The 243,254-nt window shown below is 34.3% G+C and overlaps 28 protein-coding genes, 1 long non-coding RNA gene and 1 pseudogene across 52 annotated transcripts; 13 read left to right on the top strand and 17 right to left on the bottom strand.

Annotated features, from left to right (window-relative positions):
* Nucleotides 1–11,984: 11,984 nt before the first annotated feature.
* Nucleotides 11,985–13,009, top strand: LOC110602894 (stress-response A/B barrel domain-containing protein UP3). Its single transcript, XM_021740477.2, has one exon. It carries the CDS (start codon nucleotides 12,085–12,087, stop codon nucleotides 12,895–12,897), a length of 813 nt encoding a protein of 270 aa, XP_021596169.1. The 5' UTR covers nucleotides 11,985–12,084; the 3' UTR covers nucleotides 12,898–13,009.
* Nucleotides 13,010–34,169: 21,160 nt separating this feature from the next.
* Nucleotides 34,170–35,376, top strand: LOC110603771 (transcription factor MYB1). The gene is made up of 3 exons (XM_021741671.2): nucleotides 34,170–34,338; nucleotides 34,437–34,566; nucleotides 34,663–35,376. The coding sequence occupies exons 1-3, from the start codon at nucleotides 34,206–34,208 to the stop codon at nucleotides 35,114–35,116; spliced, it is 717 nt and encodes a 238-aa protein (XP_021597363.1). The 5' UTR covers nucleotides 34,170–34,205; the 3' UTR covers nucleotides 35,117–35,376.
* A 4,953-nt stretch (nucleotides 35,377–40,329) lies between these two features.
* LOC110603770 (transcription factor MYB1) lies at nucleotides 40,330–41,736 on the top strand. Its single transcript, XM_021741670.2, has 3 exons — nucleotides 40,330–40,631; nucleotides 40,751–40,880; nucleotides 40,999–41,736. The coding sequence occupies exons 1-3, from the start codon at nucleotides 40,499–40,501 to the stop codon at nucleotides 41,648–41,650; spliced, it is 915 nt and encodes a 304-aa protein (XP_021597362.1). The 5' UTR covers nucleotides 40,330–40,498; the 3' UTR covers nucleotides 41,651–41,736.
* Nucleotides 41,737–45,070: 3,334 nt separating this feature from the next.
* On the top strand, nucleotides 45,071–47,320 carry LOC110603769 (cytochrome P450 72A397). 2 transcript variants are annotated; one of them, XM_021741669.2, is made up of 5 exons: nucleotides 45,074–45,533; nucleotides 45,614–45,834; nucleotides 45,925–46,169; nucleotides 46,259–46,649; nucleotides 46,733–47,320. In XM_021741669.2, exons 1-5 carry the CDS (start codon nucleotides 45,257–45,259, stop codon nucleotides 47,156–47,158), a joined length of 1,560 nt encoding a protein of 519 aa, XP_021597361.1. In that variant the 5' UTR covers nucleotides 45,074–45,256; the 3' UTR covers nucleotides 47,159–47,320. The 2 variants fall into 2 exon arrangements, with proteins under 2 accessions (XP_021597360.1, XP_021597361.1); XM_021741668.2 differs by having other exon boundaries at nucleotides 45,071–45,533; nucleotides 45,614–46,169.
* A 10,113-nt stretch (nucleotides 47,321–57,433) lies between these two features.
* LOC110603371 (protein CTR9 homolog) lies at nucleotides 57,434–71,367 on the top strand. Of its 3 annotated transcripts, none has more exons than XM_043951631.1 (24): nucleotides 57,434–57,781; nucleotides 58,042–58,108; nucleotides 58,243–58,437; nucleotides 58,986–59,086; nucleotides 61,645–61,698; nucleotides 61,862–61,978; nucleotides 62,086–62,149; nucleotides 62,231–62,445; nucleotides 62,844–62,928; nucleotides 63,229–63,329; nucleotides 63,459–63,551; nucleotides 64,373–64,441; nucleotides 64,549–64,641; nucleotides 64,858–65,124; nucleotides 66,267–66,347; nucleotides 66,431–66,589; nucleotides 66,738–66,833; nucleotides 67,257–67,358; nucleotides 67,469–67,576; nucleotides 67,708–67,932; nucleotides 69,229–69,495; nucleotides 69,618–69,689; nucleotides 70,085–70,414; nucleotides 70,885–71,367. In XM_043951631.1, the coding sequence occupies exons 1-24, from the start codon at nucleotides 57,641–57,643 to the stop codon at nucleotides 71,068–71,070; spliced, it is 3,288 nt and encodes a 1,095-aa protein (XP_043807566.1). In that variant the 5' UTR covers nucleotides 57,434–57,640; the 3' UTR covers nucleotides 71,071–71,367. The 3 variants fall into 3 exon arrangements, with proteins under 3 accessions (XP_043807566.1, XP_043807565.1, XP_043807567.1); XM_043951630.1 differs by having other exon boundaries at nucleotides 70,882–71,367; XM_043951632.1 differs by lacking the exon at nucleotides 64,549–64,641 and having other exon boundaries at nucleotides 70,882–71,367.
* Nucleotides 71,368–72,447: 1,080 nt separating this feature from the next.
* Nucleotides 72,448–76,391, bottom strand: LOC110603479 (growth-regulating factor 1). The gene is made up of 5 exons (XM_043951633.1): nucleotides 74,323–76,391; nucleotides 73,878–74,095; nucleotides 73,334–73,799; nucleotides 72,739–73,232; nucleotides 72,448–72,623 (listed from the first exon to the last, which is right to left on the bottom strand). Exons 1-5 carry the CDS (start codon nucleotides 74,397–74,399, stop codon nucleotides 72,616–72,618), a joined length of 1,263 nt encoding a protein of 420 aa, XP_043807568.1. The 5' UTR covers nucleotides 74,400–76,391; the 3' UTR covers nucleotides 72,448–72,615.
* A 1,546-nt stretch (nucleotides 76,392–77,937) lies between these two features.
* On the bottom strand, nucleotides 77,938–94,830 carry LOC110603584. 2 transcript variants are annotated; one of them, XM_021741351.2, is made up of 19 exons: nucleotides 94,641–94,830; nucleotides 93,298–93,624; nucleotides 92,800–92,988; nucleotides 92,627–92,710; nucleotides 92,449–92,508; nucleotides 91,242–91,286; nucleotides 90,418–90,617; nucleotides 89,695–90,165; nucleotides 83,632–83,758; nucleotides 83,356–83,553; nucleotides 83,120–83,209; nucleotides 82,066–82,128; nucleotides 81,599–81,673; nucleotides 81,463–81,513; nucleotides 80,357–80,434; nucleotides 79,754–79,888; nucleotides 79,403–79,510; nucleotides 78,577–78,642; nucleotides 77,938–78,270 (listed from the first exon to the last, which is right to left on the bottom strand). In XM_021741351.2, exons 2-19 carry the CDS (start codon nucleotides 93,607–93,609, stop codon nucleotides 78,202–78,204), a joined length of 2,421 nt encoding a protein of 806 aa, XP_021597043.1. In that variant the 5' UTR covers nucleotides 93,610–93,624; nucleotides 94,641–94,830; the 3' UTR covers nucleotides 77,938–78,201. The 2 variants fall into 2 exon arrangements, with proteins under 2 accessions (XP_021597043.1, XP_021597042.1); XM_021741350.2 differs by having other exon boundaries at nucleotides 93,298–93,627; nucleotides 94,641–94,829.
* Nucleotides 94,831–102,445: 7,615 nt separating this feature from the next.
* LOC110603195 (auxin-binding protein ABP19a) lies at nucleotides 102,446–103,477 on the top strand. The gene has a single exon (XM_021740897.2). It carries the CDS (start codon nucleotides 102,461–102,463, stop codon nucleotides 103,148–103,150), a length of 690 nt encoding a protein of 229 aa, XP_021596589.1. The 5' UTR covers nucleotides 102,446–102,460; the 3' UTR covers nucleotides 103,151–103,477.
* A 1,343-nt stretch (nucleotides 103,478–104,820) lies between these two features.
* On the top strand, nucleotides 104,821–107,163 carry LOC110603483 (MOB kinase activator-like 1A). Of its 3 annotated transcripts, XM_021741223.2 has the most exons (7): nucleotides 104,969–105,137; nucleotides 105,640–105,688; nucleotides 105,858–105,966; nucleotides 106,045–106,138; nucleotides 106,224–106,357; nucleotides 106,491–106,654; nucleotides 106,949–107,163. In XM_021741223.2, the coding sequence occupies exons 1-7, from the start codon at nucleotides 105,112–105,114 to the stop codon at nucleotides 107,018–107,020; spliced, it is 648 nt and encodes a 215-aa protein (XP_021596915.1). In that variant the 5' UTR covers nucleotides 104,969–105,111; the 3' UTR covers nucleotides 107,021–107,163. The 3 variants fall into 3 exon arrangements, with proteins under 3 accessions (XP_043807831.1, XP_021596913.1, XP_021596915.1); XM_043951896.1 differs by lacking the exons at nucleotides 105,640–105,688; nucleotides 106,949–107,163 and adding an exon at nucleotides 104,821–104,960 and having other exon boundaries at nucleotides 105,062–105,137; nucleotides 106,491–106,941; XM_021741221.2 differs by lacking the exon at nucleotides 106,949–107,163 and having other exon boundaries at nucleotides 104,968–105,137; nucleotides 106,491–106,939.
* Nucleotides 107,164–107,220: 57 nt separating this feature from the next.
* LOC110604201 lies at nucleotides 107,221–113,627 on the bottom strand (annotated as a pseudogene).
* Nucleotides 113,628–115,180: 1,553 nt separating this feature from the next.
* Nucleotides 115,181–122,657, top strand: LOC110603851. Of its 2 annotated transcripts, XR_006348938.1 has the most exons (7): nucleotides 115,185–117,054; nucleotides 117,786–118,219; nucleotides 118,311–118,472; nucleotides 119,214–119,289; nucleotides 119,637–119,792; nucleotides 119,932–120,152; nucleotides 120,212–122,657. XR_006348938.1 is itself a non-coding variant. In XM_021741800.2 (6 exons), exons 1-6 carry the CDS (start codon nucleotides 115,453–115,455, stop codon nucleotides 120,070–120,072), a joined length of 2,571 nt encoding a protein of 856 aa, XP_021597492.1. In that variant the 5' UTR covers nucleotides 115,181–115,452; the 3' UTR covers nucleotides 120,073–120,206. The 2 variants fall into 2 exon arrangements, 1 of the variants encoding a protein (XP_021597492.1); XM_021741800.2 differs by lacking the exon at nucleotides 120,212–122,657 and having other exon boundaries at nucleotides 115,181–117,054; nucleotides 119,932–120,206.
* Nucleotides 120,133–121,862, bottom strand: LOC110603852 (protein ACCELERATED CELL DEATH 6). The gene is made up of 5 exons (XM_021741801.2): nucleotides 121,835–121,862; nucleotides 121,644–121,751; nucleotides 121,475–121,522; nucleotides 120,955–121,388; nucleotides 120,133–120,880 (listed from the first exon to the last, which is right to left on the bottom strand). Exons 2-5 carry the CDS (start codon nucleotides 121,741–121,743, stop codon nucleotides 120,266–120,268), a joined length of 1,197 nt encoding a protein of 398 aa, XP_021597493.1. The 5' UTR covers nucleotides 121,744–121,751; nucleotides 121,835–121,862; the 3' UTR covers nucleotides 120,133–120,265.
* LOC110603297 lies at nucleotides 121,896–122,679 on the bottom strand. The gene is made up of 3 exons (XM_021740992.1): nucleotides 122,658–122,679; nucleotides 122,068–122,559; nucleotides 121,896–121,984 (listed from the first exon to the last, which is right to left on the bottom strand). Exons 1-3 carry the CDS (start codon nucleotides 122,677–122,679, stop codon nucleotides 121,896–121,898), a joined length of 603 nt encoding a protein of 200 aa, XP_021596684.1.
* A 377-nt stretch (nucleotides 122,680–123,056) lies between these two features.
* LOC110603853 lies at nucleotides 123,057–124,022 on the bottom strand. Its single transcript, XM_021741803.2, has one exon. The coding sequence runs from the start codon at nucleotides 123,843–123,845 to the stop codon at nucleotides 123,219–123,221; it is 627 nt and encodes a 208-aa protein (XP_021597495.1). The 5' UTR covers nucleotides 123,846–124,022; the 3' UTR covers nucleotides 123,057–123,218.
* Nucleotides 124,023–124,911: 889 nt separating this feature from the next.
* On the bottom strand, nucleotides 124,912–127,495 carry LOC110603051. The gene is made up of 2 exons (XR_002486076.2): nucleotides 127,267–127,495; nucleotides 124,912–125,935 (listed from the first exon to the last, which is right to left on the bottom strand). It is a non-coding gene; the product is annotated as an uncharacterized LOC110603051 (long non-coding RNA).
* Nucleotides 127,496–130,624: 3,129 nt separating this feature from the next.
* On the bottom strand, nucleotides 130,625–131,470 carry LOC110603296. Its single transcript, XM_021740991.1, has one exon. The coding sequence runs from the start codon at nucleotides 131,468–131,470 to the stop codon at nucleotides 130,625–130,627; it is 846 nt and encodes a 281-aa protein (XP_021596683.1).
* A 3,432-nt stretch (nucleotides 131,471–134,902) lies between these two features.
* LOC110604170 lies at nucleotides 134,903–137,007 on the bottom strand. The gene is made up of 2 exons (XM_021742292.2): nucleotides 136,556–137,007; nucleotides 134,903–135,713 (listed from the first exon to the last, which is right to left on the bottom strand). The coding sequence occupies exons 1-2, from the start codon at nucleotides 136,837–136,839 to the stop codon at nucleotides 135,257–135,259; spliced, it is 741 nt and encodes a 246-aa protein (XP_021597984.1). The 5' UTR covers nucleotides 136,840–137,007; the 3' UTR covers nucleotides 134,903–135,256.
* Nucleotides 137,008–138,193: 1,186 nt separating this feature from the next.
* On the bottom strand, nucleotides 138,194–143,507 carry LOC110604067 (protein FIP1). Its single transcript, XM_021742133.2, has 14 exons — nucleotides 143,224–143,507; nucleotides 143,048–143,135; nucleotides 142,820–142,922; nucleotides 142,127–142,176; nucleotides 141,709–141,775; nucleotides 141,268–141,340; nucleotides 140,997–141,052; nucleotides 140,369–140,465; nucleotides 140,060–140,144; nucleotides 139,766–139,828; nucleotides 139,461–139,520; nucleotides 139,047–139,139; nucleotides 138,557–138,619; nucleotides 138,194–138,423 (listed from the first exon to the last, which is right to left on the bottom strand). The coding sequence occupies exons 1-14, from the start codon at nucleotides 143,277–143,279 to the stop codon at nucleotides 138,331–138,333; spliced, it is 1,047 nt and encodes a 348-aa protein (XP_021597825.1). The 5' UTR covers nucleotides 143,280–143,507; the 3' UTR covers nucleotides 138,194–138,330.
* Nucleotides 143,508–144,654: 1,147 nt separating this feature from the next.
* Nucleotides 144,655–148,514, bottom strand: LOC110603794 (thiol protease aleurain-like). Its single transcript, XM_021741712.2, has 8 exons — nucleotides 148,239–148,514; nucleotides 148,022–148,143; nucleotides 147,742–147,857; nucleotides 146,352–146,425; nucleotides 146,013–146,277; nucleotides 145,615–145,746; nucleotides 145,137–145,272; nucleotides 144,655–144,904 (listed from the first exon to the last, which is right to left on the bottom strand). The coding sequence occupies exons 1-8, from the start codon at nucleotides 148,424–148,426 to the stop codon at nucleotides 144,867–144,869; spliced, it is 1,071 nt and encodes a 356-aa protein (XP_021597404.1). The 5' UTR covers nucleotides 148,427–148,514; the 3' UTR covers nucleotides 144,655–144,866.
* Nucleotides 148,515–155,145: 6,631 nt separating this feature from the next.
* LOC110603117 (serine/threonine-protein kinase RIPK) lies at nucleotides 155,146–157,323 on the top strand. Its single transcript, XM_021740798.2, has 5 exons — nucleotides 155,146–155,669; nucleotides 155,792–155,927; nucleotides 156,031–156,167; nucleotides 156,269–156,392; nucleotides 156,479–157,323. Exons 1-5 carry the CDS (start codon nucleotides 155,280–155,282, stop codon nucleotides 157,033–157,035), a joined length of 1,344 nt encoding a protein of 447 aa, XP_021596490.1. The 5' UTR covers nucleotides 155,146–155,279; the 3' UTR covers nucleotides 157,036–157,323.
* A 9,475-nt stretch (nucleotides 157,324–166,798) lies between these two features.
* On the top strand, nucleotides 166,799–169,599 carry LOC110603708 (subtilisin-like protease SBT1.8). The gene is made up of 2 exons (XM_021741559.2): nucleotides 166,799–168,524; nucleotides 168,632–169,599. Exons 1-2 carry the CDS (start codon nucleotides 166,907–166,909, stop codon nucleotides 169,300–169,302), a joined length of 2,289 nt encoding a protein of 762 aa, XP_021597251.1. The 5' UTR covers nucleotides 166,799–166,906; the 3' UTR covers nucleotides 169,303–169,599.
* Nucleotides 169,600–169,683: 84 nt separating this feature from the next.
* LOC122722111 lies at nucleotides 169,684–170,483 on the top strand. The gene is made up of 3 exons (XM_043951832.1): nucleotides 169,684–169,816; nucleotides 169,910–169,945; nucleotides 170,122–170,483. The coding sequence occupies exons 1-3, from the start codon at nucleotides 169,713–169,715 to the stop codon at nucleotides 170,333–170,335; spliced, it is 354 nt and encodes a 117-aa protein (XP_043807767.1). The 5' UTR covers nucleotides 169,684–169,712; the 3' UTR covers nucleotides 170,336–170,483.
* Nucleotides 170,484–173,318: 2,835 nt separating this feature from the next.
* On the bottom strand, nucleotides 173,319–176,546 carry LOC110603484 (guanine nucleotide-binding protein subunit gamma 3). Its single transcript, XM_021741226.2, has 5 exons — nucleotides 175,386–176,546; nucleotides 174,579–174,631; nucleotides 174,346–174,390; nucleotides 174,208–174,252; nucleotides 173,319–174,089 (listed from the first exon to the last, which is right to left on the bottom strand). The coding sequence occupies exons 1-5, from the start codon at nucleotides 175,554–175,556 to the stop codon at nucleotides 173,507–173,509; spliced, it is 897 nt and encodes a 298-aa protein (XP_021596918.1). The 5' UTR covers nucleotides 175,557–176,546; the 3' UTR covers nucleotides 173,319–173,506.
* Nucleotides 176,547–176,838: 292 nt separating this feature from the next.
* On the bottom strand, nucleotides 176,839–178,114 carry LOC110602963 (wound-induced protein 1). The gene has a single exon (XM_021740584.2). It carries the CDS (start codon nucleotides 178,087–178,089, stop codon nucleotides 177,592–177,594), a length of 498 nt encoding a protein of 165 aa, XP_021596276.1. The 5' UTR covers nucleotides 178,090–178,114; the 3' UTR covers nucleotides 176,839–177,591.
* A 2,172-nt stretch (nucleotides 178,115–180,286) lies between these two features.
* On the top strand, nucleotides 180,287–181,573 carry LOC110604301 (protein LURP-one-related 6). Its single transcript, XM_021742470.2, has 3 exons — nucleotides 180,287–180,812; nucleotides 180,884–181,132; nucleotides 181,237–181,573. The coding sequence occupies exons 1-3, from the start codon at nucleotides 180,567–180,569 to the stop codon at nucleotides 181,378–181,380; spliced, it is 639 nt and encodes a 212-aa protein (XP_021598162.1). The 5' UTR covers nucleotides 180,287–180,566; the 3' UTR covers nucleotides 181,381–181,573.
* A 1,114-nt stretch (nucleotides 181,574–182,687) lies between these two features.
* Nucleotides 182,688–185,228, bottom strand: LOC110604300 (cation/calcium exchanger 4). The gene has a single exon (XM_021742469.2). It carries the CDS (start codon nucleotides 184,844–184,846, stop codon nucleotides 182,921–182,923), a length of 1,926 nt encoding a protein of 641 aa, XP_021598161.1. The 5' UTR covers nucleotides 184,847–185,228; the 3' UTR covers nucleotides 182,688–182,920.
* Nucleotides 185,229–189,327: 4,099 nt separating this feature from the next.
* LOC110604117 lies at nucleotides 189,328–191,265 on the bottom strand. The gene is made up of 2 exons (XM_021742216.2): nucleotides 190,147–191,265; nucleotides 189,328–189,755 (listed from the first exon to the last, which is right to left on the bottom strand). The coding sequence occupies exons 1-2, from the start codon at nucleotides 190,549–190,551 to the stop codon at nucleotides 189,726–189,728; spliced, it is 435 nt and encodes a 144-aa protein (XP_021597908.2). The 5' UTR covers nucleotides 190,552–191,265; the 3' UTR covers nucleotides 189,328–189,725.
* An 11,130-nt stretch (nucleotides 191,266–202,395) lies between these two features.
* LOC110603490 (transcription factor MYC2) lies at nucleotides 202,396–204,123 on the top strand. The gene has a single exon (XM_021741233.2). It carries the CDS (start codon nucleotides 202,401–202,403, stop codon nucleotides 203,808–203,810), a length of 1,410 nt encoding a protein of 469 aa, XP_021596925.1. The 5' UTR covers nucleotides 202,396–202,400; the 3' UTR covers nucleotides 203,811–204,123.
* Nucleotides 204,124–218,769: 14,646 nt separating this feature from the next.
* Nucleotides 218,770–223,299, bottom strand: LOC110603474 (proteasome subunit alpha type-6-like). 17 transcript variants are annotated; one of them, XR_006349029.1, is made up of 6 exons: nucleotides 223,239–223,299; nucleotides 222,022–222,119; nucleotides 220,441–221,191; nucleotides 219,644–219,709; nucleotides 219,215–219,380; nucleotides 218,770–218,995 (listed from the first exon to the last, which is right to left on the bottom strand). XR_006349029.1 is itself a non-coding variant. In XM_043952042.1 (4 exons), the coding sequence occupies exons 1-4, from the start codon at nucleotides 222,022–222,024 to the stop codon at nucleotides 219,315–219,317; spliced, it is 237 nt and encodes a 78-aa protein (XP_043807977.1). In that variant the 5' UTR covers nucleotides 222,025–222,331; the 3' UTR covers nucleotides 218,770–219,314. The 17 variants fall into 17 exon arrangements, 1 of the variants encoding a protein (XP_043807977.1); XR_006349030.1 differs by having other exon boundaries at nucleotides 219,215–219,709; nucleotides 220,441–220,529; nucleotides 221,115–221,191; XR_006349031.1 differs by lacking the exon at nucleotides 219,644–219,709 and having other exon boundaries at nucleotides 220,441–220,529; nucleotides 221,115–221,191.
* Nucleotides 223,300–233,378: 10,079 nt separating this feature from the next.
* LOC110604270 (methylthioribose-1-phosphate isomerase) lies at nucleotides 233,379–237,293 on the bottom strand. The gene is made up of 9 exons (XM_021742435.2): nucleotides 237,092–237,293; nucleotides 236,955–237,010; nucleotides 236,708–236,866; nucleotides 236,218–236,317; nucleotides 235,869–236,011; nucleotides 235,634–235,739; nucleotides 234,173–234,311; nucleotides 233,822–234,090; nucleotides 233,379–233,716 (listed from the first exon to the last, which is right to left on the bottom strand). Exons 1-9 carry the CDS (start codon nucleotides 237,185–237,187, stop codon nucleotides 233,636–233,638), a joined length of 1,149 nt encoding a protein of 382 aa, XP_021598127.1. The 5' UTR covers nucleotides 237,188–237,293; the 3' UTR covers nucleotides 233,379–233,635.
* Between the last annotated feature and the right edge of the window lie 5,961 nt (nucleotides 237,294–243,254).

Here is a 243,254-nt window from a genome sequence, read left to right as displayed (position 1 = left end):
ATTTTGCACAAATATTGATATAAATATTTAATATAACTATTACAAAACTTATTATCATATGGGCTTAATTTTATATTAGATATATCATAATTAAAAAAAAATGTAATTCTAAATTAACCGCATTGAAAATCGTCACATAACACAAGCGTTTTTATGGTGTTTATGGATTGTGTTTCAATAATAGCTTGTATCTAAATTGAGAAATTTTTTTTTTTCACTTAAAATTCAAATGAGAAACATAATATTACTAAGAGAAAATTACTATTGTGAAATTAATTAGTTAAATTGTATTTTTTAAAAAATACATTAAATCATTGCTATAATTTGTAAAAATTCAACTAAAAGGTTATTTCCATTAATTTTTAATATTATCATCATTAGTTTTTATAATGTTATTGTTCGGTTCTCTCACTTGAAATACACTATTTATATAGACTATTTAATGTATTTTTTAAAAAATACATCATATAATATAAAATAAATAGTAATTTTTTCAATTTACTAATTAAATTTAAACTTTCTTATATTATATTGTTTGATCATACAAACTATTTTAACTATAAGATTTCTAAAAAATAAAATGAGATTTACTATTTAGTCTATGAATGATATACTACAATAATCTCGCAATGTAGGTTATGTACCGATACTCAAAGACAGGGTTATATGATAATAATCTAATAAGAGAATACTCAATCCCACTGGGGGAAAAGAAGACTCGAACACTTTAGATCTCAACTCTTTATCAAGACTCGCCATTTCAACTATAGAGTGAGGCTACACGAGAAGTTATTATTACATAATGCAATCCAGCAGGTTCCCATTACACCTATAATTGTGGGATCCTCTATCCACTAGCCAGCATCAATCGGATTTTCAGGAGATGCGATAACTAACTTCATATTCTGACAGTATAAAGCTAATGATCAAAGAGATTAAGGTACATTCTTTTGACACAACTACCTTTGAGTTCAAAACATCTCATTACACTCGCCCTTTTCGTAGTTTACAGACTTGAGCATTGATATAGTTGCTATAAGCTCCAACCACCTTACATTCTCTTTCTTATAGATTAACCAATCGTAGCACAACTCTATTTCAGCCACATCATTTGGTTCCATTACCGAAAAATCCATTAGATTATCTCTATTCAATTGGATTAGAAACTGGGCTTTTATTTTCTCTTAAAAAGTAACATTTTCCTCTTTTATACTCTAAAATGGCTGACAATTTATGAGTTGCTGCTAAGATTGCTGTCAATAAAGGCGTAATCATTTCCTCCATTCCTGATAGTGGGCAAAATACCCCATCAATGATCAATAAAGCTGATTTGATCAATCTAAATAATGAGTAGATATCGCGGTATATAAAATGGCTACAAGCCACTCTTTAGTAGTATAAAGTTCAGGAGGAGACCTCCTTTATGGTTCCTAGAATAAGGGAGGAAGTTTTCATCGATATCCCAAAGACTCAGACAGAGACAATCCAAACACAGTCCAAGGGGAAGGCTAAGTTGGAGGAAGAGGAGTCATTGGACGAGACTCCAAAGGATGTTGACCAAAAGCTGATACGAGACGTGCAAAGGTACTAGAAGGAGTAGGAGGAAAACTATGGGGTGAATGATGCCTCACCCATGTCAGAAAAGATCTTGGCATATACATTTTTTGTCAAGTTCAAACTCTCGTATTTGGACAAATATGACGAAACAACAGATCCTAGAAGTCACATGGCGATATGCAGTTTCAGGATATCAATGATTTCATGTTGTGTCGAGTGTTTCCATCAACACTCACAGGTTTGGCTCATAAATGGTACCAACATCTGAGCTCAAGTTTAATTCAAAACTTTACACAAGTTGCTATGTTCTTTAAATCAAAGCTTATACTTGTATACCTCATAAAAAGCTCTCCTCTGACTTGTAGAAGATCCACCAAGGAGAAGGCGAGTCTTTAAGGAGTTTTATCTCACGATTCAATGCAGAAGCAATACAGATGGAGGAATTAAATCATGAAATAGCATGTGAAGCGTTGAAGAAAGGAACACGCAACATCAAATTCATGGATTCCCTAATCAAGGACCCAGCCGCTATGTACCAACAGCTAATAGATAAAGCTTAGAAGTACATCAGGCAGGATAATGAAGTCCAAGCATTGAGAGAAGACAAAAGGATGAGTCAAAAGCAAAACCAAAAGCCACAAGGCGGGTATCTATTATACCACATAATTTGGATGTTAGTCCCACTAAACAAGACATCTTAAGTTAGGGCACAAGGCAAGTATCCGCCAGGCCCATAACTCGGGTGTTAGTATCATTAAACAAGGTATTTTATACCAGGCTACAAGATTGATATCTGTCAAGCCACATAATCTGGGTGTTAGACTCGCTAAACAAGGCATCTTATGCCAGACCACAAGGTAGGTATCTGCCAAACCCATAATTCGAGTGGTAGTCCTACTAAATAAGGCATTTTATATCAGGCCACGAGGCGAGTATTCGCCAGGCCATGCGATCAGATGTTAGTCCAATTTCGCAAAAGGTTTCCAAGACATCTTATGCCAGGCCACAAGATGGGTATCCGCTAGGCCACATAATCTGAATGTTAGTCCCGCTAAACTATACATCTTATGCCAGACTACAAGACAGGTATGTACTAAGCCACAAGGCGGGTATCTGCCAGGTCACATAATCTAGGTGCTAGTCCCGCTAAATGAGGCATCCTATGCCATTCCATAAGGTGGATATCCACTAGACTCATAATTCGAGTATTAGTCCTGCTAAATAATACATCTTATTTCAGGCCACAAGGCAAGTATCCACCAGACCCAAAATCTGAGTGTTAGTCCTGCTAAAAAAATATCTTATGCCAGGCCACGCAATCGGGTCTTAGTCTTGTTTCACAAAAAAATTTACAATGCATTTTATGCGCAGGCCACAAGGCATGTTGCCAGCCCATACGACCGGGTATTAGTCATGTTTCGCAAAAAGTTTCTAAGGTATTTTATGTCAAAGCCATAAGGTGGGTGACCATCAGGCGAGTCTTTGAGTGTTAGCTCCAAAAGATAAAGTTTCTGCTAAAAAGCGCCACAAGGCAGGTATCATCAGACGAGTCTTCGGGTGTTAGCCCTAAAAGACAGAAGCGAGATTATGTCAAAAAATTGCCACAAGGCGGGTAACGGCCAGGTGAGTCTTCGGGTGTTAGGCTCAAAAGACAGAGGCAAGTTTCTACCAAAAAGCGCCACAAGGCGGGTAACTGCCAAGCAAGTCTTCAGGTGTTAGGCCCAAAAGACAGAAGAATTTCTGCCAAAAAGCACCACAAGGCGGGTATCTGTCAGGCAAATATTTGGGTGTCAGTCCTTATTAATAAAATTCTTAGGTCATTATCGTGACCGGGTGTTAAGTTCAATTTATTATTTTCAAGTTATTTACTGCATAGCCATAAGACAATCGTCATTTATGGGCAGGAGCAGACAAAGCGATACGAGTATGGAAGGCCAATCTAAACAGACCATGTGTCTCAAATCGTAAAGACAACTATCATATTCGAATCTAAAAAATCGAATATCAGTTCTGATATATCACAATAATCGCCTAATGTAGGTCATGTGCTAGCACTCGAATATAGGGTCACGTATAAACCATCCCACATCGAGAATTTACTAAGATTTAGAATTGTATATAATAGCGGGTCAAAAACTACTAAATAACTTTAGATAACCATTTTGGACAAGTGAAAAATGGGTCTAAAGGTTATTTGGATCAGTTTGGACCGGGCTGTTGCAATTGGTATCAGAGCCACACTGGGTCATAAAAATTGTGCGGAGCTAGTGGACTTGCAAGGAAATGGCTACCCATGCGAGATGAGGTGGAGCCGCCCGAGGTACTAACGAACCAGAGTACCCGAAGGTCTAGTCCTGGCGTAGTAATTGTACTCGATTCAGCATAAGAGGATTGCGATGGGGACATCACAAAATTGAGTCGAGAAGAGTAAAACAACCCACATCAAGAATTTACTAAGTTTTAGAATTGCATATAATAGCGGGTCAAAAACTACTAAATAACTTGAGTTAACCATTTTGGATCAAGTGAAAAATGGGTCTAAAAGTTATTTGGATCAGTTTGAACCGGACTGTTTCAACGTGTCAAAGGTCTAATAAGAGGATTCTTAGTCTCATCGAAGGAAAGTTACTATTAGAAAATGTAATCCAACATCTTTCCATTACACCTATAATTGTGTGATCCCCTATTCATTAGCCGGTACTAGTCGGATTTTCAGGAAATGCGATAACTAACTCTATATTCTAACAATATAAAAGCTAATGATCATAGAGATTAAGGTACGCTCTTCTGACACAACTACTCTTGAACAAAAAAATCTCATTATACTCGTCATTTTCTCAGTTTACTGACTTGAGCGTTTGAATGGCTGCCGTAAGCGCCAATCACCTCACATTCTCTTTCTTGCAGATTGACCAATCGTATGGCAGCTTTGTTTCAGTCACATCACTAAGTATTATCATTGTTAACAAGTCAGTCTCTACATTTTCAGAAACCTATTAAAATATCATTATTTTTTCTCTCTGTCGATAAAATAGTCATTCCATCATTTTTTTTCCGTTAAAAATAGATGAAAAATGAGAGATAAAATTTTTAAAACCTAAATTTACCCTCAATAATCCAATTTTTTCTTCTTCGTCTTCTTTCTCAATAACTCAATTTTTAAAATCCAATTTTTTCTTCTTCTTTCTTCTCAATAATCCAATTTTTAAATTCTAATTTTTTTAAGAAGAAGAAAAACCGAAAAAGAAGAAGAAAAAAAAATGAGGTAATTTGATATTTTGATATATTTTTAACAACAAAAATAGATGGAATTGAACAGAAAGACTATTCGTTAACGAAGAGAAAAGATAAGAATGTTTTAATAGATTTCTGAAAATATAGAAACTGACTTGTTAATAATAGTAATACTTATAGATTAAATAATAAATTTAAAAAAACTGTAATTATTATGATAAAGTACCGATGATTTTTTAAAATATATCTTTCATATATAGTAAATCTTTTTGTTTTCTCATTCCTATGAATAAAATTAATTTTGATATTTTGCAATTTATAGCAAAGTTTGATCATTCTATTTTCTCCCATTAATCTTTAATTCACTTTATCCTAAATATATTTAATTGGAATTTTTCAAAATCTGTCCAATACTACACTTTGGAAATTCACAATTCTCAAATTCATTGAAAAAAATGGCAACGAGATGTGACACCAGCCATTAAATTAAAGCCTTTCACTTTTAGATATGATTAATAAATTATACACAACATGTTTTAAAATAAACTCAAAGTCATCATTAACTTCATTAGAAAATGTAATCCATCCAAGGAAGGCAACAGAGATTTTAAACTTATATGAGATTAATTACTTACGTATATATAAAATATTTAATATAATAATTATCAATTTCGTATTTATATAAAATTAACTTTATATTAGATATATTAATTCGTTAAATTACTCGCATTATCTATTTATTTTCTTATATTTTTTTAAATTCTAATGCTTGATTATAGTGAATCAAATAGAAGAAAACTTTATGCACTCACAGATTTAATCGTGGTAAGTGCATCTGAGAGATTTTATATTCTACTCCTCTAATCCTCAATCCAGATTTTTAAAAAAAAAAATTTATGTAATTAACAAAAAATTTAATAATTTATTGATCCAAATCCAAATCTTATAGTATGTCTCTCACATTTAATCTAAAAAAATCAATATTTTAATTTTTTTTATCATTAACTTTTTAACACATGATCTTTTACACTTTTAAATTTTATAAAATATATCTATTTAATCTGTAAAATTAAAAATAATTATTTAAAAAAATTAAAAACTTAGAATTGAAATTGTATATAATTCACCCCAACATGCATATATTTAATAGATATACTTTATAAAGTTTTGAAATTAAATATTTCCACTTATGTAGAATTTAAATGTCAAAAATTAATAATAAAAAGGTGAGAATATTAATTTATTTTTTATGTAATGTTTACACGTCAAATCACATACTGAATATTGATTGAAATAAACAAAAAGGGCGAAGAGTGTGAAGGAAGTTGAAAAAGAGTAATTAATTTCTCGATTTTGCTTGTTTTTATTCATCAGTCTCTTTTGATTTTCTTTTTATTTTTATTTAAGTTTTATTTGTATTTTTCCTGCTTTTGAATAGGAAACAGTATCATCCTCTATAGTTATCCCACACCATAGTTAAATAGTGATCGAATGTTTTATTTATTATTGTTTTTCTTTATTTTTGTATTGTAGATCCTTGTTTATGTGTGTGAGATTGTTGTTTCTAGACTTTATGAGGGTCCGCGATCCTGCTTTATTAATAGGGTGGGCTTCCTTAGTTATTGATGTTGTATTGTATGATGGCTTACACTTCTTTTGACAATGATCAGCTGTATTCTGTGATATTTTCTTTTTATGATGTTTTGATCTCTAATGCATTGCTATTATTTAGTATATTAGAAAATTTTTTAATTTTAATTGGTATATGCATGTTTGATCTTGTGTATTCTACGATAATTAAAGGTTATTATGCATTGTATTATTTATTATTGATTGTAATGGCGCGATTAGATTTGTCGGTGGTAAATTGCATTATGGGTTTCGGATTGAACCTTTTGATTTGAAATATGGGTTATGAATGGGATTGTGTGAGTTCGGCCTCATGGATTTTTCTTGAGATACATATGTTATAGTCTTCTTGTACTTAGCTTTTTTAGCCTTTTAAATGCAATTCCATTTGATTGTTTAAAAGGAGTGGAAAAATACAAAAAGCAAAAGAAAGGAAAGGGAAAAGGTGACGTGAAGTATGGGTAAAATAGTAATATGACGTTAGGGATAATGGTTTCGGCCAGCCCCAAGTCCAGCGGGCGGATCTTGGTTTTGGCGGAGAATGGGAAGTTCCCACATTTTTTTTCCCCTTTTAAATCCGAATCCTCCCAACGATAAAATCTCACGAACAACTGTTCCAAACCAATAAAATAACGACGCGTGTGAGATCAGGTTCGGGAAATCTACAGGTTCGGTTCCTAGCCTATGAGGGTTCCCGAGCCTAGGGAGTTGATCTAGCTTAGCTCAGCGGCTATTTTTCTCGTACGGAGAAGTGGGGCCCACCACTAGCCATCACACCCGTTAATTAAATAATAAATAAGTATAAAATAGCTTAAGATATTGCCATGTGTACTGAAACATGACACGATCTCCAACGCTGATGTCTTTGCTCCTGATGGTACGTACTACTCCCTGTCACCTTATCCTTGTCACCATTTTGTACTCCTATTATAACTCATTTAATTTTCCTAGGAGCATTATTTTATTACAACGTTTCGAAAGCACCTATCCCTTTTTTTAAAAAAAAAAAAAAAAAAACCATTTGTGCATTTAATATTGTTATAATATAAAATTTATGTTTTGGATAGAAGTGTATAATTTATTAACAAGTTGTTAAGTACTTTTGTTTTTAATAAAATAAAATTTAAAGTTTTATTACTAATAAATAAAATTAAACTGTTTTTTATTTGATCAGTAAATTAATAATCAATATATTCCATTGTATCAATCATTTCATTTTAAAAAACATAAAAATGTTAAAAATAAAAAATAATTAAAATTTAATTTACAAGTCTAAAATTTTAACTCTTTTGGAATTATGCATTACAAAATATGTATCAATAACATTATTATCATTTGGTCACACACGTATATACCTACATGCAACAATGCAAGAATTGCATAGTAAAAAAAACACAAGACAAGTATACATATAATTGAATTTTTCAAGAACAATATAATGATTTTTTACGGTTTATATAAAATCTGTTAAACACATTATTTAGATACGAAAGGAAAAATTCATTCTCTAAATAAAATAAATCGGAAATTCTATTTGAATGGAGGGTAAATAATACAGTAGAGAATATGAAAATTTTACTTTAAAAAAAATAGCTAGATTTATACATAAATTATATATTATTATTACTAATTTTATTATTTTAATAAAATTTAATTGATATTATATAATAATAATTTAAAAAAGATCATGTGCTGGTATTTAAAGAAATGGTCACGTCATAAGAGTATGATCAGATGATATTTGATCTTACCAAGAAAAAAAAAAGGCCTAAATACTTTAAGTTGACCTCAGATCAGCTCAATTTGTTATGACTCGTCTTCTTAATTATGGGACGAGACTTAATAGAAAATTACCATTAACGATTATAATCCAGCAAATCTTTTTTACGCTTGTAATTATGAGATTTCTGTTAGTCGACAAGATCTTTTATCAACGAATCGACCACATCATTATCAAATTTTCAGAAAATACTATAATTAATCCATTTTTTTACAATATAAAAAGTAAAAGATCACATAAACAAAAGCACACAATTTTATATAACTAATTACTTCATATTCTATTATTTATAAATTTAAGCAATTACAGTTCTATTTTCAGCACTATTATTAATATTTTTATTTTAAATTAAAAAATGGATATCATGAAAATACAAAAACTAGACCTAGTACAACACGCAAGAGTCACTATACTGATTCTTGTGTGTATTTTTAAGGGCACCAATGATATGGGTGATTATTATTATGAGTAATCTTGAATTCATGGTTGGTTTTGTAAGTGGGAGACAATTTGACGGCAATTTCCTTCACTTTCAACTCCTAATCATATTCCCAAAATAATATTTTATGCATTTCTCTAGGGTGACTATGTAATGCATGTGCTTGTGAGTTTTCATGTTTATTTATTATTTTTTAACATAAATTATTACATTATCAATAAAAATTAAGAAATTTTATTTTACATAATATGTATATTACAATATAATATTTTTGTATAAAATAATTTATTTATAAACAAAAATGCATTAAATATGTTTTAAAAAATAATAATAATAATAAAAGAAAAGCCCATGTGAGGAGCCCAATTATTCTATTATGAAGTTTCATCTTTCTTTATATGGGCGAAACCCATCTACATGTTCAAGCAGCATTCTCTGGGTAATGGCTAAAATAGCAGTAGTACCCTTTAAGCTACCAAATCAAATTAGGGAAAGATAAACTCCTACGATATTGCACTCCGAGACTTAGTCTGGTGAAAAATGCATTCTAATAGACCTGAGAGGTCTGAGATTCGACTTTCCCAACCCTCTATTTCAAAAAAAAAAAACTCCTACGATATTTTTTGAGTTGTTGCTAGCGAGGTTTCCCAAAGATCTATTAAAATAATTTTGACTATAACTAAAATATTTTACATATCATAACTATATTACAAAATTTCTCCTCTACTAAATAATATATTCTATTATTTTGAGAATTTATTTCTTTTTAGGGAGTTTTTTTTTTCATTAATGGTTTTGTTGAGCTCTTAATAATTTAAATAATATATGAATGGTTAATTATTTATTATGGAGTGTGAATATAATTTAATTTTATTTATTTTTTTAATAATAAAAATCATTTTGCTTATCGTTAAAGAAATAAAAAATAGGTGGATTATTAGCGTTAAAATTGCATCTGCTCTAAAACTATATAAATTGTAAGACAAAATATATATTTATATATCTATTTTTAATATTTTTATCTGTCAGATTTTTCAATTTTAATCACGATCTTATAAACAATTTAAATTTAAAAAAAAACTTTTAAACACCTAAAATAAAAAAAAATTATTTCAAACACCTAATTTTTTTTAAAAAAAATATACTTTTAAATATAATTTTAAAATTATGAATTTAAAAAAAATACTTTTAAATATAATTTTAAAATTATGAATTTAAAAAATTACTTTTAAAAATAATTTTAAAACTATGGATTTAATAAGATTATATTTAAAATAATAATTTTTTTAAATTTAAATATTTATTAAATCATGATTAAAATTAAAATATTTAATAATTAAAAATATTAAAATATAAGTGTGCAATATATAAATTATATATATAGTCTAAGCTATAACATTATAAATCGAATTATCCTATTTGGTGGTTGTGGACAATAGTCCTCTTTACATGTGGTGGCAGTGTTTGCCGTACCAGAATGCTTATGTGTTTTTGTGCTTCACGTCTATCTAGAGGGACATTTGATTGGTTTAATTTTAAATTAAAATGAAATTATAAAATTAAAATTAAAATTTATTACAATTAAATTAAATTAAAAATATTAAAATAATCAAACTGAATTAAACGAAAAAATATTAATTTGATTTGATTTAATTTATAATTAATTAAAATTTAAGTAAATTAAAAAATTAAATAAAAAGCAATATAAAAATAAATAAAAGATGAACAAAAAATGAAAATCATCATCGATCATATTGAAAAACATCTAACAACAAATTTGTCCATATGAATATGCATTTGAATGATTAAGAACAGAGCATGTCCCTCACAAAAGCTTCATAAAACTTCAATACCAATAGTAAAATATTAATCGAGCACAAAGAAAAAAATAAAACAAAAAATATAACTTCCATAGATGAAATTAATAATTATTATCGCAAAAATTCTTATTCCAATTGCGAGCACTTTGCTAATAGATGCTTCAAATTCATTCGAATTCATCTGAGAGCAAAATCCACTCTTGCCATTAGTCCTCCAGTTAAGAATGCGACGAAGTACTTTCACAAAGTCAACTCTGTGGCATTTAAATAAAAATTACTTACATTTCATATTTAAAGGTTTTGAGTGATGACCTGCGACATGCGAAATTGAGGCTTGAAAGACTGAAAGAAGAGATTTGAAATGGTGCGATCTGCGACAAAAGTGCTCACAAGTCACGTCAATCAGAGATGCTCGACGAAATGGAGAAAATGCTTTTAAGGCTTCGACCTTACAGGCTTGACGAGATGGAGGAAGATGACTTTAATTACGAAGGCTGGACGACAGACATTCGATATGGACCAGATGGAGAAGTCTTTGAAGCCTCGACAAGAACTCACATCGCAAGGCATAGGGTTGGGTGCGGCAGAAAGTGTGGAGATTGGGAACTAAAAATTTTTTATTATCGAAGGAAGACGGAGGTTTAGTCGTTCAGGAATTTTTAGCTTTTACATTTGGGTTGGAGATTGGAGCTGGATTAAGTTGGGTTTGATGCTAAATTTTTTATTTTGAGTGAATGAATTATGGTAGGCTCTTAGGGAAATTTAAATATATATATATATATATATATATATATATATATATATATATATATATATAATTTTCGATTAATTTAATTTTTTAACATAAATAAATTAAACTAACCCATAACTATTTTTTTTTAAAATGATAACCGAATAAATAAATTAAACTAATTCATAACTGAATTTTTTATAAAATGATTATCCAATTAAAATTGAAAAAGTTAAAATATTAAACCAATTAAATTAGTTTAATTTGATTTTTAAATTTTTACTGTTTACTCGTAATTGGTCTGAATTGATTTGGATTCTGTTGGTTTTTAATTTTCCTTTGTGTTTTGCTCTGTTTGCTTCTTGACTTGAGAACATTGCTTAGGTTCGACTTTAGTGTTGATTATGGCTTCCTCTCCGAAAGCGTTTATATCAGTGGAGATGTGGTTGGGGATCGACTCCAACGATGGTGTGGGCTTCTGTCGGCTGTGTTTTTTGTTTGATTGAACCCTCTACTGTTTTGATTCTATTTAGATTGTAAGTTGAGATTTAGTCCGTTTTAGGCTCTATTAAAATGGAATTCTAAATGCATTGGTTAAAAAAACCTTTATAATATCAACTATTCTACAGCAAGTTTCCTTTTTTTTAAAAAAAAAAAAATAGATCAAATAATTACTATTCAAAAAATTAATTTTTTAGTCTATGTACTTATTTTCTGATATTTATAAATAAATTACCGTATATTTCATTCAAAAAAAAATTGAAATACTCTCACGTGATGAAAGCGTGAGGATCCTCACTTCACTTGCTCCCGGCTGCTATCACAATCAGCATTCAGGCTAGTCACCAGCCTGAGCCTGAGCCTCAGCTGCAGCCACGTTCTTGGCGCTTATTAGATGAGGATGCTGTGTTCGGGAGCCGCTCGCTCACTCTTTTCTTCCTCAGTTTCCCTCACTTTCTCATCGCCCAAACGCCACCTCAAGCTTTCCTCCTTCTCCTTCTTCAAGCCTTACTCTCACTCCTCGCCTCACAAATCTCCAATCAAGATGTCAAGGACAACAATCGAACACATCGTTCTCTTCAAAGTCAAAGACAACACCGACCCTACCAAAGTCAACACCATGCTTAACTCCCTCAACAGCCTCGTCTCTCTTGACGCCGTTCTCCACATCGCCGCCGGTCCACTCTACCGCGTCAAATCCTCTCCCATCTCCTTCACTCACATGCTCCACAGCCGCTACTCCTCCAAAGACAACCTCAATGCCTACTCAGCTCACCCTAGCCACGTCACCGCTGTTAAGGAGTCTGTTCTTCCCATCTGTGAGGATATCATGGCCGTCGATTGGATCGCCGATGATCTCCAGGGGCCCGTCGTCCCAGCTCCGGGTTCAGCAATAAGGCTGACCTTTCTGAAATTGAAGGAAAATTTGCGCGAGGATGTGAAAAATGAGATATTGGCCGTTATTAAAGGGATTAAAGGGAATTTTGGAGAGATCAATCAAATCACTTGTGGAGAGAATTTCTCTCCGGCGAGAGCCAAAGGTTATTCAATCGCGTCGCTTGCTGTGTTTCCGACAGTGAGTGAAATGGAGGCCGTGGATTCGAAGGAAGAGCTGGTGAATTTGCAGAAAGAGAAGGTTAGGGATTATCTAGAGAGTGTTATTGTTGTTGACTATGTGGTGCCATCTCCACAATCTGCAAGTCTTTAATTTTCATATACATTTCGTGTCTGCTATTTCTGTGCTTCAACTGGATTAAAAATTCGCTCCGTAAGTGATTTTCCATTACAAATAAGGGATTCCATATTTATTTTTGTTTACATATTTCGCTGTGCTTCGCATTTTGTTTTGGATTGCTCTGCTTCATTGTAGAGCATTTTTAGTACTAATCTTATTGACGAGCTTGGCTTGGCCGAGGATAAATAACGTGCGCATAGATTTTTTTTAAATCCATCTGGGTTGTCCAAAATCATTGGCAGTCTACAGTGTACTTGTGTTCAGTCTCTTATGTTGAATTTTGAAGTTTATATATATACATATATATATTTATATCAGAAAGTTCAGGTTTTGTTGTTTGATACTCGTTTATTGTGCTCAGAATTAAGAAGGAACTGTATACGAGATTGTAGACTTTGTGGACTCTGGAAAGATTTTTCACCTGATGAAATAGGTTTGAAATGAAAATTTAGATATTCAATCGTTGGGAATCTTTGTCCAGAATATAAGCAGACGAGTTATAACATTTACATTAGCTGGTTATTTTGATGGGTAAAGCAATTTAATCACTTATAAAAGTCAATATTAATAATGTATTAATGTCTAATATGCTCAATACTCCCTTCAAATTTAACTTGGCATTAGACCCTGTTTGAGTTCCGCCTATAAGACTACAATTATTGCCCCAATCATGTGGTTGCATCTTGTCTCACATTGGGAAAATATAAAATGGTAGAGAAAACTATAAGTAGTTGGATAATCATTTTGATATGTAAATCATCTTAGTTAGTTATTTAAGCTTGGATTAAAAATAAATGAATGTATAATATGCTCAATACTCTCTCTGAATTTATCAGTTTTGCTTGTAGTATTTTCTCGGTTCTTGAGACTACGGTAATGTTTACGATGATTGCGTTGCTGTGAAGACTCCACAGTACTTGAGCAGCCACTGCTTACAGGAAATTGTGAGTAGACATGGTTATATCAGTAATCATAGAACTGATGGTTTTATTAATTCTAGGCGACGAGATTTTGGATGTTAGACCCGTGAATGCATAAAGTTAGAGAACGGAGGTAATGAGAATATTAGACATTAGACAAACTTCAGAGTCTGATAATAGGGGGAGAATTCTGCTGAGCATGAGATAATAGTTGCTCTCCACTTGAGAATTCATGCATGCAATGTCCTGCTATAAGTGTAGATGATACTTAGAGGTTCAGTAGCCAAGTAAAACTTTTCCTTCAATTTGAGTTTATGAATTTGCTTGTTGGTTATGATCGTACCTGAACTTTTCAAAGTTACTGAAGATTGTATATTTCTTGAGGTTTTCTGCATCTGATACTCTGATGTTTCATCTTTGATGTTGAGATTGTGGGGGAAAAAACGTCTCATGAATAGACCAAATGCTTTGATGAGTAAAAAATAACAATTTTATATAAATGTCATTTATTTTTTTCCCATTTTAATACACATTAGTTTTCTAAAAGTGAAACAAGTTTCATATAAGATGGATCTAGATATTCAATAACTTCTATGCATAGTCAGAGCAGGGGTTAGTGAAGCTGCTTAAAGATCTGGGAAGCTAGGAAGAATCAAATTGCAATCTCTCCTTGTTTTCATATATTCTGAACAAGAGAATGCCCAAAGCTTAGCTGTAAGAACGTTGAGATGCTCATGAGAAGCCTATATCATGGATGGTGTTCTGGGTCAGAAAGCAGATACGGTGTCCTAATTCATCCGTGCTTTTGAAAGCTCTATACTTCTCAGATTAGACTGGGGTCAACCAAAACCCACAAAATTGTTCTATAACTGAATCTTTCCCTGATTTTTATGGATGGAGAAAGAGGGAAATGTTATAGGAGGAGGGAGGATAAGTATTTTGTTTGAGATTGATAGGGCAGCTAAAGCAAGCAGCAGTGATCAAAATTATATTCCCTATATCAACAAGATCAGCAATAATGCTGTGGATTTATTCGAATTGACAGTGAATTCCCCGGGAACAAGCTAGGTTGGATTCGAAATGTCGCCAAAGTCCTGTCGTGTAGCTTATTCCCCCTATAGGCGTGGATAAGCTAAAATGATTGCATTCTACCAGGGGATTTTTCGCTTTGTTTTTTTGAAAAAAAAAAAAGAAAAAAAGAGAGAGTAGATTTTGATTAATAATAGAAGATCACAGAGCTGTATCCAGCCTGTTGTAAAAGGCTTTTTAAGGCCCAGTAGTAACAGCTCAACGCGAAAAGGCTGAGGCCCAGAAGCCAAAGAAAAGGGCAAAAAAAAAAAAAAAAAACCTAGAGCACTTCACTTGCAGGTTGCAGCCTTCAAGAGGAGATTCACAATATCGAACTGGAACTCCCAACTATTTGCAACTGCAACAAAAGTCCGTCCTTCCTTAACAGTGTCACACCTCAGAAACCCACCAGAATATAAAAACGTATGTTGATGTCCTTTTGTTTGAAAAACCATTTCAATATTTAATTTTATATAATTAAATTTTATTCCATTTCAAAAAAAATATAATTAAATTTTATTATGATCTTAAAACAATTTACTAGGAATAAAACTATTACTAATATATATTAGATTTGTACTAAAACTTTTAGCATAAAAAAATCAGTCGCTAAATAATATTTATCTATAAACATTTATTTAACAAACTAAATAGGTGTAAAATTTATTTTTTAGTATTATGATAAATAAATATAATTATAAATATATTTTTACTTAATAGTATTTTTACATTTAAAATAATATAATTAGTGAAGTTAAACGTATTCAAATTATTAATAATTTTAAATTTTTATGGCTTGATCAATACATCAATTTAAACTTTTTAATGTAAATTTTACTAAATGTTTATATAAATAGAAGTTTTATAATTATACTTCAATTTAGTGTTTTATTTTTTTAAATTATATATATATTGTAATATAATATAATACGTATTAAATATATAAATATCAATAAATTTATATATTTTAAAATTTTATAATATTAATAATAAAATAAAAATTAAATTAAAAAATGCAAGATATATTTAATTAATTTAAGTATTTAAAATGATTATTTTTAAATAATTTTAATATGTTATATTAAAATTAAAGTGAAACGAAATTCGCTGCTTAGGTTCTATTTTGATGACTATTCAGTCTTGGATATCTAGGTCATAAATGAGTCCATGCTAGAAGGGCAGGTCATAATCCCATCAAAACTTAATACACAGGTCTGTCTTCCAGTATGCAACTTAGGTCTCACTCGAACAGGCCGAACAAGACAGCACTCAGGCTCAAATAAAGAAAGTCCAGCCTAATTAACTTGATGGATCTGTGGAGCAGCAAACCCCTATACATCTGGGATCATGTCCACATGGCGCTGAAAGAAATTAAATAGATGTCTAACGATAGAAAATGACGTAGGTACGGCCCCGCGTGATAATGACAGGATGTACAAGTAAGATGATAGTTATACGTCACTAGAAGGAAGCTATGAGCCAACCAAACCAAACTTATCAAAATACACCTTGAGCCTACCCTTTATTGGATCTCAGGATATCAATTGGCACTGTTTATGGGAATAAAGGAGATCTTTTCGTCATTGGAGTTCTCATCCTCATCACACCTACTAAGATCCACATGGCCAATCACGGCAAAAATTATACCACAAACACCTCAAAAGATCTGAACTCTGCTCAGGAGGGACTACAATTCTCATTCTCTAGTCCTACCGCCCCATTCAATCAACCACCCCGTATTATTTAACCTTTCACCAAGCTCGACAAGGACTATGTCCCGAACAACCCTATCTGACCAGGAGTTGTAGAACATGGCTCTCTAGCTATAAAATACTGCTCACTGGCTAGGCCAGATATTGCAGCAGAGAGGACTTAGCATCCCGTTGAACGTACCATCCATAACCGAAGGGTTCAACATCAATGAACCGCAACCTACCTTAAATCGTCAAACTCCTCAATAGAGCAGGAGGAGGATGGGTGATGGAGATGGAGAAGCCAATAGAAGGAAGGAGCCCATGGCTAAAGCAAGAGGTCAGATAATAAGGGAGCTTATCGAGAATGACAGAGCTTAAAGCTATTCCTCCAAACCAGCAGAGAGGTCGGAGAGCGAGGAGCTAGAAAGAGACTCCGCCTGGGGAAGAGGCCCATGAGAGAGAAGGCAGATGTGGATCAAAAGCTAGAAAGGCTAAAAGAGCAATTGCTGGCGGAGTTAGGGGCACGAGACAACAGCAGAGACCCTACCAACCCCGGATCCCCGCAGAGATCACTCTTCTGAATGTCTCCTGAGCCAAGGTGCTCGTGGCGGTCAAAGACAAGGATTTCATATAGTGGCCCAAGCCGATGAAGGCAAAAGCAAACAGGAGAGACCCGGATAAGTATTGCTAGTACCATCGAACTCATTGTTATAATAGGAATGATTGTTACCAGTTAATAAATGAGATAGAGAGGCTCATTAAGAGGGGACACCTCAGGAACTTTGTAAAAAAGCCTGAAGGCTAGAGACCACAACAGAATATAATAGGGGAAAGGCCTAGGAGACAGATCGGGGCTATGATTAACGATGGCTCTAGTGGGACAATCAAATTATTTGTTAGAGGGATTGGAGACCATATGAGTTGGAGGGGGAAGAAGAGAAGCATAAATGGGGAGGGGAGCAGCGCTGAAGTAATGCAGATCATGGAATATTCCCCAGTGACCATCTCTTTTTCTTCAGAGGATGCCCAGGGAGTGCAGATGCCTCATGACGATGCTTTGGTCATGGAGGCTATCATCCATAACTTCCGAGTCCAAAAGGTTCTAGTAGACGACGACATCAAGGTGAACCTACTGCCCTATCGGATCTTCCAGCAGATGAACATACTTGAGGAAAAGATGGTCAGGGACCAGGCTCCAGTCAAGAAAAAAGGAGAACCCTAATGGTAGTGGAAGGGAAAGTAAAAGTGGCTCTCACCTTAGGGGAGCCACCCCTATCTCGAACTCACTATGCGGTGTTCGTCGTGGTGAAGCTACCCTTGAACTACAATGCAATTTTAGAAAGGCTGATGCTATATGACTTTGAAGCGGTGACTAGCATCCGATATCTGATCATAAAATTTACAACGTAGGGGTAGGTGTAGTCCAGGGAAGACAGGAGGAGGTCAGAGTTGTGCACCTGGCCATAGTGGAGCAACAAAGTGTCCAGCCGGAAGAGATAAACCCCGAAGTTATGGAGGTCCAAGATGAAAAGAAAGAGGCTAGGACTGAACCTGTAGACAAACTGGAAACCTTTCCATTATCCAAAGAAGAAAGCGACAAGGTCTTCAGCATCAACTCAAGCTTAGAAAAGAGCCAAAAGGAAGCTGTAATGGCTTTAGTCAGGGAGCATGCCTCAAGCTTTGTTTGGAAACACTTAGATATGCTGGGGATTGATCTTGAGGCAATGACCCACAAGCTGAATATCCTCCCCGGAGCCAAGCCAATGAAGCAGAAGGAGAGGGTCTTTAGGAGGGAAAAACAACAGGCCACGAGAGAAGAAGTGAAGAAGTTAGAGGAGGCCGGATTTATTAGGGAAGTAATATACCCACAGAGGTTTGTTAGTGAAAAAAGTCAATGGAAATATAGAATGTGTATAGATTTCACTGATTTAAATCAAGTCTGCCCAAAAGATTGTTATTGTAATACCCGGCTCGAGTCCGGCATCGGAATTCCTGTAGTCCGGTGGAATCTCGGGTGTCGGAACCCTCGAGAAGGGTAATGCATATGTTTTCTAAAGTCTTTTCATTTGTTTTCATGGTTTGAAGGGTTAAAAGACTTGAGTTTTGAAAGAAAAGCAACAAGGGAGAAATGCAAAGGTTCGGCCGCCGAAGGTAACTTTCGGCCGCCGAACATTGCATGGTTGCGGCTTCACGTTCGGCTGCCGAAGGTGGTCTGGCCAGCCACCTATAAAAGGGCCAAGGGTCGGTGGAAGGAGGTTATTTCTCCTCCACTTGCAGCCAGAGGTGAGTTCCAGCCTCTCCTACGTTGACTTTCATGTTTTCCATGATTTTCATCAAATCTGTCAAGAGTTTTAAGAGTTTTGGTGATTTATGAAGGTTTTGAGCAAAAGAACCAAGTTTTGAAGCTTGGAGCTTTGGAAGAGCTTTTCTTCATATCTCCACGTTGGGATCCTTCATCCTCAAGTTTTTTAAGAGGTAAGTGAAGATCCTGAGCTTCTTTGATGATTTTGAAAGGTTTTATGAAGTTTGTATGGGTAGTATGCATGTTTAGGTTTAGGTGAGGTTTTTGGTGCTTTGTGGTGTTCCAGCATGATTAAGTGTTGTGTGTTATGTTTGTTTGGGGTTTTAGGATAGTTTTAGACCCCTTTGTGCATATATATGTATATATGCTAGTTGGGAGTAGTTGATGTGCATGTTGGTAGGTTTTTGGGCAAAGTTTGCATGAAACAGAGCAGGGTTCTGCCCTTCGGGCAAAACCAGGTTCGGCCGCCGAAGGAAGGTTCGGCCGCCGAACCCTTTGTGGAGGCAGTTCGGCTGCCAAAGGTTGCCCCCGAAAGCTAGGCTTTCGGTTTAGAAAGGGACTTTCGGCCGCCGAAAGAGGGAGTTCGGCCGCCGAAAGTGTGTGAGTTTCGTCTCTGGACGAGACCTTCGGCCGCCGAAGGTGCCGCCGAACATGCATGAGTTTCGTCTCTGGAGTGGGGTTTCGGCCGCCGAACCTGCCGCCGAAAGTGCCCTGTCCAGCTTCCTTTTGCATGTTTTATGTGATGGTTTGAGGATTGTTTAGAGGGGTTTTGGGGAGTTTCTTAGAGATGTTCTTGAGTGAGTTTAGTCCCTCATTTGAGTCCACCTGTGTAGGTACGGACCAGAGGAATCAGGGACATCAGCAGTGAGTTCAGTGTCAGAACCTGCAGAGTCAGTTCAGAGAGAACTACAGGTGAGTGGAATTTAACTTAATGTTTTAATATGAAAACTGATATTTTATCATGCTTCATGCATCATGAATATGCTTTAGGGTGAGTGCATTAGTGTACACAAAGATGATGCATTGCATTGATCCTTGTACTTGGCATTGCTCCTTGTACATTGCTTATGTGAGACGGCACGGACTTCGTGAGGATTCATTAGCCCTCAGAGGAAAGACCTGGAACAGCCTTACGAGGACCAGGCATAAAGACCTGGAACAGCCCTACGGGGACCAGGCAAATGGTACTTAGGTACCCCAGATGAGATAGAGGGAGTTTTGATCCGTCCGGCCGAGGTTATGTGATTATGTGTTGCATTCCATGAGAGCATGTTTTATCACCTGTATTTGCCTATTCTACTCACTGGGCTATTGTAGCTCATCCCTCTCTCCTAACTTCAGTTGTGCAGGTTCAGAGATCAGAGAGAACTCAGCAGGGTACAGGAAGAGTACAGAGTTTTGTAATAGCTAGTGTGGACATGTATTTGGACAGAGATAATGTATATGTACAGTGTATAGAATGGTGCTTGATTTATAAGACTTGTAATCCCTTGGAGTCACATGATCAGTTTATGTATGTTTCTTTATTGTTGTATGTTTATGAGTAAAACCAGGCTTAACATTATGAGCTTGATCCGCCTAGGGCCATGAGGAGCTCTAGTAGGGATTAGTAGAGCAGGCTAAAGAAAATGTATGATCATGTATGGGAGTTCACAGGTCTACAGACAGGATAGCAGGCTTCCTACGGGTCCCGGCGACCTTAAGTCGATCTGGATCCTAGTGCCGGTGGCAGTTCGGTTTCCGGGCTGTTACAGATTGGTATCAGAGCCCTAGGTTCACATGGTCGGACCTATAGAGAGAGTTGGGCTCATAGAGAGGTTTAGTAGGTCAAGCACCATAGGAAAACATGTCCACTAGGATAGGATGTCAGTCCTGTCTATATGCTGATGTGCAATGCCCTGAGTTATGCATGTGCATGTTTTTGATGTGTTGCTGATGTGTTATGTGATGTTGTGTTCCAGAGAGTGAAGATGCGAGGAACTCGTCGATCCGCGAGATTGACAGGAGTCCCACCCGTAAGTGAGGGTACAGCTGCTCGTCCACCTGCCTTGCCAAGGGCAAGATCTCACAGGTCAAGCAGGGAAGGAACGTCACGAGACCCTAGAAGGTCTTCTGACGAGAGCAGGAGAGGAGTAAGTAGAGGGGGAAGGTCAGTAGAAGAAAGAGGTGTGAGGGAAGAGGATCAGAGTAGAGATGCAAGCATGGGTATAGGAAGGTCAGAAGAAGGTATGGGGGAGTCCCAGGGAGGCATGCAGGCCTCGGGATTTGGCTATCCACCCTTTCCACAGGGCCCAGAGTATCCGATGGGAGGCACGTCGGATTACTCCAGTTTTGCCCCATATCCACCCTACATGCCATATATGCCCTATCCTTCCTTTTATCCACCCTATCACATGTATCCACCCCCACCTGTTCATCCAAGTCCAGTACAGCCTGAAGTGAGGGAATCAGTTCCTCCACCACCACCTCCTGAACCAGTAGCCCCTGTTGTGGAAGCACAGCAACCCAGTTCGTCAGGGGGAAGTAAGGTGAAGATGACCGAGTACTTAAAGTTGGATGCTCCGAAATTCAATACAGGAGATGATCCCTTTGAGTATCTCAGTGCAGTCAGAATGATAACAAGTGAGTTGGGAGCAGATGATGGTAGAGCCATTGAGATGGCAGGGTTCACGTTAAAGTGCAAGAAAGCTAGAGAATGGTTCAAGAACTATGTGGACCCGAGACTTGAGAGGATGACATGGGAAGAGTTCGCCAATGAATTTGCTGGATGGGCTTTTCCTGACAGTTCTAGGGAACTAAAGGTTGTGGAGTTTGAACAGTTGAGACAGACGGAGGTGATGAGCGTTGATGAATATACAGATAAGTTCCTGGAATTGTTGCCATATGTCGGTCAAGCATATGATACAGATCAGAAGAAGGCAAAGAGATATGCCACAAGGCTTCATCCCAGGTATTTCTCTTTGATTCTTCATGCGGAGAAGGAAAGTTTCCACTCTATTGTGGATGCTGCTAGAAAGATGGAGGCCAGTGCCATAAGTCAAGGTGTAGTCAAGGCACAGTCTTCTGGTGGTAAACCAGGTTCCTCCTCACAGGGTACAGTAAGTGCAAGTAAGAGAAGATGGGAGAAATTCAGAGGAAAGAGAGGCAAGTTCTGGAACAGGCTTAAGTCGGGTCTAGGAATGAGTAGTGGCTCCAGTTCTGGCGCAGATTTTCCAGTGTGCAAGAGGTGTGGTAAACAGCATAGAGGAGCTTGTCAGTTGGGATCCACAGCCTGCTATAGATGTGGGCAGGAGGGACATTATGCACGGGAATGTCCTCAGGCGACTTTGGTTGCACCATCCCAGCAGATGAGTACGGGCAGTGTAGTTCAGCCCGTAGCTTCAGCCGTACCACCAAGCAGTGGCAGAGGAAGAGGAAGAGGGGCAGCCTCTTCATCAGGGATGGGTTCCCGAGGTGCAGGTCCGTCAGCCCCAGCACGGATTTTCACCCTGACTCAGCAGGAGGCAGACACGTCGAACACAGTGGTGTCAGGTAATCTCATCATTGGGTGTTCAGAGGTGTATGCTTTAATGGACCCCGGTGCTTCTCACTCTTTCATTTCTTCTAGAGCTGCAGAGAGGTTGGGTCTGATAGTGTCTGAGTTAGAGTGTCCTCTATGGGTCAGTGGACCCAAATGTGATCCATCTTTGGCAGAGTCAGTCTGTCGGTTCAGTCCAGTGTGCATAGAGAGTAGATACCTTCCAGCTGACCTGGTGGTTCTAGAGTTGACAGATTTTGATGTCATTCTAGGGATGGATTGGTTATCTACGATGCTACCCTGAACTGTAGAGACAAGGTAGTCAGTGTCAGAGACCAGGATGGATCAGAGTGTGTCTTCAGAGGAGACAGGAGAGGGACACCTAGGGGTTTGATATCAGCCCTCCAGGCTCGTAGAATGTTAAGGAAGGGGTGTCAGGGGTTCCTAGCTTATGTGAGAGAGCTAGACAGTCAGGTTAGGGAACCATCCTCAGTACCAGTTGTTCGAGACTTTCCAGATTTGTTTCCTGAAGAGCTTCCAGGATTGCCACCAGATAGGGAAATAGAGTTCGAGATTGAGTTGATGCCCAATGCTAGACCGATCTCTATTCCTCCCTACAGGATGGCACCAGCAGAGTTGCGAGAGTTGAAAGAGCAGTTACAGGATTTGGTAGCTAAGGGTTTCATCCGCCCGAGTACCTCACCCTGGGGTGCTCCAGTATTATTTGTCAGAAAGAAGGATGGACCTCTGAGACTTTGTGTCGACTACAGACAGTTGAACAAAGTCACTATCAAAAACAAGTATCCTTTACCCAGGATCGATGATCTATTCGACCAGCTGGCAGGAGCAGGTTGTTTTTCTAAAATAGATCTGAGATCCGGATACCACCAGTTGAAGATCAGGGAAGGAGATGTATCCAAGACTGCTTTCCGAACCAGATATGGGCATTATGAGTTCCTTGTGATGCCGTTCGGGTTGACTAACGCCCCTGCAGCATTCATGGATCTCATGAACAGGGTTTTCAGGGAGTACTTGGATCGTTTTGTGATCGTCTTTATTGATGATATCTTGGTGTACTCCAGGAATGCAGAGGACCATGCCCAGCATCTGAGGATAGTGCTGCAAACCTTGAGAGAGCATGGCTTGTATGCCAAGTTCTCCAAGTGTGAGTTCTGGTTAAGGAGCATTTCCTTTTTGGGACATGTTGTATCAGAGGACGGTATATCCGTAGATCCCAAAAAGGTAGAGGCAGTAGCCAACTGGCCTACACCCACTACGGTGACCGAGATCAAGAGTTTTCTGGGTTTGGCAGGCTACTATCGGAGGTTCGTTCAGGACTTTTCGAAGATAGCTGCTCCTATGACCAGACTGACCAGAAAGAATCAGAAGTTTGTGTGGTCAGAGGAATGTGAGGAAAGTTTTGCAGAGGTGAAGAGACGGTTAACTTCAGCACCGGTGTTAGCGCTGCCGATCAGTGATGAAGATTTCACAGTGTTCTGTGATGCATCCCGAGTGGGATTAGGTTGTGTGTTGATGCAGAAGGATAGAGTGATAGCTTATGCTTCTAGACAGCTGAAGAAGCACGAGCTGAATTACCCGACACACGATCTGGAGATGGCAGCTGTTATCTTTGCACTTAAGATGTGGAGGCATTACCTCTATGGGGTAAAGTGTGAGATCTATACGGATCATAAGAGCCTGCAGCACATCTTAAGTCAGAGAGAGTTAAACTTGAGGCAGAGACGGTGGGTAGAATTGCTCAGTGATTATGATTGTAAGATCCAGTATCATCCGGGTAAGGCTAATGTTGTCGCTGATGCCTTAAGCCGAAAGTCACTTGGCAGTTTATCCCACATTGCAGTAGAGAGAAGACCGGTGGTGAAGGCTTTCTACAAGCTCGTAGAAGAAGGGTTACAATTGCAGTTATCTGGTACGGGTGCTTTGATCGCACAGATGAGAGTGACACCAGTGTTTCTAGAGCAAGTGGCTCTGAAACAGCACGAAGACCCCGAGTTAGTGAAGATTGCCAGGACTGTTCAGTCGGGCAACAGTACAGAGTTCAGATTTGATAGTGAGGGGATTCTTCGGCACGGTAAGAGGTTATGTGTACCAGATGATAGCAGTTTGAAGGCAGACATTATGAGGGAAGCTCATAATGCGCGGTATAGCATTCACCCGGGAGCCACCAAGATGTATCAAGATCTGAGAAAGGTGTATTGGTGGCCAGCAATGAAGAGAGAAGTGGCACAGTTCGTGTCAGCCTGCGAGACATGTCAAAGGGTGAAGCTAGAGCACCAGAAGCCGGCTGGAATGCTTAACCCACTGCCGATCCCAGAATGGAAATGGGAGAACATAGCTATGGATTTTGTAGTGGGGTTACCGGCGACGTCTAACAGACTAGACTCCATATGGGTGATTGTGGATAGACTCACTAAATCTGCTCACTTCATTCCAGTCAGGAGTAACTACTCTGTGGACAAGTTGGCGCAGGTGTATGTAGACGAGATAGTAAGGTTGCATGGAGTTCCAGTGTCGATAGTATCAGATCGAGGACCTCAGTTCACCTCCAAGTTTTGGCGGAGTCTGCAAAATGAAATGGGCACAAGGTTGGATTTCAGCACTGCTTTCCATCCACAGACAGACGGTCAGTCTGAGAGGACCATCCAGACCATTGAAGATATGTTGAGAATGTGTGTGTTAGACTTTGGCGGTTCTTGGAGGCAGCATCTACCTTTGGTGGAGTTTGCCTACAACAACAGCCATCATGCTAGCATAGGGATGGCCCCTTATGAAGCTTTGTATGGGAGGAAGTGCCGAACACCTGTTTGCTGGGAAGAAGTAGGAGAGAAAACTCTTGCAGGGCCAGAGTTAGTTGAGATAACCAGCAAGTTAGTGCCTATCATCAGAGAGCGGATCAGAACAGCTGTAAGCAGACAGAAAAGTTATGCAGACATCCGTAGGAAGCAGATAGAGTTCCAGGAGGGGGATATGGTATTGCTTAAGGTGTCTCCGATGAAGGGAGTGGTTCGGTTTGGAAAGAAGGGTAAACTAGCCCCACGGTACATTGGTCCCTTTGAGATCTTGCAGAAGATCGGGCCTGTATCGTATAAGCTAGATTTACCGGCTTCTATGGAACGAATTCACCCGGTATTCCATGTTTCTATGTTGAGAAAGTTTGTGTCAGATCCAGAGAAGGTTCTTAGTGAACCTGAGGTGGAAATCTTAAGTGATCTCACCTATGTAGAGCAGCCAGTGCGGATCTTTGACACCCAGATCAGAAAGTTGAGAAACAAGGAGATACCAATGGTGAAAGTTTTGTGGAACCACCACAACCTAGAAGAGTGCACTTGGGAGACTCGGGAGTCCATGCTCCAGCAATACCCATATCTGTTTTGAGGTTAGTTTTCCCTTTTTCTATGTGTTTATGTTGTGTTAGGGACATTCGGGGACGAATGTTCTTAAGGGGGGGAGAATGTAATACCCGGCTCGAGTCCGGCATCGGAATTCCTGTAGTCCGGTGGAATCTCGGGTGTCGGAACCCTCGAGAAGGGTAATGCATATGTTTTCTAAAGTCTTTTCATTTGTTTTCATGGTTTGAAGGGTTAAAAGACTTGAGTTTTGAAAGAAAAGCAACAAGGGAGAAATGCAAAGGTTCGGCCGCCGAAGGTAACTTTCGGCCGCCGAACATTGCATGGTTGCGGCTTCACGTTCGGCTGCCGAAGGTGGTCTGGCCAGCCACCTATAAAAGGGCCAAGGGTCGGTGGAAGGAGGTTATTTCTCCTCCACTTGCAGCCAGAGGTGAGTTCCAGCCTCTCCTACGTTGACTTTCATGTTTTCCATGATTTTCATCAAATCTGTCAAGAGTTTTAAGAGTTTTGGTGATTTATGAAGGTTTTGAGCAAAAGAACCAAGTTTTGAAGCTTGGAGCTTTGGAAGAGCTTTTCTTCATATCTCCACGTTGGGATCCTTCATCCTCAAGTTTTTTAAGAGGTAAGTGAAGATCCTGAGCTTCTTTGATGATTTTGAAAGGTTTTATGAAGTTTGTATGGGTAGTATGCATGTTTAGGTTTAGGTGAGGTTTTTGGTGCTTTGTGGTGTTCCAGCATGATTAAGTGTTGTGTGTTATGTTTGTTTGGGGTTTTAGGATAGTTTTAGACCCCTTTGTGCATATATATGTATATATGCTAGTTGGGAGTAGTTGATGTGCATGTTGGTAGGTTTTTGGGCAAAGTTTGCATGAAACAGAGCAGGGTTCTGCCCTTCGGGCAAAACCAGGTTCGGCCGCCGAAGGAAGGTTCGGCCGCCGAACCCTTTGTGGAGGCAGTTCGGCTGCCAAAGGTTGCCCCCGAAAGCTAGGCTTTCGGTTTAGAAAGGGACTTTCGGCCGCCGAAAGAGGGAGTTCGGCCGCCGAAAGTGTGTGAGTTTCGTCTCTGGACGAGACCTTCGGCCGCCGAAGGTGCCGCCGAACATGCATGAGTTTCGTCTCTGGAGTGGGGTTTCGGCCGCCGAACCTGCCGCCGAAAGTGCCCTGTCCAGCTTCCTTTTGCATGTTTTATGTGATGGTTTGAGGATTGTTTAGAGGGGTTTTGGGGAGTTTCTTAGAGATGTTCTTGAGTGAGTTTAGTCCCTCATTTGAGTCCACCTGTGTAGGTACGGACCAGAGGAATCAGGGACATCAGCAGTGAGTTCAGTGTCAGAACCTGCAGAGTCAGTTCAGAGAGAACTACAGGTGAGTGGAATTTAACTTAATGTTTTAATATGAAAACTGATATTTTATCATGCTTCATGCATCATGAATATGCTTTAGGGTGAGTGCATTAGTGTACACAAAGATGATGCATTGCATTGATCCTTGTACTTGGCATTGCTCCTTGTACATTGCTTATGTGAGACGGCACGGACTTCGTGAGGATTCATTAGCCCTCAGAGGAAAGACCTGGAACAGCCTTACGAGGACCAGGCATAAAGACCTGGAACAGCCCTACGGGGACCAGGCAAATGGTACTTAGGTACCCCAGATGAGATAGAGGGAGTTTTGATCCGTCCGGCCGAGGTTATGTGATTATGTGTTGCATTCCATGAGAGCATGTTTTATCACCTGTATTTGCCTATTCTACTCACTGGGCTATTGTAGCTCATCCCTCTCTCCTAACTTCAGTTGTGCAGGTTCAGAGATCAGAGAGAACTCAGCAGGGTACAGGAAGAGTACAGAGTTTTGTAATAGCTAGTGTGGACATGTATTTGGACAGAGATAATGTATATGTACAGTGTATAGAATGGTGCTTGATTTATAAGACTTGTAATCCCTTGGAGTCACATGATCAGTTTATGTATGTTTCTTTATTGTTGTATGTTTATGAGTAAAACCAGGCTTAACATTATGAGCTTGATCCGCCTAGGGCCATGAGGAGCTCTAGTAGGGATTAGTAGAGCACAGAGAGAGTGCATGCACAGGTTAAGCCTTGGACTAAAGAAAAGTTTTATGGTTTTACAGAAAATGTATGATCATGTATGGGAGTTCACAGGTCTACAGACAGGATAGCAGGCTTACTACGGGTCCCGGCGACCTTAAGTCGATCTGGATCCTAGTGCCGGTGGCAGTTCGGTTTCCGGGCTGTTACAGTTATCTCCTCCCAGATATTAATAAAACGGTCGACTCTACGGCTAGTTTTAACTACTTATCGTCTCTAGATGCTATGTCAGGGTATCATCAGATTCCTATGGAGAGATCTAATGAAGAGAAGACCTCTTTCATAACTGAAGATGGGATATATTGCTACAAGGCTATGCCTTTCGGGTTGAAAAATGTCGGGACAACATATCAACGGTTGATGAATAAAATCTTCAAGTCAAATAGGGAGAAACGTGGAGGTCTACGTCGATGACATGGTAGTTAAAAGCCAAATCTTCCAGCAAAATTTGACCGACTTGGAAGAGGTCTTCAGGACACTGCAATGATACAGAATGAGATTAAACCCAACAAAGTGCGCTTTCTTCATTAGAGGATGGAAATTTCTGGGCTATATGGTTAGTGGGAAGTGCATAGAGCCAAACTCGGAGAAGGTAGAGGTCATACTGGCTATGCTTGAGCCAACTTGTGTAAGGGATATACAGAGGCTTACAGGAATAGTAGTAACACTCAATAGGTTCATGTCCAAGTTAGCAGAGAGATGCCTACCTTTCTTTAAGAAGCTAAGGAAGGTCCTGAACTTTGAATGGTCAGAAGATTGCTAGGAAGCCTTCAAAAACCTTAAGGAATATCTCAGTTCCCCACATGTGCTCAGCAGTCCCCTAGCAGGAGAGGAACTGCTGATTTACTTGGCTACATCCGAGCAAGCAATGAGTGCCGTACTGGTAAGGGAAGAAGTAGGGGTCCAAAAGCCTATATGCTACGTTAACAAGGTGCTCAGAGATGCCGAGGTCATATACATGAATATTGAAAAGTTGGCGTTCGCTTTGTTGTTGGCAGTGAGGAAGTTTAGTATGTATCTCGAAGGTCACTAGGGAGTAGTAATGACTAACCAAACCTTGAAAAAGATCTTACATAGGCATGAGATTTCAGGACAAATGCTAGCTTGGTATATAGAAATCAATCTATACTGCCTTATTTATCGACCTCGGATGGCCATCAAAACCCTGACCTTATTTGACTTTATAGTTGAGTGCTCCTTCAGCTCGAATAACAAAGAGCAGGACGACACATTGCCGAGTTCAGTAGAAGAAAAAGAAAGGGGACCAACAACCGCATGAATTCATATGGAACCTATTCGTAGATAGTGCAATAACAATAGCCTCCACAGTCTGGAGAGGTGGGACATCCAAAGGGGCAACTTTAGTGCCCTCCTCCGAGCTGCTCTCGGCGGACTCACCGAGTGTGATAGGCTCCTTTAGAGTCTATTTAGGAGTAGACAGAGTCTTGGCTAGAGTCGACACCTGAGCAGGAATAGACGTCCTCGAGGCTGTGGAGCTATTAGCCCATGTCGCAGGCACTAAAGCTTGAGAAGGCGTAGGGCTAGGGATAGCATGACGAGTCGCAGTTGCAGGGTCCACAGCATGGAAGACCTCCCGAGTTACGTCAGCCACCGTCTTGTTGGTCTTGAAGGTTGCCAGAGTTGCCTTCATGCTTTCTCGAGATAGGGTGAAATTCTTTGGAAGCTTGATGGTGTCCATGGGTACGACAGAAGCTGAAAAGAAAATGCCAATCCGGTTAAAACGCAAAGTAATAAGAGGAAAATACAACAAGAAAGAAAAATAAAAAAATAACAATACCAGCTTCCCTGCAGTCCTGAAGGCTGGATACAAATATGCACTTCTCGATGTCATACTTCTTCTTTACAGAAGTCAGTTGAAGAAGGCAGATTTCGTCCATCAGGGTTAACCTGGAAAAGTCATTGCAGCCCTGAGGGACTTCCCTCTAAGAGAGTTTGACATTCCAATTGATCCCCTAGCTCTCCTTTAGCTCAACTACCATAAAGGTCTCAGCCCAATCTTTTATTAAATCCTGATACCCGGTAAAGATGGACAACCCTACTTGGAGATCAAAATAGTAGAACCCATGAGTGGACCTGACAAGACAGAAGAAGATACAGAACAACGCAACAGAGGGGGTAAAATCTCAGCACAAACAAACGACTGAAAGCAACACATGAATAGGATGGAATTGGGAGACAACATACGGGGAGTCACCCTAAAGTGACAGAAGACTTCCATGGAGAAAGAGGTAAAAGGAAAAGTCATGCCAAAATCGCGCTGTTTGATAAAAAAGACTAGGTTGCACCCCTACTGGGCGTCTAAGGCCCACCAGAGGAGGATTGGGAAGGACAATCTTTTCATTAGGAAGGAGAGCCCTAATTCTATAAATGATGGTGTTAGTGTAGTTACTAGAGAAATGATTAGAAAAGGAAGAAGGGGGGATAGAAGACATCAGACCCACAATATCGAGTATTTTAACGGAAGCCATGGAAAGAGTAGGACGTACCTCGAATTGAAAAAACATGAATTACAAGAAAAAAAGGAGAGCAAGATAGCAGAAGCAGCTTAAAAGGCAAAGTAGCGAGTGAAAAATTTGAATATGGGCAAAGGCAAAGAGAAGATATTTTGATAAAAACACTCCTAGAGCCGTGCAATAATAATTAGAGGTTCGAGATTTACCCATCATTAATCATGAAATAATTAATGAGCTGATAAAGGGGTATTTGATGACTATTGGACCTTGGACACCTAGGCCATGATTGAGCCCATACTGAAAAGTCAGGCCGTAATTCCATCAAAACACAATACACAGGTCTGTCCTCCAGTATACAGCTCAGGTCTCCTCGAACAGGCCGGACGGAGCAGCGCTCAGGTCCAAGTGAAGGAGGTCTAGCCCAATCGATTTGATGGATCCGCGGAGCAGCAGACCCCTAGACATCCAAGATCATGTCCACATGGCGCCGGAAGGAATTAAATAGCAGTCTGATGATGAGAAAGGATACAGTAATAGCAATCTGATGATGAGAAAGGATACAATATGCCCCGCGTGACAATGACAGATATACAGGTACAGGACGACAGTAATACGTCACTAGAGAATAAAAGAAAGAAAGCATGAGTCAACTAGACTAAACTTACCAAAATACACATTGAGCCTACCCTTATCTTTAGAAATCATACTTTATCCAATTTTTACAAAATTTTGATTACTTTTCTTGTTTCTCTTGATTTTGATTGGATCAATGGAAATTTTTCAAAACTAAAAAAAAATAATTAATTAATTTAATTAGAACTTTGAAAGATTAAATTCATTGCATCTATATTATAGAAACCATAAAAATAATAATAAGAAGAAGAGGCGGAGAAAGAAGAAGATATTCGATTCCTTAACTTTTATTTTAATATCTGAAATACGTTTCTTCTGGTACTGTCAACATTGAATTTAATTCCTGATTTCAGCTTCATCCATTTAACTTCCAACATTGTCTTTCCATATATATCATCATTCATAGGAATCAGTTGCCATATTCCATGGATATCTTCAGCTTGTTTCGAAGCTCGTTGTGCTACATTTGACACTCTTCTGCTTCCTCCGGAAACATGACATAATTACTCTGTCTATAAGAACTAAATAATAGAAGTATTTGAAATTTATATAAAATCACATTATTTTTATTTTAAATCGATATAAAATTTAACATAATTTTTATGATTAAAACTTTAAATATTTAAACCTAATTTACTCCAAAAACTAACTCACGAGATAAGTGTTTAAAATCCTTATAAGGCGTATATTACTACTATTTTAAATTAATGTGAGATTCAATAAATTCTGTTATAACCTTTTAATTTATTTAACAGATTCTTTAAAAACTAGTCCCTGATATTGTTTTCATTCGAAAAGGATGAGCATTTTTGAGCTTATTAGTACAAGGTAGCTCCACGTTGCTTTAGTTGTTGGACAATTTAGTAAGAAATGAATTGTTGATTTTGAGTCATTAGAGCAGACTTTCGCAGGTGGTGATATTGGTTAAGTGCCTCCTTGCTCTTTTTTCATTTATTAGGAGTATCTTCTACACAGCCAACCCGAGAAAAACTCGTCTTCTTTGAGGTCCTGGCCATTTCCAAGTGAGGGCTCCATTCCTAGTTCCTTAGATAGTTCACTAACTCTGCCAAGAAAATATAAGTAGATTGAGTAGTAAACAAATTAGAGCTTAAATATTTCTATGTAGGTTTACATGTTCCTCTATTCATGTTAGGCCCGCCTTAATTTATCAAAATTTATTTTTCTTTCACTTTCTCAGTAAAATAAATATTAAAATCACACTTACCATTAAAAAAACTATAAACTCACTTGATTTACATGAAGATTTATGATTGTCTCTGTATAAATTTTACTATATTCCCTTCGATCTCTTTAGTTTTTTTTTTTTAAATTAACCTCTTCCATCCGATATTATTTTTTCTACTGTCACTCTTTTTATTTAGTTTTTATTTTTTTTTATAGTTAGATTTGGGAAAGAAGCGATCGATCTATTTGACTTTTTTCTCTCTATTGATGTCTCTATTGATTTTTTAGATGTTTTGATGGTAGATTTTGTATTATTTAAAAATGACGGTTTAACTTTTAAAATTAAAAAATATTAAAATATAAATATAAAATTATAAAAATATTTAAATTATTTGATTTAATAGATTAAAAATAAGTAATTAATATATAAAACAAGTATAAATAACGTACAAAACACGTTAAAATAAGTGATGTAGTTAAGTGTAAGATAAATTTGGAATTGAAATAAGGAGGGTTTCCCATACTAGATAACAAAACTTACAAGCATCCGTACGTCTCTTAGTGATTTATTTCCTTGGTTAGCAATGGTTGATATCAATTGAGTACGCAAGTAATTTCATCTATTTAACACAAAACAAGTTATCAGAATGGAGATGTTTTTTTTACATTTATGTTCAAGTGCATGAACGCCAGCCTTTTAAAGTTCGCCACGTACGTCCATTAATCCTCAATTTTTGTAAAACTTTCCCACTACTATAAATTCGATTGATGTGATATTGGATTTAAATCCAAATGATAATTACCCTTTTAAAGAGAGATTTATAATTTAATATTTAAGTATTATTATTATTAATACGTCAGTACTTACATTTTTAAAATTTTATTAAAACATCTTTATTATTTTTATCCGTAAATAAAATAGTCATTCCGTCTATTTTTTGCCGTTAAAAATATAGCAAAAGATCAAATTATCCCCCTTCTTTTCCTCCTCCTCCTCTTTTTTCTTTTTCATTGATCCTTCATCTGCTTCTTTGATTCTTTTTTTATTCTTCTTCGATTTTTTTTTATTTTTCTTCTTTAAAGATGAGGGGATTTTTTTTCTTTTTCTTTTTCTTCTTCTTCATCATCTTCTTCTTTTTTTTTCTTCTTCTCCTCCTTCATCATCATCATCTTCTTCTTCTTTTTTAAGGACGAGGGACGAGAGACTATTTCGTTGATGAAAATAAATGATTCTTCTTTTTTAAGGAGAATGGACTATTTCGTTGATAAAAATAAACGATAAGGACATTTTAATAGATATGAGAAAATATAAGGACATTTTAATAAATTTTTAAAAATATAGGGACTGACTTTTTTAATAATAATAATATCTAAGAACTAAATAAGGGGTTTTATTTGAGGGCAAAATTGAAATTTAAAAATTTTATCTCTTATCCTTTATCTATTTTTAACGGAAAAGAGGATAGAATGACTATTTTGTTGACGGAGAGAAAAGTTAAGGACATTTTAATAGATTTCTAAAAATATAGAGACTGACTTGTAAATAATGACAATACCCAAAAATTAAAATATAAATTTTCTTATTTTAAATCCTCCTCCACCATGGATTCCCACGAAACAAAATTTTGAATAACTCTTTCAAAAATTAAGAAAATTATTTCTATTTGATTAATATTTTTTATTGACTTTGTGAAACTTACTTACCACAATTTAGTTAAATTATTTTATGAAAAGCGAATAATCTCAATATTAAAGGTTGATTAACTCAAGTAATTAATGAACTAAATCATCAAATGCTATATACACTAGTTATTCGATTGCTTGCATGTATATATTAATTGGATTTTCTTTCTATTTTTGTAATACAGTCAAGATTATAATAAGACAATTCATATATAAAAATTTCTTCCTTATTAAATATAGGAGTCTCACATATTCACGCTGCGACTATAAATATCGATTTATAGGGTGGTTAACTATGGGTACGCTAATTTAAAAGCAACAGTTAAGACAAGTCATGGGAAGAAGGCCTTGTTGTTCGAAGGAAGGTCTTAATAGAGGGCCTTGGTCTGCTCCAGAAGATAAAATCCTCGTTAATTACATTAAACTCCATGGAGAAGGGAAGTGGAGAGACCTCCCTAGAAGAGCTGGTATGCAAATATCTAATTTCTTTGCTTCAGTTTTTAATTCTTTAGCTTGCTCTGCTGCATGCAGAAACTATGAAACTGATCGTGTATTTATGTATTAGGGTTGAAAAGATGTGGAAAAAGTTGCAGACTCCGATGGCTTAACTATCTGAGGCCGGGTATTAAGAGAGGCAACATTTCTGTTGATGAAGAAGATCTCATTATCAGACTCCATAAGCTTCTCGGTAATCGGTAGGATTTTTAAATCCTCACAGATCTCTTTTCTCTTAAAAAAAAAACAAAAAGAAACGTTGTCAGGAATAAAAAATGGAAGCTTTTCTGTTGCAGGTGGTCACTGATTGCTGGGAGGCTTCCAGGGAGAACAGATAATGAAATCAAGAACTACTGGAACTCCCATCTGAGAAAGAGAGCTAAAGGTGAAAAGGGTAGTCGAGAATATTCCGGCAAACAGCTATTGAGCAAAGAGAAGAAAATTACTTCACCACCACCATCACCACCAGCAGGAGTCGTGCAAACCAAACCAGTTCGATGCAACAAGGTTGTAATAATTCCTCAAGCTCTAGATAAGGAGCATGTGACTCAGAAGAAAGCTGCAGAGAGCCAGAGGAACCTATCTTGTTCAGCGTTACAGCAGCAGGAAGACAATTCATTGGATCTTCTGCTGGATAATTTTGACATAGATAACTTCCTTTTACTTGAGGCCCCAAATTCAGAGCTGGACCAAGCTCAACTCAATATTAATGAGTTCCATGAAAACGCTTTGGGCGCTGGATACTACTAAAGCCTCAATAACTTCTCATCAACCTCAGAATTTTCAGTCTTCAGCATATGAAGCAGACAACATGTTCGATATATTTCTTACGTTTGATGGATGGAGTTGTGTTAGTTTAGAAGAATAATTAGAGAGTCATTTTGAGAATAAGAAAATTAATTAACATTAGTTTTAGTTCGATTCATCTTAGACACAAAGATGATGGTTTGTCATGAAGTTCTCTACTTTCACTTAACACTATTTATATCAAAATTATTTAATTAGCCCTTGATAACTCTTTTTTCTTTTTTATTTATTTATTTTAATTTTAAATTTATTTTTTATTATTTTAATTAATAACTGCTTTTTAAAAAAATTAATTTAATTTAATATTAACTATTAATATTTAATGCTTTTATAACTAACATTGAAAATTTTATTATATTATTTTATTAATTTAAAGATTTTTAATTTTTAATTTTAATGGAAAAATATATAAAATATTATATTTTAAAATGAATATAATTAAAAAATTAATAAAACATTATATTTTTAATATATATTAAAAAATAAAATAGATGAGAATTATGAGACGTGAGTATATTAATTTCTCTTTTCACTCGTCTAAAGCCGCCTAATGAACATAAACGTCCATCCAATAATTAAGTAGGGAAATTATGAACAAACGTCAACTTCGCAATATAAGGACTACAAAATATTTACATGCAAAGTCTTAATTCGGTGACAATTACATTTAAATAAATTTAAAATTTTTAAATTTTATATTATTTTTAATTTTTAATTTCATTTAAAAAAATTATAAAATATTTAATAAGTCCAATAAAATTGAAAAAAATTATAACTATTGAAAAATTATTCATATTTTTTAAATTATAAATAATTAAATATAATTTATTATTGAAAATCAATAATTTGAAGTAAAATATAAATACAAAAATTATTAATTTGAATCCTTATTTAAATCTCAATATATTAAATTAAAATTAAAATTTAAAATTATAAGTCTCATACCATAAAAAAAAGTACAAATAAAATTTAAAAAATAGATCAAATTTAAAGATAAACATAACGTATATTATACAATAATTAAAAATTTTAATTTAGATTAAATAATTTTGGAATTTTTATTACATTATGACAAATCCACTTTTTATTTTTTTATCAAAAAAGCTCACAACTTTAAATTTTAGACTAAATGTGTCCCAACATATTAATTTTTAAGCAATTTTTAATTTTCTTTTTTATTTAAATTAAAAATAATATGCAAGTTTAATATTTAAAAATTAATATTTTAATATGTTAGTACATATTTGATTTTAAATTTATATCTATGAACTTATTTAATTAAAAAATTAAAATAAATTTATTTTCCACCAAGTAAATAATATAGTGTCAGATTTTGACTTATTTCCGTCACTGATTTTCATCCGTCATGTCACGACAATTGATATTTAATGAATGATATTTGACTCTGAGGCATAATATCACACATTAATTACACGTGTCACATCACAATTGAATTTTATATAATTATTAAATTAAATTAAATTTTTAAATATTATATTCATCAATATATTAAACGGCATTTTTTTATAAATTTATTAAATTTATATAATTTTTGTTTAATATAGAGTGATTTTAATATTAATTATGACAGTTTGATTTAAAATAATTCAAATAAATTTTAAATTTATTTTTTAAATATTTTAAAATTATTAATTTAAATTATTTAATAATTTTTAATTAAATTATTATATATTAATATTAATTTTACTCACCTACCGATGTAAGATTTATAAATCCCACGTCTCAAAGCTGTATGGAGCTCCATCACAACAAATATTTGAAGGCATATAAAGATTTCTGCCCATCACAACAAATAATAAATAAAAAAATATTTACATGGTGCATTATGAAATTAAAATACAAATAAACGTATTTTACCGTCCAGACAGGGAGGAGCTGTATAAGCGGAAGTTGCCGGAAAAAACAAAGGCAGCTGGCGGCTAACGGTACACGGTCGTTTTAATGTTATTTAAAATGGGTAGCTAGCGGTTGTCTTGGAATCTGGAACGCGACTTATTACTTTGTTCGTAGTAGTCGGTGGGTCCCCTTCCCTTAGAATCATTTTAATGGACAGCTGTCCTAACGTCACTGTAAAAAATGCTTCAGAAAAAAGAAATTATAAAACTCACCTACTAAATTTAATTTTAGTAATGCATTTTGAAATTTATTACTAAATTCAATTATATATTTTAAAATTCGCCTTTAAATTTATGCACAATTTTAATACTTCACAATTTAGTAACGAATTATATAATTTATTATAAAAATCAGTAATACAATAATTCGTTATTAAATTTAATAATGAATTAATTTGATCAATTATTTGCGATCAAACATTTTATAACAACTATGATTCATTTCATTTCTTCTATATTAAATTTTTGTTTCAATATAAAAATTCATTTATTTTTTAATTTGTAAATTTTTTATTTTTTAAAATAAAATCATATATGATTTCGTTATAATTTATTATTTTTTATTATTAAATGAATCATATTAAATAGAGGGTATATATTATAGGAAAAGTTTATATTAATATAGTTTAAATAAAATATAATTGATGAAAAAAACTGTAAAATTAAAGCAAATTAAAAAAATAACTAAAAAATATTTATCAATTATTAACTATTTTTTTCTAAAAATTACTAAATACAAAAATTAATGGTTTAGAAACTGATAAACAATTAACTGAATAAAAATGATAAATCAAACAACTGTTAAAAAAGAAATTGCTTTCATAAAATTTCCAAGTTAATTTCATTTTACTTTTTGGTGGAGACGGGTTGAATTTGCGACTCAAATAAAATTAAAGTGTTTAAAACTATGGAAAATTTATGATTTAATTTTTGAATATTATTATTATTAATAAGTTAATTTTTATATTTTTATAAATATATTAAAATTTTTTTATCTTTTTTTGTCATTAATAATATAGTTATTTTTATTATTAAAAATATAGTAAACTTTATTTTTTTCCTCCTCTCTTTTGTTTTTTCTTTGATTTTTTTCTAAAATTTTTTTTATTCATTTTAAAGAGGAGAAGGAAATTTATCATCATCACTATTTTTTTCTTCTTTCAGAAAGGAAAAAAATAACTATTTCGATAATAAAAATAAATTATAAGAACATAATAAATATAAAAAAAATAAGAATATTTTAATAAATATAAAAAAATAAAAATATTTTAATAAATTTTTAAAAATATAGAGTCTATTTTATTAATAATAATAATATTTAAAAATTAAATAAAAAATTTTATTTGAGAGTAAATTAAATTTTAAAATTTTATTTATTATTTATTTATTTTTAATAAAAAAATAAAAAATTATTCGTTCAAAAATTTTTTATTAAATTTTTAAAAATAAAAAATTATTTTATTAATAATGATAATATAAGAATTAAATTGTTATATTTAAATTTTTATTTAAAAATAAATTAAAAAGAAAAGGAGAGGAATGATTTGAAGCTTGTCGTAAATGGCATTTTTGTCCAGTTGCCATGAATGTAAAACGTCGCCCCTTTGTCTTCATGTATAAATGGAAGGCTTTTTTTTTTTCCTTTTTTTGTTTTTTGAGTACAAGGCCTTTAATATAGGACAAGTTATGCAGTGGCGTGACTGATAGGGGTGTCCGTCACAGGGACCACCAAAACTGACTAAATTGTTCAGTGTTCATGAGTGTTTGAAACAGAGGGAAAATAATTGGAAGTTATATATATATTTTTACTATATTAATATTATTTGTAAAATCATAAAATGTAAATTTAATTATATAATTTCATTTTAAAATTGGGAAAATGGTGTCATGCATAAATAAAATAAAACCTTATAAATTTTTTGTTTATATTATTTAAATAAAAAAATTAATTAATTGTTGTAAAATTCATTAAAAATCATAAAACTTTTGTTCTTCTTTGGGCCTGCGTATGCGATGCCGAAAGAATTTCCACTTAAATAATGTTAGAACGGCAAAGTAATTGGCAACGTGCATGATTGAGTGGTGCAGCTTGCTTGATCTGATAACTCTTTGAAAAATCCAATTATTAAAAAAAATAAATAAGAAAACGACAAATATGGTCCCATGTGAAGGAAAATGAAACTGCCATTTTTCTTTTCTTTGTTTTTTTGTGTGCAAGCCGTCAATTCAGTTTCTAATTTTAAAAAGCCAGAAAGTCGAAATCAACTTAATCGAACCCAATTGAATCGAAGATTCTGGATTTGATTTATTCACTTCAGTTGTTATAAAAATAATTTATTTAAATAAATTATGAAAAAAAAAGAAAATTCACAAAGAAAAATTATAAATATTATAAAATTTTTTAATTTAAATCTAAAGTGTTTCAAGAGAATTTAAAATTTATATTTTTTAATATTTTTAATCTGAATTTCTTTTTAAAAATTACAAATTTTTTGGGTTCAGTGTATCTTGAAAGTACATCCACCGTGCGGCAAATACAATGAGAAAATTAACTCCTAAAAAAGTTTTTTTTTAGGCATCTCAAATTATACACCCACACCACAATTCGTTTCAGCACTCAAATGGCTTGCAGAAGTTTCTTCAACGAAACGCAGGTACACGAATAAACCATCCATGAACCGAAGATGAAGAAGGTCCGAGCATGGAGACTGGAGATATCCATCTACTGAAGATACTCAAGGGACATCGAGGTTTGTCTTCATCTCGTTTCAACGCCCATCGGCTAGAGATAATACCCATAGCCACGTACAAATTCCTACCACAAATCGAATAACCCATTCATGCAAACAGCCATCGACGTTCATAACCACAGATAACGCGAAACAATCAGTCTACAATGTAATTTTCATAGCATGCAGAAGTCGATCGTTCAACATTTTGATCCTGGCATCAACCACCAAGCAGCGCAGGAGAATGGGGTGGTCTGTATTTCTTTTTTGTTGCCGGAAGTAAAAAGAAGAAAATGATCGATGAGCATTGAGAGGGAAGATAAGGAGCAATAGAAGGACTAAATTACCGAAATTACCGAACCGAAGCAATCAAATTGGTTCGATTCAATTTTCAATTTTTAGATTTAAACCGAAAACGTAAACCAAGAGTTCTATAATCATGTGAAAATTCATTTTTGCACGTTGACTGGACCACTCTTTACAGGACAGGCTCTACAACAAGAGTTTTATAATCATGTGATAATAAATTCATGGTTGCACGTTGACTGGACCACTCGGACAGGTTCTACAATTATCATATACATCATCTCTCCTCCAAGATTAGAGGAAACATAAGAAAAGTCATTGAGTTCTGAAATCCTCCACAGTAACTCAAGAGATATTAAGTGAAGGAAGTATAGATGGGGAGGAGCCCTTGTTGTGCTAAGGAAGGCTTGAACAGAGGTGCATGGACTGCTCAAGAAGACAAGCTTCTTACTGATTACATTAAACTTCATGGTGAAGGCAAATGGGGAAACCTTCCAAAAAGAGCAGGTGATGAGCTTTCCTTATATATAATACTTGGGTTTCTCTCTTACTATGCATCTTTGAAAGGAAGTTGACATGTAACCAAAATTATGTACTTAATTCTGAGTTTGTATGTGTATATATAGGTTTAAAAAGATGTGGCAAAAGCTGCAGGCTTCGCTGGTTGAATTATCTGAGACCAGATATCAAAAGAGGAAACATCTCCCCAGACGAGGAAGATCTCATCATCAGGCTTCATAGACTCTTGGGAAACAGGTTTTAATTACTTGGAAAATTTTATTTCTTTGTAATGGTTGATCATGACTTCAGCAAACCCATGTGTAGTTTCATATATTTGCTGTTTTTTCTTTTTGTGTTATTTTTTCTTCAACAGATGGTCCCTGATAGCTGGGAGGCTTCCAGGACGAACAGATAACGAAATAAAGAACTACTGGAACACCAATTTGGGAAAAAAATTACTGAAAGAACACAATAAAACCTTGATTCAGAATAAATTGGCCTTCCCCTCACCTTCGTCACCTCCGAAAATGGCCTCACACTTGTTTCTCACTAAGGCATTTGATTGCTCCAAGGTTGTTGCCTACCCACACTTACAGCTGCATGAAATCGAGAGAGACACTTACAAGAGTAGTGTAAAGACAAGACCACCACCAGCATCATCTGTAATTGTTGGAGAAGCACATGTGCCTTGTAATCCCGACAAGGAAGCACCTTCAGTTGCTGGCGGAGAAAATAATAATAATAATAATGATAATGGTGATTCAAAGGATTTCTTTATGGAATTTGCAATGGGAAATGGAGCAGATGCTGATGGTTTCACCAATTTTGAATCATGTGAGTTCAATTATTGTAACAAAAGCAACGGTGGTGAATTTTCAACACCATCGCCGCCTGGGCTGTTGATCTCAGAGGAAATGCTGCAGGATTTAACTATGAGGACCACCGATTTTTTTCAGCCTCGGGAGCTTTCTTGTCTTAGTCCCTTCACTTCATTTTTGGATTCTGGAGGGGTATGGCCGGATTAGGTCGTAATCTTAGTATGTAAAAGCAAGTAATTCTTAAGCACATGCATGCTACTGAATGTGTAAATAAATAATATTTTTAACTAAAATGATGGTGGACTTTATATTAAATTTTAAATTAATAAATATGACTCCATTTAATACTCTCATTTATTTCATAAAAAATATTTTTTTAAAAAAAATAATATTTTTATATTTTTTAAAATATAAAAATATTAATTATTAAAAAATATTACTAATTATTAAACATATGAAAATATTAATTGTTAAATATTTTTAAATAGTAAATCTTCTATTTTAACTCGTAAAATATTAATTATTATTAATTTTAAAGAATTATTATGATTTTATTTGTTTATTCTGCTCATTTTAGCTGTTGTTCAGTTGTACTATCAGTATCCTTTAATATATTTTAATATGTAGAATCTTTTTAACAATATTAATTGATAAATATTTAACAAGGCATGCAAATAAAAGAAAAATAAAATAATTAAGACATTGAATTAATTATTTATTTTATTTTAAATATCAATTCTAAATAAATATTTTAACTCTATAAATCATTTAAATTATTTTAAAAAATGGTAGTTTATAGTAATTATAATATTAAAATAATAACAATACTATTTAACAAAATAAAATTGAAATTAAAATTAATAAATATTTATTGTAATACTTAAAAATTTATGAATTATTACAATGTAGTTAATATTTGAATATTTATTTATTATTTAATTTTATAAAGAAATAAATAAAGAGGAATTATATATATATATATATATATATGATATTATCAGTGTAAATATATTATTGTTAGTAAAATAATTAAAATCTATTAAATTTTAATTAGAAAAGATGAAATTATAAAAAAATAAAAAAAATAATATTTTAATTGAATTAACCTAAAATCTATAATAAAATATGAGAGAGAGTTAATAATATTTTAATTAAAATTGAAAGAATTTTAAAAAAGGAAATTAAATTTAGTAATCAAATTAAAAATATGTTAAAATTGAAAGACTGCAAAAAGTAACTTTAAATTTATGTTTGAAAATTAATATATATATATATTTAAAAAAAGTAATGTACTTGTTTCCGTTGTCTATAACTTAAATTAAATTGATTAATAATTTTTTGATAAATTATTAAATAATTTATTTTATAAAATATAAAAATATTTTACTAAGTGATTTTAATATAAAAATAAATTAATAAATTTTTTAAAAATTTAGGAAGTTAATAATTTTTTTCTCATATATAAAATCAATGTTTTTCGATCAGTCTGATTATTAAACCGGTGAAAGCAAAAAGTTAAGAGTTTAAAATTAATTTGTGTATTATTAAATATATATTATAATATTAATAATAATATTTTTATTATATTTTATTCTTTATATAGCTTATAAATAATTTTTAAATATAAGAATTCAAATATTTTTTAAATAATAATTTAAATTTTAAATAATAAATTATTAATATTCAATTTCATGTAATTGAGATTTACTTAAAATTAAAATTTCTTTACTAACTAATATAAAATAAATATTATCAAACTGAAATCATATAATAAGATAAAAACAACAATTATGTATTTTTTAATATTTATTTTATATTAGTTAGTAAAGAAATTTTAATTTTAAGAAAGTGACCAAACTGAATTGCGATAAAAAATAATAATAAAAAAAAACTCCTAGAAGAAGTTGGGAGAAATTTTATCTCTATTAATCAATTGGGAGATTATGGAGATTAGACTTCATAATGATTTGCGTTTCGCCCCAAGTCAAATTTCATAAAAAAAAAAAACTTTTGTTTAGCATACATTTATTGTAAAAAAAAAATTAAATTCTATCAATAAAATTCAATTTAGTTCTATTAAAAAAAATTCATTTATTTAAAATCAATTTAAATATAATAGAAATTAATTATTTTTTTATATTAGATAAATTAATAATAAATTTAAATTAATCTAATTTATTTATCGTTATTATTATTTTTTAAACTAAATATAAATATTTATTCTTATAAATAATAATTATTTTTATCACATTTATTCAAAAATCATTATTAATGTTTTTATAATATTTAAAATCTGAATTTTACATAATTTTTTATCATTAAAATTATAAAGATTATTTTTTTAAATTAATAAAATAATATAATAGTTTTTTAATATTAATTATAAATGCATTAAATATTATTAATTAATATTATATTAATATATTTTTTATAAATAGCAAATATTAGTTAAAAAATAAGAAATAAATTTAAAATTAAAATAAAAAAAAGAGTTTTTAAAGGCTAATTAGATAATTTTAATATAAATAGCCTCGTATAAAATTATTTTCTGCAAAATTCTAACAATTTTGTCAAGATTTCCTTTTTAATTTAAAATCAATTCTCACAATAATCTAAGAATTAACTTAGTATAAAAGAATATTAAAAAGATGTGTTAGATTTAATTCTAAAAATTAACTAAATATAAAAGAATATTCAAAACTTTATAAATGACGTTATTCATATTAAAAATAGGTGCAGAAATTTAATACACTCTCACATACAAAATTAAATATTTAGAAAAGTTATAATATTTTTTTAAACATAAAATTTAAATATAATCTATAAAGTGAGATAGTTGGTATTTATGAACAGTCATTCTGACGCTCAAATTAATAATTTATCACAAAGAGCGAGTACAAAAAAATAGTTTGAACTTAAAATAAGTATATAAAATGCATATCTTGAACTTTGTATATACTTTATTTTTAAACGATAAGAAAATGAAATTAATTAACGAATTTTCTAGAAATTTGACTGATATCTATTAGTAAATAAAAAATCTCGTATTTTAGGTGAATATTATATTGTATTCATTTATATTACAGTTTTGTTAATGGTAAAATTCTTTATTAATCATATTAAATACAATTTAAATGTTTAATATCTTACATTTCTAATAGTAAGTAATATAATTATATGTTTGTCAAATTTCATACATTTCAATAATTTAGCCATTGTAATTTTATAAATATTAAATTAGTCTTTAAATAAATAATACCATAATAGTAGTCTATATATAGAGAGATCATGTTAAAGATAATTTTTTAATTTTTTAATAATAAAGATTAAATATTTTTTTTTCAAAAAATATAGAAATTGATATGCATGTGCTTAACCTTAATAATGTGAAGGCAATCTTATCCCTCACAACTTATCTGTCATAATTACAGTCCGCTATGTTATATACATGGCAAATTAGTAAAAAGAAAAAGCTTCAACAAAAAAAAAAAAACCTCATAAAAAAAGAAAGAATTTTCAATACTTGACACTTGGCAAGTTAAAATCAGTGAAAGGAATGTTTGACTCCAAAGAAGGAACTAAGAGATTTCCTTGCTTTTTTAAACTGACACGGCTCTCTTCTTCTTCCAAGTCTCTCACATCATGTTTTGGAAGCAGGTAAAAGAATCCAATAATGCAAGTTTCCTTTCCAAAGTTATCAAGTTTAACTAGCCTCTCGTAGAGCTCTATATAGGAACAAGATTTTGAGAATAACCATCAAATATCCAAGAAACCTCAGATACAGAATTTGCAAGACAATCTCTGTTTTTGTCCATGGATGACCTTGTTTTGTATTTCCTAGGGCTTTGTTTGCCACTTCTTGCACTCTATGGGGTTGTGAGATGTTCCTACTCAATTTGGTGGAAACCCAGATGGATAGAGAGGAAGCTGAGGCAACAGGGGATAAGAGGCTCACCCTACAAGCTGTTGGTTGGGGACATGAAGGAGCAGACAAGGCTGATAACTGAGGCATGGTCCAAATCCATTAATCTCAACCATCAAATTCTCCAGCGTGTCGATCCTATGACTACGGTTACTGTTCGGAAATATGGTAAGCATCAGTTTTTAATGAAATCCATTTAGGATACCATTTTGATTGTTTTTATTATTTGGTGGTTCTGTCTTTGACAGGGAAGATGTCGATATTTTGGTTTGGGACAACTCCAAGGTTGATCATTTGTGATCCGGAATTAATCAAAGAAGTGCTTGCTAATAGGCTAGGTCACTTTGAAAAGCCGCTAGTAAACCCACTTCTTCGCTTGCTTGCAAGAGGAGTAACAGACTTGCAGGGTGAGAAGTGGGCTGAACGCAGAAAAGTGATCAATCCTGCTTTCCAACTAGAGAAACTCAAGGTTATTTTCTCCCTTGCTTTGATTTTGTGTAATCTGAACTGGAATTTGTATGTTAACTTCTCTTTCTGGTTTCTTGAATTTATTTTGAAGGGGATGATACCAGTATTTGCATTCAGTTGTAACAGGATGATAGAACAATGGAAGGAGATGGTCCATGATCAAGAAACTTGTGAAGTGGATGTATGGCCAGAGCTTCAAAAGGTAACTAAGGATATTATTTCACGGGTTGCATTTGGAAGTAGTTATGAAGAAGGGAAAAAGATATTTGAACTTCAACAAGAGTCGATAATGCTCGCTGTTGAAGCAACGAAGAGCTTGTATGTTCCTGGTTTCAGGTACTGGCTATTACAATTTACAAGTTATACATAACTCAGCCTTTGAATCATAACTTAAAAAAAAAAACAACTAAGTTGCTAATTTATAGATTTGTACCAACGAAGAAGAATCGGAGGAGATACGAGTTGGCCAGAGAGATCACATCAATGCTGAGAGATTTAGTTGAGAGGAAACAAAATGCAATGAGAACTGGAAAATCAAAGCTTGATGACTTGCTAAGCTTGCTCTTGCATTCTAATGAACAGAACAGTTCTAGCAATGCAAGTGGCAGAAAAGTTAATGGGTTGACAATTGAAGAGGTAATAGAGGAATGCAAGGTTTTCTATCTGGCTGGCCAAGAAACAACCTCAAGCTTGTTAACATGGACACTGATAGTTTTAGCTATGCACCCAGACTGGCAAGAAAAGGCAAGGGAAGAAGTTTTACAAGTTTGTGGGAAGAGTGAACCTAATTTCGAAGCTTTAAATCATCTAAAAATTGTGAGTATCTATTTCTAAATAGAATTCTTCTGTAAAGTATTCCAAGGAGTTTTCATTAAATGTCCATGTAAATTTTCTTACAGGTAACCATGATCCTGAATGAAGTCTTAAGGCTATACCCACCAGTAATTACTCAGTTTCGACATGCCTACAAGGAATCCAAGATTGGAGACATGACCATTCCAGCAGGGATTGACCTTGTGCTACACACAATGCTCCTTCACCGTGATCCGGAGTTGTGGGGTGATGATGCTGAAGAATTCAGACCAGAGAGATTCTCTGAAGGAGTACTGAAGGCATCTAAAAATCATTTATCATTCATCCCTTTTGGTGTGGGTCAAAGGACCTGTATTGGCCAAAACTTTGCCATGTTAGAAGCTAAGACAGTTTTGGCTAGAATTCTACAGCATTTCTCTTTTGAGCTTTCACCTACCTATTCTCATGCTCCTTCTAATTTTCTGATGCTTCAGCCACAGCATGGAGCTCAAATTATACTACACCAAATATGAGTTAGGTTCCTCACAAGCGTAACAAATTTCCATATTGTGAACAATGTCTCTTCCAAAATTGCAGAAGATTATTCTTCCATTGTGTGCCAGATTGCTGCAATAGAGTTGTAATCACTTACAAATGTTGAATTCCAGAAATAAATCCCAAAGATTGTGCTGCCAGCTAAATGGTTCTGTTAGTTCCTAGTTTTTTTTTTCTTGGTACAATTTCTCCGACTCCATGCCTTCTCAATTCTGAATCGAGGCCCCCTAAACTCTGAAGACGATTCTATTATTAATGCCCGAAAGCCCATTAAACCTAAGGTCAGCTGCAGGATTCACATAATTTTCATTATAGGTGACAATTTCTCAAGCTTCCCAATTCTCTGCATCAAGGATTTCTATAAGTAATACAAGAGAGTAAATGCAGCCATGAAAATCAGATTACAAGCCACATAACAAATATGCAGATATGAAATTTTTGAAAGAAGCAGCAGAGGTTCAATCTGATAGCCAGAACGGTTTGATCCAATTAGGAAAATACAAGCCTTGATCATTAAATTGGTTAAGGATGATAGGCCGTGAGCTATGCGATCCTCTCAAGTAATAAAGAGTCTCAAAAGCAATAAAGAGAGGGAGTAGAGGATGGTATCGTATCTATAGAACAAAAATTAAATACTAAAATATTTATAAATATGTATTATTTAATGTAGCGATTGTGAATGATAATCTAAATTTAAAATAAAATAAAAAAATAAAATTAAATGCCAACAAAGTTGAATTTACCAAACAATTAATATTAAGTATTAGGATAATTTGATTTCACTTTGTATCTAATTCAATTAATTCATTTTGGTTGACAATCTAATTTTAATTATCAAATTTATAATCAATAATGCTAAGGTAATTGATTCTCCTTCTGAGTAAAATTAAATTAATTAACTAAAAATTATCATCTATCTTCAATAATTTGATAATTCTCTAATTAATTTTTCAAATTATGTGGTCATTTTATCCAATAGACATGTCAAATTTTCATTTTCAATTTAATTAATATTCCTATAATATTCAATTTTCAATTTAGTTCTAAAATATTCTTTTTTAATATTAATCAGAATAAAATCATTCAAGCATCCGTAGTCACTCTATGTGATTATTTTGTCCAAGACTCCAAAGGTTAAATCTTCATTTCCAATTCAATTAATATTTATGTAATATTCAATTCTCAATTTAGTTTTAAAATGTTCTTTTTTAGAATTAATCAGAATAAAATCATTCAAGCATATGTAGTTGATCAAGCATAATTTAGCTACATTTTTATTATATTTATTATTGCTTATTTACACATTTTTCAGCTTAATTTATGGCTTTTATCTTGTTTTTACAGAAAAGAAAGAAATTCGAAAAGTGGAGAAAAAGTGCAAAAAATGACAGAAAAGTAATTGGGTCAGTAATTTGGCCAAATCACTGCCCAGATCAAACTAAAGCAGAAACCTGAACTATCTCACAGGAGACTGATTAGGTCAATGAATTGGCCAAGTCACCCGCAAGAACAGAAACCCGGAGGCAACACGCAGAAATGATTTGGGCATGACGATTTGCCCAAATTACAGTCCAAATCACTCGCAGAGACAGAAAGCCAAAAACTGGACTGACTCACAGAAAGCGATTAGGGCAGCGATCTGCCCAAATCACCGCCCCAATCACGTTGACAGCAGAAAATACAGCAGAAGCGGGAAAGTGCAGAAATTCAAGATTTAAAATAAAGAAGTCCTAACCCCTCTCAAACACTTCAAGATCAATCCTAGGGCATCTCAAAGAGTCACTCTCAAGATAGACCTCCTCAAGAAGAAGATTTATTCACAATTAAAGTAGAGATCAAAGACAAGGACCAATCCAATTTAGGATTCCAAAACCTAATTGGATTGGGATTCCTCACCTATAAAAGGAGGCAGCCCAAACCAGCAAAGATATCCTCTCAGCAGCTTCGGGATCACTGCAGATTCTTGGCAGAAATTCTCCATCTTTCTTTTTTTCTTTCCTTTTGTGATTTTGTCCACCATGAGTGGCTAAATCCATCATTTTCTAGTTGAAATTGGAAAAATTCAGATTTGTGATGAATTGGGAGATTTAAAACTCCATTATTAAACTCTTATTTGCTTTCAATATTTATGCAACTTGATCTTTCTATAATTATTGCTTTGCTTTTAGAATCAATTAAGGCCTATTGCTTTTAATTGCGTGAGTAATATATTGTTTGAATAATTTAGGTCCGTAATTGCTTAGATTGTTTAAATACAAGTATAACCAGTTGCATAATCTAAACTTGACCACTCGGTTGGCAAGATTAGAGTTGGATTTCTCTAAGTCCTAATGCAGTTAACAGTTGTTCGATGCTAAAAGCCCCAAGGATGTTCCTTGGCAACTTGTTAACTAGAGTTTGATTAACGAACGTTTTCTAATCAAACTAAAACTAAGGAGGAATATGGATTGTAAGAAGCGTCTTCCACGTCCTAAACTAACTTATTGAAATAAATAAAAGTATCAAAAAGATCAATGATCAATTCTAAACAAACTGAAATAGATCCATGCTTCAACTAGAATTCTTCTCCTATTGAAATTCTCATCTATTGAAATTATTGCTTTCTCTTGCTATTTAGTTTTTAATCATCAAAACAAAACCCCCCTCTTTTAATTATTTGTTATTTACTTGTCCAAGTCATTATTAGAAAAATTTATAGTGTCAAATTCCTGTGGTTCGACCCTATTTCCACTATCTACAAGTTAATTATTGATTGTTTAATAGGTTTATTTTTGACGACTTCGACAACCGCTTATCAAAAATTGGCGCCGTTGCCGGGGATTTGATCTAACTAACGTATTTTCCTTTTATGACTAGGGCTGATCGTAAAGAAGCTCTTCTTTACGATCCAGAAATTGAACGCACTACCAAGACCTTACAAGCATGGCTACGGTAAGTATGTCTTTTCTCTCTGCTCAAATTTCTGAACTAACCTCTATTGTGAGAAATTATGGTATAGGTCAAGCTCAACAAGTTCAACAACTTCAGCGAATCAGACCATGTGGGATTTGCACATATGTAGGACACCCAACTGATCGATGTCCTACACTTTATGAGGATTACCAGCAAGTACATTCCTTTGGAGGATTCAATAGCCAGCCAAGACATGATCCCTATGCATATACTTATAATCTAGGTTGGAGGGACCATCCAAATTTCAGTTATGCAAGGGGACATCAATATCCAAGCTACCAGCAAAGGAATCAAGCTCAAGCTGCACCTCAGAACTCCAATGCACCTCTTGAAGAGATTGTGAAGTCCTTAGCAAATACTGTGCAAAATCTTGAGCAACAAGTGAGCCAAATGGCCACTTCAATGAGCAAATGGGAGTCACAAGGGAAGCTACTATCCCAAACTGAGATAAATCCAAGACAAAATGTTAGTGCCATCACATTGAGGAGTAGAAAAGAGCTGCAAGACAGCAAAGCTGAGAAATTGAAGAAACAGGCCGTGGAGGAGAATCTGCCAAAAAGTGATCAGGGCAGTCGATCTGCCCAAATCACTAACCCAATCGCCAGGCAGACTGAGCTGCCCAGCAGTGATCTGCCCAAATCGCCAGACAAGGCAGAATTCGATCTGCCCAAATCAATAATCCAGGCAGAGTCCAGCTCCAAGCAGACCAAGGCAGACCAGCAACCAATGGAAAAATTTAAGGTACCTCCTCCCTTCCCAAAGAGATTTGCAAGGTCCCAAAAGGAGAAAGAGGAGAAAGAAGTACTTGAGACACTCCGCAAGGTAGAAATCAACATTCCCCTATTAGATGCTGTGAAGCAAATTCCAAGGTATGCCAAGTTTCTCAAAGAGCTATGCACCAACCGAAGGAAACTTGTTGAACGTGAAAAGGTAAGTGTGGGGGAGTGTGTCTCAGCTGTCATTCAAAGAAAACTTCCAACCAAATGCAAGGATAGAGGAATGTTTGCTATTTCATGCAAAATAGGCAACGTTGGGATAAAGAAGGCCATGTGTGACCTTGGGGCTTCAATCAATGTCATGCCCCTTTCCATCTTTAACTTGTTGAATGCAGGCACACTCAAGGGCACCAGCATTGTGATCCAATTGGCTGACCGATCCGTCGTCTATCCCAAGGGAGTACTAGAAGATATGTTGGTACAAGTTGACCAACTAGTCTTTCCAGCATATTTTTATGTGATTAACATAGAGGAGAAAGGGCAACATCACCTCTGACATCTTACTTGGGAGACCATGCTTGAGTACAGCCAGAACAAAAATTGATGTGCATGATGGCACATTGACCATGGAGTTTGAAGGGGAAGTTATCAAGTTTAATGTTTATGATGCCATGAAATTCCCCAATGATGTTTCTCCTGTTTATGGCCTTGATGTAATTGATGATTTAAGTCAAGAAATTTTTGACTTTGATCTAGAGGACACACTCAATGCTGACTTGTGCAGATTTGAAGAGACAGACAGCAGCAGCACTAAGACAGACCAAATGGAGTACTGTTCACAGCTGGTTGCAGGTGATTTGCCCAAATCACTGGAGCAGACAAACAGGACAGACAGTGATCTGCCCAAATCACCTGAAACAACACCAGATGATCTGCCCAAATCAACCAAAAGACAGCAGACAGCAAACCAGCAGACAGCAAATGCACCAGATCTAAAGCCCTTACCAGAACACCTCAAATATGCCTTCTTGGGAGCTGAAAATACACTTCCAGTTATAATTTCCAACCAGCTCGGCCCACAAGAAGAAGAAAAACTTCTAGAAGTGTTGAGGAAGTACAAAGAAGCAATTGGGTGGACCTTGGAGGACATAAAAGGCACCTCAAGACCATTCGGTGGAGGCTCATCTCACCAGAATCGAAGACAGGATGCAGCACATGGAAAGCATGCTGCAGCTGTTGGTAGACCATTTTCTGTCCCAACACCACGACAGACAGTGATTGGGCCAGTGATTTGCCCAAATCACTGGCCGAATTACCCACAGGCCAGGAAGCCCCTTTCCCTTTTTTTTTTCCTTAATTTCTCTATATATATATATATATTCAAACATTGAGGACAATATTTGGGATAGGTGTGGGGGTACTGGAGAATATTTATTCACTGATTACACCATCTTTTGATTTCTATTTGTTTCTTTTTGTTTCTTTTTGCATTTTTTTTTTTGCCCCATGACACACACCACACATTTTTTTTCTTTCTTGGCACACATTTTTTACTTCCTGCACACACACACAGAATTTTGTCTTAGCTTTTGCTCTACTCAACATAGATAATAAGGTTAAAAGAGTTTCCTTATCTCATGACCCCATTGATTTGCCACCCCTTTAAGCCTAAATTGAACATTTACAGTATGTTACCTTCACTTAGGGAGTTTTTTTTTTCTTCTTAAATTGAATCTTCAATCTACTAAGGTCAAGGGAAATAAAAATACAAATACATGCAAATAAAAAGTTAGTGTAAACTTCCTATGAGCTGATTTGCCCAAAAACATCATGAAAAGAAAAGAAAAAGAAAAACCCAGCACAAAGCACCAATCATAAACCTGTTCCAATGATCTAAGACTATGAACTAAGCTAATAGTCACTTGGACAAGTGACCAACTGAGTAACCGGGGGTGTATCACCCATATGCACCATCGCGTAAAAAGGTTGGTGACTTTTTCAAGCAAAAATAAGTTTCGATGGTCTAAGATTATGAACAGAGCTAGTAGCCACTTGGATAAGTGACCAACTGAGTAACCGGGGGTGTATCACCCATATGCACCATCGCGTAAAAAAGTTGGTGACTTTTTCAGGCAAGGATAAAAAGTGTTGTTAAAAAAAAATACTTAAAAAGGGGCCAGTTACTCTTAAGGGGTTGCACTAAGCCTAATATAAAAGAATAAGCATGATTGAATAAAAAACCTTTCTCTTGACCATGATAGGTGAAAGGAAACAAGGAAAGGAGAGGGCAACCTTGGTGCATGTACTCTATACTGTGATACTTCAGCTTAGGAGTCTAGGGGGGGCTAATTAAGTGGTACTTAGGCTCAAAAGAAAAAGGAGCTTGATTGACTAAGTTATTTATTGCTTGAGGACAAGCAAAAAGCTAAGTGTGGAGGTATTTGATCAAGCATAATTTAGCCACATTTTTATTATATTTATTATTGCTTATTTACACATTTTTCAGCTTAATTTATGGTTTTTATCTTGTTTTTACAGAAAAAGAATAAATTGGAAAAGTGGAGAAAAAGTACAGAAAATGACAGAAAAGTGATTGGGTCAGTAACTTGGCCAAATCACTGCCCAGATCAAGCTAAAGCAGAAACCTGAACTATCTCACAGGAGACTGATTGGGTCAATGAGTTGGCCAAGTCACCCGCAGGAACAGAAACCCGGAGGCAACACGCAGAAATGATTTGGGCATGACGATTTGCCCAAATCACCGCCCAAATCACTCGCAAAGACAGAAAGCCAAAAACTGGACTGACTCACAAAAAGCGATTAGGGCAGCGATCTGCCCAAATTACCGCCCTAATCACGTTGACAGCAGAAAATACAGCAGAAGCGGGAAAGTGCAAAAATTCAAGATTTAAAATAAAGAAGTCCTAACCCCTCTCAAACACTTCAAGATCAATCCTAGGGCATCTCAAAGAGTCACTCTCAAGATAGACCTCCTCAAGAAGAAGATTTATTCACAATTAAAGTAGAGATCAAAGACAAGGACCAATCCAATTTAGGATTCCAAAACCTAATTGGATTGGGATTCCTCACCTATAAAAGGAGGCAGCCCAAACCAGCAAAGATATCCTCTCTGCAGCTTCGGGATCACTGCAGATTCTTGGCAGAAATTCTCCATCTTTCTTTTCTTCTTTCCTTTTGTGATTTTGTCCACCATAAGTGGCTAAATCCATCCTTTTCTAGTTGAAATTGGGGAAATTCAGATTTGTGATGAATTGGGAGATTTAAAACTCCATTATTAAACTCTTATTTGCTTTCAATATTTATGCAACTTGATCTTTCTATAATTATTGCTTTGCTTTTAGAATCAATTAAGGTTTGTTGCTTTTAATTGCGTGAGTAATATATTGTTTGAATAATTTAGGTCCGTAATTGCTTAGATTGTTTAAACACAAATATAATCAGTTGCATAATCTAAACTTGACCACGCGGTTGGCAGTATTAGAGTTTGGTTTTTCTAAGTCCTAATGCAGTTAACAGTTGTTCGATGCTAAAAACCCCAAAGATGTTCCTTGGCAACTTGTTAACTTGAGTTTGATTAGCGAACGTTTCCTAATCAAACTAAAACTAAGTAGGAATTTGGATTGTGAGAAGCGTCTTTCACGTTCTAAACTAACTTATTGAAATAAATAAGAGTATCAAAAAGATCAATGATCAATTCTAAACAAACTGAAATAGATCCATGCTTCAACTAGAATTCTTCTCCTATTGAAATTCTCATCTATTTAAATTATTGTTTTCTCTTGCTATTTAGTTTTTAATCATCAAAACAAAACCCCCCTCTTTTAATTATTTGTTTTTTACTTGTCCAAGTCATTATTAGGAAAATTTGTAGTGTCAAATTCCTATGGTTCGACCCTATTGCCACTATCTACAAGTTAATTGTTGATTGTTTAATGTTTATTTTTTACGGTTTCGACAACCGCTATCAGTACTCACTCAAAAGCACTCAAATAAATGAAAGGGAATCAATAATCCAATTAATATTAAGTCTCCTAATTAAATAATTTAGTTACTATGTTCAAGAATTTAATAATAAGGATAAACTATAATTTAATCCCTCTGGTTTAGTGAAATGCAACCTTTTGTCCCTCTGTTTTGAAAAATCTTCAATTTAGTCACTGTGATTTTTAAAAACTATGACATTAGTCCCTCCCGTTAGATTTTCAGTTAAATCACCGTTAATTTTAGTTAAAAAGACTAAAATACCCATTATTTGTCCTTCCTCTTCCTCTTCTTCTTCTTCTTCTCTTTTTCGATCTCCTTCTTCTTCCTCTTCTTTTTCTTCTCTTTTCCGATCTCCTTCTTCTTCCTCTTCTTCTTCTTCTTTTTCTCCTTCCCGATATCTCATATCAGGGAAACAAGTGAAATGTAATTCATAGTCAACAATGCAAAAACTTGACAAAGATAGAACAAAACTAAGAAATTAAATTGAGAAGAATCAACACAAACACATGCAGTTGCAAATAGCTAAATAATAAAGCAGACTCAACCAAATAGGAACAACGACAAGCCAACAATGCCAGCAGAACAAGAGCAAGAAGACATATAAATCATAAATGCATGATTGAATCCATTAGAACTCAGAAAGATATCAATATAGGTTGTTTGCCAACTACTTCGATTTCGGCATCTTTAGGTATGAACTTAGATGTGGCTTGAGCTTTCAAGTGGTCACTTGTGAAGATTGAGAGGAGCAGTGGCGAGAGACAGCAAGGGATGATGAAGCAGTGAGGGACCAAGATTTTGAAACACGAGGAGGGGGAGGAGGGGGAGGTGGGGGAGAAAAAGGAGGAGGTTGTCTAAGTGAAAAGGAGTGAAAAGGAAAGTAGGCATGCTAGGTGTGGAGGGGAGATTGCATTTGCAAGAGGTTGAGATAGTATTGAAAGGTAGGAAATTTTGGTCTATCTTTTTTGACAGAACTAACCAAATTGGAAATAAAAAACAGAGCAAGAGGAGGAGGAACAGAAGGGGGGAGGTTTGATGTGGAAAGGAAAGGAACATGCTATGTGTGATATATATATGTGTATAAGCTGCATGTATATATAGATGGTCTAGCATTGGAAGGTAGGAAAGTTTGGTCTTTTTTTACAGAACTAACTGAACCAGATCGGAAAAGAGAAGAAGAAGAAGAAGAAGAGGAAGAGGAAGGAGAGAGAATATGTATTTTAGTCTTTTTAACTAAAATTAACGGTGATTTAACTGAAAATCTAACGGGAGGGACTAATGTCATAGTTTTTAAAAATCACAGTGACTAAATTGAAGAATTTTTAAAATAGAGGGACAAAATATTGCATTTCACTAAATCAGAGGGACTAAATTACAGTTTATCCTAATAACAAAGAGAAATTATCCAAAAGCATCATAAAATAATAACGGTGAACAATAAATCAAAAGAATAATAATAAAAAAAATTCTAAGTGAATTTTCCTTTTAGATCTTTCAAATTTTACTTCTTAAATTCTGTGTAATTTTTGCCGTATATATAAAAGTGGACAAAAAGTCCTTTAATATCTTAATTATGATTATTTATATATTTTGAGTCTCCTAATTCATGTTTCTAGAAAAAACCTACAATTGTAATTTTCAATAAAAATATAGGACATTATATATAAAAAAGAACAAAATACAAGTAAACCATGAAAATCTGAGTCTATCCGTATTTTTCACTATCAATTTTAACTCCAATTTCCTCCGATTTTCGACTGAGTGAGTGAAAAATATTGGGTATGGAGCAGATAAAACACACTTTTAGCAATAACAATACTAATATTAAATAATAAATTAAAATAAAAAATTATATAATTAAATATAAAAATTTAATAAAATTAAAAAAATCAAAATAAATAAATATAATATAAAAAATATATAAATAATTATGTAAAATTTTATAGATTAAAAAATACTTTTTTTTTTCAATTTTAATGGAGTTACTGCTGGTTAAACCAGTAACTGCAAACAAATCAGTTACCTAATTGATTAAATGAGAATTTGCTTTGTTCTATAATTTATCAATCTTAAATTATAATGCACTTACTTGTTTTAAGATAATAATAGACAATATACCCATATTTATGCAACTAAAATATAAAATTCATTAGTCATGAGAATAATTTAAATACCACTTATTTAATTTTTATTGAAGTAATATGAATACAAAGAACAGTAAAAAAAGAAAATAATTAAAAAAAAATTGTAAAATAAAATAAAACTATATTTCTTTTTTAATGGGCCAATACAGTATTAAGTGATAAATAAAATATTCATGATCATATGAAATATAAAGAATTAATTTCACCCAATCCAAACAATAATATAAGGAATATTAGAAAAAAATTGTCTTACCAAAAAAGAGGTAAAATTGTCAAAACAAAAGTAAACCTATACTCATATATATATATTGGATGGGTGGAAAATCAAGTATTAAATAAAATATATTGATGATAATATGAAAAATATAATTATTAATTTCTCAATAATTCGGATAATAAAAATAATTAAATTATAACGTGCGTCCTGATTCGGTACTATTGTTACTTGCTGCAAGCCAAACAGTACTTAAATTTTGCTCTCGAATCGAGTCGAGTCGATGTGATTCTCCTTCTTTCTTTCATGCTCCCTCTGGGTCTCTGTTTCTTTTAACCCCATCATACAGCCAAAGGAACCAGCGAGCTAGAGAGAGCGCGCTAGGGATTTTTGAAAATTTATTTTTCTTATTCCGTTTGAGAACCATCAATGGCGTCGGTGTACATTCCGGTGCAGAACTCGGAGGAGGAAGTGAGAGTGGCTCTAGATCAGCTCCCTAGAGACGCCTCCGATATCCTAGACATCCTCAAAGCCGAGCAAGCCCCTCTCGACCTTTGGCTTATTATCGCGGTTCGTTCTTCTCTATCTGTTGTTTTTTTTGTTCAATTTATCATATTCAGTCATCGCGAGTTGCAATCTGGATTTAACATTGAGAAAATTTAGGGCACTGCATAGTTTAGCTATTATGCTGCTTTTTTTAATAATTAGACTTGTTTTTAATTTGCTGGTGTTGTGGCTGCTGTAATGTTGGCTTCGCTTGAGTTTATTCTACCTATATTAATGTCCTCTTGTATTTTTTTTTTTTAAATTTTTAAATTCATACAATGCAGAGGGAATACTTTAAACAAGGGAAACTTGAACAGTTCCGCCAGATACTGGAGGAAGGATCCAGTCATGGTATTGTTGTTTTTAAATCTTGTTCTCGTGCTGCCATTATTGTTTGATTGTTGCAAACGAGGTAGTAGATGTCAGACACATTGATAATAGAACTAATTCATGTAATCTGACATATATTTTTGAATTTACTGCAGAGATTGATGAATATTATGCTGATGTTAGATACGAGAGGATTGCCATCCTAAATGCTTTGGGGGCTTATTATAGCTATCTTGGGAAAATCGAGACAAAACAGAGAGAAAAGGAGGAATATTTTATACAGGCTACTAAATACTACAATAAAGCTTCAAGGATTGACATGCATGAGCCTTCTACATGGGTTGGGAAAGGTGCAGTAGAAAAATATCTGTTATCAAACATGACTGAATAATTGCTGAAATGGGTATCTTAAACTTGCAGATGTTTTTACAATGATAACAAATCATCTTAGAATACTTTTCTCCCTTTCCATTCTTTTCATTTATTTGTCCTTGTCCACTTTGTTCAGTGCCTTATTCATTCTATGTTCAAATCTAGTTGATATAGCTCCATTTCATTTATGCATCAGAACCCAGAAGATATGGCGTGTCGAATACTTAGTTATGTGGTACTTGAATCTGTTTTCACATCTATTATTTTTATGAATTGCATGAAGCAAGAACTATTTTCTGTGTTCTTTCGTCTGTCTGACATAAAAAATGCTTCTCTTGTGAATCCTGAATGGACTAATGTCAGTCTAGAACTCAACTATTGTATTAATCATGCTTTGGTGGTTAGTGCTTTAGAAGAATCTACATTTCAAACACTTGGTTGCAATAATTACTCACTTTTAGGGAGTCCTTTTCTAAGTTTTCCCCTTTTTAAGTATTGAAGAGTTCATGTCATGTCCCCATTACAGGTCAACTATTACTAGCCAAAGGTGAGTTAGAACAGGCATCTAATGCATTTAAGATCGTACTGGAGGGAGACCGTGATAATGTATCTGCTCTTTTGGGTCAGGTATGCTAAATCTTTTCCAATATGCAATTGGTTATGTTGGTGATTTTATATGTCCATGTAATATTATTGTTAGAAAGCTTGCTTTTCTCTCTATCTTAAATTTGATATGACAGTGCCTGAGAATGATACATGTCTGTATGCGTTGTCTCCATGCTGCTGCATCCAAAGAGTTTAAGACAATTAAATCTCAACAATTAGGATTAGAATAGTGTTGATTGTGGTTGGAACAAAGAAAGATTAGCCACTGCCAAAGTTGCCTCTGCTGGAATGTCCTTCCAAGCCATTCCCACGAAGTTCCCTATAATTTGCTCTCCTAAAGAATCCTCTGGAATGCATATGAGTTCCGTTTGAATAAATGCACTTCATGCAATCTATGTGGAAATTTTCAGGTTGAGATGAACCTTGCAAATAAGCTGTTACTTGCTAAAACAAGGATCAAAATTGTATTGGTTCTTTAATTCCACAAAACCTGTGACTTCAGTATTCATAACTGACAAAAGAAGAGAGGACCTACTTAATGCTTATTGGACCATCAATATATGATGTTAACAAGAAATTGAATTCTTTAAGGAAATAACTCCACTGTGTATGGCAATCATTAAGCTTTCATGGCAATGTCAATGCCTCAATGCTAGATGGAAAGAACAAACCACAAACTCATGGTAAGCTAAGTAGTGCTGCCCATAATGAATAGCTCTCACCGAAGCATAAAACTGTAGGTCATAAGTTGAGTATCATCTTCTAGAGCTGGTCAACTTCTGGCCAAGAAACTCCACGTCTTCCATCTTGAAGAACTACAATTCCCACAAATGAAGCATGACAATCAACAGTAAACAACTTCTCAAAATCTAGTAATGCATTGGCGCAAGAATTGGAGCTTCAGTAACCAAAGTTTTCACATCTATTATTTTTATGAATTGCATGAAGCAAGAACTATTTTCTGTGTTCTTTCGTCTGTCTGACTGACATGAAAAATGCTTCTCTTGTGAATCCTGAATGGACTAATGGAAGTCTCTTGTAACAAGATGCCAAACCATGAAAGCTTTGAACTTATTTTACAGATCTAGGTGATGGCCACTAAATAATTGCCCTAACCTTTTCTGGATATGGTTTCAGACCTTCTGCAAACACAAAGAAACCAAGAAATACTAATTCTCGTTGCTTATTATTATTTAAAAAGAAATTATATGGAGCTGCTGCTCCCTTTGAAGTACCTCCACAACTAGTGGCATATGTTTCAAGTGCTCTTCCTTACTGCTATGGATGAAATTATCATCAAAATAAACCACAGCAAAAGAATTCAAGAATTCAAGAAAGGCTTGTACTTCTGTCATAAAGTTTATGCATGTGCTTTGCGCATTAGAAAGGCCAAATGGCATCACCAATCATTCAATTAAACCATCTGTTGTTTTGAACTTGTCTTCCTATCATGTCCACTGCTCATCTAATTTGATGATATCCTCTCTTTAAATCTGTCTTGGAAAACACGTTAGAGCAACTAGTTGATCAAACATCTCTTCCAATCGACTAATTGGAAAGCACTCTGTTGACTGTAATTTTGAATATATCTCAACTGTCCACTGACATCCCAATAAAGCTGTGCAAGCACAAGGGCTTTTACTTTTATGCGCCAAAGCCCTCCTCCAATAACTCCTTGAATTTTCTTTGTATCTCATCTTGGTGCATAGGAGGCATTTTATTTCTGGCAGATTTGGTAAAGATTCTCTGTATACCAAATTGATGGAGCTCCATAGTGGTGTAAACTTGTTTGAATTGCTTTAGCAGTTACTAAATTTCCGTGGGATATTGAGTTGATTACTTAATGAGGTCATCTCCAATGGCTTGTTTACTAAAGCGTACATGACTTCCATTTCACTACTTTCAGCTTCAATCATTTAGTTTTGCTGGCCGTAAGACTTCATGTTGCCGATTTCTTCACCCTTTTCTTTAGAGGATACAGGGTATGCTCCTTTATTTCTTTGCAGAAATAAATAAGTGTTATGGTTTCTCGCATGTTTCATGTGATCAAACAACCAAGGTCTGCCAATGAGTATATGACCACCATCCATTGGTACAACCTCACATAAATCCACATCATCTGAGCCTCATTACATGGACAACAAGTTTTTCTTGATAAAATTCCGTCCATTTCTCTAACTCGACTTATTTCTTAATCCTTATATTCAGCATTCTTTAGTTGCATTGCTGTTTTTCATGTCATGCTATTCATCTAAGAATATCTTTTCTGTTAAGCTGCATTCCAAGTAGATGTAGCGTAGGCATATATTGATGATGATTTCTTCCTGTTTCTAACACGGTAAAGAGCTAGATGTGTGATATGGATATGACATTGTGGAAAAAATACTTAATAGAAATTAATTTGGTTGAGAAATGGAAGGTGGTTATGTTCATAGATGGCAGTTTAGCTAAGCTATGAGAATGATGTGGGATGTGATCCAGTTCTTAAGTTTGTGTAAAGAGAGACCATGGCAACTTGTTGAGACCATGGGAGACCAAGTAATACTGTTTGTGTGGATAACTTATCTTGACTTTCGCAGGCATGTGTTGAGTACAATCGTGGTCATTACAGTGATTCTTTGGCATCATACAAGGTTTGGTACTTTTACCTTATCGTTTTCTGTCAAGAAGCAAGTCTACTTTTTCGATATGCTTCATTTGTGTTGTGAATATGAGTTGATAGGATTTTTGATAAATTCTATATCTCACATTCTGTTTCTAGCTTGTGCTTAACTCGCTATTTTGACATTTGGTAAGAGGGCATTGCAAGTGTATCCCAATTGTCCTGGAGCTGTAAGGCTGGGTATGGGTCACTGCTACTATAAAATGGGCCATACTAAAAAAGCATGGCAAGCATTTGAACGGGTTTTGCAGGCAAGTGATGTGATCTGGTGTACATGCATTGGGCTTAGATTACCAACTGCATATACATGTTTCTCACTGAAGTGGCATCTATATGTTTCCCTATTTTCTATTTCCAGTTAGATCCAGAAAATGTTGAAGCTCTTGTAGCCCTTGCAATTTTGGATTTGCAAACAAATGAAGGTCAGCTAATAAAAAATTTTCAACTTTTTTCTTTGCCCATTGTAATATCTTGTATGAACAAACCATTCTGATACTTCACAGCCGCTGGAATAAGGAGAGGGGTGGAAAAAATGCAGAAAGCTTTTGAGATATATCCCTACTGTGCAATGGCACTGAATTATCTAGCAAATCACTTTTTCTTTACTGGTCAACACTTCTTAGTTGAGCAACTGACTGAAACTGCACTTGCTGTGACCAATCATGGACCAACAAAGTCACACTCTTACTACAATTTAGCACGCTCTTACCATAGCAAGGTTTGAATGCTATACATCTTTTTATAATTGAAACCATATGTATTCTTACATTGTTATTAGGACTAGAAACTTTGTGGGGAGGTGGAGGAAATCGTTTCAATCGAGTAATTCTCTTGATCGTTTTCTTTGTGTGCTTGAATGTGTGCTAATAATGGTTGTCTCATTTTATGAACGAGTTATGATGTCCTAAATATGTGATTATCTGTACTATTGTTTGGTTTTTTGCAACAGAATAATCACAATTTCAATTGAACAGTTGCACATTTTGTTATCTCCATGATCTGATAATTTTGCAGCTGTTTAGTGTGCAAATATTAACTATGAGCAAAGAATTGGCCTCTTTTTTTTTTTTAAAAAAAATGTTCTTCACTTGAATGATGTCATTCTCTTGTCTGTAGGGGGACTATGAAACAGCTTCAAGGTACTACTGGGCATCTGTGAAGGAAATCAATAAGCCCAGTGATTTTGTTTTTCCATATTATGGTAGGAGAAACCTTTCTTTTGTCCTTCCCATGTGTATCAATTCCTATCTTTTTGGGGTCAAAACTTACTTGTTCATACTATTTATAAATACTGGTATTATGTTGACATATTGTTACTGATCTTATGGCTGTGTTTAAACCATCTTTCTTTAGTCTTTAATTTAAAAGTTTTTGGACATTTTAAGATGAGTTTGGTTATTGCTTGTATTTTTGCTTACCTGTGAGAAGTAAAGTGGCAGGATTATTTGATACATTGTCATATTTCACCAGTTCTGTTTCTAATATTGGTTCTTTCTAACAGGATTGGGCCAAGTACAACTAAAGCTCGGAGATATTAAAAATGCACTATCAAATTTTGAAAAGGTTTTGGAGGTCTACCCTGATAATTGTGAGACATTGAAAGTGAGTAAAAATAAAATGGTGTTGGAATCGTTTTTCATGTTATGTTTTTTTTTAATGGTATTTTTTTATTTCCTTTGAATCTTCTAGTTACATTGAAAGTTTGGAACTGAAAATTTACTTTCCATTTAGGTGCTTGGGCACATATATGTTCAGCTTGGGCAGACTGAGAAATCTCTAGAACTTTTGAGAAAAGCTACAAAAATTGATCCACGTGATGCACAGGTAACAGACAGTCCCCCAAAACCAGCATAATTTTAATAGAAACTGTTAAAAGTTTGATTTGGTTTCCTTGGGTCCATCAGGTCCAATGGATGTTTGAACAGCCCTACAGTCCATAATTCTACGTGATGCACAGATTAATTGCTGAGTGTTGACTTGTTTCAGTTTTAACACTTGCTACATCTGGGACTGCTGTCCTGGATATGCTTAAAACCCTGGTTATATCAGAAGATAAATTCTGTTGATCAACCTCAAAAGTTCTCGCATTGATTGCTGCTACATGCATACCTTTGATTAAATTACACCTAATAGATATTATTCTTTTTCCATTATGAATATTTAATTTCGACTGGCTGATCCTTTTATTCTTTCAAGGCAAAAAATAAGTGGCTGTATAAATTGGACTGTTTGGAGTAAAAAAAGGGAATTTTGTTGCTCCAAGTAAAGAAGAGCTGGATATATGTATTAATTTATTATATCTAATTAATTATTACTTTTATTATTATTTAATTATTTATATATTAATATTAATTATGTCTTATTTATAAATCTTATAAACATTCAAAACTGAGACTTGGTCATTTTAGAAGATAATGGATGTCAACCATTTGCTTTCATCAGTCAGGAGTCCAGATGCTTCTTGCATGTTGTCCCCCCCCCCCCCAATCTACAGATTGGTGAAACATTGATGTTGGTTGATCGTCCAAATTGCTACATGTGATTATAATATGTGCAGTGAACTATATATGATTACTTCTGCTTTTTTTTTTTTTTTTACATTGGACATGTTCCCTTAATTTTTTTTAAAAAAAAAAATGGTGTAGGCATTTCTCGATCTGGGGGAATTGTTAATTTCATCTGATACAGGAGCTGCTCTTGATGCCTTCAAAACTGTGAGGATTTACTGTTTCTACCCTTTTGGGGTTGTAATTTGTTTTTGTGCTATTGAAGAACTCTATATTGTCATGTCAGTTTTGGATAAATTGGACTTATTGTACAGGCATATGGTCTTCTGAAAAAGGGAGGTCAACAAGTGCCAATAGAAGTGCTTAATAATATTGGAGTTATTTATTTTGAAAGAGAGGAACTTACGGTTTGTGGCTCCTGTATTTTCCCTTATTTAAATCTCTTTTAATTTGATCAAATGCAAGTGTATCTCCTTTCCTTTCTGGAGAAATTGTTTATTTTGTTTACTAAACATATTTTCTCCATTTTCCTTGAGTTTGAATCTCTTCTTGTACGATTAATTTCCTGATATTAAATGTTTGTCATAAGTTGCATTATAATTTGACATCTTGATGTTTAACAGCTTGCTTTGGAAACTTTCAAGGAGGCTCTAGGTGATGGTATATGGCGTGCTTTCCTTGATGGTCAAGCAAAGACCTATGCAGTTGACGCAGCTGCATCTATTTTCCAATACAAAGACGTGCAATTATTTCATCGATTGCAGGAAGATAGCTTTGTTGTAGAGCTACCTTGGGATAAAGTCACACCGCTGTTTAACTTGGCCAGATTACTTGAGCAGATGCATAGCACAGAAACTGCAAGTGTGTTATACCGTCTCATATTGTTTAAGGTACATATTTTTCTATCAGCAGGGTTGGATAGGCAAAACTTCTCCATCTGTTTGTGTTTGTGCAAAATATCATCTCAGAAAGAAATATCAAGTTAAAGTGATTTTTATGGATGATTTGAATACTCCTTTCGTCTCACAAAGATAGGTCTAGTTATTTTCTCATAGATTAAGAAAATATAGTTAATATAGTTAAAGCAATAAATTTTTTATTGTTTTCCTAATATATCCTCCATTGGTAATTTGGTATTGCTCCATTACTAAATTATTCTTGGAACTATTAAATTTTAATCTTTCAGTGCATATTAGTAGGGAACATTAGGAAGCTAATAAATAAATTACCTTCTTAAAAATGAAAGTGACCTATAATTTGGGGCAGATAAAAAAGCAGGCCTATTTTTGTTGGGCAGATGGAGTACAATTTATGGCTTGAAAGTAGTCCGTGAACCTTGTGGCTGTAAATTTTGGTTTAACAAATAACACCATAGTTGCATGCACCAAGGATGCATAAACTTGAGTTTCTTTTAGTCGAGACATAAAGATGCCAATTACTGAATCAATCATGCATTTGCATTTTTTGGAACTTTTTCTTTGTAATTCACATTTTGGTGTCTATAGATAGTTTTTGTCAATTTTGACATTATGTCATTGTTTACAACAGATTTGTAATTATTTCAAAAGCTTTCTTATTGCCTCTTGACCAAACCACAATAAACAATTCAGTATCTATTTGACTTATGAATGTTCATGCCTTTTGCTATGATATCTGGTGGTGGATTGCCCAGTATTTTTCAATCCTTTTCGTCGGTGAATCAAACCTTACCCTACCAAACTGCTCATATCAAGAAATCTGGTCAGTCACAGACAGAAGTCTTTCATTCCACCATTAAACTATTTCTAATTTTAGCATATTAATTTCCTAGATGAGTGTAAAATGGTCGCTCAAGTAATATGAGGAATCTTTTCATGTACGTTTCTGTTTGCATTGTTTCTTCTTCCCTTTTTTTTCCCAACAGTCTGTAGCGTGGTGGCTTGGATATTAGATGTTTGTTTTGCTTTAGTATGCATTTGTGTTATGTTTAGGTCTGTGTTTTAGACATTTGCTTGATCCAGACTTCTTTTAACTAGTTGATTTCTTTTTGCAGTATCCAGACTATGTGGATGCTTACTTGAGGCTGGCTGCCATTGCAAAAGCTCGAAATAATCTTCAATTAAGCATTGAACTGGTTATTGTCATCCCCTATATAATTCTATTCCTATAATTTGTCTTCTTTTCTTTTTCAATTAACGACTAGCCTTTCCTTTATAGGTTAATGAGGCTCTGAAGGTGAATGACAAGTGTCCAAATGCATTGTCTATGCTTGGTGATTTGGAACTGAAAAATGATGAGTGGGTTAAGGCAAAAGAAACCTTCCGTGCAGCCAGTGAAGCAACTGATGGGAAAGACTCTTATGCAATTCTCGCTCTGGTGCATATCTTCTGCCTGCTTCTGTGAATTGTTTTCAGATGCCTTATATTCTCCCTATATCCACATTTTTGTAACTGCTTTTGTACATTTTCTCATTTTTATTGTATATAACTCTATATGAGTCTTACACAATATTGGCATTGGTAAGGGAAACTGGAACTACTTTGCTGCAATACGGAATGAGAAAAGAAATCCTAAGTTGGAGGCCACCCACTTGGAGAAGGCCAAGGAACTGTACACCAGAGTATGGATTCCCTCTTCCTCCACCTTCCTGATCATCTGAGTCTTTTTCTCCTGTTAAAATGCTATAGTACTTGGTGCTTTCTATAGTTATGGCATTAATGTTTCTACACCTTTTCTGTATTGATTTCATGTATGTGCTTTGCTTTGTATACAGCCTCTGATCCAGTATATTGATTAACATTATGAATATAAATTTTTGCTAATTTAGCTTGTGCTCTCCGCCTCCCCCCCCCCCCTTCCTTTTTTTCCCTTTTCTGTCTTTTCCTGTTGAAAGATTATATTGTCATTGTCCAGGCTGACATAATTGTATATAATCTTAGAACACATGGAAATCACAAGTTGTCTGCCTTTTTGTTTTTAGCATCATTTTTTTTGTTAGTGAAACAGCATCCTTTTAATGCATCTGTAATTTTTGGTGCTATAGGTTCTAGTTCAGCATACAGCTAATCTCTATGCTGCCAATGGTGCTGGAGTAGTCTTGGCAGAAAAAGGACATTTTGATGTATCAAAAGATCTTTTTACACAGGTTATCCTAGTAGTTTTATACAATTTGGATGATATAAATTTTTAGCTTCTATCCCCTGTTCCCCTCTCTTCTTTTCCTACTAATTCTTGTTCATTTTATTGATGTTGTAGGTCCAAGAGGCTGCAAGTGGAAGCATTTTTGTCCAGATGCCAGATGTGTGGATAAATTTGGCACATGTTTATTTTGCTCAAGGCAATTTTGCATTAGCTGTGAAGATGGTGAGTTAATCTCATTAGCTGCACAAGTGTATATGTTTATGATAGACATTCTTTCTTTTTGTATATGTTTATGATAGACATTCTTTCTTTTTCACTGTGTCCATATGTTTATGGCACTTCTTTCGTTGCAGTATCAAAATTGTTTGCGCAAGTTCTATAACAATACAGACTCTCAAATTCTCCTCTACTTGGCACGTACGCATTATGAAGCTGAACAGTGGCAGGAGTGCAAGAAAACTTTACTAAGAGCCATCCACTTGGCACCTTCAAATTACATTCTAAGGTTTGATGCAGGGGTGGCAATGCAAAAATTCTCAGCATCTACCCTACAAAAGACGAAGAGAACAGTAGACGAGGTTATGATTTTGTTGATTGTTTTTGTTTTCTGTTTTCTTTTTGTGGCTCCCAGGTCCTGTATTTACAGGAGAATAATCTTAACCTTTTCTTCTATCTTGATATGTGTGTGAAGTACACAAGAAAAGGTGCCTGTGGTATGTCAAAACAGTAGCACTGCTGGTTGATATTGTATATCATTTTAATTATGGGGATAATGAGATGGATGTAAAAATGAGAAAATTGCTGATACGCTCATGGCCAGATTTGTTGAGATGGGAAGCTGTTTTCACATGTCCATATCAAAAATGGAAATATTATTTCAGCAGGATGAGCTGTTCCTTGCATTGAATCAAGTTATATGAGAAAGTGTCTAAATTATGGAATAAATACATCTGTTAAAATGGATGTCTAGAAGGAAGAACAATTTGAAGAAGGGTGTAGTGGATTCTGAATTTGATCAAGAGCGTTGTAGATAAATCATAGCATTAGTGAGGATAGCAATAATTCAAGATGATGGATTGTAGGGTCAATGTGAAGGTGATGTGGTCAATGAAACTAAATTTTATGAATTGTTTTGATTTAATTTTTCATTGTACAATTAAGATCCTTGATTCAGATTTGGTAGTACAACTTGGGAAAAACTCTCTTTTTAAGGAAATGTAATTATAAAGTATTATTTTTAAATATTTAGGAATTCTGTGGCTTAGAATTTCCCCAGTAGTAGTGGATTCGTTACTAGTCTATCAATATCTATGTAATTCAGCAGCTATTTTGCTAGAGAGACTTATTATTATTAACAGTGGAGAACTAATCAAACTTGCAAGTTTAGATGTTTTCTCCTTTTGAGTGTTCTTGGTTCTACATCAGGTGGTCTTTTGTAGGAACCTGATTCATTAGACTAAGCTATATGACTATTTACCCCTTTTTGTGTGGGAGGCTGGATTAGAAGCAGACATGCCAAACCTGTTTAGGACTGATGTGATGAACTTTGTTGGTTTTAGTTGTCTGGAAACATGAAGACTAAGCAAATTTTTACGAAATAAAACACTTGCAGTTGGAGGAAGGTTTTATCATATTGCCTCTTAGACGTTGCCCTTTTTTTTTTTTCCATTTTCTCTTGATGAGAACGAACAGGTCAAATGTCCTTGCCAGTGAGTTCACTAAAGCTTCATTACTGCTTGATAATTATTAATGCCTTTTGCGAAAGCTCAAATTATTTGCAACCTATCAGACTGGAAGCAAGTGTTTGACATGATCCCTTGGTCTACGAGTCCAGACACCATGTAATGTCATCATTTGCTTTTGTAATATTACAGGTGCGCTCAACAGTTGATGAGCTGGAAAATGCTGTTCGTTTATTCAGTCAGTTATCTGCTTCTTCCAACCTTCAATTTCATGGGTTTGACGAGAAGAAAATCAACACCCATGTTGAGTATTGTAAGCATTTATTAGAGGCTGCGAAAGTTCATCGTGAAGCAGCTGAGCGGGAGGAGCAGCAGAACCGGCAAAGACAGGAAGTGGCTCGTCAGATGGCATTGGCTGAGGAAGCCCGTCGTAAGGCCGAAGAACAAAGGAAATTTCAGGTCAACTACTCCAAACCTGCTTTTTATCATATCCATTTTCAACTGTTGTGGTGCAATTAAATCTAATAATTTCAGCGCTTGCTGATTTTTCTTTCTTCTTCTTGGTTGTGGGGTGTGAACAGTTAGAGAGGAGGAAGCAGGAAGATGAGTTAAAACGGGTACGGCAACAGGAAGAGCATTTTGAGCGTGTAAAGGTAAAATAAAAGTTTGCTCCATGTCAGATGGATAAAATTTTTTTATGTAAGTTACAAAAATTTAATTCCTACCATGATTAAGATTGTCTATAAAGTTGAAAAAAAAATTCCTCCATTTTAATATTGGTGCAAGTCATAAATATGCAACCCTGTAGAATGTTCTTATGACTTTTGTGGCTGTAAGATTATCATTGACTATAAAGATTTCACTCCTCTATGAATGATGCAATGAGTCAATTAGATGTCTTATGGAACATGAAATCAAAGTATCTGCTAAGTTCCAGGCTACTTTAGGGAAACAATGATTAGTAATAAAAGATTGAATAGTTTTTTTTTTTAAAGATCTAAATGTGCCTTCAGAATTAGTTTCTGAAAAATTTTTTTGGCACCTCCAGGAGCAATGGAAGAGTAGTACACCTGGTTCTAAGAGGAGGGATAGGTCTGAGATGGATGATGATGAGGGTGCAAATAGTGAGAAGAGGAGGAGAAAAGGTGGAAAGAAGAGAAGGAAGGAAAAGAGTTCTAAGTCACACTATGAAATGGAAGAAACTGAGGCTGACATGATGGATGATCAGGAAGAACTGGAAGATGAAGATGTCAATGTTAATGATGGGGAACACAGAAATCAGAGGAATGATCATGATGAAAATGAAAATGCAGAAGAAAATGCTCAGGAACTTCTTGCAGCAGCTGGGCTTGAAGATTCTGATGCAGAGGATGAAGCAGTAAGAATATTCAAACATTTATCAGCTTTTATTTATTTACTTTTACTTACTACTCAGTATGGCAAAAATGTTATCATCATGAAATCTAGCTGCATTATCAAAATCAGATATCATGACACAATCTTGCTGTTGGAAGCTCAAAATGTTATCTGTAGGAGTTTAAATCCATTGCTAGTTTTCCATATGAATATTTAATCACATCTTTTTAGGTGGTCAGATTTTAATACCGTGCCTTACAATTTGTAGACCATTATGGAAGTTATGTTAATTTGTTAACATTAAGCAGTGATTCATCTCTGGGCGCTGAGTCTTTGGGTATTGGCATCATGAATCACTATTAGAAATAAAACCGGAAATCTGAATTTTCTTCTATTCAAGTCACTAATTTTGCATATTGAGCTCTAGTTATTCGAAATGGAAGATTTCCTTCTTTTTGCTGGCTGAAATTTATTTAATTTTCTTTGGAGAAGCCTGCGCCTGCAACAAGTAGGAGGCGACGCGCATGGTCAGAATCTGACGACGAGGAGGTATTAGAGAGGAAACCACAGTCCAGTCCTGTCCAAGAAAATTCTACTGAGCTGCAAGAGAGCGATGGAGAAATCAGAGAGGATGTTGACAAGCAACATGGCGATGCTGTTGTGGATGATGAGGACTGATATAAGAGATTTTTCAACTCTAGCAGTAGGAAATAGCAACAAACAAACAATGTGAAATGCTTTGAGAAAGGTCATTGCCTTGTACACTAGGGAAATAGAAATCCTTTTCAAGTGTTCATAGTATGTTTTGGTGCTCCTGGGGCTGTCGTAGAAATAATTTTTGTATGGTGTGCCAATGTAATTAAGGTTAATATACAAAGATAACTCTGCAATTCCTTTTAATTTCTTGATTGTCATTGAAATATTTAAATTTGTGCGTTATGAATCGTGTTATACAATTAGGGATTCTCTGATCAATTCATGGATATAGAGACCATCGTATCTTGAACTTTTTTTCATCTCTTAATTCTGTTAATCCATATCTTGCTGAACTTATCCATCTAAACAGGAACAGAGGGAGTCAATATCCCCAAAGGCTTTAGAGATTTAGCTTTGAGATGTTGATGCTGTACTTGTCTCTTTAATACAAGTCACGAAAGAGTTCATTGTTTTCAAAATGTGAGGCATGGTAATTTATTTTTGCCCCTTTTCTCTGTCTGGAGTAATGACTGACAGAAGCAGAGACTGATTTTTCTCGGGCGAGTGAATGACCTGATGGGTGAGAGAGAGGATTAAAAGCGTACTCTATGGTTGTGCTTCTTTACTGGCTACTGATTCCGTGGGAAAGCCTTCTCAGTCAAGTCTCTAAGCAGTCTCTTTTACTGAGGCTGCCAGACCCACGCTCATCCCACCCGAAGGTTCAGAAGACTAATGCTCTGTTTATCATGGCCTTTATCTGACCCGACTCCTGCTTCAGTATCCATGACCAAAATGCCCCCTCTCCTAGTTACGGTGCCCAATCAAAACATTCTTTGACAACACTTGATTAAAGCAGGCTGTCGAGTGGGGTTTCTTGTGGGATATGTTAGATGAGGAAAGCTTGCGCCTTTGGTTCCCAATGGTCACGAGGAAGGATTGTGATTGTGCCTTGGAAGCTTTTTAATTTTTACCATTTTTTTTTAATTTTATCATCAAAATATTTTTCTACCCAATTTATTGTAGACGTGTTTCATATAAGCAAACACAGGTCGCAACTTTGATGCAACTCTATCTGTATACTGGTAGGGTCTATTCTATTACTAACACTTGAGATGGGTATTGGACAGTTGGGGGAAGTGAGAAATGACAAATTAACAAATCCTGGGGCCATTAGGTCCCTCAACCATAACTGCAGTGTGCAGCCCGTTGGACTCTCAAGTGTTTGAATTGAGAGCAACCATTGAAGAGTAAAAAATATCCTCCTATGTCCTAGCTTTGGGTACCAATTAAATAGATTTGCCCAGTCTTCTCCATTAATGAACTCTAAACATAAGTAGAAAGAATAAAACCAAGAAAGTAGAAGACTTTGGAAACATCATTAAAAATACGCAATTCAATTCCAACCACATATTAGAAAAAGCAACAAATTGAAAAAAAAAAGGATTAGTTCTTAAACTAACAAAAAGAAGCTAACTCACTAAGCAAGTACATCCTTGGTCGTCTTTGGGGAAACCGAAAGCTGAAAACTCAACCATCTGCAAAAATTTAAAAATAAAAAAATAAATTTATTTTAAAAAATAGGATATTCGTGGACGAGAAGCATTTGATAAAATGGAAGAGAAATTTATACAGAAGTGAGAATAAATTTACCATCATGTGTTCTTGAATTGAATATGGGGAAGTCATGAGAAGAGGAGGGAATGGAGATTGAGAGTCTGGTTGTTGATACTGATGTGCTATTTGGTGATTTATCATCCAAACCAAGCCATGAAGCTTTGTTCTTTGGCGGCCACTCGTCAAAGAAATGATGGACAGTCTTTTGTGGCTCTTCTTTCTCAATTTTCGTGGGTAAAACGCATTTCATATCACTTCCCAGAAGATAACTTTGTTGATACTGCTTTTGTTGTTTTGGGTCACCATGATCACTTAAGCTATGAAGCTGTAAGTAAGCATACTCATTATGTAAATTAGACACACTCCTCTGGTTTGAAGAAGATGAAGTAGAGGATGAGCTTATTGTTAATGGAGTGAATTGCCAAGCATTATCCAAAGATGATCCAGATAAATTTCTCATAGAACCTGAGGGTTCTGAGAAGAAAACATGCTCATCAACCTCCTCTTTCAGCCCATAAGCACTCTTGTTTCTGATTTTTGAACATTAGGAAAAAAAAAGGGAAAAATAAACGAAACTCAAACCAATATTCAAGAAAACAACCAAAAGGAAATTAAAAACAAAGAAAAGAACCTGTAGTCTGTGTTACTCAGGGAACAAGAACCACCAGAGTTGAAAAGCAATGGAGTAGATTTCTCATCTGGTGAAAGAAAATTTCCTGGAGGTCTTGAAGCAGCATGTGAAGACAAAAAGTGATGGTTGAGATGGGAATGGTAGCCAGATTGATGAAGGTGATTTTGGTGGGACTCAGATGACAATAAAGAAAGAGAATGGGAAGGTGGGGTTGATAGAGTAGAGTGGCTCTTGGTGATTGATGAGACTGTTGGCGTTATTGATGGGTTCACTGTCGCTGTTTGTGTTGCAATTTCCACAGGCTTTCTTGAACGATTTTTGCCTCTGTGCATGTGTCTCTCACAGTACTTGGAATCTGGGTATGCCTCTTTTGAGCACCTCCATTTCTTTCCATCTGTTCTCCTGCATCTCCCTGGCTCTGGGTCTATTTTCCTCCCAAGACCCATCTGGAAACAGCTCCACCCAACTGCAAATGCAAAGCAAAAGCATATATTAATGAAGAAATTTGTAGAGACAGAAGAAAAGAGAGATCTACTGGGATTACCATGTGAATTCTGACGGGGAAAGAGTTTTGAAGAGAATGGAGAGTCTAGGCAGCTTCTCTTTATGGTGAAGAGGAGATCAGATGGAATGGGAATGCCAGAGACCATATACTTGAAGATTAGTGCTTGATGTTCTAGTTCTTGCCACTGTGATGCAGTGAATGGAAATTTGTTTGTCCCACTCATCATCTTAGAAGAAGAAGAAGAAGAAGAAGAAATCCTGGAATAGAAATACAAAAGAGAAAATGTAAAAAGCTCCTCCAGAAAAAACAATGCAGTAGAGACAGTTGCAGGGATGAACAGGGAGCTTGGAGAAGAGTAGAGTAGGTATATTTATTTCAGGGACCATTGGCCTGCAGAATCTTCTGTACATGGATATAAACTAATGGTTCTGATTATAATGCTGACACCTCCCTCTCTCTCTCTCTGCTCATATTATCACTGCACCTCTCTGTTGCGTCTGTAGCTGCAGCTGAGCTGCCTCTGTGGCAGCTGTTGTCTCTGACACTTCTACGGAAACCCATAAACTAAAGAGAAGAGTGCATTAAAAAGACTGTCAAAAATGAAAGAAAATATGAAAAGTATTTAAGAGGAGTTGGTGGCTGAAGCCAATGCCTGCTGCTTGCACTGAGAAGATTGTACGGTTTTGAGCTTTTACTGCTACTAACTCTTTTACTTTTTTCTGTTTCCTCACCTCAGACCTGAAGCCCCCAGGACCCTCCACTCACTATTTGACCTTTTTCAATCTGGGAAATTGAGTAAATGAGGAATCCTTGCCATGCTCATACAACTGGAACCCTGGCTAGTTTCCACCGTTCTACCGTCTTTGGTCGAGGGTTCAATTCTGAGTGATTAGTCGTTTGTTTGGAGTATTTTACCCATTATTTAGATGATTCAATTCCTTAATCATTCATTTCTTTGCTTAATCAGTGTGAAGCTTAATCCACCTTTTTAGTATGATGAGAAAAATCATAGGATTAATCAGAAACTCCAACCATAGTTATGGAGAGGTAAGCAGTCCTAGATCTTTGACCTGTGAAAGCAGGATTAAAGTGTTAAGCACAGGACATATATTCTATATTTATCAACACAGAATAGTCAGTCACGCATAGCAATTACAACACAAATGGAACTTTTTATAATTTAATTTCTTTTAAATTGATTTTTTAAATTTAAAAAAATTAAATTATTTCAATCAAAATAAAAGAATTAATTAAAAAAATCCATTAAATTGAATTTTCATGTAATTTAAAACCGAGGGACGGATGGAAGGTGGCAAATTTAGTGAGTTGAGCTAATCTCTGTGACGCTGCAATTGGAACTTTTTGGGTAACCCAACGGTTAATCTAGATATTAGTCCAAACTCCAATGATGTTAATTTTTATCATGTAGCTTCTAAGCAGAAATTTTTGGTCGAGGGTATTTGAGTAATACCAATTGAAACAGTAAAAAAAAAAAAAAATCAAAACGGCTTTCGAATTGTGGGAAATTGAGTTAATTTCGATTGGATTTGCAAATCAAATAGAACTGCTGGGCAATAGGAATGGGGAGAACAAGGCATTGATATAGTTGGGTTGCATTTAATTCCCTGGAAGGGAACTATTCTTGTATTGTAAATTTGGCAGTGGCAGGAGAGTTGTACACAGTAGAGGATTACTATTTAGCAGTGTGTTTATCCCCTGGCAGACTCCTACACATGCAAACAATCCTCTTTTGATACGAAAGCCCCACATCAGCAGAAACATTTTCCTTGAATAAATTCCCCTTTCCATTATTTCTCACTGCTCTCCCAATTTTACATTTGGCTCAAGTGGGTCTTTTCCTTCACCTTTCCCTTGCAGATGCCTCATGCCTGTTTCAGAAATCATGGCAATCAAAAACATAAAAACATCAGCACGAGCTTCAGGATTCATTATCAGCTCAAAATCTTGATTGGAGATTGAAGCTTTTTTCCTTTTGCTTTTCTGAAAGAAGTCATGCCTACTAAAGAAAAATTTCAAGGGTCCAGAGATGGCCAAGAAATTCCAATTCATATATAATCTTGAAAACTAAATTCCTGTTAAAAGGAATGGTAAAAAAATATCAGCTAAGAGCATAGTATTTTTCAGGTAATTTGTACACCGCTGCATCTGTTGATCAAGAAAGTAATGTCCCCTTCATTAATCGTACCAATAGAAAGTTCCAACTTAAAGTCTTGAATTTTTCTTCAAACCCTTTTATTACATCCTCATAAATGCCACCCTTGTTGGTAAGAGAAGACATCCCTCATCCACACCCTTAAAAAAAAAAAAAAAAAAAACTACCTATATTCTCCGCAAATATTTCCTTTTAGCCATGCCATTGATGAATTATTCACCAAACACATTAGTAATTTAGTAATTTAGTAATTTAGTAATTTCTCATTTGAACACAAAGAATCATGATGTATATTTATTTTCCCAAGAAGAACAATAATGTAACAGCCCGGCCCTTTTCGCACGGCACTGTTACCACTCACGGCCCAGGGCTATCCCTCGCCTGGCCTCTTGCCACCTCGGGCTTTCCACTGGCGTCGTGAGCAGCTCTAACATCCCTTCACCCTCACGAGTTCCGGGCAGGATTTGTCCCTCGGGGGAGCCAGTACGGCCCGCCCTAGCCCGAGTGGATTTGGCCCAATTCCTTCCTCTGAAATTAGGTCGCCTCCCCCACTGCTCGAACCCTTGACCTCCCACTTTAAGGGAATAGTCTGGTGAGAGTGAGTACCAAACAATTGGTATTCACTCTCACCAGACTATTCCCTTAAAGTGGGAGGTCAAGGGTTCGAGCAGTGGGGGAGGCGACCTAATTCCAGAGGAAGGAATTGGGCCAAATCCACTCGGGCTAGGGCGGGCCGTACTGGCTCCCCCGAGGGACAAATCCTGCCCGGAACCCGTGAGGGTGAAGGGATGTTAGAGCTGCTCACGACGCCAGTGGAAAGCCCGAGGTGGCAAGAGGCCAGGCGAGGGATAGCCCTGGGCCGTGAGTGGTAACAGTGCCGTGCGAAAAGGGCCGGGCTGTTACATAAAAAGGCGCCTTTTTATGTAACAGCCCGGCCCCGTACGACCGGCCCTGTTACCGCTCACAGCCCGTGACCTTCCTCTGGGCCCAGCCACTATGAGCAGCTCTTAACATCCCTTCACCCTCACGGGTTCCAGGCAGGATTTGTCCCTCGGGGGAGCCATTACGGCCCGCCCTAGCCCGAGTGGATTTGGCCCAATTCCTTCCTCTGGGAATTAGGTCGCCTCCCCCACTGCTCGAACCCTTGACCTCCCACTTTAAGGGAATAGTCTGGTGAGAGTGAGTACCAATTGTTCCATTGGCAAGCGTGGTTTGGACTTTTAAACATGAAAGATTTGTTCCAGTTTCAGACCATTTGGTAGATGAAGGGAGGCCTTCGAGTTCCTTGAAGCATCGTTGCTAAATCCAAGAGTGGTTTGTCCCAACAATCTAAAGCAAAAGTATTTTCGGTTGAATTGCCTATCAAATTCCAGTTTATTCTCCTACCCCAACCCCAGACCCAGAGCTTGGACCAGCAAAATATAGCCAAGTAGCTGCTTTGTGGGGCATAGGGAACATGCTTGTACCATCCAGTTATGGTTAACCTGTGATGGAAAGCTAAAGAATAGCCTTTGCTTATAGTTTGCATTATCAAATTATGGCAAATTACTGGTGCAGTGCTCCAGAAATGTGCTGAATTATGCCAACAAGACAGACGAGGAACTATTTAGGAATGAGGCAACAAATTAGTACAACAGAAGAATAATTCCAAATTTCTATTATTGGATTACTCTCCACAGTGGACAAAGTAAAGGAAGGTCTTAACATTGGAAACGGAACCTACCCAGTTTCCCTTTTTATAAAAAAAAATGAGTAAAAAACAATATCCAAAATCACATTTCAAGAGAAACTCTAGATTCATTGCTATGCATCAGGCAAACCAGTTCATAGTTTCATTATATTTCACATCTACAGTTGAAAAAGGACATGGCTGCGAAAGGGAATGCATAGGTATATTCATGCATATCAATAGAGCACCTCTTCACATTAAGCAAAATTTCCACTAATATATAAATAAAATAATATGTGACATTACACATCACTTTTTCCTATTACTATACCTCCCATAGACTGCTCACAGGCATTCTTCCCACCCCTTTTGGCAAGCTCTGAACCAGGGGCATGCTCGGTGCTTCTAGCAATAGTGTACTTTTACTAAATGGCCATTGGCCAAATATTTATGAGTATGCTGAACTTGTGTTCAAGTTACAACAGATCAATATAGTTACAGGCAAACCTTGCATAGCAGCACTATTCCTTCTGGAAAAAAGAGAGAACAAGATCTGTCTGTACAGAGAAGAGCTGTGTGTCTACAAAGAGCTGCTCAGCACAATTAAGGGAAAATGTCAGTGTTCTTCAGCTACTACTGTTTTGCATAGTTCAAAGAGTAACAAGGATAATAGGAACTCCCAAATTGGCTTAAAACGAGCTTATTTGCCCAACCAATATTAATTAATTTCCAGAATAGCCACGAAGTGTATTATAAACACTCCTTATTACTGTGATTTTTTTGTCATTATGGATGCTGAGGATTGCCTAATTATAGCCAGTTTGTAGCTGTAATTAACCCCCCCCCCCCCCCCCCTCTTTTTTTACCCAAAAAAAAAGAGTAAAAAGTCCACTTACCTTCATGAAAGGTCGATCACGATAAGGAAAGGAGTCTATGAAACTCTCCTTTAAGAGCAATGACACCTAGAAGTAGAAGGAATGGTAGTATTAGTTTTACATTATATGCATATACTGCCCATTTAACAATCAAGTCAGTGTGCATAATGCAAGCACCAAGAGATTGGCTTTCCTGTGTTTCTATTACCAATTCCATATCACAAAATGAAAAGGACAAGAATAATGTGCCAAAATTCCAGATGATTTGAAGACCTCTGCCCTCACACATAGCAGATGCCGTATAATTTTCTATATGTGGGACAAAAAGGTTAAATTATACTTCTACAAGGTTAATTAAAGAAGAACTTAATCTGACAAAATGTTCACTAGGCATCATTATGACTCTTTAGTTTTTGCTACGTTTCTGAATAACATTACCAATCTCTTTGTATAATTTTTCATTTAATGATAGTTTTAACATTTTAATGCAGTTATATTACTGTAAACCTATATATAACACAATACAGTGAATCATTTTTCTGACTAAAATAATCTTTCTGATTTCTTCTTCTCTTTCATTAACTCAAACCTTTTCTTCCAATAACCTGTCACAAACAAGATTACCATCAATGACTAGCAGACTTGAATTACAGTTAGAAATCAGTTTTTTAAAAAATGAAGTCTATTTCTGATTTATTCTTCTCTTCCATTAAGTAAACCATTTTCTTCTTATAACTAGTCACAGACTCTACCATCTATGACTAGCAGACTAGCAGACATGAATTACAGTTAGAATCACTTTTTTTATTAAAAAAAAAGTCAACATTCTGATGGGAAAGACACAAACCTTGTCATTATTGGACTGTACATTTGTAATTGTGTGTGACCGCAAATTAGAGCAGAGTGAATCCAGGTAAGATCTTAAAACTGCTAAAAAACCCTTAGCAGCTTCAACCTGTAAATAATCATAATTTACATGACATAAAATGATAAAACATTCATAAAACACTGAAAAAACCAGTTCAATTCCAGATCATGCATAGGTAATAAGCTTGGTAGAAATATGAGACAAGGAACAACTCAATACTGCAATCGTCAATAATTATCAGAGCACTAATTAGTTAAATTTTACAAATAGTATGGTCAAGCATCAATATATCCATACAACAAAAGAAGAACAATAAGCAGAATAGCAAACCTGCACATCTGTGCACTCATAAACTGGCCTTTTCCTTGCCAAATAACTTTCTCCCACAAGCTTTGCATGATAAGGACTTAAGGATGAAAATAACTCCTTGTGTTTTGGCAGTTGTGGTAGTGTTGGTGATTTTACCTATCACAGAAATAGGGAGAAAAATCAGATACTTGGCTCAGAGACAGTGTGTAAACCACATACATTATATGATGGGTCCTAGATAATAAACCAACTTATTAGTCTCATTCAAATGACTTAAAAGCCACATACCGTTTCACAAATTTATTGATCCTACATAAAGGGCTGAATATAGTTCATCAGTGAATGTCAGTTATTGAGAAAACGAAATAGATACAAATGAGTGCTGATTCTATTAGTAAACTTAGAATATATTGTATGAACATGTAATGGACTTGCATGCCCTTAAAATGCTAGCAAATTTTCTGGACATATATAACCTTCAGCCATGTTCAACAACAATAGTCTGGACCACGGGGATAAGAAAGGGTGGAAGATGAGAAAAGAAAGTAGAAGGCTTCGGTATCTTTTCAAGATAATTAATTCATGAAATTGCTCAATTCAAATGCTCTAAATCAAAATGCAAACCTGGTTCTTGTTAGCATCAACCAGTATGGTATTGCTCAATTTTGACTGTACTTCACTGGTTTTGTTCTTTACACCAACCTATAGATACATATAACCCATTGGTTATAAAGCCGGTCAATAAAAAGTTAATAACTCATAAGTATATGAGAATGGCAGTGGGCATGAAAATCAATAGATCCAACATGACATATAACTGTTGAATGCTGCAGATATTGTGCTGTATTTCCCTTATAGTTAAAATCTATATTGAAAGCTACTGAACTAGGACAAGAATATATGATTTACAGCAAATCTATCCAATTCCAATGACATTGAGTACCATTGTTAGTAGTAAACTTTGATTCCCCATCTAGCAATTCAAATCCATGGGGTGAATTGCAAATGTACTTGAATTGTGAAGAATCGGAATAGTAAATCGGGTGAATAGATATGAATTGACCATTTCGATCTATTCATTTTCTACAGAGTTATTGGACCCTGTAGCATCAAAATTTAAGATTTCACTTCATGTATACTATGACTTTACACATCAAAACTTTCCAGAACTATTTTCTTCCCTAATGATTCTTTTTTCCTCCCTCTTCTTTCTTTTTATTTTTCTTTTTCTCTTTTTGTTTGAATTTACTTCTCTAATTATAGTTATCAAATTATGACATTTTTATAAATATTCTAACCTTTTAATTTAGCCTGTTATACTTTTTTATTATTTACTTATTTGATCAAATTTAAATGAATAACATAAAAATAGATAATTTAATAAAAATATATTGTTCTATTATAAAGCATAATTCTAATTAGCTAAATGATAATTCTATAGTTATCAAAATATGTAATTATATTTTTTTTAATTACTTGTTCTTTTAGAATACCAATCATTTTTTAATTAATTTTCCAATTTTTTATCCAATTGTTCAATTCTCCATTCTCAACTCACAAAATTAAGATTTTGATTCTCCATTTGACACCTACATTGAGTAGGTAAAAGAAAAATTAATTAGAACAACATAGCAGACAGTGGATCCACATTCTGTATTTCCACTCCAAACAGGCAGAGATATTGGGCAGTTCAGAATAATAAATATATTGAGGCTGTAAAAAATACTTACTATGTAAGGAACTGGTGCATCCAAAAAGTCCAGCATATCATCTGGTAAAATCTGGAAATTTGTACAAAGAATTAATGAAGTTCATAACCACAACAAAATCATCCAACAAAACTTACAGGCCACAACAAGATCATACCGGCATTAATAGGCTTTGCCATTGATAGGGACGGATTAGAGGGACAATTGATAAGATCAACGCAGATAGGATTCCCTGTTAAACATTAACAAAGTACTTAAAACTTATTTATGTAAAAGACTCTATTTGTTTTTCTTAAGATATAGTTTAAAAAATTAAACATAAGAATGTGCAAATATTGCACAAGGTTCTCTGATTTCAGCTCAAACCAAGCTGTCTTAAAACCACAATTATGCAGCCTACATTGAACAATGGATGTAGCTACTCTAAGTGCTGTTTTGGATCTGGGAGATATTAATGGTGAGATAAATATATCGCATTTTTCAATTTCAGAAAAGAATTAGTTGTTATCCATAACATTAGTCCAACAAAATTATCTCAACTTGGAAGTGATATGGAAAACTACAAGAATCACAACAAAAAAGAACATTGTCAACTTGACCGATGAGGCATGACAGTAATAATACCAAATTAGAGCAAACAACCACAATCTGCTTCTCCAGCAGTGCTCCGGCAAACAGTGTCAACACCTGCATGTAAGGGGAATCATTACCAAAATTGTTTTTCATGAATATCTCAAAAATGGCAATAAAAGGATAATATGTTTTGAATCATCATATATCAACTGATAAACTAAGTAGCAATTGTCATGTTTTATAAAATATACAAAATAGACACATCCATATGCCAAATCAATCGCGAAGCCCTTCAACCTTTTGCTATAAACCCTTCAACTGAAATTTTATTCTATTGAAACCTAATTATTTATTTTGGTGTTACCGAGCACCAATTTAACTAAAAAAATATAGTAATGTTTAATTTCTGAAAGCCATTTTACTTCTTTAATACTATTCCCATTTCCCGATGCCTGCATAGTAAAACACAATACTAAGCACATTAATAACATGCATTTCTGTCCTCACTGTATAAAAAATTTTACATTTGAGAATGAACAACTGGTCTTTTATGACCTTACACTGTGGTTGTATTAAAACATATTATAACTTTTTCCATTGGCTAAGTACTTGATGGTAACAAATCAAAGAGTATACATGTTCACTAGAATACAACTTCAATAGTTCAAATACCAAGTCAATTGAAAGAACATGGTAAAATCCATGTTATTTAATGAATTTCCCTATTTCAAATGATCAACATGAACTCATGAAGCCATATTTTAAGGAAAAGGATGTTTACGGTATTGCATCAATATTATATCATCAGGAAAAGCAAAGCAACATAAAGCAATTAACTTAAAAAGGAAGTTCCCAAATCAATGGCTATGCTCAAATATACAAATTATGGTCCTAAGAGATTTAGTTCTCCCATTTCTACAACCATGAAGAACAAAGAGTCACCGATAAAAGTTCAGAACTTCAGATGCAAACATAAATATATTAGATATGTTACCTCCTTGTGACAGCAATAAATCAAATTTTGGCATATGAACAACAGTCGATGGCACAGAAATGTAAATAAAAAGTTGTTTCAAGGAAACTCAAAACTTCAACATGTACATACATTCTCTAGACGCAAGGATCCACATATGCATGCAACAGCCCATGTTGATAGTGCAATTGCTTCCTCCTCTGCCGAGAGTGCACTATGTGCCTGATAAACAAAAACATTGAGATACACAATGCCTTGAACAGTAACAAAGATAAGCACATTAATGTTTCAGATTAAAGAAAATGTCACTGCACATGGTAATGGAAGAAATACATTTATCTGACTGCAAAAACTATTGCGGAATTTACCTCAGCAAATTCCAGACTTGTATTGCAAGATCTCAAATCAATAGTTGAGCCAGCAATATGTAGAACTGTTTCATCTAGTCTGTGATATTCCAAAGGATTAAGATGCTCCAAAGGCTGAAATCTAATTGTTGAACCTCTAGAAGGACAATGCAACTGATAGTACTTGCACACTATCTGCAGTGATCCATAGTTGTTTGCCTGGAAAATTAACGGTTAGAAGCGGTAGAAGAGCAATGGCTTAAAGCTTAAAAAATTTTACTAAGAACATATCCAAACCTTGGCCCATTCAAGAATATCCAGGTGATCATTAGAATCCTCCTGGCCAGAGGAAGATGTGTCTTCTGTCTCTGTATCATCAATATCACTCCTAAAGTTCTGGCCTTCACTAGGAGAACCCTGGAAACTGAATAAAAGGCAGTTTCAGAGCCGCTTACAGTTCAAATTGTTCATTGCTACTCATACATTCACCACTATGTGAGCATGTGAGTATAATGAGCGTAAAAAGTGTATATGAAAAAGAAAAGAGGAAAAGCTAAGCAAATCAAGGCACTGGCCACTGAGGCTAGTAGGAAGGCAAGGCATAATTAATGAGGAATACAAGGCTTCATTCATCCTGAAGAAATGATGCTACTCTGGATATTTGAACCTAATTCTCCCAGGTCTAGTTTCTTTTGTATGTTCAACTCCAGAAAACTTTAATGGTACATTTTATCACAATCACAGGCAAAAGAAAAACATATCCTAACATAAAACTAATGAAGTGTTTCCACAGCAATCAAGCAAATCATGCAGCCCACAGGTAATACATAACCAGAAGCTCTAGTCACTTCTCTGCATATGATAGCATCTAAAACCATAAATCCTATTACAAGATGACATGTCCAAATAACTTTTGTCAATTATTTGATTTTTCATACACCATCCCTTCTAATTCCTAATATTTGTTGGGGGGAAAATCTTCATTGATCGTCATAGGTTCCCTGACTTTCCATTCACCTTAAGTTTATCAGATAACAAGAATCTACTACTCTGAATGCTTCAGTCAATAGAGTCAAGCTATAGAATCATAGTATTAGGATCTTCAGCAGGTTCTGATAACTCCTAGTGGCTTTTCCTCCTATTACTTTCTGAAGATTTTTGGGAAAATTTTGAGTATTCTTGTATTTCACTCTTGATTTGTACAATATGTCGACATGGCTATTTATACACAAAGAATCATATCTAAACAGGAAGCAAATAATCAAATAATAATTACAGAGATAATTAAGGATCCTAATCAAATCAAATCAAATCTCTAGAATCAATTAGGATTAGCAAATAAGTCAACACTCCCCCTCAAGTTGGTGCAAAGATGTCACACATGCCCAACTTGCAAATCAGATTATGATAGATCTTGTTGTTAAGCCCTTTAGTAAACACATCCGCAAGTTGCTCAGTAGAAGTCACATGAACTAGGCTCAAGACACCGTCTGTTAATTTTTCTTTAATGAAGTGCCGATCAATTTCAATGTGCTTCGTTCGGTCATGTTGGACTGGGTTTTGTGCTATACTTATAGCAGCTTTATTGTCACAATACAAGGTTATCTTGTCTCTCTCGGACAATCTCAACTCTTCCAATAACTTCTGCAACCATAAGAGTTCACACACTCCTTGGGCCATTGCTCTGTATTCTGCTTCCGCACTTGACCGAGCAACAACACTTTGTTTTTTACTCCTCCAAGTGACAAGGTTTCCCCCCACAACTGTGCAGTAGCCAGATGTGGATCTCCTGTCATCGAGAGATCCTGCCCAATCTGCATCTGTAAAAGTTTCAATTCGGAGATGACCATGTTTGGAATAAAGAAGCCCTTTCCCTGGCGCAGACTTTAGGTATCTCAAGATGCGAAGTACAGCTTGCATATGAGTCTCGCGAGGGTCATGCATGAATTGGCTGACTAAGCTAACAGCATAGGCTATATCCGGTCGAGTGTGTGAGAGATAAATCAACCTTCCTACCAATCTCTGATATCTTCCAATATCCACGGACTCACCAGTTCCTGCTTTCAGCTTGTGATTACTTTCGATGGGAGATTCTGCTGGTTTACACCCCATCATACCAGTTTCTCCCAAAAGATCCAGAATGTACTTTCTTTGAGAGATGAAAATTCCTTTTTCTGATCTAGCCACCTCGATACCTAGAAAATATTGCAGTTTTCCCAGATCTTTGATTTCAAATTCCTGAGCTAACAACCTCTTTAGTTGAGCCATTTCCTCTTTGTCATCACCTGTCACCACTATATCATCAACATACACAATAAGAAGGGTGGTCTTACCCTTATGATGTTTGATAAACAGAGTGTGATCAGCATTGCTTTGTTGGTAACCGAAGGACATCATGGCTCTGCTAAACCTGTCAAACCAAGCTCTGGGAGATTGTTTTAGCCCATACAAAGCCTTTTTTAACTTGCACACCTTTCCTTGTGTCTTCTCATCAGCGAATCCAGGAGGAATTTCCATGAATACTTCTTCCTCTAAATCTCCATGGAGGAAAGCATTCTTCACATCAAACTGTTGCAAGTCCCAGTCCAAGTTGGCCGCGCAAGATAACAGAACTCTGATTGAATTCATTTTTGCAACTGGGGCAAATGTCTCTTGATAATCCACTCCATAGGTTTGGGTGAAACCTTTAGCAACCAATCTGGCCTTAAATCGTTCAATTGTACCATCAGCTTTGTGTTTCACTGTGAACACCCACTTACAGCCAACGAGTTTCTTTCCAGGTGGAAGAGTGACGAGCTCCCAGGTCTCATTTTTAGCCAATGCTTTCATCTCTTCAATCATTGCTTCCTTCCATTTAGGTTCTGCAAGAGCTTTCTTCCAATCCTGTGGAATAGACACAGAGGAAATAGACAAGGCAAAGGCTCTATAGGAAGGAGACAAGGATTCATAAGAAACAAAGTTAGAAATAGGATGTTTAGTACAAGATCTGACCCCTTTTCTTTGTGCAATCGGTTTATCTAAATCATTGAAGCATTCAAGAGTTGTGGATAACTCACCAGAAGAAGATTCTTGACTCTGAGTAGACTGCATAATGGCTTCTTCTGCCTTGTCTCTCCTTGAATACCTTCTCAAATCTGGCTTGTCCAAACGACCAATTCTTCCTCCCTGATTGGACATCTCCCCCTGTCGATTAGAACTCAAACTCTCTAGTTGAACCATATTATCCGGAATCACACAATTTTGGATCACCTCTTCTTGCTCATTATTCTCCCCCTGAAGAGGTGAGTGGATGGTATTGAAGTAGGGTTCAGTTTCTCGAAAGGTAACATCCATACTGACTAAGTATTTTCTAGAGGGAGGGTGATAACACCTATATCCCTTCTGTGTTGGAGAATACCCAACAAACACACATTTAAGGGCCTTGGGGTCCAATTTCCCTGCCGTTCTAGTATGGACAAAACAAACACACCCAAATACTTTTGGTGGAACAACGTATGAATTCTTCCCTTGTAGAACTGCCAAAGGACTCATAAAGTCAAGGGTCTTGAGAGGCATTCTATTTATAAGGTAAGCAGATACAAGAACTGCATCTCCCCAATATGCTTTGGGTAGATTCATGGTGAACATAAGAGATCGAGCTACCTCCAATAGATGTCTATTTTTTCTCTCAGCAACGCCATTTTGAGCACTAGTATAAGGACAACTAGTCTGGCGTACTATCCCATTACTCTCCAAATAGGCAGAAAAGCTACTATCCATGTATTCTCTTCCATTGTCAGTTCTCAAAATTTTCACCTTAGTATTAAATTGAGTACAAATCATCTTATGAAAAGATTGAAAACAAGAAAAAACATCACTTTTAGCTTTAATCAGATAGACCCAAGTCATTCGAGTGCAACAATCAATAAAGGTGACAAACCATCGATTACCAGATAAGGAGACAGTTTGAGTAGGCCCCCAAACATCAGAATGAATAGTTGCAAAAGGAATTTGACTTTTATTATGACTCAAAGGATAGGATGTTCTAGTGTGTTTAGCATACTCACAAGCATCACAAAATAAAGAGCCAAACTGGGTTTTAGCAAACAAATCAGGATAAAGTTTTTCTAAGACAAAAAATGATGGATGTCCTAATCGCCGGTGCCATTATATTATTTCCCGATTGACATCCTTATTTTCTCCAAAACAAGCTTGAGATATCGAAGAACCCGGATCACTCTCCAACATGTATAAGCCATCATGCAGCCTACCATTGCCAATCCTCTTCCCTGTGCGAAGATCCTGAATAACACAATGATCAGGAAAGAATTCAAGTTTACAGCTAAGGGCATTGGTGATAGCACTGACAGATAAAAGGTTGACAGGAAAGTGGGGAACATGAAGGACAGATGATAATTTAATGTTGGATGTGCAAATAACAGAACCTGTTCCGGATATTGGAGTAAAAGAGCCATCAGCAATTCTGACACTATCTTTGGTTAGAGAAGGAGAATAATTGAGAAAGCCTTTAGAAGAGCCTGTCATATGTCTATTCGCACCAGAATCGATAATCCATGGAACATTATTAAAAGAGGAAGCATTACCTGACTTTACAAAGTTAGATGTGGCACCAAAGGATGAAGAGGTGTCAATATGAGACAAGAGGCGCTTGAGACTCTGAAGTTCATTAGCGGAAAGAAACTCAGTCGTTGTTGTCTCCTTAAAAGGCTCCTCCACAGTTTCTGCTAAATTAGCTTGATTTCTAGAGGTACCTCGTTTTCCTCCACGACCTCTAGTGGGACGACCATGTAACTTCCAACAAGTCTCTTTGGTATGCCTCGGTTTCCCACAATAGTCACAGTGTAATTGATCTTTCTCAGAAGTAGGAGGCTGTGGTGTGCTCAAACTAGTAGTCAACCCAGCCTTTTCAACTGGTGCAGTATAGAGCATAGCATGTCGACGACTTTCCTCTTGTTGAACATGAGCGTGGGCCTCTTGTAGAGAAGGAAAAGGATTTCTTCCCAACACTTGGACTCGAATTGGATCATATTCATTATTCAACCCTGCAAGAAAATCATAGACCCGCTCCTTTTCAATCATTCTCTGAAATTTGACTGTATCTCCAGTGCAGTCTGCCTGAAAGTCTTGATAGTAATCAAGTTCCTACCATAAGCCACATAACTCAGAATAAAATTGGGAGATAGTCATTTCTCCTTGCTTAGTACCATGAATCTTATTCCGAATATCATAAATTTGGGCATCATTCCCAATCTTGGAATAAGTTAAGGACAAAGCTTTCCATATTTTTGCAGCAGTATCAATTAACAAATAGGACTTAGAGATATTAGGTTGCATCGAGTTCAGTAACCATGTCATAACAAGACAATTATTTGAGTCCCATTGAGGAAAATCTGGATCACGCTCATCAGGTTGCTTTTTATTACCAGTGACATAACCCTGCAGCCCTCTAGCCTTGATAAACAACAAACAAGACCTTGACCAAGCAAGATAGTTGGTTCCATCAAGTTTTATGGGACTAATTTGCAAGGAAGGATTATCAAAGTTAGGAATCGAGACCCTTTTACCTTCTGCCATAGTAAAGATTTATGAACCCTGAAAGAATATGAGGTACCCAAGGTTGTACACACAAGAGAGCCCAATTGATTCACCAAAAAGACCGGGTAACAGCACAGGAAGGCCGGAAGATGGTCGGAATCGTCGCCGGAGTGATCGGAGCGGCGAAGCAGTGACAGACGGTGGGTCACGCGCCAGGAAGCGCCGGGTCACGCGCCGAGAAGAGGTGGCGCGTGAGCCTCACGCGCAAGCTTTTCCGGCGTCGGAGCAGGTCGGTCGGCCGGCGGCAGTCCGGCGGTTCTTCTGGTGCCGGCGGTGAGAGAGTGAAGGGCTCCTAAATGGGTTAGTACCAAAAAAGTAAATCTAGGGTTTTGAAACCCTAAAGAGGAAAAATTGAATTTGAACCCAAAAAATCAGGAAAAAGGCTCTGATACCATGAAGATTTTTGGGAAAATTTTGAGTATTCTTGTATTTCACTCTTGATTTGTACAATATGTCTACATGGCTATTTATACACAAAGAATCATATCTAAACAGGAAGCAAATAATCAAATAATAATTACAGAGATAATTAAGGATCCTAATCAAATCAAATCAAATCTCTAGAATCAATTAGGATTAGCAAATAAGTCAACACTTTCATACATCAAATTAAAGCTCTTAATCTGCTATATTCCTTGTTAAAAAATCCGTTGACCACAAAGCATTCAAAATAAATATACTCAAGGCATTAGAACAATAGTGTATGCTTCATTCCCAAATGAAATTTGACAAATGTGTATGAATTGTCAAAAAATGGAAATTTACCTTGAAGAAGACTCTGAGCTTTCATATTGATAATAGCGTAGGAGTGGAAGAACAGCATTTGGTAAATGTCTTTCTTCTGCTTGTTTGTTTGATAAATCATCCACATCAATTTCACAAACTTCAAGCTTTCTACCTCCAGATTCTTCTTTGTGAATGCCTATCTCTGTTTCAGAATCAACCAGAACAACATTATCCTCATTCCCTTTGTTTGACAATTGAATCTGCTCCTCAGGAATTTGATGCTCCAGGTCATTGCCATCATTCACTACACCTCCAGGCACAGAATCACTTGAGCTTGATTGGAAAATCCCTGCTCCTCCATCAAGCACTTCCCCTGAATCCCTAAAGTGTGGTGATATACCATCTACATTGTCCTCTAAATTTTCTTCTTCACTATAACCCTCCAAGGATTCCAAATCCAAGACACCAATGTCTTTTGTTAACCGTTCCAGCCTCTCTTCTGTGAAGATGCTACAAGCAAATTGTGAAATTTCAAACAGAGATATGATATAACCAAAACCATTTGCACATTAGATGTCAATCATGTTTGTTAAGACATCATGTTTTAGTAGGATCTCCACAGAAGTATGGTTAATCCAGGAATAATATATTTTAAGGCCATTAGAAATATCATTAGAACATGATAGGACATAGGAGCAAAAGATAAAGTTGAGGGAAATGGAAAAAGAGGTAAAATAATCATAATGTAGAAATAAATGACACCTGTTCAGAACACCAAAATGCAGTTCAAAGAATGGAAGCCGTGAAAGGATGCAGTAACATCTGCGTGTGGTTAGTACATAACGGCTCAAAGATGAGCAGGAGGGGCGCTTATCTGAAATCATGGAAAGCAAGCCAGAGGGTTTTTGCACAATTTCATCCACCAATACACAGCAACCGTACAATGTAGAATCATCAGCAACCTAGGAAACAAAAAGTGGATGTTAAAGGGGAAGATTTAAAAAAAAAAAAAAAAAAAAAAGAGGTAGAGCATTTGAATTATCATCCTAACAAACAGAAATGCGAAATGGGCAAATAACATCCCTTCTCAAAATCTAGAATTGGCAGCAGCTATAATGAAACACCCAATCAATAAACCAAAAAAGTTCCAAATCAGTATTCGATTAAAGCAATAACAATAGCAAGGACTTCAGGCTTTTCGGAGTGCCCAAAAAACAAACTTCTTCCTATCCATATGAACTAGTTAGCAATTACCATAATAGAACTTTAGCAAAAGGAAAACAGCATTGAGATATTGAAAAAAGCAGTAGCATGTCAAAGTCTTAACACAGAACATGGGCATTTCACCCCAACAAAAAATTGAGAACCCTTCAGAAGAAGATATAAAATCATGAAATGCAAGTCAAACTGTAGCCCAATGTAAAAACAAAGATTTAATTGATAAGAAAAACTTGCAGTTCCAAAAATAAAATGTGCAATGCCACTATCATGGTCCAAATGGGTTCAAAAAGATGACAGATTACAGAGAAATTCACATGGGTAATTTTGTTAAACAAAGGGGAAGTAGCACAATATTTGAAAGTTACCTGTAACCGGAATACAAATGACAGGTCACTTTGTTTAAGGTGCTCCTGCAAACAATTCACTGCAACTGAGATAATTGTGACATAACATGCATGCTTGGCATCATAAATAGAGCATTAGTAACTTTAGAGTGTGTTTTCTTGCAGAAACATTTCATCCTCTAGGAATTGTTAAATTTGGGTCAGGCCTAACTCACTGGGCTAGACCTAACTCACCCTAAAAACTAACTAAAATGGACTCAAACGAAGAAGTGCTTAAAACAGAGACACATTATCCCTGTCCCAAACTCTATCCCAAACCGACATGGGATTGATCCTAGAGATTGACATATTTATGGAAGGCCCAATATCGGTGGCAGCTTTGATACCATGTTAAATCTAGCTCAAAGGGTGAGTTAGGCTTATGGAACATATAAGGCCCCTTTTACACGACGTGGGATTCAACATACCCCTCACGCGCAGCTCACGTCCAGGACCACACTGGGGCGTGATACATCGACAGGAGGCTCAACATTGATGGAAAGCCCAACATCAACATTGATGAGAGATTTTGATACCATGTTAAATTTAGATCAAGCCTAACTCACCAAAAGCTAGCTTAACAGCGAAAAACTAGCTCAAGGGCGAAAAGTGTCTAAAACCTTTATAAAAGAGGCACGTTCCCTCTATCCCAACCGATCCCAAACAGATGTAGGATTCAACACACTGCTCACACTCAGAATTATACTACACATGACATATTTACAAAGGCCTAATACCAGATAAATCTGGATCAGGCCTAACTCATCCTAAAACTTAGCTCAAGAAGAGGAGTGCCTATGGCTCATATAAAAGGCACATTACCCTTTTTCAAACCGATGTGGAATTCAACGGGAACAACTGAGAGATGCAATGGAACATAAGAGAAAAAGATTCAGATAAAGTTAAATGACATCGAATGAGGAAACTTTTGTAACCAACCCCAAGTGATTGAAATATATCATTGTCAACTTAAGCACATATATTGCACTTGGTGGAGAATACAGCCTAGAAAATCACTCCAATAGGAGAGGAAAGTATCAGCTTGCTCTAATCTATATCTAGAACTTATTGATTCTATGTACTATAAGAACTACGAATAGGATTACTAGGTAAAAAGGTTCAAGGAAATAAACCGAGCGTTAATTCATCAATAGTAAGAGAATTCCATATAAGATTGTAGTGCAGATACCTGACCAAGAAGAATTTCATTCAATTCACTCATTGAAGGAGTTCTCTCAACAGCATGGACCTAAATTCACAATTACCTAAATTCAGATCCATTTCCATTCAAGAGCACATCAATCTTTAAAGAATATGTATAAGCAGGGGGAAAGAAGGCTACAAAACCCAGTAAGCATATTTCCGACCTCCAGGCCTCCAGGGAAGCAGAATGATATGAGATCCTTGTATTTGAGAGGCAATTGTTTCTCTGGAGGATAAACAAATAAGACCTGATAATATAAAATAAACAAGGTTAAAAAGAAATAGCAATTTCCACACATAAAAAGGATTTGCTATTATGTTAAGCGGAAGTAGTCACTTGAGGCTCAAGAATGGGTTCTACACGAGACTGATTCTGAGAACCAAGTGAACCTTGCAATCTTCCAGAAACTTCAGATTTTCGAGTAACATATTGCCTGTGAAGTGCCTGAAGATCGCAATTAGGATGAAGTCCAACAACTACCATGCTCTCAAAAAGCCTTGATGGCTCCTTTAAAGACCTATGATCCTGCACACTCAAATAACGCAGATGGTAGAAAACGCTACAAGTCAAAATTTCAGCTTGTTCAATGATTAATTAATGCACCACGACAAAAGAATGCAAGACATGTCCATTTAATGTATTATCAAGCATGTATGCCCGATGACTTCAACTTAAATTTTAGCACTTGGTGCAGTAAAATACTGAAGGAAAGCAGTAAGGAAGTAGAAATATTAACTTAGTACAATAAAAACTGGTTAAAATGCCTGCTAAAATTTTTCATGCATACAAAAGAATATTCAATAAAGAATCCCACTTCAACAGAAAACAGCATACCAAGTACTGCAACTGAAATTTAGCCCATTGACGCTTTTGGCTAGTTAGAACTTCAGGATTGTAAGTTCCACCTTTCACTTCAGGAGGAGGAGATGAGAAGCCTTTTAGCACTCTCGAAACATGGCGCTGTAGCTTCTGAAACTGGCTAAAGCCTTGATCGTCTTTTGAAGAAAATACTACAGAGGGACGTGGTGAACGAGGAGCAGTGGCTGCAGCAGCTGCAGCTGCAACAGTTCGTGCAACATCTTCTGTGGTCTGCAAGAAAAGTGAAGCTCTCCAACCAGGGCTACCAGTATCTTCATTTTTATCCATCCTTGAAAAGCACTTCTACTGCCATATCACGTATACAAAGAACAAAACAAGACCCAAAATAACTATTCCAATAAAGCAGCAACAAACTCCAGAATACTGACCATAAAGAAGCATGCAAAACTAACAACAAATAAAGCTACGGGCAACTACTGAAGCATGTCTAGATCAACAAAGCAAGGTCATTACAAGGAGTTGTTGGAAGTATTAAAAACTGAAACCAGAGGACGGCATTCAACTTATCCACAGGTCAACATAAAAAATATACTTCAAGATAGAACACTCAATGATGAAACAAAAATGTCCTCACTCAACATTGCAGACCCAAAAATAAAATAAAAATGCACACTAGAGCATTCAAGGTATTATATGTCTTCCTTTCATAAACCGATACGCAGATGTCTAAAGAATCACAATTAGCCTGGATTGCCAAAAAGAATAGCAGTTCGCTCTTTACCTCTACCAACAAAACTTGACCTCTATAAACAGGCTCAAAGCATACGTTTTTAACCTTTCCAGGAGCAAAAGCTAAAACCCCATGTTTCTATATTGGATAAAGATCCAATTTTCTGTACTTGATAGGCTACCGTTATTACTCCAGTAGGCAGTTATAAACATAAAAACTTATAAACTACTAAACATTAACACTTACAGCAAGCAGATGCTACAAATTAATATTGCCAAGAGTTTTTAACATCATTCAGTTACTTCAATGAATTCCATAAATTACAAAAGCTCTGAAAAAAAAATCAAAGTAAAAAGGGAAAAGCACAAATTCTTTTAACCAGGAATAAAAAAAAGAGGAAAAAAACGGCAAAGATGTGATCTGCAGGCAAAAATAGTAATATTCAAGCCTGAGTATTTTGCCTTCAGTAAAAAAAAAAACTCAAATCAAGTTGATCGCTGATTGATAGAGAGATGAAAAGAAAACAAACACTAATCAATTTCAGAGTGATAAAAAGGCAGAAGTAAATGACTATGATGAAATTAAGCATAATTAAGCAGAAAACAGAAAGAAAAGAAAACAAACTGACCTTAACCAACGATTAATTAAGCGACAGGAAGAAAGAGGTCTAGAGAGAAGGAAGATGGATAAATTGCTCAGGCGGCCATAACAATGGAAGCTCGGTATTTCTTATCGTTGAAAAACCCCAGAGAAATGGAGCGACCGAGACACAGCGGCAGTGGAGGTTATATGCTAATTGTTAATTAGGACAAAGCCTTTTTCTTTTTTTCTTTTATTAAAAGGGATGAAGAAAAGGTAAATTATTATCACACCCCAACATTTGTAAATAATAACTAATCAACCTCTTTACTTTAACGAACAAACCATCTTATCCTCACACTTTAATTTTATTAATAAACTAATCCCTTCATCTTAAAATCTTCATTTTATCATGTGGGACTGCTTATTCTTAAATTTGAAAATATAAAAATATAATTAATTAGAATTAATATTAACAAATTTTAGGAGTGTTATATTAATTTGTTAAAAAATAAATGTCGAGGAAAACGAAAGGCGAAAGAAAAGAAGTGAAGCCTGGTCGTCCTCCTAGGAGTTGCAGTCAAGTTTCTTCTTCTTGTTGGGTTGCGTTGTTTGTTTCCCACACGTCGGCATATGTTGTCTTTATTTTTTTTTATCAAAAAGATAAATTTGATTAAATATGCAAAAATTTATATTTTTTATAATTAATATTTTCAATAAATAATGATATTTTAAAATTTAAAAAATAAAAAATAATATATTACGATGTGTAAAATTAATCAGAAAAGATCATGTCTCTCCCCTTTAATTTTTTTTCCTTTTATTCTTTAATGATATAACTAGCTTCCTACTAGAGTATCATCTGTTTCTGTCATTCAGTCCGTACATACAGACGGATTAGTGCATCACACCATGCTAAACGGTCATTTAATCCTTCTACTGCATATATTTGGTGGGACTGCAAAGTAACTGAGCTCATTTTTCTTATTTTCTGTCACATCATCGGATGTCCACTTCTCATTACTTTTCATTACGGAATTGTATCACGTAATATTGGTCCGCTTCTCATCACAGGACTATATCATGCAATGTTGAACCGATCTATTCATATGTGACTCGATGAATTTTAGACTCGTATTCTTTTTCAGAGGCTATATTTTACTCTGATAAGAGAAATTATTCAGTCATGATATATAATATTTTTTATCATAAATAATAAAAATTGAAAATTTTTTTTATTAAATTAAGGGTATGGACAAACTTTGATGCTTTTATATAAAAATTTAAAAATAAAAATATATTTATTATTTTGACTGATTCACTTGGCATTAGTTTATTGTGTATATATTAATAAATAAATATTGAGCTTTGTAATATATTTAATTAGTTAAGATAGAATACAGACCAGATCAGATCAGCTGCATTAAACTAACAAGGAAAAAGTTGATGTACCAGAGAGATCAAAATTCAAACTGAAGCAATTCTTTATTTGGCATTGAAAACTAAAGATAGTTACCCTAGGATAGTCAACCTTTGCAAGCTCAAGCAGATCAATTGGTGAGAATCTAATGTAAGAGATATGGTCACACGTGGGGAAAGGATACACGTGAGAATGAGATAGGAATGATTTTTTTATCGAAGAGAGGAATGATTTGGTGGGTATCATCGGATGATATAGTATAAGCTCTATTTTATATTAAAATATATCTAATAATTACTAAAATAATATTTAGTTTTTAATATTAATTAAATATATAAAATTAAATAGAAATATTTAATCTAATGTTTTATTTGTCATTATATAAAATAATATTAATATTTTTATAATGTTCTTATAACTAATATGTATTTAAAATAATTAATAATTATTAAAATAATTAATATTATCAAAGAGTTCTAACATAAGATGGAGTATGATGGGGATTGAGAAATTAAAAGCGTGTCCGCTTCATGTTACTTGTGTTATTGGGCAGGGCCCACATCTTATCGGCTAACTTCATGCTAGGACATGGAACAGGAGACAGGCTTGTGTGGCTCCCCACCCCACCCTGGTCATAAAATAAATAATCTAGTTTTTGTGTAAAGTTTGGTCATGGTATTTGGAAAAAAAATGGGCATAGAATTATTTTATTTTATTTTATTTCATTTATAATTTAATTTTTATTAAATATTCTAATACTTTAATTCTTACAGTTTAATACATATAAAAAAATTAGTTTTAAAATTTAATTATATTTTAATTATAGAGATTAATTTATTATTTTGTAAAATAAAATTTAAAAATATATATAGATTAATGTGTAAGTTTTATTAAAAGGGAATAAATTATTGTTTATATTATAAAAATGAAAATTAGATAGACACACTGTTCATAACCAATTTTTAAAAAAATATATTTAGGTAAATAATATTTACTTTAACATAATTTTATGATTTTAAATTTTATTTAATATTTTTTTGAGAGTGAAGTTTTTCTTAATAATCTAAAATGGTTATACTCAAATTTTATTAGATAAATAAAATAACCAATAAATGTTTAAAATTAAATAGCTATTTATTTGAAATTTTGCTAAATATATTAAACTTTATTTAAAAACTAACACTAAATAAAAAAATTAAAAAGCTTTTAATAAATTTTTAAAAACATAAAAATTATAATCATTGAAAGATAAATAGTATTGCATTAAGAAAAAAGGGATTAGTTCGGTACAAATCATACAGTAAATATATAAAAAATATTTTTTATATTTTTTACGTTTGAAATATTTTTCGTAAATATTGTTTAGTAGTTATTGTTGTGGCAATAAATTAGAAATATTAAAATAAAAAAAAACTAAATCAAATGGTCAAAAATAGTTTGGCAATATCTCATCGTCATCACGACTAGCAACAGTGGCAACAGCGTCCTTTACCTGAGACAAGCTTTATAAAGTAGCAATGCGGACTATGATATGAGGCTAATGGCTATGCCACCTCAAATGCACAGTCTCTGAGTTGAGGATTAGGTTTCTAAGTTTCCATCAAAATCCAATCTTTCGTTCCATCCATTGCCAACCGCACTCATCCTAAGCCCAATAGCATCCACAGCACTCCTCGTGGACGGTGGCCGAGCCGCACTGGGTATAAAGGGGCATTGGACCCTCTGAAATTATATATATAAAAAAAATATTTAAAATATAGTATTAATCACTTAATTTTATAAATTTTATCTACTTTTTTAATAGTCTCAAAATTATTATTTTTTATATTGTAATTAATATATAAATTAATTATTATAATTCTATTTTATTTTTAATATAATAAATATTCAAAATATCTTTTAATATTGAATAAAATTTAATATTTTATAATAGATATAATTAAAAAATTAATAAAAAATTATATTTTTAATATGCGTCAAAAATAGATTGATGAAATATTTTTTTTCAAAAAAGTTATATCTAAACTTTAATAAAATTTACGTTTTATATTAAAATAAATAATTAATACTAAAAAATTGAGCTATTACATATTTATCAATAAAATAATTTTAATGATTTGTAAGAAATTATAGTGGTTGAATTCCATATAAATTTGATATAGGGATAACATGCTTGTATTCGAACGCTTATTTCTCTTGAATTAATTTTTAAGATAGTTAAATATAAGAAATATTTATTATTTAGTTTTTATGTATTATTATTAATAAATAAGTTGTTAATTTTTAAAAATTTATTAAAACGTCATTTTTTTCTTTTCGTCTATTTTATCATTTTTTTCTGTTAAAATAGATGATGGATGAAAGAAAATTTTTAAAATTTAATTTTGCTCTCAAATAAAACTTTTTATTTAGTTAGATATTGGCATTATTAATAAGTCAGTATTTATATTTTCAGAAATCTATTAAAACGTCTTTATATTTTTTCAGATCTATTAAAATATCCTTATTTTTTCTCAGATCTATTAAAACGTCCTTATCGTTTCTTCTGTCAATGAAATAATCTTTCATTCTCCTCAAAAAAGAAGAAAAAGAAAAAGAAGAAGAAGAAGACGATGAAGAGAAAGAAGAAGGAGAAGAAGATGATAATAATGAAGAAGAAGAATAAAGAAGAAGGAAGAAGAGAAAAGAAAGGGTAATTTAGTATTTTGTTATATTTTTAACGGTAAAAATAGACAGAAATACTATTTCATTAACGGAGAGAAAAAATAATGACGTTTTAAATATTTCTAAAAATATAAGAACTGACTTGTTAATAATCACAATACTCAGAAACTAAATATAATTTAGGTATAAACCACTGTAAGTAGTTTAAAATACCTAATTACAATTAATTCAATAGTTTTATCATACCTAATTACAATTAATTCAATAGTTTTATCAAGTACCAACACCTAATTGCAGTTGTGGAGGATGAGAAGTCTTAAATTTATATGAGGTGGACCTATAATTATAATAAAAAAAAATATTCAATGAAATATTTGATTCTTTGGCAAGGATGTAATCATCCTGACTTGAAAAATCCCAAAATTATAAGGGAATTTTTTTATTATAATTTTATTCGTTTACTTTTTTTTTTACCTTCGAATATTTAGCTTAAGATATAATTTCTTTTGAAAAAATAATTGAAGTGTATCAAATTATGAGTTTTCTTTTCTTTTCTTTTCTTTTCATGTTTCCTAAAGCAACTTTATAAATTATGTGTCCACAAAGGTGCTTATCATACAAATTTTCCAAATAGTATTTTTCTTAAAAGAAAGGCAAAACCCTTTCAAGCTATTAAAAAAATTGAAATTTTTAGATAAATGATCTACTAGTTTTGAAATTTACGCATGTTTATGATATAAACCTTTTAATTTAATATTTTAATTATAATTATATTTTATGTTTTAATTTTATAAATAATAATATTTTTTTATTAATGTAATTGTTATTCATAATTTTCTATTGAAATATTTTTTCATTTTTAAATTACTGAAAATTATTCTTTTATGAGATTTTTTAAAAAATAATTCTTATATGTGAAATAAATATTTTTCAAACGTAATATATGTGATAGTAAGCAACTTCAGCTTGCGGATTTGCGATGTAAATCCGTCCCACATCGAAAGGTTTGAAATTAAATATAATAATTTGGGTTAACTATTTTGAGCGAAGTGAAAAATGGGTTTAAAAGTTATTTGGACCATTTTGGACTCGATTGTTTCAATTGGTATCAGAGCCACTTTGGGTCAGACAAATTATGCGGAGTTAGTGGGCCTGCGAGGAAAAGGTTACCCGTGAGAGACGAGGTGGAGCCGCCCGAGATACTAGCGAACCACAATATCCAAGGGTACGGTCCTGATTAGTAATTGTCGTGAATTCAGTTGCGATGAGAACGTTGTAAAAATTTAGTGGGACCGAGTGTGATAGTTTTAACTTCAGCTGCTTACTTGCGGATTTGCGGCGCAAATTTTTTCCATCGAAAGATTTGAAAGAATTGAAATTAAATATAATAACTAGTACGAAACTATTAAATAATTTGGATTAACCATTTTGGACTAAGTGATAAATGAGTTCAAAAGTTATTTGGGTCAGTTTGGACTCGACTGGTTCAATATGTGTTGATATATTATTTTTAAATTTAATTATAAGGCCTCCCTATGTAGTTGGTTTATCCTAATCCCATCATTTACACTTGCATGCCAATGCATGGAGCAACTATCATTATGTCTCCATTTGGCAGCTAGATGATTGATTTCCAAACAAAGCTTCTAAAAGCATTATTACAGACCTTGCTGTCTATGGCCCGCCTTTGAGAGGGACAAGCATTTCATTTATTCTTTACTTTACTTTCATTCTTAGGTTTACCTAAACTCTACATATCGCTTATGAAATGCAAAGTTAAAATAAAATCCAGCTTTGAGCTGGTTTCTTCAATTGAAGCACGTAAAGTTGCATGATTTGCAGGCTTTGATGGAATCGAGATCCATAGGGCTCATTGTTACCTTATTCATCAATATTAAAAGATGGGATGAATGACTGAACAGATGAGTTTGGTGGATCAATCAACAACCGATGCAGGTGATTCAAGCAGTAGTTGCAGCCGTTGGTGCAGAGCGAGTTGGGTCTTGCAGAACGTCACCGGCAAATTTGATGACATTGATTGTGTCGATTCTGATCAGCTCAACTTGGGTCTTGTAGTGATTGAACCTTAGATCAAAACTCAGTGTCACTCAGCCTCGCCATAGAGCTAATGGCTAAACAGAATCAGGCTGACATGGTACTGAAGAAGAGGAAACTCCGGTATTGAGAACTTGGATAAGAGCTTAATTATCAGGGAACTTTCATCTGCAGTGGTGGGTTCACGAGATAGCGACGAATGGAAGCTGTAGCTCAAGATGACGCAGATTTGGTGTCCAATGGCCGAACCTTATTTCAAACCCAAGACTTATTCTTGACCCCTGAATTAGTATATATGTCTACACCCAGATCCTTTTTTAGGGTACATAGATTACCCATTTCTGATCTTCAAGTCAGATTATGGAGTGAAAATTTTCATGGATGAATGTTCAAGTTTACTTTGTAAATGCTCGTTTCATGTGCCTAAAAATGTAGATTTGGATCCCTCATGGTGTGTTAAGTCCTTCAGGATTGGGATCATAGAGCCTCATTTTGTCAAGATTGTGTCATTTGCAGTAGGTAGGCTATCTCCTTCCATAGCCATAGCAAACAATCTACAGAAGCATCTGCAGTCCCCACTTGGTGCTGCACAACTAGTGCAATGGACAGAATCAGCTGAAGCCAAAAATAGGCCCATGGTGGATCCACTACGAACCGAGTTAGTAAAAAATTACCCATATTCATCAAAAGAACATTCAAATTAAATATTTACCCATAATTCAAGTGACACAGAAGATAGGGAATTCATGATAACCACCCAAATTTCATGGACACCAATCCAATTCAAGTGAGAAGAAGACTTGCAGAAACTGTTATTAGCTGTCAAAATGTCTTCTTATGCACCTAATTTCTATTCTTCCACAATCCCCATGTGGTAGTGGACCACAATCGCAAACTTAACTTCAACAGCTTTTGGACGTTCCTAACGGACTTGCGTTTTTAGCTTATCAAAAGAAACACAACTTCAATAAAAATTTACTGTTGTGATATTTCTAGTATCACTGGCAAGAAACATCCAATTATATTATATACTGTGTCGTTTTAAAGATTGGTATTGATATAAAATGATTCCTGCAAATGAAAATTGAATCGTTCCAGGATGATCATGTTAGAGACGTCAATGTTGTTACAGGATGAGCTAACGTCGCTGCTCTTTTTAATTGTCAATCCAATTATCGAGCTTTGATATGCTTGATTGGAACTGTTTGATGGCTACACGAAAAAGGGCTAAGTAATTTCTGAAATTTCAAATAACAGTAATAAACAAAATTCTGTTAAATCCACCGTCACCTTGTTGACTACTTGAACATAATTAGCCTGCAAGGCAAGGCAATAGATTTTAGATTTTAATCATATTATCCGTCGGGAGAGCTATTAAATCATTGAATCGGTAAGATTCGATAAAAATATTAAAAATTAATTGAAAATAATATGTTGTAAAAATTGGTAAAAAAAAAAAGCTTGACTACTGATTACATCTTAGAGAAATAATTCATTAGCAATTACAGATATCGAAAAGACATTTCTTGCATCTGTGTCCAAATAAAAGAAAAATCTTGTCTTTGGTCCAAGAAAAATTACAAGAACGCATGCACTGCAGAGAGATTGCAATTTTGTCGTTTCTCATGTACGCATTTAAGCATCAGCATGCATGTGAAGTCCTGCATGGGCATATTCCCTAGCAAACTGTTACAATGACCCTTAAAAATCTATCTCATTTCACTATATAAATGGCAGCAAGTCTCCATTACTCTGTCACAAAGAACATAGACCAATTGTTCTTGAGCAAGATGATTCTCTACATCTTTCTCATCTTTTCTCTCATATATTCTTCTTCTTATGCTGCAGTGAACGACTTCTGCGTTGCGGACTTGTCAGGTCCTGATGGCCCTGCAGGCTACGCTTGCAAGAAACCTGCAGCAGTCACCGTAAACGATTTTGTTTACTCTGGCCTGGGAAGCCCTGGCAACATCTCAAGCCTTATTAAAGCTGCTGTGACACCGGCCTTTGTCGACCAATTTCCTGGTTTAAACAGCCTTGGACTCTCCATGGCTCGTTTGGACTTGGCAGTTGGCGGTGTTGTTCCCATGCACACCCACCCGGGAGCTTCAGAAGCCCTAATTGTGGTACAAGGGTCTATCTGTGCTGGGTTCATTTCTTCAGCTAATACTGTTTACTTCAAATCTCTTAATAAGGGAGACATTATGGTATTTCCACAAGGGTTGCTGCACTTCCAAATAAATGCAGGGGGGAGTCCAGCACTTGCATTTGTTAGCTTCAGTAGTTCAAGACCAGGTCTCCAGATCTTGGACTTTGCCTTGTTTGCAAACAATTTGCCTTCTGAACTAATAGAGAAGACTACCTTCCTTGATGATGCTCAAGTTAAGAAGCTCAAGGGGGTTCTTGGTGGCACAAATTGAGGTCTCTGGCCCTGGATATTGTCTTATTTTTCTTACTTATTATTCCTTTGTTTTCTTCGTCATGATGTGGTCTCCAAGCACAGGATTCTTCTTGTCAGACAGTTTGTCAGTTGTATGTTTTAGTTTATAAAGAGTCTAGTTACTGTTTTTCAATTGTTTATCTTCTTGAAGTTGAATTGTGCTCTTAATGACAGCATCCTAAGTGGAAGATCCGACCATTTTTCTTTTATAAAGAAGGTTGTAATAATTCTGTGCAGGACAAATTGGCTTTCTTGTCTCAGTAGATTTGCAATGTAAGAGCAATAAATGTCCACTTTTTTTTCCTTAGTTATAACCAAGAACAGTTGAAGCCAATTTGAGTGTCAGCCATTATTGCTCATCAGCTTTCAGAAACAACAAAAGTTGTTTTATAATTATGAGTAATGTTTGAATGCTCACGGACGTGAGAATAAATTTTTAGCTCAGAATGGGTTGCCAATATGATAACCTTATCTACAACTTTGTATGGTCCAAAAGCTTCAGAGTCTGAATTCACGAAAAGAACTTTCTTTTACTGACAACTAGAATCAGAAATACAATTCCTATTACTGTTTACAAGTGGATAAAATTCCCAAAAACGAACCAAGATAAATAATCACACGTAAGCAAGAACATGGCCCGTGTTTAAAGGTTGTGTAATACAAGTGAACAGTACGTGTAATCTCTCATCCAAGCTTTCCAAGGAGAAGCAGAATGCTATAAGGGATGAGACACAACTCGTGCTTCAGCTCGTGCAAACCTTAGCGAACAATTCACAGATTCTGCTCTTTAGTTAATTGCACAAACTGCTTTAATCCAAGTGAAGGAAACATAGAATATCACACAATCAACCATACGTCCGTGCTTTGGATCGTGTAACCAGACAATGAATTACACAACCTCGTGCTACCCTTCGAACTCCTTAAGTTATGGTTCAGACCTGAAACTATTGTGGTTGGCTGGAGGAAGGGTTTCTCGTGTTATTGTCGAACCTATAATAGCAGTAATGTTATCGCCATGCTCTCGGCAACTTCAGGAGTGTTGCAGATGGAAGATTTTTACCCGCACTAAGTTAGCTTGTTTGCTTGGTAAGCTTTGGCTTTTCTATTAAAAAAAATTGCACAATGATGGTTGAATAGCAAAGACTAAGTAAAGATTGAATTTTCCTAATATGAGAGTGTGGATGCATACGTAAGAAGAAACAATTGCTTCATAGTTGAGCAAAGAGATTATTATTATTATTATCCAACACAAGGAATGATGATTGGACGAAATTTATGTCGCCAGCAAAGACTCCATCTTTAATCACATAATTTCATTTACAAGTGATGCAACCATTTGAAAATATCCATTCTCGTACAGCTAGATGCTTGCCCCACTCTCTCACTTCCAACTCTTTTCCCATTATATCACCTTCTTTCTTTCTTTCTTGCCTTCCCTTTTCTTCCCACTCATCCTTATCATATGCATGCACATCCTATATTAATGGTAAAAATATAAATTTAAAATTAATATTCATTCAGCAACTAAATATATAAAAAAAAATTATTATTTAGATTAGTTATTTTCTCTATTTTAAAAAATACATATGTCAATCTTAACTATTTTCCTTCTATTTATAAATATATATCATTTAGAAAAAAGAAAAAAGAAAAAGAAGAGAGAAGTCAATGGAAGCAGAGAGGGAATCGGACAGATAAGCAGGTGGGAAATGGAAAAGAAAGGAAAAGGACGTTGTGTTTGTGCGTATGAATGAGAGAATTTTGCTTACATTCGATGGTTTTGTTTGCCAGTCTGTCATCTCTCTTAATTTCTTTTCTTTTTTTGAAATTTAATGTCATCTCTCTTTTATATATTAATAATATTCATCCTGTTTAATTCTTTCATATATAGTTTCCATTCTTTTTTCTGAGAGGAAGAGAGATTCCTGAGACAGCCTCACCATGAGTCTCTTCGGCCTCGGTAGCAGGTTCTTCATTTCTCCCTCATTCTTTTTCCTTTTCACTTTCCTTTCATGCATGCATTTTGCTTGTCAACCAACAGGACGATTCCTTTCTGTAAACTTTTTGAAGATAATGATTTCAATGCGGTTGGAAAATGCAATTTTATTTTACTTTGTTAATATGATAATTGAAACTTTGTGGATTCATTATGGAGGTTGTAATTTTACATTTTTATATCTGATCGATCATCTGTTGGGTAACGGCTAATCCACCATCTTTGCAGCTAAACTGAACTTTCAAAAAAAGAAAAGAAAAGAAAAGAAAAAAGCTTTCCTTCCGCAGATAATTTAACAATCAGTCATGGATTTTTTTTTTCTGTCATTTCTGTTTTTCTTCTTCGCTGTGATGTGAGCTCTGACAATTAAAATATGTACTTGTTTTAAAAGCTTTAATTCTTTTTTTGTTCTTTTTTCAATAAATTCTGTATTTCTAATTGGGAATTCATGGCGTTGCCTTTGACTAATGAAGAAACCAGAAGACGTTCCGGCCTAAGAAGAACGCTCCATCTGGAAGCAAGGTTGGTAACCTTGCTTTCTGGTTTTGCTATTAATTTTGTTAGAACATCCACACAAATCTAAGCATATATATACAGTAATATAATCACAAGAGGAAGAATAACGACTGTAAAGTTTAGGTTCAGATAAAAAAATAAAAGTTGATGTAATGCGTCCTGAATTTAATTGCAGGGTGCTCAACTTCAAAAGCACATCGATGCTACCTTGGGGAGTGGGAACCTAAGAGAAGCTGTGCGACTTCCTCCTGGAGAAGATATCAATGAGTGGATGGCCGTTAACAGTGAGATCCTCAACCTTCTGATTTGTATTTCATAATTGCTACCAATTTCACAAAGAATCACACGATCTTCTCCTGCAGCTGTGGACTTTTTCAATCAAGTGAACATTCTTTATGGAACTCTTACCGAGTTCTGCACTGCAACAAGCTGCCCAACAATGAGTGCAGGACCAAAGTATCATTCTCTCTACCTTCATTGATTTACTTTTGAGTTCATGCTTTTATGGTTTCTGCAATCAGCTATGTTTATTTCTTTGCAGATACGAGTACAGATGGGCTGATGGAGTTACCATCAAGAAGCCAATCGAGGTGTCTGCTCCTAAATATGTTGAATATCTGATGGATTGGATTGAAGCTCAGCTAGATCAAGAGACCATCTTCCCTCAAAAATTGGGTTAGTCCATGGCTCGCAAGAAAAATTATTCTATACAACCGTTATATTTATGATTGTTTATTAATCACTGATCACATTGAGATATAAGCGATTACTAATTGATTGTATTGTAAAATTTCTTCATGTGCTACAGGAGTACCTTTTCCATCGAATTTCAGAGATGTAGTTAAGACAATATTTAAGCGGTTGTTCAGAGTATATGCTCATATCTACCATGAGCATTTTCAGAAGATTGTGAGTTTGAAGGAAGAAGCTCATTTAAATACTTGCTTTAAGCATTTTGTTTTCTTCACATGGGTAAGTGTAATTTTCAGCTTTCTGCCATTTTCTTACTCTGTGTTCACTCAAAGATTTACCATCTTCAACCAGATAACTCTTCTGTTTTATTACCATCATTATCTTCCTGAGGACTGAGGTTAAGAACTTCAATTTCTTACTATAAATACTACAACGAATCTCCTTCAACATTAAAAACACATCTTGTACAATGACTTAGTTTTGTTATTGTGAAAGAAGCCTAGCAACATGCATTAAAAAAATATAAGATGATTCTTCAGCTTCTTTAATTTTATTTAATCAAATTTGGTGCAGGAATTTCGCTTGATTGATAAAGGGGAGCTAGCACCTCTGCAAGACCTTGTTGAGTCTATTCTGCAATTATAGTGCACTGTGGACCTCTTTGTTAAAGATTTTAGCTTTCAGTATTTAATGTTTTTGGTAGACATTTTTATAAGCTTCAGATCAACCATGTTTCTCTTCTCCATTTGTTGATTAATTAATTAATTGATTTGTTTATTATTTTTTAATCAAGAGAAACTACTTAATAAGTTCATAAACAATAACAATGGAAGCAACGTGAAAGGTTTATCTTTGAAATGATACTTCTGTATTATTGCTATCTAAATCAGTATCACTTAACAAATTGGAGTAAAGTTAAATATGAACAACCCAACCAAATGGGAAGCAACCCCCAAGTATAAAACATCAGGATGAGCATCTATTGTCAAATGTGACACTCAATAAGAATGGTGTGTAAAAAAACTGTTTGCAGTAACCAGTATAGTTGAGCTGTAAGAACGACCTCATTGACTGTTCTACCAGAGAATCCCTGCTGGCAGGAGCATCTTCAACCAGTATACCAATTCTTACTTAATATGGATGATCAGCATCGCCACTTTATGTGATTATAAGCATAAAGAAATAGGAGCATGCCCTTTTTTGCAAGCATTTGAGCTCACACCATGAAATAAAATGAGAAACCTGCCTATTTATACTTTTCTTGTTTTCTTTCACAAATACATCCTGGAAGGGGATTGGCATAAAAACTTTCCTCTAGCTTTGGAAAATCTCCAGGCTCCCTTAGATATGGATCTCCAATTCGATCTTTGTGAAGCTCTTTCACTTTGGAACTGAATGTCTCCCATGATATTTTTCCTTCATCCAACTCATCCACTAGCATAACAAAATTCATCCTGCAACCATCAATGGCATTATTTTTCCTCAGTGAAAGTTAAAACGCTAGCCCAATAATCATTGAAACAGGCAATAAATTAGAACATTACTTGTCTGGACTAATAGTCTTCTTAAAGTCTTCAAATCGCCTGTGACCTTGAACTGCCTTTGCCATATTTCCATCATATGTATAAACAAATACATCACTTTGAAGTGCAACAACATAGTCTATACCAGCCAACATGTTCTGATGATTCTTGAAAGGATTCAGCTCTTCCTCTGTGGCAAGAGTCGAATGTGAGAATATGTTAGGGAAGTCATCCAGAAGATATTGCATGCTTCCTTTCCCATAAGCTTCACCTGCTACCAAGTAGATTCTGGTGTCAGATGGGAAACCCAGCCCTTTAAGCAAAACAGATGTCTCCCTTGGAGTCAATGGACAACCGCCAAGCAATCTTCTTTCTGTTCCATTTATTTCTTTCTCCTTCCAGTGGCTGACTTCATAACGCATCCTGCGTAGCTCTTCATCTTCTTCTGCTGTCAAATTATGACTACAGCCTGTAAATGCAAGCATATCCTTCTCATACCTAAAGTAAGAGAAAGAAAGTAATTAGTTAAACAGATTGGAAACAACACTAGGATAACTTTAACACTCATGTTTCCGTGACAATGTGAAACAATGTTACTTAAAGCTCAACGAGTAAGGTGGTTGTTACGATCAAGGGTTATGGATTGCGTCACTGTCCCAGGTTCGCGTCACAGATCTGCTTATAGTAAAATCAGTGTCCAAGGCCGAAGCCGTTGGTTTTCCTTGATTCTTTCCTCACCCAATTGTTGTTGTTGTGAGCTCAATAAAGAGAGCTCTAACCTTTTGAACTCGTTGAGAGAGAGTTCCGATCTAAATTTAGATGAAATAATTCTGCGTATGTTATTTCTGATTTTCCAGCATTCTGATTTTCCAGCAAAGGGATAGGGTTATTGTTTCACACAATTCTACTAATATAAGAGTCCTAAGGAATAAAAAAACTAAGAGATAAAGTAAAATAATCTAATCCTAAATTAAAGGATAAAGCAATCTAATTTTAAAATAAATTAAATACTTAGCAATCTAATCTTAAAATAAACCAAATACTAGAAAAGAGTCCATAACATCACTTCTTCCTGGACAAAGAGCTTGTCCTCAAGCTCAAAGGTCTATTGAATTAAAACCTCTGCATTGCTCCTTCAGTGTGTGCTTTCACTTGGAAATTTGGACTGCTTCTTTAGTATGTGCTTTCACTTGGATCACCCCCATCGTCGACCTGTAACCAAAATAGTATCTTACATTGATGACCCGCAGTATAACATTCATCACAATTGTAACACAGCCTTTTCGCATGTCTATCCGCCATTTCGCCTTTAGTCAATTTCTTTATCATAGGGTCCTGAATGCTATTGTTGTGACTAACTGTTGAAGTATTATTGGTGCTTTGGTTTTGGAGTAATGTGGATGATAAGGGTGCATATTGTTATTCCCCATCCCCACCCATGTTGGTGAAAAATCTACTACAGCTCCATTTTGCATCAAAATTTGTCTTCTTTGAAATCCTTGTTAAGCTCATGGCCATTGCAAGATTGGGTAGACTTTAAAGTTCCACATCCATTCTAATCAATTAAGTTAATCTAGCTCTGAATATCTCCGCCTGTTGTGGACCTGTAATTGAGTGTACCCTTGTTAACAAAGCCTGAAATTTGTGTTGGTACTTCTCCACACTCTGCTTATTTGTTTCAAGTTGGCTAACTCACCCAAAGGATTGCTTTTTAGTGGAGGTCCAAAGTGCAAGTGACAATAGTTTTTAAAGGTGTCTCAAGTTATTCTTGGTTCTTCCTGATTTAGTTTGAAAATACATAATTGAGCCTCTCCAATCACGTGGAATATGGCAAGTCCCACTTTGTCGGCCGCTAGAGTTCTTTGATTGTGCAAAAATTGATCACAACAATTCAACCACCCCAATGGGTCCTCTGTGCCATCATAAGTAGGAAAGTCCAACTTAGTATAGCGCGGCACTACTGTAGTTCCAGGTCTAACATCAACCGGATCTTTAGTTCTCTTTGAAAAATTTGATTGGTTGTTGTTGCTGCTGCTTGTTCCCATTTCAGGATCTTAATTCTTTCTTTGTTCAACCTCTTAAGCTAAAGTTAATTACTTAGTTATGGTCTCAAGTAATCCTCAAATTTCTCTTTGCTCCTGACATTGCTATTGGTAACATTCTTCAGAGAGTTTAATATGGGATTCTAATTTTTGCTGTAGATTATTTTAATCTCCCATGACGCTAGACTTTGATACTAATTTGTTAGTTATGGATCGCGTCACAGGTAATCAGCTGTTGGTTGGTTTTCCTTGATTCTTTCCTCGCTCAATTGTTGTTGTTGTGAGCTCAATAAAGGGAGCTCTAATCTTTTGAACTCGTTGAGAGAGTTTCGATCTCAATTTAGATGAAATACTTCTATTTATTTTATTTCTATTTTTCCAACAATATATATAGGGATAGTATTACTGTTTAACACAATTCTACTAAAATAGCAGTTCTAAAAAATAAGAAAACTAAGAAATAAGGTAAAACAATCTAATGGATAAAGCAATCTAATTCTAAAATAAAGTAAATACTTAGCAATCTAATCCTAAAATAAATACTAGAAAAGAATCCATAACAGTGGTCCATCTAATAATGCATGTATACTCCCAAACTTTAGTGCTAATCCACAGAAGATGATTTTTTTTTCTTTTCCTTTAGATCTTCCAATAAGCAAATAAAGTAGATTGTTGCAATATTAACATTTTGCAGTTAAGTTTTTAGGGACTAAAATCATGAAAAACACAAACAAATGGTCAATCATAAGAAAGCCAAGATTACCAATTAGAACTTGCCTCAAATGCAGAGCAAGATAAGGATTTTCATTTTCTCTCATTCTGGAGACCAATATGTTTCCCAGATCTTCTATTGGTTCAGAATACTTCAACGCCCTGTAATTGACGCGGCATCTCAGCTTTTGTATAGAATCTGGGAGATCATTGTTGGCTAGCCGAGAATCAGTGTGCGTAAAATAGATTATTTTGTGCTGTTTCAGAAATGGCAGGACCTCAGCTTTGTAATGACTAACCTGAACAAGAAAAAGAACGGAGATTTGTTAGAGGCCAAAGAGAAGGTAAAATCAGGTCCTTGTGGACCAGCCTATATTACATTGATTCTCCACAGAAATAAAAAGAAACAAGGGTTAGTTTTGGATAAGCTTTACACTCAATATACAATCAACCTTAGACCAAGATATTGGTATTTTTGTCAAAGGTTCAAATCCAGCATATGAAGGTGGTAATGACTCAACAATGTGGATTTCATTCTTCAATGTTTCAATGAAGTGTTGCCAATTGAAGAGATCCTTGAAGTCACTGACATAATTGAAATAAGTTAGGCTATAGATCACCCAAAAACATCATAATGCAGTAATCATCCATATGCTATTACTCCAATCATCTGATCAACTGCAGAAGTTTGAGAGTAAAATAACCTTTCATCAGCCAGAAGGAGGTGTGATCAAGAGAAGGAAGAACAAGTGTTGCCTTCATAATCTTAGCCACAGCAACCATATCACATATCTGCACACTAGAATTTTCAACACATCAGACCATATTAGTGATGATACTACTACCGTAGTTGCTATCAAATGCAAAATCAGCCAAAAGAACAGTTCTAAAAAAACAAAATAGTCAGACCCCAAATCTCATCTGATTTAAGCCACCATTAGCATTTATGAGAATGTAACCATTTGTCTTTGCTTCCAGCTCTGCCAAGAAATGAAAAAAGGAATTCAAGGAAAAGATCATGAACAGGCGCAATTGATCACACGCATGCAGAGACAGACACTATAAAATATTTAACAGTTCGATTCCATACTTTTGCGGCTTCTTGACTGGTCAATGCACTGAGTGAAATTCTCATTGTTGGGTTTGGACCAGATACCTGAGGACTGAAAAAACAAGAGTGTCACAAAGTAATAAAATATCTTTGACAATGTCGGTCTTCAGAAAGGCAAGTTCTGGCCTTGCTACTTTCCTCTGTTTTCTGAGAGACTAAACAGAATTTCACTAATGAAAAATAGATGATATTCAAAAACTCACTTCACCAACTACACCTGATTTTACAATCTTTATGTTTTGCTCCATATCAGCCGCTACCTTCCCATACTCAGAGGAGTTACAGTGTCGAGTACTTCGAGTGTTGTGATGCAACTGAGTCAGGGAACCGGGTATATCCTAGTTTAAAATGCAGAACTTCAGGCAAGATAAACTATACTGACAAGCAGAATAAATAACATTGCAAGTGCATATAGTTGCACAGACAAATTCATATATATGATAAAATAATTGGAAGAGAAGTTAGACTGCCAGAAACAAGTCAACAAAAAAAGCAGATAAGTTCACTGGAAATGAAATATCTAAAGACCTAAGGTACCAAAATCTACACCATATCATTTGCCATATTGATACTTGTTAAGAAATAACATACTCAGCATCAAAATACATTTTGTTTGACTCCAAAATTTGCTTGATACGCATCTAAAAGCACGGTAGAGTTCACTTTACAAGATACCATGGATAAAGAAACTGAAAACTTTTTACTGAGCTTGACAGAAGACCAGTTCAGTATTGGAAGCCCTGCTAAAAATTCTTCAAGGAGACGGTTGGAAACCATACTTTCACAAAGAGTTTTAATCTTTTGTTGGAGAAAAATAATAAGACACAGTTCCAAGCTTCTAGAGGTATTTACTTTTACATATGACACGAAAATCCTATGGCGCCAGCCATGCTCCTCCTGCTGCCCATGATCTGCCGTTAGCCAAAAGCCATTTTCTCAGCCAAGTGGGTGCAAGTGTTCTAGGATAGGAAAGAATTGGCAATTAGGACAAGAAATTCATCGATTGAAGCTTTCAACAATTATAGACTCTCATGGTTATCTACTGTAAAAATGCAATAACGATGCGACAAGGGAAACAGGTTGTATGAAGCAACCTGGTGAGAAGAAGCTCTTTCAAGGACAGATCCAAACCACCCATTTGCACAAATCTTAAGAACACCCAAAAACAAACACACCCCACAAAACACAAAAAACAAAAAACATCCAGTGTCCCAACTTCTTCCTCTCTCTGAGGCCCAAATCCATCACAACAGATCCAAAGCCGCCCTTCTTATTGAGCAAACACTTGACAACTCCCCCATGAACTCTCTGAGTCACATATTGATGGTGGTTCTGCCTTTCAAACACCTCAACAAGTTCAGATCTAGGCGAATTAACTTGCAAATCAATCTCGTGACTAGGCGTACTAGTGTTATCATTGGTGATTATGACGTGGGTGTTGCGGTTGTTGTTGGTTGTGGTTTGGGAGGCGGCGACAGTGGCGTTAGCGTTATTGCGCTTGAAGGAGTGAGCCCGGCGAGTCATGGGACCGGAGAAACGAGGGCTGTTAACTCTCTGAGAACCGCCATTAGTAGTTTCACGATTGTGTTGGTGAGAATGGGAGTGGTGACCCATGAAAATGAACAAAGAGAAAAAAAAAATGGATAAAATGTAATGCCAGCGTTGATTTGCTGATATGCCTTATCGTGAAATAATAACTTCGATTCAAATGGATTTTGACGAGATCGCCATTAACGAACCAGACATTTTCAAAAATATCGTTTTTATCTTGGAAAAAAAATGCGCTGTGTCTGAAATCCGAGTTCGTTGCAGACAACAGTCTCTGGCCTGCACTTCCAATTGGGTTCATCTCAATTTACCCAGCAAATATTCATGCGTTTAAATTATTATTATTATCATTATTAAAATATTCAGTAATATTAAAATAGTCATATTCCAATCAGAATTAATTATTTTTTATTAATAAATATTTAAAAAATAAGAGAAAAATCTAAATACTAGCCTGATGGAAAGTGCATACAGTAGTCTTCAAAGGTCTAAGGTTTGACTCTCTAATCCGTATTTAAAAAAAAAATAAAAAGAGGAGAATCTAATTCTGATGACCAAAAATCGGTAATTAATAATATCAATTAAATAAATACATAAAATTAATCATTGATGTTAAAATCATAATCAATTTCAATCACAATTAATTATATTAAATAAATAAATAAAAATTAAAAATATTAAATATAAATATCTAACAGGTCAATAAAGTTAAAATTTTTTTAATATATTAAAAATTGTATGATTTTATATCCTTAAAATACTATATGAAAGGTCTAAGGTTTGACTCTCTAATCCGTATTTAAAAAAAAAATAAAAAGAGGAGAATCTAATTCTGATGACCAAAAATCGGTAATTAATAATATCAATTAAATAAATACATAAAATTAATCATTGATGTTAAAATCATAATCAATTTCAATCACAATTAATTATATTAAATAAATAAATAAAAATTAAAAATATTAAATATAAATATCTAACAGGTCAATAAAGTCAAAATTTTTTTAATATATTAAAAATTGTATGATTTTATATCCTTAAAATACTATATGAACATATTGCATTATAAATTTAAGGGATTTCAGATTCAATCTCCCACTCCCTATATGTTTTAAAAAAAAAAAAAATAATAAAAATAATAATAATAATAATAATGGTAAGTTATGTAGTATAAACTAACAGCATGTTTGGATAGTGGAAAACGGAGGGGAGGAAAATAACCAAGGTGGACTAAAAAAAGGGAAGAGAAAAATTGTCCTTTTATCTTCTCTCAAATATAATTTTTTTTTATTCTCATTTATTTTTTTTCTTATTCAAATATAAATAACTTTAAATTGTCTCAAATTTTACTTCACAAATTTCTAATTTTATTTAAAAAAAAGCAATTATATAATAACTGGCTATTTAATTTAATTATTTGAATTTAAAATTTCAAAAAAAACACTCTTTGTACAATTAACTACATCTAAGGGATTAATTACCGAGATGTTTTTTAGGATTATTTTAGATAAATAACTATATTTATACTATATAAAAATGGGAAGAAGAATGTTAGCAAAATACCCTTAAACCTTTAAATATTTAGTTATTTAATTATTATTATCTTTATATATTTTTTTTATTTTTAATTATAAAATAATTTCAACTTTTACCTATTTTCAATTTAATTGGTATTTCTTTTAAAAATTTGAGTTTCATAGTTGTTTTCTATAAAAAAAAAAAACGAAAATTAACTGTAATTTAAAATATATGTAAGAAATCATTCAATTAATAAAATTAAAATCATTTTAAAGTTTTGATACTTAACTGCAATTAAAAAGAAAAATTTTCCACATTTGGAAAGAAGCTTATTCGGTGTCGAATTAATCGGATAATCAGAGTAGAGAAAAAAAGGAGGGAAAATACACAGTAGGTTTTGGCGCGAAATCCCAAGCGTCGGCTCCAGAGACCGAAACCCTAAATACCGCCCAGAACAGTAGCCAGAAGGCGCAAAAGCAATGCTGCGCAGCGCAATCCCTCCGTCCTCCATCCATAGCTGAACAAACGCAACGCAACGCTTCTCTGCTCCGTTCGCTTTTCCGTCCGACTACTGAATCCTCGCCATTTTTTCCACTTATCATCATCTGTCTTCATTCAGCAGCCATGGTTGTGCTCAGGTCTCGCGAAGTACTCCCTACTAAGCCCGCTTCAAAACCGCTAACAAATCGGGCTACTCCTGAACCTGTCACTCCTGTCCAATTCAGAGAACTCTCCACCCGCCAGTCTCCGCTTTCGCTTACCCCGAACCTCGAAACTCATCAATTGGATTCCGATTCTGGTTCCGCTTCCTTCCGGAGACGGAGCCTCCGTATTGCTTCTAAATCAGTTCCTGACAATGGCTGTATTCAAAATGAGCCCCGCAGCAGGAATAGTGCCGCGACCATGCGGTCGGTTGAAGAGAAGGAAGGGATCGAGGAGGGAAACCGTTGTCCTCTGCTGGATCAAATCAACAATGTAGGCAGTGCGGAGGTTAATGGGGTTGGAATGGATGTTGATGGGAATTTTTCGGGGATTTTGAATCTGAGGTCTGGGAAACGGGTTGTTAGGAGAAGAGTGGGATATAGTGGTTATAATTCGGTTACTGAGGCAGGAACGGAACGTAAAGGCAAGGGTTTGATTTCTGACAAGAATGGGAGTAGTAAGCGGACAAGTGAACTTGTTATTGAAGGGAAAGGAAAGGGAAAATTAGGCGAGGAAAAGAAATTCGATAATGGGCATGTTGTAGAGAATTTAAATGACAATGCGATTAGAGAAATGATAGAGACAGGGGAGGGGAGTGAAGTGGCTGGTGTTGATGAGAAATTGGAGGAAAAGCAAAATCCTGATGAGAGTGATAATTCAAGGGGAAGGAAGAGATGTGCAAGAGAAGAAATAAGGAAGAGAGGTGAAGATGTTTTTGTCACTGTGAAATTGGAGAAAACCCAAAACCAGAGCAGCAATTCAAGGTTAAGGAGGAGGTATAGCCAAGAAGAAAAAGGAAAAGAAAAATTGATTGATGATGCTTCAGTATCAAATGGTAAGGATGCATTGGATTTGGAACTGGAATTGAAGTCAAAGGTTAAGGAGTTTGTTGATAGCATGGGGGATAATGTGGCGTTGGAAAGTGAAAGGAACACTAGGAACGCAAACACAAGGAGAAATGGATCAAGAATGGAGCAATTTCGGGATATAGCCAGGAAAAATGCTTCTCGATTTGCTAATTTTGATCTTCAAGAGAAAGAGGAGGAACGTTTGTCTCCTCAGGTTGATGTAGAAATGGCATATGTGGAAGAGAATCAGAAAATTGAAGACTGGCCAGGTCCTTTCTCTACAGCTATGAAGATTATTAGGGATAGAACAAATAAACTTAACTTGCAGCAGGGCCCCTCCATTTTAGAAAAAGCAACATCTGTGCCAATAACTTGGATTCCTAGAAACAGCCAGGGCTCTAATCGCTCAAGAGCATTTGTTGTTCCTTTGCTGCAAGAACTCTGCATGAAAGTTCTTGTGGACAATTGTGAGGCAGTCACTTCGCTTGAGCATGTCCCAGATGCATTGAGGCACAGACTTTGCCATTTGCTCTGTAGTTGTCGGAGAATGAACAGTAATTTTTTGGACCTTCTTGTACGTGGATCCCCTACTGAGATACGCATTAAGGATTGTTCATGGCTGACAGAGGAGGATTTCGTGAAATGTTTTGAGGCTTGTGACACCAATAACTTAACGGTATTTATACAAGATCTTCTGTTTATATATTAAATGCTTTAGTTTAACAATAATAATTACAATGATATGAATATGCATAGATCCCTCAAATTTATGATGTGGTCATTCTAGGAAGGGATTATTCCCATCTTATCTTGGGTTTTCATCTTCTAGGGCTTTGTCATATTTTTGTGGATTAGTCCACAGAAATTGTAACTGTGATTTAAAGTGGGAAAGGGTTTTTAACAGGGATATTTATGATGTAGTCCTTAGATAATGCCATTATTAACAAGTTACTCTTTGCATTTTCAAAAATTAATTGAAAAGTTCAAAAGTTTTGCATCTCTCCACTAAAAATTAGTTAGAGGAAAGAGAACTTCTAAAACTCAAATTACCCTTCTCAATCCATGGTAAATTTCCTTTTCAAAAAGATGTCAAAAGAAATGGGACTCAATAGTATTTCAAAAGAAGCAAGCAAGAGAACACTTAGATAAACTCCCAGGCAATTTAAATAACAGTCAATAAATCAAATCCTTGACAAGTTAATTAACTCATGAAAAGTTCTTGGAAAATTATTTTGCAGGGGAAAAAAACAACAGTTGACCAAAACTGCAAATTGCCAGATCTTACTTTGCTAACTGCTTCTTATATCTTTATGCCTGTCTCTCTATTTTGTTGTGTGATTTAGTTTTATCACTTTTCATTGCATGGAAATTGCACATAATCTGATTTTCATGGTTTTCTGTAATCAGGTTTTACAACTTGACCAATGTGGTCGCTGCATGCCGGATTATATTTTGCCAGTTACCTTAGCTAGGTCATCAAGAAGCTTGCCTGTGCTAATTACTTTATCCCTGGCTGGTGCATGTCGGCTTTCAGACGTTGGGCTTAGTCTACTTGTTTCTTCTGCTCCTACACTAAGATCTATTAATCTTGGTCAATGCTCCCTCCTTTCTTCCACTAGTATCAACACTATAGCAGACTCATTGGGATCATTTCTTCAGGAACTGTACATTGATGATTGTCAAAGCCTTGATCCAATGCTTATTTTGCCAGCACTGAAGAAGTTAGAACGTCTGGAGGTGTTATCTCTAGCTGGAATTCAAACTGTTTGTGATGGTTTTGTGAGGGAATTTGTTGTTGCTTGTGGTCATAACATGAAGGAGCTTGTTTTGAAGGATTGTGTGTAAGCTTCTTTAAACATTTTTATTTACGATGTTTGTCATATTTGCTATGCCTTTTGAGGGAAATCATTCAATTTTAATAATTTGATGCAGGAAATTGACTGATTCTTCCATCAAATTTATAGCTGAAACCTGTCCTCGGCTATGTGCACTTGACATCGTTAACTTGAGGAAATTGACAGATTCTGCTTTGGGATATCTTGCGAATGGTTGCCAAGAAATTCAGACATTAAAACTCTGCCGCAATACATTCAGGTTTTCGTATAATATTTTTGCAATTTTCTGCAATTCATTTCTGTTTTCTGCAGATGTCTGCTTCCATTGCTTGTTGTATGCATGAGTCTAACAACTGGGCTACCAGCCCAATGATAATATGATATATCCTCACCAATTAATGAATGGAGCACATAAAGATGATCCAAACTACTTTTTTCATGTGGAAAAGAGTCTTTTCAAAGTAAATGTTGTTTTATTGTTTGTGATCTTCCTGGCTGAAACTAATATTTGGAATGTATGAAATTGTGAAAGAGTGGATGGGACAGATAGAGATGATCCAAACTGTCCTTTAATTTCTGGTTGTTAACTGAGGCAAGAAATCTATTAATTTTTCCCCTTTTATTTAAATTATTTGCCTAGATAAGGAGAAACATTCTAATTTACCTTTTAGCCCTCAGAGTGACGTTCCCAACTCTGGTGGCAGACTATGCCAATTTGTAATGCTTGAGGAGAAACTGTTCTCTTGAATCTTTTCCAATACTATCTTCTTTGTCTGTACTGAAGGAATTCTTTGGAAGCTCTTGGATGATTCCTTTTTTTTTTCCTAATTGCTTGGCTGGGCATGTAATCAGCTGACCTGGGGTTATCTTGAATGAATTATTAAACAAATTGCTGCCACATATGAAGGTTTTAGGCTAGGCGTGGCGTGCGTGATGCTTTTTGCTCACTGTATTCTTTACAAAAATGTTATCTTTTTACTATTTTATCTTTTTGTGACAGCGATGAAGCTGTTGCTGCATTCGTAGAAACATCTGGGAAGCTTTTGAAAGAACTTTCACTGAACAATGTCAGGAAGGTACCTCCCTCTTCCTTACTTCCTCTTTCTCTTGTTGTGGGGATAAATTTTCCTTTTGGAGTTATTTCAAGAGTTTCCTTCATTCAATTCCTATGAGAAATTGCATTAATCAATTTGGTTGTGTACTTGTGCTTTGGTTTTAATTTGGGCTTTGTTTTGGTGCCACAATATTGATGTTCTTGCATAATTCTCCTTTTTGGTTGCAAATCTTTCCACATTTTTTTTTACCTTGTTAATTTTTGCATTGGTTTGAAGGCTCAGTTTGAGATTGGAGGTTGGACATTTCTGGATTAATCCTTAATTATGTGATAGTTAACTGATGGCAGTCATCTCTGACCTCTTTCTAGGTGGGGCACAATACAGCCTTATCACTTGCCAGAGTTTCAAGAAACTTGCTGAGTTTGGATTTATCTTGGTGCCGGAACATGACAAATGAGGCAGTGGGTTTGATTGTGGATAGCTGTTCATCATTGAGGATGCTTAAAATTTTTGGATGTGGGCAGGTAATGACCCTTGTCAAGTGTTGTAGAAAATTTCTATATAACTGTCATCCAATGATGAAATTTTATGGATCATTTTCACCCAGTGGAAATGCAGTTGCTGGACCTTGGAGTTCTAAGTTTAATAGTACTTTCCTTGCAGATCACAAACGTGTTCCTAGATGGTCACTCGAATCCAGAATTAGAAATCATTGGTTTGAAGATGTCTCCAGTACTGGAACATATTCGGCAACCGGATTCACAAGAATTTCCATTGCGATATTCCTCAGTGTCTTCTTTGTAGAATAAAGTAGTTGATACGCATAATATTGATAGTCTCATAGTTTTATTTGCAATGACTACTGAAGACTTCAAATATATCAGGTGGACTTCCAGGAGGAATTTTATTCCCTTGTGGATATTGATACAAGTAATTAAGCAAATGCTTAACATGTGCTAAAGACTATCTCTCTCTCTTTTCCTGTGTGTGTGTAAACCTAGTGTAGCATGCATTTGCTTTTCTTACCAAAGATTCTAGGGTTGTATGTGGAATGGATCATATCTACAAGAAGTGGAAATTGCAGCGTCACAAACAAAGAAATTGGCAAACAAGCTAAGGCACCTATTGGAATAAGCATCCATGCCTTACGGTTGCAAAATACAAGATAAAGTGTAGCACTAAACGCTACCATCATTGATGTTATGGAGAGGAACAGAGTAACTAGACCGAATGTCAACCGATTGGGAAGAGTATAAAGAAAATCAGCTTCTGCATATCGTGCTGTGAGAATGGACAAGAACATTAAGATGGCAGCTACTGATGAAAAGAGTGTGAGTGCATCTGCTACTGCAAATATTATAAATGCTTTTTGTTTTGAGAATATCGGATAACCATCATCATTATTGTTTCCGCCAGGTACTGTGATTGCTGCAGCAAAGATTACTGTAGCAATTAGTGCTGCTGCAACTGTGCATGAGCTTGCTGCGTCTTTCAACCATTTCTCACCTTCTTTCACCAATCCCTTGTGTTCCTCTGTAAATAACATTGCTGGAGTTCTCCCTTCAGAGTTTTTATCCTCTTTGCAGGCAAGTGGCACAATCTTCTCCACTTCCTGTATAAATTAGTGTTAAACATCATTTAGGAGATCAATTTCCTTTTAGAAATACAAAATAAAAAATCAGGTACCTTAAACCAATGCAGCTCATATTGCATTTGAAGAGCTGCACCAGAAATGAGATTAAGTCGGTGTTGAGGTGCCAATTTTCCAGCCAAATGCAATATATTGTTGCCAAAAATATCTTCAGAGACTAAGAGTCGATGCTTGTAATCACTCATTTGATATACAAGGTTGAAAACTTTTTCTTGGCGGTTCATCACTGCAATATGAAATAGGTTATGATTCTCATGATCTGAAAACCAAATAGCATGAGGAAATATGTCCATTATTTCTTCTACAATTTCATAAATCCCCAACTCTGCTGCTAGAAGAAACGGTCTTCTAAGCATCATGGAAGCTTTCTCATAATCCAGACATGCAATTTCAGTGCACAGGCATTTGGTGAGCTGAAGTGTTTGGTGATGCATCAATTTTATATCTCGTATAACCTTCATGTGGGGAACTGCAAAAGGATCAAGCTCACAAATGGAATGACTTCAAATTGAAAAACAGCAAGCTTAATTAACTAGCAGCGTCCCTCCTTCCTACCTAACATTGCAAGGATTCTCCAGGAGACCCTCACCCATGTTTCAACAGCTGAATGAAAAAAGGGAAAAGATTAGGATCCAAGTGATCCCTGGTAACAACTTGCCATGGGCCTACCTTATTATATAGAAGAAATTTTAAGCATTCAAGGGAACAAGGCACTGAGACGAACCATAATTTCTTGCTCGCTGTTGCGAAGATCCTGTTACAAGTTGATTTTGCGGGTTCTCCACATCTACAGCACTGGGTTGGCGTCTGGAATTTAACTTCATTGGAGCACCTTCAGTTCAAGGCAGCGGTTAAGAATCTTGAACAACAACACTTGTCAAACTCTACTGCTTTTATGATGTCTGAGATACTCACAGCAATATATCAAGCGAGTCCAGAAATTGTGTTTTATACCACTAGGAAACGCCGAAGTTTTTTATGCCACTGCACTCAAAAGCGATTCACCACCATAATATTCCACTGTAGCTAAGGGAGGGTGACTTTCAACCAGTTTCAAAGCCATGTCTGCAGAAATATTTAACATTAATGAAAAGATTGACTCGCAGAGCAAGTATTTTGTAGGGAAAGACTTAACAACATCTAGTTACCGTAGAACCCAGCAAGAACAAGAAGATTCATAAAGAAAACGCCAGGCTTATCAGCAGAATATTCAGTTGCCTGCAAATAGTCTCCGCTGACTTCTAATAAATAGGAAATCATCTCCTTTTGGGCATAGCGAGCTGCCTCAAGCAGAGGGACCCGCCCATCATGGTTTGCAATCTGAGGCAGATCTGGTTGTTTGGTCACTATCATTATGGCCGCTCTGGTGTTGCCGACAATTGCAGCAATAGAGAGGACAGTGTCACCACTGGAATTTTGCAAACCCAACTGGTGTCTCGACATCTTGTTCAACAAATACATGACAATGTGATTGGCCATTCCAGTCCCAACAGCTATGTGAAGAGCAGTGTCCAAATCTACAGTGATCCTAGCCTCTAAGGCAAGTGGATCACCATCGCAGATGCTTTTGACGGTCGCCAGATCGCCTTTGAGAACAGCTTTATATAGTGGCCGGTATGTGGTAAGATTTCTCATGTTCTCTGCAACAACAGACAGAATACACAAAGATCAAGTAATTCTGACTGAAAACAACTTTTTTTTAAAAAAAAAAAAAAAAAGAGGAAGAACTATTAATTACCATGTGATGATGAAGAGGCCATGCTTGAACCTTGGATGAAAATTCAAAGAGAAATCTTCTCACGAGTAGCAGAAGGTTTAGTACCCAACTTTAAATAATTTTCTTAGCAAGTTTTTATTGGTTCCTTCCATGAAAGCTCGCTGGAATGACAGTAATTACGCCGAAGGTTCCAAGTCCTTGTGTACAGACTTTCACGACAGCCCGTGTTATGGCTTATGCAATAAATTAATTTAAATTTAATTTTCACGATTTTTTAATTATTGAGAAAGAAAAGGATAATTTATTTGAATGGAAAATGAATTTATTATCTGATTAAACCAAATGCCAATTAAACTAGATTAAGAAAGTTGAAAGTTGTTAGTTTGGAGGATGATTGGATTGGTAAACAAACCAAGCAAATGAATAAACCTAATCATATTCATAAATATAAAAACACTCACAAAATAGCATCCACTGCTACAGTGGCCACCACAGCAGTGACCCAAAAAATATGAAGAGAAGAAGAAGAAACACACACAACACAAACATCTATCACTTGGCAACAATGTCTCATTTATGTTTTTATCCTTCAAAATCAGTTTTCACCCATTGCCCATATTTGTTCTTAATCTTCTCATCAAATTCCTTGGCTTTTATCTCTGCAATTTTGGCTGCATTTGCCATGGATTCCTCTTGCACTCTTGCAATCCTTCTGCTTCGCTTTTCGTCTGCAGCCTCTCTCTCTGCCTCCAGACCTTCATAATCTCTTACCCAGCAGCTGTGCACTGCGCAGCTCAATGCCAACGCCATTACCTGCAGAATAAACATTGCCATTAAAGCCCCACATTCCACTCTCACTAAAAGCTTTGCCTCTTTGGGATCTCTTGGGGACTTGATCATTGAAAGGCTTGATTTTTCTCTCGTAAATAACAGCAATATGCTTAGTACTTGTCCAATCAAAGAGGCAAAGTGAAGTGAAATGTGGGTTACGAAACAGAAATGGCTCAGCTGAGAGTAGAATCCCACAAACGAGCAGAGAAGGGAGATGCTAGAAACTGTTAGTAATGCGAAGCCTAGTGAAGTTGGTGGCATTCTAAGGAGAATAATGGGAGCTAGAGAGGCTGAGCAGAGGATAAACAGAGTAAAATTTAAGCATGAGAGAAGAAGATTTGGGAAAGAGCATGAGCTTCTCAGCTTAGTGGAGGCCATTTTTGGGTTGATAGAATCTAATCAATCTATGTTAAAAAACCTTTGCTTTGAAGAGAGAAAAAGATTTGATATTATATAGGAGGTGGGATTTGGCCGTTGGAGGCTCGGATACTATGACGCAACGGCTAGGACATTAGAGAGACAGAGCCACGTTACCACCTCGAAATTGAATCATTCCCTCTGCGCCTGGTTCAAAATTTATGGTTTTCGAATTTAAAAACCCACTTGTTTCCCTTTTTCTTTTGGTCCAATTGATGCTGTCTTTCAATTGCATCATTCTTAAAAACCCACCAGCTAATAAAAACAAAAAGGTGGTAATTTGTGGAATTAGAGAAGATGAATCCTCTTCTTATCCAACCATCTAACCAGAAGAATTGATCAACCATGCTCTTTAATTTTGATTTGCAACTTGTTTGGTCTGCTTCAAAAAAATTGTTGATTACCCCAAAAAAGAGGAAAAATTTCCCTGTAAACTTACATATTAGGAAAATTAATTTTAATGCTCATGATGTATTAAATAATTAGCTTTTCCATAAATGAATTTCGCCAGATAATCATTGTATTGTATGTACAATAACTCTATATCTATTGATTATAATGAATTTTATATATATTCCACTTTAATCGATGGTTAGCATTCAATGCCCATTGTATATGCAATAGTTCCATTGAATAACTTTTCCTTGTAAACCATCAGAAACGGCACTAACATTTATTTCGATTAAAGAATCATCCTGGATTCAGGGCTCCCAAATATCAAGGCATCACCTTAGAGAAGGCTAGTCGAACGTCCAATTCAATATATGTGCCAACAGAAAATAGGCAAACATATATAGTTCTAGTAAGGCTATTTTACTCCTGTATTCCAATCAATAGCCATCTGATCCTAACATTTAAGGACAACAAGATTTTCAATAACCCAGATCCCAGTGACGAGTTTAGTGGCGTCTCTCCATCAAGGCATTTCGAACTTGCATTCTTTTCTCCTGCCAATCCTGGGGAATACAAACTTTGGTAACAAAATTTTGCAAGTGAAATTGAAAATGCAAAATAATGAGATTCTCAATAAGCAAGGCAGAAATACAAATTTGTCATGTAAATGAGATTTGAACAACTCTCCAATAACTGAAGCACATTAACATCTTTATTCAACTACTAAAAAACGCATAATAATCACGGGTGGCGAAAGTGTGAAATAACAAGAAGACATAGAATAAGTGGTATGTTCATTACTGTTCTGAGAGGCCATAAATAGTCTCCGAAAGTTCAAATAGTTAGCATATTGATGAAGAAGGGTATGCTATCTTTTCAACTGGCTCCAGTCATCATGTATGGGTTACAATGGCTTCCAATCTATCTAGAGATGCTTGCAATCACCCTGCACTCAAATTGAACAATGACTCAACAGTACCCAAAGCCTGTCAAATCCAATCTTTCGCAGATAAGCTGTATGACACATGCGATTGCGAGCACTTCATTGTGTTGGAATCCCTTCATTGTCAAATCCAATGTTGGGCTCATAAATGAAATTCCACTGCCTTTCAAGGGATAAAGGTTTCAGAACATGCTTGACTTGCAACTCATTCTTTGGAGCATTACAGTAGTGGATCAAAGTGAAGAGCTCCAGACCACAATTCAAATAGAGTTGATATGAGATACAAATACAGTTTACATGTCTTGTCCATAAAACACCAGCAAAATTGCACAGGACTTAAAAAGCCTGTGATTATCACACAAACAAGTGTGTGTGTGTGTGTGTGTGTGTTAGTCAGGAAGTGTATCCATCCAACCTCAGTCACAAATATTACAGGCTTTGCATTTTCAAGCGTTCACTTTCAGCATTTCCAAAATTGATGCTTTGGATATTGATCAAAATCCATGAAATTCCAGGAACAGGTAAAAATCAAGTGAAAATACTTGTTTATAGCCACTTCCTTTTCAATCACACTTTCATACCTCTGATAGAAGCCATCAAGTAGTTAGGTGTTTCATTTTCAAGGCATTGCCTATCATTCATTCTCGTTCTTATGTGAGATCAAACCTTCACATTTCAAGGAAGCTTTAAATATTTCTCCATTTGTCAAAAGAATCTGCCATCCAATGTGAAGTGCCTATGTCAGACACTACATGAGTACATATAGAAAAGGTGCAAAATAGATGATGTAGAACAAGAAGAAAAACCAAGGATCAAGAGAAACAAATTCTCCACAAAATAATTTCAAAACTTTTCTTAATCCCTCAATAATAAATAAAATCCTTAGTAAAATAAATAGTCCTAAAACAATTAAATTTCCTAAATAAAATAGATATAAATTATAAACTTCCTAATTAAATTTCCCAATATAAAGGCCCTAATTTTATAATAAAAATAACTGCAAAACAAGACTGCGTCGCTAGAACTGGAACTTTTCACATTATAACAAGAATTCCATATGGGATCTATCATTCAATGTTCACATCAGGTTTAATCACAAAAGTAAATGGAACCCCAAAAACTTCAATAATGTTACATTTCAGCTTTCAAGCTAAGGATAGAAATCTTGCTCACAATTCTAGCAATGGCATAGTTTAACAAAACCTTATCCTCCTTCCACTCTCCAATTCTCATCCCATTTCATTTGACCACCCAAAAATATGCTAATTATCTTAGTTATAATCACAAAAAAATTAGTTTTATATCGCAAACAAAGCATAGGCTCACTAGAAATTCAAAAACTAATAATAATAAAAAAATGATAGCACGTAGAACAACTGAAGACTAAAGAACAAATCTCCATTGGTTTCATGAAAAATATTTTTTCTGGAAAATATTTTTTCATATTTTTTTACGTTTGAGATGCTCAAGAAAATTAATGAACACGGAAAATATTTTTCATTGAAAGGGAAAAATTAAACCGTTTTAAGGACAAGTAAGTCATCCTCAGCATTTTGATGATCTTACTAGTACCTCCATATATAAATTTATTAATATATATTTTATTTTTTAAATTAAAATTAAAGGGAAAATATTTTTCAATTATAAATTATTCTCCAAAAAAAAAGGGAGCCTAAATCTACAGCAACTCTCAATTTCCTTTCTAAACTTGTTTGTTTTTAAAAAGGCTGATGGCATCAAATTGATATTGTAAAGCTATTTCTAAGAAGTGGTTTCTCTCCATTAGAAGCAGAGTAAATTCTTAGTAATCTAAACGGAAAAAGATAGTTTAAAAACAAACAAACAAACAAACAAGAAGCAAACACCAGAGACATATATTTTAAAATTCCTTTATTTCATGGCCATAAAATAGTTTCCAACGGCTCATTTCCAACTTTATCCATAAGAACGAACTTCTTCTGTAGGATTTGATTGAAAGAAGTGTCAGCCTCTACACTTGTGCTAAGTTCATACAAAATTCTATTATGTATGGGAAAGTAAGCGTACCTTTAGCAGCTAAAGTATTGAGTCCCGATTGAGGCATTTTCTCGACTATCTGCGTATCCATCCATATTCAGAAGGACAAGACAGCAACGGCCGCGGAGAGAGTGAAAACAGAAGGAGCAGTGGGAGATCAAGTTTTGGAAAGGGACTTGTGTTGTATGCAATTAATTCGCATGATAGGTCCTTGATTTTGCATTTAATTACAGTTGCATCCTTCTTCTTGGGTTTATTCTATGCGAAATGGACCTGATGATATCCATCAATTCCTGGTTGAAGTAAAGGTGGTCTTTGGTGGCCCACCAATCGTTTGATGGAAGCCCTAGTCGAGACTCGGGAAAAGAAAATGAAGAAGAATGAGGCCCTAGACCTAAGCCCAAACAAGAAGGCTAAACGAGGAAGACACTATCTGGGCATTAAAGTCCTATGGCCTTTGAGATTCAAGAAAAATATAAATTCAAGCAAAAATTTAGAGAAAAACATGAAGTCTCTGAAATTTGAAAAGCAACACGAACCTAAGATGAGAAAAAGAAAAAAATATATATTTAATTTAAATTTAAAATATCATAAATGAATATGTCTAAAAATAAATAGAGAAAATATATTTAATTATAAAGTAAATTCATATGAAGTTATTCTTTTGTAATATAAAACATATAAACCATATCAACTTTTAAAATTGATCAATATCCTTTATTGTTTTTTTTAACTCGATATTTTCATATTTTTCTATTTCTTAAACCTAATTTCTTTTTTTTTTCTCTGTGGAAAATGATTTACGTCAATTGACTATCGATAAAAAAGAAAATGTTGTTATCCCTATTAAGAGTTTTAGATATATTTTGATCATCACTTATAATTTGTGTATAGTGAAAATATTTTCTCACATACAATCCAATCAATTTTCAGAATATGCAGACCTTTTTTGCATATTTATAATGACAATTCTCGGACAGTTATTGTATTGAAGAATTTAGTTTCTAATTATAAGGCGGACATTTTATTTTTTATGAAAACAAAAACTTTTAGTTCTCGTATGAAATTTTTTCATAATTATTTACATTTTGATAGTTGCTTCTCAGTCAATAGTCAATAGATAAGAATTGAGAGGAGATATTTCGTTAATGTGAAAGAGTCATGGGTTTGACTTTTCTTCAAATTTTATTTATTTGGTTGTTTCGGAAAATAATGTTCAATAGAGGTTTACTAGTTATTATGGGTTTCCGGAATCGCAACGATGACATCAATTTTGGAACCTTATTCGAATTTTATCTCATAAAAACTTTTTTCGTGGTTTTGTTCGGAAGACTTTAATGATTTATACTCGAGAGATGAGAAAGAAGGAGAAGTATTTTTACCAAATTATCTTATGCAGGGGTTTAGACACGCACTTAAGAAGCATTTTTGCCAAATTATCTTATCCAGGAATTTGATTTTGAATGGTTATAAATATTTATTGCACTCTAAAATTAATATTTCTGTTAAATGAATTCGTCGTAATATTATTCTAACTGCTCATATTTTGACTAAAAAATCTATCGGATATAATTGTCTCTCTATTTGAAATGATATCTTTTTTTATTTGATGAAATTTTATTAATATAATCAGTAATTTTGCTTTAAAAAAAATAATCAATATGGATTTAGTCTGTTGGTATGTGCATCTCAATAAAGAGATCTCAATTATACTCCCCAATCTTCATTTTAAATTTATAAAACTAAAATTTAATAATAGAAAATAAAATATTTTATGTGAAAATTTTTTTAAAAATTATTTTTTAAATATAAATTAACTTTCATAAATAAATAAAAGTTTAATTCCTAAATTTTAAGATTACTAATTGATGTCATTCCTGTATTTTAAAAATTAGACTATTAGTTCATTACTTTTGTTTCGATCATACATTTAGATTCTTTGTCTATTTTTTTTACTAATTAAAAATAATTTATAAATTAATCCTTGATTTTACAATTATTTATAATTTCATTTCAAATTTATAATTAATTATAATTTTATCATTCGTTATCATCTCTTCATCTCTCCAAAAGAGGGAAAAGAGGGAGAAGTAAAACCAATGAATGAAATTATAATAATTAAAAAAAAAATTAAGGGATGAAACTGTATAATTGTAATATTTAAGGGCTAAATACCATACAGCGTAATGAAGTAAAATTAATGAATTAAATAATCTATTTTTAGAACATAAGAGGCCAATTTTTTTCTTCTTTTCCAACTTACTCTCCCCTCTCCTTCCTCAAAATAAGCTTTATTTTAAAATTTGTAGATATAACTAGAGTTTAAGTTTTCACCGAAATACTTTTGATAAGGATGTAAATAAATAGAATATATATAAAAATTAAATTATTCGAATTTAAACTCTATTTATATTAATAATACTCAAATCTATATTAAATTATATTATTATTATCTAAATAAATTTTTCCCCGGTTTAGTCACATATATTTTAATTAATAATTTATATAAAAAATATTTTTCATTAATAGTTTTTATTAAAAAAATTTAATATTTTTAAAAAATATTTAAATTTTGATTTAAATAAAAAATATAATTTTTTTAATATTTATTATATAATATATATTTTTATATTAAATTAATTATTTATATAAATAAGTTCGTGTACAATGGACTTGAGTATTATTTTTTAAATTTGAATTTATCTTAAATTCAATTATAACTACTCAAATATGTTCTATTATGGATCGATCGGATGGAATGTCAAAAAATATTCAATCTATTGCCATCTCTGACTCTTAATGAACTTAAATATTTTTTTTTTTTATTTTATAGATCCCTAATTCAATGGCACGTTTAATAAAGTGAGATAAAATTAATTATTTATATAAATAAATTCATATACAAACTCGAGCATTATTTTTTAAATTTAAATTTATCTTAAATTCAATTATAACTATACAAATCAGTTTTATTAAGGATTGATCGGATCGGATGTCCAAAAATATTCAATCTGTTGCCATCTCCGAGTCTTAATAAATTTAAATATTTTTTCTTTATTTCATAGATTCCTAATTTAATGGCACGTTTGATGAAGTGAGACAAAATTTCTTAATAAGTTACAAATTAAAAAAAAAAAAAGCATAGACAAATGATTGTTGACATAAAGATTAATTTGTAAATTACCGAAAGAAAGAATATGAAATACATAATTACATATGTGCATCAAGCAAATCCATTAATTGTCTCCCAATATTCCTTCAAGGTTGATTGGAACAACAATGCAGAATTGCACAACATACAAGTCCCATTTGCTTATTCTACAACAAGGTTTATTTTATTCTATATTTTAAACATCTCGACAGGATTTCAGTACTCCCCATGTCATGATCAAGATGGGGGCGAGGAATTGGACAGCAGCGGAGACAGAAGTGAAGATTTTGGTCGCTTTGGGACAAATTTTCTAGCCCAGACATGCTTCCCATTGATGTTGAATTTTACTTTGTCCACTCCATTAAGAATCACATCAATAGTAGCTGCTGAGTAAAACACAATACGAGCAAAGAGTGCTTGCTCATTGAACTCCACTTCTTGCATGTGAAGAGACTCTATACAATCCCCATAAGTCCTGGTGAAGAATTCCTTCACTTCCCATTTATGCACAGGATAGCCCTTGGAGAAGGTGACAAACATGGTCCTGTCCTCTGGAGGGACATCATTAGACTCAGTTTGAGGAAGTCTAGGTTGGGTGGAGGAAGGTGGGATTTTCTGGGTGGTGGTCAGAAAGCTAATCTGGGCACAGTTTCTTTCAATGGCTTGTTGCATTATATCATATAATGCTCTGATACATACATCATTCATAAATTTTGCCATCCCTTGAGTTGCACACAGCCTATTGTCATGGAAATATTTGAGAGAAATTTCTTTCTCCATCAGAATTTGCATCAGAGGGATATCGCTATTCTGGCTAGCGAATTGATTATCGTTTACGCAGCTGATGCAAATGTTCGACTCATCTGCTACTTCATTTATCAGAATATAAGGTAAAGCAAGGATTTTTTTCACCATAATGGGGAAACCCATTCTCTCCAACCACAGCCATAAGGCCATTATTTGCATGGACTCCACAGGATCCCTCCATAGATTAATCACAAGTAGCCTGTAAACCTCTCTATCAATCGAATGAAACAGCTTGAATTGCTCATCTGAAACTGTTGAAGATGATGAAGAAGCCATTAGGCGATATTGCTGGGTGATGCTTTGTACAGACCACCAAAACCGCTGCTAAAATCAACACACAACCGTCACCATTACCATGCATGAAAGAAGACAAAAAAAAATAAATTCATTGCATATCCACATGATAGAAAAGACCATGATGAAAAAGAATCAGTGACATATACAGCAAAATCACATAAAAAATAACAGCAAGCAAGCAGAGAAATGAAGCATGAAGGTGACCATTAATTCTCAGAGGGAACGATGTAGTGTTTACCAGTGTGAAGCCTCCTCCCTCACCAACCACAAACAGTGAGGCTCTTCTGGTGACGCCATTATCATCCAGTGTAAGCCAATTTATAAACAAAGGCAGAGGTGCAAACAGAAACTGAAACAGACCCATAATTTTATTTCTATGAATGAGCTTATTTTATAATCAGAACTTTGTTGGAAACCCTAAGAGGGAAAATTTTTTATGGCAAGTTATATGAAATAGTAAATGAGTCTAAATCTTTATGGCTATGGCCAGCAGAGTTGGGTCGTTCATGGCTTTTTCCTCTTTCTGGGTATTGAATATCTGGCAATTAGAAAATTTTTACAAATGTCCAATGAGAATAGAGGGCATAGTAATTACTAGCTAACTGAAGATTCTCGATAATGTCAAACAGTCTTGGCTTATCTGTTTTGCTAATATATTTTTATTTTTATTTCCTTTTCCTGTACATCCCATATAAAACAAATTTATTCTTTTATTTATTTTAAATTACAATTTACCTATTAAAATATTTATTTTTTTAATAATATATTTTTATTTAATATATGTGGTAAAAAATAAAATTTTTGATTTTAAAATAATTTAATAATATGAATTTATTTAATTTTAATAATAAATTAAAAAAACTGGCTTAAAAATTAAAGAAATATGAGTTTCCTTTCTTGGGAATGATTATTTTAAATTTATTAAATTAATTTTTAAAATTATATATATAAAAAATAGCTTTAACGGTCACTCACCTATAAATTAAAAATAAAAAATAAAGTGACAGTTTCAACTGGTTTTGCTCTAATATACATATATTTAAAACTGTATACAGATATATTTATTTCATAAACAACACAATTATTATGATTAATAAACTTAATGAGTTTTTTCAACTTGACCTCAACAATTATAAGTTTCAATTAAATAATTATTATTGTATAAAGTAAATTCATTTAAAATTATTCTTTTGCAAGATATATGAATTATGTAAACTTTTGAAGTTGATTAAAATATATTTAATTTATATTTAAAATTATCATAAATAAATGCATTCACAATTGTAAGAAAAATTATTATTATTATAATTTTCCGTCCATAATATTTATTTGAAGTATGCTATGATCCACTATTAAATTATTATACTCAGTTATGAAAGTCTTTTCTATAAGATAAAAGATCCGAATATAGTACTCAAATTAATAAGTTATTAAAAGATGAGTGTAATAAATTTTTTCAACCTAAAATACGTGTATAAAAATGTATATCTTAATCTCTTTACTTTTATACTAGAATAAAATATAAAGTTACTAATTAAATCTCATAAAAATTCGATTGATATTAATTACTGGATAAAAAATTTCGCGATTATAAACATAACAAAAATTTCTTATATTATATTCATAATAACTTCTCGTAAATACTAAAAAGAGGCGGGTCTCAATAAAAAATTAAATATTAAAAAATCAATATTCTTTTTTATAAGTGAGATTTTTAAAACTACGTGTAAATTTATTAGACATTTGCTATATAGTCATATTTTATAGTAACAGTTCATAATCTACCTTGAACGATTATTATATTATATCATATATATAATTAAGAGACTCCATAATTTCATTATAATTTAATTGATTTGATCACTAATGAGGAAATATAGATAAATTTTAGTGAAATTAAATAAATAATATTTTATATATAAATTGCTATTCTGAATATTTTATAATATATGCTTTGCTCATATATATATAAAACCTAAAACTGTAGTTCAATTTTACTTAATTAAAAATACAATAAAATGAGTTTTTAAAATTAAAAGTTCTCTCACAAAATCTTCATTTTTGATAATCACTTATTTAAAGCATGGAAATTAAAGTATTAATGAAAAAAATGATAATAATTTAAAAGAAAAAGAAAAATAAAAGATAATTAAATAGTTGATTAAAAAATAATACTAATTGTAAAAGTAAATCTCTTCATATATGGTAGCACATGCACATTATGGAAAGTTGTTGACAAGACTATGCTACCTTTATGCTTTGTATAAAAATATTCTTAACATAATTTAAGACTGTCTGAGAATTTTTTTTTATTTATTGTTATTAAATTAAATATTCATATCAAAGTTTATGTAATAAAAATACTTGCATGAAGTTAAACATAAATATTTTATTTAATAATTATGCAACTTACTTTTTATATGAAGTTGAACGTTTTCAATTTAATTAAACAGTAAACTTGTCATTTAATTGCTGAATATATCTATAATCTACAATTTCATAATATATATATATATATAAATATGAGGATCCAGAGAAAATTAGCATTACTAAAAATACCTTTTTTTAGATATAAAAATTATAAATTTATTTTATTACTTTTATTAAAATTTTTAATTTACTTAGATAATGGTGGTACTATTTTATTTAAATTAAATTTATTAAAAACTTATATTAATATTTAACAAAAATTATTATGAACTACATAAAGTTTAAAAAGTTGTATTTTAAAAATCAATGGAAATTGATATTTTTAATGATGTATTTTACTAAATACTAAACGAAACTTTTTCTATCACTAAAATTTTAATGAAATTTTCTGTTGTTGAATAAAATAATATGTCGCAAATAATTTTGACGATTAACATTTTAAATAACTTGAATATATTAATTTTTATTTATAATAATTAAAATTTTAACATTATTAAAAAGAAACATTAAAATAGACAAGTTTTAATATTTTTTAAAAAAAATAAAACTTGACAAATAACTATCTTTTATTATATTAAAAATTAATTATAAATAAAATAATTGATAATAAAAATTAGTCATAGCTTTTAAATTATAAATATCTAAATTTAAAATTTAATATATTATGTAAAATAAAAAAATTTATTATATATATTATGATAATTTTTTAACTAATTTTGATTAGATATAATCATGAATACTTAAGCTCATAGCCATCAATGACTGCTTATAAAGAAATATAAACCATCCATGACTGCTTTGATTCAATAATAATAAACCATCCCTACAATTCACAGCCATGCTTATAAAGAAATGCACAGAAACAGAATCAGATGCAAGTAGAGCATATGACTTCAAAATACACTTTAGAAAAGAAGAGCACAAAATTCCCTAATAAGGCTAAGAAAACAAATACATCTAATGTAAACTTAACCACATATGGAACCAGATCAAACATCAAATTATAAATATATAATCTAATAGTTATTAAAACCATCCTCAAGTATCTACAACTCTTGGAAAAGTTATAATTAGATACAATGAAACATTCTAGTCATCTTCTAACAGTCATAGTAGACAAAACGTGGGAGACATAGCATCTGCGTGCAACTTCTTAAAATGCACATACATGGTATGCCTAAATCCGCAAGAACAAAAGGCGGAAGCAGAACCATCAACTCCCTACAAACTTCAACACTCTGAACTAGTGTTTCCAACTTCCAGACTCACAGTGGGAAGCCAACGAAAGCTAGATGTCGACATATATTGTCAATGTTGTCACAACAAATTGTTAAATTAGTTATTATGAGTTGCAGCAGGAGCAGCAGCAAACTGTATATCAGAAAGGGAGAATGAACGGCAATGGGAACTCCTTTGAGGTAGCGGAGAACATGATCCAACGTTGAGTGATGATTTTCCTTGCGGATGCAGGGGTGGAAGACAAGAAGGTGATGATGGCAATGGATGAGAATCCCCCCTTTTACTATTGTTTTTAGAGCAGTTTATGGTTGAACAAAGAGCTGACGTACTTCGATCAGAGTTTGCTAGTCTTTTTGATATCCCACTTGCATCATCTTTGGGAGGGTAATTGCAATTCTTATCCCCGAAATTGTTGCGAGCTAATAGATTCTTGCGCTTCCTGTTGTAGGGATTTTCCGGTTTTGCAAAATCTTTAATAGAAGAAGCAGAAGATACATCTGCGAAACTTGTGAACGACTTTGATCTGCCATGGTAGAACTTTGATATGCCTCTCCTGAAACATTCAGAAAAAGACAGTAAAGGCCAGATTAAAATCAGTGCAGTAGCAGGTTTGACAATGCTACATCAAACACACCTCTAGATCCAATTAAGCTTTTTGAGAAGGGGTGCCCATCTGCTTATATGTATTAATTGTCAAAGGCTCTATCTATTGCAAATGACAAATTGACAATGCTGGAGATTTTTTTTTTTGAAAGCAACAATGCTGGAGATTATATGCCGCAAAACGTCAACTTCTTTAACTAACTACCGTAAGCAACTCTCCTACCATAAGGAAAGTTTCATATGTTAAGGGCAGGCTACCTCCTGAGGCAATCTCTTACACAGTATGGAAGTCAATTACCAATGGCAAGAAATTGGTAATCAACCATTTATATTTACAATTGCTTCTCTGCATCAATCAAACAGTTATAATATAGCTTCTGGGTTCCATATCAGTACTAACAAAGACTCCCTTATGTTCCTAATTCCCCGGTTAGAAGTCAGATGCTAAAGTTTCTTCTGATTAAAGTAGAGGCTTGAACTTTGCAATCATGGGTTAAGACTCAAGGCCATCAGACCAGATTAATATCAAAACCAGACATAGCCATCATTGCATGATCCCTTTATTCCGAAACCACTTATGAATTGGGAGGTTGAGATATTTAAGGACACGAATCAGTTTTTTCAGGCTTCTCAATTCTAAGACGAAAAGATTCGGATAGAGTCCAATCTCATAACATCAAATGAAAATAGTAACGCATGCATAAACAAGATTATTGAAACCATAAGATTTTCTCAAACCCTATCAAGATTGAAAGAAATACCCATAAAAATTAACAGCACACAGAAACTTACTTGATAGGTAAAACCTCTTCTAAAGCATCCATGGTATCTAAAGGCCCCTTATACGAGCTCTGAACCTCCGAATTGTCAAAATCCTGGCCGGAATCCTCTCCATCCGACTGATCACTATTCCTCCCGATCGACGAAGAGCTAGAAGAATCATCCAAATCGTCCCGCCCTCTCTCCGCAGCCGGAAACCGGTGATCTTGTGAAAAAGCCCCCATAAAGGGCGGCATCCGATGGATAAATTCAGAAGGCTGGACGGAATCCCCAGAAGTCCGAAAGGCAATCGACATGAGAAGGGTATGGGAAGTATTAATCGGGGAGGGAAAGAACGAGCGGCATTGGTGAGATGATGGGATGCAAAGACGTAGACGGGTGAATTAAAATGGAGAAGAAGATAAGAAAGAGAAAGGGCAGGAGAATAAATTTAAAGGCTTATCCTGAATGGGAGGAAGTAAACAAGATTATCTATTTCCAGATATTTTTCCCTTTGTCTGTCAAATTCATTTTTATATTAAATTTAAATTAAGAAAAAAAAATCCACAGCATTATCTGTTGCCTCACCAATTTTTTCTTTTTTAATTTTATATATATACACACGATTCAGGAAGAAAACATCTAAAGAAGGGAAAAAATAATGAGAAGAGGAAACTAATCTTTATTTTAAATTAATTCTAATCTTTTTCAAGATATTATAATGATTTTTTTAAACGTTGTGGTTAATTATTATTTTATAAGATATAAAAATTGTAACTACCTATAAAATCCTGGCGATATATTTTTTTTTTCTTTTGCTTCGTTGTTTCATTGATTTAAAGAAAATTTACCAGCATTGATTGGCATTGTTGTTTTTGTTTTTGATATGGATTGAAAGGTTTATAATAAATCCATCTAATCATGACCCGTAATTAAAAAATGTTTTAACGAGAAGCTAGTTGATTTTGAAATTTGTCTTTCCGACAGGCTCATAGGTATCCTGAAAGGTTGCAGCCTACTTATAATCTAGTAACGCATCTATTGATGACGAGACGGTAGGAACGACCTATGAATCTTAAAACGTTGGAACATGCGACGACGGTTACTAATAATTTGTCTGATAGTATCTGAGCACGCTGCATTGTTTCAAGTGAAGAAATTTGATCCCCTTTATGTTGTGCTGGTTTGGAGTATGAAGCCTTTGGAAATATTTCTAATTTCATGTATTTCCACAATTTAGTACATACAATTCATAATCAGAAATCAAAAAAATAATACAATGACAGAGATTTAACTATATTTTTCTTGATAAAAACTAAATTTATCGATTTTAACTGAATTACAGCTTATTCTAATTTTTAATTTTATGCCTTATTCTAATTTGTAATGTTATGCAATTAACTTGACTGTCCTGACTGCGCAAAAGCATAACAAGTATGGTAGGAGATAAATAATAAAGACTAATCCTTGAAAATCCCACATCGATAGTAAAATGGCCGTGTGTGTAAAGCTTGTATAAGACCAAGAACTCGGCCAAAATTGTTGTGGTTTTAGTAATTGTCTTTGGCAGAGAACTAAAATCAAAGCCCACTGATGCTACTTCTCCATGGTTATTCATTCTTATAATAATTTCATGCAGTGAAAAAATGAGAGAATGCATCAAGCAAGATATGCAACCAGAATTGCTTCCTCGACTAGTTTCCTTAAGGTAACGTTATATACATTCAAACAATATCTACGCCCATAGTGCCGAGAAATGACAAGTTATGGTTAAAGTTCCAGGGCAACTAAGCTATGCGCTGCTAGCTTTATTCAGGTGACCCATTTGATTGATTTCTTGTTGAAAGCTTCCTTTGCAGTTCAAGATTTGACAAACGCTCAACCTCCAAAGCTCGCTCAAGCTTTAACACATCAAGTTGCATCAATTTATGAGGTTATGTTAGATTACATCAATGTCATTCATGACAATGTAATCCTAGAACAGGATGAATAACCATTAATAGATGGTACAAGGATTAAACAAGAAATTAGTACCTTGGCTGCTCTTGAGCTCCATTCCCCCAAAATAGCTCGCAGTCTTTCATTCTCTTCCACATACTGTTCCAACATTTCATCGATGAAATTATGAAAAGCTCAGCACAACAGCTAATTAGTAATTGTATTTCATAACACATGCATGTAATAGACAATCTTTGCTCAAAACATGTTGGGGGCGACATCAGGTTTCTTGCAACGCTAAACAACCACCATACCTGTATTCTACAACCATTAAGAGGTAGAGAGAGAACCAAAAAGCCTAAAGAAAATCCAAACAAAAAGCAAAATAACAGAAAAAGAGATGCAGAAGTAGAGCAGCAATCGAGAAAGTATTAGTTGTGTCCTCTTGGCAAAGCATCATTATTTAGCAGCGTTTGCTGATACAGCTAGGGTAATAAATAATATACATCATAAAATAACATAAAATAAAATAAAGGAGGAAAGAAAATTTTAAATTGAAAATATCAGTTGCATCTCTTGGAGATACCTGATTGTTTGTAGTGCGAACTCGCTGTATCTCAGAGTCCCTCTCAGCTATCAGAGACAGAGCAAGCCTTAGCTCAGTTTGCAGTTGATTCATCTGTAAAATAAATGAGCCCATCCCCATGCCAATTTAGTATTTTAGTGATCTTTCATAGAATGAAGTTTGAGAAGTCCAACTCACAAGGGAGGAGAACAATATATTTGACTAATCAGACAAACGGCTAGGCATTAGATAAATGCATAAATACAATTCACAATCAACAGCTACAAAGCAGAAGTGACAGAAACCAGCAAGAGCAGATCACCAAGGAAGATGAAGCAAATAAAAATTGACTGCCGCTGCATATGTGCGCATGTGAGCACACATGTCCAAGCAATGTGCAGACAAAACAAGTGCTACTCATAGATCACTTATTACCTCAGCAGAAAGTGTCCGTAATTCCTGTTCACGAGCTGCTAGCATGTGCGCAAGATCAACCTGGATAGAAGCAAGTAACCATTAGTTTAACCATTTATCACAGGACAACTCCACTTCTGTTCAAACAGAATGGATAAAGCTTTCAGGGAGTTTGTTAGATCTGTTTAAAAATATTCTAGGGCCAGCCACATAAATAACTTTGAGATTGGCAACTGTAGCTACGATTACTCGCATTTTTGTCAATTTCTAGTCACGCATAGTTCTAAACTTCTAATAAAAAAGAACTTAGCCAGGAGGATTGCTGCCTGCGGTGTGCTCCCATCATTAGTTCGCTCATATTTGCTTAGGCACTCTTGCAGACGAAGAATCTGCACAAACACATGTTTATGAGCATTAAGCAAGAAACAAGGAAAATTATTAAAAAAGTAAAAATATGCGAACAATCCATGACAGTTAAGAGTCGCTTATTGCCCACAGCATTTCAGTGACCAAATCAAAAGATTATCAAAGAAAAAAGAGTGGAGTGGGGTTGGGCAAGACACACAGAAACAACAAACTTAAAGATAAAGCAATACAATCATGAGTTAGTGGCCATATACCTCCTCACTCAAAAAATGAAGGTTCTCACGCTGATATTGAAGCAAAGCCATTTGCTGATCAGAAAGTCGACCACCATCATGATATCTGTTGCACAAAAGAGATCAGTGAATAATCACCATGTTTCAGGCATAGCACAATTATAGCAGTGAACCTCACATGACGCAACTGCCACCAGTACGATGCACAAAAAATGCTCACAGAGGATTATGCTTCATGCATAATACATACACATATATATCTTAATCTATTTCACCCCAACGCTTGAAAACATTGGTAAGGGGCTAGAAGGGAGAAGAATGTATAACTACCTCAAGCCTTCTAAAGAACTTGATTGTTGGAGTGGAGAATATAATGACTTCAATATATCAGGCTCAGAATCTAATGAATTGTACTGGTGCAAATAACCTGCAGACTCCAAGATAGACGCAAATAAATAAACAAGGGACAAATAGCAATAAATCATATCATGTCCAACACATTGATTTATGAGCTCAAATCAGGTAAACAGGTGAACTTGGTAGAATTCTAGATTTGGCAAGACAATAGTATCTTCAATAATATGTGCATTCACATAGAAGAAGAAAATTTGTCTTATGTTCTCAAGTTCTCATTTTATTAAATACTTGTGCAACGGATTTTGCTACTGGAAAGTGGAAAACACAAGCCAGATTTGAAATGGATGCTTCCCTTTGCACGACACACATTCTTCAAAAATCCAGAATTTTGAAGAGGCAATAGTAAGTTTTAGTAGCAGCAATTATCCACAAGAACAACCTATACTTGTTGCCTATGGAATAGGGCAGAACTTAAAATATTTATCATTGGATTGGAATGGAGAAAATCTCATTTTAACTACCCTATAAGCTTAGATAATTGTCAGGTCCACTGCAACAAATGAGGTAGTGAAAACATCTTAAAGTATCCAAATCAACTCACCAATATAGACGCTCATAAAGGATACAGCACATATTGCTTCAGTCAACACAATAATCCTGCAGATTTCATTACATAAGCTAAGGAATTGCCATAAATATACAGTTTGAAAAGCCAATTAGACCCCAATGTTTCATTCTTAACCTACTACAAAAGCAGAAGCAGGACGCAGACAAGAAATGCAAATATAACAATGAGGAAAAAGAGCCCTCCAATATGGGAATGTGTCTTTACTACACAACACTTGATGCTTAAATACAGGTGATACATGTACCTGAGTAATGCTGCGATCGAAAGAAAGCTGATTTGCGGTTTCCACACTGTGACGAGCAACATTGCAGCAGTTCCTATAATTTATCTAAATTATTCAATAAAATGATCAAAGTAGTAACTTCAAAGAGATAGAAGGGAATTTCTGTAAATTAAATATTTGCATTTTGTATGTGAAATATAACAAGTTATGGTGCAAAAAGCCAACTCTAACTATACTAAGTTAATCTGTTAAAGCATGATATTTTAAAAATAAGTTTAAAAAAAAGTACCTATAAGAATACATAATTTTCAAACACTTATATCAAAACTTTAAGTGTGCTCTCCAACCAACCATTCTTTCCTAACAAAACAGACTTAGTAGCCCACAGAAGGTAAACATATAGTTTGAGTGTGTATGCGTGAGAGAGAGAGAGAGAGAGAGAGAGAGAGAGAGAGTACTTACCATAGGCAGTAATGGCAAATGGTAAGCGAACAATATGCTTCAATTTCTGGCTGAAACTATAATAACCCTGCAAAATGAATGAGCATGTAATGGTTTCTGCACCAGATAAAAGGCAAATTAATGAACCACATGACTTTACATCCTGATAGCACTACACTTAAATAGAAACACCAAAGCATGGTGCTATAGTAGCCTAACTTTTTTGGCTATTTCTTCAATCCCTCCAAAAGTGTTCCATTCAGATCCAACACATCTGACAAACTTTTTTTACCAATATAATCTGAATCTTCAACTAGAGAGAGAAAGAGAGACAGAGATTGCCAAACAAGTGCAGATAACTGATTTTTGGACGGACAAACTAGCTGCACATCATAAAACTTGCTAAACTAGCATTTTACTACTTCTCAATTAAGCATACCTGTAAGCGAATTTTCTGGACTTGTGAAACAAAATATTGTTGGCAGATGCCTGGAAGATTGAAATAAACGTATTACATTTGCAGCACACTTGCCCATCACAAAGCTATGGTAGATGAAACCTACCACTTGAAGATGAATGATACTGTGCAAGACACATTGGAGGGACTAAATAATGAAAGAAGAAAACAAGTAATAGAAACCAGAAGTAAACCAGTTGCCAAAACTAAATTGCAGTATGTCTCAAGCCAGTAAAATATGTTCTGAAAATGAGGATTCCATGTGAGCAAAGTGATTTACCAAATAGTACAATAGCAAGAATAATATAATTGAGGATGCAGATAGCACAACTAGACATCATAATTTCCAGCATCAACATAGACAGTTTAATTCTCAAGTCTAAGGTGTAATTAGCACAGAAAGTTTCAAAGTTTAAAGAGAAATAAAATACAAATGTTCAGTAATTAACATCCTACATAGTCAGATTTCCACCTTTCAATAAGCAACTGTAATCAAGCCCAACAAAAATGATACAGTACCATATAGTAATTAAAAACATGAAAAATGATTGCTCTGATCTGGCGGCAAAAACCGGCAATAATTCAGACATTGCAATGGCAGTACAATGATCCTGTGAAATTTTCTAAAAGCAGGAAATGGAAAGAAAGGCATTCAAAGGCTCCAGTAAAGCAGACCTGTGACTATTAGAAGAGCAACATCGCAACTACAAAGCAACGAGGGGACCAATCTGTGATGAAATACAAAGGGAGCAATGGCACCCAAAACAGCATAACCCGCCTAAAATTGAAAAACAATCAGAGCTTTTTTAAAAGACACGGAAAATAAAGAAAATTTTGAAACAAAAGTAATCCCAAATTCCATAATCATGAAATGAAGCTTAAATGTAATAAATTTGAACTTGCCAGTATAAAACAGTAGACAACAGCGCCAACAACACTCCTGCGCTTCCGATGACCACATAAGGGAGCCTCATGAAGTATATCGAGGAACCTGCAAAGGCACGAAAGGGCAAAGCAATCAGAATTCAAAAGAAGGAAATTGAAAGTAAATGTGGGCATTTGAATAAGTGAAAACTTACATAGTGTTTTCTTCAGGAGATGCGGAGGGTGAATTGCCATGTCTGTGCATGGACATCTTCTCTCTTTCTTGGTATTCTAGGGTTTTTGTAGATATTTGTTTCAACAAGAATCGAGTTAGGGTTTCAGATCATGGTTTAGATTTTGCCTGCCATTCCATTGCGCAATTTCGTGATATCCTTTGTTGCAGAATCAGTCAACTGATGAACTCAACTGACGATGATTATCGGCTCCATCAGTGGGTTGGAGATTTGTTGGATCGGGCCTCGCACATTATGTGAGAATTACTATTAAATTTCGGAATTTTCAGAAAATTCATTCTTTTATTTTTATAATTTTTAAACTCGACTATCATTTCATTAGTAAAATAAAATTCTTTAAAAGTTGCATTAGTTTATTTTAAAAAATTAATATTCATTTTAATGGATTTAGATATTTTATTTTACTTTGTTTTGTTATAACATTAAAAGATTCAGTTTGTTTAATATTTATAATTTTATAAATACCAACAAGTTCTCTTTTTTTTTTCCTTACTTTTTAAATTGGTTATCAATGAGAATTCTCATCGATAATGAATTATCCAATTCTCTTCTTATATTTTCTCCTTTTTAGGCTCTTCATTTTGTGTTCTTTTTTATCTTACTGAATTTAATATCATTATTATGACTAAAGTGTAATCTTATTTAAAAAATTTAATAAATAAAGAGTTAATAATAATAATTATAATAATAATAATAATATTTTTATTATTAATAGTGTATTAAAATATGAATAAATGTTTGGAAAATAAAATTTACAATAAGATTAAAATTTAATGTAATTGATTTGTATTTTAATTATATAATTGATTTTTGTGTGTTAGGACTAAAAATAATAAAACAAACGAATGTATCCTTCGAAAAAACAAAAAAACAATCGAATGTGCGTGGGGTAGCTTCTCCTTTAATTAGGGAGGAGAGCCCATAGAGCTATCATATATGAAAATGGATAGATTTTTCTATCACAAATTAACTACAAACAAACAGTATGCTTATGTGAGTTATATAAAACTAAAAATTTCTATTAAAATTGCTAAAATTTTAATTTTTTATTTGGATTATAAAAAGAATTAATTTATACCGATTAATATTTTAATAAATTTATAAAAATATTTTAATCAATTTACAAATTCATCTTTTCATCTATTATTACTGTTATTGACAGTAGCACGTAGATTATAAGTACATTACCTAATTCACTCCACACCTTAGCAAATAAGATTTTCGATTTCAACACTAAACGAGAAAAGAGATTTGTAAATTGCTGGGGGAGAATTCCCCAAATATCGATATGAATAAAATATATTTAACTGAATTGAGGAAAATAGAACCCATGCTAATGTAAGTGAGGAAGTAATAATCGCTGATATAAAAGTACATGCAAAAAATGTTCACTGATATAAAGTCTTCATGACATTATTGAAATTCTGAATTTACACTATATCTGTCTGGCATACATTATCCAGGGTCTTATTTTACATAAAGCCAACACAATTATCTTCACACAATGACTTTTCACCTCACATATCTTCACTTCATGACCTACTCAAACACGATTTATACCACACATTACTTACCCAATGGCTCCCTTTTTCTGCACAGTTGTATTAAGCTACAATGGGGTATGATGCACACGTTGCAACACCTACATTAAGATCATCACAATCAGGATGAGCTGACTCAAATCCAAGACAATAATTAAGAGACAAGATATGGTAAAATTGATGTGTAATTTTCACTGGATGACAGCCAGGAGGACAGGGGAAATGTAATTCCCATAGGATTTCAGTATTTCCAGTTAAAATATAAAGTTATATTCTGTTCAAGAGATTTTCATTGGGTTTCACATAGTCACATTAGAGGGATTGGACACTTACCACACATGTTTTTCCCCAATTCCATCTTAAAATAGCCATTATCGCCCCAATTCTCACCCCAAGAGTTCTTAATTATCCAATGTGGAATATCATCTTCGACCCCGTACCCAACTGCAAGAACAGCATGGTTCACATCCTGCAATAGAATTTGGAGACTGTTAGAAAAGAACTAATGCATCATTGGAAGGATATGCGCATTTGACCACCATTGAGAAAAAAAAAGGGGAAAAAAAACAAGATAACCAATGTGATTAATGGTTAACAAGCAAGCATCTCAACACGTACATGTTGCCATGAAAAGCACACGAACTAATTATAATATTAGAGGTTTAACCTTCAATCAGATAAACATGGATGTATATCTTGTGGATACCCTCTATAAAATTTGAGCACAAACTAGGTATTGTACATTTACCCAATTATTTTTGTCGGAATTAAAATTTCATTCTGAAATAAATATATAAACAGAAGAACTCACCTGGGAAGTTCTGCCACAAACATCACTGGTATAAACTCCACTCTTGTAAAAACGGAAACCACTGACAACCTGAAAAGCCACGCTCACAGGACGGACAAAGGCAACAGCATGCTTCAATTCATCTTCAGCACCCTGCAAGTAAAATCAACAATAAGAAATCTATAATGGACCTAAAGTTAAATGTTTTTATCAAAATAAAAACTTAAGGCCACGAGGATACTTCAGAGCAAATTGTATGATAATTAGATCAGTTTTTAAGCCACACAATGGTGACACTGCCTATTAAGCATAATTAAAATAACCAACCTAAACGCATTCCACTCACACTCAATGAGTTTTTCCTCCACGTCCTACACTTGAGATGAACATAAATATTTAGAACTGTACAAGCAACTTACAAGGGTAATGTTGACGGAATCGAGCACCTGGACACCAACATTTTCCGATGAGAATTTGCATATACCATCTTTTCCAGTGTAGGGATATGCTTCCTCAGATTCAAGACCACCGTTGTATTTGATGTACTCAAAGGCTTGAGATGGCAATCCACCATGGCAGCCAAAGTTATTAAAAGCACCAGCACAATCCACAAGCTGCTGCTCCGACAAAGAGATTCCGTTTCCAAAAGCCTGATGATAGGCTGCCTCAAGAGCTCCAGTAGTGCTACAAATGAGGAGATGTTTAGAAACACGGTAGCATAATTAAACACCATTTTCTTGACAAGTTGCAGTCCTAACCTGAAAGTCCAGCAAGAACCACAACTGCCTTGATTCTTAACCGGGCTGACTATGCCTTCTTTTCTCCAGTCTTTCTATACCCACAGCATCGGGACACAAACATTAGACTACAGATTTACAAGAGCAGATTGATGCATATCAAGTATCTGTTAAAGAAGTGATATTCCTATGCATAAGTAGGAGGATTTAACCACCATGTTTTAAGCAGATAAATTTATTTACAGTCTCTTAAATTCAGTATTATAGCTCATCAATTGTAGCATAAAGCAGTTATTTTCTTAACCCTACGTTTGGGAAAGGCGAAAGAGAGGGTAAGAGAAGGAGAGATAAGTTAAAGTTGAGGTGAGATACCTTTTCTTCGCTGTTTTCTTAGGTAGACTCAATCTCTAACACGGCATCCATACATCAAATCAATTAAATTACTTATAGCAATATAATTATAAACAAACATGCGATTCAAGTTTCAACTATCTTTTCATATTTGCATAGTTATCAGTAACTATGTAATTTAATCTTTATTTCTTTTATCATTATAGATGATGTGGAGTAATTAATTGGATGAATCTATGAATGACACGATAAAATGAGTTCAGCTAAGAATCTGAGTGGCAAAAAGACAAGGGAGGAGAAAAGTGGGAGAAAGCCAATCAATTGTTCCACCAAAATGAAACAAACCGACTTTAAGGAGAAAGTGAGGAGAATTACAATTTTTCAAATGAATTTACTGGTTTGCCCTTCTACTGAATAACAAATTGAATTCAAATTTACAATGTAAGTAGTAAAAATGATAATTCAACTGTTTCCAGCCAGAATTAGAGAAAGTAACAATTATCCACCCTCACTTTCTATCGCCCTAATTTTTCTTCCCATCACTCTCCTTCCTTTCCCCAAATGAAGGGGAATTGTTGTTGCTACATATCACAAAGAGACGATGGCAACGGTGAAGTCATTATATAACTTGAAAACATCTGAGCTGTTACAGTATTATTACAAAATGGAGGAGGAAACTGGGGAACCAGATGCAATTTTGGCTAATAGGTCCATATTATCTAAGGATAAATTATTTTTTTCATTTTTAAGTTATATATATACATTCAAATTAATCTATATACCTTGATCCTTGAAACCACCCTATTTATTTTCTGTTTAGTTGAATAGAGTAAAAATATAGAACAAAATCATTGAGTTTCAAAAACAAGCAACTTAAATTTAACAATACAAAATAGAGTTAGATTTATAAAAATCAGGGATTATAGATATTAATTTCGATATAATTGAAAAATTAATTTAAAAGGTAATTAAATACCAAAATAAAACTAGTTCTTCTCTCGAAAACAGAGAAACTGAAAATTATCATCTAAACGGTTATGAGTTTCAAAAGGGTAGGTACCGTCTCAGGTAGGACAGCGTCAGTGAGCTTGTGATTGCCTTTTGTGGTGGCAGAGCAGTTCTGAGCAGCTCCTAATCTGTGTTTTTGGAATTCTTGCCAGGTCCAATCGGAAAAAACTATGAAATCAAATAAACTAAGTCAACATGAAATAGTCGATAGCACCGGCTGAACTCTTTATAGTTCTTCAGCATAGTTGGACGGTCAAAGTACTAAATTAAAAAACAGTAAAAGGCTGTTAGCTGCCAGAATTTTGCATTTCTAGTATTAGATCCAATCTGACCATTAACAGCAAGAGTGTATGGTAAGCCTTTCTTATTTGTGGATCTAATCAAATCCAAATTCTCCGAGAAAATCGCGAACCTCAGCTTCATCTCCTCCTCGGTCTCATACCTCTTACCATGCCTACAAATTTCCAAGTTTAAAACAATTACAGAACTCCACTTCCAGTTTCAGATGAAAAAAAAAAATCCAAAGCCGTGTGGAGATCGATCGGATACCTGTGAGCAAAACGGGCGAAGGAAAGAGCGCGGCGAGTGTGGCCGATGACTTTGACGACGGAAGCTTCGAAGTCGCGGAGACGGTCGGACACAAGTCTGATAGGATTAGAGTCATCGAACGCTGATCCTGCAGCGGCGATGCAGAAGAGCAGAAGCAGGATCGAAGAGACCAAAGTAACGCGAGCCATACCTCAGGCTAGCTCGCTAAGTATAGGGAAGCTGGGGAAGACTTGGGTGAGTAAGGGGCTGGGGAGAGATGTGATGTCCAATTATAGCAAGGGATTTTTGTGGGGGCATGACCTGATGCTTGAGACTGGTAACTTTTGGAGCAGATGTGGACCCGAGATGTCAGCGATGATCTTAGCGGGTAGGGTACGTGAATGATATGCGAACTCATCCCACGATTAAAATTTATTTATAATATAAAAAATCTGAATCTATTTAATTTTAATTAATATCTAATAATTAAATAAAATGTGCAAATTATATTTATTTAATATGCAATATATATAAAAAGTGCAGATATTTTTATAAAAAGTGTAGATATTTTTATAAAAAGTGTAGATATTTTTATTCTAAACATGGTTATTTACTCGAGCACGTTTTAATAAAGTTATCCATTCTCACAAAAATTTAATTTACGAACATCTATATTTAATTAAAAAAATTATTCAAAAGGTCTTATATATATAAAAGTTATATATTATAAAATTTACATAAATTCATTCTAATTAATAATTATAATAAAATTATTATGTGTAAAATAATTATATGATAAAATAGGATGAGAATCACATATAATTTTTATTTGCTGTCTATTTGTTCTGTAGAAAATATTTTTTAAAAAAATATTTTTTAAATTTTTTAATATTTAAAACACTCAAAAACTAAAAAAATAATTAAAAAATTAATATTATTTTTCATACTTATAAAAATTTTATAAAAAATTAAAGGTTTTTGTTTCTTATTTTTCTTTTTGTTGTTTCATTTGTTTTGGAGGGTGAGTTCTTATTTTTCTTGTGGTGATTTGATTGTTATTTATTTCGTTTGGTACGTTTTTTTGGAAGTGTGAGGATTGGTGCCATATAAGTGCCGGAACTTCTTCAGCTCCTTCGGCCGGCTCCATAGATATAATAGACTGAAAATACCATGAACCAAACTTCTTCCTTTCAACTTCTTTCCGATATGGGATACCTTTGATCCACCCGTATAGGAGGCACGAGTACTAGGGTTATTTTTCCCACAGACGATGCCATTTGATGACGTTGAGTCGTCTGGATCCTGAGTTCACACCAGTGAATATTGTTCGCTTTGACTCAAGACCGCACGGTTTTGCTTAAAACGTGTCCACTGGGTTTCAAGGATAGAGATTTATAAGGCTTTCTTCCTTTCAACCTCTTTCCGATGTGGGATACCTTTAATCTCTGCTTTTATTTGCTTCTTTCGATCCAATCTGATTTGTGTCTGTGAATATATTCTTGGGTTGCTTGTTGGCTTCGTTGTTGGTGTTTATGTTGTAGGCTAATCGGTGTGTCGTTGGTGCAGAGGTTCCTGCGGTGGCTTTGGTGAACAATGCACCCGGCAGATGTGCAATGGAGTCGGTGCATCTCGGCGGTTCCTTCGATTCTGGATGGGTTGCAGTTAGCAGTGAACAGTGTGTGCAAAGATCTTGAGTTGTGTTCATTTGCTGGTTGGGTTGGTTTTGGTTATTATGGGTTGAGCTCCTTCCTCATTTCAGTTATGGGCCGGACTCTGTTGGTCTTTTACTGGTTAATTTGCTATTAGTGCCTCTACCTGTACTGTTGCCCGTTTGGACTTTTCAAATGCAATGATGAACTTGCAGGATAAAAACAAAATTCCAGAAAAAGACAAATTTCAATTCAGAATTAAATTTATTCGATAATACAGATACTACAATAGTTAATTAATCATTATTTAAATAATTATTGCTAATAAAAAAATTAATTATTAGTATCACTGAAGACAGCCTAAAAGTTGTATAATTTGTTAAAAAACAAAAAATACATGTCCGTATCTATTTGGATGAAGCTCCAATTTTCCAGATAAAAATTGCCTGGCCGGTGTTTGGCGGGCATCGGTATGGTGACGTGGATAGCACAATCAACAAACAAAAAAAAATTAATAAATACCCAGCACGGGTTATGAGAAGATAAAAAGGAAAGGGATTTCATTTGCATGCCATGTCGTCCACAATGGCCGAGAGGGACTGTGATATTTCTATTATAGGGATTCAATTTCGAGCAGAAATAAATTAAAAAATAAAAATAAATTGAATACATGTTTTTTTAAATTAAAATTAAATTACACCGAAATTTTTAAAAAATCACATCGATTTAATAGAAAATCAATTAGTTCTAAGTTCCAGTCGTTCTCTATCTCCAATATAAATGACAAAGAAATTTTTCTCAAATTCCTGGATTCACACGTTACCCCAAAAAGAAAAACGATTTAAGTTTTAACATAATTCAAATAAAATTTAAAAAATACCATATTTGATAGACAAAACTAAAACATTATAACTCTTAAAAGATTCAATTTTTCTGTTAAACATAGTTTATTTTATAAATTAAGAAAAAATGAGTTTTTGCATTTTAAGTAAGAAAAATATAAAAGAATTGCTTTCAACAAGAAAACGTGGCAGAAATTGGATAAAGTAGTAATTTTATTTTAATCGTGAAATTTGCAATTATCAAAACAATTTTGAAAAGAAGCATAAAATTTAGAGACTTTTAAGCAACAAATTTCAAGAAATAGCTACAAAAAAATTACCAACGATTCATATAAATTATTTTGAATATTTGAATAAATTTGTTTATTAATTATTATTGATATTCATATTTATAGTTAAAAATTTTAATTTTAAATAAAAAATATTTCAAAATCATAATATTTTTTTAAATTAATTTTAATAAAATTTAGATTAACTTATATTACATGTTGTATGTTACATTTTTACTATATATGTAGTTTGATTAATTGAAATTAAATTTTAGTTAAAATATTAAAATTTTAATTTAATGAAATTTTAAAATTATATAATTAAAATTTTCATATTTAAATAATAATTTTAATGAAATATTTTAAATAATTAGAAGTTTAAGCTTAATAAATTTAAATTAATTAAATTACTTATATAATAAAAATAATTACACATAATATATTATATAATTAATTTAAATTTAATTAAAATTAATTTTAAAAAAATATTATAATTATAATAAATTTAAAAATTAAAATATTAAAATTATAAATTTTAATTATAAATATAAAAACTCATAAAATTAAATTATTTTTAGATCAATGATCTAAAATAAAATAGAAAAGGAAGTAATTTGAGGCGTGTATTACTATACTATTTCAGATGACGTAGATGGTGAGGTGGCCTGCCCGCTTGTGGTTGTAACGGACTCAACTCCAACCCGAACCCGAACCCGGTTTTCCTTTTCTTGCAGTATTGTATATCAACTTTCAGCATCTCCCAAATTTGTCGCTGTTTTTTTTCTCCGAAAAATTATTATTATTATTATATATGAAAATTTTATATAAATATATTTATCGGACAAAAGATTTTTTATAACGTAAGATGATAAATTTCAATAGCCCTTAAAAGAACAAGCATAGCCAACCCTCATCGTCTAGCCATGAGAGAAAATACAAAGTAGAACTTGATTCCAGCAACCCAATGACCTCAAGATACTCAGCATCAAGCTTCAGTTTTTATTAGAGTAATTTGCAATCTAATTTGTAACATTTAGCAAAAATTTATAATTTAATTTTGATATTTTGAGATATAAAAAATGAAATTTTCAATATGAATGTAAGTTTAAATAAGAGGAAAACGTTTTTTCCCTTTTAATTTTTTTTTATCCGCTAATTACGTTTAACGATTTTTTTACTACAGTACTATGTATGTCTATAACTCCGGTCCGTATGTACGAATGTGTTAGACCTCATCTCCACATCAAGCGTTTATTTAATTTTCGGCATGCATGCAGGCAGAACTGCAAGTGATTGGACATATTATTATTTCTCACATCACATCACCAGACTGAATTATTTTTCACTGAATCTGGACTTACGGTCCACTCGACCTGCTCCGCGTATCTAAATCAAGACTTGAAATATTGGATCAGTCCGCTAAAAGAGTTTCATGGGATTTGATTCAGCGTTATTTTTTTAAATTCGGTCTCGTCCAGTATAAATAAGATTTGGCGGTCATAAATTTATTTTTTTTAATAATAATCCTGTTAAATTTACTGTCAATAATAAATTAAAATTTTAATTTTAATTATAAATATTAAAATTAACATAAAATAATATATTTGAAATGAATGAATATATATCCAGGTGATTACTTCCACAACACTTGATCTCGCTCCAGGTAATAGGGATTTATTTTATAATCGAAATTAAGTATAAAAATATTTAATTAATTAACAGAGTAATGCATATGAATACATGATGACATGATGCTGACACTCCAAACACAAGCAATCAAAAAACAAAATCTGATGGAAGATAAAGATGGACTTTTAAAATGTCTTCAAATCGTGTAGTCTTCCTTTGTATAACACGCTTTTTAGAATGTTCTGTGCGTACACACTAGATTTACTTGGCCAACTATTTCACACCTTAAGATACTTAAATTAATAATACTACTACCTTTACCCAATAAAAATACTCCGTCCCATTCTTTAATGCGTGTACTGCACCTTAGACTACCACTTCTCCATAAGCCAATCAATTCCTTGCTACAGTATCCAGTTCGGGCCAGTCTTCGGTAGTTGAACTGAAGCCATTTTTAAGATCACGTGTATAATGCCACCCTCGATTACGAGTTAAACCAATAATTGCTTTCTACAATTTAATTTTTTTATTTTTAATACCAAAAAAATTATTAAAGAAAAAATTATTTACTCCTAAAATTGATAATTAATTATGAGAGAAAAACAGGCATGAAAATGATAAAATGTCAAAACAATTATGAGTCGTCGATCATTTTTGTATTTGCCTATGACTTTTTCTCCTTAAATACCTAATTAATTTCATCATAGCTTAGCACTTGCTAATTAATTTCTTTGATAAATTAAAGAAAAGGGAATATATTTTTCTTAATTAGATAATTCTTTTTAATTATAAATAAATAAATATATATTTTTCATGATTTGGTTGTTTGGTGAAACTCCATAGAAAAGGTAAAGTGGTTGTAGTTTGATTGAATTGTTGATCCCTATTCCTTGACCATTAGAAACAAAAAAATTATTAAAATTATTAACAATAATAGCCAATCCAACTGCTATCTTGGACCCATTTATTTTTATGAAAAATAAATTTAAAATTATTTTATCTAATTTTTAATTAAATTAACTCTAATTACTATATCATCGTTCGTTATTTTTCTAAAAATATGAATGCACGGCTTCCCATTTTCTTAATACAAATATTATTATTATTATTATTATTATTATTAAGGGCGGATCCAGTCCAAGAAGGACTTTCGTGTTGACCGCCGGGATTGTTATTTTACTATTGAGAAAATGTCAATAACGCCCATTGACTTTTTATTTAGTTAGAAGGGACGTGGACAAGATGGGACCCATTTACCTACTTCTTCACTGACAAAATTACCCCTCGGAAACTTCTATCCGTTCTTTGATTTTGGGATGATTTTTAAATACATGCATGTATACTATGGGCAAGATAAAACATGATCTTAAGGTGACCCCTCAACCGCCAATCTCATGGCCCCACTTACCATTTTAGTTGGTCAACTGCATGGGCGGTTCCCAACCATCGATTCCCTCCTCCAATAGAAAAAGTCGATACACCGTGCGGCTGTGATCAGATTATTAGCTAATGTTCATGCATTGCAGGGTAGTTGTGTCCCTTGCTGATCGTGCATATTAATCCCTAGAAGATTTTGAGCTATTGCAACCACACCAACTTTTTATTTTATTATTATTATTTTCTTTTTTTAAAAATCCACGTAGTCATCATTTAAATAGAATAGTAGGTTAAATATTTACAAAATCACTATAAATTTATAAATTATTTATTTAATTACATTTTAAAATTAAAAACTTCAAAATTATGAAAATAATTTAAAATTATTAAATTAAAGTTCAATATAAATTCTTAAATTCAACTTACATATTAAAATGTTAACAATGTTGATTATAAAATAAAATCTGAAATAATAAAAGAGAAGTAAATTCAGCTATCACTATCAAATGCTTGAAAATAGTTTCCAATTGGTTGACATATTACAAAAAGAGCCTTAAAAAAAATTAGATTCCTTGATGAACGTTCCAATAAAAACAAAGATTAGTCAAATTTTGTTAATTGGAGAGCAATCCCACTATCCTGTAGATAGAATTTGGTTTCATATGAAAGCTTCCAGAGGTGAAAGGAAGTGATGTTTCTTTGCCTTTATCAAAATTTTTCTAGTTATCAGGCAAAAGTCAAGAAGGGTTAGCCATGTCATTTTCCTCTAACCAACTGAGCAGACTTAGGACTCAAAATCCATTAATCAAAGATATACAGAGTATTATTAAGTATTTATATTAAAATAACATAAATTATTATTTTTTTAATTAGAAATTTTGAATTTAAATTATATATATATATTAAATAACCCTTTACTTTTAAATTTAGATTAATTGAGTCAGTAAATTTTTGAATATGGAACTGTTTATATAATGGAAGGGCATCTAAAAATAATAATAATAAAAAAAAATGACACATGACACGTTCAAGAAAAAAATCAAAGGGTATGGTAGAAAGGAGTTGGAAACCTCTTTCTCCACGTCCGCGTTTGGAGAGCTGTTGGCGATTTGAATATTATTTAGCCTTCCCTTTTAAAAGCTTGTCTACCCTTCTCCTCATTTGCATCAAATCTTCTCTTCTTCTTCTTCTTCTAAATCCATCTCTCTCTCTCTCTCATTAATAAATTGATTTTCTTAGTTTTCGTTCCAAGAAACCGATTAATATTCAAGTTTCCAGAATCATTCATCAACAGCGATGACTGTGGAGAAGGGTACATGGATATCTATGATTTCCAGTTGTTTCAAGCCACATGAGAAAGAGAAACGAGCATCGTCTAAACCCAAAAAGGAGGTTACTAAACAAGCTTCATTTCAGAGACTTTCGCTGTCTGATTTGAGCAATCCAAGTTCACTCTCCGAGGATCTATCAATTTCTCTTGCTGGCTCAAACCTTCACGTTTTTACGCTTGCTGAGCTCAAGGTCATCACGCAGGGCTTCTCTTCAAGCAACTTTATCGGTGAAGGAGGATTTGGACCAGTGCACAAGGGTTTCATTGATGACAAGCTCAGACCTGGCTTGAAGGCTCAGCCTGTGGCCGTCAAGCTTTTGGACTTGGATGGTTTACAAGGTCATAGGGAGTGGTTGGTGAGCACCTTGATTGCACGATTCAATAATTATTATGCTTCACGTTGTGGGAATTCAATAGTAGCTTCCACTTTCTGGTTTTGATCAACTTGCTAATCTATTTTAATATATCTTTGTGGCAGACGGAAGTGATCTTTCTTGGGCAGCTGAGGCATCCGCATCTGGTTAAGTTGATTGGCTATTGTTGTGAAGAAGAACACAGGCTTCTGGTTTATGAATATATGCCACGAGGCAGCTTAGAGAATCAGCTGTTTAGAAGTATATATGCTAATCTCTTTACATATTTAAAGTTATATGATACAATTAGCGAACTATTAATTAAGATTAATGTACTAAACCACGATATTTTCTCGATTTTCAGGATATTCTGCATCGCTACCTTGGTCGACGAGAATGAAAATTGCCCTTGGAGCTGCAAAGGGTCTCGCCTTCCTCCATGAATCACAGAAACCTGTGATATATAGAGATTTCAAAGCCTCGAACATCTTGTTAGACTCGGTAATTAAGCATCTCTCTTGATAATTAATGCTAAACATAATTAATCTTCTTAATTAATTAGCGTTTGACTAATTATACTATGTTTTCGTTCATGTCTACAGGATTATACGCCTAAACTTTCAGATTTTGGGCTAGCAAAGGATGGTCCTGAAGGATCTGAGACTCATGTTTCCACCCGAGTCATGGGAACTCAAGGCTACGCTGCTCCTGAATATATCATGACAGGTAACTTAAACCAACCTACAATTCAAATTTAATTCACAATTGTACTTAGAATTTTGAAAAACTAACATGAGATTGATTAATTTCAGGTCATTTGACGTCAATGAGCGATGTATATAGCTTTGGAGTAGTACTCCTGGAGCTTCTTACAGGGAGAAGGTCTGTGGACAAGAGCCGTCCACAAAGAGAACAAAAGCTGGTAGAATGGGCGAGACCCATTTTGAATGATCCTCGAAAACTTGGGAGGATAATGGACCCAAGACTCGAAGGTCAGTACTCGGAAACAGGGGCTCGAAAAGCAGCTGCACTGGCTTATCAATGCATGAGCCACAGACCAAAACAAAGACCAACCATGAGCACTGTTGTGAAGATCCTAGAACCTCTAAAAGATTTCGAAGATATTCCCATTGGACCCTTTGTGTACACAGTTCCAACGGAAACTGAAAAACCTAAAGAAGATGAACCCAAGAAAGATGTGAAGAAGGACGACGGACATCACCGCCGCAAGCATCCACTCCACCATGGCCACCGGAGGCATCACCACAGATCAACTAGGTCACCAACCATTCATTCAGAAACTGCTCTAAGCCAAAATCAAAGAAATGTGTTGAACAGTCCCCTGCATCCAAAAGCCAAGGGAGCATAGAGATCAGCATAAACTGTAATTAAATTAATCACACACCGTAAATACACAATTTTTTTTTTGTTTCCTTGTGATTATCCTTGAATTAGCATACTGTGACGGCAAAAGCACAAACACCGGTCGTTTTACTTGGATTTGTTCTTTGTTTTTTAAATATTTTGACTGTATCTCTGCTGAGGTGAGCAATTAGGTAGAGAGGAGTTGCAACTTGTTCTTGTGACTTGTTCAAGAATTTACAGGTTATACAAAAATGATTACATTAATGTAATTAAGAACAGATTTTTCAACCAAGTTAAACATACAGCTAATATTTTTGAAAGTAGAATTAATTTGTATTAATTAATTTTCCACTCAGCAGCCCTCACATGACTTGTTTGATTTTGGTTCCTAATCTTCTTACAATGTAAAAGATCAGATTTTTTTTCCACATATACCATCAAATCTGTTCTCTGTCCCTTTCTCCTCCGTGTCATAATTGAAAAATTAAGTGAATTGATCAACTCAGCAACTGACAGTGTTTGAGCTGCAAGCCTGGCATGTCTTTATATTTTGCTAATTATTCTTGTGAAATTAATTCTACCAACATAATTATTCTTAATTGATTAATGATTATCACCTCTCTCCTATTTCAATGGCCTTTTAAAAATTTTCAGATAGATTAAGAAAGTAATTGAATAAATTTATTTATATATTAAAATATAAGACCTAAACTAACGATCCAATTAATATTGAAAGAATAATACAGATTTTTTTTTCTATTACACTTGAATTTTAAGTATAAAATATTTTTAAAATTTAGTGATGGATTTTTCTAGCAAAAATTCATATTATTTAGTTAATTAATATCAGATATTTAGTGATTTAAATAAAAAAAATCTATTTGTAAATGAGAATTTGCTATTTATTCTTGAGAAAGGAATGGTTGCGGGTGACATCAGCATATCACCGCGTAACATTAGAAGACGCCAACTAGATATATATGAGTCGGCAAACAAGCTCTATACGTAGTGCATAAACCAGATTCTTGATTATAACACCAGAAAACAACTCTGCCATGATTGTTTCTATAACTTCTTTTTTAATATATATATTTTTTATTTATTTTAATAAATTTTTTATATTCACAAAAAAAAAATTATATTACTGGTAAAACTGAGATCGGAAGTGATAAAATAGAGTAAACCAAATAAAATTAATAAAAAAAAAAACAAATTAATAGCAATCATAAAAAAAAAAAATTAATGTGGTTTTGCTCACTCGTTCTATTTTTGCTTTTTTATTCAATTATTTTATTGATATTTTTTCCAAATTTTTTCACATAAGATTTACAAATCTTAAATTGGGTTTGTGATTTTAATCTGATTTAAGGTGCAGAAAGGTTTATTTTTGTTTAATTTTTTTGGATTAATTAATTTCTAATGAAATAATCTTGTTTTATATTAAAGAGGTAAAGATGTAGGTCTACTGTGTAATGGTGGACCCTCATGTAGTGTAATAATAAAATAATCATGATTTCTTATATGTAGATTACAAGTAATTTCCAAGAATATCATTGAGTTATTCTTTTATTCAAGGAAACCATAGAAAAGAAGAAGAACAGAAAATTTTAAGATATGTTTTTAATGAAAATATAATTTGAAATTAATTTAGAGGAATTTATACTGAGATTAAATCCAAATTTTCTTATTTCAAATTTTTGGGTAAAATGGAATTTAATTCAATAATTAGAATCAAATGCAAACTCTTGAATTGAAACCTTTCCACCCAAGCATGAATTGACACAAAACTCCTTTTAATGGCTTGACGGCAAACCCACCGGCTCCACCACAACCAAAAAGAAGAAAAAGAAACCACCGGCAGCTAGCAAGCCCCTCCCGGCTCCCAGAACCAACACTCAAGAAATCGGGAGAAGGGCTTAACTTTCAACAAAGACATATGTGAGCCCATTCATTCTATAAGCCCAATCCAATATTCATAAGCATTGGGTTCCACATGCTAAAGTGGGAGTGCGATTCCGTCCCGACACAATTCTCACCATCACAATCTCATTTAGCTCTGCCTAATACTTGACAAATTTAAAATTTTCCATAGAAAATAAAATAATTTCTTTTTTATTATTTAATTTTAATAATATATTAAGAAAATTACACCTGATTAATGATAAGTATTCATGAACTACAATAGCAACTCTGATTATTTACCTGTAGCAGCCTGTGTGTGCAGTTGGCTGTTGGTAGCCATTGACGTTAAGCTTTTGCTTAGGTATTTTGGAAGCAATAGCACCGACTGAAGAGAAACCTCCCCATGTGCTACATCACAAGCAAACAAATTTTCAAGAGCTTGATATTATCAGAATGGGAACTTTCTTTTCATTTCTTCTGACCCCTCTTTTTTCCAACTTTCACTCACTCCTTTCCAGAATGCTGCACACTTTTTGAGGGGCATCATTTTGTTGTTTAAGCTTATACCGGCCTCGCACATTCACCCTTAGACTCACTACATATTAAAAAGAAAAAATAGTTATAAATAAACTCAATTTTAAAAAAAAATATTAAAATATTTTTAATATTTTAATAAACAAATTTTATTTTTATATCAATTTATTTTATATAAAAAAAATATGAATTGTATTAGACATTGTACATGTGAAATCCAACCATCCTTATATTTTTTAAAACTTATAATATTATCATAAAAAAAATCTAAAGAAAGAATGGTCTTGTATTAATTAATGGTAGGAAAATAAATTGAAATATATAACAGGAGCATAAATGTAATTACAGCAAACAACAGACTTCACTCCTTAGATTTCACGTTTTCTCTTCAACATAGAGAGTTATTTTCTCTTCTCCATTTATTTTTCCTTATATCCAAACAAGAAAAAGTGAGATTCTGAATGAGTGTAAATAAATGGCCTAGGCTGCTACTTCCTCAATATACATCTTACGCACATTGCTTCGTTATCCTTAAATTAATTTTACTAGATGGTGTAATTATGATTTTTTATTATTTCAAACTATTATAAATTCAATCTAAATTTAATAATTATTAAGATGTAACCTAAATTTAAATAATTATGGTACATATTTTTTAATGAAAAATTAGAAATTGAAATAATAAAATCTAAAATTTTTTATATTTACTCATATACACTTACCATCTTTTTGTTCATTTGAAGGTTTGTCTCTCCCCATATATAGATATTTTTTTTATTAATAGCGATTCGATTGTGAAGATTTTTTTTAGTTGTCTTTATTTTTTCTTATTCTTAATTGCTATTATTTGAATTGTATACTTTGACCTTTTTGATTTGGAGTATTTTTCCGTTGATTTTTGAATTATTGTTCTTGCAAGCGAGATAATGCATGTTTGTCAACCTCACGGATGTGTATTTGCTCATTTCCTTAAAGGGGTTCTTCTACCGTAATCCAGATGAAAATGAGATGGTGTGATTGAGGATGAGATCCTCTCTTTTAGGACGGATCTCCCTCTATATTCTTAATTTGATTATATGTATTTGTTTGGATCTCTGCCTCCTCTTCTGCTCGATCTGAAAAGATAGAATTGGTGGATTGAGTTCCTTCCTCCTTTTGTGTCTAATGAGATTCATATGGCCTTCATCATAATTTTAAGGTTTCTGCTCGATTGGGTTATTTTTACCAGCATGCTTATCGAATTCTCTTTGAGCAGTAACGACTGATTTTCCTTTTCTTCCTTCAATTATATCGATTTGAATTATAAAATGGATCTAGAATACTAGGACTTTATCTTGAACTTTTATTATTAGTCATAGTATCCCTTGTATTAATTTCCTTGACATGGGCTTATATGTTTATTTTGATCATGTTTTTTGGTACAAGTCTAGAGCCTTAATATGCGTTGTACTGTTTCTACCTTCTAACGAAATTTCTTTTATTTTCACAAAAAAAAATTCACCATGAAAATAAACAAGTATGAATATTCTGATAAAAATAAAATAAATATATAAAAAAAACAATTTCGCCATAGTGACATCACCTTTTTGTGAAAATTTTGTTTTCTTTTCCATTTCTTAAGGATAAAGACGGGAGAGATTTTCATGGTAAAAGACAAAGCTTGTGAGTGTGATATTGGAACTCTCACAAACACAGTAGTACTGCTTTCTCTGCAACATTATTTCCGAGCTTCTATCTTATATGAATAATTTCAACAACTTCATTGCCATTCTTTTATTCACATATAAATAATTATTCAAACACTCTCATAATACTGTAGGGTGGAAAGCTACACTCACTCATTCAAGCGTGGGACACAAACCCATCAATTATGTCACAATTCAAGGTGGCCACTGCACTGCACTCTTTGCTTCTGCTTTTTCACAGAAAAAAAAAAAAACCAATTAAAATATACAAAAGGACTTTGTTAAATATTGAATCAAATGCCTTTAATTTGGTCACTAATGCCATTAAAAATTAGGGTGCTCGCAATCAGTCGGTTCCGAACCGAACTGAATCGAAAAAATTGAAAATTAAATTGTAAAAATATTAAAAACCGAAAAAATCGATTATAAAAATATAATCAAACCAAATCGAACCGATAAAAATATGTTCGGTTCGATTTGATTCAAACCGAAATCTGTAATTTTTTTTAAATTTTCTGCTTTTAATTTCAATAGAATAATTTAATAAATATTTCACATAAATTTACCAATAAATATTATTTGAATATATAATGATAGTATTTAAAAATTCATAAAAATTTATGTAAAATTTAAAAATATATATAAAATTAATAAAAGTATATATAAAATCGGTTTTTCGATTTTTCAGTTATTTAATACATTTAAACTGAACCGAGTTGAAAACTGAATAAATTGAAAAATATTAATCGAACCGAACTGAAAATTTCGATTAACCGAACCATTAAATCAAAATTGATCGATTCGATTCGATTTTTTGATTCAAACCGATTTATGCTCTCACCTACTTCCAACAACGGGTCATTTGCCATAAATAATAGCGCGGTCGATCGATTAAAATGAGTGATTCAGTATTTTTTTTAATTATTATTATAAATAAAATAAATATTTATTAAAAATATTTATTTTTTAATAGATTAACTTGATATTAATAAAATTTAAGTTTAATTTAATAAATTAAAGATACCTAACTTTCTAAGAAAATAAAAATTAAAAAAGTTGGACCATGGGGATATCTTCCAAATAATGCTTTACACTGTATCCCTTTCGAGGTGGCTATTGCCAAATCATAATTATTCATCCACCATCATTAAGTTTCCATTAAAGCTTTTTTTGGCACTATTATTACCAAGTAAAGAAGTAATAAACTTGAAGAGTATGATATCTTTTCTGCTTTAATCCAAAGGGTTTTTGTTTTTTCATGGGTCGTTGATGTAGTTTTAGAGCTAACCATGACATCATGAAGCATCAAATATAAGTTTTTGGGGAGAATTATTATTAGGTTATTGAATTTTTTAAAAATTTATTAGTTCATTTTTATTTTAATATTACTTAATTATAAATATTTTAAAAAATTTAAATTTTTTTAAAAAATTTACTATTTAATCTCTAAATATTGTCATTATTAACAAATCAGTCCCTACATTAAAACGTCCTTATCTTTTATTTCTGTCAACGAAATAATTTTTCTATTATTTTTTCCGTTAAAAATAGATAAAAGATAAGAGATAAAAGATTTTTAAAATTTAATTTTATTCTCAAATAAAATCTCTTATTAGAGAAGAACCTTAACTTCATCCTCCTTAAAGAAGAATTAAAGAATAATAAGAAGAGCAATGAAGAATTGTTAAAGAAGTAGGAGGAGAAGGGAGAAAAAAATGGATAATTTAATCTTTTGTTATATTTTTAACAGTAAAAATAAATGAAAATACTATTTTATTAATGGAAAAAAAAATATAAAAACGATTTAATAGATTTTTAAAAATATAAAAATTGACTTGTTAATAATGGTAATATTGGGGGATTAAATTGTAAATTTTTTAATTTTTAATTTTATAAAATTAATAGCACAAACTAATGAATTTAAAAAAAATGAGAGATTTTCAAAAAAAAAAAAAGAGAGATTTAAATAATAAGTCTCTCTAAATTTTAACCAATTGTAAAATGAGTTTAGCAATTATTATATATATATATTATTTAATGGTTATTAAACATATCTTCATATGAGTTAAAGCTTCTAATAATCTTATTTTATTTGGGATAAAAGTTGAATAGTTCTCGAAATTTGGAGCCTCACCTGTACAAATTTTCGAATAAATTATTGTAGGTAAACCTTCTTGGATCTATTAAATTATGGTGAATTACATTTCAATTTTGCAATTTTATGTCAAATAGAGCTATCAAATTCATCGGAATTAAAAGACTGTTTAGAACTTTTTAGTTGAAACGCAGAGTACATTCGGCTTAATATTATATAATCATGGTAGCAGAGGATTGAGTTGCTACATTAACATATACTATTGAGGTATCCCTTATCACCGCAAAATCTGATAAAATATCTCATGCAATTCACATTATAAAATATCTTAATTTTAATTATATAAAAAATAACCCAAATTTGAAGCGATAATAATTAGATGCATGTTATGAGATTAAATAACAATAATTTATAAGAATATGATGGAGAAATAAGAGTCAAGATTTGGTAAGAGGGAGGTTGGAAATAATAAATGAAGACATGCAGCTGGCAGTTCAACAAGGACCTTCAATTGCTGAAAATGAAAAAAAGAAGACGCCTGATTTTTATATATATATATAAAAAAAAGAGCCAACCTTTCACAATTGATTTGAAGGCAGCAGCCCTCTATGTTGCCCCGATTGCCGGCATTATCTGCGGAGCGTATATGCTGCATTTTCACTCCTCCCACCCAATTTCTCTCTATACAATTAATCAATTTGAAAGTATTTTATATAAGATATTTTAATTTTTTTTAAATAAAATAAAATAAAATAAAATAAAATGATACTAATTAATTTATATATTATTATAATTTAAAAAAATAAATAATAATTTTTTTAAAAAGGAAAGATACATAAAATTATAAGGAGTAATATATATATATATATAATGAGATGAAACGGTAACGCATTGGGAATCAAAAAAAAAAAAAAAAAGAGCAAAATGATAAGAGAGCAGTGTATATAGGTAGCCGCAGCAGCGTAGTCAAGAAAAAAGGAAGCGGTCATAAAAAAAGTAGCCGTTACCTTTGGATTGGACCACTCTCCATTTTGCACTCTTACTGCGACAACTGGATCCGCTCTTTCTTTTTTTATTTTTCTCTCTTTCCCGTAAATACCCTTCTCTTTTCTTCCTTATTTCCATTCTACCCACCCCTTTCATTTTATATTAGGTCCAGTCCACCCTCTTACTAATATTAATTTTTGTATATTCCATGCAAAATATTTAATATGAAAATTTTAAAATTAAAATTAATTACTTTACTAAAACTTACGTCAAATATTTAAAATTTTTCTATTAAATATTACTTTTTTCATTGCAACAAAAATAAATAATAATTTTAAAATAATAAAAAATAAACAAAAATTATAAAATATAAAGAATATAATATTAAAAAATAAATAAATTAGTTCATAATATAAAAAATTAGTTATTGATAAAGGATAGAAAATTTTTGATTCAAAAAAAAATGATAGAAAATTGAGCGAAACATCTTTAAATTTAATTTAATGCACTTCATGTTGAGATTAAGTTATGAAATGAATAAATAAATTAATTTTATTATGCATGGATTTATATATTAGTTTTTAAAATTTATAAAAATTCAATAGCTGCATTAAAAAAATATATAAATATTAATATACAATCCAACCATATCTTATTTGGAGAAATTTATTATTTAATTTTTAGATATTAATATTATTAATAATTTAAATCTCTATATTTTTATAAATTTATTAAAATATTTTTATTTTTTTTCTGTTAATAAAATAGTCCTTTTATTCTATTATTTATTTTTAGAGATAAAATTTTTAAAATATAATTTTATTCTCTAATAAAATTTTTTATTTAGTTTATGAGTATTATTATTATTAATAAGTCAGTTTTTATATTTTAAATATCTATTAAAATTTTAAATTTATTAAAGTATTATTATCTTTTTCTTTCGTCAATAGAATAGTTTTTTTAAAAAACAAAGATGAAAATAAAAAATAAAAAGAAAAGGTGAAAAGTCTAGAAAAAAAAGGACGAGTAATCAAAAGAAGAAAAAAATGTAATTTAATATTTTATTATGTAAAAATAAATAAATAAATTATTTTATTAATAGAAAGAAAAAATAATAATATTTTAATAAATTTTTAAAAATATAACTTATTAATAACCATAATACTCATAAATTAAATAGTAAAATTCTTTTTTATTTATAATTTAATCATTTAATTTATAACAATAATATAATTACTCATACTCAAAATAAAGTAATTTTTCTTTTTCTAATCTATTCGGATGAAAAATAACTCTCAAAATAAAGTAATTTCTATTTTTTCAATCTAATTCGGATGGAAACTTTTCAGATCATCACAAGTTATGCATAATAAAATATATTAAAAATTCAATCTACACAATCAACACTCTTAAATTAAATCTCCACCGCCTTATCCAATAACTATGATCTGCACTGCACAAAGCCCTTTTCTATTATAATAGGATAATTAACTATTAGGCGTGTGAAGGTGTGTAGCCACTAATTGTGCTTAGGAATTGTTATTTTTTTATTAAAAAATATATATAAATAAAAGTAAATTTATATTCTGGGAAATTTGAGTATTTATCAAAGTTATTTTTATAGAAAGACAGAGAAAATGAAGTCCTTCAATCATGAGCAATCCCAACAAAAGTAAAAAAAAACAAGGATAAGAATTGAAATGTAGGCATAAATAGAGAAGAAAAATCTGAGGTGGTTGCTGTGGGTGGGGCCATAAACCTGCGTGTGTCCAGCTATTCATGGTGTCCAATCTACATGTGAATACACAAAGCTCAAACATGAAGACAACAAAGCATTGAGTAGCTTTTGTAACTCTTCTTCATAAACAAACAATTTCCATTACCCTTGTTGTCTTTTCTTTTTCCTTTTTTTTTTTTTCAATTTGCAACTCTTAAAAAAATTACAATAAATTGTACTTTTGTTGATAGATTGAATGAATGTGACTCTAAATGCCTTGCCAATTAGACTAAGCGATTGGGCTTTAAGAGATAGAGTAGAGAGCACATGTCATTATAAAAGAGAAAATGAAAGTGAAAATGCAAATTTGGCTGGCTTCCACTTGTTATTTTGCATTTTAATTTGGTTGTTCAACGCAAATTATGCTGTTTTTATGATTTCTCAATTTCGGCTTTACAGCCTTTTGAGGGACCCAACCCTCTGCTATGCTTGTCTCTTTCCTTGTCTAATCTTACCCTACCAAAAGCTACCCCAACCCAATCACATTTCTTTTACCCTTTCTTTTTTAACTGTGTAACTTGCTTTTACTGCCATAATTAAAAAAAAAAAACTATGATAAATATTTTTATTATTTTTTATGAAACTTTTGATGATATGTGTTTTTAGTATTTTTAATATTGTCTGACCAGATAAGTTTTCAATATTATTTTAAGAGTGATTATTGAGGTGGCAGAAATACTGTTTCTTGGTGAATGGCTTTCCAGTAATAAAAGGAAAAAGGAAGCCCAGTTTTGAAAATGGATTATTTTTTTAAACCCCGCGAGGGTCCGTCTTCTTTTTTCCTTCTAATACTCCTGACAGTCGCAGCTTTGAGCTTGGGTTTTGTGTGAGCCTTCTTCTCTATTTAACCATAATCACTCACTCTCTCACTTTCATTTCTTTCCAAATCACAGCCATGGCCTCCTCCATGGCCTGCTTTTTTCTCCTTTCTTTCCTTCTAGCCCTCTCCTTCTCCGCCACTGCCAAGCAAACCTACTTGGTTCACATGAAACACAGCGCCAAGCCTCAGTCCTTCGCCACCCACCATGACTGGTACAGTTCTAGCCTTCAATCCATCACTTCCACCTCCGAATCCCTACTTTACACCTACTCCACCGCATTTCCTGGATTTGCTGCCTCCCTTGACCCCGAGGAAGTCGAATCCCTTAGGAAATCTGAAGCTGTTCTTGATGTCTATGAAGACACCGTTTATTCACTTCACACTACTCGTACCCCTGAATTTCTTGGTCTCAACGCTGATTTGGGTCTGTTTGATGGGCATACCACTTTGGATATTGATCAAGCTTCTCATGATGTTATCATTGGGGTGCTTGATACTGGGGTCTGGCCCGAGTCCAGGAGTTTCGATGATACGGGTATGCCGGAAATCCCAACTCGGTGGAAGGGTGAGTGTGAGTCTGGTGCAGATTTCAGTGCTAAGCTTTGCAACAAGAAGTTGATTGGAGCTCGTTATTTTTCAAAGGGCTACCATATGGCATCTGGGGGTAGTTACTTGAGGAAGCCTAAAGAGATCGAGTCTCCTCGCGACCAAGACGGGCATGGAACTCACACCGCCAGTACAGCCGCTGGTTCTCAAGTGGCTAATGCTAGTTTACTAGGCTACGCCAGTGGCACTGCCCGTGGAATGGCCACGCACGCACGTGTGGCGGGTTATAAGGTGTGTTGGAGTACTGGTTGTTTCGGATCTGACATCCTCGCAGGCATGGATCGAGCCATTGCAGATGGTGTTGACGTGCTCTCGCTTTCTCTCGGTGGTGGATCCGTTCCGTATTATCGCGACACCATTGCCATAGGAGCTTTTGCTGCAATGGAGAGGGGAATTTTTGTTTCTTGCTCCGCCGGTAACAGCGGACCAAATAAGGCGACTTTGGCTAATGTGGCTCCTTGGATCACGACCGTCGGAGCCGGAACACTGGACAGGGATTTTCCAGCTTACGCTGTGTTGGGTGACAATAACCGGATCACTGGCGTTTCGCTTTACAGTGGAACGGGAATGGGAAATAAACCGGTGGGATTGATTTACAACAAGGGACACAGTTCAAGCAATTTGTGCTTGCCCGGTTCGCTCGAACCAGCATTGGTTCGTGGGAAAGTGGTGGTTTGCGATCGAGGAATAAATGCGCGAGTAGAGAAGGGTGCGGTTGTCCGCGACGCTGGTGGGATTGGGATGATACTGGCAAACACCGAGGCGAGCGGTGAGGAATTGGTGGCGGACAGCCATTTATTACCAGCGGTGGCAGTGGGGAGGAAGGCGGGCGATATAATTAGGGAGTACGTTAAGAACAATGCAAATCCAACTGCTTTGTTGAGTTTCGGTGGGACCGTTTTGAACGTGCGGCCGTCACCGGTGGTTGCGGCGTTCAGCTCTAGAGGTCCTAATCTAGTGACACCGCAAATATTGAAGCCTGATCTGATTGGGCCTGGAGTCAACATCTTAGCTGCATGGTCAGAGGGTGTAGGACCCACTGGATTGGAGAAGGACACCAGGAAGACTCAATTCAACATCATTTCGGGTAATTATTTCCCCAACGGTCATTTTTATACCAGATAGATTTCTGTTATCGTTAGGTTGAGCATGCGAAATTTGCTGCGTTTTGAGTTGATTTCAAAATCTCTGCAGGAACATCAATGTCTTGCCCACACATTAGCGGAGTAGCAGCATTGCTTAAGGCTGCGCACCCAAGGTGGAGCCCAAGCGCAATCAAGTCAGCCCTCATGACCACCGCCTATATGGTTGACAACACCAATTCTCCTCTGCGGGATGCTGGGAGTGTCACTGGTGCACTGTCTAATCCCTGGGCTCATGGCTCTGGCCATGTCGACCCACACAGAGCCCTCTCTCCGGGACTCGTCTATGATATCTCAACTGACGAGTACGTAGCATTCTTGTGCTCGCTTGGTTACTCCATTGACCATGTTCAAGCCATTGGCAAGCGCCCTAACATTACTTGTTCGAGGAAATTTAGCGACCCAGGTCAGCTCAACTACCCATCATTCTCGGTGGTGTTTGCGGGCAAAAGGGTTGTGAGGTATACCCGAGAATTGACCAATGTTGGGGAGGCAGGGTCTATATATGAAGTGGCTGTGACTGCTCCACCTGCGGTGGCGGTGAAAGTGAATCCCACTAAACTTGTGTTCAGAAATGTAGGAGATAAACTTAGATACACAGTGACCTTCGTGGCAAAGAAGGGTGCAAACCAGGCTGCTAGATATGAATTCGGTTCAATAGAATGGAGAAATGTTCAACACCAAGTGAAAAGCCCAGTTTCATTTGCTTGGACGCAGTTGTAAGCTCTTATTTTAACTTGTTAGTTTGTTCAAAGTGGGTTTTCGCTTGTTGGGCCTTTTGCACTGACTATGCTCAAGAAAATGAGCTGCAAAGTGGCCTACATCCCTGAGAGAAAACTAGAGTTTGGACATGTTTCAATGGTTTTTGGCGTTTTGCCTTTAGAAATAGACACCCGAAGGTGAGGTTTACTTTTATTGTGTGCTTCCAAAACTAATGTAATAGAATGGCATACAATTATCAATGTAATGGTCTTTAGCATTTGCTTTTGAAATGCAAAACAAGCCAGTGGAATTGAATTATTGCCCAGATTCCTATATATATAATAGAATAAAGCTGAGTTTCCAATTGAACAGTAACATGAAATTGATTTGATGAAAGTGGAAATGCTGTATTACCCTTCCTGTGCCCAAGGATGTTTAGTACAGAGATTTTTTTTTTTGTCTTTATATGTTTCTATGCAGATGTGGGCCAACCATCTCTCCATTTACAATCTTGCCCATATCTTGAACTAGGGAGGTATACTTTTGTTCTTCAATTTTATTTCATCAGTTAATGAATGTTATAAATTCCTGATATTGCTTTTGCGCGTCCAATTTCCTTCAAGCTTAGGTTGATTGCACTGAAGCTATCAAACTTGATAAGAAGGTAATTTCTTACTGTAAAAAATCTATTTGGTTATGCAATTGCTTGATGCTAATTATTTGATAACATATCTGTTGGCTGTTTGATCAAGCATAAATTAGCCGCATTTTTATTATCTTTTCTATTACTTATTTACACATTTTTTAGTTTAATTTATGATTTTTATCTTGTTTTTATAGAAAAGGAAGAAATTGGAAAATTGGAGAAAAAGTGCAGAAAATTGACAGAAAAGTGATTGGGTCAGTGATTTGCCCAATGATCTGCCCAGATCAAGCTGAAGCAGAAACCTGGAGGCAACAGGCAGAAGTGATATGGGCAGTGATTTGCCCAGGACACTCGAAGACACTGGCCAAGTCACTGGCCAAGTCACTCCCAGAAGACAGAGAGAACTGACTCGCAGAAACGTGATCGGATCTGTGATTTGCCCAATCACTTGAAGAAACTGGTCAAATCACCGGGCAAATCACTTTCACAACAGAAACTGACAGCAGAGCGGGAATTTGGGCAGAAAACAGAAATCCGAATTTTCAGAAGTCAAATCCAACTCAATCACTATCAATACAAATCCAAGAGCCACAAAAAGAACTTCTCATCCAAGGAATTTCAATTGCAATTAAATTCAACATCAAAAGAGGAGTCAAATACCAAATCAAAAAGGAATTTTGAAACCCTAGATGGATGGAAATCTGCAGCTATAAAAGGAGAGCCTCCAAACCAGCAAGCCATCGTGGGATCAGCAACTCAACTCGCCAGAAACTCTCCAGCATCTTCATTTTTCTTTTCTTTTCATCTTTTTGTGTATTTAGTCCACCATGAGTGGCTAAACTCCTTCTTTTCTAGTTGAAGTTGGTGAATTTCAGATTTTGTGATGAATTGAGAGATTTAATACTCCATTGTTGAACTCTTGTTTATTTCAATATTTATGCAATCTGATCTTTTCCATAATTATTACTTTGCTTTTAGAATCAATAAGAGCCCATTGCTTTTAAATTGCTTAAGTGATAAATTGATTGAATGATTTAGGTCCGTAATTGCTTAAATTGTTTAAACTCACATTTAATCAAATTGCATGATCTAAACTTGACCACGCGGTTGGCAAGGTTAAAATTAGGTTTCTCTAAGTCTTAATGCAGTTAACAGTTGTTCGATGCTATAATGCCCAAAGGACGTTCCTTGGCAACTTGTTAACTAGTGTTTGATTAGCGAACGTTTCCTAATCAACCTAGAACTAAGGAGGAATTTGGATTGTGAGAAGCGTCTTCCACATCCAAAACTAATTTATTGGAATAAATAGTAGAGTTAAAGAATCAATGATCAATTCTAAACAATCTGAAGTAAGATCCATACTTCAACTAGAAGTTTTTCTCTTATTGATTTACTCATCTTTAAATTATTGCTTTCTTTTGCTATTTAGTTTTAATTCATCAACTCAAACCCCCCTCTTTTAATTATTTGTTATTTTCTCATCTTGGTTATTATTAGGAAGATCTTTAGTGTCAATTCCCTGTGGTTCGACCCTATTGCCACTATCTACAAGTTTATTGTTGATTGTTTAATAGGTTTATTTTTTACGGCTTCGACAACCGCCTATCACTGTTAGAGCCCTCAACAACAAAAGCGGTTGTTGACCACTCATGTGGTAAAGGTGTGTTTTAGATCTATTGTGTTTTAGCTTGACGTATTATTTTTCCTTCCTTTTCTTCTACACGCAGACAGGTTAATGTTTCAGTGGTGATCTTATTCTCTCTTGAAACTTCCTGTATATGCTGATGTCTTTCAGTTTGATGCAGGATAGAGTTTTGATTCTTCTTTATTGTTTGATGCCAGTGTGGAAACGACGAGTTACGTTTTCTGGGCCTATAACTCTTGGAATGCTCTTCGGTGCTTCTTCTCTAAAGACCCAGTTTCTCAAAAATCTACAGAATCAAAGAGCTCTACTCTCTCCGCCTGGTGTTCTTCAGATGTCGATCCTTGGTCTATATGTGATGCTTGTATTTTCTGCTCCTCCTTCATTATAAGCTGGTAATATTTTCTTCATATATTTGAGCTATATCTCGCCCTCCTTAGTATCTGAATTTTATGATAAATCTAAATTGACAAATAACTGAGCTTAGCAACACACACTGAAATACTTGAGTTTACATGCTATTAATTTGATTTTTTTACTAAATTTTTGTTAATATTCTCAATGACATTGTATTCTTTACGCCTTGAGAAGTTTTTGATCTCAGGAAGCTTCTACCCATGTGAGATTAAGATATGTCTTGTTTACCAGAGCTCAGTCTTTATATCCATATAGTTCGAATGAAGAGGCTAATAAACTTTTATTTTTCTTGAGGTGATAAATAGTATAATATACATTTTGGATCTTTTCTATTATTTAATCTTACATAATATGATTCAGATTAGTTATATAAGATGATTTAATATATTCGAATCAAAATAATAAAATGGTTGTGATTTGGTTTGAGATGCAAACTCCCTGATGATGCAGTTAGCCAAATTTAATTGCAACAAATTAATATCTTTTTAATTAGATTTTTAAGTGAAACTCATATTTGCAATAATTATGTTTTTAATTAAATTTTTAATACCATAAATTTTAATAAATTTTATTATTTTGTAGGCCACTTAATTGTCAACTTAATAACATAAATGAGAGGTTCACAAGAGCTAGTTTTGTTTTAGAAAGCCCAAAAAGTAGGAAAAATTACTGCATATAACATTTTATATAGAAAAAACATTGCTGTATTAGATAATGTTTTTTCCCTAGAGTTGGTTTATATATATAGAAAAAACATTTTATGAAAAATTGCTTGGTACTTTATTAAATAATGGGATTTTTAAGAACTAGATGTAATCTTTCTTGAACCAATATTCCTCAGACTAACAAGGTTGCTCAGTTGGGAATTATCCCTATGGCCTAGGCCCTAACTGCAAAATTTGCACCCTCTACTTACTCATCCATAGGAACATCCCCCAGCAATTAGGGCAACAAGACCCAACTAATCCTTACCCTCTTGGTCTCTGTATAATGTACTTGTTAAATCCAATACACTATTTCTAATACTAGTTATGGTCTATTATTTAAATTATTGATCCATTGTTTGATAAGCTTACCACTTTGCAGCCACTACTGCCATACTTGGATTACTGAGAGACACAAAGCTGGCTGCCCATATATAGCCTTATCTGGAAGTAGCTATAATTTAGAGAAGTGGAGAAAAAGACAGCTCCCTGTAGTTTCAGCCTTTGCAGCTGCAGGAAGCCAGAGGCCAGTAGCAACCATAGGCCATCAAGAATATGGCCTGCCAGTTCAATTAATTGCCACCAATATTTGGTAGTTCAGCAGATTTGATTGAATTATGGATGTGGATGAAATAAATCATCTCAGATTAATCACTGAGCAAGGCTTTTTGAGTGTTTATTAGCAAAATCTTAGGATATTTGAAGCTGAAAACAAACAAGCAAGCAAAATAAATTACAAGTTCCTAAACTCTCTGTAGAAATTGAATGGTATTATTGGAGATAAGGCTTTCTCCAATACTGCATAACTTAATTATGCTAAAAGAATAGACAACATGGATTACAAGATGTTTTTGTACAATTGCAACAAAGACGTACCTTAGGACACTTGGGGCGTTTCGGACATTTAGGAGCAGAGCATGTCCATTTAGGACAACAACATAACGAGGTGCAGCAACTGCAATTGCTGCATTTTGGGCATGAACAGCAAGAGCAATCTGGGCACGAGGGAAGTCCGCATCTGCAGCAGTCACTGCAGCATGAGATGTTTTTACAGCAACTGGATTTAGGACAGGAGCAAGAGCAAGGGCAAGGGCAAGGGCAAGGGCAAGAGCAAGAGCAAGGGCAAGGGCAAGGGCAAGGGCAAGGACAAGAGCAAGAGCATGGGCAACAGTCCGAGCAAGAGCAAGGGCAACAGCTTGAGCAAGTGCAAGGGCAACAGCTCCGGAAAGAGCAACACCGCCACTTGGGTGCTGGACAGCGAAAACATGAACAGCAGTTACATAGGTCACACGGATTACAGTCACAGTTGCAGTCGCAGCAGCGCGGTAAGTGTATGTGAAAAGAGCATCCCGAGTAGCAGCAACAACAAATCCATGAGAAGTTAAAGCAGGGTATTCCACTGCAGGTCACAACAGCAGAGTGAAGACATGAGTACTTAATTGTGTAAAATTATGAACTGGATGCTGATGAGCAAAGAGATATAGACCATAAGACAACACAGAACAAGAAAACAGTACCATAGCCACTTCCAAAATCGACAAGACCTTCGATTCTTTCTACTTCTGCTTGAAAGTTAAAAAAGGAGATAATTAGGCTAACATTCGCCATTTATAAATGGAGAGAAAACATGTAAAGGACAATGTTAACATTCTTACGTAAGTATTAAAGGATCTGGGTTTGCAACCACAAATTCAGTGACCCTGCAGAATGTTACTTCAATCAATTACAACTAGCTGATCATAGATGAACACAATTTCCACTTATCTCAGATTTATGAAAATGTAATCCGAAATCGAAAATGCAGCAGTGAGATATTTCTACAGAAAATATTTTGGAGGATTATAAGCTATGCAAGGCAAATGCAAATACAAATTCAAAACCAACATACTCTTTGCAGCATCTGGATGCAGGCTGGAGGCTGTCAACAGATTTTAGTTCCTCCTGCTCAAAGTGAAACGGAAGATGATAAAAACTCACAAAAAGAACAAGAGAAAAAGACTAATGGCTTGTTTATTTGCTTGAGTTCTGGCGGTGCACAAACTTCATGATATTGAATTAGTAGAAACAGACATATAATTGCATTGCTCAGCTTTTATCATAAAAATGAAATTATTGATTTTCTGTCTTTAGTGAAGCTCATCACATGATGTTTCAATTAGGACCACATTCAGACCACAGCCACATTTTTTTTTCAGAAATTTTCAGAAATCAGGAGATCATGAGAGGAGTATTACTCACTGACATGAAATTTCAGTCAAAGAAAATCTCTCTTAGCAACTATGATCTACTAATTGACTGGATAAATATGAAAATAATGTTAAATTGTTTACTTCTAAGCTACTATTACTGTAATTATCAGTCTAACAATGAAAGTTCAGCAATTTTCCTGCATCAGCAACAGGCTACCCACCTAGAAATTACCGATTTCCATCTACAGCTACAAGTGTTTGATGGTTTGTTTTTCTTTATGATTCAATTCAATGTTCCCAACAAGAAAGATTGTACCTTCATATTCTACTTTTTTTTTAAAAAAAGGTTACCAAGTCTTGCTTATGAAACATCGCCACAGAAGCAATGAGTTAATAGAGCAGTAGGAGCTGTTTAAAAAATTTCCTTTCCCCTTTATTTCACTGCAGTCATATACACAGTGCGCTAAAGAAAAAAGAAAAAGTACTGCAGCAAATTCATAACGTACCTCTAGAAAACCGATTTCTCTCTCAAGCATCTGCACCTTAGCCATTTCCCTGCGCTTGCCATACAAATCGGGATACTTGGGCGGAGACTTTGGGCGAGGAGGAGGCAACGACGGCACTGAGGAAGAGCAACCCGACTTGGATGCTGTCACTACTCTATAACTTTCTGCCATTTTATTTTTCTCGAAGAAAACTCAAAAGAAGAAGCGAAAATGAGAGCAGGCAAGTAGTACAAGAAGAAGAAGAAGTAACAAAGCAACCCCAAGTAGCAAATAGTAAGGGACAAAGAAGTAACGTTAGGTTGCAAATGCTATAGCAAACGAAAGCTTAGAGTGTGGCAGAGGCAGTAATTAAATCATCTGCAACGCAGAAGAGAAAAAGAAAAGAAAAGAAAAGAAAGGAAAGGAGGAAAAAAAGAGAGAGCAGCGGCAGGAGCTGAAACTAGAGCAGAGCAGTACATGGATGTAAATGTGTCATTTATAGCAGAAGGCGATTATGGTTGCAGGCAGAGAAGATTAACGGGAGAATTAAGAGAGAGTAAAAAGAGAGATAATAAGGATAAAAAGAGAGTCATTATTATCACAGACTGTGCGTGGAGAGGGAGAGATCTGATATTTCTGGAGACACAACCTTTGTGCATGGTAATAATGATAGTGGTAATAATGGTAAAGACGGCTGGTGGAAAAGCCTGCAACTCTGAGTACGAACCCATTTTGCAAAATTTTTTGCTTGATAAAAAAAATTTTAAAAAGAAAGAGTCTTGATCGAATTTGAGTGAGTTTTTGAGAGCCCAGAAGTCTCCGCTCCTTCTCTGTTGCTCTGCAATATCTCTGCGGTGTGGGTGTATTATTTTCTGAGCCAGTGTCTCGCTGGTGGGGTGGTGGTTGCAGAGGCCAAGCGAAAAACACGATGTAGTACCTGAGATGGACACGTGATGGCTGCGTAGGAGAGAGAGAAAGTTTTTTTTTTTTTTAAATTTGGGTAATGGAGGACGGAGTTGGGTTTTTGAACCCCGGAATCTGCTCTGATTTTGAGACAAACCAGAGACTATGACCAAAATCGGTAGTAATATGATGATGTTTTGATCCAATTGTTGGTTGCCTTTTGCTTGGAATCTTTGCCATTTCTTCATCTCCTCCAAGATTTCATCCTTTCATCAAATTCCAGATTTTACATTCTTTTTCTTGGGAATTTGGTAACTCAATTTATTTAACAATACTTTTTAATATAATTGGATCTTTGTTCCTTCAGGTTTAAGTCAAACTAGAATAAACGATTAGTTTTTTTAAATTTATAAAATTTAATATATTTTTTTTTATAGTTTATTAAGTTGATTATTTTGAAGTTTGTAACTGCTCTAATAATTCATTTTTCAGGGATTAAAATTGAATTTTATTTTTCTGTAAAAAGACAGTGAGCCACATCACTGCAGCACGTGACAAATGCCAACTCATATTGTTAGTTGCAACTGGAAATTAAGACACAGATTTATAAACTAAAATATTTAAGTTAAAATTAAGATTTGCTCCAAAAAATGTTTTTTAAAGAAAATAATTATAATATAAATAACATTACTAAATAAAAATAGACGGTCAGGATTACTTGATGCAAAAAATAATAATAAAAAGAAAAACTGCTAAAATTGAAGTGGACGTTTCATGGGTTAGAGAAAGAAAGCAACATGACTGTCGTTCACGGCACCTTGTTTTACTTGCAAACAAAGCAAAAACCACTCTCATGGATCTAACTGAGCATTTCCGTACGGGCCACTCCCACAAAGCCCACCTTCCCGGATTTCTGACAACCACGCGCTCTCTCTTAAGCGTGAGCACACTTCTCAATGTCCCCTCCTTCAAATGGGACCCACCCACTCGTGGGGTCCTGAGATCCTGATGCCTGTGGGTCCGACATTGAGACGACAACTCTATGATGCGTATTCCTGCTCTTTTCCAAAGTTATATTATATGTACCGCGGTTCTTTTTTTTTTTTAAACAAAAGATAAAAAAAGAGAAAGCAGGTTAGCAGTTCAAGGGCAAACAAAGTTAACGTGAGCCGGGTGCGGTCTGAGTTGGTGCTGTGCTGTAACTTGTTCTAGTTTTTTATGGGCTTAGGGTGAACCCAACACATAGCCCAAATAACAACATCTAACAATAACAGCCCAAAGGCTAAAAATTATTATTATTACATAAAATTGGCAGAGACACACCTTACATGGCAAGAACAAGATCAGGCAAAGAACGATTCAAACGCTGTCGAGGTTCACTTTGCCACAATCGAATCGCATCTCCATCCTCCGACACTCTGTGAATCACCGTCAGCCATGTGTTGAAGTACTCACGAAATTGAGTAACTATTCCATCCTCAAAACTCCACACGTGCACCCAATACACCTTCAATCCCTTCCATCCCTCCACGATCACACGGTCTCCAATACACTTGATGCTCCGAGGCTTGAATCTGAATTCGATTTGCCTTGATCGATCCCCTGTAAGTATGCGCATCATGTGGTTGCAATGGGGAGGTCCATGGAACCACCATTCAAGCTCAGAAGACGTCACTAAAAGCTTAGCAGCTATCTCAGTCTGGTTACTTGCTAGAGCTTTGTAAAGCCCTTTGATGATTCTCCGATTATGGGTTTCCACCTCCGATGCCGGAAACTTGATAATATTTTTCTCCGGCATCAATTCCTTGTGGCTGATCCTCATTGCTAATTGAAAGATAGCTAGAGAAGGCTGCATATAGGACGTTGTGTGCATGCTATGAAAATAAAACTATATATATATATGAAAGAAAAAGTATGAAAGATTGTCGTTTATTTTTTTTGAAACAGCGAGCCGCAATTCGAACCATCTCTTATATTTAATTGAATACACTTATCATCAGATTAACGTGTGAGTATATTTTTTTATAGTTATTAATATTATTTTATTTACATAATAAAAATAAAATATTAAACTCTCGATTCTATTTAAAAAAAATTATCAAACTAACGTTGAAGTACAAAAGTAATAAATAAATACATGCATGCTGGAAAAATATAGTAATAATGCATACGTAATATAATTCACGCGAGCCTCATCTTTTTTTAGGGTAGGTGAAGTTGGTAGATTGGATTTACAAATAAGAATTCACTATATTATTTTTTTTAAAGGAATAATTAATTTATATTATTAGTTATAATTACGTTTCCATAATAACATTGTTTTAGATTTTCTTTTAATTTGAAATTATCTATTAATGTAAAAATTTCAAAATAATGTTAATTTTTATTTTTTATATATTATTAATTTTTAAATCACTTGATACTAATATATATAAAAAATATGATTATCTAAAAGGTGTTTTAAATAAATTATTATAAAATTTTCTAACATTAAAGTTATTAATTAATTTTATTAATTTGATGAATAGATTTTAAATAATAAATATTATGGAATGAAAGTAATATTTATTTATTTATTTATTTGTGTAGTTAAGGATAAATATGGGGGATAATTTTGTAAAAAAAAATATTTAATGGAGGGTTACTCCGTCTATAATTATTAATGTTAGACTCCAGATTGGTTGTTAATAGGTTAATTGCATGCGTTCTCAGTTGAATTATTGGCAAATAAAAAATAATAAATAAAGAGAGGGCAGGAGAAGGAGTGTACATACCAAATTAATTGGGAAACGCATGCATCTTATTGCATGCCTTTCTTCTTTTTTTTTTAAAAATAATTATATTTTTATGGTAGATTCTTAGCTAAGGCTTAAGAGAAGACTCTGATTTTGTAACTTTTTGTTTGTTTTTACCCTTCAGGGTATCTTTTTTTCTTCTTAAAAGTTGGGGTGAGCAGAATCCGGTTCGAACTGAAAAAACCGATCGAACCGAACCGATTTGAAAATTTGATTCGATTTTTTATACATTTCGGTTCGGTTCGGTTTTAAATTTCAGAAATTTCAGTTATTTCGGTTCGGTTCGGTTTTGATCAGAAAAAAACCGAAAAAACCGAACCGATTAGGAATAATAATATGTTTTTTCAATAATATAGAGAAATTAAATTATATTAAAATTAAAATATTTTAATTAAATTTTAAAATACTAAAAATAAAGTGTAAAAAATTTAAAAAATATTAAAATTCGAAACCGATCAAATCGAACCGAATCGAACTGAATCAGACTGGTTCGGTTCGATTTGGTTTCTGACCAAAATCGGTTCGGTTCGATTTTCATAAAATCTAAAATTTCGATTTTTGGTTTATTCGGTTCGGTTCGGTTTTGAACCGAACTGACCGAATGCTCACCCCTACTTAAAAGTTTTTTCACCAATATTTTAACTAGAGAAGAGATGGGTTTTTCCCTAATATTTTTATTAATTTAATCATAAATCTTTCATATTGTTTTTAATCTAGGCTATTATTAAGAACAATATTAAATAATTTAACTTTTTAATCTAAACCATTTGCATTTTGACACATATATTGAATAAGATAAAAAAATTAAATTAACTTTTTTTTCTCTTATTAATTATTTTTATTTCACGTATTATAATATTATTAGATTATGGAAGATAGTGGCGAAATTAGGAGCATGAATCAGAAGATGGAAACCATACGCATGAAAGATTTAAAGTTGGTCCAAATCTGGCTGGAGACTGTGGAAGATAGCCAAGCTACTTGAGAAAATTGGGCCAAAAATAACTTCATGAATTAGGCTTTTGTTTCAAATATTCCCTTTTTAGTCAAGATACTAAATTTTTTTTTTAAATAAAAAAAAATTAAAATATAATATCTCTTAAATTTACTCGACTAAATTTGTAAGTCTCTTTAATTTAATATAATAATAATAATAATAATAATTTTACATGAATAATATACTAAGCTTGAGACTGTCAGTGCATGTTATACCCTAGCAAACTATCTTTTCACCAACGGACACGTTCTCTTATGATTGGCCAGGAAGGGGCGCGTGAGAGAACGATCTTCATCTTCAGCAAGTAATCGTGGGTGTAAACAAAATGCCCCGCATTCTCTCATCTTCTACGCATCGCGCGCACATTGTCAAAAAGCCTTTGCCAAACCTTTGAAACAGAAACAACAATTATTATCTCCATCCATCTTTAGCATCTTCTATATAAATACATTAACTGCTGCATTTAACAACAGATATATTATCTTCTCTAAGCTTCTTTACAAAGACATGGCTGCAGTATCATTCAATAATGGAGACGCCATGCCTATTATAAGCAAGTTATACTGTGCATCTTCTCAAGTAGTTTTTCTTGTAAGGGAAAGGCCTCATGCCGTGAATGGAGGAGGTTTTGTAGTAACAGATTGCACCCAGAAGGTTGTTTTTAGAGTTGATGGCTGTGGAGTTGTCGGCGCAAAAGGGGAGCTCATTCTGCGAGACTCTGATGGAGACCCTTTGCTTCTTATTCGTCGAAAGGTATGTAAACATTATGTTCTCGTTCATTGTTTGGAGTTAAGCCTGTTTAGCTAATGTGTTTGATTTGGCAGGGAGGGATGGTTCAGGCTCTAAGCATTCACAGAAAGTGGAAAGGTTACAGTTTTGACTATGAAGGATCACGAAAGCTTGTGTTCAGCTTGAAGGAGCCAAGCTCGTGTTTGGTAAGGAACAACGCAATCAGGATCTCTATTGAACCCAGGAGAAGCAGAAGAGATGGGGACTGGGATTTTGAGATCAAAGGTTATTTCCCTGGCAGAGATTGTAGTATTGTTGACAACTCAGGCAACATCGTTGCTCAGGTATAATTCATATTATTTGTGTTAATAAGTTGACTAAAAGCTGAAAAATTAGGCCATGGAAATGTTAACATATATTTTGATAAACTATTTTGCTATATATGGAGATTGGAGCGAGGAAGGAAGCAAAAGAGGTGATGACAAGCAATGATCTGTATCATGTAGTAGTGAAACCTGGCATTGATCAGGCTTTTGTTTTCGGAGTCATAGCTGTTCTTGATTACATTTATGGTGAGTCTACGAGGTGCTGATGATGCAGAAAACACCCAAGAATGAAGATGTAATTTGGATTAACTTAAGTTTCTCTGATGGGATTTGTAGATTTGTGAAGTTGATTAAATGTAATTAATTGTGCTTTGTTTTAAATAGAAACGCTTGGTATACTATTTGAAGTTGTAAGGTTTCTTCTTGAATATGGAATTGAATAGCTAGGATTCTTACTTATATTGAATAACTACGCAACAAATAGAAAGCCAAGGTTTCAATTGCAACACCTTCTGCAATCGACTAGTGGGTGATTCAAGAATTTGTTCTTTATATGAATTTAGAGTTGAGCTGCATTGTTTGATTTCTCCAACTCCATTTGATGTTCCTGCATCACCAGCATGACTGCACGAGACAAGGCAGAGACACACCAACCTCATAATCAAAGTAGTAAACATTAACAGTATCAATTAATGAAACTAAAACAGACACGGCCACTGCTTCTGTCGGCTATAATCATCAACACCTCAAAACAAACATTAAACAGTATCTCCTATATCAGTTTGACAAACTGAAATATGCTAAAAAAATATAGAGACAATGAATGAAATATTAGACAGATGAAATTTGTTTCTTAGAATAAAAGGGCTAATAAAATAATGGCTATTGTTAAAAACTTGAGAGTAGTTCACACAAGAAGAAATTAAATCTCATTTGGTTTTTCATTTTGGTTTTTGAATTTTAGTTGTCCTGTAACACTAACTCCAGCAACAGAACTTTTCCCAACAAAGCAAACAGAGGCATGGAAGGTCGAGAATGAGAATCATTTATGCTTTAAATGGAAACAGCATTCACACAGTGAAAATGAGCTTGAATAGGATTCCTGCTAATTTAGATAGAGAAGGAAACAAGGCAAGACTCCTTGATTAACCACAGGAAAAAGGCCAAGAACAAGATCATGCAAACTAGTTCACTCAGATTTTATTTATCTATTAGTTTCTTTATCTTTAACTTAGAAAAATGTAGTGGTAGAGAACAGACTATCCAATGTTCAAGGGTCTAAAAGATTTATAGGCCAGGTATGGAGGAAGAAAAAAAAGATTTCAGTTTCTGGCTGTCCACTGATTAACTTTACCACTAATTATGTTACTAGCTCAGACTAGTTTGTTCTTCCTTGCCTTGATTTGCCAATTCTGAAATTGATTAAAACAAAATAAAGAAAACTCGCAGCACTAATTCAAAAAAAAAAAAAACAGCAGATTATCTCCAGTACGAGGAGAGAAGCATGAGAGCAGCATACTCGATGCTAATGACAAGAAAAATGATGCAATATAACAATATTAACACACAAATATAACAGCTGAACCATCATATTTGTTATCATGAAAAGATATATATATATTCTCACTGAGCTTAATATTGCAAGGAGACATGATTCTGGACATTTACATTGCCATCCTAATTGAACGCTACACAAGATATCACAACAGAGTTTATGAAATACAGAAGAACTGGGCCAGATCAAAATTTAGTATTTCTGGGGGTTAAAGAATACCAATTGCCACTCTGCTGGTAACAATGCAAAAATTAAGATAATCCTGCCACTGATTCATCACCTACAGATGTGCTTAGCCTGAAAATTAGAAACATCAAGTAGATGGTTAAGAGACCAAATCCTAGCATCTTGTTAGGGCGCATGTCATTCCGTGGTAACACAATGAGTGACCAAATAAGCCCTGACACAAGAAATCCAATTGTATATAATAAACTGCCATCTTCAGGAACTCTGTAAGATTCAGGCCTCGAAAACCAGGCTCCAAGCAGCATTGGCAGTCCCAACCCAACAAGTGTGTTGAACATAGGACCTGCATAGCACCCTGACATTGCAATTTGCACACTGTCTCCGCCATTGATTGCCAGTGCAAAACTGGACATCAAATCACCCATAGAATTTCCCCATGCCAGTACAGTTATGCCAAGGAGTGATGGACTAATTCCCAATATTACACCTGATGCCACAAGCAAAGCAACAAGCTCATTTGCAACAATGTAGAACCAGATAATACTCATAAAAAATCCCCCCAGAACCCATGGAAGTAAAAACTTCCGGGGTGGTTGATCATCTTCGGTGTACAAATGTGCAAGAACACCAAGGACGCCACCAGAAACAACACCAAGGAAATATGAAATTTCTCGGTTCAGCATACCAATGTCATCTTGGGTATTCCATAAAATTGCCAAAACAATGGGTGCCAATGTAGCACTGGCAACTGCATAACCTTTCGACCACCTTTCCTCCTCAACTACAGGAATTGTCAATCTTCTCAGGAGTGTTAATGGCATCTCCAGCAAGCAAAAAAATCTGAAACAGGAGCAGGAAAATTTGTCATTCACTGTTTCCTCCTCATTCCAACCCCACACATCCTTGGGGCCATCTGGATTCTCCTTCACAAACTCATTAGAATAAATTGCTACATGTGAAGACCACATCCAGTGAGGGAGCTTATTTTGGAGATGTGGTACATCACTTTTGGAGTCAGAGTCAAGTAGTGATGCATAAACGGATTCATCATCTTCACTTCCATGAGATAATGTACTTTCCAAAACAGGAAGCAAGGGTATTACAGCATCCAATCTCAGTCTCTTGGCATGTTTCTTCAAAATCTCATTAGCTGCGACTGCAAGTGCATAAATCACATAAATGGAAACAAATGCTACTGCACCCCCAACAGTCACCTTACCAACAATCAAAATTATACCAAGTGAGACGAGCGCAAATACAAAGAAGCATATATCTCTAATAAAGCATGTCCTATCGATCTGAATCCTCCTCTCCGCAACACAAAGAGAGACAGTACCAACGACAACACAAGTAACAAAAACAGCACCCCCCAATACACTATTGAGACCCACTTCACCTGTATCCTTACCAGCAAAAGCAGCAATGCTAGCAAACACATCAGGGGCCCCATTCCCCAGTGGCAGCAGAGAAACACCCGCAACAGTTGGCGGTAACTTCAACAGATAAGATAGCTTCTCCAAGGAACAACAAAAGTAATCGGCGGCAGTATTTCCCAACAAATAAAATAGAGCTACCAGCCACAGGCCCAATATTATGTACCCCAGAACAGCAAATTTATGGCAATCACAAAAGAAAAACCTAATGTAATTGAAAAAGCCACCTGAAGTGCACTCAGGATGGGCAATCAAATACTCACAATGATTACTGTAATCCTTGTGCTCAAACAACCCAGCACACAATTTCGGATCAGTATGCGGGATGACAGTCGCATCATTGCGAGAGGTAGTACCATTAATTTCAGAAATTTTCCTGCCTCTCAAGCTCCGTTGTTGAGTGAGAGTCAAAGGCGAAGGCGAATTAAGGAGAAACGGATTCTGAAGAGAATTCCCCTGATTGTACAATAAAAAAAGCAACACTGACAAGCAAATTCCATTGAGAATCCCACTGAATTGGGAACGCCGATTTCCGTGAAACCCTTTTGGTTCTACCATATTGGGCAGAGGATAGAGAAAGGGTGCGGAATTGGGATGCCGTAAGGCGTCAAAATTGAAGGGAGAGAATGATACAGGGAATGGAGGGAATATTGGTGGGGCGAAGGAGGTGGGCTTCGTCCTTCGTCCTTCGTCCTTGGAGATACGGAAAGGAAAACAGCGGAGAGAGCTTCTGAGCAGCTTCTCGGTGAAATTTGTCCGTGAGTTGGATTGCGGAGATACTTTATCAGGTACGGCGATGGTGAATTCCGATTGCAGTGGTTAGATTAAACGATTTTTGATATGTCTTGGTTTTTTTTGGAGTCGCATGAAGTTCTGAAATCATCGACAAATTAATGTCGCTATCTGATATTCCGATTATGTGGGTGCTTCGCGCTTACTCTCACCCTTGTTTTTTGTTTTCTGTTTTCTTGTTTTTGGGAGAATTTCCTCATATTTTTAAAAATTTATTAAAATATCCATACTTTTTAATTTTTATTTCTATCAATAAAAAAAAAAAAAATCATTCTATCTATTCTCAATCGGTTTTGCCATTAAAATTATGGTAAAAAAAGTCATAAAATTTTTAAAATTTTAAATTATCTATCTATATATATATATATATATATAATGAAAATAATATATATAAATTATCTTTTATTTTTTCAATTAATAAAATAAAAAGTGTTAGACTATGCTAGTATTCGTATATTATTCATTTATGCTTTATTTTATTTGATAAATTCATCGGTCATATGATGAATGAAATTAAATTATTTTAATTTCTTTTCAATTAATAGGAATCATCAATGAATTTAATTAAATTAAAATATTTATGAATTTCATTAAATATTTCAAAAATAATAATTCTCTTTCATTCTATAATTTTTATTATTTTAAAATTATTATTTACTTTTATTTTTTAAATTATAATAATATATAAATCGATTATAATAATTCTATTTTATTTTATTTTATTTTAAAAATATTTTTTAACATTTAATAAAATTTAATATATTTAAAATGAGTATAATTAAAAAATTAATAAAAGAAATTATATTTTGAAAAATTAAAATAAATAAATAGTATAAAATTGTAATAATATATAAATTAATTATTATAATTTCATTTTTAAAATATTTTTTAGTATTTAATAAAATTTAATATATTTAAAATGAATATAATTAAAAAATTAATAAAAATTACATTTTTTAACCTATACTATATATATATATATATATATAGGAAGAGAAGGAAATAATAGGACTTCTTAAACTACCCTTATTATGTTTGTTAATTATAAATTTATTATTATTTAAAATTTTTTAATTTAATTATTTCATTATATTAATTTTTATTTAAATTCAAATTGATTTACGAAATCTCTTAAATTATAATTGATTTAATTTTATCAAGAAAGAATTCTCTAACATTTAAATTACTTGTATTTAAATTTTATCATAAGTTAAATTATATATTTTTTTATAAAAAAAATAATTATAGTATATTATTATTTTAAAAAAATTTAATTTAATTATTTAATTATATTATTAGTCTATTTAAATTTAAATTAGTCGAAAATATTCTTGATTAAATTTTATTATAGAAGTTTTTCTTTTACATGTAAATTTAAATTTCATTTCGTTATTTTTATTATTTTTATTTTAAATTTTAATTATAAATTTTTAATTAAATAATTTTTTTATTTTTTACTTCAAATTTTAAATTTTGCAATGAATATAATTTTATTATGATTTTTAATTCAATTATAATTATAAGTTTGCATTTAAAAATATTAAAATTAAAGTTATACAATAAATTATTTTTGTTATTGTTAAAATTGTTAAAAAAATGAAATGGCTTAAAAGAATGTAAACTTAATTTCTTATTAATAAAAAAACTAAAATTTAATATTAAATTGAGTAATATTTATAATATTTAAAAATTAAATTTTTTTAAGACATTAAATTTAAATGATAAATTTAATAGCAGATAATCCTTTTTTATTTGAATATAATTGAGTTTTTATAAAATATTAATTATTTAAATTTAATTAAAATACAAATTTATGATATTGTGATTTGCATATTATAAATATTTAGATTACTCAATAACACTAAAATCATATATATTACATTATTTATATTGTAAAATAAAATAAAATACAAAATTAATAAAAAACTTATAATTTTTGTTAATTCAACAATAAAATAAATAAAGAAGCTACTATAATATAAACTGAGTTCAAATTATATAAGATTTAATTGAAATTAATATTTTTATTTTAAATTTAAATTATTTTATTTAATAAAATATAATTAATAAAAAAAGTAAAGTGAAATGACTTTATAAGAGTGAGAAGATGAAAGAATAATGAAATTTTTAATAATAATATAGTTAAATTTAATAATTATAATTATATTTTTAATTTAATTGGCTAAAATATTTTCTTTTTGAATATAAATTTTATTTTATAAAATAATATAATTTTGTTAATTAAATATATAATTTTATTATTAAAAAGAATTTTTGTATAATCAAAATTCTAAATAAAATATTTTCTCTTTTAAAATTAAAAGATATATTTTTATTATATCTTATCATATAAATTTAAAGATATTAATAAATTAAATTAAAATAATTACATTTATATTAACTTTTATTTTGATAAATAGATGAGATAAATACATGAATTTAAAATTGCAACTAAAAATATTTAAATAAATATTTTATAACATTAATATTCAACTCTAATAATTTAATGATATATATTTTATAAATAATAAAATTTAAAAATTAATATTCTATTAATTCTATGTGAACTGATTAGGTTATTAGCGGGTGCCATTAGTAATCAAATAAGTGTTTAGTAATTTAGTCTCTCATTTTGATGAGTTTTTTTATTTATTTATCTATTATTAATTTTAATAAAAATATAATTTTTAATAAATATTTTAATTTTAAATTAAAATTTAAATTATTAGAAAAAATATAAATAATTTCATAATATAAAATTATTAGATAATATGTTGTTTTTTTAATTATTAATAATTATATTTGAATATTAAAATAAAAAATTAATATTTATTATAAAGAAATATTTAAATTTTGGTTATATATATTAATAAATAAAAATATTAAAATTAAGATAATATGATTAAAATAAATTTAATTTTGATAATATTAAATTGTTAAATAAAAAATTTAAATTAAAAAAGATGATCGTAGAATAATTGATGAAAGCATATAATAATTTAAATTTTTAATGATAATATTAAAATATTATTATAATTCTAATTATTTAGTAAAACGTTTAAATTTATAAAATTAAAATTATATATATTACTTGTAAAATTATAAACAATAATATTTAAAATATCATTTTAAAGTGGATAATAATTCAATCAAATTTATAAGATAAAAATTATAAATTATTAAAGTGATAATTTAATAATATAAAATTATTAGATAATGTTATAAATAATTTGATAATTAGAATATAAATAATTTGATAATATAAAATTTTTAGATAATATGATGTTTTAATTATTAATAATATATTTAATTTTAAAATAAAAAATTATAAATTATTAAAATAATAAATTATAATATCAAAAATAATATTAACAATTTAAATTAAAAATTAATTTAAGTGCAATAAAATTCATTGTCTATTTTTATAAAAAAATATAAAAATTCACTATATCAATTTTAAAACTTAATTTTATAGTATTTAAAAAATAAAATTATGTAATGTAATATTTATTAGAGATAATTAATATTATCATTCGATTTATTAAAAGATTATAATAAAATATGAAATAATATCACATAATAAATTTAAATTTTAACATTTTTATTATTATTTATATTTAAATTATTACATTTAATTTTTTATTATAATTTAAATTTATAATATATATAAATAAATAAATTTATAAATATTATAACGAATTTAAAAGGAATAACACTAATATATATAAAAAAATAAAATAAATAAAAATTATATCACGGAGTGAATATTAAACAAGAGTTGAGATAATATTTTACTATATACTATTTATTTTATTTTATTTTATTGATATGTTATTTCAATTTGGAATCGTAATTTTAAAAATATATATATATTTTTTATTTTAGTTCAAATTTATGCAATTAAAAAACTAATCTTACCGAACCCAATAATACATAGTTGTTATTTCCCTTCCGTTCCCTTCACATTCTCTCGGCGACTTCCCCTGTACTCGTTCCAGTCACAGATGATTAGTGCCGTGTGCGTGAAAAATAATTTATTTTTTATTATTTTATTGTAATTTTTTATTAAAATTTAATTATAATATTAAAAATGAAAGAATATCAATAAAGTAAGGTTTTATTTGTTTTATAAAAAATAATTTTTTTATAAAATATCTTATTAACTCAGAGTTAATATTCTAAAATAGTTTATTTTAGATCTATCAAGTTAACTTACACGTATAATTAAGATCGCTTATTAAAAAAAGAAATAATAATATTACATGAAAATTACTTTAAAAATATATATTTAACCGTTTTATATATCTAGATGAATCCAGCGACGTGTGGCTAGAAGGTTCATAGCAATGATAAATTGTTTTGCTTTGGCTACTTACCGTCAAAGTGGCTAAGGCCAAGCTCCTAGTACAGCAGAAACGTGCTGAGGTTCCTGTACCTGGCCTGGCCACCTTCTGCAAACGTAACCATTGTCTTTCTTGCCGTAAGGAAATTTTCCGAGCATCTTCACTCTGTCATCTGCTTCCTTTCTTTGCCAACCTTTTCCTTATTTTGTATAATATTTTCCAATTTAAGTCATTCAGCAGACCTCGAGAACATAGACTCGAAACCAGCTATAGTCTTACTAATTTACCATTTTCATTTTCCTTTATTCTGTCATTCTTGATTTCCACATATACTGCCAAGAAATAAAAAATTATTACAGTGCACGACGCGTGTAGCCATTTCTGAAAACTGAATTACTGGACAACTTTCTACGCTGAAATCTCTATTCCCTCCTACTGTTTAAATTCGAATTCAAGATCATTTCAGTTAACTTTTCTTCATGTAACGGATTCTTGGAAATCCTTGAAGAAAAATAAGGAAAAATAAAGAAAATTTGAAGCATAAAATGTCATGGTTCATATGTACATAGAAATTTATTCAGTGAAACTCCTTGTAAACGAAATTCCCTAACCAAAATAGAGTTCCACTTGCTTTTGTATTTACGTTGGAGAACTAGCGACAAGAATTCAACCAGACAAAGCAGAGAAACAACTGCCAGATCGAACTAAGGCAGAAGAAGGTACCTTAATCTTTTCAACATCAACTTCAGGCAAAACACTGCTAGAATTAGATCGAATAGCTCGCGGAGAATCCAAACTCCTGCGAAGAATCCTGCCCATGACAACGATAGGATGCTCCGTTTGGTTGTCGGGAGTACACGATCTAAACTTGTTACAGAAACTGATGTGCCTGTTTAGGGCTTCTTCAGTAGATATGAGCCTATCTGATCTCAGAACCTCATCTTTCACAGCTTCAATGCAAAGCCCACAAATCCACCGCCCATGGTAGCGCTCACGGACGCGAGAAATATAAGCAGGAGTGCACTCTTCTCTGAAACCGCACGAGTAGCATTTGATTGACTCTACTTCGACTTGAGGGCCAGGCTTGGTAGCTGAATTTGATTGCGTTTCTGCCCCTGAAATTGCCATTTCATGTAATAGAAGATTATTGAAGTCTCTCTAGAAAAGTCTGCTTCTCTCTCTTTTTCTCTGATTTTCTTTTTGCATACTATGCAAAAGGGACAGAGAAGAGAAGAGAAGAGATAGAGAGTTTTTATACGTGGGGTGTCTCTGTTTTTGTCCGACCTTATAATTGAAAATGTTTGTATATGGAGTGGGCGTCACTCTGCTGAAAAGGAATAGGTGAGTCCACTAAGTTTTAAATAAAAGTTTATTTTTAATTTTAAATTATGTGTAGGATTTACGCTTTTATTCGATGCAACTCAGGGCCTTTTCTCGCACCCGACATCCATAATTAAGGCTGCGTCTGTTCAGACACAGCACAAGCACAGAATCACAGACACACACGGGTTCACCACCGCCACCTGCAATGTTCAAACTTCAAGACATATCCATACTTCTATCAATTTCAGTTACTTGGTACATCTCAATTGAAGACGAAATAAAATTTAGGCCGATGAACCCAAAACCTTCGAAACCCAAGATTCCATTAAATGTCAGAAAAAGAAAGACCAAACCCAAAAATATGCCAGCATGTTAAGCTTTCTGCTGGCTTTCTTTTCTTGCTTTTCTATTTCAGATATATTAATTCTTTAACATTAATGGGTCCGAAATAATTAGGTAAAAGTCTGGGCAAGTCCTCTGCTGGTCAAGGACTTGTTTGGTAGCAGTGTTGATCAAGAATTCAAAATTCCCCCATTTGAAAAGATATGAGCAAGGCGTGATAGCTTATAAGAAGCAACAAAGTCTGATCATGCACGGCTTATCTTATCTTCTTGGAACTGATGAGTACATATCATGATGGTTTGGTGTTATATGATAAGATTATACACAAATCGCTATCATCCCTGTCAGCAAGTTCTTGTTGTTTTCCCAAGTTGTCTGTATCCTAAAATGTTAGATTTCTCTTATCTTGCAAGCAAAAAAATTGTTGGTGATTGCAAAATTAACTTGTTCTATTTATAAATCAAAAAATTATTAATATTATAAATATTTAAAATTCATCTATATAGTTAAGTTTAGATAAAGATCTAATTTATTTAAAAATTAATTAAAAAAATATATGATCTTATATTGTTAAGTTTAGATAAAATTTAATTTATTTAAAAATTAATTTAAAAAAATATATTATTTGATTCAAAATCAAACATGAAATTCAACACATCTATTTAACCACACGACTCTTTTTAAATACTTCTCTTACATTTTGATAATTCATTAATTTTCTATTAGTGTAGACTTTAGTGGACAGTACCAATAACATAGAGCAATTAATTTTGAATTTTATGGTACATTTATACTGATTCTAACTTTTGCTATCGATATCCGATAGAGACCTACAATAACTTTTCGAAAAGAAAATTTCGAGATGCACGACTTTCAAAAATGTAATGAGAGTCGCCTGTTATAAAATTCGATATGAAAGTTCCATCATTTAGAGGATTAATTTTGTATTTTAATTATTTTTTTGAATATTTTGAGTATTTTCATAATTTTGCATATTAGGGTTTTGTTTTTATTATAAATAGCCTCCATTGACTATTAGAAACCCACTTTTTCAATCTTTGAAGAATTTCAATAAGACTGTTCGTTTTTCACCCTATTTTTTCTCTTATATCGTCTTAGCCAAACGATATTGGTTAAAACTCTTGATGGAGTCTAATTAGTCCTTTATCAGGTTGGTATCAGAGCAAAATTCGACCATAGCAGATAACCAAGAGGGCGATTGAGGCATCTTTGGCAGAATTGAGGGAGATGATCAGACAGCTGACCCTGTAGCAGAAAATCCATCAACCCGCCGTCGCCGCACACCTCCAGCCAGTCGCCAATCCTGTGGCCGCCAATTCTGTGCCTGCAAATCTCCAACAGAATTATCAGAGAGGTTACAAGATCAAAATAGACCTTCAAAACTTTTCTGGTTCGTTGGATGTGAAATCTGTTCTTGAATGGCTGGTAGAGGTTATGAATGTGGAAGAGAATCGCAATATTTCGATTGTAGCTTATAAGTTAAAAGGGGGTATAGCAGCCTGGTAGAATTCGATTCAAAACGAACGCTATCGAATGAAGCTGGAACCCATACGAAACTGGGTGTTGATGAAGTAGATGATTGAACAACGGTTCTTGCCTAGCGATCACGCTCAGGTTTTGTATAACCGATATCATGACTATGTATAGAGAAACCGAAGGGTGGATGAATATACCGATGAGTTTTTGAGGTTGCAGGCGAGGTGTGAAAACTATGAGAACGAAGCCCAACAGGTTACTCATTATTAGAGGAACCTAAATCATAAAATTTATTGTATGATGGAAGTAGTTGCGATTTTCACCTTGGCAGACGCCATTGAGATGGCAAAAAGGTTAGAAGAGTGTGTTGATTGGCAGCCATGACAGCAGTACAACCGAAATTTTAATTACAGAAATTCTGGTTCGACAGGGACGCAGTAATATAGAGGCAATTACAGCGAGCAGCCTTCTAAGGATGTAAATTCTGGCAATCCTTATAATACTATGGAAGAAAAAAGAGACAGTAAAGGAAAGACAGTTACCACTACAGCAGACAAAAGAGGCAGAACCAATCCTTATCAGAAGCCAACGGGAGACATATGTTACTGCTCCAAGCAACTTGATTATCAGAAGCCAATGGGAGACATATGTTACAGCTGCAAGCAACTTGATTATCGATCAAATAATTGTCCAAAACGTAGAGGAGATAATACTGATCACCGACAGGTTAATGTAGTTGAGCAGATGGCTAAAACTGACGAGGAAGTGGATGACAATGACGGATCTATTGCTAGTTCTGAGGATGGAGAGGTCATCTATATGGTGAAGAAAATCTTATACTCAACAAAATAGGAGGATGAGACGCAAATGAGGAAAATTTTTCAGGCAAAGTGTCGAGTAGGAGAGGCAATTTGCAGGCTAATTATAGATAGCTGCAGTTGTCAGAATCTACTAGCGATGCAATTGGTGGAGAAATTGCAGTTGCCTACATAGCCGCACCATTCGCCATATAAAGTCGGATGGATTAAGGAAGGTTCGACAATTGAGGTCAATAGAATCTGTAGCGTTTCTATCTCGATCGACAAATCTTATACTGAACCTGTTAATTGTAATGTTGTAGATATGGATTGCTGTGAAATTTTGTTAAGTGGCCCTTGGCAGTTCGATGTTGATGCTTTGCATAAGGGGAAGGAGAATTCATACATGTTCACGTGGAATCAAAAAAAGATTACTATCTTGCCTTCCAGTTCTGCGAAACGTTCTAAAGTGGAAGGGAAGAATGTTGTTGTAACGACCCGGAATCCGGACCGCTACCGGCGCTAGGATCCAGATCGGCTTAAAGCCGCCGGGACCCGTAGCAAGCCTAACATACCTCCTGTAAACCTGTTTAATCCCATACATGATCAACAAGTACATAAAAATTGTGAACTTTCTCATTCATTTCCAAACTTAACCTGTGCATGCACAACTCATAAACATAAACATCAACCCCACACTGGAGTCCTCAACAATGCTCTAATGGGGTAACATAACATTTATTAAGTTTGGTTTGCATAAACATCATTAAAATCATGTACTTAAAAGGGATTAACAACGTACTAGGGTCAAGCACAACTCTAATCTTCAATAACATCATTACATTACATAACTGTTCAATACTATTCATTACATTTCAATAACTATCATGTCCACTACTAGCTATTACATAAACGTGACTTTACTCTAGCTGACCTCCTGGTCTATCCCGTACCTGCAAACCTGGGGGATTAAGGGAGTGGGGTGAGCTACAAGAGCCCAGTGAGCAGAATAAATAAATATTTAATTTAAATTCATGCTTTCATGAAATGCAACACATCACAACAAATCACGTCAAGGATGGACTTGTCACCAATAGTCCTCTACATAGTTCAATCGTGCCAGGGGCGTAGAATGGGCCTCACTGGTCTTTCTCTTAACATAGTGCCAGGGGCGTAGAATGGGCCTTACTGGTCTTCAATACCGTATCATCATCATATCATATCATACGAGGACTAAAGGATCATCCAACATCCATCCACATCATCATCAAGTTATGCAATGCAACATATTAGTGAATTCTAATGCAAACAACCTAGTATATCTCATGGCATACGTGATGCATGTATCATGCTCAAAATTTATTTATTTACTTTGAAACGTAATAAGGTATTCCACTCACCTCAAGCTAAAGCTCTACTGACTCTAAAACAGCTTTCTCACTGCTGAGGTCCTCGGTTCCTCGGGTCCGAACCTACACAGGTGGACTCAAATGAGGGACCAAACATCCATGAACATGACTCTAAAATACTCCCCAAAAACCCCCTAAAATATCTTAAAACAATCACATAAATCATGCAAAGGAAAGCTGAACAGGGCACTTTCGGCGGCAGGTTCGGCGGCCGAAAGTCCCTCCAGAGCCGAAAGTCATGCACCTTCGGCGGCACTTTCGGCGACCGAAGGTTCCTTCCAGAGACGAAACTCGTGCATGTTCGGCGGCACCTTCGGCGGCCGAAACTCCCTTCCAGAGCCGAAAGTCCACTTTCAGGGGCAGGGTTCGGCAGCCAAAAGTTGGCCTCCACAGGCAGGTTCGGCGGCCGAAAGTCCCTTCGGCTGCCGAACCTGAGTTCTTCCAAAGGGCAAAACTCAGCCTCTTCCATGCACAAAAGCCTCCTAAACCATTCAATCATGCATTTACCTAGTCTACAACATGCAAACTCAAGCCAACAAGTACATAGGGGTCTCACACTAACTTAACCCCCAACCAAAACACATCAAACAACCCACATTGCCCAAAAACTCAACATAAACCCATAAACTCAATAATAACCTAAACATGCATTTCTACCCCATAAACTTTCATGAAACTTAACCAAAACATAAAAAGAAGTGAGGATCTACTCTTACCTCTTGAAGATCGAGAGGGAAGACGATCCAACTCGGAGATGGGGGAGATCTCGCTCCTTTGGTCTCCAAGTTACCAACTTCACTCTTTTGCTCAAATATCATCAAATCAAGATAAAACTTGTTAAAACATGAAAGATTGGAGGGAAAACATCAAAAACGACCATGGGAGAGCATAGACTCACCATTGGCCGAAAATGGGGAGAAAACTCGCCCGTTTCGGCCATGGAGCCCTTATATAGGGGCTGCCAGACCACCTTTCGGCAGCCTAAAGTGCCTCCAAAACTCATGCAAGTTCGGCGACCGAACATGAGGTTCAGCGGCTGAACCTTTGCAACTTTTGGAAGCCTAACATGCCCCCCTAAACCATCCAATGTTCGGCGGCCGAACTTGAGGTTCGGCGGCCGAACCTGGAAATGCCTCCATAGTCTTTTTCATTCAAAACTCAATTCCTTTCTTACTTAAAACCATAAAATACATTAAAACATTTTATAAAAACATGATTTTACCCCTCTAGAGGTTTTCGACATCCGAGATTCCACCGGACGGTAGGAATTCCGATACCGGAGTCTAGCCGGGTATTACAGCTATTGTTGTTTTTATGAGAGTGCAGAGGCTATCAGGCGCAATTGAGAAATCTGAAGGCACACTGGCTTTATTGGTGAGAGCAAAATGTGCAATGGAAGATGCACCATCTTTACCACCACCCGTCAAAGAGCTGTTGAAGGAGTTTCCTAAGATAGTAGAGGAATCATCCAAGCTTCCACCTCTGTGGGATATCCAACATCAGATTGATCTCATTCCTGGATCAAAATTACTGAATTTGCCTCATTATAAGATGAGTCCAAAGGATGGTGAAATCCTCCAAGAACAGGTTGAAGAATTACTAAAGAAGGGGCATATTCGGGAGAGCATTAGCCCCTACGGAATACTTGCCCTATTAGTTCCAAAGAAAGATGGGACTTGGAGAATGTGCGTGGATAGCAGGGCCATTAACAAAATTACAATTCAGTATCGATTTCCTATTCCACGACTGGATGACATGCTGGATTAGCTATCCAGATCTAAAGTCTTCTCTAAACTCGACCTTAAAAGTGGCTATCACCAAGTTCGGATCAATGAGGGAGATGAATAGAAGACTGCCTTCAAGACTAAGGAAGGCTTGTATGAGTAGCTGGTTATGCCCTTTGGTTTGACGAATGCACCTAGCAATTTTATGTGCCTCATGAACCAGGTTTTGCATTATTTTTTACGCAAATTTGTAGTTGTTTATTTTGATGACATCTTAATTTTTAACCGCAGCGAAGAAGAATATTTACAACATTTCCATCAAGTCATGACAGCCTTGCAAGAAAGTGAGTTGGTTATTAATCTTAAGAAGTGCATTTATATAACGGAGCACTTTTTGTTCCTGGGATTTGTTGTTAGTGCAGAAGGGATATATGTTGATGAGAAGAAGGTAGAAGCAATACGAAATTGGCCCATCCTCAAAACTATTTCTGAAGTTCGCAGCTTTCATGGCCTTGCTACTTTCTATCGACGGTTTATCAGAAATTTCAGCAGCATCATTGCCCCTATCACAGATTTCTTAAAGAAAGAGAGAGTGTGGAAATTTGTTTGGACTGACGCTGCCAACAATAACTTTGAAGAGATTAAAGATAATCTTACTTCTGCCCCTATTACTTTACCCGATTTTGATAAATTGTTTGAGGTTGAATGTGATGCTTATGGAGTTGCTAAAAGGTCTATTGCTTTCTTTAGTGAGAAATTGAATGAAGTTAGGAAGAAGTGGTCCACTTATGAGTAGGAGTTATATGCTGTATTCCAGGCTTTTAAAACTTAAGAGCAGTATCTAATAGGGCGAGAGTTTATTAATCACACAGATCAACAGATCATCAATCTTTGATCCATTTTAAAACTAAAAAATATGTGAATAAAATGCATGCTCAATGGAAAGCTTACTTTGGAGCCTTTTATTATGTCATTAAACATAAAGCTGGCCATAGTAATAAGGTGGCAGATGCTTTGAGTAAGAGGGCTGCTCTGTTGATTACAGTTAATTTCTGAAGGATTTATATGCTACAGATGATGACTTTGCTAATATATGGGCTAGAGTCCAGACTCACCAGCCTGCTGATGGTTCTTGATACATAATGACTTTCTTTTTAAGCAAAACAGGTTATGTATTCCTCGATCTTCTTTTTCAGGAGGTCCATGGAGGAGGTTTGAGTGGTCAGCATGACAAGAGTATTGCTGGGTTGGAGGAGCATTTTTACTAGCCACAATTAAAAAGAGATACAGGTCGGATGGTCCAGAAGTGCCTAGTTTGACAAACTCAGAAGGGACATTCACATAATACAGGCTTATACGCTCCACTGTCTATTCCAGCACATCCTTGGAAGGACTTGTCTATGGATTTTATTCTTGGTTTTCCACGAACTCAAAGTGGATTTGATTCCATTTTTTTTATTGTTGACAGGTTCTCTAAAATGGCGCATTTCATTCTTTGCAAGAAAACTAATGATGTTTCTCATGTGGAAAAACTGTTTTTTCAGGAGATTGTTCGCTTACATGGCGTCCCTAAGACCATTACTTCTGACAGAAATGTGAAGTTTCTAGCTCATTTCTGGATGGCTTTATGGAAACGTTTTGGAACCGAACTTCGATATAGCAGTGTTGCCCATCCCCAAACTGAAGTAGTGAATCGCATGCTTGGCAATCTTCTGCGCTGCATCTGCAATAATAAGAAAACTACTTGGGATCTTGCTCTTGCCCAAGCAAAATTTGCTTACAACAGTGCTGTCCACGGCTCCACAAATATGTCACCATTTGCTGTTGTGTATAGGAAAGTCCCAGTGCATACAGTTGATCTTATTGTCCTTCCCACAGGTTCTCACAACAGTGTTGCAGTAAGTAACTTGGCAAAACAGCACGTGGATGCTTTCAAACAGGTACAACAATGCCTTACAAAAGCCAATGACAAATATAAAGCTACAGCTACTAAACATAGGCATTTCAAGTCCTTCAATGTCGGTGATCAAGTTATGGTATATTTACGCAAGGAGTATGGTGGAGGACAGAAAAAGCTTGACGCCAAGAAGATTGGTTCATTCCGGATCATTCAGAAGATTAATGACAATGCTTATGTTCTTGACCTCCCACATAAGATGAAAATTTCTAAGATGTTTAACGTGGCAGATCTATTTCAGTACTACCCTGCTGATGACAATTCGAGGTCGAGTTCTTTACAAGTGGAAGGGAATGACATGGAGCAACTAACCTTGGACTTTATAGCAGACTTGGACCGAGTCTAACTGTTGCTGCCGAAGTCTGATAGAGACCCACGATAGTTTTTCGGAAAGGGAATTTCGAGACATATGACTTTCAAAAGTGTGATGAGAGTTGCCTAGTCATAAAATTCGATATGAAAATTTCATCGTTTAGGGATCAATTTTGTATTTTAATTACTTTTTTTGATATTTTAGGTATTTTCATAATTTTATATATCAGGATTTTGTTTCTATTATAAATAGCATTTCTTAACTATTAGAAACTCACTTTTGTAATTTTTAAAAAATTTCAATAAGATTATTGGTCTTTCAACCTATTTTTTCTTTTATATTGTTTTAATCAAACAATATTGGTTAAAACTCCTGACGAATCTAATTATTTATTAACCAAAATTGTTGTGGTTAAGTTTTCTTGGAATTGGACCAACACTCTATCAAATCATCAGTAACCAAAATATCATAATACAAAGAAAGGAAACTCGCCATTAATCACTTTCATATTATTTTATTCTTAATTTTTTAAAAATTATTGAACTTTATTTTTCAATATATGAAGTAAAATATTTATTAAAAAATTATTATTTAAAAAAAATTATATACATAAATCTGGAAATAATTATATCTAAGTGAATATGAAATATTTCATGTTATACTCGTTTGATCCTCAATTCTAGATTAAAAAGAAAAAAAATGAAATTATTTTTTGTCTGATGTATATAATATTAAAAGTAAATTATTATAACTCTAAATTTTAATTTTGTTTCCAAAACAATAACGGGCAGGAAAAGATGCTTAGTTAATATGGGCTTTGTTTATTTTTAAAGTCTGATAATCTGTTGGGCTTCCTTTTATGGATTCGTATTCCACCATGCTTAATGTCTATGTAAACCATTTTTACACTAAGCTCATGTTTGGATTATGGAAAAAATAAAAGAAAGGAAATTTAAAAAAAAAAGAGAAAAATAAATTTTGTTTTTTATTTTTAAATAAGAGAAAATTAAGGAGGAAAAATAATTTTAGGAAAAAAATAATATTTATATTTCCCTTTATTTTCTCTCAAAATTGAAAACTTTTTAAAATTATTTGTAGGTTATTTTTAAAAATTTATAAATAAAATTATAATTTTATTGCGTAAAAAATTCTTTCCTTTTCATTTCTTTAGCAAAATGCAACAATAAAAATTATTTTCCTTCTAATTATTTTTTTTTGTTTTCTTTTCATTATTTTCTTTTTTTAATTTTACCTTACTAATTAATATCGAAATTTGAAATATTCAATGAATTATAATTAAAATATAATATATTGATTATTTTATTATTTATGAAAAATTTTTTATTTAATAAATACTTGAAAATGAAAAGGTTAATTGTTTCTAATTAAAGAATTAATTTACGTATTTCACTCCTCGATAAATATAACAATTTTTCTCAAATGTTATTAAATTTAAAATAACGAAAGATATACCGTAAAGACTATGTGAACGAATGAATTTAGTAAATTAATGAAGTACGTCTTATAATAATTCTTACACAACGGATATATTAGAAATAAAATGATTCGAACTGATTGAATATTAATTAGCCAAGTACGGTCATTAATAAATGATCTACTCAACTCAGTTCCTTTTGCTAACACTTACAAACAAGAAAATTGCTTATATGTATTTACTACTCAACTCAATTGGAGTAGCAAAGTTTGTAGCGATGTAATAACACATTATTGTACCGAACAACCATACGACACACTCATTTGGTCGTTTACGTCAAAGGTGCTTCGGACAATGGGCTTGGCTTTCCGAAGAAGCATTCATCTTTCTAATCTCAAAGTTCTCAAGTTTGGGAATCTCCTTTTCCAATGGTGGACCCACGTCGTCTTGAATGGAGTTAATTTACTCTACTCAACTTTATAAAAAAAAATAAAAAAAAAAATAATAATAAAACTAGACATGTATATATATGCAATAAAAATTATAAAGTAAGGCGAATTTTATATTTTAAATTTGTATATATAATAAAAAAGAATTATTTTTGTATATGCTATTATTAGGATTGTGATGTCTTTATTACAATTTTTAAAGAACAGCATAGATAAGATCTTTCTAGTCGGAGTCTGAAATCATTTTGCTATGAAGTTAGCAAGTAATGATGATATGAATCAGTATATCCATCATATTTTTTACTTTTTCTTATAGATTTATAACGGATGGTTATAGATTTATAACAGTAAAAATATATATATTTATTTTTAAATTTTATTAAAAATATTTTATAATACCATAAATTTTAATAGCTCATATTATATATTTATCAAACTATTTAAAATATAAATAAAATAAATTTATAAACTTAATTTAATATAGTATGGACTATAAATATATTAATATATTTTAAAAATTAAATATTTATTCTTTATAATTAGTATAAAATTTGAAGTTAAAATTATTTAAGTTTTAGTAAATCTAAAATTAAAATGACGTAGAATCCAGTTTTACATCAAAGGCAAAGTAAATGTTTCAATCGTTGCAAGCGTGCTAAATCATTGAATGAATGCGACAAAAACAGTACACGTCCGTTACAAAAAATACTTGTAATAACATAGTAAAATATATACTTACTTTAATTTCTATTATTAATATGTTTATTAAGATAATTAAAAGTAATAAATTTACTTTTTTTTTTCTCTTTCTTCATAACTTATTCTCTATTTTTATTGCTATATTAAAATATTAAATAACTAATATTATTAAATTATTTTAAAATTACTGTAAATTTAAAGGTAAACTTTTAATTCTTCCATCAATTAAAAGTTAAAAAAGGATAGTCTTTTTTTTTTTCCAATAAAAGTGAACTTTTAAATTTTCAGATCATCTACTTTATAATCATCTTTTATTTGATCAAAAATTTTAAAAATATTATTATATTTTAATAAAAGTAAAATCTAATATGAGGAGAAAAACTTATATTTTGCAAATGATACAAATAATGATGAGTAGATATTTTATTTTTTTAACTAAAATTTAGAGATCAAAGGAGTACGAGTGAGATTTCTTAAATTTAGTCAGATGTATTTATTATCAGTGAGTGCAACAAATAGATATGATTAAAAAGTTAAACCAATTACTCATTAATTAAAATTATTATATTTATATAAAAATATAATTAATATTACATAGTAATAATTTATCTTATTTAATTTATTTTTATTAATTTTTTTAAAATAAAAGAATTTTTTTTGTGTGTGTGAAATGGAGAATTAGCCTGAGTAAATATTTAAAATAGTTAGATGTTTTTGCATGGACAGCAAAGGCTAATTCAACCAAGGCAATTAGTCCTTTGGGGTTAAAGTTAAGAATATAAAGTCTCCAATTTAACAGAAAAAAAAAAAAAGAAAAAGAAATTGAAAAAAAGAGAATGTTTTTATTTAAATAGCCCTAAGTGATCACTCATAAGTCGTAGACCCACTTTGGCTCATATCTCCCGCTTCCTCTATCCTTCTCCATCTCTCAAATTTTGTAGAATTTCATATATTTTGCAAACTCAAACTCTAGCAAAACAAAAAACAAACACACAAACAACTGAAATACAAAGGTGCAAGATATAGATATCAATGGAGGAGATAACGTCCCCATCTTCTTCTTCCTCCTTGATGTCGTTTTGTCAAGATTCTTCTCCCACAATCCAGCAACGCCTCCAGTTCATCCTCCAAAGCCGGCCTGAATGGTGGGTCTACGCCATCTTCTGGCAGGCGTCCAATGATCCCACTGGACGCCTTGTTTTATCGTGGGGTGATGGCCATTTCCGTGGCGCCGAAGAATTTGCTGCAAAAGCTTGCAGCAAGCAGAACCAACCCAAATTCAGGTTCAATCTTGGAAGAAAGATGACTAACAAAGAGTCCCAAACTCTTTTCAGTGATAATATGGAGATGGACAGATTGGCAGACGTGGATGTTATTGACTTTGAATGGTTTTACACAGTATCAGTGACACGATCATTCGCTGTTGAGGATGGAATTCTCGGCAGGACATTTGGCTCCGGGGCTTTTATTTGGTTGACTGGTAACCATGAGTTACAGATGTACGAGTGTGAGAGAATTAAAGAGGCTCGTATGCTTGGTATACAGACTTTGGTGTGTATTTCAACCACTTATGGAGTTGTTGAATTGGGATCCTCCAATGTCATCTATAAAGATTGGAGCCTAGTGCAACTCTGCAAATCACTCTTCGGGGGAGATACCACCTGCTTGTTATCAAAGGACCCAAGCCACGGGTCTCAGCTTCAGATTCCTAATACTTGTTTCCCTGATATTCCCATGTTTTCACCTTATCAAAAGGAGACCTCTATTGAAAAGCAAAATGAACACGACAGAAAGAAAGACGTTACTGCTCAAGGCGCATCATCTGACTCGGCACATTCTGATTCTGATGGCAATTTTGTAGCTGGAAACACTGATCGCTTCAGGAAACGAGGAAGAAAACAGCTAAACGGCAAAGAAATGCCTATGAACCATGTTGAAGCAGAGAGGCAGCGTAGAGAGAGGCTGAATCATCGATTCTACGCACTCCGATCTGTAGTTCCTAATGTGTCAAAGATGGACAAAGCATCACTACTAGCAGATGCAGTAACTTACATCAAGGAACTGAAAGCCAAAGTTGATGAATCAGAGTCCAAACTAAGAGCAGTATCGAAGAAATATAAGAGTGCAAACGTGACAGACGATCAAAACCCAGATTCCATGGCTGATAACATGAGATACCCTTCAAGTTACAAAGGCAAGACAATGGAGTTGGATGTGAAAATTGTAGGAACAGAAGCTATGATAAGATTCCTCTCACCAGATGTTAATCACCCAGCTGTAAGATTAATGGATGTACTAAGAGAAGCAGAATTCAAAGTTCATCACGCAAGCATGTCAAGCATTAGAGAGCTTGTGCTTCTAGATGTTGTTGCTAGAGTTCCAGAAGGACTCACAGATGAAGAAGTTGTGAGAAGTGCAATTCTCCAAAGAATGCTGAACTAGGTAGCTAATTAAGCTACCAGCTCTGATCACTTACTAAGTAACTTAAAATGTGGTCAACGTGTGTTTAGTTTTCATTTTCCTCGAATAATTTGTGTCTTTTATGCCTCCCTATGTTTGTGTGTTTCCTTGTAAAAGAACAACAATGTTGTTAAAATTGTTGTTCGAGTGCTCTTCGTTTTTGTAATTTCTTTCAGTACTGCTCTTCGTTTTTTGTAATTTCTTTCAGTGTTCTTGTAATCATTCTTGTTGTTTGAATGTTCTTCATTTTTCTAGTGTTATTCCCTCCTAGATTCCCATGTTAAATATATATTTTCAAATTAAAACTCTCTGCAATCATTTCTAAATAAATGTCTGTCTTTCTGCTCATTAATGCCAACATCTCTTTGCTTTTATAACAATTTTAATCTGCATACATAATCATAAACCCCCATCAATTATGCTATGTATTGCATCACATAATCTCCAGTCAAAAGAACATAAACATCAAATCAAATTTTTTTTTTATTACAAATCAGCAAACAGAAGTGGCCTATGTTCGAGTTAGTGTAAAACGTTGAAAACGTGTTTGTCGTTTAACTATCACCAGCGTTTTGTGTGCCCATTAGGAAAGCATGCGAATGTTTCTTGTTTTTTTCAATCACTTTTGTCCAGGTGATTCCATGGTAAAACAATAGTGAAACTCATCACTCTACTTCATAAAAAGAATACAAAATATTATAAATTATCTTTTAATATTATCCTCCCAAATAAACAAATTTATTATAATTATATTTCTGTTTAAAGAAATTAATTTTTTTTATTAATTTATAATTAGATTTTATTTAGACCGATTCACCGACCGCTAACGCCATTAAATTGGATTCACCTAAAAATTTTTCAAATTATATAAAAATGCTGGTGCTTTTGTAGACCCTTTCACATGCACGTAACAGCTTCTACGTCCATATTTACCTAGTTTTTATCGAAAGCAAGATTCAGAAATTATCAAAAGGGATCGTAAATGGGGCAAGGTAGGGTTTTAGATATTAGCCATAGTTATACACCAAACTAATAATAAACAAGTCTGAACATACAGATTTTTTTTTTTTGTTTGTGTGGAAGGAACATACAGAATTGACAGTGCATCGAGTTGATCTTTTTACTGCAAAAAAAAAAAAAAAGGCAGTTTTTATCTCATCGTTTGAAGTTGTAAGAAAAGTTATACTGAACATGAAGACGAGAAAGTTTTCTCGTTAACTTTTACTCTTTTTAATTTCATCTCTCTTCATTCTTTTTCTTTTTCCTTTTCTTTGTTTTTTTCCTCCAATAACTATATTCCAGTCTTTGTGACCAATCTCTGAAAAAGAGAAAATGAATCTTTTGTTAGCTAGGCAAAAAAAAAAAAAAAATAGTAACGATTTTTTTTAAGAGTAAACACAATTTCACTTCATTCCAAACAGAAACCAAGTTAGAAATCATGAGAATGAATATACAAAGACAAATGTTGGATAATTTCTTAATATTGATCACCAGCCACGTGGCTCTCTACCCATCAACTAGGTCAAGTTTTTCTACTACAGAATGTTGACAGAAAGGATGAAAACACATTAAATTGATTAAATCTATTTCAGTGAAATAATAATACAATGAATCTCAGTTGTTGTGACAATGATGGATGAATGATGGGTTTCCTTGGCAACTAATTGAAATGTGTCAGGTATAATAATCTGAACAAGGGAGTGATAGAGGCTGTTGGATGACAGATACGCAGCCGTTTGGTCGGAATATGAGTGAGATAATTGTCACCCTCAAATCATCTGCAGTTTTACTAATGTTCCATCAGTGTCGCCATTATTGTAAGCTTCGAAGCTATCATGGGTTGCTGTCTTCGCTTTGGTAAAAGCCTGTCTTTACTTCTGCTATTTGTCATGTTTCTTCTTAATTGTCCTCGTATGCCTACTGCAAGGAGCTTTGCATTTATTTTAACCGTAAGTTATATACTCTAAATTTTTAAAAGTTAAACGATTATATTTTATAAAATTTAAGAATTAATGATTGAATTTACGAGTTTTAGCCTATAAAGAGGAATGATTGAATGTTAAGAGAACACGAAGAATAAAGAAAAGTAGTCAGCATTTGTATGTAATAATAGAGATAGGGTCTGAAAACTGAAGGGTGGGGGGGAACGGGAAATAAAACGTTTTGTCTCCCAAATCAATCAATGAACGTTTTGTTTATTCTTTTTTGTTGCTTTTCATGGCCATCTCTGCTTCCTGCGTTCCATGTGCAACGCTTGACTTAGCGCAGCAAATCAAACCTTCACTTTCCTTTTTGTCCCACATCGTACCATCTCATTACAATCAACAACTCTCGGGAAATATATATTAGCGATAATTATTTTTTTAAGAATGAGAGAATTGGTGTGTATGATATGTGATATTTTTCAAAATTCAAATTTGTGTTTTGATAATATTTGAGGATGAAGAAAAAGGAGATTTAAATCCCAAAGCTACAAATTTAAAGGTTGGAAAAGAGAGAAATGGGGAAAAAAACAAACTTTGCTCAAAAACCAAAAGATCGCTTTTAAGTAGTGAAAGCAAAGCTTTAGATCCAGAAAAAAAATATATTCTTTTTGTATGTGTCCAAGTTGTTCACACATTCTTTTTGTATTGGTGATTAAGTGTATATGGGAATAAAGGTCTATTTAGTTTACATCAACTATCAATTTGGAGACCCTACATGTTCCAATGTTTACACTATATTTAATAAATTAATAATTTACCTCAAAAAACTAAAGATCCAACAAGATATTTTTTCTTATTTTTAAAAAATTAATATAAAATATTGAAGAAAAGTGAGAATGTGTATTTTTTAAAACACTAAATAATAAAAAAAAGTAAACAAATTATTTTAAAATTAATTAAGAAAGTAACATTTTTTTTTTCTGTTTACTTTAAATACTAGCAACGTGAAAACTTATGGAGGGAAAAATAGAGAGAGCAACGTGCGTTGCATGTATTGATTTGTTGAGCTAACTTTTGCATGTTCATATACACGGCTTACAAACAAACTCTGCCAATAGCTTTGTGAATTACTTGGATTTAGATTTTGGGTATATTTTTTTTATGAATCAAATTGTAATTCAATTTAAAAAATTTCACAATCCAAATTGAATAAAAAAAATTAAAATATGTGTTGGGTTTTTTTTTTGGAATATTAGAAAACACATTGAAATTGAAATTAAGATTTTGAGAGATTATATATTTTTTTATTATCGTAAAACTTTCTCTACTTTATTTATGGAGAAATATTTTATAGTCGATCCAAATTAAATTTTTTATATCTTTATCTCTATTATTTTGATTGTGAATACGTAAGTGAGTTTCTGTGCATTTGTCATAACAAGTTGGTTGCTAGTTCATTTATATCTATATGCTCCTCAGGTTGGAGTAGGATATTACAACTAATATTAAAATTAACAATAAAAAATTTTATAATAATATTAATTTTGCTGTTTTATTCACTAATATGTGGCAATAATATCAATAGTTGATATTATTAATGTATAAAAAATAATAATAAATAAAATTATGGGTATTAGTATATTTTTATGTACATCAGTAAAAAGTTTACATTAATTTATATCAATAATATGTAATTATTGCATGTTACTGCTATAAAATTGTAGATATAGATATTTTATAATAAAATTGTAATTATTAATTAAAAAATAATTATTAACAACAATAAAATATTATAGTTAAAAATAATTTTTTTAATAATGCCTATAAAATTCTTTACTGTTAATCCTAATTTTTGTTATAATGGAAAAAGTCCTGAGATAACCTGAAGATGAGTAGGAAAACACAATAGCTTCATGAAGATATGAACTAATTGTGAGGATGATAAGAAATATGAGATCACAATATGAAATCCTTACGAAATTAACCATGCATAAGGTATATCAAGGTATTTGGTGCGTTCACAGAAGACAAGACTTGTTTGGATGTGCAGAAAAAAGGAATGGACAGCCTAACAAAGACTTGCAGATCTTATACACCTTAAAGACTATAAGAAGGAATACAACCTTTTCCTCCTAGGACTTGAATTTTATTTTATACACCGACTTTGTTTCAAGATATTCTTGCCTTTAGGAAGGGAAATAATGAAGTAGCAACAGTGGAAGGTGTTTTATACAAGAACATAACTTCCTAAAAAATGGCAGAATCTTTTATATATTTAAATTTATGGGTTATTATTTAGAATATCCACGAAATTAAAGTCAAAAAAGAGTAGGTAATAATAATGGCTTGAGATGGATTTTAGGCCATCGATAATTCATAAAAAAATTACAAGATAAATGGGTCAATGTTTTAATCTTCTGCTTTGTGCATTGATTTACTTTCATTTTAACATTCGATCGATTCGGTTCAAAATTCAATCGAACTAAATAAATCAAAAATCAAAATATTAGTATTTATAAAAATGAAACCGAACAAATTTTAGTTAGAAATCAAATCGAATTGATATGATTCAGTTTAATTCGATTCGGTTTGATCGGTTTAAATTTTTAATAATTTTTTTTACTTTTTATACTTTATTTTTAATATTTTAAAATTTAATTGAAATATTTTAAATTTAATATGATCTAATCTTTTTATATTATTGAAAATAATATATTATTATCACTAATCGGTTCGGTTTGATTCAATTTTTTTAATTTTTTTTATTAAAATGGAACCGAATCAAAATAACTGAAATTTTTAAAATTAAAAATTAAACTGAATCAAAATAAATAAAAAATTGAATTAAATTTTTAAATTAATTTAATTTGGTTGATTTTTTCAATTTGAATCAAATACTCCTCCCGTATTATGTTTGCATGCGCTATTTATTTGGATTTTTTTCTTTTTACATAAAATTGACTTAAAGTAATTAGATATTCTCTTTCATCATTTTTTTTCATTTTGCTTTTTTATAAATATTAAAAAATATAAATTTTTTATTAATTTTTTAATTATATTTATTTTAAAAATATTAAATTTTATTAAATATAAAATGATATTTTAAATACTCATTTAAAAATAATAATTAATGAAAGTCACATTGAGAGTAAAATAAAATCAAATATAATTAAAATAATCAATTTATATATTCTTATAATATAAAAAATAAATAATAATTTTAAAATAACTAAAAAATAAATAAAAATTATAAAATAAAATCATTTCTTAAATAAGTTTTTTACACTCAAATATACGTGCAAACAGATCAGTGACATAAAATATTCACTCCTTAGTACTCCCTCCATTCCTTGACAAGTGTCCCTTTTAATAATTGTTTTTTTTTATTCAAGTGTCGATTTATTCCAAACATTATTTTACTCACAGTGAAATTGGCAAAATGAACACTTTTTAAGCAAAAAGAGAATAATATTTTCACAAAATATTCACAAAGGGCCTTATAAGGCAACAGAATTAGCCAGGAATTGAAGCGAAGTTGTATCCGATAGCCCATCAGTGCCCTTCCTCACCTACCATCCTTGGAACTTGCTATTAAGAGAAAACCCAGAGCTCGGAGACCTAGCCATTAAAAAGTCCATTCAAAGTAAATGCATGGTATAAGAAAATATTAACAAATTTACTCTTTAGTCCCTAATATATTAAAATATTTATAAAATTTTAAAAAATATATTAATTTGATTCTATATATTAGGCTACATATTTAACATGTCAAACTATGAATGAAGGAAACAGGTACGTGGTTGAAGAGTAACCCTTTCCTAAAAATTCAATTCAATGGTAACTAATTAGACTTAGTTTCTGGTATTCAGGCTGCAGTTGAGCCTTCTTAACGTTTATCTACTAATACATAATTCAAACCACATTTGAACAGACTTGGCCGATCAAAATCCGTACTTAATAAAAAGGGATCCAGTTCATTTGACTTGATAAATTAGTGGGGAATGGACCCATTTACACCCATGATCCTGTCAGTATGAGCGCCAGAAAAAATTAAATTGTCGCCCAACGATGGAAAGAGAGAGTACATTTGTACGTACGACATAATAACCACTGCAGTAGAGTGTCGGTTATACATTATTAGAAGACAAATAAAAAATAAAATAAAAAAAGAAAATTTGAATCATTCAAGTTAAACTTAATCATACATACCAAAATTCTACCATTTTTTAAATCTCATATTATCATAATATAATTTTTATTTTTTTTTAAATCTCATATGATCATAATATAATTCTTAAGGTTACATATTCAGATATATAATTTAAAAAAAATAAATATTAAAAAAAGAAAATGCAATAAATTAAGAAAAGAAGAAAGGACAAATCGTAAATGCTAGTAAAAATACATAGTAATGGCCATTTGAAAAAGCTCAAATGGGTTTTGAAATAAATTTTAGTGGAAGAGAAAAGAAGGGGAAGAAACTTTTTCTTTTTGTTCCAAATTTTTAATTTTATCCATCATTGCAAAACTTATAATTTGCTCACTTTTACAAAACCCCATAAAAGTTCCCTTTTTCTCATATGAATAAAAGTTTCTGTTTTTTTTTTTTTTAAAAAAAAAATAATAAATATTCATGTTCATATTCTCTGTGCTTTATGTTTTCACTTTAATTTGATACCACCAATGAGAAACTCAACTCAAGATTTTCAGAATCCAAAGAAGAATATATTTATAAAAAAATTTCCATAATAGGATATAAAGAAAATCTATGTCTTATCAAGTCATGTTTAGTGATTAAAAGATAAAAACAAAAACAAAAGTAAGATTCAAAAAGAAAAGAGATTTGATGAGTGCCCGAGAAGAATATGATAAAAGATTGACGAGACAGACACGAGAAAATAAAGTTCTCTCTCTCAATAGTACCATGAAGGAAATTATGTATTGTCTTGAAAAAGACTCGAGCTTTCATTCTCTGTAGCCGAGATTTTAGGTATCCGCCATTTCACTGTCAAATACTTTTTTTTTTTTTTAAATATAGTTTAATACTGATAAATAATAATGATAAAGCTATGGAGTTATTAATACATATTTGAAAATTAAAAATTAGTAATAATAGATGTACTTATAAAGTCTAAGAAGCTTCTTCTGCAATTAACCCTATCTCACCATTTTATACCCAACAACAGGGCCACGTCTCCGATCATCCTTTACAGCAATTAAGGGACCAGTCGGAATCTTACGTCTGATCAAGCTGAAGCCTCAGTCTCACGGCCATTGGTCCTACCTGGACAACCAGGTGACAACCAACGGTGAAAAGCAGAAGTGGTGTTGAAACCATCTCCACAAATTAAATGATTTAATGAATGATATATACATAATTTATCAATGAAATTAGAAAAAAAAGTGATCCCTAAAATATTTTATTGATTTTTTTAAAATATTAATAATGAAATTATTTTTTTATATATAAAAAAATAAAATTAATTATTGTAATTTTTAAAAATTGAGTTAGTATCGGTTAATTGATAAAAAATTATGTGATAATAGGTATAATAGAGATCTGCTGGATATTAATTTATCAAATTATTGTCATAAACCTTTATTTTAGGATGATAATTTATACTTTATATTAACGATCAGTATGTTATATCAGTAATATAAAATTTAAAAAAATTTATCTAAAATTTAAAATTTTCTTTGATTGAGTATATAAATTAATTTTATATATTCGGTGGGTGTAAGATTGTTTTATAAAAAAAATTTTAAAAATAACTAATATTCTTTAATTAATTTTTTAAAAATGACATATATTTTAAATAAAAAAATTTTAAACAAATAAAAAATAATAGTGAGTAAAGAAAATATTAAAAATTGGGAAGACAATGTACATTAACTAATAATATTATTTTAGTTAATTAACAATATATTCATTAATTTTAAGTTTTAAAATACGAATTTTTTTTAATAAACAAATAAGAGGCATATCCAATATGAATAAAGTTGGTAAAATTTTTATGTCAACAGAAACAAAAGGAATATTTCAAAAAGAAAAAAAAGAAATAAATGGAAATTAATTTAAGAAAATGAAACTTGCTAGACGTTCATTATCTATTTTTCATAATTTTTATTTTTTTTATTATTTTAAAATTTTTTATAGTAATATATAAATTAATTATTATAATTTAATTTTTAAAAATTATTTCAATTTTTTTAATATTTAATAAAATTTAATACTTTTAAAATAAATATAATTAAAAAATAATATAAAAATTAAAAAATGAAGGGAGTAATAATTTAATTAGATTTATTTAATTTATGGATATCTTTTTCTAAGAGCAATTATTGAGCAAACCCTTTATTGTAGAATGACAAATCTATTATCAATTAACGCGTCTGTAATATTGACTTTAGTTTGGAAAGCATTAAAAAATATAAATTATTTAATGTATTATACTATTTTCATTTCAGAATTTTTATTCCAAATTATTTATCACTTTAAAATAATATTAATTTTTAAGAATATTTTATATAAATTATTATATTTTTTATAATTAATGATATTTATTAATAATAAAGCCGAAATGAAACCGATTATTCTGAAAAAAAATAAATGTGAGCCGGTTGATACCTAGCAGGTTTTATTAATAGTTCTTACCCGTTTCGGTTAGTAATGATAAGAGACATAATTATGAAAATCTGAATAGAAAAATTTTGTGAAATTTCACTTTATAATTGAGAGAATGAGTTTTATCGAGATTTAAAGTATCAGAATTTATTTTTCTCTTTATAAATTAAATATTTTTTAATAAAATTCTCGTTATGTAATTTTATATTTGAGTGTCAGTATATAATTTATTTTAAATAATTATTATATAATATTAATTAATTTTTTTATTTGAGTTAATAAATTTTAAGTGATATTGTATAATATATTTTTGGTGTAATTTATATTTTTAATATATAATATTTTATAATTTCTGATATTAGTGAGATATTGCACCGGTTATAAAAATAGAATGGGGCAAGTGATCCTTATTCCCGAGGAGAGGATGGGGACTTGAATTTGTGGCAAATTGAAAGTGAGAGTCCTAATTTTTGCAAGTGCGTCCTAAAAGTACGTACACAGAGGACACCCCAGTTGTCGTTTCATGCAACAAAAACAACGTGATTCTTCACAAACACACACATACCAACCCAATTATACAACTGTTCACGTCAACATTTGTCTCTTCTTTGCTCCTCTCCAACTCCTCCCTTTTGCTTTTTTTCCATTTCTTTCTTCCTTAGCTTCGTAAATTATTATTATTATTTTTTTAATTTTTGCTTCTAGCTTTTTATTTCAATCATTCTTTCCAATTACTTCTTCATAATTGTTGTCGTTTTCCAAATTCCATTTCCCCACCTACTTAGTTTTATCCATATATATATATTATAATTAAGTTATAAATTTATAGAGTTATAATTAATAATTTATTAAAATATCAAAAATAATTATATGAATTACTAATTATATTTTAAATTTTATTTATTACTCTTTAAATTTATATAACTATTAATTTAAAATATAATTTTTAATAATTTAATTTAATAATTTGAGATTCGAAAAAAAATAAAATTTAAATGTGTATGAATAATGTACTATGCATTTTTTTTTAATTTTATTTTAATACATAAATTAGAGTGTTACCTATCATGTAAAGCTGTATGTATGTATTTATCAGTTTATTTATTATCGTTAAATGATCATTTAATTTTCTATCGCGCTCCTTTTTCATTACTTTTTATCATATCAAATGAGTTGAGTTTTTCTTTTATGCGCTTGGACCTAATGATTTTAAACTATTTCGATGGTGGACTGGAGCGTACATTGATGGATCAATTTTACTTAATGTGTTTTGATAAATTTTGAACTCGACTTTTCTATAAAAATTTTATTGTGATCCGAATGGCTATTAAGGTTATTATAATTTAATTTAATTATTTTTATTAATTTTTTTATTTAAAATAAAAAATTATTTCATATTTAATTTATAAAATTTTATTTTTAAAAAAAATAAAATTATGTATAATTTTTATAATTATTTTTATAATAAAGTGAAAAATGAGTCCCAAACTTATTGATGAGACGTTGATTTATGTCTAAATATTATATAAAATTTAAGTTATTTAAATATTTAATGAAATCTTAAATAATACAAAAGTGTACCTTTGCCCATTCCTAATTCCTTTTATCCTCTTTTTGATTGGAAAAAAAGAAATTAGTAAACAAAAAGCAAGGCCTTCAGTCCACGCGTCTAAATTCAAAGAAAAAGACATGTATAGGTGGTGGCCCACCAGGAATCTTGGCCAAGTCATCATTATGATTTCAGCTTTCAACGGAATTATTATCCTCCCTCGTGCTATAAAAGTAATTTATTTTTCTTTTTTAATTCATCTTAAATTATAAGATATTTTAATTTATTTTTTAATTTACTTCTATTTAAGATATATTAGAAGATAAAATTTATTAATTTTTTTTAAAAAAACTATTTAATTATTGTAATATGTTTTAACTTTTTCTTCATAAAGTCATTGCTTTTAGTAAAAGATTGAGAATATACGAAATCAAATATGTTTTTGGCTACAAAATCAAATTAAATTAGGGCAATTTTCCGTATTATGAACTTGTTGACCAAAATAAAGAAAATTAAAGAAAGGAAATCGATTTGACTCAGTACTTTGAATTAATTTTCTATTAAGGAAGGATTAATTAATTTTTTTTTTGTTTTATCTAAAAATCTGTAATTGACAAATGACGTTAATTTCCCCTTTTTCTTTGGGGTGTCAAACTTCAAAGGCGTTCCTTTTAATTTATGCGTAAATTGGGATTTGTGTTCATTAATTAATTAATTAATTAATTAATAGATTCTTCGAATTTTAAACGTTTTTTACGTGTAACCGCGTTCGCCATTAACCTATCCTAATCTCCACTGCTTGAATTTTTGTTGTAATATTATTTTATAATTTGACATGTGATTTGGGGATGCTACTTTTTCTAAAGTGATAATCACTATTCCATAATTTTATTTTATTTTATTTTTATAGAAATTAAAAAATTATAATTATAGTAATTAAAAGACAAAATTATTTATTAATTTTTTAATTACATTTATTTTAAATATAAAATAAGAATATTAAATTGTGTTAAATAATAAAATCATTATTAAGAATTAAATATTAGAGATAATTTTCATTTTCGTTTGAAAAAATATACTATTAATGAGAGTATATTAAAAATAAGATAAATTAAATGTGATTGTAATAATTAATTTATATTATTTATAATATAAAAAAAATGATAATATTTTAAGATATTTAAAAATAAAATGACGAATAAAAATTATAAGAGGCAAAGGGTGATGTTTTTTGAGATTTAAAAAAAAAATTGATGTTATGTTTGTATATTAATTTTTAAAATTAAAAATTATATTTAATTTTAATATTATTTATTAATAAATTTTCAAATAAAAATTAAATCATTTATTTATAAATATTTTATAATTATTAAATTTCGATCAGCTATATTATTTCTATCTCAAATTAAAGTTTTTAAAATCATATTAAAATTATGTCAAATTTAACTCATCTAGAAGTATTTAAAATTTTTATAAGAGTACATTAGTTTTTCAAATTTTTATTAAAGCATATTTATTCTATTTCAAATCAAATCGATATGAAATTTAATAATAATTAAATTAAAATTTAAAATAATATTATGTTATAAATTAATTTAAAATTTATATATATTCAACTAAAATATAATAAATGTACATTATCATATCTTTGATAAGAATTAAGAAGATTTTATGAAAATTGAATACTTTTGTATAAACATTGTAAAAAAATTATATTGGGTATTCTGTAAATAGAAAAATAATTTGCAATTGATTTATTAAAAAGTACAATATAAATTCTACCTATTCATGCTTGTAATTAATTGAACAAAACATACATTTTTTGAAAAATAAAATAAAAAAAAACATACATTTTTATCGAATTAAGATTTTATATTTCAAATTCTTTTACCCAAATATAAAATAAGTTCATACAAAGTGAACACAATTTTTTTTTTTTTTTGGAAACACAAATACGTGTATGGGTTAGTAACAAAACTGAACCACAAATGAACACATAATTTAAATTAAGATTTTAAAAGTTAAAAAACTTCAAAATATTTATTTTCAACCATTAGCATTGACATGATTTCTGTTTTTAAAGCTTTTAATATAACAAAAAACTTTCCGATTCTTTTTAAATCAACCAAAGAGTACAAAGATTTTAAAATATAAAAAAATTTACTTTAAAAATATTCGACCTCTTTGTCTAATAAAGCGGTGACAATTTAAAAAAAAAAACGAAGTAAATGTATTTATAAGTGATTAATGATTTTCCTATATTAAATAACTCCAAATAAAAGATAAATGGTAATGAAAAAGAATGTTTGTTTTTGAAGATTGTCGCCTAGAATAAATGCGTAAAATATTTTGATTTTATAAATAAAATACACATTTAAATTTTGAGATATTTAAAATAATTTATATTAAATACATTTAATTAATTAAAAACTAAAATTATATATATAAATTATTGAACATGGAATAAGATTAGCTGAATGCAGATAATCGTGGAGAGAGTTATTAAATTTAGAACTGAAAAATCATCAATTTCACATTGCAGTCTTTTGACCAATGGCATCGAAGAGGAGATACTAGTTATGAATTGATTTGGAAATGAATTTTCAATTACCTTTATTCCTTTTTTCTCTCACGGCTCGACAGTGCAACCTGTCTCTCTATTACACATGTCTATATATATGAAAGCGGTGCCATCTATCTCTCTGTCACACATGTCGTTCCTTTTTTTCTTACTGCTAGACAGCGCCACCTGTCTCTCTGTTACATATGTCCATACGTATGAAAGCGGTGTCATCTATCCCTCTGTCACACATATCGTTCCTTTTTCTCTTATTGCTAGACAGTGCCACCTGTCTCTCTGTTACACATGTTCATACGTATAAAAGCGGTGCAACCTGTCCCTCTGTCACACATGTCCATACGTATAGAAGCGCATCACTCTCTTTTCGCGCCAAGCGACCATTTAATTCCTCCTGCACGCATGAGGATAGGGCTGCGAGGTGACTGTCATGTCACCGGACTAAACTTCTTCCCGAGTGACTTGGACTCCTGAGTAATTCGGTCTGTTTCATGGGTTTAAACCAGGACCGAAGATCTTGAACTAGTTCGTTAGGAAGGCTATATGAATTTTGGACCAGTATTACCTTCATGAATTCGACCTCAATCTGGGACGCGTGAGGCCCGACGGTCATCGGTATATCTATTTGTCCAGATAAGATTGGTACTTCTAACATGATTCCAAATTAGTATTTCAAGATTATCACAAATTAGTTTCCACTCCAATAGAAATCACACATTCATATTATGATAAACTAATTAATGATTAACATTGAACCCAATGGACAAATGAGTTTTTAACTCATTGGCACTAAAGCCATTTTCAAAGTTGTAAAATCAAGTATTTAAAAAAAAAAAAGAACTCAAATGGGAATTTGGGTCTTCAAAGGATTACATTTCTTCTACTGTAAATAGTCCTCCACGTAGTGTATGAACCTTAAATATCATATGGTAGGATATATCACTATGTTATTCTTTTTCATTATGAGATTTTTAGGCATCTGAGTAGAACTCCTAACACTCTAGCCCCACAGCCCTATGATCTTTTCTTCGATGCAGGTGATGTTCCAAATTTACAACCCCAAATTTCGAAATCATTAGGCAGACTTAAAACTTGTAAATGTGTTGTTAGTTCTTGGCTATAAAGGTTGTTTCTCAATTTGATCTACGTAGCTCATTATCATTTCTTTGACAGAAGAAAAATAAAGAAATGCAGGAATTGTATTAACCAATCACTATTTGATAATTTAATAAATCATTAAGTTCAAAATAACAGTAGTCTCTGCTCTTATCCTCGGGCAAACTCCATGATCATCTAACAAAGCATCTCCCAACGACTCCAAATATCAGTTGAATCATCTCAATTACACACGTACGGATCTAAAAATTTAATTCTGAACTCGGATTCATTTTTTCAGTAAAATCTTTAATTTTATTTAATTTAAAATTTTTTTTGTTAATATAAATATTAGAACTAAAGTTTCAAGTCGAAAATCAAAATAATTGGAGAAAATTTACGTAGATAATGTTCTATAAATTAGACATTTAATATATTTTTTTTATTTGAATGGTTTAATCTATTATCCCATAAATACTATTTAATTTTATCTATATTTATAATTTATTTTAAAAAATAATTAATTCAACTCATAACTTATTAAACTCATTTTTTTAAATTTATTTTTTTCTATATTTAAATAATTTACGAAAATATTAGATAATCTAATCATTATTCATAGTAATTTTTTTAAAAAAATTTAAATTTATTTTTCATAAATTTAAATAATTTAATATATAATTTCAACTGCACAAATAAAAAAAGTAAATAAAAATAATTATTATTAAAAAAGAATTATAAAAAATAAATATAAATAACTTAGCTAATAAATATTTTTGAAAAGGAAAAATATTAGTATAGTTGAAGTGGAAAGATCAAAGATTAAAAGTAAAATTTTGAATTAAAATAAAATAGAGTAATTTATTACTATAAAAATAATATTTAGCATTAGTGATTTTATTTATGAGAGAATCATTATTAAATTTCTGAGTTTTTAAAAATTCATTAATTCGTCTAGAAATATTTTTATATTTTATAAAATTAAATTATTTAGTAATTTATTAAAAAGTTATTAGTAAATTTATTTAGACTTTGATAAAAAACTAAACAGTATGAATATTTAAATTGATAGGTACTAAATAATATATATATTTAAAATTATATAAATTAAAAATATAAATTAATGGTATAATTTTTAAATAGAAATAAATTAATAAATTTTTTAAAAATTTAAAAATTTAATAATAATTTTTCTTTTATTTATTTAAAATCGAAGAAAAATTATCTATACAGACCTAGAAAATACATTTTCGAGGGCCATGGCCCCACTGTGGATCGTCAATGCAAGTACCTCTGCTTACCGCATAAAATCAGTCATGTTCCCGTCAAATGTTCATCAATCTCCTCAGTTGACAATACTCTGAAACCTCGATTATCGGCTCTCACAACTCCGACCTGCAATTTTTTTTTATTTGCTGAAACATTTTACTCATACTATAATACTATAAATAACTTTATCATGCCACCAAAATCTCATATTGCAAATCCTATGGAAACAGGCTACTGAGAGAAAAACTCAGTAACATATATGGTAATTTAAGAGTCTATTAGAAAGCCCTCAACGGAAAGAATAAACAATAGATGTGCAAGTTTATCTATTTTACCTTCACTTACCTTTGATGGTGAACACAATAAAATATTTATATTAGCATCTTTCATTTTCAGTCATTCTGATACCATCACCAGCAACTATTGAACATGATATAGGGAAACATTAATGCCTCAAATCTCCAGCCTTGAAGTCCTCCTGAAGAATAGTTTGTAGAGCAGAAATAGCAGTCTGCAATGCATGACAGTAGCACATGCATTATTAGGATATCTAAAAATACTGAATCAATTTTAGAACATGCCAAAAACCTGTGAAAAAATAGGGAAACAAAAAAAAAAATCTTTCAAAAGAGGCCTCGCAGGTTTGCACTAATTTGCACTAATATTTCTATGCATGAATTTATCAAGCAGCTGAGGAAATCAGATAATCCAGAATGTTGAACTAATCATCTGCCTGTAAACTTTTATTTAGTTAAATTTTACATTAATCCCCACCTTCAAACTCAGGACAAAAGAAAATGAAAGAACTTCCTCAGTTGAAAAGTTAAGAGCGTTTCCTCTCTGCATACAATTAATCTATGTGACTGGCAAAATAAGGAACTCATAAGAATTCAAAATAGAAAAAAACGCTTAGGCAGAATATATCAAACAGTTGACAAAAACATACAGTTGCAGTACATTGTCTAAACCAAGAGTCCCTTACACCAAGGCACAAATAGAATACAAAATTGCAATTAACAGTTTTAGGTAAAATACGTCCAAAAATATTTTTGCAAAAATTGATAATGGCTTGAAAATAGAATTAACTTCCCGTCAAATGAAATAACTCTCTCCCTTCCTCTTTCTCCAATTTTAAGCTTTGTAATAAAAATCCAAATAAACAGGACAGCCTACGCTTTATCCATAAGCAGAACCCAAACTTTGAAAATATCAGCAATAGCCAAGTCATCTAAATCTTTTTATTTATTACTAATATGGTTATTATAGAAGAATAACAACATAAGGATAAAGTTATTGATATTAGGCAAGTACATCAATGAGAATATATGCAATATCATTAAAATACATGCTTAATTTCTCCATTTATCATTTATGTGTTATTTCACATGTTGCTAATGAATTTTGCTGACCTGGAAACAATTCCAACAACTAGAAGCATAATTGACTACTTTCAAGATATAGGCTATAATAGAGAATTGAAATAAAGTTCACGCCTTTTCTTTTTGTAATTAACCCAAACAAAATTCCCTCCAGCAAATTCCTATTCAACAAATGGGAAGAGATACACGTACCTGCACTGTTTCCTCACAGGAGAAAGCAGGGTCATTTTTCATTCTTTTCCAAGAAATTGATAGCTTCTTGTTCTTTTAATAAAACACAGCTGCTAGCCGGCAACATGTATTAAAATCAAGACCCTTGAGCACAAAGTTCCCTTGGAATTTCATTCAATGGGAAGTTAAAATAAATGAATATGATAATTAACTAATTTTTGACATATAAGGAGCATCTTCAACTGTAATATATAGCACTTTAAACGACCACTGGTAACCGGCAACTTTTTCTACTGGTTTGAGATTAAATTAGTACATCATTTTTTTTCTTACATATTTCACCTTATATTTTCAAAACAGCTTCTATGAACTTGTCTTGTTGTTGCATCGAGAATGGCTAGAGTTATCTTACTAATAGAAGGTCCTTCAGCAAGATCCCATCAATTTATAATCCAAATAGCGAATTCCGAAAAAACCAGATGCTTGAGAACCCAGTGGAAAACATTCTTGGGGGTGATTCAAAAGCAGAGCAAAGGATAAGCAGATTCTTATGATGAACTATCTACAGAAACCCACCCCAGATAATTATGAGCTCTCATGTACGCTTACCTTTCAATTCTCAATCATTACAGATATCATAAACATCAGTAACTTAATGCATTTTGGCCAAAAAAAAAAAACAGTTTGCCACATACCTTATGACCATAAAAATGGCCAGCTAAACTTGTAAGTTGAGGCCCATTCTCCTCTTCAATACCCAAAACCAGAGCAACTTTAAAGAAAATAAAGGAAAGATGTTAGAATAAATAAAAGACAAGTAGCAACAATTAATAGTTGTACATGGTTGTGTATGTATGCATATAACTGTGTATACCACACATGTATGTGCCTGTAAATAGTCACATATGTACATATATACACACTTGAGTACATGCATGAAGGCAAACATCTTCAAAATTACCACAAAAACTCAACTACATAAAGCATTAAATCTTAATAGTAATGGTATGTAAAATTAGATAGCTACCTACTCCAAGGGGTCTCATGTGAGCACCCTGCGTGTAAACCTGTGATTTATCTGCAATCCTATGTATGCACCCAGGATATAACTTTAAGTCCTATAACATTATCAGTTGAAGACAACTAAGGTGTAGAAAAAAAAAATTCCATCCACACGATTGCAGACAAATAACTGAGAATTGAAAAGAATCATAAGCATCCAAAAGAAGCATGTCATAGAGAAAAATATAATAAGCAGTATCAGGAAGGCACTGAGCTATACCACAAAAGAAATTGAGAATATGTTCTCAAAGAACTCAAAGATATCAAACAATGGGACAGTTTATATGGTACTAAAGATTTCATTTTTGCAATGTCTGTAGAAAGCAGAAACACAAGCTTAACTTATAGTGGAACTACATTTTAAAAGATGTTTTTTGAAAAGCAACTTCACAAAAAATCCAAATTCAGAAAACGCACTCCCCCCAACCCAAAGATGTTTTTTGAAAAGCAACTTCAGCAAATCCAAATTCAGAAAACGCACTCCCCCCAACCCCCAAATGTTCCATTATTGTATATATATATATGTACAGAGTTCTGTACCATTTGGACAAATACATCCACAGGCTGTCCATATCCTCATTTGAACTGAACCTCAGCTGTCTCATTCCGTGCTTGTTGAACCAAAGTCCTTCTATCAGCTGAAAATTGACTTAATTAACAAGTTTCAGTTTTGTAGTTACAAAAGTCTACCAAAAGTAAGGTATGAATTTTTCAAACAGAGGCTACCTCAATAATTTGAAAAAGAAAACGGAGATAGACAACATATGTGTAACGACCCGAAAATCGGACCGCTACCGGCGCTAGGATCCAGGTCGGCTTAAGGCCGCCGGGACCCGTAGCAAGCCTGACATGCAACCTGTAAACTTGTTTAATCCCATACATGATCAACAACATACATAAAAATTAAAACTTTTCTTTCATACATTCTCTCATACACCAACTCAACCTGTGCATGCACTGAACATAGACATAATCATAAACATTAACCCCTCTGTGGGATCTCATCAATGCCCCAATGGGCGATACAACATAAGTTGAGTTGGTTTACATAAACATCATAAGATCATGTATTAAAAAGGGATACCTTACACATTGGGTCAAGTACAATCTCTAATCCTCAATATCATCACATACATTACTATTCATAACTTTACATCATTTTACAATTTATCATGTCCACACTCTATCTATTACAAACACATGACTTCATTACTCTTGTGGACCTCCTGGTCTACCCTGTACCTGCAAACCTGGGGAAATTGGGAGAGGGGTGAGCTACTATAGCCCAGTGAGCAGAATAATAAAACATTTAAAACATATGATAACATGGAATGCATCACATCACAGCTAATCACATCAAGGATGAACTTGTCACCAATAGCCATCTACATAGTCCAACTGTGCCAGAACGTAGAATGGGTCCTGGTCTTTCTCTTACATAGCATAACATAACAGTCCAACTGTGCAAGAACGTAGAATGGGTCCTGGTCTTTCTCTTACATAGTGCCAGCGAACGTAGAATGGGTCCCACTGGTCTTACATTCCGTACCATACATATCACATCGTCACATCATAGATCGAGGACTATGGATCATCCAACATTCATCCACAATCAACAACAGTAAAGTATGCAATGCAACATATTCGTGAATTCTAATGCAAACAACCTAAATCATCACATGGCATTCATGATGTATGAACATGCTCAAAACTTTACAATTGATTTACTTTAAAACGTAAAGGTTTATTCTACTCACCTCTGGATAGCTCTGACCAGACACTGGAGCAGCTGACTCACTGCTGGGGTCCTCGGTTCCTCGGGTCCGAACCTACACAGGTGGACTCAAATGAGTGACCAAACAACTAGAACATAACTCTAAAACATCCCCCAAAAACTCTCTAAAACTCCTCAAAACATCCATGCAAAAACATGCAAAGGAAGGCTGGACAGGGCACTTTCGGCGGCAGGTTCGGAGGCCGAAAGTCCCTCCAGAGCCGAAAGTCAGGCAGGTTCGGCGGCACCTTCGGCGGCCGAAACTCCTAGACAAAGACGAAACTCATGCATGTTCGGCGGCACTTTCGGCGGCCGAAACTCCCAGACAGAGACGAAAGTCCTCTTTCGGGGGCAGGCTTCGGCAGCCGAAAGGCTTGCCTCCCAGGCAGGTTCGGCGGCCGAAAGTCCTTCGGCTGCCGAACCTGGTTTCTGCCAAAGGGCAGAAACTTGGTTCCTCATGCACATTTGCCTCCCAAAACCATCCAAACATGCATTTCTCCTAATCTACAACATACATACCCAAGCATGCAAGTTCTTAGGGGCATCAAACTACTTTAGACCCCATCTACAACACATCAAGCAACTCACATTGTTCATAAACACATATTAACCCATAAACCTAACCATGAGCTAAACATGCATTCTACCCCATAGATCTACTTAAAACTTACTTAAAACATGCCATAAGCTCAAGATCGACCCTTACCTCTAGAAGATCGAGAGGTGAACGACCCTAGCTCGGAAAATGGGAGAGAGAGAGTTCCTTGAACCTCCAAGCTCCAAAACTTGCTCAAATGCTCAAAATCTTCAAAACAAGGGTAAAACTAATGAAAATCAAGAAAGATTTGAAGGAAAGAACTCAAAACCGGCGAGGGATGGCGGAGAGCTCACCTTGGCCGAAAATGGGGAGAAAAGCTCGCCCGTTTTCAGCTAAGGGACCCCTTTATAGGTGGCTGGCCAGGCCACGTTCGGGAGCCGAAAGTGCCTCCGCATGCATGCCATGTTCGGCGGCCGAACCTGGACTTCCCTCACTTATGCTTTCGGGGGCCTAAAGCACTCCCGAAGTGCATGCATGTTCAGCGGCCGAACTTGAGGTTCGGCGGCCGAACCTGAGGTTCGGCGGCCGAACCTGAGTTTTCCTCCAAGGTTGTTTTCATGCAAAAACTCATTTCCTTTTTACTTCAAAACATAAAACACATTAAAACATTTTATTAAAAACATGTTTCTACCCTACTAGAGGCTTCCGACATCCGAGATTCCACCGGACGGTAGGAATTCCGATACCGGAGTCTAGCCGGGTATTACATTCTCTCTCCCTTAAGAACATTCGTCCCCGAATGTTCACCAACTAACACATAGCATGGCATAAAACATACATACAAGCATAAGAACTCACAAGGAACTAACCTTAGAAAAGATAAGGGTATTGCTGGAGCATGGACTCCCGTGTCTCCCAAGTGCATTCTTCCAAATTGTGGTGGTTCCACAGGACTTTCACCATCGGGATTTCCTTGTTCCTTAGCTTCCTGATCTGGGTGTCTATGATCCGTACTCGCTGTTCAACATAAGTGAGATCCTCTTGGATCTCCACATCAGGCTCACTAAGAACCTTGCCCGGATCTGACACAAACTTCCTCAACATTGAAACATGGAAAACCGGATGGATTCTTTCCATAGAAGCAGGTAAATCCAGCTTGTACGACACATTTCTAATCTTTTGCAAGATTTCAAAGGGTCCGATGTATCGCGGGGCTAGTTTACCTTTCTTCCCAAAGCGAACCATTCCTTTCATAGGAGACACCTTGAGCAATACTAGATCCCCCTCCTGAAATTCTACCTGTCTTCTGCGGATGTCTGCATAACTCTTCTGTCTGCTTGCAGCAGTCTTGATCCTTTCTCTGATTATGGGTACTACCCTGCTGGTAATCTCTACTAACTCAGGCCCTGCCAAGGCCTTTTCTCCAACCTCTTCCCAGCAAACAGGTGATCTGCACTTCCTTCCATACAAAGCTTCATATGGAGCCATCCCGATGCTAGCATGATGGCTGTTATTGTAGGCAAACTCCACCAAGGGTAGATGCTGCCTCCAAGAACCGCCAAAGTCCAGCACACACATTCTGAGCATATCCTCTATGGTCTGGATGGTCCTTTCTGATTGTCCGTCCGTCTGTGGATGGAAAGCAGTGCTAAAATCCAACCTGGTACCCATGGCGTTCTGCAGACTCCGCCAAAATCTGGAGGTGAACTGGGGCCCTCTATTGGACACTATCGAAACAGGAACCCCATGCAATCTGACGATCTCATCGACATACACCTGCGCCAACTTGTCCACAGAATAGCCACTCCTGACAGGGATGAAGTGAGCAGATTTGGTGAGTCTATCCACAATCACCCATATGGAGTCCAATCTGTTGGACGTCGCCGGTAACCCCACTACGAAGTCCATAGCTATATTTTCCCATTTCCACTCTGAAATAGGTAGCGGGTTAAGCATTCCAGCCAGTTTCTGATGTTCCAGCTTCACCCTCTGACACACTTCGCAGGCTGACACAAACTGTGTCACTTCTTTCTTCATAGCTGGCCACCAATAAACCTTCTTCAGATCTTGATACATCTTGGTGACTCCGGGGTGAACGCTGTATCTTGCATTATGAGCCTCTCTCATAATGTCTCCTTTTAGCCTTATGTCATCTGGTACACATAGTCTGCTCCCATAGCGGAGGTTCCCTTTGCTGTCGAATCGAACTCACTATCTTTGCCTGACTGAACAGTCCTGGCAATCTTTACTAACTCTGGGTCCTCATGCTGTTTTTGAGCCACCTGCTCCAGAAATACGGGTGCCACACTCATCTGGGCTACCAAAGCACCTATACCAGACAACTCCAACTGTAGACCTTCCTCAACGAGCTTGTAAAACTCTTTCACTACTGGCCTCCTCTTTGCCGATATGTGGGATAAACTGCCGAGTGATTTTCGGCTTAAGGCGTCTGCCACAACATTCGCCTTACCCGGATGGTACTGAATCTTGCGATCATAGTCACTCAGCAGCTCCACCCATCTTCTCTGTCTCAAGTTCAAATCTCTTTGACTCAGGATGTACTGCAGGCTCTTATGATCCGTGAAGATCTCACATTTAACCCCATAGAGGTAGTGCCTCCACATCTTGAGTGCAAAGATTACTGCTGCTATCTCCAGGTCATGTGTGGGGTAATTCAACTCATGCTTCTTCAGCTGTCTAGAAGCATAAGCAATTACCCTTTCATTCTGCATTAACACACAACCTAGTCCCACACGGGACGCATCACAAAAAACTGTGAAATCCTCATTGCTAGCTGGCAAAGCTAACACTGGTGCTGACGTTAACCTCTTCTTGAGCTCTTCAAAACTCTCTTCGCACTGGTCAGTCCACACAAACTTCTGATTCTTCCTGGTTAGTCTGGTCAGAGGAGCTGCAATCTTTGAGAAGTCCTGAACGAACCTCCTGTAATAACCTGCCAAACCCAAGAAACTTCTAATCTCTGTCACTGAAGTGGGTCTAGGCCAGTTAGCCACAGCTTCTATCTTCTTGGGGTCCACCTCTATCCCATTTCCTGACACAACATGCCCCAAGAATGAAATGCTCCTCAGCCAGAACTCACACTTAGAGAATTTGGCATACAAGCCATGTTCCCTCAAGGTCTGCAGAACTAACCTCAGATGATGGGCATGCTCCTCTGCATTCCTGGAATACACTAAGATATCATCTATGAAGACAATAACAAAGTGATCCAGGTATTGGCTAAACACTCTGTTCATAAGATCCATGAATGCTGCAGGGGCGTTGGTTAACCCGAACGGCATTACAAGGAACTCAAAATGCCCATATCTGGTCCTGAAAGCTGTCTTTGGCACATCTTCTTCTCTTATCCTCAGCTGATGGTACCCAGATCTCAGATCTATTTTGGAGAAACAACCGGCTCCTGCTAGCTGGTCGAATAGATCGTCAATCCTTGGTAGAGGGTACCTGTTCTTGGTAGTGACTTTGTTCAACTGCCTGTAGTCGATACAAAGTCTGAGGGACCCATCCTTCTTCTTCACAAACAAGACTGGAGCACCCCAAGGTGAGGTACTCGTTTGGATGAAGCCCTTTTCTACCAGCTCTTGTAACTGCTCTTTCAACTCCTTCAACTCGGCTGGAGCCATCCTGTAGGGAGGGATAGAGATCGGTCTAGTTCCAGGCATCAACTCTATCTCGAACTCTATCTCCCTAGCAGGTGGTAAACCTGGAAGTTCGTCTGGAAAAACATCCTGAAATTCTCTGACAACTGGCACCGAGGCTGGCTCCCTGACCTGACTATCTAGCTCTCTCACATGAGCCAAATACCCCTGACATCCCTTCCTAAGCAACCTACGAGCCTGAAGAGCTGATATCAGACCTCTAGGTGTAACCCTCTTGTCTCCTCTGAAGACGACCTCTGACCCGTTCTGATCTCTGAACCTGACTACCTTGTCTCTGCAGTCCAAGGTAGCACCATGGGTAGTTAGCCAATCCATCCCTAGAATGACGTCAAAGTCTGTCAAATCTAGAACCACAAGGTCGGCGGAGAGGCATCTTCCCTCAACAAAAACTGGACTGTACTGGCAGACTGACTCTGCCACTGACGGGTCACACTTGGGTCCACTGACCCATAGGGGACACTCTAACCCAGAAACTATCAGACCCAACCTCTCAACGGCTCTCGGAGCAATAAATGAATGAGATGCACCCGGGTCCATTAATGCATACACATGAGAACACCCAATGACGAGATTACCTGACACCACGGTGTTGGATGTGTTAGCCTCCTGCTGAGTCATGGTGAAGATCCTGGCTGGAGCTGATGGACCTTCACCTCGGGAACTAGAAGAAGAGGCTGCCCCTCTCCCTCTACCTCTGCCACTGCCCTGAGTTGTGGCTGGAGCTGCTGGCTGTGCCACACTACTAGAAGCTGTCTGCTGGGGCTGGCCCATAAAAGGTGCTCTAGGACACTCCCGAGCCATGTGTCCCTCCTGTCCACATCTGAAGCATGCATTAGTCCCAGCCCGACACACTCCCTTGTGTGGCCTCCCACACCTTAGGCATTCTGTACCATCTGAGCCTGAGCTCGAGCCACCGCCTAATCCCAGACCGGATTTCAGCTTACTCCAAAACTTGTTCTTCTTCGGCTTCTTGGTGGTGTTATCCCACCTCTTGCTACCTGAGCTCTGAGAAGAGGGACCTGGCCCTCCTCTGCCTGGGGTCTTAACCCCTGAAGACTGGGTCACTGACTGCTTCACTGACCCCTCAACTATAGCACTCGCCTCCATCATTCGAGCCATGTCCACCACAGCGTGGAAACTTTCCCTCTCAACTGACTGAATCAAAGAGGAGTACCTAGAATGCAGCTTCATAACATATCTCTTGGCTTTCTTCGAATCTGTATCTAGAGCTTGCCCTGAAAAAGGCAATAGCTCTAAGAATTTATCCGTGAACTCCTCTACGCTCATGTGTTCTGTCTGCCTCAGCTGCTCAAACTCAATCATCTTCAGTTCTCTAGAACTGTCTGGAAAAGCCCATCCAGCAAACTCATTCGCAAATTCCTCCCATGTCATGCCGTCTAGTCTCGGGTCCACATAACACTTGAACCATTCCTGTGCCTTTTTGCACTTTAAGGTGAACCCTGCCATCTGAATGGCCCAGCTGTCATCTGCCCCTAACTCATCAGTTATTGTCTTCACTACTCTCAGGTACTCAAAGGGATCATCCCCTGACTTGTATTTGGGAGCATCCAGCTTAAGGTAATCTGTCATCTTTACCTTGCTCCCACCGGCTGAGCTAGGTCTAGAAGGTTGAGTAACTAGGGCTGCTGGTTCTGTAGGTGGTGGAGGTGGGGGTGCAGCATTCCCCGAGGTGGGGTTTGCCGGGTTGGGATAAAAGGGTGAGGGTGGATAAGCTGGGTATTGTGTGTAAGGTGGATAGAAAGGTGGATAAGGCATGTAGGTAGGGTAGGGGTTAAAGCTGGAATAATCCGATGTGCCTCCCATCGGATACCCTGAACCCTGTGGGAAGGGTAGATAATGGGGTGGAAAACCATACCCCGAGGCCTGAGCGCCTCCTTGTGACTCCCCTGTCCCTTCTTCCGCCATGCTGACATCCAGATTCCCATCCCTCCTCTGATCCTCTTCCATAACCTCCCTCACATCTGAAAAACTTCCTCCTCTATCAGTCCCCCTTCTGCTAGCATCAAAAGACCTTCTAGGGTCCCTTGACACTCTTACTCTGTTTGATCTACATGACATTGCCCTAGGCAATGCAGGAGGACGGGCGCTCGTGCCTTCATCCTCAAGTGGTACTCCAGTCAATCTTGCAGATCGACGGGTTCCTCTCATCCTGTTTTCTGAAAAACAGTACACATCACACAAACATTAGCATCATATGGTTCATGTGGAAACACATGAACCCGCATCACATATACATCATTCATATCATAGCATCAATGCACATGTATATAATCATGGCATTTCACATCATCATACAAGACAGGACTCAACATCCTATCCTAGTGGACATGATCTTCCTATTGTGCTTAACCTTCTAGAACATCTATGAGCCCGACACTCTAGGTTCGATCCTATGAACCTAGGGCTCTGATACCATTCTGTAACGACCCGAAAATCGAACCGCTACCGGCGCTAGGATCCAGGTCGGCTTAAGGCCGCCGGAACCCGTAGCAAGCCTGACATGCAACCTGTAAACCTGTTTAATCCCATACATGATCAACAACATACATAAAAATTAAAACTTTTCTTTCATACATTCTCTCATACACCAACTCAACTTGTGCATGCACTGAACATAGACATAATCATAAACATTAACCCCTCTGTGGGATCTCATCAATGCCCCAATGGGCGATACAACATAAGTTGAGTTGGTTTACATAAACATCATAAGATCATGTATTAAAAAGGGATACCTTACACATTGGGTCAAGCACAATCTCTAATCCTCAATATCATCACATACATTACTATTCATAACTTTACATCTTTTTACAATTTATCATGTCCACACTCTATCTATTACAAACACATGACTTCATTACATGGAATGCATCACATCACAGCTAATCACATCAAGGATGAACTTGTCACCAATAGCCCTCTACATAGTCCAACTATGCCAGAACGTAGAATGGGTCCTGGTCTTTCTCTTACATAGTGCCAGCGAACGTAGAATGGGTCCCACTGGTCTTACATTCCGTATCATACATATCACATCGTCACATCATAGATCGAGGACTATGGATCATCCAACATTCATCCACAATCAACAACAGTAAAGTATGCAATGCAACATATTCGTGAATTCTAATGCAAACAACCTAAATCATCACATGGCATTCATGATGCATGAACATGCTCAAAACTTTACAATTGATTTACTTTAAAACGTAAAAGTTTATTCTACTTACCTCTGGATAGCTCTGACCAGACACTGGAGCAGCTGACTCACTGCTGGGGTCCTCGGTTCCTCGGGTCCGAACCTACACAAATGGACTCAAATGAGGGACCAAACAACTAGAACATAACTCTAAAACATCCCCCAAAAACCCTCTAAAACTCCTCAAAACATCCATGCAAAAACATGCAAAGGAAAGCTGGACAGGGCACTTTCGGCGGCAGGTTCGGCGGCCGAAAGTCCCTCCAGAGCCGAAAGTCAGGCAGGTTCGGCGGCACCTTCGGCGGCCGAAACTCCCAGACAGAGACGAAACTCATGCATGTTCGGCGGCACTTTCGGCAGCCGAAACTCCCAGACAGAGACGAAAGTCCTCTTTCGGGGGCAAGCTTCGGCAGCCGAAAGGCTTGCCTCCCAGGCAGGTTCGGCGGCCGAAAGTCCTTCGGCTGCCGAACCTGGTTTCTGCCAAAGGGCAGAAACTTGGTTCCTCATGCACATTTGCCTCCCAAAACCATCCAAACATGCATTTCTCCTAATCTACAAGATACATACCCAAGCATGCAAGTTCTTAGGGGCATCAAACTACTTTAGATCCCATCTACAACACATCAAGCAACTCACATTGTTCATAAACACATATTAACCCATAAACCTAACCATGAGCTAAACATGCATTTTACCCCATAGATCTACTTAAAACTTACTTAAAACATGCCATAAGCTCAAGATCGACCCTTACCTCTTGAAAATCGAGAGGTGAACGACCCTAGCTCGGAAAATGGGAGAGAGAGAGTTCCTTGAACCTCCAAGCTCCAAAACTTGCTCAAATGCTCAAAATCTTCAAAACAAGGGTAAAACTAATGAAAATCAAGAAAGATTTGAAGGAAAGAACTCAAAACCGGCGAGGGATGGCGGAGAGCTCACCTTGGCCGAAAATGGGGAGAAAAGCTCGCCCGTTTTCGGCTAAGGGACCCCTTTATAGGTGGCTGGCCAGGCCACATTCGGGAGCTGAAAGTGCCTCCGCATGCATGCCATGTTCGGCGGCCGAACTTGAGTTTCGGCGGCCGAACCTGGACTTCCCTCACTTATGCTTTCGGGGGCCTAAAGCACTCCCGAAGTGCATGCATGTTCGGCGGCCGAACTTGAGGTTCGGCGGCCGAACCTGAGTTTTCCTCCAAGGTTGTTTTCATGCAAAAACTCATTTTCTTTTTACTTCAAAACATAAAACACATTAAAACATTTTATTAAAAACATGTTTCTACCCTACTAGAGGCTTCCGACATCCGAAATTCTACCGGACGGTAGGAATTCCGATACCGGAGTCTAGCCGGGTATTACAATATGAGTTTCCAGAAACAAGAACTGTAAAAAGAATTCAGCACCTAAGTCATGTCAGTTTAAGACTTCAGATATTCATGTCACATTTCCATATCTTAGTACAATTTATTTAGTTATTTTCAATATGCATTAAAAAAAAAAGATATTAAGGTCAAGGCATATGTTCCGTAGTTAACTTTTCTCAGCTTGTAATTAATGAATCCTGATAATGTGTACATCTCAGATAAAACTTTGTTAAACAGCACCAACTTCAGTAGCCAGTGATCACTAATTGCATCACAATAAAAAGACCTAAAACTCCATGCATTGCTTGAGGCAATTTCACAAGAGTGAGAAAAATGCTAAACTGTAATGCGGCAGCAAGCAATTCAAGGTACTTGGAAACAGGAAAAAAGTGTGCGACACTAGCCTGATCCAAAAGCTTGTCCTGTTCATATCCAAAACATCAATTATCCAATTCAGCAGTATCCTCAAACGCTAGATCAAATTAGGACTAGGAGCGCACTTACCGGGACCTTCTTCTGTGCGACGGCACAGACAGAGTCCTTCCTCGAGCTCCGATCGAAGTGGTGGCAGCGGCCTTCACTGCGTTAAATGCATATTCCGAAAAAATTGTCTTGTCTCGCAAACTAACTAAAACAGCTGAGAATAAAAAAAAATAAGGCAATGACTGGAAGAGGCCTTCACTGCGTTAAATGCATATTTTGATTACATACCAACTTGGAAGAGGCGACCTTCAGGGGAGAAAATGGTGATATGAAGATCGTAGCCACCTCACTTTCTACACTCATTCTGTGTTTTCATTACGGGCAGAGATGATAAAGTGATAAATATGCTTGTGATAAATAAATTTAATTTTTTTTAATTAATGTGATAAATAAATTTAATTAATGTGATAAATAAATTTTTTATTTTTAATTTTTTTTAATAATTAATAATAATAACACAATAATAAGGATTAAACAAGTTATATGTTTTTATCAAATAAAAACGAAAAACGTAAACCAACGCCAACCTTAGCTGATTGTTACAAGAGTCATTTGATATTAGTTTAAATTCTAGTTAGAGCCGTCATAACCAAAGAAAAATCTAACTACCCACAAAGTGGGTCGGCCCCTAGGCAGAAATCGATTCCTTGCAACAGTTTCACTGTAGAGGCAACTTGAACAATCTCAAGCATTCCACTTCCCACTTTCTCTTCACCATTTCAACTCGAAATTTACGAGCTCAGAAAATTTCCAGTGCTAGTACTATTCAAACCTGTGAAACCCAACTTGAACTTCGATTCAGAAACTGTGGGGCAGATAATTATGGAAAAGAATACAAATGGACACCTCAAATAAAAAACCTTATTTTCAGCCAAAAATTTCCAATAAATTGTTGGCTTTACAAGCAAGATCAATTATTACAGAATACTCGAGAGTCGAGACGAACAATACAGGAAGTTCATTCCAGCATTCTTAACAATACAGGAAGTTTATTCCAGCGTTCTTACAGAAGTGGTATAGCCCTTAACTAGCTGCTAAATTACATGCGATACTGACGATTTTGGTGTAGCATCCGGTCCGCCCAGCAACATACCTCTCCTATGCAACAGACTGCCCAGCTGCCCGTTTCACAAAATTCTTTATGTCAAAATCACCATTATTAATCTTAGTGATGACTCCCTGATTGGAAAACACAAATCATCAGACAAAAATCCAGTAAATATTCTCATCATGTCTACCATTTTTGAAGGAATGAAGAGGTGAGGATGGGAGGAAAGAGAAAACCTTTTCTGTTATGATACCGCTTATCAACTCTGCAGGGGTAACATCAAAAGCTGGGTTCCAGACAGAGATCCCAGATGCAGCAACTTGCTCTCCAAGTCCTCCATGCGAATTTAATAGTTCTTTAGGTGATCTTTCCTCTATAATAATTTGTTTCCCAGAAGAAAGGGATAAATCAATGGAGGTCAATGGTGCAGCAACATAAAATGGAATTTTGTGATGCATTGCACATAAGGCTAGGCTGTAAGTCCCAATCTTGTTAGCAGTATCTCCTGCAATTTTAGTTCATCATCACTGAAAAATACTTCCAAAGTTAAGATAAAAAGGCAGAGAATCATATTTGCAAAAGGGTACCATTCGCAGCCACACGATCTGCTCCAACAATTACAGCACTCACTTGACCATCTTTCATTAATGCAGCTGCAGCAGAATCTGCTACAAGAGTAGCGGGTATTTTGTCATGCACCAACTCAAAAGCTGTGAGTCTAGATCCCTGCAGTAAGAATTGAACGTTATCAATAAGATGAACTGATGAAGAGGTGAGATGCTGAAGAACATTTGAATTGAGGACTATTCCTCACAAACTAGATCAGTGGCCAATTTATTGATAACCAATTCATAAGCACATTAAAGATGTTAAACCAAAAATATCAAATATATTCTCACATCTATATGCACCCAGTCACTTCAAGAAAGCAAAATGATCCTCAATTTTCAAGCTGGTGGTAACAACTATTAATATATGCAAGTTCACTAATTTGAAATGATCCAAGTCATTGGTAGCCATAATATGATCTTCATGATGTTAAAAGACCAAATTAATATTGCAATTTGATAGGGGATAGGTTATTGATGTAAGAAATGGAAATAGGAAAATGTAATCTGAATTGTGTGTTGCATTGTCCTCAAGGATTATTTGGTAACCCCCAGACTAAACAAACTCTTCTGAATTCCTTCAGGTTCAGAACAATTTTTTTTTTTAATATAACCCAGCAGAACACAGAAGGATAGAGAAAATAGAGAGAGCATTGAAAAGCAATTATGTCTCTGAATTATGAAAATGAATATTTATAATTAAAAAAAAAAAGACATTAAAACTGTTTAGAAAAATCAAAGACGTTTAAATAAAAATCTCACAATAAAAATAAATAAAAATTTCGCAGCTCTATTTATTTGCATGCGCAAGGGGTGAATCGATGGATTTGAACTGAAATTGATTTTTCGGTCCAAGTCCGTGTGCGTGAACCTTGTTCCTCTCACTTGCCCTTTACAAGTCCAATAACAAAAAAACCATCTATAAACCAAAAAAAAAGTTTGTATCTTTCCTATGTGGGGCAAAGCTTTTGAAATAGAAAATTTTACAACAATTGAATACCAAATTATCATTATTTTTTTCCATTCTTTGTCATAAGTTATCCAAAATTTCCCCATCTTTTGCTTTTGTTGTCCATGCATTCCAATCTTCAATTGTTGGAAAAAGTATAGATGCAATACTATATTACTGATTATTTGAATTAAACAGGAGTTGGAGACTGATACATGGGGTGTCCCACCTCCTGACAATTTGTGACTACACAATTTACTTGAAGGATGCATTATGTGAGTCCAAGTTTCAGCTAGCAATCTTTTTTGTTTCCTAGTAATTTAATTTATACTTAATTGAAAAACAGAAGATATATTCTATGCTTTCAGCTAAGTTCTTACACCAATGAACTTATATGACACCATAGTAGCACCTGGTCTCGGTATACTTTTTCTCAACCAAGTTTACAACATTGGTTTTGAGAAGATAAAATAATCAAACTAAATACTCACTTGATTGAAAGGACGTGTTTCTGTGCAATAGGCCCTATTTAACACTCCTTCAGTATGAAGAGCACGAATCACTCCCAGAGCAGTACCATATCCAGCTGTTGCAAGACTGCCAAAACAAAACATACCATAGATTGGAACTTCAAAACAATTCCTCACATTTTCTTTATTAATCAAGAAAGATATCTGTTTGGGAAGAAAAGACTAAGAGGAAACACACTCATGATGAGAAACAGACCTGCCAGTATTGCAATGGGTCAAAACAGAAAGCCTGTCAGAGTCTTTCAGTTGGTTCTGAATAAAAATTGCTCCATGAGTCCCGATTGCTTTGTTTGAAGCAACATCATCTTCGAGCATATTTTCAGCAGCTTCTATGTAAGCCTATCAGATTGACAATAAAGGTAATGAAACAATAAATTAGTAATAATGGTCTTTGATTTTGCATAGACTTAATTCAGAACTTTGCAAGAAGACAATCAAAGAGTGCCTTTTTTACTACTCATCTGCCCAACAATGATTGACACAGGTTTCAGGCCACCTACATGCAATGATACAGAAAAATATGATGAATAACAAGAACATACTACCTGAAAAACTTTCTTCGCATCTGAAGCAGTAGCAGCAGCCTTTAATATAACTTCTTTAACCTTTGTTGCAGCATCTGAAAGATTGACTGCAGTAGGTCGGCTGAGTAAACATCAAAGACAATCTTACAATCAGCATCTTCCCAGTAAAAGCAATTGAATAACTTACCATTTCAACAGCTCAGGCAATTAGACAAACACCGGATCGAGTTAAGGTAAAGGCAAGAATCTCCAAACAAGAAAAACCCAGATTAATTGCATTTCAAATAGTTATTATCTGACACTTTGAAAATTTCAAAATAACATTAATTTTTATTTTTCATATATATCCTTACTAGTTTTACTAGTTTTTAACTCATTTAGTGAAAAATCATCGCCATTTAAAGGATAGTTTAAACAATTTTTTTATATATTTTTCTAAAATTTATGGGAGTAATATATTATCCAATGAGCAAATTAGCAGTCTGTCATCAGATCCAAGCAGACCAATTACCTCGAAACGAGATATTCCAATTTCTTGAAGAGGTAAGAGGCAGCATCATCAGACGTCCCATTAAAATCGTCCAAGTTAAAGACTTCCACTGCAAGAGATAGAACTGCTGCAATAGCAATAGCAGGTGCCCCACGGACCACCATCTCCCGTATGGCAGACCTTAGACATAAAAACAGCCGAGTTTTTCATAGAAAGGGAAAAAGAAAATTGATCTTGTATTAAGAATAGCGGTGCAAGACCTAGATACCATCCATCTTCTGCATGTTGGATATCCAGATATACAGTCTCGAGAGGAAGCTTTCTCTGTTAAACAAGAATCAAAATTTACTATTGGAGCAAAAATTAGAATCCCACAGAGAAAAAAAAAAGTTCAATTGGAAAGACCTGGTCGAGGAGCTGAAGAGAGCCGCGCTTGTAGCAGATAGACTGGAGAGGGTTGTGAACTTCAAGTCCAGCGCCGGAGTCGGTGGTGGCTGCCATGTATGTAACACCAATATATTTGGAATAAGAACCTGCAAATTAGCAGATTTGCTTTTTTGCTTCTCTAAAAGAGAAGCACCTTTAACTGTACAGTTTAAGAAATGTGCCTCCCCCTCATTTTTTTTAATTTGTATTTTAACCCTCATTTCCAGACCGCTACTCACTTGTCGCCGCCGCCACTGTTCGGTTCGATTTCGGGCTGAAATCAGAGGTTTATATGCGTTTTCATTCGAAATGATCTCAATTTGAATGGATTCTGATGACCGCTGGATTTCTCCACCCCAGAACAGGGGCTTGACCCCAGCCTAAGGCCCATGACACAGAGGCCCACGTACTTGATACCCCCAACAAGCCTGGCTCATCCCAGCTTCCGGGCCGGGCTCGACCAAGCTTCCTCACTCAGTCCAGCCTGATCCCTGACCAGCAGACCCCTCTCAGGCCCAGCGTCCAGCCCAACTCTCGGCCCAGCCCGGGGTCCAGCACAGTACTCACCAGACAGCCTGGCAGATTCGCTCGAACGTACGTATGAGGAGAATCAGAGGCCGTTACGCATGTAACAGGCAGCTGATACCCTAGTACACCCGAATCTGTATGGCAGAGACGCGTGGCCCAATCCTGGAGAGACCTTTACACGTCACCAACAAGCAAGACAATGTATAAAAGAGGAGTCCCCTCCTCAGAAAGTTTAAGCCTTATTCAGTAATACAAAACCCTTGTAAAACTCTATTCTATTGGATCTCAGATCATCAATTGGCGCCGTCTGTGGGAAACGAAGGAGATCTTTTCATCACCGGAGTTTTCACTTTCAAAACCCACTGAGATCCACAATGGCAAACCACCAAGAAAGTAACCTTAATATTCCAAATGACTTAAGCTCCGCCCAAGAGGGGCAGCAGTTCTCTTTTTCTAGCCCTACGACGTTAAATAACCAAACACCCATCTCTCTTAATCCCTCGCCAGGCTTGGCAGGGAATACTCCCACCATGACCCTGTCTAACCAAGACATTCAAACCATGGCTCTCCAGCTACAAACCACTGCTCACTGGTTGGGGCAGATAATGCAACAAAGGGGACTTAGCACCCCAGTAAACGCACTCCCAGTAGTGGAGGAACCCAGAACCGATGAACCCTGACCCACCTCTATCCGCCTCCAAACTAACAACCACGATGCCGGAGAAGAGGAAGAACCGGAGGCCCGAATCCATGGGAGAAGGGCAAGAGAGATGATAGAAAATGAAGAGGTGGACGACTATTCTGCTGAAACAACTAGGGAAACGGGAACTGAAACAGAGGAGGAAGAATGTAGTTTGGGCAAAAGATCCAATCCAGAAGATGAGAAGATGAACCAAAAACTGAAAAGGTTGAAGGAGCAGCTCCTAGCCGAGCTAGGTAAGAAAGATCAGAGTCAAACCTCCTTGCCTACTTCTTCTCCTTTCTCAAAGGTAATGCAGCAGGAGACCGTTCCCAAAAAGTTTATGATGCCGCCGATGGCGGCCTATAATGGGGCTGGAAACCCGAGAGAACATGTCATGAACTATAAGACCTTCATGGAGTTGCAAACTCTGTCAGATGCTCTGATGTGCAAGGTGTTCCCAACAACGCTCTCGGGGCCAGCGAGGGCATGGTTCAACAGCCTGGAGGCCGGAAGCATTAAAAGTTTTGGAGACCTTGCCCTCCGCTTCATTAGCCGGTTCGTAGCCGGGGTGCCAGCAGATAGGAAGACAAGCTATCTGGAAACAGTTAGGCAAAAAGCTGGTGAATCTCTCAGAGAGTATGTCGCCCGTTTCAATACGGAGGCCCTGCAGATTCCCGAGCTCGACGAAGGAAGGGCGGTAGAGGCCATGCAAAAGGGAACAACCTCTGCCGAGTTCTTTGGTTCTTTGAGCAGGAAACCTCCGACCTCACTGGCCGAGTTGATGAAGAGGGCGGAAAAGTACATAAGGCAGGATGACGCCTTAGTAACGAGTAGATTTGCCAAAGGGGTGGCAGGAAAAGAGAAAGCCCCGGAGGAAGGAAGGCTGGAGAAACACGAGAAGAAGCGTGGGAAGAGACCTGAGCCATATAAGCAGGCCTGGGAAAGAAGGGATCAAAGGCCCCCCCCTCCTCCCAGGGCTCATGAACCACGAGTGCTCCCCCCTTGGGTTCCTGAGAAGCCTACTCCCCTCAACGCTTCCAGAGCCGAAGTGCTCATGGCAGTCCAGGATAAGGAGTTCCTCCAGTGGCCTAAACCCATGAGGTCGGAAGCAGATCAGAGGAATCCTGACAAGTATTGTCAGTACCACCGGACACACGGCCACGATACAAATAACTGTTTTCAGTTAATCACGGAGATTGAAAGATTGATAAAGAGGGGGCATCTCAAAAATTTTGTGAAGAAACCGGAGGGGCAGAGGCCTCCGCCTAGTCCGGCAGCCCAGATGCCCAGGAGAACCGGAGCTGGACCAGTGAATAATGGGTCTAGTGGGACTATTAATATGATTGTTGGAGGAACTGGAGGACGGATGAGCCGTCGCGGAAAGAAGAGAAACCGGGAAGGAGAGATCAGCAATGACGAGGTCATGCAGATCGTTGAACACTCACCCATGGCCATCGTTTTCTCTTCAGAAGATGCACAGGGCATTCTGATGCCCCATGATGACGCGCTTGTTATTGAGGCAGTCATTCATAATTTTCGGGTGAAGAAGGTTCTGGTGGATGATGGGAGTAAGGTCAATCTATTGCCGTATCGGGTTTTCCAGCAGATGGGAATCCCGGAGGAACAGCTGGTTCGGGACCAGTCACCCATCAAAGGGATCGGAGGAGCACCGGTATTTGTGGAAGGGAAGGTGAAGCTGGCCCTTACCTTGGGAGAAGCACCCAGAGCTCGCACCCATCATGAGGTGTTTTTGGTGGTTAAACTCCCACTGAGTTACAATGCGATTTTAGGGAGGCCAGCGTTGTTTAGCTTTGAAGCTGTCACCAGCATCAGGTATTTGGCACTCAAGTTTCCAACGGAAGAAGGAGTGGGAATGGTTCGGGGCAGCCAGGAAGAAGCAAGGGCGGTATACTTGGCCACAGTAACAGAACCAAGCTCAACTGGAGAAGCGCTCGACTCGGAAGTTCTGGAGGTCAGAGATGAAACAAAAGAAGCCCGGACAGAGCCAGTTGGAGAATTGGAGACCTTCCCCTTATCAGAAGCAGATGCAAGCAAGATTTTCAGTCTTAACGCCAACCTCACCAAAGAACAAAAAGGTGAAGTCATGACTCTGATCCGAGGTCACGCGTCGACCTTCGCATGGAAGCCCTCAGACATGCCAGGAATTGACCCCAAAGTGATGACACACCGATTGAATGTCCTCCCCGAGGCCAGACCAGTGAAGCAAAAGAAGAGAGTAGTAGGAAGAGAAAAACAGCAAGCCACCCGGGAGGAAGTGCAGAAGTTAGAAGAAGCAGGCTTTATTAGGGAAGTAATGTACCCACAATGGTTGGCAAATCCTGTGTTAGTCAAAAAAGCCAATGGCAAATACAGGATGTGCATAGATTTCACCGACCTAAATAAAGCCTGCCCCAAAGATTGTTACCCCCTCCCCGATATTAATAAAATGGTCGATTCAACGGCCGGATTTGATTATATGTCTTCTTTGGATGCTATGTCTGGTTATCACCAAATCCCAATGGAGAAGTCGGATGAGGAGAAAACCTCATTTATAACTGAAGACGGGACTTACTGCTACAAAGCTATGCCTTTCGGATTAAGAAACGCCGGGGCAACTTACCAACGATTAATGAATAAAATCTTTAAGAACCAGATTGGCAGGAATGTAGAAGTGTATGTGGATGACATGGTGGTTAAAAGTTCAACTTTTCAACAACACATAGCAGATCTAAGGGAGATATTTGGGGTGTTAGATCAATACAGAATGAAGTTAAACCCAGCAAAATGTGCCTTTTTCATCAGGGGAGGAAAGTTCTTGGGATACATGGTGAGTGGAAGAGGCATTGAGCCTAATCCGGAGAAAGTAGAAGCCATATTGAATATGTCAGAGCCGACCTGCGTAAGGGACGTCCAGAGATTAACCGGGAGAGTGGTGGCGCTTAACCGATTTATGTCAAGGTCGGCAGAAAAGTGTTTGCCATTCTTCAAAAAATTGAGGAAGGTCCCGAATTTTGAATGGACAGAAGACTGCCAAAAAGCCTTCACAGAGCTTAAGGAATACCTCAGCTCGCCTCACGTGCTCAGCAGCCCCGTAAAAGGGGAAGAACTCCTGATATATTTGGCAGCCTCAGAGCAAGCAGTCAGCGCAGTACTAGTAAGAGTGGAAGAAGGGGAGCAGAAACCTGTTTTCTACATCAGCAAGGTACTTAGAGACACTGAGGTCAGGTACTCGAACATTGAAAAATTGGCTTATGCCTTGTTGTTAGCAGTCAGGAAATTCAAAGTTTATCTGGAAGGCCACCAAGGAGTTGTGATGACGAACCAACCCTTAAAGAAGGTCCTACGTAGGCCGGAAACTTCAGGACGGATGTTAGCATGGTCCGTGGAAATCAGCCCCTACTGTCTGGAATACCGACCTCGAACAGCAATAAAATCTCAAGCGCTGGCTGACTTCATAGCAGAATGCTCATTCAACGAGGAGAAGGAAGAATCATCCTCGGAGATGCCTAGAAAGGAAGGAGAGCGAGAGCTTTCCCAAGAATTTAGCTGGAAGCTATATGTAGACGGAGCATCAGGATCTGAGGGCAGCGGCGCAGGGATAATGCTTAAGGGGCCGGAGGGCTTCAAAGTATGTTATGCTTTACGGTTAGAATTCAAGGCTTCTAACAATATGGCCGAGTACGAGGCCTTGGTGAATGGGATGCTGGTAGCCTCGGAAGTAGGGGTAACCGACCTCGAAGTAAATAGTGACTCTCAACTGGTGATCAACCAGGTAACGGGGGTATATCAAGCCAGAGACCCCATCATGCAGAACTATCTTGATAAAGTAAAAGCCATAGAAGCCGAGCTCGCAGAACGGGGAGTTATTGTCAGATTTCAAAGAATACCTCGGGATGAAAATGAGGAGGCAGATCTGCTTAGTCGATTGACCAAAGAAGAATTAGAGCAGCTCCCTGACGAAGTATACATACAGCATATCCGCACACCTGCTTTCAAGAAGACAAACACGGTACTGCAGGTGGACCAGAGCCCAACTTGGATGAGCCCCTATCTGAAATATTTGGAGAAGGGCGAACTCCCTGAAGATAAAGACGAAGCCAGAAAGATAGCAGCTCGAGCTGCCAATTACCAAGTAATAAGGGGAACTTTATACAGAAAGGGGAAGTCCAGCCCATGGCTCCGGTGTGTAAGTCCGGAAGAAGCTGCAAGGGTAATGGAGGAAATACATAGAGGCCTATGTGGGGCTCACGAGGGAGCAGAGACATTAGCTAACAAAATATTCAGGCAAGGATACTACTGGCCCACTGTTAAGAAAGAAGCAGAAGAGTTTGTCCGAAGGTGCGACGTATGTCAGAGATTTGCTAATGCCATCAGGACCCCTGCCACTCCTCAAGCAAGCATATCCAGTCCATGGCCTTTCTCGCAATGGGGAATTGACATCCTGGGCCCTTTCCCCAAGACTACGGGGCAAAGAAAATTTGTAGTGGTAGCTGTGGAATACTTCTCGAAATGGCCAGAGGCAGAAGCAATAGCAACAATCACAGCCAGAAAGATGATAGATTTCGTATGGGGGCATATCATCTGCAGATTTGGCATACCCAGAGTACTTATCTCAGACAACGGCAGACAATTTGACTGCAACACTTTCAAAACCTTCACGACGAACGTGGGTATATGGCATAAGTTCTCCTCCGTGGCCCATCCTCAGACCAATGGTCAAACGGAAGTCACTAACAGAGCAATCCTCCAAGGATTAAAAAAGCGGCTGGATGGCTCAAAGGAAAATTGGGCAGAAGAACTCAATAGTATCCTATGGGCACTCCGAACTACTCCCAGAGCACCCACTAAGGAAACACCGTTCGCACTCGCTTACGGTACAGAGGCCGTAGTTCCAGTTGAATTACAGATCCCCACTCATCGAGTTCAATTTCT

This window comes from Manihot esculenta, chromosome 16 (assembly GCF_001659605.2).
Source record: "Manihot esculenta cultivar AM560-2 chromosome 16, M.esculenta_v8, whole genome shotgun sequence".
NCBI lineage: Eukaryota > Viridiplantae > Streptophyta > Magnoliopsida > Malpighiales > Euphorbiaceae > Manihot > Manihot esculenta.
This window is presented reverse-complemented; position numbering and strand designations above follow the sequence as displayed.

Excerpts from the sequence above, each read along its gene's own strand:
- LOC110602894 (XM_021740477.2), top strand. The coding sequence starts at position 12,085 with ATGAGGATGCTGTGTTCGGGAGCCGCTCGCTCACTCTTTTCTTCCTCA.
- LOC110603771 (XM_021741671.2), top strand. The coding sequence starts at position 34,206 with ATGGGAAGAAGGCCTTGTTGTTCGAAGGAAGGTCTTAATAGAGGGCCT. Across the intron at positions 34,339-34,436 it reads AGACCTCCCTAGAAGAGCTG|GGTTGAAAAGATGTGGAAAA; the intron begins GTATGCAAATAT and ends TTTATGTATTAG. Across the intron at positions 34,567-34,662 it reads CATAAGCTTCTCGGTAATCG|GTGGTCACTGATTGCTGGGA; the intron begins GTAGGATTTTTA and ends TTTCTGTTGCAG.
- LOC110603770 (XM_021741670.2), top strand. The coding sequence starts at position 40,499 with ATGGGGAGGAGCCCTTGTTGTGCTAAGGAAGGCTTGAACAGAGGTGCA. Across the intron at positions 40,632-40,750 it reads AAACCTTCCAAAAAGAGCAG|GTTTAAAAAGATGTGGCAAA; the intron begins GTGATGAGCTTT and ends GTGTATATATAG. Across the intron at positions 40,881-40,998 it reads CATAGACTCTTGGGAAACAG|ATGGTCCCTGATAGCTGGGA; the intron begins GTTTTAATTACT and ends TTTCTTCAACAG.
- LOC110603769 (XM_021741668.2), top strand. The coding sequence starts at position 45,257 with ATGGATGACCTTGTTTTGTATTTCCTAGGGCTTTGTTTGCCACTTCTT. Across the intron at positions 45,534-45,613 it reads GGTTACTGTTCGGAAATATG|GGAAGATGTCGATATTTTGG; the intron begins GTAAGCATCAGT and ends TGTCTTTGACAG. Across the intron at positions 46,170-46,258 it reads TTGTATGTTCCTGGTTTCAG|ATTTGTACCAACGAAGAAGA; the intron begins GTACTGGCTATT and ends GCTAATTTATAG.
- LOC110603371 (XM_043951630.1), top strand. The coding sequence starts at position 57,641 with ATGGCGTCGGTGTACATTCCGGTGCAGAACTCGGAGGAGGAAGTGAGA. Across the intron at positions 59,087-61,644 it reads TATCTGCTCTTTTGGGTCAG|GCATGTGTTGAGTACAATCG; the intron begins GTATGCTAAATC and ends TGACTTTCGCAG. Across the intron at positions 64,442-64,548 it reads CTCTTGATGCCTTCAAAACT|GCATATGGTCTTCTGAAAAA; the intron begins GTGAGGATTTAC and ends CTTATTGTACAG.
- LOC110603479 (XM_043951633.1), bottom strand. The coding sequence starts at position 74,399 with ATGGGTTTCCGTAGAAGTGTCAGAGACAACAGCTGCCACAGAGGCAGC. Across the intron at positions 73,800-73,877 it reads TCCCCGTCAGAATTCACATG|TTGGGTGGAGCTGTTTCCAG; the intron begins GTAATCCCAGTA and ends TTGCATTTGCAG. Across the intron at positions 73,233-73,333 it reads CTGAGTAACACAGACTACAG|AAACAAGAGTGCTTATGGGC; the intron begins GTTCTTTTCTTT and ends TTCAAAAATCAG.
- LOC110603584 (XM_021741351.2), bottom strand. The coding sequence starts at position 93,609 with ATGGATAAAAATGAAGATACTGGTAGCCCTGGTTGGAGAGCTTCACTT. Across the intron at positions 90,618-91,241 it reads CATTTGTATTCCGGTTACAG|GTTGCTGATGATTCTACATT; the intron begins GTAACTTTCAAA and ends TTTGTTTCCTAG. Across the intron at positions 78,643-79,402 it reads TACAGTCCAATAATGACAAG|GTGTCATTGCTCTTAAAGGA; the intron begins GTTTGTGTCTTT and ends TTCTACTTCTAG.
- LOC110603195 (XM_021740897.2), top strand. The coding sequence starts at position 102,461 with ATGGCAGCAAGTCTCCATTACTCTGTCACAAAGAACATAGACCAATTG.
- LOC110603483 (XM_021741221.2), top strand. The coding sequence starts at position 105,112 with ATGAGTCTCTTCGGCCTCGGTAGCAG. Across the intron at positions 105,689-105,857 it reads ACGCTCCATCTGGAAGCAAG|GGTGCTCAACTTCAAAAGCA; the intron begins GTTGGTAACCTT and ends ATTTAATTGCAG. Across the intron at positions 105,967-106,044 it reads TGAGTGGATGGCCGTTAACA|CTGTGGACTTTTTCAATCAA; the intron begins GTGAGATCCTCA and ends CTTCTCCTGCAG.
- LOC110603851 (XM_021741800.2), top strand. The coding sequence starts at position 115,453 with ATGGTTGTGCTCAGGTCTCGCGAAGTACTCCCTACTAAGCCCGCTTCA. Across the intron at positions 117,055-117,785 it reads GTGACACCAATAACTTAACG|GTTTTACAACTTGACCAATG; the intron begins GTATTTATACAA and ends TTCTGTAATCAG. Across the intron at positions 119,290-119,636 it reads CACTGAACAATGTCAGGAAG|GTGGGGCACAATACAGCCTT; the intron begins GTACCTCCCTCT and ends ACCTCTTTCTAG.
- LOC110603852 (XM_021741801.2), bottom strand. The coding sequence starts at position 121,743 with ATGAAGTTAAATTCCAGACGCCAACCCAGTGCTGTAGATGTGGAGAAC. Across the intron at positions 121,523-121,643 it reads ACAGCGAGCAAGAAATTATG|CTGTTGAAACATGGGTGAGG; the intron begins GTTCGTCTCAGT and ends TTTTTCATTCAG. Across the intron at positions 121,389-121,474 it reads GAGAATCCTTGCAATGTTAG|TTCCCCACATGAAGGTTATA; the intron begins GTAGGAAGGAGG and ends ATCCTTTTGCAG.
- LOC110603297 (XM_021740992.1), bottom strand. The coding sequence starts at position 122,679 with ATGGCCTCTTCATCATCACATG. Across the intron at positions 122,560-122,657 it reads GGCCTCTTCATCATCACATG|AGAACATGAGAAATCTTACC; the intron begins GTAATTAATAGT and ends CTGTTGTTGCAG. Across the intron at positions 121,985-122,067 it reads TGTTCTTGCTGGGTTCTACG|ACATGGCTTTGAAACTGGTT; the intron begins GTAACTAGATGT and ends ATATTTCTGCAG.
- LOC110603853 (XM_021741803.2), bottom strand. The coding sequence starts at position 123,845 with ATGGCCTCCACTAAGCTGAGAAGCTCATGCTCTTTCCCAAATCTTCTT.
- LOC110603296 (XM_021740991.1), bottom strand. The coding sequence starts at position 131,470 with ATGGCTTCTTCATCATCTTCAACAGTTTCAGATGAGCAATTCAAGCTG.
- LOC110604170 (XM_021742292.2), bottom strand. The coding sequence starts at position 136,839 with ATGTCGATTGCCTTTCGGACTTCTGGGGATTCCGTCCAGCCTTCTGAA. Across the intron at positions 135,714-136,555 it reads GAAGAGGTTTTACCTATCAA|GAGAGGCATATCAAAGTTCT; the intron begins GTAAGTTTCTGT and ends TGAATGTTTCAG.
- LOC110604067 (XM_021742133.2), bottom strand. The coding sequence starts at position 143,279 with ATGTCCATGCACAGACATGGCAATTCACCCTCCGCATCTCCTGAAGAA. Across the intron at positions 141,776-142,126 it reads TCCAGAAAATTCGCTTACAG|GGTTATTATAGTTTCAGCCA; the intron begins GTATGCTTAATT and ends TTCATTTTGCAG. Across the intron at positions 139,140-139,460 it reads TACGGACACTTTCTGCTGAG|ATGAATCAACTGCAAACTGA; the intron begins GTAATAAGTGAT and ends TTTATTTTACAG.
- LOC110603794 (XM_021741712.2), bottom strand. The coding sequence starts at position 148,426 with ATGGCTCGCGTTACTTTGGTCTCTTCGATCCTGCTTCTGCTCTTCTGC. Across the intron at positions 146,278-146,351 it reads GGTTCTTGCTGGACTTTCAG|CACTACTGGAGCTCTTGAGG; the intron begins GTTAGGACTGCA and ends CCTCATTTGTAG. Across the intron at positions 145,273-145,614 it reads TTTGTGGCAGAACTTCCCAG|GATGTGAACCATGCTGTTCT; the intron begins GTGAGTTCTTCT and ends ATTCTATTGCAG.
- LOC110603117 (XM_021740798.2), top strand. The coding sequence starts at position 155,280 with ATGACTGTGGAGAAGGGTACATGGATATCTATGATTTCCAGTTGTTTC. Across the intron at positions 155,670-155,791 it reads AAGGTCATAGGGAGTGGTTG|ACGGAAGTGATCTTTCTTGG; the intron begins GTGAGCACCTTG and ends TCTTTGTGGCAG. Across the intron at positions 155,928-156,030 it reads AGAGAATCAGCTGTTTAGAA|GATATTCTGCATCGCTACCT; the intron begins GTATATATGCTA and ends CTCGATTTTCAG.
- LOC110603708 (XM_021741559.2), top strand. The coding sequence starts at position 166,907 with ATGGCCTCCTCCATGGCCTGCTTTTTTCTCCTTTCTTTCCTTCTAGCC. Across the intron at positions 168,525-168,631 it reads TCAATTCAACATCATTTCGG|GAACATCAATGTCTTGCCCA; the intron begins GTAATTATTTCC and ends AAATCTCTGCAG.
- LOC122722111 (XM_043951832.1), top strand. The coding sequence starts at position 169,713 with ATGTTTAGTACAGAGATTTTTTTTTTTGTCTTTATATGTTTCTATGCA. Across the intron at positions 169,817-169,909 it reads CCATATCTTGAACTAGGGAG|GTTGATTGCACTGAAGCTAT; the intron begins GTATACTTTTGT and ends CTTCAAGCTTAG. Across the intron at positions 169,946-170,121 it reads CTATCAAACTTGATAAGAAG|AAAAGGAAGAAATTGGAAAA; the intron begins GTAATTTCTTAC and ends TTGTTTTTATAG.
- LOC110603484 (XM_021741226.2), bottom strand. The coding sequence starts at position 175,556 with ATGGCAGAAAGTTATAGAGTAGTGACAGCATCCAAGTCGGGTTGCTCT. Across the intron at positions 174,253-174,345 it reads CCAGATCCTTTAATACTTAC|AAGTAGAAAGAATCGAAGGT; the intron begins GTAAGAATGTTA and ends ACTTTCAAGCAG. Across the intron at positions 174,090-174,207 it reads CGATTTTGGAAGTGGCTATG|TGGAATACCCTGCTTTAACT; the intron begins GTACTGTTTTCT and ends TGTGACCTGCAG.
- LOC110602963 (XM_021740584.2), bottom strand. The coding sequence starts at position 178,089 with ATGAGGATCAGCCACAAGGAATTGATGCCGGAGAAAAATATTATCAAG.
- LOC110604301 (XM_021742470.2), top strand. The coding sequence starts at position 180,567 with ATGGCTGCAGTATCATTCAATAATGGAGACGCCATGCCTATTATAAGC. Across the intron at positions 180,813-180,883 it reads TGCTTCTTATTCGTCGAAAG|GGAGGGATGGTTCAGGCTCT; the intron begins GTATGTAAACAT and ends TTGATTTGGCAG. Across the intron at positions 181,133-181,236 it reads CAGGCAACATCGTTGCTCAG|ATTGGAGCGAGGAAGGAAGC; the intron begins GTATAATTCATA and ends CTATATATGGAG.
- LOC110604300 (XM_021742469.2), bottom strand. The coding sequence starts at position 184,846 with ATGGTAGAACCAAAAGGGTTTCACGGAAATCGGCGTTCCCAATTCAGT.
- LOC110604117 (XM_021742216.2), bottom strand. The coding sequence starts at position 190,551 with ATGGCAATTTCAGGGGCAGAAACGCAATCAAATTCAGCTACCAAGCCT. Across the intron at positions 189,756-190,146 it reads TTGATGTTGAAAAGATTAAG|TATATGTGGAAATCAAGAAT; the intron begins GTACCTTCTTCT and ends ATTTCTTGGCAG.
- LOC110603490 (XM_021741233.2), top strand. The coding sequence starts at position 202,401 with ATGGAGGAGATAACGTCCCCATCTTCTTCTTCCTCCTTGATGTCGTTT.
- LOC110603474 (XM_043952042.1), bottom strand. Across the intron at positions 221,192-221,446 it reads CATGAGACCCCTTGGAGTAG|TTGCTCTGGTTTTGGGTATT; the intron begins GTAGCTATCTAA and ends TTTTCTTTAAAG. Across the intron at positions 219,381-221,114 it reads GCCATTTTTATGGTCATAAG|ACTGCTATTTCTGCTCTACA; the intron begins GTATGTGGCAAA and ends CATGCATTGCAG.
- LOC110604270 (XM_021742435.2), bottom strand. The coding sequence starts at position 237,187 with ATGGCAGCCACCACCGACTCCGGCGCTGGACTTGAAGTTCACAACCCT. Across the intron at positions 237,011-237,091 it reads CTCTTCAGCTCCTCGACCAG|AGAAAGCTTCCTCTCGAGAC; the intron begins GTCTTTCCAATT and ends CTTGTTTAACAG. Across the intron at positions 233,717-233,821 it reads GCGGTATCATAACAGAAAAG|GGAGTCATCACTAAGATTAA; the intron begins GTTTTCTCTTTC and ends TTTTCCAATCAG.